Source organism: Mustela erminea, chromosome 16, assembly GCF_009829155.1.
Source record: "Mustela erminea isolate mMusErm1 chromosome 16, mMusErm1.Pri, whole genome shotgun sequence".
Classification (NCBI taxonomy): Eukaryota; Metazoa; Chordata; class Mammalia; order Carnivora; family Mustelidae; genus Mustela; species Mustela erminea.
In genome coordinates, this window is record NC_045629.1 from 78,328,898 (window position 1) to 78,617,255 (window position 288,358).

Sequence of the window (288,358 nt, forward strand, 5' to 3'; positions counted from 1 at the left end):
AAATGGTGCTGATTTCAGCGCTCTGAGGAGAGGGCCCTTTCAGAGTGTTGACCTACTGAAATTTGTGGGGTTCCTTTTGTTTGTAGAAAGCTGAATATATTACAGGGGGGCGTATTAAAATAGAAGTGGTAAGCCATTTGACTAGGCAATGTTTTGATTGTCCAAAAACACCAGACCATTTTACATTTTGCTTATACAGTGTCAGATATCCTAGGAGCACTGTGTGAAACACGGTTCATCAGATCTCTGTGGGTCCTGAGTCACACTTTCTGTCCATAGTGTGTTGATTCTCTTGGGAAGAGAGCTGACATTTTTTTAGCAGTGGGAATCCTGATCACAGTATTAGGTGTACATTTAAAAGGACAAACAACAACAGAGCAAAACTCCTGAGTTTAGGTGATGTGCAGGCAGAAAAGAAATAAAACTTGGACCCATGGTACTCTACCATCCGCTGGAGCCAGGCCAAGCTTCAGGAAATCACATTGCAAAGCAGAGTGTGAACACAGGAAATGTGTTTGAGCTAAAAAGCAAGGTTTTGTGTCAATCGAAATGCCAGGCATGTCATGTCTCAACATGTAATGTTATCAAAAATTAAGTAAAGTGTTTCATTTTCCTGGTGTCAATTCTAACACTTAACAATATTTTTGGCATGGCAATTACTGTTTTCATTCCATTAGGCTTTCTGTGAGTGGGAATGTTTTGTCTACAATCCTAATAATCATACTTTTTATGAGCAGATGTACTGCTTCATTAAACCTGATTGTTTATAACTAATAATAAAAGTTTTACCAAACCTACTAAACCCCATATTTGTGCTGCAAGTGCTTGCTTCTCACCCCTTAAGATATGTCATGCATATGAAATCAGTACTGCCATTTTTCATGGAACAGCTGTACTTGTGGTGGGGTGAAATGAAAGTTCTAATCTCCTCTCCCAGGTAAGAAAAAGGAGGAATTGCAGTGTGATACTCTTTAATTTCATTCACAGTGTACAAAGCATTATAATTTAAATCCGGGCAGGAAGAAGCTGCTTCCCACTGCCATCACAAGGCCACTGCATTATTTCCCAAGAAATAGGACACGAGTTTCACTAATAGGAAACCTATGAATGTTTTGTGCATTCTAGCCCATAAATAAGGAGGAATGAATCAATCCAGAGGCAGCAAGATGGGTTCGATTTTAGACTGGGTGAGAGAGACCTAGCTACAGCCCGCCGCCGGGCAACCATTTTGCAACCCTGGGACTGGATCTGCACAACACATACACTTTCTCTGTGTGAAGCCGCTGAGCTGTCAAAGTGCATGCATTACCGCAGCAGAGCCTAGCCTATTCTAACTAAAAAATATTCGCCTCTCAGGGCTGTGGCGAGGATCACAGGAGAGGTGTTTGCAGAGCACCTGGGGCAGGCGGTGCTGACTCTCGCACATGCGCAGTGATGGTAGCCCCTCCGGCACCCAGCCTGCACCCCTACCTGAACTGGGTCATCCCCACCTAGGAGGAGAAGAAGGCTCAAGAAGCAGGTTGTTCCTGTCTCACCTCTCTGAATGTCATGACAACCTAGAAAATGTTATAAAGCCCACGTGGGCATATGCAAATGAGGTGTGTGACTGCCAGATTTATAGAAAGTTGATAACAGAGCTCTTGGGCAAACAAAGGCAGCTCTGGAGTAAAAGGTTGGAGAGCATTTTGATGCAAATGAATGAAGAGGTATTTTTCTCTCCTGGTCAAATCTTCCTTGGCTGAGATAATAAACAATTGAAGCATCCTGGTCCTGTCCCAGGTTTGTTAATCAGAAATGGCACCTGATGGAGATGAGGTGGCTGGTCAGCCCTGGCCCTGGCCACTGGCCGCTGGCCATGGGCAGAGGAGCCAGTGGGGTCCTACGGGGTCACTTGCTCTCACTTCAGAAATGCCTCCATTGCCACAGTAACACCAACAGGTTCAGACTGGAATGGACTTACCCTCTTTGTTCCTTTCTGGACACTAAAGCAGGTGCTGGCTTTGGCTCTATTTTCTGCCTCCAACCAGCTGTGTGCTTGGGAGGGTTGTGTTCTCTCCAGGACATCCTTCTTTCCCCTGCACAGAGGCAGATGGGAACAGAGCAGGGCTTTGCCCATTTCATACAGCAACAGCCGAACCCACATTCCAAGCACAATCTTGTGCAGAAAGGCGACATAAAGCATGAAACATTAGAAATGTTTCAGTCGAGAAAGGAACAGGTGCTGAGGGACCCTGCACAACCACCTCACTGGGCAGCTCCTCAGCATCCCTCGCTCTGTGGGCTCTGGTTTGAAAACTTCAGGCTTGGATCATCTTGCAGGTCCTTTTGAACTCTGAAATCCTGCGACTTCCTTCCTTTTATTCATGCACAGTTTCCCCTCCCCTAGCAGAGCCCTGGGCTGCCTGTTCACTGGGCTCCTGCTTTCCAACACTCAGTTTTGTCTCTGGCTTTTCTCAAACCTAAAGCTGGAATTCTTTCTTTGACGGGACTAGAAGGAAGTGCTTTAACAATTTGGAACCATCCTCTGTTCCTGAGGATCCACCTCTCTTCTTTCCCCTTTGCAAAAACAAAGAAGGTACTGATAGGAACCCTTTCCTGTGTTTTCATAGTACTTATAGTTTGCATAAGTAATTTTATTTTTTTTAAATTTTTAAAAGATTTTATTTATGTGTGTGTTTGTTTATTTGAGTGAAAGCGATCCTGTGGGGCTACGGGGAGGGAGAGCGACAAACTGATTCTTCATTGAGCAAGAGCCCAGTGGAGGTCTCTATTCCAAGACCCTAAGATCAAGACTTGAGCCAAAATCAAGAGTCAGCCGCTTAACCAACTGAGCCACCCAGGCACCTCTATATGAGTCATTTTAAAGCCTTCCCTCAGTTTAAGAATATGGTAAAGGATGAGAGAAGGTGAGGCTATCCCCCTTCACCTATTAGAGGATTCCCAGATATCACTCAAAGAAAGACCTTGGGGCTCAGTGAGGTGCCCTACAGAAGCTGCTGCGGAGCGGGGAGAATGGCGCCACCCAGCTCCTTCTCCAGGAACTACACACAGCATCTCAGCAGCCACCCCCGAGCTTTGAACTGTGTGAGCATCTGTGTTTTATCTCCACTTATTTTGTGCATCTTGGCAAGATGTGTCCTTAGGTATAAGAAAAGAGCAGGGAGGTTATTTTTTGGTCTGGGAATGCTCAAAACATTTTCCATATGAATGAATGGTAATTGCTTTTTTGCTTTACCTCATTTTGGCTTACAGATATTTTTGTAGGAATGCTCTGCTTTCAGATGGCGGGGGACCCTGTACTGGGGAAGCAGAGTGTCCCTGAGTACCTGGACAGTATCCAGGAAGATGAATGGAAAAGGAACAGTAAAAAGGGGAGGAAGGCTTCTGAGAGAGAGTAGACCTAGAATGGATGGAGTATTTTCCCAAGAGACCTAAACCTGAAGGGGCTGTTTTAGATGGGAAGAAACTGAGTTTATATTCTCCCCACCACCCACTACCCATTACTATCTCCAACAGCTAGAATGAGGAAGGCTCTGGGGCAAAATGAGATCACCTACAGAGAAGAAATTAAGTTATCATTTTTGCGCCTGAGTTGTAGTGTGTAAATTCCAATTCTGCTACATAAACAACAGCAGGAACAAAGTATATAGAGAGAATTGTAGAACAGGGAGGTGGGTAGTGGACATTCTTAGCTGGCATGGTTAGAGGGGGTCTTACCAATATGGTGCCATTTAAGCGATGACCTAAAGGGCAAGAAGGAGTCAGACACACAAAGAACCTAGAAAAAAAGGTTCCCAGCAAAGAGAACAACATGTAGAATGGCCCTGTGGTGGGCAAGTGCCTGGCATGAGCAGTGGGAGGCGGAGGAGAAAGACATGGATGGGATTAGAGGTGGAAAAAAAGAGTAGATCATTTCAGTCTCCATAACTATGGTGGAGAGTCATTGAGGCATCTCTTATAGTAGGGCAATGACAGTATCCAATTCATACTGTTTGAAAAGGTCACTCTAGTGATGTATGGATAATACTGTGGAGGATTAAGAGGAGAGGAGAGGGTCTGCAGGGAACTCTGGGCATACCCCATGCTTAAGATGTTGGGAACTCTGACTAGGGCAGGAGAGAGAGGGAGAGACGTGGATGGATTTGCAAATACTTTAGAGGGAGATTTACCCAGATTTGCTGATTGCTGGTGGATTGGATTTGGAGGGGAAGAAAAGAAAGGAATGAAGAATGAGTCCCAGGTTTTTGGCTTGAGCAGCTGCATAGAAGCTGTTGTCACTAAGATGAAGAACACTGGTTTTAGAGATTTTAAAAATACGCCTGCAAATTCTTACTTTCTTGTCCCCAAGAGGTGGGTATTGTCTCCCTTTGAATGTTGTGACTGCATGGGCCAATAAAGTACAGAAGAAGTGACTGTGGTCCCAGGCCAGCATAAAAGACTAGGAAGTCTCACTCTTCTTAACTGCAGCATGTAATCCTTGGTCCCTGGGCTGTTATTGTTCTGGTCACTATCACTGCAAAACAAGTTATACAGAATTCTCCTGATATCTAGCAAACACTTATTATGCTCATGGATTTGGAAGACCAGAAATTCATATAGAACACAGTCGAGAATGCTTAGAATTCTCTTCTCGACTTGGTCACACTGGATACACAAAGGCTGGAGGCTGGACTGATCCGAAGTTCCTCTCACAGGACTGGCACCTGGGCTGGGAATGGGAAGACTTAAAGAGCTGGGGACTGGAGAGGCTGGAGGCCTTCGGGCATCTCTAACTGTGGTTTCTCTGCTGAGTCTCTCCAGTTTGGCAGCTTCGGGAGCACCAGGCTTGCATGTTTTAGCCCAGTACTCCAAGGCTGAGAGAGTGAGCCAGGTGTACATGGTATCACCCTTTTCTAACTTAGCCCTGGATGTCACAGCGCATCACTACCATTCACTGGAAGCAAAACACTAAGGCTAGTAGCCCATATTCAAGGAGAGGGAATTAGACTTGACCTTTTGTACAGTGTGTGCAGGAGATACATAGCTATCGGGGTAGGCGAAGTTTGCTTCCCTTAAGACCACAATGCTAGAGAGACCACCACATAGGGACACTCCATTGACAACAGCCCAGTGGAACCCAGCCTTGCAGCTATCCCCACACAGCACAGAGCATGTGAGTGGATCCCGCAGAAGAGCCCATCTGCCAACTGAACTCTCACCTAGACTGTCACCTGGTGACCACCGTCGAAGTCATAGGGAAGAGAAGAATCATGCAGCTGTGCCCCGCAGGAATTCCTGACCCACAGAATTATAAGGTCTGGTCAAAGGGTAGCTGTTTTCACTATTAAGTTTGTACATAGTTTGGGGCACAGCAATAGATAACTGTAGCACTGGGGAGGAGAATCTATTTTTGGACTCCACGGATGGTGGGGGAGGGAGAATCAAGAGTTTCCTAAGAAACCTCAACAAGGTGGTTGAAGAAGTCAGCCAGACAGTCAGTGGACTGTGTCAGGACACCTGCCATTGGAGGCGCTGACCTAACACCCCCAACAGAAAATGCATGGATCTGGTCCATCTCGCCCTTCTTTTGCCGTGCATGCATAGGACATACTCAACCGCTCTGAGCAGAGGACTGGGACCATGTGAACCAATGGGGCCTGGGCCCGTGTGAAACAATTTTACCAGCACAAGGGCATTCAACAGAGCCTCTCTCCGTCCACCTTTCCTCTAAGGCTAAAGAAATCTTATAACTAAGGCCCAGTATGAGGATGGAACCCCCATCTCATGATGATCTTAATGAAGTACAGAAGATGGCTACTTATGCTGTGAGTGTTTTTTTTCAAAGATTTTGTTTATTTGATAGAGAGATCACAAGTAGGCAGAGAGGCAGGCAGAGGGGGTGGGGGAAGCAGGCTCCCCACTGAGCAGGGAGCCCGATGTTGGGCTGGATCCCAGGTCCCTGAGATCATGACCTGAGCTGAAGGCAGAGGCTTAACCCACTGAGCCACCCAGGCGCCCCTACATTGGGAGTATTATAATCAAGGTATTATAGAAAAATAATAATACCTTGAAAAGAACAATGTTCTAAAATAATGTGCAATTTCTAAATGATCTTTAAAAACTTGGGCACCTGGGTGGCTCAGTGGGTTAAGCCGTTGCCTTCGGCTCAGGTCATGATCTCAGGGTCCTGGGATCGAGTCCCGCATCGGGCTCTCTGCTCAGCAGGGAGCTTGCTTCCCTTCTTCGCTCTCTGTGCCTGCCTCTCTGTCTACTTCTGATCTCCCTCTGTCAAATAATAAATAAAATCTTTAAAAAAAATAAAAATTAAATAAAATATATAAAAAATAAAAACTCCAGGACTCAGGTGACTTCCCCAGTCCCCACTACCTCCCTTACATAAACATTCAGGAAGCCCAGATTTGTTTGTTCTTTTTTTTTTTTTTTTTTTTTTAATTCAAAACATCCAAGGGGGAAAAAAAAAATCCTTTTCTTCTTTTTGACTCCTGAATGGTATCCACATCCCTCCCTACTATCCGTCAGAACTTCTTTTTTTTCAATTGCTACTGACAAATCTGAAAAGATTCCCCCTGCACCAGAGAACTTGTTTACATATGAGAAGGAATGGGGGCCCTGCTGGGTCCTTCTGTCTGTCCTCTTGTCTCCCACACAGCCAACCCAGAAAAAGAGGGAGAAAAGTTACACACCAGGAAAAACCACAGATGCAAAACAGCAACACACACGCTGAAATCACAACCAGGGTCAGTGACCTTTCCAAGTTGAGTCCTCAGTGGCGAGTGAACGGGGTGGGCACTGCTTTACTGCAATTTGGCCTCTGGAGAGTAACCTGCCACTGCCATCATCTGCCCTCACCACCAGACCCTCCTTCCCACCCCACAAGAGTTTTTTTTACCCCAAAACGAGATAATAAGGCCATCATGGTTATTTTTCCAGAGCTAAGGAAAACATCTTAAATCTATTATTGGTACCGGGGGGAAAGGGAGATTTGGCTGGGGCCCCAAAGAGTGGAGGTGTATGCTAATTGCATGTTTTCAGTTCCATTCTCCAGATCCTAAACACAGCCTGCTCCCTGGCAGAAACATCACAGAGGTCTACAGAAGCTTCTTTGAGCCTTTCAGAGGCTTGGACAGAACCCTTCGGAGCCTGGGATGATGATCACTGACTTTTGTCCCGGCCCCAAGGAAATGGAGCCACTCGGAGCCTTTCTTCTACAGAAGCAAGAGGTGGGGTCAGCAGACAGCAGGACAAGGACGGCCCAGCAGGCTGACGGGAAGCCGCAGGAGGCTCTGGCTGGTTCTGGGCGAGCCAGATCTGAACCTCAGAGAGGGCCGCTCACAAATGAGCTCATCCTTAGTGTGGTGCCTTTCACCCAACAGCCACTGACTGTTTGGGCTGTTTTGAAGTAAGACAAATATATCTCCCAGCGGCTTGGAATAGAGGAGCTCATGGTACAAAGACCGGAGTGACAAAGCACAAACCTGAAAGCTGTTCCTGCTGATTTGGCAAAAGAGAGGGTGGGGAGGTCCAGGGGAAGAGAAGACCCCGAGCTTTAAAGATGTTATCAGGGAGCTTGACCTTCCTACACCACTGTTCACCAAGGCCAGGAGCTCAGGGTTAGAAGCCACCTGGGAGGCAGGCAGGGCAAGGAGTCTGCAGGAGGAGTGCAGGTCTTTTCAGGGCGGGGAATGCTGGAATCCCATCTTGCCTGTCTTCGCTGGAGATGGACTGGTGGATTGATTGATCAATTTTATGAAAGAAAACGTTGCCCCCCCCCCCCCCAGAGGTATCCTGCTCCACATTTCCAAGGCTCAGAAGGAATTTTATTCTCCTCCTGCTGCTCTTCAGACAGGTCAAGTGCCTGCAAACTCCTCACTCCCCCTCCCCACATTCTCTTTAGATAATTACTACCCTGTAGCACCGAAGTTGGCTGACCTTGTTTGCACTGCCTTTATGTGCAGATACCCTCATGGCAGGTCAGGAGATTGGACTAGCCCACTTCCTCTAGGGCTCCACACTTTGGACAAGTTGCTCTGACTCTTCAAAACTTAGCCACTTATCTATCAAATGAGGGATGGACTGGGTGATCCTCAAAGGGGTTCGGGACAGCAGCCCCCCGCCATGTGCCCATTCGGCATGCAAATTATGCTGAGCTGAAGGCAATCATGAGCCTGCAGACGCAAGAGAAAATTTGTCCTCCCTTAACTATGTAGAAGAATCTAAACGGGGGTGGGGGTATCTTTCCCAGAATAAGGGCTATTAGGAGAGATCAATGTTATCTGCGTGACTCTTCTCATCTCCTCACCAAACATCTGCTCTTCTTCCTGTCACCCACGAAGTGCATTCCTTTCCTCCGAAGTCCTAGACCACTGCCCCCTTTTCCTTCGTTCAGGATGATACGCCTACCTCATGTTGCCTAATTTCTGTGTCTGTGTGGATTGCCAGTACTTACACTATTAAATTTTATTTTCTCCTGTTAATGTCTTCTTGTGTCAGTTTGATTCTTAGGTAGAAGGACCCTGGAGGGGACAGGAATGCCTGCTCCTGACACACTCTGTGCCCTTGCAACTCCCATTGCCAGGGACAGCCTACCTGGGTGCCACCATCAGAAAGTGGATATCGGGCTGATGGCTCCCACCCATGTGGCTCCTCTGACACCAATAGGGTTGGTGCTGAAGGCAGATTAATCTGATTCTTCTAGAAGGGCTCAGAGCAAATGAAGGCAGATCGTAGAGGAGATGGGAAGTCATTCCTCAGAAAACAAAGGCTCCAGACGGAGAGAGACCTGGATATGTATGAGTTTCTCCTGGCTGCTAGAACATTTTACCACAAACTTAGGGGCTTAAAACAACACTTACCATCTTCCAGTCCTGGAGGGTCAGAAGCCTGACACAGGTCTCGCTGGGCTGAGATCAAGGCATTGGCAGACCACCATCCTTCTTGAGGTTCGGGGTCCTTGCCTCTCCTGCTGCTGCTACCTTCTTTGCTTTCCTTGGCCCACGGCTGCTTCTTCACATTCGAAGCCAGCAGCGTAGCCTCATCTAGTCTCCCTCTGACTCTGATCATCACTCCTAGGCCTCCCTTTCCCACCCTCAAGGACCCTTGGGATTGCATGGGGCCCACCCAGATAATCCAGGATACTTTCCTTCTTTGAAGGTAGGCTGGATGGTTATCCTAACCACCTGCAATGTTAATTCCCCTTGCTGTGGAACGTGTTCACGCACAGATTCTGGGGGATTTGGACATCGACATTTTTGAGAGGCCATTATTTATTTGTTTATTTGAGAGAGGGAGAGAAAAAGAGAGAGAGAGAAAGAGTGAGAGGTGGGGGGAGGGGCAGAAGGAGAGGGAAAGGGAATCTCAAGCCGACTCCCCACTGAGCACAGAGCCCAATGCAAGGACTCCATCCCAGGACCCTGAGACCATGACATGAGCCAATATTCAGGAGTTGGATGCTTAACAACTGAGCCACCCAGGTGCCTTAAGAAGTCATTGTTTTACTCATCATGAGATCTATACTATTGTTCTTAGACAAGACAAGAAAACGCCCAGGCCTGTGGCCTCCTCTGTGGCCACCCACCCTGTCAGTGAGATGGAGTCTCCTGCTTTTAGCTCCGTATCTCCTCCCTTGCCCATCATGGATCCCTGAAGAGTTTATTTTAACTACTTGTTGTACAGCTTCTCTCTTTCTTACATTGTGACTTCTTTGAGGCAGGAGACAGTGTCTGTCTTCCTCCATCCTCTGCCCTCCCAAACAGTGAATTAGTCAGCGTTTGCTATCAACAAACACCTCCCACTGCCAAACCTGAGTGAGTTACAATGTCTTCGTCAATGCCACAGACTGCATTCAGGTCTGTTCTGTGTGTTTGCACATTCAAAGGCCCAGGCAATGGCAAGGATGTAATTCTCTTACAGGGAAAAAGCAAATAATAGAGAATAAAAGTACATTCTACCGTACCTGGGATCTATCAAAAATATTACCAAATAGATGACGAGATGAGCTACATTGGTAAAAAAAAAAAGGGCAAGAACTGAGAATGGCTAGGATGTTCCTGTATACTACTACCTCTTTTAATCTCTATAACAAGTTTGCCAGAAGGTCTTACAATGTTTATATTCCAATGAAGCATCTACTGGTTGGGAACCTCCTTGGGAACCTTTGAGAGTGTGATCTGAAACGGACCCCCACTTGTAGAGGACAGGAAGAGACAGAGGAAAGAGGCGGCCGTTCTAGCTGGGGAGGCGGCAGGCAGGATAAGCAAGAGAACTTACTTATAAGGCTTGTCTTGGGCACCGCAAGATAAGTACATCTCTGCACCTATTAGCCAAATCTGAAAAGTTTATATGGAGTTTTGGGTTGTGGCCTAGACCATCTAGAATGTCTCAACACCACATCACTCTCTCAAAGCTGTGTCCTTGGGGCAGCTTCTGGGAGAGTGGGGCCGGGGTGGGTGTGGGGGGGGTTGGAATGCACATTCTAAGGACAAGGCAAGAGGTGAGGAGCCTCCCATTGTTGGGGTCCAACTTACAGGTCAACTGGTGACCATGTCCTCTTAGTGATCTCTCCCAACAGCACCTTTGTAAGAATTAAATCTGGTTCTCTCTGGCCCTATCGCCTGCCCCTCATCCGACCTATTTCCCTTGAATAATTATTTGGAGAATAGGGCATGCTAAAATGTCATCTTAAAGGATTGACATTTAGTGTATGAGCATAAATTATTATTAATAGTGGGAAGTTTGATTAATATGAATACATCCTGTGAAAACAATAAGGATCTGATTTATAAAAGCTTTCACGTCCTATCTAACAAGCACGAAACCATGTTTGTAGCAGGAGCTCGCATCCAGCTTCCTCATCCATTCAGATTCCTTTCCACTCGGTCTCTCTGGGCCAAAGCTTCTTTTCCCTATAACAACATGGAGTAGTTGACAGGTAACTGGTGAAAATTGCATTTGCTTTTTACTGTCTACCAGGATATGAGAGTCAACGATTCAGTAATCCAATTGTCGGGTGCCAATTTCATTTGAAATAATTGCTGATAAAATCGAAAAGAAAACTTCAGCAAATCTGAAAACAGATTATGGCAGAACTCAGGGGCACAATGGGCTGATATTAAATATTGTTTCAGTACTTAGGATCAGACTTCATATTGAATCCCGATGAACACTGGGTCACGGGATTTGGATAAAAGCCAGGCAGAGTCAAGCTTCCCATCATTCATGGCACTTGGATTCTAAGTGGGAGCTGATCCCTAATGCAACTGCCCTCACCTGAGTCCACAGTGATGACAGATTTGAATTCAAGAATAGCGTTGCTTGAAATCAGAGTAATCCTACTATACACCCATGCCATCCCTCATAAGCCTCACATCTCAGGAATTGGGTATTACTTCCTTCGTATAACAGAGGAAGACTTTGATTCCTGCCCAACGTCACACAGATATTGAGAGACAGCGAGGATTGAAACCTAGGTGGTCTGTCCAAGGGCGGTGATCATCCCACCGGACCACACTGCCTCTTACTCTGCCTGGAGCAGTGGTAGCTATATCATATAACTGAGGGTCAAAATCTACCTTGGATAATCTTATTTTGCTTTCTATGCTGATTAGTTTAATTATATTACTGCCACAGTCCACTTCATAAATGCTGCATAGAAAAAGCTGAATGTAATTAAAATAACCAACTATCCAAACAGATGTGCAGCTGCAAAGCTGAGCACAAATTGAATTTTTAAGCAACATATTGTGTTTTATATGCGGAAACATCTCCATTAATTTGTTCATTCAACAAACACTTACTAGTGCCTTGATGCTGGCAGGCACTGTAACAGACCCTAGAAACACAGAGATGAATGTGACCCAGCATCTGTTGTGAGAGGCAGAGACCCCAGCGAGGAGTGACCGACCGAGGAAATCAGTTACAATGAGGCTCCCCCTCCACGTACACCCTTCCTCCTCCCGGGGTTTCCATCTCTGAGTCACCTGCAGCTCTCTCCCGGTCTCTGCCATTATCCCATCAGTCTGCACTGTCCTGAGACGGTGTTGTGTTCTCTTCCCCACTGCAAGGGTCCAGAATGACTGTGCATCAGCCCTGGCTTCGCTCTTGTGTAAATCGTGTGTCGACCACCATCTCCTGCCCCTGATAGATACTGATACAATAGTGTCAGCCACATTCCGATCCTTCCCCAGCCCCTGGAGAGCCCGCACTTGCCTGTGTGATTTCTGCTAAGTCCAAGAGCCTCCCTTCCGCAGGGCTCCTTCAGCTTCTCAGGTCTCTTGCTGTCTGTGCTCTTTCTGTCCTACAGCATGCTGAGCCCAACATGACTGCAGGCTCAACCCCCACTTCTGTGAAGCACGCCCACCCACACACATGCACACTCCACTCATAATAGGCGTTTATGAGTTTGATAAACTTTAATGAAGATTTGGCAGCTGCGGAAAGGGATAGAATCACACATCACCTGGCTTCCTGCAGACTGAGGCCAGCAAACAGAGGGAGCTTCCTGTCCCCTTCTCTTCCTGTCCTCAGGCTTAAGTTCAAGCTCAGTTTAGAAACATCTCCCAAGCAGTAGCCACGCGCGAGGCCTCAGAGTGCCCATAGTGTTGTGTGCCCTCAGGAGAACAGACCAGGGAAGAAAGCTCCAGAGGCCCAGCAGGAGGATGGGTTAGTGGCTGCTTGGGAGGGCAGTTCCAGTATCCCATGCACCCCAAACCCCGTCTTGAAAGGGGTGCAGAGGATCCGAGTGGGATGTGACCCAGACTGCCCTGGTCTAGGGCAGTACTGCTGCTCTTATCGTCTTGACTCCATCCTTGTGGGTGAGGAAATCAAGGCACGGGTTAAATAACTTGCCCGAGGTCAAAGGGCGAAAAAAGGGCAGAGGCAGGATTGGAACTCAGGCAGTATCGTTCCTAAGAGTCTTAGCCATTGTGCTACACTGACTGCCAAAGACAGAGTCCCAGGCCTCTGAGGCTCAGGGCTCAAGATAATCATGTGTGTGTGTGTGTGTGTGTGTGTGTGTGTGTGTGTGTGTGTGTGTGTGTGTGTTAAGTAATTCCTCTTCAGAGTTCTACAGGTGCTGTACACTAAGAGAGATGAAAGCCTAAAGACTGGGGTTGCCCAGAGGAAACACTCCCTAACCTGACTGCCCACTGGGGAGGCAGGCAAGGCAGGAGGAGGTCAGAGAATGCTTTCCTGGGGACACAACATGGAGACCGAGCTCTGGGTCATGCAGACTAACACACGCAAAGGCTCAGAGGCATGAGAGCATAATGCTATTTTCCTAGAATATAATAAAAACTATTATTTATACTTATTGAGCTAATTACTAGTCAGTCTTCATTACAGCCTGTCAGGCAGGTGCTGCTGCTAACCCCAGACTAAGGAAAGATGAAACCGGAGCTGAGGTTCAGAGATGTCAGGCCAGCTAGTAGTAGGGTCACCCCAGGTCACCCAGCCAGTGACGGGTAGCAGCTCTGTTTGTAACCACTTCCCAGGGCTGCTGCTGATGAGATGTGAAATGGTTGTTGAACTGGGTTAGTTGACTAAGGAAGAAGAGGCAACCAGGACCCCACTCATTAAGGGAGGTGCCTCCCCAGACGTGCTGCCTGAAACCCCTCATAAGGGTGGTCTTCTGTCTCAGGACCAGGCCACCCACCAAAGTGGGGAATGTCTTGAAATGTCAACTTTTACCTGAATAATTTGAAGCTGGCACATCAGACCAAGGTATCTTGGTATTTGTTTGTTTGTTTGAAGTTAATAACAATGTTCGATTTGTGACTATGAAACACTCTGACCCAGGCAGGACATCTGTGCTTTGCTGTGTCCTGCTCAGCACTCAGCTGGGGTTGAGTAGCCCAGTGGGGAGCACCAGTCTGAGCGATGGAGGCCCACTGAGACATGGGCTGCTTGATCAGATTTCCCCTTTTAAAAAAACACTTTTTTTTCCCCTCTTGGATTATCTGCACTGATCAAATTAGCACACTTCCTTCACTTGGAGGGGTGTGTGTTCACTGGATTCCACTGGCAGAAACTCCTTCATTCTTCAGCCCTCTAGGAGCTATCCTAATGATAGGAATGATAGGATACCAACTGATAGGAACGAAGCTTACGGCAGCTGGACTGGACGGAGTCTGCTCTTGTCTCCTGATGCGCCCAGCACCTTCAACCCCAGGCTACCTTCCCGTGTGTCCTATTTTGATCTGCTGCCTTCATCTGAAGGCTGAGAAGTTTTCACTTAAAAGCTTGACCCTCCCGGGGTGCCTGGGTGGCTTAGTCCGTTAAGTGTCTGTCTTTGGCTCAAGCCATGATCTCAGGGTCCTGCGATCAAGCCCTACATCGAGGTGGGGTGGTCCCTGCTCAACGGGGAGTCTGATTCTCCCTCTTCTCCTCTCCCTGTTCATGCACTCTCTCTCTCTCTCAAATAGATCTATAAAATCTTTAAAAAAAAAAAAAAACTTGAATCTCCAATGTTACTTCTCCTCCTATGTCTTAGCTTCCATTCTGTTTCCTTGGTTCTTATGCAAGGACACTCTGCCTGCTTTCTTTGATTCTTCCAGGAAGAGAGTCTGGGGTAGATGGTTTCGAGGATGGCCCCCGTTCATCCCTCCCCTCCCTATATATGCACATAGCTTCCCACATCAAGAGGTGCAGTTTACTGCCCATCTTCCTGAATCTGCTTGGCCTGAGGGACTTGTCTGAGTAATAGGATGCAGCATAAGTGATATTCTGGAACTTCTGTGGCTGGATTCTAAGAAGACTTTAAGCTCCACTTGGACCTCGGTAGGAGGCTCATTCTTGGTGTGCTTGCTTTTGGAATGAGCCGCTCTGATGCAGAAGCTGAAGCCAAGTGGAGAAGGCACGTGTCGAAGCTCGACTCATCAGCCCTAGAGGAGATGCTGGCCAACAGCCGCCATCAACTGACAGCCACGTGAGGGAGCCATCCTGGATGTCCAGCCTTCGGGGAGCTGCCTCACCAAGTGGCCCCCCCAGCTGGACCTGTACAACAGAGCCCAGACCATCTGTAGAGTCATGAAATAAAATGGTAAGTTTGGGGTCTTTTTCTATATAGTGAAGCTCCTGGAACGGCATTGCCGCCAGCCACCTTGTCTGAGGCAGCTGGACTACGGTTCACATGTTACGCAACTGTTCATGCAATCCCCGGTGGAGGGGGAACTAGGTTTTGTGTTAGCACGATGGTTTGGCATGCAGACCTTGCACAGGGCTGGGGGGCATCTGGGGCATCTGGGGGGGCAGGCTGCACACTGCAGTAGTGTAGTAACTCAGGAAAATGTGTGTAGGTCCATTGAGTGAACAAAAGCAACAAAGATTGTATGCATACAGCCTGATGTTCAAGACATGGTGAAGGGCAGTGTTCTCTGATATAGCCCGCCTTCTTTCGACGAGGAGGCCACACTCCTTGGATGGGTCAGATTCCAGGTTGCTGATTTATTGCACCTAAAGTTCAAGACATGGGTGTGATCCTCTCTCCCACTCCCTTCCTTACTGATTGGGATTCTGTTGCCTTCTCCTCTCTTGCACTGACAACAGAAGTACTAAGAGGCTCTCTTTCTCTGACTTCCAGGTGACGGTCAACAGGGGAGAAGACTGGAAATCTGGTGGGGATAAGGTGGTAGAAGACCTCTTAGGCCCCCCACTTGAGACCACTGGTCTAGCCCAGCTTTCCAGAGTGCTCCTTTGGGGTTTGGTGTCCACGCCAGCTGGCAATAAAATATTAACTAATTTCTGCCTTACACTGTTTCTTCTGTATGTATCTTCCTATGGTCCTCCCTGGGAAAGAAGTCCACAGCTGACCTAGATTCAGATGTCGCTGCATTCCTTGGCTATTATGTCATCTTGATGCCACTGAATAACACCCAAATCCAACTTTTATTCCTTTATTCATCACATGTTTATCGAGCACCTACTATGTGGTTGGTTCTAGAAATAATACATCAGAAAACCAAGAAGATTGCTGACCTCATTCTGGAGGGAGGAGAAAGGCACTCTAGGGCAAAACCAAAATGTAAATCGTGTATCATATGGCGAAACTGCTGAGAGGTGTGAACGACTTCTTCCCGTGCAAATACCACGGGACAGGAGAGCGCCAACTCCAGGGATCATGGCAGCCTGCTGCCAGCTGGGTGAGAGCAGCCAGAGCCCTCTGGAGACCCACAGTAACCCACTTATAGTGTAGAGATGGGTCACAAGAAGTGGTTCATTCTGGATTTATTTTGAAGGTAAAAGGAACCTGAGTTTTTGTTGGCTTGAGTGTAGCATAGGAGAGAAAAAGTCTTTCAGCCTTGCAACAGGCTGAAATGAAATGAGATGCAGAAAACCGCAGGATTTTGTAATATGGTAATTATGGTATTTGTTATTTACCATATGGTAATTGTTATTTACATGAGTATTGTTTGGAATTGGAACTGGGTTCTGCTCCCTACTAACAGGAGAAGCACAGTTAAATCACTTTGCCCCTTGACCCTCAGTTTCCTCATCAGCACAATGGATATCATAGTAACCACCTTACAGGTTTGGTATATGGACCTGCCATAATGGGGTTAAGTACTTTGCATGGTACCTGATGCACAGCAGGTGCTCAATTGATGTTAGCTGAACGCGGGCTTGAATGCGTGATACTGGTGGACATGGTTAGTAGCAAAGCCCAGAATTATGTATACCACATGTTCATTCATTCATTTTTTTTTAGTATGCATTCAAAATCATAAGGTATTTGTAGGAAGCTTTGATTTCCGATATTTCCAGTATTCCACCAAAAGGTGCATCTCTCCATGGTAGATTTTAAGCTTATAAAGGAAATGGGAAGCTGGTTGGTGAGTTTCTTGCCCTGTCTCATTTGGCAACAGGCCATGAAGACAAGGCAATAATTGTTCTTATTTCTTCTCCGGCGCTCAAAACAGACAAGGCAGGTAGTTGGAATAAACTATTTAAATTCCTCTTTCCATTTGCATCCAGGGGAGTTTGCAGCTGTCCCAGTTTGTTACCGAGTAATGAGATGGATTAAATGATCTATTCAAACATAATAGTTACTTCCTTGATGGCTAGAACCCCGTCTTAGTTTTTTCTTGTATCTTACACAGCAGAAAACCTGTGTAGGTAGAGCAGGTGCTTAACACATAAGCTGGTGGAATTTTGATTATTCAGCAAACACGTGTTAGAGAACAGCGCCAAGCTTCAAGTCATGGCTCACAAGGCCACCCTCCGCGCGGTGCAGATGATGATGCTGTCGTTGACTGGGAATGTGAAGCAGACACCTACTGTGAGTCAGACCCTGCAGGAGATCAGATCAGCTTACCCCTGATCTGCCCAGAAACCCAATGGAGTGTATTATCCCTATTTTAAGATGAGGACCCCGAGGCCATTGGGAGTGAGAGGATTTGTCCAAGGTCCCACTACTGCTGTGAAGAAAAGTTCGGGTTTGAACCCATATGTACCTATGACTTTTCATCAGATCATGAAAAGAAAAGCCTTATTCCCACTTGGACAAATATTTCTCCATCAGCTACTTGAGCACAGTAGAACCAGGTTCAAATTCCACGACTCTCATCCAGCACATCTAGATTTAACTCAGCTCAATTAGCGTCACTGTTTGAGGAGCCAGGAGGCTTGGGCACTACTCTACGCACCCTGCTGAGGTGAGGGAGACCTCCCCCCTGCCTTGGCTGTGCTGTTGTGCAGAGGAGTGGGGGCCCTAGAGCTGTCCTGGGTCTGTGGGGCTTTGTCCACTCCATGCAAAGGTGCCAGTGCCAGCTCCACATCACCGGAACGTTGAGGTGTTTTCCTATTTGGGGGACACGGAGACGAGGTGGAAAGATGAGAGGACCAAAGGAAGGGAGGAACATGTGACTTGCCTCTACCAGGGAATTTGTCTTAGAGAGAATGGAACCAGTATGGTGAAATCTCAGAGAACAGTGGGGAGGTGGAGAAGACAGTATTGGGGGTTTTGAGACATATTCCAGAGACAACTAAACTTCTCTAATGAGGACTCTGCTCTGCCTATTTTAAGAATTTCTTTGCAATCAAGCATTATAGAGGGGAAAAAAGAGGGGTCAGGTGCATTATGGGAAAAGCACTTTGTATTAGAAAAATAATGGTGTTGATATCCTTTCAACAGATCTTTAAGTACGATTTGTCCCTTTGCTTAATTAATTGCAGATTGAAGAGAATTTATTCTGTGACGAGACTTTGTTCTATTGACAGTTCCATCTGAGGAAATATAGATTATTTTAGGCTATTTCAGAAAATGCCTTGCATATAGATATTAAAATAAACATGGATGATTTGGCTATATCTTTCCTTCCCCTCAATTTCACCCTCATGGATCTTCGATCAATTGGTTTGTGTCTGTATCTATTAGCACAAAATTTCATTTCAGAGAAAAATGATGCTGTGTGAGGGAAAAAAAAAAACAGTTTTTAGATATTATGAGAAAATGTTAAAAAAAAAAAAAAGGAACATAGGTATGAAAATAATTCCCCCAATGGAATCACCATGATTGGTTTTCATCAATGATTCATAATGAGATCAGAAAAAAAGGGAAATATTCAAAGGCATGGATTTGAGTGGATTTAATCAAGTAAGATCACTGACTGCTGGAGGTAGAAAGATTTCAGAAATAACCTAGCCTTATTCTGTGCTTGTGCAGACGAACCAATTAAGCAAGGCTGCGACGAGTCGGGGAATCTTGGTATCTGGAAAGAGAAGATTTTTGTCTATCGCATCTGCATCCCTGGCCTTCTCTAAGAGTCAAAATGCTCGGGCCTCCTTCTCCCCATCTGTAGAATGAGGATGAGGACAAAGTGCTCCCCCTCTAGCTGGCACTGCCCTGACCACCTGACTTCAGCGGGTCACCGCTGTTCTGCATTCAGAGCACTTATCACATGTGTAATTTCCATGCAGGAATGTGAGCTTAGTGGTGTAAGATGTGTCTTCCCAGACGAGGAGCAGAGACTGCAGCTCCCTGAGGCCGAGGCCATCCCCCTGCAGCTCTGCGGAGCCTGGCAGAGAGACCCAGTGATTTGCTGAATGGATGAATGAATGAAGGATTGAAACATAGTCTGATCACTGTGGATGGGACTATCACCTGAATTTCCTGGATAGCAGTTACAGGAGAAAAAACAAAAACAGAAATAAGATCTGAGCATATGGGTTTCAGTTTTATTAAAATGGATGTATAGTTCATTTTTTGAAAATTATTGGCTTTCTACACCTGACATATAACAAACTGTTAAGTAATTTAACACACATTCAAACTTTTAGCTGATAAAACCCAGAAATTTGATGCTTCTCATGAGTACAGGAAATGAATGCCCTGTATTTGAAGCTCTCCCCACCTCCACTTCCTTAAAATTATCTAGATAATAGCTATAGCATTTTTTTTTTTACTTAAACGCTGAAACTAGCTATCTGTATGCAGTTTCCCTGAAACTACCACTGTTCAGAGCCATCTATCCAGTATAACATGTCAGATATAATGTATGCAGATGGCTTACGTGATGCATGTTAAACCCAATTTTGCTTAACTGATTACGTGGAAAGATGCCACAAACTGACGGCAACGACGATGATGAGTCATTTGTTCATCTACCCGACTAACATTTATTGAACACCTGTGGTCCCTGGGCTCCGGGAAAACACAGCCCGGTGGGGACGAAGGATGAGTATTTGGAGGAGGCCGTGACACCATGGGGAAGTCCGGGCTCTGGGAGCCCAGAGGATGGGCACCTCATCTAGGAAAGGCATGATGTCAAGGTGAGTTCTCCAGTTAGAATGGGAGGATCCAGGGGGGCAGGAGGAGCTTGTGGTGCAGTCAGGGAGCAAGAAAAGTGATCCTCTGGGATGTAGAACAAGAGCAGGAGACTACAGCTGTCCCAGGTGCTGCAGCCCAAACGTGGAACAGACAAGTGTCCTGCAGCCTGCTCTCCAGGGCGCTTCGGACAACTTAACAATTTCATCATCAGATGGGTGCTTTGACAGGGGAGGTCAGAGTGGGTCCTGAGATGTGGTGAGAAGTCATGGTCTTACGTGGACTGAAGCTCCAATGATCTGTGATATGGACCACAGAAGGTTTACGCTGAACCTGGCAAGACCAGGCATGGACACACAGCATTATGGTTCTCAAGGAGAAAGTGTTTCACCATTTCGTTCAGTGCCGCCAGTGGTTCAGAAGCTGAATGAGCTTGGGCTTCAATTTCTTCATCTGTGAAATGGCAACAACCTTAGCCTTCAGTGGATACTGCCAAGACACTAATTCCAACAACTCCCCCCAACACGATCCTAACAGCTGAGCCTTGTGGACTCTTCATACCTCTCTTCTCAGAAATGTGTCCTAACTCTTATTTCAGAAAATGTGGCTTCCTCAGAAAAGGTGCTGTTATAGTTAAGAGATTACTCAGCACTTCTTCTAGCTATGAAGAAATAGTGCCATTCCGTCCTCTACAATCACAGGGATCAATCTTCTTCCTTGCTTTCCCTCCCTTCTCTTCCACTGTTGTCAGGACTTGACCATTTAGCAGCTCCCCAGACCTCTGCGGTGGCCAACAGGAGATGCAGGTGAGGAAGAGAGGGAGGCAGGTGCAGTTTCAGCCCGTTGGAGGGTAGATCCGTCACACACAAGCAAGACATTTACAACTAAACACGGTGGATGCTTCCAGCTCAGCTCAGATCACTGTGGCCCCGAGCAAAACAAAACTGTGGCCTCTTGCTGAAAGAGGGGAGCAGTAGTCAAGAGTAGGATCCAGCCTCAGGAATGGAGGGGGTCGGAGAACACAAGAACAAACCCTCCTCCGTGCCGGCCCTGGAAGGAAGTTTGCGCATGCGCGGGAGCCTGGCTAACAGGCTGAGGACACTCTGGGGAGGCCACTGCTGGGTAAAGCTGGGCAAGACACCGCATTCTCAGGGCCCTTCTCCCCTGTAAGATGGGGGGAAGCATAGAATCCTCTTCACTGAGACACCGTGAGGAGTAAAGAGAGAATTCATGGAAAAGGCGAGTTAGAATCAGTGTTGCAGACAGGTATCAGCTACTGCAACGGTCTGGGCTTTGACAGACTGGTGAAGGCGGAAAGACCCAGCATCCAGAGTTAGATTGGTGTGGCCTCCAAGTCTGACTTACTGGTTATGCAAATGGTCCCAAGGAGGCAAGCATTAATTTCGAAGGGTGCTTGGCATAAGGAGCAGATGCAGCCCAGCATTTATTAAATGCCTACATGTGTAAGGTTCTCTGCTCGGTGACTTACATGAGTTCTGTTATTTAAAATCTACCACACCGACATTATTGTCTTCATTACTCTTACCTTTATGACATTGTCATTAAAACGGAGTCTCCAAAAGGTGATGAGTCTCACCTGAGGATACTCCCTGAGGAGTTAAAGAGAAAATGTTTGAACCACATCTGTGTGCCCAGGACAACCGTTTTGGTTCTGCTGCATCCCAGGCCCGAGCCCTCTGGCTCTGCTGAGTCTCACAGCGGACTCTTTCACATCCTAACGGTTACCTCTGTAGAGGAGCCTCCTCTGGTCATTCCACCCACAGAAGTTCCTCCCCTCATCCCCACCTCCCAGGGCCTCGATTCCTTTTCTTCAGAGAACTGGTACAATCTGCAGCCCGACATGTCTCCGTTCATATGATAATACACAAAACTGTTGTTTATTGAAGACGTTATCCTGATACTCTTCTAAGCCCTTTTCTTGTAGTATCTCATTATAGCTCCAGCAACCTTCTGAAGTCAGCAATTGACATATGCTACTTTATTTCATTCCGTAACAGTGCAGTGAGGGCGACATCCATATTTTCCGTTTATAGGTAAACTGGAACTGGGACACGGGGAGGTTAAGTGACTTCCTTGAGGTCATAGAGCCAGGAAGTAGCGTGTCTATCTCCTGCACTAGACTCGATACTTTCTGAGGGCAGTGTCCCTGTTCCAAAGCCTGGAGCAGTAACTGACACATGATTATATATACTCTGTAAACACTGATCAATAGACAGATGAAGACCAAGGAGAAAAACACAAAAGGATTATGAACTGGTGAAGAGATGTGCCTTTTTTTCTCAGAAACGGCTGCTTTATCTCTGGCCACACTCATCTACCTCGTGATTGTCTAGTGTCCGGGCACTGGCTTGACTGTGATAGTCTGGGGGGCATTATGGGTGCCTGTATCTGTGTGTGTGTAATGTTCTGATGGGTTGAGGCTACAGAAGATTGGTTGAATCTGTCCTAGCTCTCCACCAGTATGTTCTGGTGGACCAGTGAACCATACTTCCTTTGCAGCCCCCACGGGGAGAGGCCAGTCATAGAAGAGCTCTTTGCTTTGTGTGCAAAGAGGTGGGGAGGAAATGAAGAGATGTGGGTCAACAGTCATTGTCAGAGGGGAGGAAGGGACATGGATTAACAGAGTCAGAGTCAGGGGGATGTTTGGAGCAAAAGGAAGCCATTGTGGATTATGAAGCTTCCATTCAGTGAATTCTTGGTACTTCCCCCAACCCCATAGATCATTGTTGGGGGAGTGAGAAAAGATTTGAAAAGTAGACAGGGACAAATCCACAGGCCTTTCTTGGCTGAATAAAAGGGTTGGGTCTTCATCAGAACTACCGGCAGTGGAGAAGGTTTTCAGCCGGAAGGAAATGAGCAGACTTGCATTGGCAAAGATCAGTTTGGGTGCAACACAGAAGAGGGCCAGGCTCCAAGCCAGAGGGCAGGAGGCTTCTGAGGAAAAGGCAGAGCAGGGACAGAGAAATGGGGGAGTCTGGGGACATCTGGGAGAGGAAGTCAACAGGTACTGCTAACAGAATCACTGTGGGGCTGAAGGCGAGGCAGTGGCCTCCAGGCTTCTGGAGTGACAGAGAGGACACTGGATGAGAAAGAACATTGAAAGAGAGTAGGATTTGGGGGGCTGGGAAGAAGAGTAAAATAAAAGCTATTTTTAAAAGGCAGATAACTATTTTATGAAAGGCAAAGAAGCAAATGCAAAACAAGACCAAATTAATCTCTTAATCAGAGGCTCGTTTGTTATAAGGGCTCTTAGACTAATTTGAGGGGCCTGTTTTAAGAGCCAACTTGACGTCTTGCTGCAAATATGCAGTGACTTAACTGCTCTGCACACAGCCTCAGATCCTCAGCCAATTTTTTTTTTTTAAGGTTTTATTTATTTATTTGTCAGAGAGAGAGAGAGGGAGAACACAAGCAGGCAGAGAAGCAGGCAGAGGCAGAGAGAGAAGCAGCCTCCCTGCCGAGCAAGGAGCCCGATGCGGGACTGGATCCCAAGACACTGGGATCCTGATCTGAGCCGAAGGCAGCAGCTTAACCAGCTGAGCCACCCAGGTGTCCCAGTCCTCAGCCAATTTTAAAGATCTGCTTGGAAGCAATTCTCTAGCATCGCACATCTCCTTGGACCTCACTTGAAGTCCACTGTCCTCACACCACTAACAGCTGACGGCTCCTTCAGTAAAGCTTTGGAGTGTTCTCTTCCACTCTGTATTCTGGGAAATCTAGAAAATAAATCATCAGCCAAAGAGGTCATTTCTGTAGATTGTTTTCTCTACCCACTTTACGGAGTCTGTGTGATTTGACAAGAAGCCAACGTTTCTATCATTCACTTTCTGTAACAATTATCGCTTACCAAGCCCCCAATTTATGTGCTGGGTAATTTATAAACACAATATTAGTTAATCAACCTCAATATTTTGTGAGGTAGATACTTAGATTAAGGAAACTGAGGCTTAGAGAAGTTAAATGGTCTTGATTTTTCAGAAGTGAAAAGCCCCTTTAATGTTAAAAAGGAAAAAAAAAAAAGAAAAGTCCCTAGTTAAAGGAGTTGACAGGTTGAGCTCCAAAGTCTGGGCTCTTCCCACTATGCCTCTGAGGTATGAGCCCAAAGCAAAACACTCAGAGCAAAAGCGCGGAGCCTTCTGATCCGCACAAGCAAGATGCATCCCTTGAACGTGACTTAATTAAACAAACAAACCCTGACATACACGTGGCTCCAAACTTGTTAATGTTTAAGTCACTGAGCCTGTCTGTGAAATTCAGTCTGTCAAGAGATCTCTTCCAAACTTCCTCCTGCCTTACAGATTTTCAAAGACAAAAGAGGGGAGGAGACAACTTGCATTCACTGAGAAAGTGTTGTGTTGTCTGGAGGAATGTTTGACGCTGGAGTTAAGAGCCCCATTTCGCAGACGAGACAAGGAAGGCTCAGAGAAAGGCAGCGCATCTTGGCCAAGTCACACATTCAAGCTGGGCAGGGAAGAGGTAGGACTTCACTTCCGGTCGGCTAAGCCTTCGTTCATGGTCTTGAAGTTTTGGGAGAGTTTTGTTTTGTCCGTAAGACAAAAAGGATCAAAGCCTTTTCAGGCTATAGAATGCCAAACAGTGCATCTCGGGGACTTGTGTCGGTGAACAGATCTCTCGACTTTGCTGACTTCATCATTTTCTGTCTTTTATTCCTGGACAGACAGACAGAATTTTGCTTTGCATTCAGCCGCGGAGCGAGAACAGTATCTCAGACCAGTACCGAACTCTGAGGAAATCAATGAGCCAAAATATGTTTACGGAGCTGAGATTTTTCTATTTAAGCAACGTTTATAAAGCACGTATTATGTGCCTGGCCCTGTTTTAAGCACATTCAAATGTTAGCTAACTTCATTCTCATAATAATCAGATGAGGTCGGTGCCCCTGTCATCCCCTTCCTCAGGGGGAGTGAGAAAACACAGAGACATCAAGGAGCTCAAGGTCACACAGCTAGAGAGAAGCTGGCTGTGTAGACCATGATCTTCACTGCTGTACAAGCAGCCCTGTGTTTGAACTAGGTTTTTTTTTTTTGGCAGAAACAAGGGACAGAGGCTCTGTGCTACCCTTCCTTTTCCTGAGGATGGGGACCCACCCCTCATGAGCCCTGTCACATCCTTCATTCACGCTCAGATGCTCAGAACATTTGCTTCTACAGTATCTGCTCAAACAGGGTAAAGGAAGAGACATTCCTCCCCTCTCCTATTATTTTATTCCTTTAAGGATTCTTGGTGAAGGTTGGCAGTATCAGTAATGATAACTGCGGTGTCACCTTTGACAGGGGCCACCAAATGTCCGTTGGTTCCTATTTCTTCCGGGGGAACTCCACTTCTGTGGGGGTATCCACATGTCCAGGTAAAAGTCTGTATTTACCAGCTCTGTCCTGGGCAAGTAAGGTTGGCTGTGTGTGTTACGGTTCTGGCTATAGATACTTAAGCAAGAACCACTTCGTGGGGCTTCTCATAAAACTTAACAGCAGAGCAGACTCAACAGGTAAAGATCATTTTCCTGGCAGCCCTCCCCCTCCCCACATTTTCCGCCCTGGAATGTGGTCGGACACCCAGGGAAGGGTGGAGACATCCCACTGTGACACCCTAACGTGGGTGAGGCAGAAAGACTGAAGGAGCTTGGCACACTGCTGACCTCTCGCTGCACATTTTGTAGCCGGTTTTGGACTCCACGTGGGGTGAGACCGGGACATGTCTTATTTGGCTGAGTGCTGACAGCTGGGGTTTCTATTTTGTGACCTCGAACCTCTTCTTCTGATCTGTACTGCCTAATACCACAGCCACTAGTCACATGTGGCTAATGAGCGCTTGATTTGGGGCTAGTTATTTGTGAAGAACTGGAGCTAATGGTATTAAGTTTTAAATGAATTTGAATTTTAAAATGGGAGCAGTGTATGATATTCTTCCATTAAATGCATCTTTATAGGAGCTCAGTGGGTTAAGCTTCTGCCTTCAGCTCAGGTCATGATCCCAGGGTCATGGGATTGAGTCCTATGTCAGGCTTCTCTCTCCGTCAAATAAATCTTTTTTTTTTTTTTATTTTTTTACTTGACAGACAGAGATCACAAGCAGGCAGAGAGGCAGGCAGAGACAGAGAGAGGAGGAAGCAGACAGCCCGATGCGGGGCTCGATCCCAGGACCCTGGGATCATGACCTGAGCCGAAGGCAGAGGCTTTAACCCACTGAGCCACCCAGGCGCCCGGCGTCAAATAAATCTTAAAGAAAGTTTATCTTCATGGTATTGATAGGACAGCACTTTATTGTAACCATTTTCACCGGGATTGAGAAGGGCTATAGGTGCAGAGTACACACCGGATTTCACCAAAAATTTAACAGGAAAAAAGATCATAAAATATCTCAATATTATAAAAGTATTGATTACATGCTGAAAAATTATTCTGGATATAGGGGGTTAAAGAAACTATGTCATTAAAATGAGCTTTACCTGTCCCTTTTCACCTTTTTTTTTTTTTTAAGATTTTATTTATTTGGGATCAAGAGAGAGATAACAAAAGAGAGTATGAGGGAGAGGGAGAAACAGACTCCCCACTGAGCAGGGAGCTTGATGCGAGGCTGGATCCCCAGACCCCGGGATCATGACCTGAGCGGAAGGCAGACCTTTAACCGACTGAATCACTGAGGCATATTTCTTCCACCTTGTTAATGTGGCTGCTAGAAATCTTAAAATTGCACCTGTGGCTCCCATTATATTTCTGGGTATTTTACATATACGCTCGCCATGCGGGGCTTGCTGGGTGTCAGACTCTGTGTGGAGCACTTTACATCCATTTACTCACGGAGATCTGGAAGGACCTGCTTGTGGGAATGATCTTGTCTTCCTTCCGCAAGTGGGCAGGCTGAGGCCAGAAGAGGCTGCTTCACACAAAGCTCTCTTTTGGTTGTGGGTAGACCGGTGGCTGGGTTTGGATCCTCAGTTGGTGGCTGCAGCCATTCTGTGCTCAAGGGTAACCTACTGTGTAGAACTGTGCCCGGATTACCGTGGTTGGTGCAGTCCAGCTGCCGTAGCTTTGCAAGGCTGCTACCAGCGAGAGAGAATTCATTCTGCAGCTACGATTCACCAGAGGAAGCTGGAACTTCGCACACATACCCCACGTACCAGCTGCCATTCCAGGCTGGATCAAGTGAATCAAGATTGCGTGAGTGTATCGGGTATCCTACCCCCCCTCCCCGCCCTCACCCATAACAGCAAGCAAAGGATTTCGAGGTGTGTATCCTACCATTATATATCCATACAGGGTAGTGATGAAGGCTGTGCATGGGGAAGCTAGTGCCAGGTGATACAGAACCCAACGCATGAAGTCCATAGGGACACCTGGGAAGCCCATGGTTACTGACAACAGTCCACTCCTGTTCTGAAATGTTTTCTCATGCAATTCAGTGGGTGTGAGTACAGAACCTTGACTTCATGTCCCTTCTTCCTCCACAGCCATTTTTGTTAAGATTAGCTCCTCATTTTTTAACAACAGAAAAGCGCAAGCAACCACTGGCATTTTTTTTTTTTTTTTTTTTTTTTAATGTGACCTGGATGTGTTTGCTTTGCAGGAGACTCTCCAAATGTCATCACTCCCTTGAGGGCTGATTGGACACGAACCTGACACTTCCCGAAATGCTTTGTATGAGCATTGTGCCGAACTCAGACATGCGCAGGTTTGTTGTAAAGTGTCTGGATAATGTGGCTGGAATTGTTTTGTGGACAGCTCTATGCACGTCGACAAGCAAGAGTGGGTTAGGAGATGGACGTGGATCTTTTTACTACTGTGGCAATAATAAGTTATATTTCAACAACAACTTTCAAATCACAGCACCTTACAAAGCACCAGAGGTTGTGATAATTTGATGTGTTGTTGAAATATAGCAAGTGCGCTGGCAGTCCAACATCACATATCCCCTTTTAGTCCCGGAAGCAGGGGACAGAAGGCTGCGGCTGCACAGAGGGAAATAATAAAACACACTTCTACGATGGTTATACCTGGGAGCTCAGAGCACTTTTCGGGGTTTTCTCTGCAAATCTTTATTGTTCTCATCAGATCTCAATAAAAGAGGATGAGAACAACAACTGGTAGCGACTCCTTTACAACCTCAGAGACAGAGACAGAGAAAGAGTGGGGTTTTGGAAAGATTGCTGAGCCAGACAGAGACGGGGTCAGTCAAGGGGTGACCTGCTCATCCGTACACACCTGACTGGTCGTGACACGCCGACCCTGGACACGGCAATTCTTGTTATTCTCCGTTACCTCGCGCACTTATCCTTGAAACAGATAGAGGCTCAGCATAGAGAAACATCCCTCCCGTGACCTTCCTTGGCCTCGCGCTCACCTCCTACTCTGTGTTCTTCTTTTCTCTTCCTTCTGCTCCTGAGTTCTTCTCCCTCCCTCCTATTTCCCCTTCCTTCTCCTCTTTTTCTTTACCTTCCATGTTTCAGTCTTTCACCGAAGAAGATGCTTCACTCTCCTCTCTCCTGGGAAGGAGTTAAATCCTACTTGTGATTCCCTTTTGGCGGCTTCCAAGCCCCAATCCAAGCGGAGATCCACCTGACTCAGCAGGAACTTGCGAGGGTGTGTCCTTCCACGTTTGGCCACGGGGGGGCGTGTGCGCAATACTGTGGTTCTCGGAGGCTCTGAGAACCGGCCAGGGCTCCCTCCCTGTGGACCGAGGAGTCTGCTGGAGGGCCCGGGGTTTCAGTCTACCGAACACCGAGGGGAGGGACTGGACTTTCGGGAACATGAATATAGAGACAAACAGGCGTCTTCAGTATGTGAGTGCCTGAGCTGAAAGGTCCCACTCCACCTGTCGTTAGACGCGGGTGGAGTGTGTGTGTGTGCGCGCGCGTGCGCAAGTGTGTGTGTGAGCGCGCGTGCATGTGTGTGCCCGCGCGACTGTGTGCATGTGTGTGTGTGTGCACGCGCGCACACGTGCATGTGTGTGCGTGCGCGTGTGTGCATGTGTGTGCGTGCGTGCGCGCTTGTGTTCATGTGTGTGTGAGTGTGTGTGCACGTGCGTGTGCGTTTGTGCATGCGCGTGTGTGTGCATGTGTGTGTGCGTGCGCGCTTGTGTTTGTGTGCGTGTGTGCACGCGCGTGTGCATTTGTGCATGCGCGCGTGTGTGCATGTGTGTGTGCAGTTCTCCACTTCCTGCCTTCGATCACTTAAATGTTCGGGGCAACAGTTTCCTCACCTCTAAAAGAGAGTAACTCGTGAGCGAGCTGCCCACTGCGGCCCCTTCCCGCCGTGTCTCTGCACACTGAGCGCCGGAGGCTGGGGAGGTTGATTGAGCAAACAGGTCCTCAGTGAGGCCCTTCGGGGCTGATGGCTGGGCGTTGAGCTTTGGAAGGCTCCGGACTTTGAGGAGTTCCTCCGTGTCCTCCCCTTCACGTGTTATGACTTTTTAATCTACTCAAGGTTTGAACGTGCATTTCCTGTCGCTGTCTAAAGCCGGGGATCAGAGCGCCCGTGCCTGGTGCCTTTCTTCCTGACACGTAAATGAGTGATTTCTAGGTAAGGCTGTGCCATCTTTTGGTGCTTGTCTTACATGACAAACTCGTTTGTCTCAGGTAGCTGGGAAGTGCTGCTGTCAGAGGCCGCGTTTCAGAAGAATGGACTTGAACGGGTGTCAAGGGCTTGCTTGCGGCAAACTGACCGCCCAGCCAGGTGCTCGGGCTGTGCAGGCAGAGGGGTCCGCAGATACCCGGACGCCAGTGCCATGTGGCCCGGGTGCACAGGAGCGGGGACGATGCTTGTGGGGTAGGAGGGAGGAGGGAAAATCAAAAGCCTTCAGCACGGTCACTTAGTGCCCATGATGAGCCTTAGGAATCTGCTTTGCCACCATCCTGGAAGACACAGATTGCTCTCTCAGTGCCCAGAGACACTGAGTCTCTGACTCAAGATCACACAGTTAGAGAGCAGGAGAGCCAGGGGTCACCCCGAGGCCTCGAGCTCCTGGTCCAGTTCTCAACTTCACCCCCCACCGCACTGCAGGGTCTTGGGAGATCTGGGATAGTGCTCACCCTTCCTAAACGGAAGGAATAGGACGCTTAGGGTGTGAACGGCAATCTGGTAGCAAACATGACAACTCGCTCCGAAACACGCCGCCCGCTTTTGTGTATTGTCTGAGGCACGCGGTTGCCGTGGCGATGTTTGAGAGGCTGGCCAGTACTTGTCCGCTCCGACACATGGGGGCCGTAGGTGGGGGCTCGGGGGGATTCTGACAGCCGTGGTGCCCGTTGGCTCAAGTGGCGGGGCTGCTCCCGAGATGGCATGGGAATGGCGACACTTGATAAGGCTGGCTGTAGAAGAGCCCCTCTGTCTCTGGGGCTGGGAGGTGAACCCCTGAGACACCAGCGGTGGGAGAAAAGCCTCTTACTGGAGCCCAGGGCGTCCTCTCCAGGCCAGATGCAAAATATGCAGATGGGACAAGTGGCCCCTGTGGCCCTGCCTGAAGCGGCTCTGTGGAAGTCCGTTTGGTTCACGGATGGTCCCTTGTACCCAAAGCAGACCCTGCCCTTGGCATGTGCTCAGGAAATACTGGCAGGTGCCTGCAGAGATCTCTGGTCTGAAGGTCAGAAGACCTGAGTTTGAGTACCAGCGGCAATGGCTTGCGAAGTAATCGGAACTGTTCCTAACACCAGATTTTCTCATCATCTCAGGGATCTGACGACGAGTGCCCTGTGGAGTGGCCATCTCACGAAGACCCACAGAGTCTGTGGAGAGGTGCGTGGGGGCCCCACAGCCAGCAGTCGACCAGCTTGGTGGGTGGGGACAATTTCCTGAGCATCTCACAGAGACATTCGTCTCCTTCCTCCCTGGAGGACCCCATGTGGGTACTCACGGTGCTAGGCACCTGCCCTCTTGGAAGGTTCGGAGAGAAGGAGGGTCCAGAGTGGAAGATTCAGCGCCTTTGCTGTCAGCTTCCTGGTGTACAGCCCTCCTCCCCAGCTGCCAGGGGGACGTGTCTGCCGGCCTCGCCAGTGCAGGAGGGCTGGAGCCGTTCCCAGCTGTCAGGAACGGACACCTGGGAGGGAAGAACAGGGAAGGGGGGAGGAGACCTGAGGGTCTATGAGTCTAGGATCCCTGACTGAGAGCCATGGGACTTAAGCAAAAGTATGGAACTGCTCTGAACCTCAGTTTCCTTATTTATAAGTGGTGATAAATAGTATCTTCCCTACAGGTCGTTGGGAAAACTGGAAATAGTGAATGAAAGAGCCTGGCCCTTAGTAAGTGCTTAATGAAAACAGCAATTACTCAAAGTGTGGGCAGTTACCTGGGCAGAGAGCCTGAATGGAAAGGAGGCTGTAAGACCAAGTGATGAGGGGGCTGCTGAGCGTCCAGTATCTGGTCCCCATTCTCCTCCCCTGGGGCTCACCGACATCCCAGAACACCCCTTCTCCCTTCCACCCTTTAAGTGTGGCCATCAGGGGCACACACCCTAGCATGTAGGTCCTGTGACGCAGGAACAGAAGCCGGAGGTACGTGCATTCCTTTCCAAAGCTCTAAGAGAAAACATAGCCTCACGTATCCTTCCCAGTGCCCCCGAGGGCTGCTCGCTTAACCTTGGTTTTGGAGATGTGGTCCACATTTGTATCTGTATCTGTATCTGGATTCTCATCTCTCCTTTCCAGACGAGGAGACTGAGGCACTGGTAGGTCACAGGAGCAGGAGAGTCAAAATGGCAATTCAGGCTCTGGGGGCCGCAGAGGCTACACGATTAACCCACCCTTTGACTGCTTCTTGAGAGTTCAGAACAAAGAGAGACGTGAACATTCCTTCTGGAAACTCTGAAAGGACGCTTCTGCTGGGAGCCACTGCAGTCTAGGGGTGGAAAAGGGGATGGGTTGTTTATGCATGAGTGGGTGCTTGGGGGCTGCGACTCAGAGCAGCTTAGCGATCCTTGATTTCCACTCTCAGCATCTCTGGCTGTGGAGGCCTTCATGAGCCTGGGAGGAAGACCTGCCCCAGGCAGCTGGCCACAGGATCCGCATCCCACTGGTCTCTTCCTTCAACAAACATTTCTGGTGCCCCCACACCTGTCCCAAAGGCACCAGATGCTGCAAAACAAAATTCTAGCTCTGCCCCTGAGATGCTCAGGGTCTTCTGGAAACAGAATTACAGCTGTGAGCCAGGGCTGGCCAGCGCGGGTGGAGGGAGGGGAGGAGGGGATGGTGCCTGGACTGCTTTGCAGAGGAAGTCTTGGAAAGCTGTTCAGGGAAGGTGACATCGAGGCCAGGACTTGGGGATGGGGTTTGGCAGGGGAAACGTAGGACAGACTCAGGAGTCTTTGGCTTGCTCAGGGACATTTTACTCCACATGCTGAGGAAACCTGAAAACGTCCTGAGGGGAGGGCTTGTTGGGGAAGGGGACAGAAGGGGACCTAGGACATCAGCATCCACGTGTGTCCAGGGGACTCTCCCCATGAGGGGACAGGCTCGTGCAAGGCTCCCTCTTCCTCCTCCAGTCACAGCTCTTTCTGGGAGAAGAGACACTCGCCGGTGGCAAGTCGGGATGACGAAGGCGCCCTGAAGGGCGCGCGCTTTTATGTAACCGACATCGGTACCTGGGGTCCCTCGTTAGGCACCGAGAGCCCAGGCGTCAACAAAGGACGGCGCGCCCGCCTTATTTCATTGCAAAGAGGGGACAGCAAAGCGAAATAAGTTAGGGAAGTCCTGAGAGCCTTATAAAGAGCGGGCGGCTCGCCCGGTTGCCGCTCCCCAGAGCACGCCAGGGCGATCCCGGACTCCCCGCCCTGACCGCTCTCCCGGCCCGGACTCCCCGCCCTGACCGCTCTCCCGGCCAGGCCTCTGTCTCCCCTCCCGGGAACGCTCGCCCGGTGACCTTGGGCGAGCCGCCCGACCTCTCCGGGCCTCAGTTTCCCGGCCTCTGCGTCTGCCAGCGCCGTGACCCTACAGCAGGACTCCCCCGCGCCCCCGGAGCTGGAGCAGAGCGCCCCGCGGGCCGGAGGCGCCGGGACGCCCTTCCCCGAGGACGGCGGCGCGGCTGGGGGCGGTCCCCCGAGGCGGCGGGCGGGGCGGGGTGGGGCGGGGCGGGCGGCGGGGGCGGGGCGGGGGGCGCGGGAGCGGCGGGGGGGGGGGGGCACGGGAGCGGCGCGCAGGCGCAGGCGCGGCGGGCGGGGCGGCGGGCCGGGCGCTCCGCGCGGCGGCTCGGAGAGCGCGGGGCGGCGCGCGGCGTGCGGGTCGCGGCTGAGCTGGGCGCCGGTGCCGGCTGGCGGGGCTCGCCCGGGACTGCCTCAGGCTCGCCGAGCTCGCCGCCGGCCCGGCCCGAGGGTCCTCCTGAGCGCGCCGGCCCGCGCCCGCTCCTGCTCGACCCGCCGCGGAGCTGCGGGGGCCGCGTCCCGGAACAGCGGCCGCCAGCCCGGGGCAGTCGGCGGCCACCCCCGGGGACCGGAGCTGCGCGGCCGACACTCGCCCCGTGCCGCCTCCGCCGGGCCGACCTCCGGGCTTGGCTCCGCCGCGCCCCGGCCGCGGCGCCTGGCCCGGGTTGCGCGCCGCTGGGGCGCGGGCGGGGTCGGGGGTTGCGGGGCCGCCGCTGCTCGCCTGCCGCGCGTCGGCGTCCCGGGCCCGGCGGCCAGCGAGCATGGAGGAGAAGTACCTGCCGGAGCTGATGGCGGAGAAGGACTCCCTGGACCCCTCCTTCACGCACGCTCTGCGGCTGGTGAACCAAGGTGAGGGCGCACGCTGGCCGGCCGTTAACTGTCGCCCTCGGCCGTTGGGACCGGGGGAGTGGTGGCCGGGGGCGCGGAGACTGGGGAGGGTCCGGAGCGGGTAGAAATGCCGGGCTCTGGGTAGGCGAACCTGTGGGGTTGGCTAGAAACAGACCTGGGGAGGCGGGAGGGGACCCAGGTAGTAATCTGGGGGCATTTGGGTGGGGACCTGGGAGAACGTGGGATACCTGGGGGGGAAGGGAGATGTGCCTTTGGGAGGCTTGGCGGGGGCAGAAGGTTGGGGCGTTCGGCTGAGACTTGAAGATCTTTGGGGACTCGAAGATACCCGAGGGAAACTTATGGGTAGGGGACGTTGAACATCTGGGGGCTGTGGCGGGGTGGGGGTTAAATGATCTTATCGGAGGGTAGTTTGTGAGGGACTCGAGGATCCTCGTGTGTTTGGTTTGTCCCGGGAACTGCAGAAAAAGCTGGAGCAAAATGGAAGGACGCGAGGGGATGAAATGCACACGAGGTGAAGGGAACAGGTGCTTGGATTGTTAGTGAAGTTTGAGGACCTTAGGGGAGGTTTGGGGTCAGACCCTGCGCGTTTCAGAGGAGAGGGACCTGGCGGTCTTAGTGGCAGAGCCCAGTTCCTCTCCTACCCGTCTTTTTCTCCCATGCCGAGGCTGTAGCCACCCTGGCAGCGTGGTCCGCCTTCCTGGGAGGGGGTGGGGGCAGCTCCAGCCAAGGATTGCAAGCTGGCCTTGGAGGGGTTGGTAGGGGAGAAGAGGCCCACGCAGTTGCGCCCTTCTTGGCTTGCCTGTCTTCTCTTTGGGAAGCTCTGGGTGGGTCACCCTCGCTGGGGGCTGGCTAGGGGTGGGGAAGAGTGGGCAAGGAGTCTTTTGCTGCCTCTGCCTTTCAGCACTGCTCAGCCAGTTCAGGGTGTGAACAGCCCTGGGAAGTACAGGGCACCGGGATACAGGGACATATGGAGACGTGCCTACCTAGGACAGTATTTCCTGGCTTGTTCTTCCTCCAGCTTCTTGAGTAATCTGGGATGGAAGGTAAATCAAGCCTGCCTTCCCAGGCACAGTCCTCAATTCCTTCTGTGTCTGTTAATCCATGTTTTGGATAAAGATGGGTTTGGGGGCCACTGGTGTTCTTTTTTCTCTGGGTGATGGCAGAAATAGTATCTGGTCAGATCTGTTACCCTTTGCATGAATCACTCCGTGAAGTGGCAGTTTGTGGTCCCCAAGTTAAATCGGGTCTGCTGATCTTAATGCTGTCCCTGGTTCTTTTATTGTTGGAAGTGAAGGATGAGGCAGACATATTCTATTTGTATATAGATGTCTATATTTTAAAACAGCAATCTCCAGCATTTGCCTCTTTCAACCAGTTCTTCGGAGTAGGGTGTGTTGTCGACTGATGGTGGTAGGGGAGAGACTCAGTGTCTCCAAGAATTTAAGCATGCATGCCGTTTGAATTGTTGAACAGAAATTGGTTTCCAGAGCTTTCCCATTTTATTATATTTGCAGACTTATTTTTATTTCTTTAATAAGGTGGGCTTGTGAAAAAGTAATGGGCTTAGATTCTTAAATTAGAGAGAAAGAATTTTCAGCTTTATTCCCATGCTCTTCTGAACGGTTCTGCACTTAGGTTTCTACTCCTTGCTCTTTATGATTTACATATATCTTTTGTTGCCTGCTGGGCCGTCATTTCTATGAAAGAAATTTCTTTGTATGTTGTCTGAGATCAATGGCTTTAGAAATATTCTAGATTGTGAAATCCAGTGCATTTTTTTTTTTTTTAATAAAGAAGTTGACAAAGTTATGTTACACTCAGTTAAGGAAACAGCTTAACAAAAGTGTAATGAGTTATTTTGAAAGTTAGAATTTCTTTTTCTCTGTGCCATGTTGTTATAGTACTGTGTTGCTAATGCATTCAAAATTATTTCGGTTTCTGTTTCTACTAGTGTTGATGGTCTCTAGTTACTTGAAACAGATATTGGACAATGTTGCCATTTAGTATTTTTTTAGATGCTGAATCTGATTACCTTACTTTTCCCATAAAAAGTGTAATTTGGGTAAGAAGTACATTTTTTCACATTGAACAGTTATGTGAAAGAAGGAAAAGGTGATACCGAGATGCTCTTGTTACTGTTTAGATTACTTCAGACAAGCATGTTTTCCCCTTAAATCATAAGCTGATATCCAGAAAGCAAAGCCCTATCATTTAAAATATTAATCATGCTTAATTATGTAACTCCTAGTGCATTTCTAAATAGTATCTTAAATCTGAATCTGAATGGTTATTAGAAAACTTTGATTTTGAATCTGATAAGCATCTTGTTATTGGCTACGAAAAGTATTTTTATTCTCATTTAACAATATTTTTTACTCTTTGCCTTGAAAAGAAACTATTTTTTTCAGAGTTTATTCTGAATCTCTATACTGGTGTTAGTGTTCTGACAGTAACTTGTGCAGTGACGATGGTCAGCAGTGAACGCGATACCTCATGTTTGCATGGAGTGTGTTCAAGTTTCCAAGTCTCTTCAGGGTACATGATGTCTAGTTCCTCTATCACGCTTGCACCGTGGTGAGGTCGACACTGGTATCTCCATTTTTCTGGGGAGGCACCTGAGGAACCCAGTTATGCAAGCTTGTGGGCAACGGAGATATAATTTGAACTCAGGTCTTCTGTCTCTTAAAGCCATTGTTCTGCTACTTAGGTCTTCCTGCAAAGACAGAATAAACTACTTCACACATACTTATTTAAAACCCTGCAGAAATCAATATCATTAATATGCTTGCTTCTGGTTGACTTATCTTGATTTTCTAAAAAAGTTTCATTGTGTACTTATCTAGTGGTCTTTTTAAAAAAACAGACATTGCTAGCAGATTTATCCTACAGGATTTTAATGCTCCTGCCAAGAGGCACTTTTGCATTAAAGCCCTCCTGTGACCAGTTTATTACTTTTGTAATCAACACATTATGATAATGAAACAGTTTATAAATGAGATGTTGCCATTTTTTTAAAAAAAAAAATCAGTAGTTGTAAACATTGATCAATCTCCTAGCTGAATTATTTTTTTTTCTACTAATCTTTAAGTAAGAACTTGAGCTGAGATGACATCAGGATGTGTGCTCCCAAGCTAATATAGTCTAGCTCTTAGACATTTTCCAGGCTTGTGTTTCATGATGGGCATTAGTTGCTGACTTTCTTTTTATTTTCTCAGGCTAACTGCTTCCCTTCCCCCACCCCCCTAAATACTCAGTACTTTTATTTTTCTACCAAATGTAATGGTTAATGTTTACTGGATGTTAAAACTGAATCAAAGAAGATAGGTTTTGGTATCACCCCCCTTCCCCCACTTCCATGCCTGTAGAGAATTGACATTGCTGGTTCTTGCCAAGGAGGTTAATTGGAGATGAAAGTAGCGTCCCATGTTTTGTATTGTATTTGCTAGGAGGGGATGTGCTGACTCTTTCAAAAAAAACGTCTTTAGTAATGTCTTATGCATTATAATTTAATCCAGCTCTCTGGTACTCCTTTGGATGGTTTTCAGTCCAAGCCAAGTAACCATTAAATAAGATTACATAACCTCGTATTTTTAATTATCTGATATAATATATGGATTGGTGGCTGATTCACTGCCAGGTTATATTTAGTGGTTGGTTACAGGGGAAGTGCAGCAGAGGATTCAAGATTAAGCTGGTCTGTTTGTGTCCAGATTGATAAAGTTATCTGTTGGTATTTCAAAATAATAATTTTTCATCTTACATCAGTTTCTCTAGAATCAGTACTCTTCGCGTTATTCAGGATGTGTGTGAGGGCAAAAGTGTGTAAGGGGAGGATCGTTACTAGCCTGATGTGCCATGTCTCTTTGTTCAACAAAACCTGATGGCTAATGTTTCCTTTTTGGTGACCCCTTTTGGAAAATGTTTGTGATTTGCTTGACTCTTGTCAGATGTGTGGAGTCAAGAGACAAAGGAGAATGGAAATTGCAGAATTATATTTAGATGTAGTGTGTGATTCTCTGTTTCATCCAAAAGAGGCTGTGGTTTTTTTAGTTTTCAATTGTTTTTCTTAGGGTTTTCAGAGTTTTTAATCATTTTTTTGTTAGAAAATGGAGGGGATGCTGTTTCTGAGTTTTGTGGCGCGTGCTATGAAGTGATCCGGGGGTTGGCGTGTGATAGTGTTTCGGTATCTGGGCATTAGTGGCGTGTTGCTGGAGAAGCTGCCAGGCCAGGGCCTGGGCCGAGCGTGGAGGGGGCGAGGGAGGAACAAGGGAGACTCTGCTCCTGAGAAAGGAGTGTGCCCGCGTGTGTGTGAATCCGAGAGTGAGTGTCCAGCGTGGAGATGTCCTCTTCTTTCTTAAGGAAAGTCTTCAACTGTCCTTCAGCTGTCCTTTTGAAGTGCCAAGTGACTAGATGGTTTAACTCAGTCAGCCTAGGGATGTATTTGGGGTTTTTCTCTGTGCTGGGTCATGTCTGTAATGTGGATACTGTAACCGCTCAGAAGTGTAGAGGTTACTAGCCCAGTTTTTCAGTTGTAGAAATTGAGACTCCAACAACTAAAGTGAGTTACCCAGGACATTGCAAAATGTCCCAGTGAAGGAACGAGCTTTGTTCTTTCCTGAACCACACTGGCCCACAGAGGGAGAGGGTCCCTTCGTGGCTGGGCTGCGATCGAAAGCCAGGTTACATGCCATCCCTTTTTATAGCTTCCCTTGGAATTTGTGCTCTAAGGGATCTCCTGTGATCATATCCTTCCCCCCGAATGGATTTAGGTGGCCCATTTCTTCCCAGAGCAGCTGGTGCTTACATCTCTGGTGTGGCCGACCTTGCGCCATGTTATTAGGACGTGTCTTCCGTGGGAGAGCGTCAGCTTCTGGGTGGCTGGCCTGGGCTTCCATGGCTTGGTCTTGAGCACCTCATGGAGCTCTGAGATCTCTCCACTCTTGCCTTCTTTCAGTGTTGTGTTGCAGTTTTCACAGAGGCGGAAGACTCGGAGTGTTGTCATGGGAGGGCATCTGACCAGGGCACAGACCCAGTGAAAGAGGCTGTCTGTGGGATGCAGCGTGGGACCAGCAGCAGGAGGCCCCGTGCTCTTTGCATGTGGTGGGACTGCGGGGCTCTTCTCCAGGAGACGTGAGGAGATGTTAGCGGTCTGCTTGCCATCAGACGTTTATTTACTTTTCTTCTTCTTAAGGAATTTATTAAGCCAATATGCTCTAATACAATTAGCTCTTCTTCCCTAAATTCCTAATGACAGACAAAGCCTGGAAATGTGCAGCCCTCGTTATATGGCTGAAGCCTTCTTGCCCGAAGGAGTTAATCCTCAAACTCAGAGGTCAGACAGACACCCCAAACCAGGGGAGCAGCCGGGATTGCAGACTGAATGCCCACAGCGGATCGGATAGCACAAGACCCTTTTGCTTGTTGTCATCATTCCCACTGAGTGAAGATAGACTGGTTTATATTTTTTACCAAAAAATAGAAGTGTTCCTTAGCATTGGGGATAATGATTATGATAAAAGCTGCCAAATTGAGGGCCTCTTTGTGCCAGGTGCTTCCTATGCATTATCTCTAATCCTCACAAAGATCTTGCAAGGTCGGTGGTTTCCGTCCCCTGCCTGCCTCTTTTGTTTTTTTCCAAATGACTCATCTGAGTCTCAAAAATGTAAAGCAGCTTGCCCAGTCAAGGTGCACAACTTTCAAAAACCAGGCTGAAATTTTGAGTCTGCGGTGTTCTGATAGGATGCTTGAAGAAAAATAGATGCACGGATGGAAGTGGATGTTGTTTTTACAAACAAGTTTGATTATAGTAGAAGCCAGTTAGGAATTTCCACTGCTGATGATGAGTTTTTAAAAGAGGTCTCCCTAAAATGTGTTTTACAAAAAGACAAGTTCACTTTTTCCCTACATTCTCCAGCAGCACCTCTCAGTCTTCAGTAGGCATTCAAGGTAAGGATTCTTAATTATGAGTATTTCAGCGGTCAGGGAGAAAATAGAAAAACTGTCACTGTGGAAAGTCACTAAGACAATGGCTCTTTGTCTTGATGGAACCTCTCAGAGGCACAAAGCTTTTTATATTTTAATATTTATCACAGAAACATTTGGTTGAAAGGATGGTATCAGGGATTTTTAGTCAGTTTATTGTATGTTTAGAAAGTCTCCATTTTCTAAAAATAGGCTCAAAAAATGGAGGGAAAAGAGTGCCAAGAACATAAAAGAACATATTCTCACAGACAATGGTTTTCCCTCTCTGATGCCAGTGGGCTGGTGGGGAGGATGTTGGACTATCTTTGCCTCGTAATTGCTAATAGTAATAGTCACCGTTTATCAAGAACTTTTCCTGGGTTAGATGCTCTATGTGTGTTATTGTGCTTAATTTTTCTCACAATGTTAAAGGAGTAAATCATTTTACCTTATTTTACACGTGAGAAAAGTAAGGGCATGAAGGACAAATTATTTGCCTAAGGTCAGACAGCTAAGTGGTAAACCAGGATTCAAGTCCTTATCTGCCGCCTCCCAGACAACAGACAGCTCACCTGTGAGCACCAGCAGAGCCGGAAGCTTCCCCTCCGGCTGGAGTTTCACCTTGGACTTCCAGGGGAAGTTCTCTGCCGTGCAGCTCGGCAGAGTCATTGTTCAGTATCAGCCTGTGGTGTGTGGGGAGGGCTGACTGCGTGCTGTGCAGAGGGGCACACGGTGGCCTGACCAAAGGGGGCAGGAGCTTTGTGACAGTGGCAGAGTGGAAGGTGTGGCGGGCGGCATTTACATGGGAACTAGGATTACTTAATAAGGGAAGAGCTGCTCCAGAGGTGGCCCTGGGATTATGGGAGGCGAAGACTTTGTATTCAGAGCCTATGCACATTACTTATATCTGGGAGCCTTGGTTTCCCATCTTTAACACCGGAGCACGTACACTCCTTTGTTGGGCTGTTGCTTCAGGCATGATGCGAGTCCGTGTCTAACACATGACAGGTGCTTGGTAAACGTTACCTGCTCTTTTTACACGATGGCCTGGGACCGATGTGTGTCCTGGCACCACTTTCCAGACGCAAAACCTGTAATAACTTAATCCTGTAGTTTCAGTTTTCAGGGTGATTTTTTGTGTTGGGATGAGTTTAGTTTTCCAGCGCAGGAAATACTGAAGGACAGACTCATTCTTGGGAAGCCTCCTTAGTGGTGGCTGGACTGTTAGCGGTGCTGGTTGACTGTCCCTGTGCAGCTCAAGGTGTGGGAGCCCCTGGAGTTTCAGGTTGCCCCGGGGCGTCCATAAACAGCTTTGTGACCACCCCTCTTAAAACATAGGTGGACCCTCAGCAGCTCCTCTCCACAAGCACAAGATCTCTTGCTCTGAACTTGTAAGCTGTACATTTCCATCATTTTCAGCATTTCCATAATTTTTCACCAATCAGCCCCTGCTGCTATTTCAGGGACTTGAAAAGGTGCTCCTGGCGTATCGCTGATGTTCTTCGTCAGTGTGGTAAAGAGCACGAGGATGTGAGAGCGCCCTTTCTGACAGCCGTCTTCTGGGGGCGTCACTGTCGTGTGAGCTCCGCGGGGGAAGAGAGCGGAGCGGAGCAGGGGAGGTTTGCCCGCGGTGTCCCTTGGTCGCCGCTGGTGCTCTGCTCCCGCGCCACTAGATGGCGCAGCGCACAGCTGGTTGCCCTCTCGGCGCCCTGGAGCTTCTCGGAGCCCGCGCGGGCTTGTCCGCAGCTGTGTTGCTTTGGATTTTCCTGCATCAGTCCTTCACGTTTCTGATTGCAGGAGAGACCCAGGAGCTCCCCTCAGTAGTGGCAGAGAAGCATGACTTCCGTCCTGAAGGCACCCTCTCGAGGGCTTCAGGTGTCCCAGGCGCTGCTCGCGCGTCGCTCGGTTCATTCATCCCGGCCGCCCGCGAGGCTGGTCGGTTCTCGCCCTGCAGATGGGTCCGCGCAGGTTACGGGGTAGCTGGCCTGTGCGGGGTCACGGTGGGGGGCTTGCCGTCCCTAGAGGACAAACGTTCCCAAAGTGTTAGAGCTGAAACTGTATCCAGGGTAAGTGGGGCACCTGGGCTCGTCCGGTGGATGGCTGCTGGCCACAAATTCATTCATTTTGTGCGGAAAATTACAGTCCTGTTGTTTGCATTGGAGCATAGGAGTCAAAGTCTTTGATTTGTGCGAGGAAGCAAACACTTGTCATGAAAGCTTTGTGTCAGCTGCCGTAGGAATTCCTGCTTCCTCCTGGGGTCAGGGGCTGGATCAATACCAGGTCCAAAACCTGGGAGAAATTTTGGACAAAACCACGATTACATTTTTAGTAATTTTAGCAGAGCTGAATACTGGATAGAGTCCATAAGCCTTCCAAAATGTTTGCTGAGGTTTCTTTCATTTTATTCAACTAGTGTTTGTGAATTACCCGCGGTGCTCACTGTAGCCGTGTGTTCTGGGCCAGTCATTTCCCTGCGCCCGCGTCTCCTCATCTGCGCAGGCAGGGGTGCCTGCCTAGTGCCTCACTAGGGCAGAATGACGACGATGTGGTGCTTGCTTTGTTTAAGATTTTAACGTACAGCACATATTTGTTACACCTAATATGAGTTCACTACACACCTTCCTCATGTGTCTTTTATATCTGAATTTCCTACCTCAGCTCCTGGTTATCTACCAGTGAGTACGTTATCTGCTAGTGTTTTGTTTTTTAGATTTTATTTACTTATTTGTCAGAGAGAGTGAGCACAAGCAAGCAAAGTGGCAGGCAGAGGCAGAGAGAGAAACAGGCTTTCCACTGAGCAAGGAGCCCGAAGCGGACTCGATCCCAGGACTGTGGGATCATGACCTGAGCCGAAGGCAGCGGCTTAACCCACTGAGCCCCCAGGCGCCCCAAGCTGGCAGTTTTTCCGTGCTGTCTTTCTTCTCCCACCTGGCGCCTCCTCCGCCCCTTGCTGTGGGTTTGGGTGTGCCGGCAAACATGAACAGAGCAGAGCACTTAGAGAAATCCCTCTTACGTTTTGTTTGCCCCACAAAGGCAGACCACGGCGAACTAGAAATACGGGATGAGGTGTGGACGGTTTGGTAGGTCGGAGAGGTGAGGGGCGGTTTTCAGTCACCCAGCGTGGAGTTCCCATCTCAGCTCTGCCCCTTCGTGCAGTGACCTTGGGTACATGCACCCTGCTCAGCTCAGTTTTCCGTGACTGTAAAATGGTCATTTAAAGAAGAAAAAAGGGAAGCCAGTTGGAGTGTTCGAGCAGTTTACACGGGCTGCGGGGGGAGCTGTGCAGTCGTGTGGGATGTGTAGTGGCGCGGGGTCAGGGGCGGCCGCCGCCTTCGTCATCGTCGTCGTCGTGATCATCAGCATCTTCATTTCAGTTTTTATCCGGAATCTGGGATCCAGAGAGCAGACAGGGAGCTGCACGAGCCGAGGGAGCGGTTGTGAGTGAGTGAGCGCTGCGGCGGGAGCAGGAGGGGGCGTTCCGGGGCTCCGAGCCTGCGTGGACCCAGGGCCGGGACGGGTGCTGCTCGGGGAGGACTCGGCTGGACGCAGCTCTCCCCACAGGCGACAGGAGGTCTTGGGCAGGGACACGGACCTTTCCCGACTCCCCCAGATAATTGCTGTGTCCCGTCCCGTCACGCCCTCCTCTGTGACCCTCCACATCCCTGTGTGCCGCGGGGCTGTGCTGCTCTGTCCTCGTCCCTTTCCCGTCTCGTTGTTAGGACCTTTAGGGCTTATTCCTGGCATTAAAAGCTTTCGTTTGGGAACGACTTTAAGTGCTGAGACTCCGTATGCCCATTTATTTGAGTTCACGGGTCGTTCACATTTTCCCACGCTGGCCTGCCGGCCTCTCCGTGTATCTGCGTACGTTCCTGACACTCGGGAGGTGAAGTGCCTGTGTCACCTCCCCGGGCCCCGACAAACAAGTACCCTGGTGTGTGTTTTCTGAGAATAAGGACCTTCTCTTATGGAACTGCAGCCTAGAGCGCAGGGTCAGATTTAGGGAGTTAATGGCCGCTTCCTACGACTGTCTCGTCTCCTGTGCACGTGCCCGTCTTGCCCTCCGCTCCCATTTCTCTTCAGCGGGTGCGGGTGAGGATCCCGCCGAGCCTTTGGCTGTCAGGGGTCTTCAGCGTCTTCATCTGGAAGAGTTCCTGTCTTCCTTCACCGTCGGTGGGGTGCACGTTTGATGGCTACACACAGCAGGTGTTTGGGTAGACTGGCCCTGGGTTCGGGTTGTCTGTTTCCTTAATGCTGGGTTCACGTGTGTGCGCTTTGAGCTGGCACGCCGCGGAGGTGTGGCGTGTCCTCCGTGCTCAGATGGGGAGGCGCACTGTGTCACTGTCACGCCCTGTTCCCCGTGAGGTTCCGTTTGCTACATGGTTCGGGTGCTGCTGTTGTCTCCCCTGCAAAGATGACGTTTTCCTTGCGGAGAGCTGCTTTGAGACTATGTCAGTACCCTGTTCCGCGTGATAAACTCTTCGTCACAGACTTCAGCATCCGCTGGTGTTTCTCGGCCGAGTTCTTACTGTGCCGGCCGTGAGGTGGTGGTCTTCTTGTTCACTCACTGCATCTGCAGTGGCTGCTCGACGCTCTGCTGGGGGGGACATGTTCAAGGTTTCTCTCCCTCCTCCCTCCCTCCAGGTGTCATCGATCGGTGTAAGTTCTTGACTCAACTGGTTTTAATCCTCGACTGTCACAGTATCAACTGACAAGTTGCCCCAGATTTGTCCGTTGGGGAGCCCCGTGTTCTAGCTCCTGGTCCTACTGACAGAAGCACCCTGCGCGTCTTCTGAGTATTTTTTTTCTTTTTTTTTTTTTAACTTCCTAATAGCATTTTGTTCCAGGCACATCTTGTCGTTGCTGTGGCTCTAAAATCAGCCATTTCTCCCAAGTTACCCAGTTTCTCATGTGGGATGGTCGTTCACCATGTGGGTCGGGGCTGCTGGGGTGTCATTGCTTCTGGGCCCTTTGACTGGACGGCAGGAGGTGGGTGTGTGTCTGTGGGGGTGGCCACCACCTGCGCAAGAAGCTGTGTGGAGGCCGGCAGATTCCTGTAAGAGGCCAGGAGGGGATCGTCTGTAGGCTGTGCATTCCGCTCAGCTCACTGCCGCAGCAGAAAACCAGCTGGAGATGGTATAGAACCGGTTGTGTCCTGACGACACTTCGGAGAAACAGGCGGTGTGCCGTAGTCTGCCTGCCCTTCCCTGCACTCAGCTACGGGAGAGCAGGGACCAGGCCTTGCCTCTCTTTTCCAATGTCATCCACACACATGGTTGTGCCCTTGGGATGAGGGGATTAATCAGTCATTCATTGTTTCTGTTGCAGACCACTCATTCCTCTTAGATGGATATTTTGGATGTCTGTTTCTTATGACATGTTGATTTGTTGGGGATTTAATTTGCAAGATGTGAGTCTTAAAAACATAGTATGGGGTTGCCTGGGGGGCTCAGTGGGTTAGAGCCTCTGTCTTCAGCTCAGGTCATGATCCCAGGGTCCTGGGATCGAGCCCCTCTTTGGGCTCTCTGTCTGCTCAGTGGGGAGCCTGCTCCCCCCCCCACCTGCCTCTCTGCCTACTTGTGATCTCTGTCAAATAAATAAATAAAATATTCAAAAAATAGTATGCACAATATGCAAAGTAATAAAAATAATTTCATAGAACTCCTGGGAGTGTTTTATCTCGCCATGATAAATTGCTTACCTTTTTCTTCCTGAAGACATCTCTCAAGACAGAGCCTGGAGGTGTGGGCGTTACGCATGCCTCTGCTCTGCTCTAGCATAGCTCCTGGTCTGGGTAGTCCTCAGCTGAAAGGCATAGTTCCAGCACCAACTGACTGGGTGAGAAATCTCAAAATCATGCTTCTTTCATTGCCTCAGAATAGGTTTTTTTCTTCACAATTTTCATTATGTAATTTATTCAAAAAAAGACCTTCATTATAGCAGTAACAGATGGGTTTTATCAGGGAGCGAACCCATTCTCAGAGACAGGTATGTTGGGCAGGACCAGCTGTTGCTGACGCGCAGTGACAAGGACTGAGGCAACGGGGAACACGCGCCAGAGTACGGCAGATAGCAACAGCGGAAGCGTGAAGATGCAGATCGAATCAGTCTAAAGTGTCTCTGATACTCCGAAATAAATCAGATTTTAGTTATTGCTTACATTCTTTTTTTTAACTCCCCAAATTCAAAAGTGAGCTGTCAGTGTGTCGGTGAGCAGTTCCGTTTGTCGGCAGGCCATCTGTTGATCAGAAGAGCATGAGGTCGCTCTTGGTCCTTTCTCAAGACTGTGTGTCACCGAGCAGCTCATGGCTCTTTGGACAGTCTGGTCTAGAGGGAGGGGGGAGCTGTGCAAGTCTCTTGCCCCCACCTGGCTCTTGTCTCCCATGTCTTGAGATGCCTTATAAGATTTTGATTTGGTTAATGAGTTTTACTGCTTTTTACTCTTTAATTGTTTTAAGTATGGGGAATCGGGAGGAAGTTTTGCCTTAGTGTCTGTGTGTCTCGCACCTACTTCGGGACACCCGTGAAGAAAACACTGTCCACCCTTTGGACACGTGGCCCATCGTGTAGGGTACCATCAGTTCAGAACAAACTCCCCGCCCTGTATTTGTCGTGCCTACAAGCACTTGGAGACGCACACATGCAAACACGCTCACACACAAGTCATGTGTCCTAACAGTTCGCTGACTGTATTCTGTATCGTACTTTCTTTTAGTTCCTTTTTTTGACTCTGTCAGGGTTATGCTCATAAGTGGTAAACTGGGGTGTTACTTTTGGTAATAATAAGCTCTGTGAGCCTCAGTTTCTCCATCTAGAAAATGATGATGAGAAAATCTGGAAAGTGCCTGGCATCTTGTGGACACCCCTTCCCCAGCAGCACACCTGTCCCCTCATCAAGGAGCCCTGCACAGGGACAGACTTGACAGCCATTGTGTACTTCTCGAAGCATTCCTTTAGAAGGCTGCCCGTGAGTTCTTGGCTCCCCAGTGTCTGTGAGAGCGCCGTGTCCCTTCCAGTAAAGGAGTCACAGCAGGAAATAGCATTGGGGCTTGGACAGTCAGCAAGATGCTGTCGGCACAGGAACAGCCAGATTTGTCAGTGAGACTTCAGACTCTTACTCTTTCCGGAAATGACTGTCCACCTTTCAGTGACGCTTTGGGAGAGTCCTGACAGGCTGTGTGTTTCTTCTGCCTTTCGCCCTGGACTAGAGGTTGTTCTTCAGAAAGGATCGTGCTCCTCAGTGGGGCTAAGTGTGGGGACACAGCGCTGGGTCGTACTTTATTTGGGCTGAAGGAATTTTCAGCTCAGTAGGGAAGCAGCCAAGTTAAAAGATACACACAGAGCGGGGTGATAAGCGCCACAGGAAAGACCAGCGCCTGGTCCTCTGGCACGGCCTGGGAGTGGTACGTTATCCTGACCCACGTGTGACTCCTGGGGCAGCTGCAGAGGGTGACACACCTGTGACACCGGTCAGTTAACGCCTCAGCATTGACCACAGGACGCCCGGTCAGGCAGGTAGTGTGCTCAAGGGGGCTCCTCCTCTCCTCCCTCCAGTGTCCCCTGCAGTGGGACCCTTCCTCCTCTTTGCCGTCCTTGGATTTATCACACTCCAGATGGTAATGACTCGTTAGGAGTTATTACTCCCACAACAGTCCAAGGTCGTTCAGACAGGAAACGTGACTTACTCTCTTTGATTCCTGCCCGGTGCCCAGCACAGTGCCTGGGATATAGGGGGTCTCAGTAATGTTTGTAGGATGAGGAGCCAATTGGTCTCACATTCTTGTTCTGTGCGTTAGGGGCAAGGAATTCATTATCTCAGGGTGCTTTGTTGAAGAAACATGGAGAGTGTTTTCATCTCATTTGAGGTGAGCACATACCTTCACCTCTTCAAACGCAGTTCCTTGGTTTGTTCAAGTAGGCACGGTACTGCCTACCCGCCCCCACCCCCCTGACTTCTTGCGAGGATTTAGTGATGCACCTCAACACTGTATAGAAGAGAGACTCTGAGCTGCTTGGGTCTCTAGTGCTCAGAATGGTGCCTAACACAGTAGGCACTTGGTGTCTGTTGAATGGATAATACACGTGGAAGCACCTTCTATTTCTTTGTCCAGAGTACAAAGTAAAAGCAGGGATGTGCTAAGAAGTGGGGTAGTGGGACAGGCAGGGACTAGAATGTGCAGGGCCTGTAAACAGATGGCTAAGGAGCGTGAATGCGTTCAACTGGCTGCATGTTTTGGATCATATGGGACGTTGAACAATACAGGTGGAATAGTGTGTGAGCTCAGAGTTCCGCGTGGTATTCCCAGACGTCTGATTGTGCTGAGAACACATTGTGTGTAGCTGAAACCCTGGTGGAGGAGGTTCCCTGGGGAGAGGGTGCAGACCGCAAAGGGGAAAGGACAAAGAGACCCTTGTGGCCGCATCCACACTGGGGTTGTGGGCAAAGGTGAAGAAACCCTCTGTTGTTTCCTTCTCTTACTTCATGAGGGGCGTGTGAGTCCATCCATGTAAATTACACTTGAAACTTTGTATTTAAAAGCTTTTTTTGTGTGCATGTGTGATGCATTTCTCCTCACATAGGAATCTTGAAGTTTGTCGCTGCCAGTGATGCTTAAGCAAAGCCGGATCTCTGCAGATTTCTCCAGCCCCGAGCCGGTTCCAGCCTCAAGTGGCTGGTGGAACAGTCAGGTTGTCCGGGTGTGTTTGTCCGCAGAGCTTCCTGGCTCCGCGTCCGCTCACGTTCGTGAGCACACGTCTTCCAGACTGACTGTTGAGCTGGTTCACACTTTCCCGGTAGAGCCTGAATTTGAGCAAAATGCTTTGTGGCTTTTAATTTTCACCAGCAGAGGCCTGTTGAGATTACTGCTTTCTTCGTGAATGCTTGGGTTCGTGTTGCTACGGTCAGCAGTAAGGGTGGGTTTGCCATCCATCCCGAAGCTGAAACCTGCTGCCCAACCTGCAGCCGAAGAGCGGGGCTTCAGAAGCTCCCCGGGACACCACTGTGGGGCAGCATAATGCCCTTGCCGGCAGAGAACGGGGGCCGCAGGACTTGGACACAGGAGCCGAGACGGCTTGATCTGTCCCACCTCCCTTCCTCGAGGGCTTCGGGAAGGAGACACTCATCATCCGCCTCGTGCTGCCTCCCCTAGTGTTGCTGTTTGGCCTCCGGCGTGGGTGGTAGAAACCTCATCCCAATGGTAGAGCCGTGCGGCTTTCTTCCTGGGACAGCCGGTGCAAAAATGGGCCCCAAATGGCGAGTTCCAGGAGAAAAGTCTGGAAAGGTTCCCTCATCCGATATTTTTTATTTTCTTGTCTGCTTGCCCTGGAATTGTCACCTTCTAGTGCTTGGACCCACTGTGGTGGTCCAGACGAGTCCATGGAACCACAGTTCTTTCTCACGGGTGGTGATGTCTTGGTTTTGGGGGGACAGCAAGGATCCTTGGTATCCTCCACAGATGCAAGTGTGTCAGTGACTCTCTGTATTTTAGCTCCTTTGGCCGCAGACCATACTAGGAATTAATGAAACACTAGATCCTAATTTACAGCCTCAAGTTGTTACTTTTTCCTTGAGTGACATTTCAAAACCCTTTTCCAGAATAGTTTTGCCATTGGCTTGAAAAATACTAATAATAAGCTTTCTGAGTACCTTGATTTGGGGTCCTTGTTTGGAGTGAATATTGGCCTCCGCTGTTAATACATCTATGTTAAAGAAGCAGTATTTCCTCTATTAAACAAAATCACAACATGCAGAATAGGTTTCAAACCATAAACTTTGCCTGGAAACCTAATATACAGTATACTTGACGCTAGGATGCCCAAGGGAAGTAGGTTCCATGTCTTGCTTTGTTTTGAATAAAAAAGGGTTCTCTTGAGTTGGCTGCTTCTTTTAACAGCAGGTAATGTATGTAGTGGGTTATACCTTAATTATATTATTAACACCATTGTTCCAAAATGATAATGAGTCCATTTATATTGTTTAATATCTTCTGTTTTTTATGACAAGGGCCAAGAATCAAAGCACTGCTCAGATTCCTCATCAGTATATTCAGTAAGAAGTGATTTTCTTAAGAGATTTCATTAAAGGTGAGGGCCATCTGGGTAGAGAAAACAAAAACAATTTGTTTTTTCAGTTTCTAGGTTCAGATGTTATTTGTGACTTATTTACAATAAAACTGAAAAACAGGATGGGAGAGTGTATCAGTATCCTACCGCTTCTATAACAAGTTGCCAGGGATTGTGTGGCTTTATTATCTTCCAGTTCTGGAGGGCAGGAGTCTGGAATGGTTCTCACTGAACTAAAGTCAGACTGTTAGCAGAGCTGCGGCCCTTTCTGGCACTCAAGGGCAGGAATTGTTCCCTAATTCTTCCTGCTGCTGGAGGCTGCCCACAGCCCAGGGCACCAGGCCCCTTGCCCCATCTTCAAAGCCAGCAATGTCAGGCTGGGTTCTTTCCACACAGCTGTCCTTGTAGGCCTCTCTCTCCTGCTTTTCTCATCTGTTTGTAGGATTCTGTGTAATTACTTTGGGTTCACCTGGATAATCCAGGATAATCTCCCCATTTTAAGATTTAGCGATTAACAACTTTAGTTCTATCTGCAGCTTGCAATTTTCCTTCGCCATTAAACTTAACATTTACAGATTCTGGAGATGAGGTTGTATGGCTGTCTTTGAGGGAGAAGTGGGTTTTTTTCCTACCAAAGAGGGATTAGGGCAGGCTGCAGAATGCTGATGTTTGCCCAGTTACCAAGGACATCTTCAGCCTGGTTTTAGGGATTTTCATGTGTTACGATATTATCTCGAATTATACATCAGGGGTTCCAAAGATATTAACTAAGTTGTCGGCGTCACATAATTATTAATAATAATGAGCTGTTATTGAGTCTCTCTAAGTGCCAGAAGATATATAGACAATATTTTTCTCAATTCTTAGCGCAGGTCTCTGAGATAAAAGACACAGATTCCATTTGACAGGGGAGAAAACAGGCTTTTGTGGGAGTTGTGCCTGGTCTCATGTCACATGGCCAGCCTGTAACTGAGTGCTTTGGATTTTTTCAATCTGCTTCCCTACTCCAGTGGATTCAGATGTAAGGGCCTTGTGGACCTCATCATCATACGGAAGATGTTATCTGGATAATATTCAGATATTCAAACCTTTCAAGCGTTTGTCAAAGATTGTTTGGTTCATGTGTCAGAATGACCAGGTAGTTAACTGACTGACCTGACGCTCCATTCTCCTTCCCCGCCCTTCTGTTTCTTACCTGTCTGTAGACCCTCCCAGTCTGAGCGAGTGCTTTCTGAGCTCCTCCTTCGTCCCTGCTTCCCACGATTTTCTGTATTGTTTCATGCATCGCTTTATTTACTCTCTACAGCAGCTTATACACATAGATGTCAACACCCCCATTTTATAACAAAATCAGGCCTGACAAAGGCGAAGGGCAAGATTAAAACCAAACTCTGTTGACCAAAAACCAGTGTTCTTTTCTGCGGTGCTGTAGAAGGCGTAACTGTCCACAGATTCATGCTTCAGTCCTACATATTCAGCATGATCACGTGAAATAATTCCATAAAATATGAGGAAAATATAGAGAAAAGAAACTAAACATGGCTGATGTAGTAATTAAACTGATAAAGAATGCCCAAAGAGCACAAGTTTATATATTCAAAAGTAGGGCTAAAAGGTGCTTGGTTTTTACTGATCCTGGTGACCTGTAACAAACTAGGAGGACTTGATTCAACAATTTGTGTCAGATTTGATTCAGTAATTTGTTTCAAGTAATGTTTATGGTGAGCTGATCAGTGTTCCCCAAATATGTCTATATCCTAAGCCCTAGAATTTGTGAATACTACCTTATGTGGCAAAAACGACTTTGCAAATATTATTAACGTTCTTGAGGTAGAGATATTATCATGGATCCTCTGGGTGGGCCTGGTCTAATCTCACTCGTTCTTATAAGGGAGATGCGGAGGAGCAGTCAGAGTCAGATAGAAGGCATATGACAGTGGAAGCAGTGATTGTAGTGGTGTTGCCACAAGCCATGGAATGCTGGCAGCCTCTAGAAGATGGGGAGGACATGGGGTAGATGTCTTCTTTGGAACCTCTCTAAGAACTCTTCTTTATATACTTATCCTAGACTTTTAAGTTCCAGGACTATAAGGTATTGTGTTCATGTTGTTGTTTCAAGTGTCTAAATTTGTGGTAATTTGTTATGGTGGCAATAGGAAACTAATACAATGTTCTTAAATTATTATGTGTTCCTTAACAATCATAGTTTGAGACTTCAATACACTTTTACAGTAATGGATACAACAACTAGGTAGAAGATCAGTAAGGAAACAGAAGACTTAAATTGTATTATAAGTTGACTAGACTTAGTAGACATCTGTAGAACATGTTCCCTTGACAGTAGCAGAAACAACAGTTTTCTTAAGTCACATGGAACATTGTCCAGGACAGATCATATGCTAGTCCATAAAACAAGCCTCAGTAAATTCTAAAGGATTATGCAAAGGATGTTCTCTGGCCACAGTGAAATGAGATTAGAAATCAATAGCAGAAAGAAACTTGGGGAATTCACAAATATGTGGAAATTAGTAGACACTTTAATAACTGATGAGCCAAACAAGAAGTCACAAGGAGAATTAGAAAATACTTTGAGATGGGGCGCCTGGGTGGCTCAGGCACCTGTGTGCCTCAGAGGGTTAAGCCTCTGCCTTTGGCTCAGGTCATGGTCTCGGGGTCCTGGGATCAAGCCCCGAATCAGGCTCTCTGCTCAGCGGGTAGCCTGTTTCCCTCCCTTTCTGCCTGCCTCTCTGCCTATATGTAATTTCTCTCTCTCTCTGTCAAATAAATAAAATATTAAAAAAAAAGAAATACTTTGAGATGAATGAAAATGAAAATACAGCATAGCAGAATTTATGGGATGCAGCTAAAGTAGCACTTAGAGGCAAACTTATAGCTATAAACACCTATATTAAAAATGAAGATCAATCTCAAATCAGTTATCTAGTCTTCTTAACGATCTATGAAAAGAAACAAATTACATGTAAAATAAGCAGAATGGAGGAAATAATACAGATTGATTTGTTCTTGAGAATGTTCCATGTGGCTTAAGAGAAATTAGTTTCTGCTGCTGTCAAGGGAATGTCTGCTGTAGATGTCTGCTAATAATACATATTAGAATGGAAATTATCAAAAAGAGAATAGAAAAACAATAGAGAAAATCAACAAACCAGAAGTTGTTGTTTTTTTTTAAAGTTCACCAAAATTTAACTTCAGCTGCATTGACTAAAAGATAGGGAGAAGATTCAAATGACTAAAATCAGTAATGAAAAGGGGTACCTTCTACTGACTTTACAGAAATCAAAGGGCTTGTAAAGAAATACTATGAACAATTGTATGTGCATGAATTAGATGACTTGATTGAAATGGGCAGATTCCTAGAAGAACATTAACCACCAACATTGACTCAAGGAGAAATAGAAAATTTGAATAGAATGGTGAAGAGATGAATTGATAAATAAAAAATACTGACTGTGGGATGCCTGGGTGGCTTAGTAATTAAGCATCTGCCTTCAGCTCAGGTCATGATCCTGGGGTCCTGAGATTGAGCCCTGCATCAGGCTCCCTGCTGAACAGGAAGCCTGCTTCTCCCTCTCCCTGCTTGTGTTCCCTCTCTGTCAAATAATATCTTTTAAAAAATTTAAAATAAAAATTACTGAAAAGAGCCCAGGTCCAAATGACTTTACTGGTAAATCCTACCAAACATTTAAAAAATAATTAATACAAATTCTTGACAAACTCTTCCAAAAAAATAGATACTTCCCAAATCGTTCTATGATACCAGTATTACCCTTATTACAAAATCAGACAAAGACATCACGTACACAAAAAAAACTCTGACCAATCTCTGTTATGAATATAGAAACAAAAATCCTTAAAATACTAGCAAACCAAATCCAACAATACATAAAAAGGATTACATACTATATCAGATAAGATTTATCCTAGGAATGCAAGGTTGGTTTAGCATTGAAAATTTAGTTAATATACCATCAATGGAATACAGGACAAACAAAACAAAACAATACTTAGTCATCTGAATAAACACAGGAGAAACATTTGGTCAGTTCTAAACATTTCATGATAAAACATTCAACAAACTAGGAATAGAAGGGAACTTCCACACCTGGTAATAAAGAATATCTATGAAAAACCCACAGATAACATCATAATTGTGAAAGACTTTGCCCTAAGATGAGGAAGAAGCAAATATTTTAGCCTTCACCCATACGTTCAGCATTGTTCTGGAGGTTCATGCCAGGGTCGTGAGGCAAGAAAATGAAATAAAAGGCATTGGCATGGAAGAAGTATGATTAACTGTATTTCATAGATGACAGATCTTTTATAGAAAACCATGAGGAATCTACTAAAAGTCTATTAAAGCTAATTAATAGTGGGTAGGAGAAGAATAAATGAAACAAGATGGGATTGGGAGGGAGACAAACCATAAGTGACTCTTAATCTCACAAAACAAACTGAGGGTTGCTGGGGGGAGGGGGTTTGGGAGAAGGGGGTGGGATTATGGACATTGGGGAGGGTATGTGCTTTGGTGAGTGCTGTGAAGTGTGTAAACCTGGTGATTCACAGACCTGTACCCCTGGGGATAAAAATATATGTTTATAAAAAATAAAAAATTAAAAAAAAAAAGCTAATTAATGATTTCAAGACATTTCCTTCCTTCCTTTGCTTTTGGATTTAAATTTAAAAATGAGTATTTTTCTGATAAATACAGTCTTATTTATGGAGCAAATGAAGCCAGGGTTCATGTCTGTTTTGTAGACCACTGCATAACTAGTTCCGGCACATGTGCCTGGTGCATTGAAAGCCCCCTTTATGCATTTGATAAATGATTGCTTATTTTGGAAAAAAGAAAGTATAAATTTTTTTTTTATTTAAAGTTGCATTCCCTAGAAGGCTATCATTTGTGAATAGTCATTGTCAGTATTTTAGTTTCCTTCTCCATATAGAATTTTAGATTTTTGTGTTTAGTTTAATGTTCTAGTATAATTGTTTTTTTAGGTCATTGCGAAGTTGAAAACACTGTTTTTCACGGCTATGTAGTACTCCATGTTATGTAGACCCCATATACTCAGCTGATTCTTCACAAATGAGCATTTTCAGTTTGGGGAATTATAATTTGGAATTGTCGGTACCATTGCTTTGCAGCGTGTCCATTTCTGCCCTAGCTTCGAGTGTATGACAGCCTGAACCTGCTTCCTTACCACCGGTGCTTCTCTCCTCTCTCTTAAGGTTTGCATTTTGAAAGGAAGCAGTGCAAATAAATGGTGGTTATTCATCCTTTCTGATGACTGAGTGATATTCCATTGGGGATTATGCTAAGTGAAATAGGTGAAGCAGAAAAAGACAACTATCATATGGTTTCACTCATATGTGGAACTAAGGAATAGGAGAAGCAGAGGGGAAGGGACGGAAAACTGAAGAGGAAGAAATCAGAGACAAAGACAGAGACAAACCATGAGAGCCTCTGGACTCCGGGAAACAAGCTGAGGGTTTCAGAGGGAGGGAGTGAGGGGTTGGGGTAGCCCGCTGATGGGTATTGAGGAGGGTATGTGATGTATGAGCGCTGGGTGTTCTATGCAATCGATGAGTGGTCGAATGCTGCATCAAGAACTAATGATGTACTATGTATATGCTGGTTAGCAACATAATAAAAAGTAATAACATCAAAATAAAAGGAAATCTTTTTAAGCAGTCATTCCTGTGTTTAAAAGATTTTACTGTTTCTTCATATCTTAACAGTAAAATCTTAATTTCTCAGGAAAGTATCGTCCTTTCTGTGGTCTCCAGCCTCATTTCTGTCATTGGGTCCTGAGGTTATTAGCACACTGGATTTCTTGTCTGATTCATGAAAACCATATGCTCTTTTGAAGACTGTGTGTTGTGTTTTGTTTTTTAACAGAAATGCCTTTTCCCTTCCTATGTGCTTATTAATTAACTCATTTAAATTTTTAGGAATTCAGCTGGGGTATCCCCCACCTAGAGAAACTTACTTGCCATCCACTCTCACCTCTGGCTTGGTTTTCCTTGATTCCCTTTTCTGCCTCCCTCTGTCCTAGTCTTTCATACTGGATTGGTATTTCCATCCAATATGTGTCTTCTCTTGATGGGTTGAGCTCCTTGAAGGCAAGGACCATGTATCCACCATGCCTAGAACATAGTAGGTCTTCAGTGAGTGCCTCAGTGCACCTCTTTGCACATAACTCTGTAGCGGGCATTCAGGTAATTTCTGGAGGACAGTTTCCCAGAAGTTGGCTTAAAGAAGTCAGAGTTTATCAGCATTGTAAATGTTCTTGACCCACATTTGCCAAATTGATTTATAGATGAGTTGTACCAGTTAAACTTTCTGCCAGTCAGTAGTGTATGTACACATATTTAAATGAGGTCTTCTGAATCATATTTAAAAAAAAATTCATTCTTAATAATTTCTTTTTTTCCAAAATAATGAAAATTTCAATTTTAGCATAATTCACGTATAGTACTATATTAGTTTCAGGTGTACAATATAGTGATTCAGCTACCAGGCTAATTTATTATTTATTTTTTATTTTTTTGGAAAGATTTTATTTATTTATTTGACAGACAGAGATCACAAGTAGGCAGAGAGGCAGAGAGAGAGAGGAGGAAGCAGGCTCCCTGCCGAGCAGAGAGCCCAACGCGGAACTCGATCCCGGGACCCCGAGACCATGACCTGAGCCGAAGGCAGCAGCTTAACCCACTGAGCCACCCAGGCGCCCTACCAGGATAATTTATATTGTTTGCCTAAGCTGTGGTTATTTAGGGAGATGCTAAGTAGAGAGCATATATGGAGGCTGTCAGCCTGTCACCTTTTATGTTTCCTTGATGGGAGCATACTTCACTGAGCTAAAAAAACTGAGTATTTACATGGTACTACATGTTATTGGGTATTACATTAATATCTAAGGTCAGAGTTACTTTTTGGGCAGATGAACAAAATAGCTAAAGTTGTCCACAGAACAGAGAGAAAAATAATTAGCAATGATGTATCTAGTGTTTGGATTTGCATCTGATAAAACCTGCAGTGGAATTATAAAGCAATTTACAGTGCTTCCCTGGTGAAATAGGAATTGGTTCTATTTATCAGGCTTAATACTAATGAAAAGAGAAGGCAGGACTGAGCTCTTACGTCCCAGGACCGGTTTCTGGGAGAAACCTTGTGTTCCTCCGAGGTGGTTCTCTATCCTCGATATGCTCAGTTGTCCTTACACCTCCGTGGTGTGCCCTCCTCTCTCCCCATCTTTCTTTCTCTGTGTGTGTGTGTGTGTGTGTGTGTGTGTTCTGTGTTTGGGGATAGGTGAGGAGTAGCATTAGAAGCTGGGGAAAGCTTGCTGTTTGAGATTCTGATTCCTTGTTTGGGCAAGTTTTAGTCTGGGAGAGAAGGTATCAGTGCTGCTCTGGTCTAGTTTGCAGCTGCGAGGACTCATACAAGGTAAACCACCTCTGCAGAGTGGAGAGCACTGTCTCACCAGCGGTGCTGTTGGGAGGTGAGAAGGTTGAACGGGCGGGAAGTGAAACACTTTTCAAGAGTCTGACTAGTGCTTGGCATGTAGCAAGTGCCCAGCAGTGTTTATATTTTCTTTTTCATAAAGCTCTTTCTGTCAGATCATTTAGATAAGAAAGTCCATTAAATCATGGGGTTTTGTTTCCATTCTTGTGCTTGTTCCTGGGACAGATCCTTTTTGCTGTTGTCCTAGCATTTCCAGGTATCACCTCCCTCCTCCCTGCGTTTCTCTCCCTCTCTCTCTACCCCTTTCCCGTTGAAAAGAAAGGTCAGACTGATGGTTTTCTCTACTGAAAAGTTGTATTTACTAATTCAGTCCTCTTTGAACTTGGCTTATGTTTGAAAGTCGTTGATCGTATTTTATGGACCCTTTTCTTTCTTTTAAACACGTGGCACAATGGTCAGACCTGTCGGAAAACATCTTCTCAAACCGGTCGTTATTATAGTTGCACCGTTGTCCGGCACCAAACCCGAAGCATGATGGATTGTGGCAGATAATCACCCTCAGCTGCCCGGGGACGCGTTCGCTGTGGCTTACAGCTGTCTGCACATGCCTGTGACTGCTGTCAACCTCAGGCTGCTGAAGCTGTGGCATGGCGGCTGGGGGAGCGGGCGAGGGCCTTGTCTGTACTTGAGAATCTTTGAAGCTAATTAGTTTTTGGAATTAAATAGGATACAGTATACGAATCAGATTCATACTCTGAATTTCAATAAGTGTGCTGTGCTCTAAAGGTAGCCCGTTCAGGTGCCTGACTCTGCTGCGTGCGGGGATTCCCGCTTCCTCTTGCAGAGTGGAGCTTGCTCTTCCACAGCCCCGAGACCTTGGCACGGGTGGATCCAGTCATGACCTGCTCATTCTCGCTCCCCACCTGGAGCTCTTAGACTCTGTTTGGGGGCCAGTCCAAGCCATTTCTAGATGTGTAGTAGAGCAAAATGCACAATTCCAATTTGTTTTGATGTAAGATGACTTTGAATGTCCAGTATAGGAAGACAGTATTGGATTGTGACTAAGAATAAGGCCTCTGGGGTTGGCTGGCTTAGATTCAGATCTGCCTTGTTGCTCCTGCTTGCTGACTATGTGTCCTGGGCAAGTAGTGTAAGCCCTTCCTGCCCAGATGTCCTCAGGCGGGGTCTGATGTGGCAGATAGCTCTGCAGGTCGGGCTGGGGGTGGAGATGAAACCCTGTGACATGGGAGGCCCTCCTGGCCTGGGAGATGGGAGCTGTCCATGGTAGCTGCCGTTCTGTTGTTGGCATTCGTGGAGAGCTGCGCTGGTGCAGGCCACCATGGTCTGTGGGCACGCCCACTGGACTGTGGAACTGTGTGCTGCCCTGACAATGTCCTCTCCCTGCCTCGGTTACCCTCCTTGCTCCATTCCATCTTCAGAGCACCCCTTTACCGTCTGACATGGCCCATTTGTCATCTGCCCTTCCCTGCTGGAATAGAAATTGCATGCGAATAGCATGTCTGTTCAGTGCTGTGGCTCCAGCACTGACAGGCACATAGTAGGCATTCAGTAAGAAACAATGAATGAACCAGTGCTGACGAGAAAACCCAGAACTAGTCTGGATGGGACGAGAAAAGCCATAGCGGTGGTACTTTTTATGTTGGACCTTGAAGAATGAACAAGAGCTTGCCAGCTGTGTGCAGGGTTGGAGGAGAGCATGACAACCAGAAGACCAGAGGTATGCAGGGGTGGTGTGAATGAGGGGAGTGGGTCACCCTCGGTGTCGCATCACCCAATGGCCAGTTTGCCTGCAGACTGTAGGGGTTTGTTCTCTGTTTGGTCACTTGCTTAATTGTCAGTATCATTTCCATGCAAACTCTAGCTCTGCTCCTTGCAGGAAGGGTTTTCCTGTAAGGTTCCATATGATAGCTTGATCTTTTTGGTGGAAGTTAATTTCTAGAGTATCAGCCATTTCTCCATGTTATAATCAAACATTAATAGGGCCAAATGATGATGGTAAAGGTGATGACGATGACCAAATGATGATGGTAAAGATGGTAAAGATGACCAAATGATGAGAGTAAAGATGATGATGATGACAATGACCAAATGATGACGGTAAAGATGATGATGATGATGACCAAATAATGATGATAAAGATGGTAAAGATGACCAAATGATGAGAGTAAAGATGATGATGATGACGATGACCAAATGATGATGATAAAGATGGCGATGATAGCAGTGGTGGCATTTGAGAGCATTTTATAGGGCTTTTACCAAAGATTTTCACCTGCTGTTTCACTTGAGACTCTTGATAACACCATAAGATGTACAGAATTGATGGGCACCCTGGTTTCTAGCCTAGGCACTCAGAATGGCTTACAAAGATAGCTCAGGATTGTTGTATAACTGCCAGAAGCCTGAGCTCCTGGGTTCTACCTGGTGTCTTTGTTACTGACCTGTGCCAGGCAGTAAGACCACCCTGGACTCTGGGCCCAGAGAGTAAAGAGCAACATGCCTGTGCAATGTGGTTCATGCATTCCATTTTGGAATAGCTTTCTGACTGTCCACAGGCTGTCCTGGCTCAGGGTCCGCATGCAGACCTCATGGTTTGAAAAGCAAATGAAGAGGTCAGTGAGACTCTATCCCTTTGCCATATCATGTATAATGCTTTATATTTTTTTCTAAAGGCATCACCCCTTTGCAGGTCATAAACTCCATGAGGGCAGGTCTTTATATTATTTGCTGCTGGTGCAAATAGTCAAAACAGGGCTTAGTCAAAACAGGGCTTGGCATGTAGAAGACGCTCAGTGAACATTTTGGATGAAGGACTATTTCAGGAGCAGTATTGTCTATAAGAAGCCTACTTGCTCTAGGTTCTTCTCTGAGCTCCTGTGTGTGGCGATGCGGAGGTCAGAGGACTGAACTCCTCCCAGAAAGAGGTTTGCTCCTAGGAGGGGGCATGTTCTGTTTCCTAAGTGAGAAGAGTTAATGATCTGCACACAAGCTCCCTCAGAAAGGCACATTAGTCGTTGTTTATATATACTTTGTGCATGTTTAGGGAGGGATGTCTCATGTTTCGTCTCCCAGGTGTTTTCAGTATATGCACACAGTTTGAATAATAACAGTGATGTTTACCTGTGTAGCAAAACCCATTCTTATATGGTGTATATTTATTATAAATTGACATAATTAATTGTGACAAATAGATTCGCAGAAATACTGTTATCAGATCTGATCAAACATGAATCATTCTGCAAACAAATACTTATTTTCAGAAGCATCTGTGATGAAGGAAAAGCAAGTTCTTTTTGATTCCGTCTCTTTTTCTAGAAGAGGATGGTTGAACTAATTTGTATAAAAAGATTTTTCTCTTCTATCTGGCATTTTGATCTCAAACGTATAGATCTATATGAAACAGATTTTCTTCCTGCATTCTTTCCTCTATGTTTGTCTTTTTTCCCTAACATTTTAAGTCATTTAAATATTTTACACCTAATGTCTAAGGATAGTTCTCATTTGACATCTTTTGTCAATGGTTGTTAATATACTTACCATTTAAGGTCTGGTAGGACAAGTGTGGTGTCTCTGCTCAGTGTGAATTTCCTAGCACATAGTAGGCTGCAGATGTTTGTGGAATCAGTGAATTTATTAAATACCTGTTGTATTAGGCACTGCAGGAGCTGGGTGGAGTGCGGTGGGGGGTGTCCCGAAGGAAGTGTGGCCCCGCTGCTGGAGGAGCGCTTGGGGTATAACTCAGGGGTATGTTTGGAAGGAGACTTCACAGACTGAACTTAAAGCTTATACAGGTGAAGGAGAAGGGGGGAATGGATAACGGCATGAACTCCTGGAACCTGGAGAGAGCACGGTGGGTTCTGGTTGGTGAGGAATGCTGGGTGGACGGTTCGGTAAGGAAGGGAGGGAAGGACCAGCTTGCCTGAATTCCGTTTCAGTATCTGTGCTAACAGGGAGAACACGGATGTTGGCCTGAGTAACTGGGGGAGTCTTGATAATTCTTGGGCTTTAAGGACTGCTCAAACACTGTTGTACTTTGACACATAGAAGTGCTTCAAAAATGGTATCTTTTTAAAAATCAGTGCTAAGAAATTCAGTTTGAATGTACCTTATTTTCAGAAATGGTTGCTGTGTGTGCACATGGGTAGCTGTGCATGTGTATATGGGTATTTACGTACATGTGTGTATGTCGGATACTAATCTTGAAAAAATACACACATACATACAGTATATAAATATATTTATAGAAAATAATGTATGTATATAGTTTTACATAAAGTTATGTATTTTATGTATTTAATTTTAAACTTGTACACTTGCTCATACTGGTCATGCTTTGTGAAGGGGAGATTATTACCATATTGATCTCAGAAAAGAAGTAAGAGGGAAGTGCATTTATAGATCTTTTAATTGTTATTACCAAACTATTGAATAATCAGCTTTATTAGGTATACATTATGGGTTTCTGGAGAGATCATGTTTCTTTTAATTATTAAGCTGTGAAAATATCCCTCTTATTGTGACCTGATCCTGCAGCCTGGCAGGGTTAAGAAGTCCAGAGACCTGGGGCGCCTGGGTGGCTCAGTGGTTTAGGCCTCTGCCTTCAGCTCGGGTCATGATCTCAGGGTCCTGGGATCGAGCCCCACATCGGGCTCTCTACTCAGCGGGGAGCCTGCTTCCCCCTCTCTCTCTGCCTGCCTCTCTGCCTGCTTGTGATCTCTTTCTATCAAATAAATAAATAAATAAAAGTCTTTTAAAAAAAAAAAAAGTCCAGAGACCTCCTCCAAGTTCAGCTTATTAAGAAAAACACTTTAAACAAAGATTAAATTATACCCCTCCCCCCCCTTTTTTTTTTACTGCTACTAAGATTCAGCATTCAGAGATTAGAGAAAGTTAAGGTTAGCAAGTGTCAGCCTGGTGCTCAACATCTTTTCAAAAAACTGTTCCATCCTCAGCAATAGAGAGGGTTGAGGGGTCCCTGGGTGGCTCAATTGGTTAAGCGTTCAGCTCAGGTCATGATCCTGGGGTCCTGGGATCGAGCCCCATGTTGGGGAGTCCGCTTTTCTCTCTCACGCTCTCTCTCAAATAAATAAATAAAAATCCTAAAAAAGATAGAGAAAGTTGAGAACTAGAGCAAGATGAGGACGCAGGGCTACTGGTGTCCACGGCGTGAATTTCATGTCTGATCGGGAGTCTGGCTGTGCCTGGAGCCCGTGTTCAGTGAGAGGCTCTTGAACAGCATCCTGAAGTGAATTGTACAGCCGTGTAACTTGCACGGAAACAGGACAGGTCTTGGTCATCCCTGCGGACTCAGTGTAGGGTTAGTTCCTGCTCGTGCTTGATGCTTAGTGAATGTTTCTGAGTGGAGGTTGTTGAGTGTGCTCAGCTAATCCTGAGTTCTGGTCCCAGCAATGCTGGTTATTATCTGTGCATTAGATTAAGTTATCTTTTTTAAGAGTTCTCTATTTTGAAAATGAGAGATACTGTGTGACATGGCCCAGTAAAGTACGTGCAGGTGGTGGATGGCCAGCCAGAATACAGAAGCAGCTATTTTAACTTATCAGCACGTGAGAGCTGGTAATATGTTCACCAGGCTTCTTTTCTTTGGCAGTTCTGTCGAGCCTCTTTCTTCCTTCTCCTTTACACAGTCTGCCTCCCTTACGAGGCCGTGGTCCCCTATAAGATCAGGGCCTGTTTGTGTTTCCTTCCTCTCTGTCTGTCATGCTGAACAGAGAGCAGGACTCTGGGCCACTTCATGATCAATGGACACGCTGTGTGTCTGTCCCAGTACCGTGTTGCTTTGGGGTGCAGGACTGGCATGTGTGCCTGTCCTCTCTCATTCCAGGCCGCCTGTATGTGTGCCCTCAGCTGTGATGTGATGGAGATGCAGAAGTAGTTTAACATTTCACAGTGATGGAACACTTAGCTTGGTTCCAACCCCTCCCCATGCATCAGGACTTGTATTTATATCTGGGGAAGATTGGGGTTCTTAACTCGGGAAAGAGAAGCTAACGGCTTGTTTCTATACCTGGAGAAGTGCCTTACAGTCCAAGGCCAGTGACTGTTGGTTTTGATGACCTCTCCAGCTCTGAGAAAGAGCACATCTACCCAGTGTCTCTTACTTTTGACATGTTGACTATAATTTTGGTTTATAGCTTTTAGCTGGAGGAAATTGGCTGGTCTTTATTAAGTGAGGAGGTCTGGTTCCAGAACTGTCACATGCAAGAAAGTGCCTGCCCTCCCTGTCCCCATGCCTGCACATGTCTGGTAGTCTAGAGCCCATCTCTGACTCTTGTGTCTTAGATGATTTACTTCTCTGCTCGTCCCTTCTTCTTCCTCACCTCTAACATGGAGATAATGGGTGATACAATGGGAGAGTGAGAATGACTCTCAGTTTGTAAAGTGTTAACACAAAGCCAAAGTGCTTCAGTAACACCGCTGGTATCTTCAGGGCTGTTGATACACAGGTGTGGGATTCAACATATTTTATAATTAGCTTTGAACAGTTGAATAAGATGAAAGTGAGTGACTAATACAAGGTATTATGTAATCAGGTGTTAAGAGGAAAGCCAAGGAGCAGACTGAGGGCATATTATTGAGAAAAGAAAGTGTCACTGGGGGTAGAAATTCTGAACTTCAGTGTCTGCCAACATTAATAGTGAATAATGAATAAATGTTCTCTGTTTTTTTTGTTTGTTTGTTTTGTGTTGGAATTTTTTAAACTCCTTCTTTGGGTAATATCTTTAGATTTAAACACAAATCGTAAAAATAGGCGATGACAGTAATGGTATTGGAAACAAATGGCACTTAGCATTTGATTTTATTTGTGTATCTAACATTTATGTAATATATGCCATGTGCCACTTTGTAGGTGTACTTATTGTGAATGATATTTTAGAACAAAATAAATAATTTTTAATATTTTATCTTAATCAGTTCCCAAAGAGAACCCAGAGTGTACAGTGGTGCCTCTTTCTTTCTTTCTTTCTTTTTTTTTTTTTTTTTTTAAAGATTTTATTTATTTGACAGAGATCACCAGTAGGCAGAGCAGCAGGCAGAGAGAGCGGGGGGAAGCAGGCTCCTTGCCAAGGAGAGAGCCCAACGTGGGACTCGATCCCAGGACCCCGAGACCACGACCTGAGCTGAAGACAGAGGCTTAACCCATTGAGCCACCCAGGCACCCCAGCAGTACCACTTTTAAAGTTGAGAAATGTAGGCAGGACAGCAGAGGCAAATTAAGTGGGGTGTCTGGTGGCTGGTCAGGGAAGCGGGCATAGACAGAATCAAAGCTCCAGTCAGCTCAGCTCTGGACCTGTCTTCTGGTGGGAATGTTAAAACTTCCCTCTTTGGGTTGTTGCAAAGATTAAAGAATTATTGTCAGGTGCGCTAGACGTGGGAAGTACTCAGTCCGTGTTGGCTGGTGGGACCACACTTTTGTCGGGTGCCCATGAAAGAGGCCTGACCTCATCAGCACTGAACTTGGCAGATGAAGGTATTAGAGTAGATGGAATCCAAAAGCCAACCGTAGAGGCCCATGTGAGAAAGCAAATGTCTGACGCCAAAATCAGAATGGCCACATATAAACTTGTAATAAGACAGTATAAATGTAATTGAAGTAATTACTGAGAAAACTAAACATACTATGATGATAATTTGCATGGGCTACAATGTCTTGTTATTTTCTCAAGCTTCATTCAGATTAAAAAAGAATTGTTTAAGAATTTTTCCTAGCAGCCTGGAGGTGGCTTGTACAGAAGGTTACATGCTGACCAGTTTGGAAAGGCCCTTAAATACCATATTTTAGAACCTTGTGTGTGCTTGTGAAGTGTTCAGCATTTTACAGTGTTATTATATGACAATACTTTTAATCAAAAAGGAAGACAATTTGAGAATGCTTATTTATTCACATAGCCTGCATTTCTTGTTTTCCGTATGTTGGACTCATTGTTGGCACAAGGTCCACAGTCATGAGCAGTGTGGCCGGGATCCTCCTCTGGCAGGACTTGAGTTATAGTGGAAGGACAGGACAGAAAAGGAAACCCAGAGTGGATATCCAGTGAGCAGTCAGTTCTCTGAGGTCCAGACTAGGGCATTTCAGTGAGTGGGGTAGAAGGGACTGTCCCCCTGTAGATGGAACTAGGAAGCAGAATCTTCCTACGAGCACAGACAGACACGTAACCCAGACCGGAGTGTAGGAAATGGCTTTCCAGGAGATGGCGATGCCTGGGTCCAGTCTTCTGGTTGAGAATAAGCTAGGTGTCCGCAGCGTGGGGCCGGAGGTGGGGAAGGCATCAGCTGCTCTTGCCTTCACTGCTGGGGGACTGCCTGGTAGCAGGGGCAGGAGAAGGGATAAACAACCTGAAAGACTAGGCTTACCTGTAGGACTTTCCCAGCTTCCTCTCATCTTTAGCGTTCTCTTTCCAACTCCTCAGACCAGAAAGAGAGGGCTGTTCTCTGAGTTCTTTCTGTCGATCATGGCACAGAGTTCTAGATTTTGGGCTGCCTTTAAGTCTAGAATGGGAGAAATAGGAGGAAAACAAAGGAGGCATCCCTGGGTGGATCTTATTTCCAGTTTCTGGTTTCCTTCCCCAGGTCTCCTGCCGCCATGTGCTTTTAAAGCCCTTTAGATAACTGCCGTCTACACTCTGTGCGTGTTTGGGTCACATTTCTGGGAGATAACTGGTAGAATGTACTTAATTCCACTTTCACGGAAGCTAGAATCAGAACCTTCTTTAAAATGTAAAATTTGGGGGACGCCTGGGTGGCTCAGTTGGTTAAGTGGCTGCCTTCTTCGGCTCAGGTCATGATCCCAGCGTCCTGGGATCAAGTCCCATATGGGGCTCCTTGCTCCGCAGGGAGCCTGCTTCTCCCTCTGCCACTCTGTCTGCCTGTGCGCACTCTCTCTTGCTCTCTCTCTCTGACAAATAAATAAATAAAATATTTTTAAAAAAGTGTAAAATTTTGGGTGTCTAGGTGGCTCAGTTGGTGAAGCAACTGCCTTTGGCTCAGGTCATGATCCTGGGGTCCTGGTATCGAGTCCCACATCAGGCTCCCTGCTCAGTGGGGAGTCTGCTTCTCCCTCTGACCTCTCCGCACTTATGCTCCCTCTCCCTCATTCTCTCTCTCTCTCAAATAAATAAATAAAATCTTTTAAAAAATTAAAATGCAAAATTTTGATTTTTTTCTGAACTAAAAAGTGCTATAATTCATTTTATAGATATAGTAGTTTACTGAATGATTTTAATTTTACAGAAATGATTTTCAGTGTCCCCTGATTTTATAAATAACAGTGCAGTGAACTTCTTTGTGCATTAAAAATTAAAAAAATGAACCTAGTTCAGGTTATTCCTTTAGAATATTGACTTCATTTTTGCTATTTTATAAGCACAGTATTGGATAATATTCATTAAATATATGCTGTGTGGTAGCACATGCTTAGTCCATTAGCTCATAGGATTCTTCTAATAACTCATTGAAGTAAATATTCCCCTTGGTTGTTAGAGTTTTTGATCAGGAGATTCTCTAATCAAGTGGTTAAAAATTTGGCATCTCAAAACTAAAGAATAGATTGTGTGTTTTTCCAAATATCTCAGACAATTTGGTCAACTTTTTTTTTTATATAAACATTTAATGTATTTTCCTGAGCAGAAGCTGATCACAATAGTGAGTAGAGTTAATGCAAAAGTATCTTCTTTTTGAGTAAGTCATTATCACAACTAGAAATAAAGTCCCTTTATTCTGGCTTCTGATTCTTTTATATCTATCACTAGCTAAAAATACGTGTAAAGTTAAAAAAGTGTTTTGAAGATATGAAGAATGTAAAATACTTAACAGCAGTCTCTAGCCTGTATATTCTAAATCAGGATTCACAATCTTCGGCCTGTCAGCCAAATCTAGCTTTTTTTGACTTGCAAGCTAAGAATGGTTAAAAAAAAAAAAAATCTTAACATGTGAAAGTTACTTGAAATTCAAATTTCAGTGTCCATAAATAGTCTTAGTGGAATACAGACACAGTCACGCGTTTACCTGATACCTGTAATTTCACTGTAGGTTTTGTGCTACAACAGAATTGAAGAGCTCTGACAGACTTATTTATGACTTGCAAAGCCAAAATATCTACCACCTGACCTTCCACAGAAAGTTTTCTAACCCTGTTCTAATTCAAATTGTTACTAGGAATTTGACACATCTTTCAATGCAAAAATCACATCATTAAAGGTGTGAGTCACTGTGGGATTTGGACTTAGCATATGCGGTTGTGTTTGACCAACTTGTGACTCACTAGCTGTGGAAATACGGGGGCTGTGAGCTTGGAATGCCCTCATGAAACCACAATGAATGAATCGTAATAAGTGTCCAGGACATGGTGGTGTATTAATAGATGTTGGTTTTCTTTCTTACTTTCCCTTGGTTTCCAAGCCGACCCGTGGATTTCTAGTTAACCCAAGAACGTGAGTGGACTAAGGTTACCCACATGGACTTACCTTCCCTCCCCTCCCTGTTTGGAATAGAGTCCCTTCCTTTCCCCGTTGCCATAGGAGTGAGAAGGGCTTTCTCAACACAGCCCTTGGTACGTTTGAGAGCCTCCCTACCTTCCCCCTGGCAGGGACAGATTCATTATGTTGCGTCAGACCACTGTTACTTACCTAGAAAGAATTCTTTGGGTTTTAGAAAAAATGAGAATGTTTCCCTTTTCAAAAAGGAAAAAAAGCACAAGATGAAGAAAATGAAGTGGAATTCGTGCACTCAGTTAGCTAAGCTTTATTTTCATGCAGGTAAGAATTCAGTCTGGGCAGAGGTACACGTTGTATATGTGTATGTGTTTCATTTTTAACTTACAGTATAAGAAAATTGGTTTGGTTATAAAGCTGAGGACCAGAGGGCCCCGAGAGATAAGAGTCAGTGGTCCTATTGGTTGGAGACCCAGGGGAGAGTTGACGTACTTTCGTCAGTAGTTTAAAGCAGTAGTTTTCAAAAGTGTGGTCTGTGAATCTCTGAAGGGGGTCTGTGAGGTCAAAACAATTTTTTCCAAGAAGAGATATTTTTGCCTTTTTCACTGTGTTAACATTTTTACCAGTAATGCAGATGTAATACAGAAAAAATCCCTGGCCCCTTAGCACAAATATCAAGACAGTGGCAGCGGACTGTACTTGCTAGTAATTTTATCGTTCACCACTACCAGGTGCTGGGCAGGATAACAAAACAAAACAAAACAGAACATTAAGAATGTTCTTGTTGGAGGAACAGAAAGTGTTAATGCTATTGAATGTCACCCTTTGGATACATTTCTTTTTAATATTCCTTGTGACAAAAAGGGAAGCCCGTGTATGGTACTTCTTATGGATACCCTAGTAGTAGACAGTTGTCTCAAAGAAAAACACATGTGGTTATTTGAGTTGTTAGCTGAACTAGCCACTTTTTCATAAAAATCCACTTTTACTCAAAAGAAAGATTGACATTGAGAGATAAGTAAGGGTTATTCAGATTTGAGCATTTTACAGACTTTTTCTCAAGAAATGAATGAAATGAGCCTTTCCTTCAGGTTAAGGAGCTCATAGTATTTGTTGCCAGTGATAAATTTGACCTTTCAAATGAAAATTAGATTTTTGGAAATTCTAAGCACATGCTTAACTGCTTCCTAATACTTAAAGATTCTGAGGAGAGTAGTGATATAAAAACTTGTGCTTTTTAAATATTGTAAATGAAATGTGTTTGCATTTGGAAGACCTACATAACATGTGTGATGTTACAGAATTACACATGAGTAAAGATTCCTTCTAGTGCAAGATAGACCAAATATTATAGTTTAACAGAGTATGAAAAGTTCATTGATATACTTTCAGATTCCTTATTGCGTCCGACCTTCAAGAAATTAGTGCCTATTAAGTAGTGGTGTACAAAGAATATCCACAATTGTCTAAAGAGATGCCTCCTTTCTCCAGATGAATGCCGGTGTGGGTTTTTTTTTTTTGTTGTTGTTGTTTGTTTGTTTGTTTGTTTTTGTATGTTCTCATAAGATGTTGCGGTAGTTGAAACACAAGAGAATACAGCTTTTTTTTTTTTTTAAGACATTAAAGAAGTATGCAGAAGTAAAATAGTGCCACTTCCTCCTGCTAATTTTTTCTTATTCTTCTTTTTCTGGAAACTGCAGTTATTTCCATGAAAATATATTTTTATGTTACAATGTTAATCATTTATTTATTTATGTATTTTTTAAAGATTTTATTTATTTATTTGACTGACAGAGACAGTAGGCCGAGAGGCAGGCAGAGAGAGAGGAAGGGAAGCAGGCTCTCTGCTTTGCAAAGAGCCCGATGCGGAACTCTATCCCAGAACCCCGGGATCATGACCTGAGCCGAAGGCAGAGGCTTTTAACCCACTGAGCTACCAGGCGCTTCTATTTTTGTTATTTTTAAGTTAATGTTTTAAAGTTTCTCCGGTTTAATTCAGAATATGGTAAATATTAATACTTTATGACATGCAAACAAAAAGCTCTCTGAGGTTCTTAAGTATTTGTATGAGTCTAAGTCTAAAGGGGTCCTAAGATCAAAAAGATGGGAAACTCTTAGATCTGTGAGACCATGTTCCACATCTAGGATAATGCTTAGTACATTTGCAGGAACTCTAGAAGGTTTTGTTTGATGAATAAATTAAATTTCTTGGCCAATAGATGCTCACACATTGCTAGGTGTTGTTCTGGTTGTCTATTTGGTAATTGCTTACTCTGTATAAACTACTATCATAATGTAATAAAGTAGGCTATTTTATAATTAACTCTTGTACATTTAAGGATATTTTGGTAACAGGAAAAGCCACTATTTTATAAGGATAGGTTTAAATATCTACTGTATATGTTCTGTACCTACGATCACCCTTCTACGATTATTTGACAAACATATAGATTGGCAACCTGATGAATCTCAAGACTGGAAGTACCAAATGGAATGCTAATAACTATTTGTCGAAAACCACAGATGCTATGATGTGTTAATATTACATAGTGGATACAGAAACATTTTGAGTGGTGGGTTCTGCTGAACAAATATACAGGGTTATTAGCATAAGATCTGTGAGTTGCAGTACTTTGCCTTATTTTTTTTTCAACCGAACTTTGTGCATATTAAATTAAAAAGGCATTTTTCATTCACTGTCTCACAGTAATTAAAAGTCCTTGTTTATCTGTTGAACTAATCCACTTGGGGAAAGCTCTGTGGATGGAGAGGGAGTGAAGATGACTCGGAGGAGGCGGAAGCAGAAGTGGAATATATAGATATATGGGTTTGTGTTCTGTTTCCGGTTTGTTTCTTTGTTTGTTTTTGCATATGGCAAGCTTGAGAGTCATTGGTTTGCTTAAGTATATCTAATTGTTGTAGCACAGTTTGTTGAAATGACTATCTTTCTCTACTGCATTGCCTTTGAATCTTTGTCAGAAATCATACATATATATTTCTAAGTTAGCTTATCAATTCTACAGAGTAATTACTGGGCTTTTGATATGGAATTGCATTAAATTTATAAACCTCTGCCTTCGGCTCAGGTAATGGTCTCAGGGTCCTGGGATCAACCCGCATCATGCTCTCTGCTTGGTGGGGTGTCTGCTTTCCCTCCCCACCCCCCACGTGCCTCTCTGCCTATTTGTGATCTCTTTCTATGTCAAATAAATCAATCTTTAAAAAAATAAAAATAAAATACTTTTCCTAGGGACACTTAGGTGGCTCAGTTGATTAAGCTCTGACTGTGAATCTCAGCTCAGGTCTTGACCTCAGGGTTGTGAGTTCAAGCCCCAGGTTGGGCTCCACGCTTCGGATATGAAGCCTATTTAGAAAAAAACAAATTAAAAAAAAAACAAAAAACTTTTAAATCTATTCAGATATCCATATGGCTTTTCTTTTTTCAGTTTGTTGATATAGTGAAAAACATTGAATTTTCCAGTGTTAAGCCTTTGTTTTCTTGGGATGATCCAAATTTGGTAGTCATGTATTCTCCTATTTAGATATTCTAAATTCAATTTGTTAATATTCTGTTAAGGACTTTTTCATTCTCATTCATGAGGGATATTGATATGTAGCTTTCTTCTAAAATCTGTGTTTGATTTTTGTATTAGGCTAGTGAAATGAGTTTGGAAATGTTTACTCTTCCTCTCTATTTTGGGAGAGTTTGTGTACAGTTGGTATTATTTTTGCCTTATGTGTTTAGTAGAATTTACCAGTGAAACTCTGTGGGCCTAGGGTTTTCTCTAAGAGAAGTTTTTAAACAATGAATTCAGTTTCTTTAATAGATGGAGGCTTATTCATGTTATCTTTTGATTCTTGAGTGATCTTTGTTAGTTTGCATTTTTTTTTTAATGCAAAAAGTGGCTTTGTTTTTTTTTTAGGATTTTATTTATTTATATGACAGATCACAAGTAGACAGAGACGCAGGGGGGCCGGGGGGAAGCAGGCTCCCCACTGAGCAGAGAGCCTGATGCAGGGCTTGATCCCAGGACCCTGGGATCATGACCTGAGCTGAAGACAGAGGCTTTAACCCACTGAGCCACCCAGGTGCCACCCAGGTGCCCTGGTAGTTTGTGTCTTAAGGAAATTATCCATTTCACGGAAATTATCAAATTTATTGATAGAAAACTATTGATAATATTTTCTTATCCTTTCAATGAATGTGACATCTTCGGTGATGTCACTCTCATTCCTGATACTGGTAATTATGTCTTCACTTTTTTTCCCCTTGATCAGTCTGGTTAGAGGCTTATTATTATTTTTTTATGATAAATAAGTTATGATTTATTGTATCACTACTGAGCTTTTTAAAGAATTAGCTTTTGGTTCCATTGATTCGGTTTAGCAATTTCATTGATACCTGCTCTTTGCTGTTTCCTTCCTTTGTTGCTTGGGCTTCATTTGCTCTTCATTTTCTGGTTTCTTCAAATGGAAGCTTACATCATTAGATTGAGACTCTTTTCTTTGAAATGTAAGCACTAATAGCCTTGTTTCAGTGCAGGATGCTGAGCAGTCTGGCTTCCTGCTCTTCCTCTGGTAGCAGATGCATTTTTTCCTGCTGTCAATATAGTATGTGTGTTGGGGCCGATTTTTTTGTTCACTTGCTTTGTTTTGTTTGTTTTTAAACAGATTTTTAAAATCTTCCCCAGTGGGTTCTGCTCACCTCCACCCTCTCCAGTGAGCTATGACTTTGCTTCCAGCCCTCTGACTGCAGGTGGAGGAGGGCACCGTGCGGGTTGTGTACCCTGCCTCAGTGACAGATGCGACTGCTCTTTGTGAGAGAAGGATCTGGGGTGCAGAAGGGCTTTTTATTTTTTCTGCCTCCCAGTGGCTTCTTGTCACTGCTTGTCGCACCTAGAAACTGTGCTTGAAATCTCCTGTTCCTCCCTGGTCTTAAGCACCTGGTGGAGGCCTGTGGTGAGTGGGTATATTTTCCCAGGCATTTTAAACTGTCCTACTGGCTTCCAGGCAGCCTCTAAGAATTTGTTTAAATTTCAGGTTTTTTCTTCATACTTTCATTTATGGCTGCCACTTTCATGCTTTGCCAAGGGTAAAGGATTTCTTGGGTCCCATTTCTCCCTGGAGGAGCTCGCCAGGCTTTAGGATTCAGTTCACCAGGTTCGTATCTCAGCTTTCTGATGGACTCACAAATTATTCTGTGGATCTTCCAGCTTCTGTCCGTGCTAAGTAGCAAGCCATGCTGTCCTGCTGCTGCCTGCATCGTGGGTGTAAGCTGTGCCTCAGCCTGCGAGGCTCTGAAATGTAAGCAGCGAATTACCTTGAGAAGCCTAGGAAGTAGCTGAGCCACAGCTGGGGGAAGGAAGTCTGAGTTTGGTTCAGATCAGGGCACTGCATCCATCAGCCAGGAAGGTGGTCTGGGCTCCTTACTGAAAGCGGTTACGCCACCCGAGTGCTTGTGGGTCCGTTGTGATTTCGTATTTCCCTTATTGGGTTGTATCAGGGTTTTGTCTTTATGGGTCCTTTTGTTCTGACCAAGGCTGAGTGCCTTCAGGTTGGAGGCTGGTTCCTTGGTGTGGTGTTCCTGGTGGAGGTAGAGTCCCTGGTGCCTGCGTGGGGTGAATAGATGCAGAACCAGAGCAGTGAGTGCTGGGACAAGAGCAGTGTGTGAACAGTCTTGTTTTTGCCTCAGGGAGATGATTAGAGAACTTTGGAATGGAATCACTGAACTATATAGACGTTGCATTTTAAGCATAAATGTGTGGCATTTTAAATATTTAGGAAGCACAATTTAAGCAAGTAAATATTCCTTTTGAAATGTAAATATGAACTACAGAGAAAGTGTTCCTTTCCAGGGAACTCAGGGTGGACCCTGCAGATGAGCTCAGGGCCAGGCGGGGGATGGAGCTGCAGAGCTGCGGACATGGTCCATAGGAGCACGGATGCGGAATTGGGAGGAAAACCGCAGGGGACAGGGAGGTCATGCAGACAGAGAGAAACTTGTGCAGAAGACAGGTCAGCGAATTGAAGAAGACTTTTGAGAAGCAGTTTTTTTCCCCCCCAGCAAATACCAGGTTTTTTTGTTGTTTGTTTTGTTTTGTTTTTAATCTGCCAATTGAACATGAGGGAGGCTAGTTAAAGCTTTAGGCAAGTGGCTACCTTGATAATATTCCTTAACTTGAAATCCGCACAGCCCAATGTTTTTATTCTCTTTACTGCTGTGTCATAAACTACCCAGACTTAAAGTAGCGCAAGCCAGTCTGGTGTGAGCTCACACAGCTCTGGATTCAGCAGAGCTGCTCCCACGTGGGAGCTCACCGTGGTGGAAGTGAGACCGTGGCCAGGGTTACAGCATCTGAAGGCCTGGCAGGGCCAGTGTCCAGGCTGCCCCCTCCGGCAGCTGGCAGGTGCTGCCTGCTCCTCGTGGCTGGGAGCCAGCCTCAGGGGGTGACTACCCCGCCTGGCCTGCCCGTTGCCTCCTCATGGGCTTCTTAGTGCCCTTAGCACCCGGGGGATGGGGTGGCGTGGGGTGGGGTCGGGAAGGGTGCCCGGGGGGAGTGTCCCAAGAGCGCATTTTCTGAGGCTCAGACACCACCCTGAATGCCTCTTATGACCACGCCTGGAAGTCCCAGTGTGCCACCTCTGCTGCCTACTTGTGCTTAAGTCCCGAAAATGAGCCCAGATATAAGGGGAAATTAGACTCCCCTGTCTCCGTGGGGGAGTGGCACAGAAATTGCCAGCGCCTGTATGCTTTGAAGCGTGATGAGCAGAAGCAAGGTTTCCTGCCGGTCTTTGGAGCAGGGCAGCGTGGTTATCCCTCCTTCGCTCCCTGGCAGGGCTCCGGGTGCCATTTCGGGGCTGTAGGAAACACGCTCACTAGTGGATGTGCCAGAAATGCTCCATGTGACCTAATGGTAGGTTTATAAGGGTATTTCTGAGAAGAAGGTGTGCTCCCATGGATTGACCAGCCTCTCCCACATGCCCTTTCTTCTTTTTTTTTTTTTTTTTTTTTTTAAAGATTTTATTTATTTAACAGACAGAGATCACAAGTAGCTGGAGAGGCAGACAGAGAGAGAGAAGAGGAAGCAGGCTCCCTGCTGAGCAAAGAGCCCGATGTGGGGCTCGATCCCAGGACCCTGGGATCATGACCTGAGCCGAAGGCAGAGGCTTTAACCCACTGAGCCACCCAGGTGCCCCTGCCCTTTCTTCTTTATGCTTCATTTGAATGGCTGTTTTGAAGGCTTTCCTAGTTTGTAAATGTTTCCTTTCTGCATGAATTCAACCTTATTAGCTTTAACATAGGCATCTCTTGTGGTCTGTTACGAACTGAAAGCTCCTTCTTAGGCTGCGAGGGGAGTGGAAGGTCGGTGATTTGTAAGGGTATCAGGCTGCCTCTGTGCAATTGAACAAAGTGTCAGTGTGCTTCAATGTAAATGCACCTAAAAGCAGCATTTATGATCATCAAGTACTGTGGTGGGTAGGTTTCCTTAATGTTTTTTAGTAACCCATGAAAAGTAAGTACCATTTTCGTCATTTTTACAAGTGAATAACGTGTAACCAAGAGGATAAGTAACTTATCTGAGGCCATAAGGCTAAAAATTAGCCATTGTGGGGGTACTCTTCCATCTAACTTCTCAAAAATATATGATTATTCTGTCACTAATTGGGTCACTATCAGATGATTTCTGTGCGGTGGTAAAACAGGAAACAGCCCTGTCCTTGGGCAGTAAATCGCCACGGCACAGAACAGCCTTTTCTTTGTGCCACCCTGTGGTTTGTGCACCAATTCTTAGGTCATGTGTTCAATTAAGGGTATTGCATGGCTCTCTGTGAACAGAATGAGTGGTCTTCAAGATGTGCACAGACCCAAAGATGAAAAAAAAAATTGATTGTGGTCTATCCATATTGCACTGCTTGGAGGGATTGAAACCATAGTACATAAAATACACTGTCTTTGGGGATTTTGGGGTTGATGAGTACCAGCACTTTTGGTCGTAATTAAGAAATATCTCTATAGCAGTGTCCTAAGCGGATCTCCTGCCTTGCTGGGTTGTTCTGTACCTGGCAGGTGAGAGCCAGATTGATCGTGTAACAGAGCAGAGCACATAATTCTTGTGTTGAAAATCTTTCAATAAGTCTTAGCCTCCACTTGCCTTCTGTGACCTGCTAATGTCTTTCGTAGCCTGTTCACTCACCTGTTAGGACACTGAGCACCCTTGGCTATAATTATCTGCCTAATGTCTGCCTTCCTTGCTCTTTAAGTTTTTTGATCACCGAAACTCTGTCTGGTTTCTGAAAGAGCGCTGCAGCCACCATGACCCCTGGCATGGGAAAGGCATTCAATCAATAGATGAATGAAATGATTTTGAACCCATGAGTGAAGATTAGTTTTCTTACTCTTTTTGGATCACTAAGTACACATATATTAATCACTTATTAATTTAGTAATCTAAAGTATGTTGAGCAAAATTTACTCTGAAATACAAAGGCTGCAGAAGAAAGAAAGGCATTGTCCCCGCTCCCCCGCCGGGGGCTTACCCTCTGGAGTGGGGAGGGAATGTGCGCTGGTCCCTGTGGTGGGCGTGGTCTGTACCGCACACTCTTACCTGTCTGTCTCCCTCTGTTCTGTTCAGTACTGGGTATTTGCCTTTGAAAGAATCCTCATTATTGTAAATGTGGGTTAGATCCAGGTCACACTGGTTCTGGTCACTGCGTTCACCCCTGGAACTGTCTTGATGTTCATCTTTCTCTCACCCTCCCACGGCCACAGTCAGTTTTGGGGCCTCTTCTAGGTGAATCATGTGCAGAAAAGCAAGGAGTGTTGCAGATTTCAGTTGGGAAAAGTAGGTGTTTTCAGTGTGTGTGGTGTTTGGTTTTTGTTTGTTTGTTTTTGGTATAAGGGGATATCACTTAAAAGTACATAAATATAACAATATTAACAGGTAATAAAAGTGTCTATTGCCTGCTAGGCATTATTTGTATTCGTTTACTGTTTTAGTTGCTTCTGACAGGATTGCATAGCGGGCATCAGTGTCTACATGTGGCCAATAAAGAAAGAGAGTGTCAAAGATTAAGTGGTTCGACCAAAGTTGCGGAGGTTTGAGGGGTCAGGGATGTCATTTAAATCTACTTCCACCCATTTTTAACTCTCGTCTTCCTGTAAATCTGCCTTGATGCCTTTAAAACTCCTAACACACTTAGCTATATGTGTGTGTGTCCCGTTACACAAAATGAAAATTGCAACCCTTTCGTTATAAATTTCCTTTTTCAGGTTCTAAAATCTGAGATACAGAATCTAGCCAGCAGCTCATGTTTTGTTCTGGCACAGTATCTACACATCTTAGTTTTTACTTTTACTGCACTTCTCAAAACTATTAATTTTTACTCTAGAAACACAGCAGAGTGTTTTAAGCTCACTTACCTTAACTTTTGCTTCCTGAATTTTTAGCTTCCCCAGGAGGAGGAGATTTACTCGGATTTTTATTTGATCAAAGATACTTTTTGTATTAGGTGACAATAAAAAAATTTTTTTAAGCAGTTTCCTTTTATCCAACCTCCTTCCTTGCTAGAGCTCTTGCCCCACTTACAGTTCTACAAAGTTAAAATGAAATAGAAAATATTCGTTACATTTACAGTACAGTTGCCCTTTGTTAGTTCTGCAATGGAGTTAAAGCTGTTATGTATTGGCTGCAATTACCTTCAGGATTTTTCCACAGAAAATCAGGTTGTCATACTTAACGACGTTGCATCTCTTAATTGAAGAGAGTTTTTCACTCATCTCGGAAAATCCCTGCAGCTAAGGTAGGTCAGACATAGCCCTAAAAACTCGGACAAAAGGATTTCAAGAAGAGACAAAAGTTCAGTTGAAAGTAGTCCAGGGGCCAGTGAGAGAAATGCAGTTCATTGTGAAGTATGATAAGCCAGGATCCTGTCGAAGTTTGGTCTTAACTTTTTTTTTTTTTTTTAAATAAAGTGATTAGATGAACTGATGGTATTGGAGACTGTTCTGTGTGGAGGAGACACATGGTGTCTTACTTCACATGGTATCACTCACAGTCCTTTGTTTCCAAAGAATGGAAACGGACTCACCACCAGAGCTTGAACATCAGAGCTCACGGGGCCAGTGGAGGATGATAGTAGTAGGTTTTGAAATGGACAGGAGCCACGGGCCCTCAGAGAGGAATTGTCTAGAAAGGAAGCAGATGTCACCATGCCATCGTCTCAGAGGCTGTTAGTTCCAGTTGTCCCTAGTGGCTGGCTGCAGTGGGGTAGGAAGAGATAGAGAGCTCAAAAAATACTTCCTGGAAGAAAGGGAAAATAAAATTCAGAAAACTTGTAGTTCGCTAACGGTCATTTAACTACTTCATGGTAAAAGCAGCAGGGAATTCATGTCTTATGATCATGGAAGACCGTGTGTTCATTCATTCATCCAGTGCTCCATACATCCGTAGCACCATCCTGAGTGGTGGAAGTTAGCCATGATTACGGAGCTACACAGTCATGGTAAATGCTACAAAGCAGCCTGGGATGAGTGCCTTGGGAAGATGGTAAAATGATTAACCAGGAATTAGTGGAAGCTTATATTAAGTATACTGAACTTAAATATTCTCCCTGAAGAGTGTAATGCTATTGCTATAGCCGAAAACATGGGCCTTTAATCAGATGTGGATTCAATACCTGTTACTTCCATTTGTTGCTTTGGTACGCAAGAGCTCCCTTTGTTTGTTACCTCCCTCAAAGATTAATTAAGACAAGATATTTAAAAGTGCCTGAAATATACTTCTCTGATAGTCAGGACTTCTCAGCAATGCTGACCTCCATCTCTGTCTCTCCTTACACCATATGCAATATAGTGCATGGCTGAACAAACATTTAATTTAGAAAATAGACATAAACAGCATTGGCTGATTTTTGGAGCCCTGTTCCCTTTATTTTGTAATATTTTCTTTCTTAGAATTAGGGCCTTTGAATATATCTAGTTGGTGACATACATAAAGGTGTGATGTCCTGGCATTAAGACTTTTAAGAGTCCACATAAAATCACAGTCATGATGTGGTGCTTGTTTCAGGCAAAAAAAATTGTCCCTGTTAGCATATTATTTCTATGAATTGTAAAGGTCATTTTTTAAAAGATTTTATTTATTTATTTGATTGATAGAGATCACAAGCAGGTAGAGAGGCAGGCAGAGAGAGAGGAGGAAACAGGCTCCCCACTGAGCAGGGCTCCATCCCTGGATCCTGGGATCATGAACTGAGCCGAAGGCAGAGGCTTTAATCCACTGAGCCACTCAGGCAACCCTGTAAAGGTCATTTTGAGAAGAATCACATATACCTGTTGAGCAAGAAACTGAAACAGTATCAGAATGTTTAAGAGATCTGAATGCATTTGAGGGACAGAGGAATGAATTCAAGAGATCTGAGTTACACGTAGATTAGAGGAAAAGAAGTTTGAAATCCTAAATTTCTACCCAACCTCCATTGAGATTTGTATCTGTTTACGGGATGTCCCAGAATGTAGCTTATCTGTCTTTTCCATCCTGTCTTGTAGAAAAGTGGTCATGTAAGGGTTTTTTTTTTCTTCTTTCATAGGTATTATATAACAGAATTCTCTTTCACATTTTAGTCTCAAAATAAAATGGCCTTTTAGTCACTAGAAGACATTTTGGGGGGCTGCTCTCTGGGGATTCTCATGTTCTGCAGTCTTCAGCCTCTCCTCTGGCCCTAAGCTTAACATATAATACGTGAGTTTTCCACTAAAGTTCATACCATTACATCTTGTACATTTTGCATGAGTTGAAGCTTTTAATTTGCTTCCTACTTCTGATGTGTAAGGCCTGTAGAGGTTTCAGAACTCACTTTTCTTTATCATATGTTTTCACTCCTGTACATACTTTTGGTGGGATCTTTGTTTATTGAAGTAGTTTAGCCTTAAACAGCTGTGGACACAGAATCATCAGAACAGAACAGCCGTTGGGCACTGCCGCAGGATGCAGTTCTCTCCTCGGAAGGCCAGACCCCTTGCTGCTCCTGCCCGGTCTAAGTGCTCCAGGCTTCCCAGCCCGTCCTGAAGGAACTGCTGCTTCGCACAGCACTGCAAGCCCTTCCTGACCTGCCCACGGTCTGCCTGCCCCGTCAGCTCTGTCACCAGACACTCCCCGCCGACTCCCCATTTTTTCCACCCAACAACATTGTTGTCTTTGCAGACATTGCCACAGATCCATCTACAAAGCCCTGCTGGTGCTGCTCCCCATGCCTGGGACCGCCCCGCACATATCCAGGCCCGCTCATCTAGGCTCTGCTAACTTAATGCTTATTATGCCCAGGTTCCCTTTGATCTTGGACCTGGAAATGCTTACTGCCTCCTTTAAATTTTGCAGTATTTCATTTTTGCTTTTCTTAAAGTGATTAAATGTATAGGTTGTGTTGGGAGTAGCCACATGTATGTGCTTCTTGAGGATGGGGTCAATATCATGACACGATTCAGTAACAACCTCCATTTATAGAGCCCAGGGCTGCCTGCCCCCAGAGTCCACATTGGACTTGTCCATCCCATGCAGGTGTTGGCTGGGGAGTGTGGGTGGCATGTTGTAAGGGCTCAGTGAGTTGTTGAACTTCATGACCTCTCTTTCTGCCGATCATATACCTTTTCACTTCCTTTTTAGTTTTCAGCTGTATTCTAGATCTGTGCTGTAGCGTCTAGCCACTTGAAGCTATTCAAAGTTTCTTTTTTGCCTTTTAAATATTTTTAAGATTCATTTACTTATTTATTTATTCGACAGAGAGAGAGTGAGAGAGAAAGGGTGCACACAAGTGGGGGTAACAGCAGGAAGAGGGAGAGAGGGAAGCAGGCTCCCCCTGGGCAGGAAGCCCAACATCAGACTTGATCCCGGGATCCTGAGGTCATGACCTGAGCTGAAGGCGGACCTTAACCCACTGACCCATCCAGCCATCCCGAAGCTATTCAGTTAATTGATTAATGTGAAATAAAGTGAAAAATTCAGTCATACGAGCCAGATTTCAGGCGCTCAGTAACCACACGTGGCCTGTGACCACCTGTTGGACCGCCTGGATCTACGTTTCCATCCTCAGAGAAGGTTCTCTTGAGCTGGTGTGTGCGGTTTTGATTGCCTTCTAGAGAATGCCTGTGTACCTGTGGTATGAGCGTGTGACGTACTGTCAGGACGGGAATGACGTAGTGCACAGACTGTCTTGTGGAAATACACCTGCGTATACTGTTACGGAATACTTTCCAATTTGATATTCTTGCCTTGTTGGATCATCCCAGAGGCACAGTTCGCTCTAGACACTGCCTGTGCCCCACTCTCTTCCCTGTTCTCAGGAACTGTTCCCTCCCCCAGCACACACTCTTCACTGCCTTCTGGAGGGAAGCAGATGTGTTTTTCCTCATGTCTGAGCTTCGAGAGCGGCTGAGCTATAAACGGGAAGTGTAGAGTCACCTGGCAGGTCTTCCAATAACTGCAGCTGGAAAGGCTCCCCGTCGTGACCTGTGGTCTGTGGCTTCTTTGTGCCGCTTGGAGGTAGTAGTTGTCCAGCCGGGGCTCGCCTGGGCCCTTGCCGCCGGTCCCCAACGCTCGAGTCGCTCCCGCAGGTTGTTGTGGACAGGTGTCTTGTACACGGTCTCTCGTTGAAGTTCTGCCTCGACCAAGTGAGATGATAGGTGAGCCCGTTCTACCGGTAGGGAAATGGAGTCTCAGGGAGGGTAAAGCACTCTCCCGAGTAGAGCATTTGCTTCAAGTGAGTCAGGACAGATGTGTTCAAGCATCTTCAGCTTCATGTGTGGGCCACCCTGGTGTGACCCTGCCCCGGTCCTTCCCAAAGGGGGCACCACTTCCCCTGCTCCGGTGGCTGACCGCAGGAGAATCGGGAGGTACTATGTCTCTAGTTTCTCTGCAAGTCTTCGTTTGCTAATTAAATTAATATTTAAACTTTTCGTTGAAGTTTTATTAGCCTTCTCTTCCTATATACTTCTGCTCACATGAATATGCAGAATATGGGATGTGTGGGAGGTTGGAATTTGCTGTGCGCGGTGCCGAGGCCTGGCATGTGGCGTAGCTGCAGAAGTAGGTGTCGGCATCCCTGGTTGATCGTCAAGGGGACGGAGAACCCTCTGACTTTTTTTTTTTTCCCTTTTTTTCCGGTGTCATCATGTAAGCAAGTGCTGATCTGTGGTTTGAACCCTTGTTTTTATTCGTTTTTATCACGTCAGGTCTCACTAAATTAAGCTCTTCTTTCCATATTATCGTTAATTTATACTCTTATTACAAGGGTCAGAAAGCTAGACAGTTGTGTTCGTCTGGAGGTTGTAGGTTAATATGCTGTTCTGGGAGCGCCATAAGCAAAAACAGGTGACAAATAACCCGAGTAACCATTCACTTGGGGATATTTTTAAGTTTTCCTCTAAGCAACTTAATTTTACGTTTGTTTTATGCTCATGTTTTGGCTTCATTTGTTCACAAACCTGAGATCATGGAATTTAAAGGACTTGGCTGGTTGTAGCATTTGCATGTAATACCTGTGATAGAGTTTCTTTGTCAGAGGCATAATTAACAATATGATTTGTACATCTACTGCCTTCTGGTATTCACAACACAGTTTGTAAACTTAATTAGTTCCTGGAATAGCAAATGTTTTGAAGATGATAAACACTTTCCCTCTGAATAATGCGCTGAATGGTTATATATTCATAGGAATTTACTCTGTGTTCCTCAAATTAGAATGCGGGTAGGTGTGCTTCTGAAGGTAGACGTCACCTGCATCGCGCATTCCCAGATTATATTGTGTTCTGTGCTTTTCACAGGGGAAATCAGAAATTTAGCTCAGATAATTCAGCCTCCAGGATACTCATTATGGCTCCACTGTATAGAGAACATCTATGCTAATGCCATTACAGAGATGCGGTTTTCCCAGCTCTGCTGTGATCTTTATGGTACAGTCGGGGTGGAGTGGGGAAGGAGCTCGCCACCTCCGTCCTGCTTCCCAGCCTCTGCTCTTCGCCCTCTCAGACCTCTCCGGGGCCGAGGCAGTAAGACTGCACTCTCCGCGGGTGACAGAGACGCCGCACAAGTAGACTGTGTGCCCGGGAAAGCTGTCTGGCCTTTTCTTCGGGGCCTCATTACCATTAACAAATAACCAGTCTAGAATTTAATTGAGTTTCCAAGCAGTACGGAACTAGAAAGATCAAATTAGAAGCGGTTCAGTGCCATTCGATTAGCAACTCCCAACCCCAGGTGTCAGGGGCAGATCCCAGAGGCCCGGGTTTCTCCCCATTTTTGTATGTGAGGAAATGAGGCCTCAGGGAGGGTCAGGGACTTGCCGGAGATGCTCTGGTGGTCAAGCCCAGGCTACCCTTTCAGCCCTGTGCTTCCTGCCACTCCCCTGCCTGTTTTGTTCTCGGTTGGGACCCTTGAGGGTCCCAGTGAAGGCCCAGGAGGGGCCTGGCCCATAGTTTTGAAACCCCGAGTTGGTTAGACACGTGCTGGGTGGCTGGCAAAGCAAGTGAGGGCACAGAAGTGACATTGACTAGTCACAGTAGTCAGACCCTCATCCATAGGGCGTGGGGAGCTGAGGAAACTTGGAGGAGGAGCTCCACGGAGCTGGGACCAAGGCCCCGTCTGTGGGTTACTCAGGGAGCTTGACAAGGGAGCTCAAGGGCCGGGACTTGGGCCTCTGAGTGGAGGGTCCCCGCTTGCTGAGGAAATACAGTGAGTGTGGCTCTGGGACGGTGGGGGAACCGCCGTCACGGCTCAAATTGGAAACCGCATGTGGACATGCTGCCCAGAACGGGAAGCCAAAGGGGGAAGAGTCAGCGCCCTCAGTCTCTCCTCGAGCAAGTCCGCATCCAGATGGAGAGACCGCCGCAGGGACAGTTGGTTTATAGAAGCGAGAGGGTTAAGTAAACCTTGGTTTATAGAAGAGAGAGGTTAAGTAAACCTGTGGGCATTCTCAAAACTTCATCAGGTCTGGCTGTGCTCTCCGTCAATGTGGAGCATGCCAGCGTTCTCTGTCATTCACTCAATAGATGTTTTCAGCGCATACTGTATTTTTGGTGCGGAGAACTAGGTACGGGGGTGTGGTGATGAAGAACATAGTTTTGTGTGTCTAAGAGCTGATCAGGTAGACAGATGATAAGGACGTGTGTAAATCTCAGGGTTGAAAAGGACCTCCAAGTTCAACTTGCCGTTTGATGAGCGAACCCTCTTTGTGACGTTCCTGTCTGGTCGGCTCATCTGTGTCGGGGCGGAGCTCTGTAGGTGAACTTCAGTCTCCCGAAGCTCACTAGTCATTAGTCTCTTCGTCTTTCTGAGGTCTACCTTTCAGTCCTAACTGTACCACTGGACTTTGTCCTGACCAGATCTAGCCCCAGTGTGTGACATACAGAAATATTTGTATGTACATTCTGTTTTCTCATGAGTTATGATGTTATCCTTTAGGATAAGAATTTTCAGTTATTTCAGCTGGTTTTTTTCCCAGGCAGCACTTTTCAGCTTTTCCCCATTATTTCCTGCCTTACAGAGTCTTTTTAGAAGGAATGACTATGGGGGAAAAAGCTTCTCCCTCTCTCATGAGTCAGTGATGTTTAGGGTCCACTGTGTATCCGTGTATCTGCTGCGACCGGCAGCTGCTACACGAATTGGGTGATTCTTGAAGCTGGTCTAGAGGAATGCTTCTCTGGATTCCTGGCCGCGCTGCTCCCCTTAGTGTTCTCATCCTAGTTTGTTAATTCGTTTGTAGACTAGAACAACCAATTATCCCACCTCCAGTGACAAAGACAAGAGACTAGAAGGCTGTCAGACATCAACCCAAGGTAGTAATTGCTGGTTTTAGTCAAAGTAAAGCCCTGTATCCGTCCTTCGATCCTGTCTCATTTGCCCGGACAGGCCATGTAGGCCAGTTCTGGAAAGTAGCAAGTAATCTGTATTTTCAGCCTTAAAATGAATCAGTCAGTTGTCAGGAGATTTGACAAGTGGAACCCACTAGCGTGCATAATTGCTTAACTAAATTCTTTATGGTTGAAAGACAAAATGAAAACAAACAAATGCAATTGACTGGCTTTACCCTGGCTGATTTTTTTTGTAAGATCCCTAGAGGATTTTAATGCACATTTTGCTTTAGAAAGTGAAGATCTGTACCCTGCTTGACAAATACCTTTAAGAAAATTCCCAGTGGGAACGTCCACTGTGAAGAGACGGCATCTGACTCCTCTAAGGAGAAGCCATGACAAAATGTAGGTGGAGAATGACCTCGTGTGGGTAACTCTTCCCACTTTCTGCTGGCCTGGGAAGCCTGTCCTCATTTCCAGTGAACCGTATGTATCTGTGTTGGCGTGTTCCTGTCCTCAGAAGCTGGGACCGTTAAAGTGCTTCCAGATTCATTTTTTTAATCAGTGTCTTAGCTTCCATGATGATGAAGTTTGAGTGACAAATTGTTTGTCTCTGCTATTACTGTATTTTGTTTTTAAAGTATTTTATGCCTGTTTGGCATAGAAGACATTGAATTATGAGGGAAATAACAGTATTTTTAGGTATCTTTTATGTTTTATATTAATATTAAGCTGTGTTTTTTTTTGTTGTTGTTTTTAGCTGTGTTCATTATTGTAGCATATCCCATGGTTTTGTTAATATACTTTTAAATAGTGTCAGAGTAGATGTGGTCTTTGGAATCTTGTTGCAATCCTTGATGTGCTATTAATTTTTTTGTATTCTTTTTATAAAAGTGACCCTTATCAGCTTAAGAAAAATATGATTTAATATCTTAAGGATTGTTTTCTCTCAATTACTCTTTTTGCTGTGTAAATAGAGACTGATTATGATTATAAAACTGGCTTAAAAATGTCTATCTAGACATTGCATGATTATATCCTGCTTTGAATTTATTTTGAATAGTCCATCATAGCCACAGAGTCTGTATTTGGAATTTCTAACCAATAGAAAATATTCATTGGTAATCTTATTAGATATGAAAGTAATAGCAAAATGCTTGCATTATATGGTTGTTATAGGATATCATTAGTACAGTCATATTTCTATCTCCAAGTGTGGTAATGCCAGCAGGATAAATGAGAAAGACACTGAATCTTCACACAAAGGAAATGGGTTTTATAATGAGTACAGTCGGAACAGAACTAATCTCTTTCTTGGATCATTACTTCACCTAATCATAAAACCTTTTTAAATTCAAATCCTTGCAGGGTTCTAATTGGTGACCTCTGGAGCCTGATAATTGTTTAAGATAGCTGGTCTTTTGCAGTATACTTAATGATGTTTGCAATTAAAAGTGAGAAATGTGGTGTAACCCTCAGGCAGGTATAACTAAAAAGTAGAGTTTCCTTATTTCAGTCTTTAGTACTTATTCCCTCCCTTTCAGTAGTTAGCAACTTAAATCATTATTAACTTGAATTCACCTCATGTCGTGTTTTCTGCATTTAATCTGTGGGTTTACCCAATCTTCATTGGACAGATGTCTTAGGTTCTATCAAGAATAGTCCCGAAGCCTATGGAGCAGCCATGGTACTGGTCTGTTTGGGGAGGCAAGAACTCCTAGCCTCTCCCTGCCTCCCTTGTTCGGGTCATTTAAGTGGAAGCTGAACCATTCTTTGTAGCCAATGCCAATAAATTCTTCTGAACTTTCTTTGCTACCAGATGAAAATGGGTCAATAGAAGTTTGCCAGCATTCACCTTTAGAACTGGTAAAACCACGGGTGAGCCAGAGCCCCGGTCATTTGTTGTCTTCACCACTCTGCATAGCAGCAGGCTGGAAAAGAGTTTGCTCTGCTGAGCGTTTATTATGTTTTTAACTCCCTCTGTTGCTTCTGTCGTGTTTCTTAGTAAACAGTGGGCATTCCGTAAATGCAGCTGACGAACTGTTCCTATAACATTCTGTTCATTTATTGATGGTGGAATTTAATCTCTTGTGCTTACCTGTTGGCTTGGAAGGTTTTGTTTGGTTTTGCAGCCGAAGTTGTATGGTAATTTGCAAAAGAAGCAAAACCTTTGAGAGTCCATATCCTGCAGTCCCTTGTCAGCTCTGCTGCTGATCGGGTATAAGGGAAAAGAGGGTGAGGATGGCGGCCCCACGGCTCGGAGGGGTCAGGGGCAGTGACTGGAGGTAGAGCCTCCAGTGTGCTGTCTCGCGTGTAGGAACTCTTTTAACTTGTTAGACACCTTCTACCAGTTTTAGGGGCATCTCAGCTCTGGTTTACGTGCTTTGGTCTTTATTGTTTTAAAATTGTGAGGGGGGAGAATTCTTTTGTAAGTTTATTTTGAAAAGTGTTAGAATTTAGAACCAAAATCCAGTAACCTACTGATTTCTGAAGGTCTTTGAGTCTTTCCCCTTGAGGCACTGAATTGATCATGCTGTATCTTCATATGATGGTTTTTTCTTTGTTTGGTGAGTGACTGCATATATTTCAGGAGAAATTGAGATGCCAGTGCATTGGAGATGCCAGTGCATTTTTCTTTCCTTAAAAAAAGTTTGACAAAATGTTCATAATAATTCTGACTATTGCTCAGAAGTTACCTGGATTTGATTCTTTGGAATCTAATAGCTCTTGTTTAGAATCCTATAGCTTTCACAGATTCTTCTCGAAATCCATTCTGTAATGAGATACTTGTAAATCAATCATTGCAAATTAAACACTGTGTTAAGTGAGAGATGCTAGACTATATTTATTCTATATGTAATAGTTTTTAAAGCACTGTGATAAACCTTATTTCTTTTGATATTTCAATAGCTTGGTGGCTTTCTGCAAAAATGAAATAATCCAAAGCATTTCTTTTTCTCATTCAGAGTCAAGGTCCCTGTGCTACAGTAGTACCAGAAACTGGAGGGAGCATAGCTTTAGGAAGAGGTGAACGATGGTTGGGGTCCTGAGTCGGGACTATGTTTGGGACCTCAGCTCTGCCCTTGGAGGTCTCTAAGCAGCTCTTCCCTTTCTGTACAGTGAAGATCACAGCTGCGTCGCTGCAGTGTTACATGGATTAACTACCTGGAAGAGAGCAGATAAATCCCGGCGCCTATATTACTGCTATACTTTTGTCAATTACCTATGATGAGTAGAAGGAATTCCTCCCTTCCTCTTTATCAACCTTTCTTTCTTCTTGGAGCAGTTTGACTCTCCTTTCTTTCTATATATGTTTTAAGCTTATGTGTTGTATATATACTTAAGGATATTTGTGCCTAAACATCTGTTTTGTCTTTATAAAAATAGTTTACTTCCAAACATTTGTAATATTTAGAGTATTGGCTCTTGTCTTGCTTCCTGGATGTTGTGTGTGTGTTTATGACGAGTCTGCCCATCCTTGTTAGACAGTGATAACGCATCTCAACGCTGCGGTGCCGTTTATTTCTGTTTATGGAAGATGATTTGCAAGATCATGAGCTGTATGAATCAATCCAGTCTGGGAAGGTTTAGTGTATTCAACTCTGGTTTGAGTCTAATAGGTATTCAGTTAGGTTTGGATTACTTAAATAATTCTTTAGTGAAAACATTTGTCATGTTGGAAGTTAAAAAATTTCTTTTCAGACCAGCAGCCACAGTAACGTTTTAGTAATCTGTCAAATAGAATTTGCAGTGGCCTTGAACACTATTTATAACATCTTTTAAGATCAGCTTCACTCCTCCAGCTGGGCGCTTGTGTTATTTTGAACTGGGTTTCTGCATGTCGAGCATGTAGTGATTCTCCTCCTTGTGTGGGCCGAGTCCTGTCTTGCCTGATTGGTCTGTAGAGGGTGCGGTGCTTGGAAAGGGCCTCCCCTGGCTGCATTTCTGTCCCCACTCGGACTTTATTGTGCAGGCTGATTGGTGCTATTTACCAACACTTTTGTGACCCTTTTAAGTGATTTTTTTTACTAAGTTACTTTTATTTAGAGAGGGAGAGAGAGAGAGTGCGCACATGCATCAGTGGGGGAGGGGCAGAGAGAGGAGAGGGAGACTCTCAAGCAGGCTCCACCCAGTGCCTAGCCCAAGGTGCGGCTCAGGTCCACAAGGTCATGACCCTGAGCCAAAATCAAGAGTCAGTTACCTAACTGACTGAGCCACCCTGTACTCGCTAAGAAGCTCTTAAACAACTAGTAAGATGGTTTTGACCCTAGATAGACCTTGCTGTCAATCCTGACTCAAGTCCTCATTACCTAACTTCTGTCAAACTTGTTAACCATTTGGACCCTCAGGTCTTATTCTGTAAAATGGACATGATAGATCATGATTTGGTAGAATAAAGAGAGGCTGTAAGTCAGACAGAGCCCTGTACGTGGTGAATGATTATCAGTCGAATAGTAACAATAATTACCTCGTGAGTACTGGCGGAAGTGGCCCCTGAAACGGCTGTCATTACTGGTCAGCCTTCGGCTGTGTGATGTTCCACGTGGTAAGCCCATGTGGAAAGGAGACATCAGAAATTCTTTTAACGACTCGTTTGGTTTTTACCGAGATGTAGGGCCGAGAGCTGCCCTTTGCCTTGCCGCGCCCTCTTTCCAGCCTCTCCTCTCTGCTCTGTGCCCAGGGGGCCGATGTGCACGGCACGAGGGCGGTCTTAGCAGACACTCCTGCGCTCCGGCTTGTGGCTGGGTCGGTACCTGCCCCGTGGAAGGCCCCGCGGATGACTGTCGGGAGGGAGAGGTGAGGTCAGGGCGCTTGTTCTCTATGGCTTCTTCCCTGTCAGGTCACCGTGAGTTGTCTGGGTTCCTCTGCGGGAGTCTGTGACCCCTGTCAGGCTGCCCTCGCCAGCCAGCCTCCTTCTCTGCCTTCCCTTGCCCCCTCGTGCTTCATGTCTTGGGGCAGTCACCCCTCCTTTGCTAGGTAACCCCGGAGTGCTGGACCATTCTTTGTTGCTCTTGTTGTAGATTCTCTGCACCTGTAATACATTGGCCCTTAATTAAAGCCGCTTCAGATTACCCCGTTTGAATGCCATGTGTTCCCTTCTGGAATCCTCTTTTTTGAGTCATTCACCCAGGGAAAGAACAGAAGCTCTAGGAATAGGCAGAGTTGCAGAGTCTCAGGGTTTCTAGTAACAGTTTCTGACCTAAAAGATCAATTCCGTATGGGCTTAGCACAGGAATGTGTGGGTTTGTTAATGCATTCTTTCATTGGCCTTGTATAAAGAATGCATTTTTTCCTCTATAGAAACACTATGTGCTATGAGTCCAGCGGGTTGTTAGCCAGATGAAATGTTTTAATGACCCGTGGATGGAGTATGTTGGGAAAGCGTCCTCACTCAGAGTCCTCAGTTTGAGTCTTGATGATGTTGCTCACATTTGTATGATTTTTAGAAATGCATTTTCAAACTTCCGTCATGTGTAAAATGTGAATAATGCTCACCGGTCCTGGAATATTGTCAGGGTGATGGAGACAGAGCAGCAAAAAGACTGAATAAAAGGCAAGGCTATAAGCACGTGTATTTTAATGATGAGTTCTTTTCACCGTCCGGTCTCCCAGCGTGTGTGTGGGAGCCCTCGCCTCATTCCAGGCATCATGGAAGGGATTGAAAGGGGGTGGCTGACAGTCTGTTGGAGAAGCCAGACAGGAAGTAGCAGGTTAGACCTGTGGTAAGCATCATGCTAGAGTGCTGTGTTTTTTTGGCTAACTGGTCTGGGAATTCAAGGACAGCTTTTCCAGGAAGTAGAATTTAGTTGGCAATACCAAGAGAAGATACCTCAAGACAAACAGCCTACACAGTGTTCCAGTCTTAGAGACCACATGTAGAGACCAAAAGCCTACATGTGACACGGTGGATGAGGTGCGTTAGAAGCTGTGGACAACAGTGGGTGTTATGGGTTAGGAGAAACAGCATGGGGACAGGAGCACAGATTCCTCCTGTGTGTTTTCTCTGATTGCATCTTCAGTAAACTAGATGGTTTCTCTAAATATGAAGACTTTGCCTCCGACAGCATTCACATTTGTCATCTGTCCACGTCAACTATAAATAAACCGGTGCCGCCTCACAGTGGTTGTTCATCCCAACAGACTGCTTTATTATCTAGTTGTGTTTTAACCTGCCCCCCTCTCTCTCTCTCTCTTTCTCTTTCTATCCCATCCATGCCACTTGCTCCTGAGTGGCCAGGATGGCCTTAAGGACGTCTTCCATCACAACACCCCCCACCAGACAACCCGTAGTAGCTCCCTATGCCTGATCTGTTAAGATCTAAGTTTTGGCCTCCGGAACCTGGCCTGCCCTTTTATGCTCTTGCCTTCACTTCTTCTCTGTGCTGACCCCTCGTCTCACCCTGTACCCGCCCCATCCTTCTGCAGGAAGCCAGGACTTGGAGTCAGGAAAAGGAGTTCATGCCTAAGCTTATTCCCTGACAGGCTCTGTGATGGCAGGATCTTGTCATCCTTACTCGTCTGATCTATTCCATTTTGTACTGTTTGAAGAGAAAAGGGAAAAATAGGTTTTGCTATCTTAGTAAAACTCCTTCTATTGACTGTACAGTCTGACTCATGGAATGAGCGAATGGAACTCGTGTTACACAGGGCTACTCACCTTCAGTGAAAAATTCATTTTCTTGCCTGACAAACTCCATTCCTTGCCTTGGAGCTAGCTTTTCAAATAATTGCCCAAATTCCAAAGCTGCCAGTCGCTTTCCTGCAGCACTGTGTGCGTTGTATTCTCTGTTTCCATGCCATACATTCTCTGTATTCTGCTCCCAGCTCCTAGTCCCTGTCCTCAACATATCAGAGCCCAGTTAGTCCTTGCTTTTGGGTAGGTGACTCACCTAAGGGAACTGCTCACCTAAGTGAACTTATTGCATTTAAAAAACCGGATTCTCAAATAAAATGTTTTACATGTAGTTTTCGGACATCTGCCTGTTGCTTCAAGTGGAATAAGCAGCCCAGGTAAATTCCCCTACAGTTGCATTAAAATAACACAGGAGTGAATAACTTAAAATGAATGATCAAGAGAGAGTAAGGCTCTGGGTTACTAGCCAAGATGCAAAATAGAATCATGGCCCTTTCTTTACAAATTTTTATTCTATTCTGTTTATTTTCAAAAATTTTATAAAATGTTTAGAATTTTACTTTTATGTAATTTAAATGGGTGAAATATTCATGTTTCAAAAATTTTAAACAGGGGCACCTGGGTGACTCCGTTGTTAAATGTCTGCCTTTGGCTCAGGGTCCTGGGATGGAGCCCTGCATCTTTCTGCTCCGAGGGAAGTCTGCTTCTCCCTCTGCCACTCACCCTGCTTATCTTCACTCTCGCTGCCTCCTCTCTGTCAAATAAATAAATATTTTTTAAAAAATGTGAAACAGGGGCGCCTGGGGGGCTCAGTGAGTTAAAGCCTCTGCCTTCAGCTCAGGTCTTGATCCCAGGGTCCTGGGTTCAAGCCCCGCATTGGGCTCTCTGCTCTGTAAGGAGCCTACTTCCTCCTCTCTCTCTGTTTTGCCTCTCTGCCTACTTGTGATCTCCGTCAAATAAAAAAATAAAATCTTTTAAAAAAAGTGTGAAACAACATAAAAGATAAAGTCCTGTTTATTGTCACCTGATTCCCTCATGTCTGCTAGTTATCAATGTTGCTAGTTTCTTATCTGTAAGTGGAGGGATGTTTTCTGCGCATATACAGGCGAATACAAACATATGTTGTTTCATTTTACACTGTGTGTTTGTCTGTGTGTCTGTGTGTACTCAGCCATGTATCTGGTGGAGCCTTTTGCTATCAGAACAGAGAGTTCTTGATCTTGTAAAGTAGCTGTCTGCTATTTCATAGTGCATGTGTGTCCTAGCTTCTGTAACCAGGTTCCTGTTAATAGACATTGAGACGATTATCAGTGTTTTGCTATTAAAGACAATGCTGGAAGCTTTGTACATAATATTTTACGTTTAAGCATGTCTGTGGGTGACTTCTTAAAAATGGAGTTGCTCGGAAAAAGGAAGATACCAATTTAAATATGCTTGATTCTGTGAGAGAATTTAAACTTTTTTTTTTTTGAAGATTTGTTTGAGGGGGAGAGAGAGCAAGGGGAAGGGAGAAGGAGAGAAACTCTCAAGCAGACTCCCCGGCGAGAATGGAGCCTGTTGTAGGGCTTAATTCCAGGACCTGAGATCACGACCTGAGCTGAAATCAGGAGTCAGATGCTTAACTGAGAGTCACCTAGGTGCCCTGAATGTAAGCATTTTTAATGAGAATTTATGGTGCTCAAATTATTTAATATTTTAAATGAATAACTGAAAATTTAACACATGTAAATCCAAAGATAATTTGGCTGTTTTGTAGAGGATTATCGGACTTGACTGTATTTGATGGGCTAAAATAAAAAGGTAAATGGCCATTGCTTAGGAAGCGCTGTAGTCACCCAAGGCAAAAACAAAAAAGAAATGAACAAATAAAAATTACATTGTAAAAAAAGAAAGACATTGTAACTGACCCTAGACTTCTGGGATGACAGAAATGTGATGTCCATGGTTTTCAGGAGTGCTTGAGTGGTTAAGCATCTGCCTTTGGTCAGGTCCTGATCCCAGCATCCTGGAATCAAGCCCTGCATTGGCGTCTTTACTCACCGGAAAGCCTGCTTCTCCCTCTCCCACTCCCCCCTGGTTGTGTTCCCTCTCTCTCGCCGTGTCTCTCTCTATCAAATAAATAAATAAAATCTTAAAAAAAAAAAAAAAAAGATGTCCTTGGTTTACAAGCCTAACATTATAATCCCCTACATTATCTAAAACCTAATCACACATTTGCTTATTATTTCGGAGCTGGGAGATGTCATTGGTACACTGCACTGTGTGGTAACAAATGTAATCTGGGGATTAGTAAAAGTCAAATCCCTCATGCATTCGACCTCAGAAACCGGATTGGATTTTCTCTATGGTTGGCCTTTACTAGCTACAGTTAACTAAGAGGTCATATCCACCTTGTGGGGGGGTCAAGTACCTTTCCTTCCCTACAGAAGTTGAGAGAGGTGGTTGCATGGGCTTTGGAAAATGAAACTCCCAGGAAGGGAGAGGCGTAAATACCAGAAAGCTGTTCCATGATTTCGTACATCATTTTGTACAATCCCCCTCCCCCTGATTTTTTTTTGCATTATATTTTATGGGACTTAATGAAAACATGAGAGTACTTATAATCCTCAGTCAGGTGGAAATTACAAAATTGTTGATTGAATGAATAGTCCCTAAAAAGACCACAGAAGTTTTGACCAGTTTTGAATTTGGTAGCTGGAAGGTCTGGGGAAAGTACAGTAGCCGTGATTTAAGCCAGGCATGTTGGACCCCCCGGGACTGGGGCTCCCTCTGCCGCTGCTGCTATGCAGTCTGCTGGGTCCTTTCCTTGCAGGCCAGCACGCTCGTGGAATGGCCTCAGGTCTTCACAATTTTCAAATAAATCTTACACAGTGAAATACTTTATTTTAACATAATTCCAAGCTTACTTAAAGTAACAAGATATTTTAGCAACAGAACATTTTCAAAGTTGATGGTCTAGAGAGGAAATTAGATATTTTATATATTTTTTAAAATTTTTATTTTCCCTTCCAAAATCATAGGAGTATCTCAAACTTTAATGTAACATATTATAAAATACATATTTTTCTAATATTTTAATCTTTATGATTTTATGTATTGCTTAAAATGTTTACTGTCACTGATGCTAGGAATAACATTTGAATGCTGACTCTGAAGTTACATGTTGTCCATATGTTATAAGTGCTCAAAATCATAAAAATGCAGTGTTATCTGAAAATAGATAATTACACCTATTTTAACATTTATGTATGTTAAAAGTTCTTTTATTCTTTCTACAAATTATATCTAATTTTGTTGAATCTTATATGCTAAAGGCATTTCCAACTGTAGCATAAATGCATAAATAAAAATGTGGAATTAATTTTCTTCTAATTAAAGCTGAAGTCATGAATTACTACACTTGGTGGAGCAGATGGCCAGCGACTTATTGTTCTTTACCGAGGAAAATGGAACTAGTTTAGCTCACGTACACGAGTCCTCCAGGTTTAAACCCCATGTGTGTGCGCACGCACCTGCAAGTGTGTGCTTACGTGTTCCTGGAAAACTTCTGAAAGAGGGTATGATACTGTTACAGTCCTTAACCTCTGGAGTATGGGTGTGGGAGGACCCTCTTCTTTTGATTTTGTGTCCTGTTATACTGTTTTAAATTTTTACCATGTATATATTTCATTTTTATAGGAAAAAATTCAAAGTACTCTTAAAGGTGTTTTCAACAACAGTAACAAGAATCATCTAAGTAAATCTTTGCATTTCACATTCTTCTACCTTCGAGTACATTGTTCCCATACAGATTCTGTTTAGAATCCGTTTTCTGGATGAAAACCTAGGATAATACAAGAAAGCAGACAAAAGAATCAGTTTATTTGGAAGTTTAGTATTTTCTTCTGGGCTTTTCCTGCTTGCCTCCATCTTCCTCCCCTGCACTTGTAATCTTTTGTGTAGTGTCTCTTGACACCAGCCCGGTCTCCAGCACCAACTGGCTGTCCAACAGCTCCATCCAGTTCAGTTCTGACAGTGGCTCCTGGAGTTAGGGGAGCGGACACCCCCCCCCCCCCAAACAAGGAGGAGGGCTGTGCCCCGCAAGAGTGCCCTCACTTCAGACATAGCTGCGGATGGGTGCCTGGGCTACTCACACTGCCGCCTGATGAGCTGCAAGCGTGGGGCTTCCACGACTCAGCCTCAGGTTGAGGAATGTGCTAGAGCAACTCTCGGACTCAGGAAAGCACTCTACTTCCCATTATGGTTTGTTCTAAAAAATACAAGTCTGAAACAGCCAAACAGAAGAGGTGGTGTGGAGGCAAGGTGTTGGGGATGGACGCGGGTCTTCCCTGCCCTGTCTCGGCACTCCACCCTCCCAGACCCTGTTTTTGAGGGGGTTTATGGTGTTTTTATTATGTGGGCACAATTGACTAAGTCACTGATGATTGAACTCCTTCGAGCTCCTCTTTTCTCTCCACGGGTGGGAGTGCTGAACGTGCCAGCTTGGCTCTTGCTTGGTTTTTCACATGGTTGGTTTTTCTGGCAGCCAGCTCCCTCTTCCTCCAAGAGTCATCTCATTAGCATAAAGGCCTGTATCGTTGAAAGGGGCTTGTTAGGAATGATAAAGTGCACTCCTGCCTCTCAGGAAACTCGTAGGGTTCTGGGAAATCTGTGCCAGGAACCTGGGACAAAGACCAAATATATATTTTATTATGTCCCACATATATACTGACTTTTTACCGTGCATTGTGAAAGAAAAAATTATTCTGATACTTGTTAAAAGAGAAAGGACGACTTTATTCGGGACTGTCATGATAGGTGACAAGACAGTTTTGTGGAGAAGAGAGATCAGGTTCAGCTCTGAATATAAGCAAGACAATTGGGCGTTTAGCTCTGAGGAGCAGATGGAGGAGTGGGGGGCGGGGGAGGGGAGGCATCAATGCCATTGGGCTCCTTAGTGGTGACTGAAGTCTCCAGTCAGCAGAGCCTCCATGAAAATTTTATTTTCTATCTTACATGACATAAAAAATGGTAGGAGAGACGGAAGTGGCACAGTGTCTTTATGGTCAGGCAAAACTGGAGGTAAATCCTGCCTTTGCTATCAGCAAAGTAACCTTTCAGAACTTCCTGTTTGCCAACTCTTGTAAGGATTGAATTATGTCATGAATGTGGCACATATTAAATTCTTAAGTAGTCCTAACCCAACAAGCAGAACAAGTGAGTATGTTTGCCCCTTTATACACCAGGTGCCATCTTTGGGTCTTCTCCATGCTGTGGTTCCCTTCCCTGAACCTGCGTATCTTGTGGTCCTTCTGGAAGGAGCAGTGCGTGTACGCATTCATTCAGCTCTCATTCATTCAGCTCTCAAGACACCTGCTTGTGTACCTCTTGGATGGCCAGATGCTGTAGGCAGCAGTGTGAGGAAACAGCATCTGAAATGTTCCAGGGACTGGGAGGTGCACGGGGTGTGTGCTTAGTGGCAGATGTTTATTGGATGAAGAGACAGATTTTTGCCTAAGAGATTTATGTTCTGGTGGGAGAGTATTTTGGTCCACTCAACCTGTTCTCACAGAACACCAGAGGCTGGGGAGCTGATGAACAACACAAATTTATTTCTCACAGTTCTGGAGGCTGGAAGTCTAAGACTCACACACCTACAGATCTGGTGTCACGTGAGGGCCCATCTCCTAGTTCTTCGACAGCAGGTCTCTTGCTGTGTCCTCATGTGGCAGAAGGGGTGAAGGAGCTCCATGCGTAGAGTTTCTTTCATAAGGCACTAGTCCTTCTCCTGAGGGCTCCACCCTCATGACCTAATTACCTCCCGAGAACCCCCCACCTCCTAAGACCATCACGTTGGGGATTAGGATTTCAACCTGTGAATGGGAGGTTCCAGACATTGTCTGTAATGGAGATAAATTATGGAGGCACCACATTTTCTTTTCAAGAGTCGTCCTAGTAGAGTTGTATATAAAGTGTTTTCTGAGCATCAAGGTGGCAGTGATTGATTCCTTCCTTCCTGCCTCATTGGTGAAAGGGATTGTCACACATTAAAAAATAGTATTCAGTGTGCCTGAATCTTGAAGGAGGTATATGACGTTGAAATAATAACATTTCAGGCAGCGAAAAGAACATTAATGAAGACATGAATGTGTAGTTGATCCGTGTCACTTATGAGAAGGGTAGATTTGATTGGGGAGGTCAACGCACAAAGTTGTGTGGGACTTTTCATGCCATCATAAAGAATCAGTGCCTGTGGTATAAGCCTCGGAGAACCAGAAGCTAATGGATAGGGATGTCAGTACCTGGTAACACTGAATGGAGAATGTTTTCTGACTCTTCTCAATGGTTTGAGCAGCCTCTCACTAGGATTCCAGAAGGCCCCAAGAAACTTATTTTTGTGTCTGTTTTTTTAGCTAGTTCATTGTTCCGTCCATTAACGTGGGCTGTTGAGATTTGACTTTGCAGAGCCATGGTACGTGCCTTTTTTTCTGCTGGTGAAGGAGGTTTGATAAAGTGGGAAATATGCCGTTACTTGAAAAACTCCTGTTGATTGGATAGTCCGTATTTCTGTACTTGATTTCATGCCACAATAATGCTAACAAGAACTTCCAACCTCTGGGGTTTTAAATCAGACACTTCATGGTTATCTTTTTTCTTCCACAGAAATAGAAAAGTTTCAAAAAGGAGAAGGCAAGGATGAAGAAAAGTACATCGATGTGGTGATTAATAAGAACATGAAGCTGGGACAGAAAGTGTTAATCCCTGTAAAGCAGTTCCCTAAGGTAAGACAGCGAGGTTTGCAGGTTGTGGCAAACCTAATCACAAGGGAGCAGATACTGAGTTTATGTTCTGTTTGATATTTTCTTGAGGTGTTTTCCTTTAGCATAGCCCTCCCCTACCTCATACCAACACAGGCACACTTTTAAAGTTAATTAAAAATTAAAAACTTACTTAGTAATCTTATCTTTTTCTGTTTGACTTTAATGTGGGTTAGGGAGCCCTAAAGAATTATGCTTCTGAATCATCCTAGTGATGTGACTCTGGATAACCTACGTAACTTCTACTTTAATTTCTTAATTTGTAAGATGAGTTGGATTGTTAAGAATTAAATAAGATTATCCATATTAAATGCTTAGCATTGAGTGTAAATACATGAATGTTCAAAATGTTATCTACTCTGCTTCTCTGTTCCAGAAAAATGTTATTTCTCATTTATTGCAAGCGTTATGTCATTGAACATATAGGTGCTTTAAAGTTTCTATCTGATTCTAAATCTTGGCATTTTAAGTTTGGCATGATTTGATACATTGATACTCTTTCTATCTTATTTTTCTCTCTGGTGAGTGTTCTTGGGCATGTTTTATGCATACTGTTACGTACACTGGTAGTCCATTACTTTTGACTGCTCAGTAGTAGTCCATTATCTGAATACACAACAATAAATTTATTCATTCATTCACCAGGGAAGTTTTCAGTTTCAGGTTATTATAGATTAAATTACTGTGAACATTTTCATACAAGTTTTCATACATTTTCATACATTTTGTGTTATGTTTTTATTTCTTTTGAGTAAATATACATGTAAGATTTAACTTGCTATATATTTAATTTTCCAAGAAATTGCCATACTTTTCCCCAAAGCAACCATACCTTGTTGCTTTTCCAGGAACAGTGCGAGCCAGTTGTAGTGGCTCTGTATCCTCATCAGTGTCTGATGTTCTCAATCTGTTGAATTTTTGACCATTTGGATCATATGTTGGTATTTTCCTGTGGTGTTTATTAGCATTTCCCTGATTAGTAATGATGTGTCCATTTCATGTACTTACCGGCCCCTCCTTTATCTTCTGTTTTCAAAGTGTCTTTTAAGGTCCTTTGCCTATTTGTAAATGGTCTGCATGTCTTCTTGTCATTGAGTTGTAGGAGCTTTTCTAAATGTCCCAAAATAAGTCCTTCGTTAGATGTATTTTGTGAATATTTGGCTCAGTCTCTGGCTTTCCTCTTATTTTCTTCATAGTGTCTTATGATCTGTAGAAGTTTTTAATTTCCTGATGTCTGTCTACTATATCAAGTTTTCTTTCCTCTTATGATTATTACCTTCTGTCGACTAACAAATCTTTGCCAGCTTCAAAGAGATGCTAGAGTTGTTTATAAGTTATAAAGCTAGTCTCCTGTGTTTCTCTAAAAGCTTTACCATTATAGTTTTTACTTTTAGGTCTATGATACATTGCAAATTGCTTTTTGTTTATGTTGTGGTGCAGAGGGTTCAAAATTTATTTTCTCTCCATGTAAGTATCCAGTTTTTCCAGTACCTTTTGTTGAAAAATGTTTTCCTCCCATTGATGGTGTTAGCACCTTTGATGAAAATTACATAACTGTGTAAATGGGGGTCTATTTTTTGCACATTCATTTTTGTTTCATTCATCTATTTATGGATCCACATGCCATTACCATACTGTCTTCATTACTGTAGCTTTTTATAATAAGGCATGAAGTTGAGTGATGCGGTCCCTTCAACTTTGTCCTTTCTTTTTAAAGACTACTTATATAGAGGTCCTTTTCAATTCCATGTAAATTTAAGAATTATTTTATTAAGTTTCACAAAACATTCTGCTGGGATAATGATTACAATTGCACTGTATTGATTAATTTATGGAAATACTACATCTTAATAGCATTGAGTCTCCTCTTCCTTGACATGGTGTATCTTTCCATTAATAGATTTTTATTAATTTTTAAATTTTTTTCTATTAATAAATTTTTAAATTGCTATTAGCATTTTATACTTTTCAGGGTAAAACTCTTAGTTGCGTTTTGTTAAATTCGTTCTTAAATCTTTTTATTTTTTTTGATATTATTGTACAATGGATATTTCAAAAGTTTATTTTCCATTTTTTGCCTTCTAATAGAAAATTAGAATATTGACCTTATATTCTGCTACCTTGCCAAATTCAATTGTTTTCATGAGTTTTTTTATAGATTACTTAGGATATGCTGTGTATACAGTCTTATCACCTACAAAACAGTTTACTTCTTTCCCTCCAATTTTTATGCTTTTTATTTATTTACCTTACATTATTGTATTGGCTAGGATCTCTGTGTAATGCTTGAGTACAAGCAGTGAGATTAGGCCTTCTTTCCTTGTTCCCAGAATGGAAAGCATTAAGAGTGGTAACAGCCAGGGGGTTTTGTAGATGCCCTTTGTTAGGTGGAAGAAGTCCCCTTCTGTCTCAGTTTTGCTGAGAGATTTGATCCTGACTAGGTGGTGAATGCCGTTGAATGGCCTTTTCTGTATCTATTGAAATGAACGTATAAGATTACTTCTTTATACTGTTAATATAGTGAATTTTATTGATTGATTTGTCTAAATTAAACCAACTTTGGATTCGTGGGTTAAACCCTACTTATTATTATCTCTTATATATTGTTGGGTTCAAATGCCTGTATGTTTGTTCATGGGCAATACTGGCCTATAATTTTTTTTCATATGTAACATATTTGTCAGATTTTGATATTAGTGTTATGCTGGTTTCATATAGTGAGGAGTATTCCTTTCCTTTTTTTTTTTTTTAACCCCAAAGAATTTATGTCAGTCTGATGCTGTTTCATCCTCAGTATTTGATAGAATTCACCATTGAAACCCTTTGAGCCTTCAGTTTGATGGTGAATTCAAAGTCTTTAATTGACATGGTGTGCTAATCAGATTTCCATTTCATCTTTTGTGGTCTCCCCCCCACCCCCTGACAAGAGATTTATCTATTTCATCATAATATTTTAGCTATTACTTTTTCAAATATTTTTATGCCCCTTTCTTTCTCTACCTTTGGAAACCAGTTACATGTATGGTCACCATTTTGATATTCTCAGAATGGTTCCTCTATCTCTTTTCTCTATTCCCCTCTCCCTGCCCCATTCTTCAGATCGACTTATACTTCTGAATCTTTAATTCATGGATTATCTCTTACATTATCTTCATTTTTCTGTTAAGCCCATCAGATAAATTTTTATATCAGGCATTGTAACAATCTGTTTCAGAATTTATTATTTGATTCCTATACAAGTATGTATATGCAAAAAATGTTCGTTCTCTTCTGGGATTTTCTGCTTTTATTCATTATAGGTGTTACATTATTTTGTGTTATTGAGTCAAGATAAAATAGGTGCTTTAAAGTCTCTAATTCTAAAATCCTAGTCATCTTGGATTTGGCCTGAATTGATAAACTTATCTTGATAGTCAGGCATAGTGTTCCAGTTTTTTTGTGTGTCGAGTAATTTTGGATTATACCCTGGGGGTGGTGAGTGTTGTGTTATCAAGACCCTGGATTCTCTTGTGCTGTTTGAGGAATGTCGGTGACTTTGGATTCAGACAGCAGACCTGTTGAGTATAGCGCACATCTCAGTTCAATTATTTTCTTAGTTTGACTTCTGCATTTGTTTTTGGCAACAGGGTCCTAGGGGTCAAGATTTGGGCGGATTTTTACACAAATTTAGAGGCCCCCCCCGCGCCCCCCCCCCCCCAGTCTCTGACTCTGTCTTTCCTAGTATCCCTCGCTCCCATTTCGGCACTGTGGTTGCCTCAGACTCTGCCACCCAGGCTAAAAACTCTAAACCAGTAAATTTGTCCAGGCCCACTCTTCCAAGTCTTGACTCCCCTCCAGAATCCCCTTGTTTTTAATCATTCTCCAAAGGCTTCAGACAATTGTTTTTTGTATTTTGTCTGGAGTTTAAGAATTTATAGTTGTTGTCTATAAATGGTCATCCTGTTAGGGGCCTACACAGCCATACTTGCAGAAGATACATATTCTTAGAAAAGAGAAAACTATGTTGTGAACATTTCATAGACAGATTCATTACTAAACACACCTTGGCTTACAGAAACCTTATAAATTGACCACTATGCTTGATACACTATATGCAAAATATGCAGTAGATAGAAAGATGAACACTCTTCTTGTCCTTAAATAGTTCATAGTCTGGTAGGTGATTAATCTGGAATTAATACTTTGTGATTATGAGCGAATATATGAAATAAAATATGGGTGTGAAAGTACCTGAAATAAAATCTCAAATATTGTTTTTCACTGTCAGCTTTGATGAGAATGGGGGCAGACAAATTATAATTTGTGTGTCTAACAGAGAGCAGAGTCTATTTCAAGTACATACAGTATCTGAAGTAGGCTGCTTAGAATTCCACTGCTTCCAGAACGCTGAGAAAAGATACTTCTGCTTTGCCAAATTGAGCCTGGGAGTTTCAAGCCAGACTTTTGTGAAGGCTGATCTGGCACTTGCGGCCGTTCCAAGAAGAAGCTTTCCTGCTGGTGTCCGTGTGTAGAGCAGCTGAAGGAAGCTGGTGACGGCGGGCGGAGTGGTGGTGGGCACCCAGTTACCTGACACGACGGACCTTCAGCTGCTGGGGCAAGAGGGCAGTGCTCTTTGTGAAACTCCATCCAGTGAGAGGATTTCCATTAACTGAATATTTTCTCTCAGTGAACCACTTCGAACTCTTTCAGTGGACAGCCCTGGACGTAGTGTTTTCAGAGCAGAGCTCAGGCACATTCGCGCTCGAGTTGCAGCCAGAGCTCAAGTGGGAAACTCAAAGTAAACACTGTCTTACGGGGTGTTTCTTAAGACCTAAAGCTGTAGTAATTGTTTTCCAGAGTTTTCCTGTGGAGAAACCCTTACCCTTGGTCCTGAGCAGCGGCTGATCCACCGTAGGTGCCAAGTCCGCGTTGGAACCGGGAGGGCCTCTCTGGTTTCCCTGTTACGTTGTGTTGTTGTCGCTTCACACATCGCTGAATCCGTCCGTCCACTCCTCCTAACATGAGCAGCCTGATGTCCGGGAGATGGCATGAGGGGCCCACGGGCCGGGTGCTCCGGGCAGGCAGAGAGGACGGTCGTGTGGACTCGGGGAGAGGCCGTCCGGGAGCGGCCGTCTCTGAGGAAGCTGGCTGGGCCTGGGTCGGAAGTCAGGGCGAGGTCGCGGGGCGGCCGTGACAGGGAGGCCCAGGGCAGAGAACAGTTGCGAAATTATAAGCCATTTTACTTGGCGAAACAGGGCAATTTCAGTAAGAAGTGCGGATTTTTATAGAGTAGTAATAGATAAAGTGATCAGGGAGCGGAGCGCGGGGTAGGGCCGGCCAGCGCGGGCTGCGGGCTGCGGCCGTCCCACAGGAAGTGACGTGTGAGCCGCGCGGCCGGATGCGGGGCGTCTCCAGGCGCCAGGTGCTGGGAACCGTCCGAGCCGCGCTGGGGCGGACTCCGGGGCACGCGTCGGGAAGGCTGGCTCTCCGAGGAAGTGCGTTACATCTCCGTGCAGCCTTGCGCACACCGAGGCTGTGCTGCTGCCGTCGGGTGTGCGCTACAGTGAGGCAACATGTGAAGCGGGGACAATCCCAGTTGGACGGTTATTTAGGGAAAATTTAAAAAGGCACTTGACTCTAGAGCAGATGCTATGTAGAGGGTAGGACCATGTGCCACTGTCTGCTTTAGGTATCCGTACTTCAATGTTCAACAAGTTGGTGCAGCTTTTATAACTGGGATAAAAAAAGATTGCCATTTTGGGGGGAAAATGGACCTGCAATTGTTAATTTGGGAGAGACCTTTGAACAGTGATTGTTAAGATTTAGGGTTCTGAGTTAAATTCTGTCAGTTTTAGTTGTAAGTTTGAGTTAGATTTATTAATGGTCTTAATCTGCTAGTTGTTTAATCTATTCTAATATATGCATACTATTTTCAAGTAACATTATATTAATCAACATGGTTTATTACATTGAATGTCTTCCTATTATGACCATATTTTGAATTTGATTTATTTCCTGTTTCACAGAAGCTCTTAGGCTAAGGGTCTTAAGAGAGAGAACAGAGAAGTACTTACAGAAACATGTTCCGTCCTGGAGTTTGAATTAAAGCTCAAAAAGACTTTTCTTTTTAAAAGTTGGTTTGCATTTTTCGCTTGTAGCATGTTGCAGATAAGTAAAAGTCTGAATTTACTACAGGGTAGAAACCTATTTCATAGAAATCTTGATGGGTTTAAAAATTTCCCACAGTAGTATTTTGACAGTTATGTTGGTATGTTAACACTTGCCTTTTATGTGACTCCTAATTGATTTTCAGAGACATATACTATTTTTCCAGAGGCTCAGTGTGAAAATAATGTTTATTTTTTGTGTCCATTTGGTAGTTTATCTGTAGAAATAACGTGATAGCATACTTGTGTGTATGGTACTTGTATGTATGTATGTTAGGTACCATTACAAAAGTTGATGTTGGTGTCGTGGGGATTTTGAAACTTGTTGACATCAAGGAAGGCTGATACTAAAAATAATCACTTCAAGACACATGTATTTGATATGATAAGTTGTGATTAGTCTCCCTCCTACTATGCATTAACTTTTGGGACACCATGATAAAGTAGGAAGGTCACTCTGGACTCCAGTGCCTCAGGGAATGTACCTGTAAGGCTGCTGTTTGACCATGAGCCATCCAGGTCAACCTCCCTCCATCTCAACAGCCCACACCTCTCAGGGAGCTGAGAGCCGTGTGGTCGCAGGTAGAGATGGAGGGGTACATCTGCAGAGGCTGTTTTCCCCACTATTGTGATCTTGTGACACATTCTGGTGTCATGATAATTAGAAAGTTATTTAAATTGGTATTTGTAAATATGATAGCAACTCAAAAATATTATGAAGAAATTTCAAATCTTATGCTGTGACTTTTCCTTTGTTCTCTTTAAATAATTTTCTAATTCTTTATAGATTGATTTTTCTTTATAGTTCTTGATTATTGACCAGGAAAGTAGCACTTAAACCTAGATTTAGATTTGTTAAGTGGACTCCAAAACCAGCCAGGCATAAATTACGGGGCTTCTGAAAGAATTTGTGTTCCTGGAGAATATTATTTATGTTCCTGAAACATAGAACCAAATTTTATTACTTTAATTCCTCCTCTTCTTGGCAAACCTACACCTTCTCCTGTGTTCTTATTTCACTGAATGACAGCACACATACATACCTAAGTTCCCAAGCCTGAAATTGGTGTGTGATTTTTGTCTACCAGCTTCTACTTGATTTACCTCCTCCCCTCCATTCTTGAAATGCCATGACTTTTACATTAATTATTTTTACTTCCTCAATTAATTACAATTCATCTCTATGTTTGTATTCTATTACTACTCCTTAATTTATGCTGTTGTCCCTTGCCCATCTTATGTAACAGGCTCTTGTCCAGATCAGTTTCTTGCCTTTAGATTCATAACCTCACAGCCAGAATGTTGAAGTCTGGGAGTTTCTGGTTAAAATTTCAATCTCATTTTTGGATAGTTTGCTTTTTCTAATTTGTTTTGTCATCTGCCCTCCCAAGGAGTAGAACCCAGCCTTGAGCAAAGAGAGATAAAAAGTAATGTAGATTATTTCATATTGCACATTATTTGTGGATGCCTGTATGTATGGATTTTGCCCATATAATCTCCTGGAGTTCTTTGTACGTTTCATTGATTTTTAGAGTTGCTGATGTCTAAATAAGTTGAGCTCCTTGCTGTTTAGAAGTTCAATACTATGTTAAAGTTACAATCAATGTGACAGCACCAAATAATCTTCACTACCAGTAATACTTAGTGATTTGCGGTTGGCAAATTAATAAACTTAAATAATTATTTTTATCTGTAGCTTTAATAGATCACAATAATTTCTGCAGCAAAGAAAATCAATAAAAACTGTGTTGACTAGTGCCATTTGTCCCAGGATAAAATAAATTTTAATTCCACAAGTATTTCTTGAGAAACCGTTACATAAGAAAAATGGTGACTCAACTATGGGTCCCAGTTACTCCCAAAGGATTGATACTCTAATAGGAAAAACAGAGTACATTTCACTAAATAATATGGGGTAAATACTAAATTAACGTAAGAGGCAGACAGACACTACAAGAATTTAAACATGTAAGAGAGCTATTTTTGGAGAAAGAATTACAGACGGAATTAGATTTAGTCCCTAAGTGTAAGTTCAGGATGTTAAATAAGTAGAGATCAGAGGGGAGGGCAGAGTAACTATTGAGCCAGAATGATTTAATTATGGGAAATAGTAGGTTGTAGCAGTCACTGGAATGATGACAACTAGTCTGGAAAGCCTTCAGGGCTGTACTTGGGCATCAGAATTTTCCGTAGCCCGGAGGGAGCCCTGGAAGACTGATGACACTGAGACAGACAACTAGAATGTATAGGGGAAGGTGTGCTATATTCTGAAAGAACTTACTCTTTAAAGTCCTCTTAAAATTTAGGAATGATTGATTTAAACACAAGTTTGGAATTTAAACAAGTTTGGCATGACTTTTATTCTTAGGAAATTCATCTATGTAGAGATGCCATGGAAGTCAGTACTCCAAAACTTGACTTAGTTACTAGCTCTGCTAAGAATCAAGCATGTTGTTTCTGAAACATCCACTCCTTCATGTGGATGCTGTGGTCCCGAGTCTGTTAATAGGTTTAAAGTTGTTTGGAGTTTGGCATTTATGACATTGATTTAATTCAAATAAGGTGAGTATTCTGAATATCAACTAAAATGCGGATTTATTTAACTAACCATTGGGTTAGTGGTTACATTATTGGAATCTAAAATGGCCCATAGAGCTAATAAAAGTGGTGATCTGGTCTTTCCTTTCCAGCGAAGGCACGTAAGATAAATCTCGTACACTCTTTACTTTCCGTTCTTGCCCTTGGGTGGGAATCAGAGGAGTGTGGAGATTATGAACAAAATGTGTTTCTTGAGTGTCTAATTCTCTTACCCAGGTAAGGTAAAAGCAAATGCTCGGGTGATGTTTTCCAAAGTGGGATGTATGCACAACAATATATTTGGTGCTAGAAACACTTGCTAGAACTTCTGTGTTAATGTATATGTATATAGCTTACGGTTTTCTATGTGTCAGACACTTTTCCAGCATCTTACATGTATTAACTACATGTAAATAATCTTCACAACTTTAGGAGGGAATGATCATCTCCTGTTCACATATGGGAAAAAAAAAAAAGAATAGAGAATTAATTTGCTAAGGGTTACACAGTTACTAAGTAACAGGCATTTGAGTCCCAAAAATCTGGCCCCAGAGCCCATGCTTTTGTTCAAAAAATTAAATTTAATTTAGTATTTAGTACCTAGGTGAATGCTGATTCCATTACAGGGTTTATGATAGTGCCTGCAGTTCTGTGCACGCAGAGGCCGTATCTTCCAGTAAGGGAGGGGGGGTTCCACAGTGTAGAAGGTCTCTCTAGGTCTTAATTTTCTTTCAATATATCTGGGCATAAGGCTGTGATATGTGCCTTGGTATGGATTCATGGACTACATTAACTAGTTTTAGTTAAATTTACCTTTAAATGGGCACAGATTATTACAAAAGAAACTGTAAATTAAAGGTCTACAAATGCATTTGAAGTGAGCAAGAAAAATGGCGGCACTGATCGTTCCCTGCGCCGAGTCCAAGCTGCCTTGCAGCAAAGTAAAAAGAATTGTGATCCAGTTGGATATGACAAGAATAATCTTCTCAACTGGAAGTATTTCTCTATGTCCAGTATGGTTAATGATGAATCTTTTGCCCTGAGTATTAGCAACATTAGCCAATGATAGAAGACATACAGAATTATAAAATAAATGAGTGCCTACACAATACACACATGCACACAGAGACACATATATACACACATACACATATGTACACACAGACACATATGTACACACATACACATATGCACACAAACACATATGTACACACCGGCACATATGTACACACATACATACATTGTGTGTGTGTGTGTGTGTACATTTATATATCTCCTTGAGAGGTGTGGGAGCCAGTTGTGGAGATCATTGTTTGCTGTCTCATGGAAGATCTTGCCACACTTGAGGCAGAGTCCCAAAGGTGCTTTTGCATTCGCCAGCACTGGTGACCTGCTCTCTCTGTCCTCCGTCCTCTGTTACATCTCCTTAGCTCTTAAATTAATGAGATACATACTTCTTCCTGCATCCAAGCATCTAAAAAAAATTCTTTATATCCTCTCCTTTGTTTCACAGTCCTGCTTCAGACCCATCTCTGTATTACTAGACTACACCGTCTGATGCGGTACCCTATTATTTTGTAGTCTTTCTCAGTTGTCTTTTTTAGCATTTTAATGAACTTTAGATTTTATAAGACACTCAGTTACAAGATGCTGTTGGCCAGTTAGGACCCAAATACCAGAAATCTGCTGCCTTCCATCTGTGCTTGTGTGGCATCCTCTAGATTTTCTTTATGTTAACTAAACTGTGTTAAACCCCTGAGTAATGACTGTTATACTCTGGGCATTAATTTTGATTGACATTCATCATTCTCTTTGAATGCATGAGACACTGCTTGGCTGTTAGAAGCTGGGTGCTGTTGTACACAGTTGTTGAGTTGTTGCACAGATGAATGAGACAGGCTCTCTGCCCTCAGAGGGCTACAACCTCTGCCCCCATTAGGGGATATAAGTAGGCAGGTACATTGCCTGGCCTAGAAAAGACTGATGTTTGAGGCTATGAAAACTTAACTTTTTGATAAATGACTGCTTTGTCCTTGTTCTCTGTGCTCGGCTCTGCTCCCAGCGATCACTGATCACTCCCTGCCCTTCCTTTGAGTCAGCCCTGACCTTGCGGCAACCTTCCTGTGAGAACTTGCAGCAGAGTAATGGGATGCTGACTTCTGGGCATGTGCTTTAAGGGGAATGGGCAGCTTCTCCTTTTCTGATCTTCGGAGCCCTAGGCCAGGAGGGAGCTTTGCCACCTTGAGACCACTTGAGGGTAAGTGGGAACCCGGGATACCTAGGTGGGGTAGAACCAGTGAAAACAGGGAGAACTGAGGACCCCCGCTGACAGCGACCATCAGCAGTACCAGACATGGGGCAAAGCCATCTTGAGAGTGGGTCTTCCCTGCCCCGGCTGATCTGGCTGTTGCCACATGAAACTCCCCCGGGGCTTAGGTTGCTGAATTGTGAGCAAGTAATTCAGTGGTTATTGTTGATAGCCATTAGGTTTTGGGTTAGTTTGCAGCTGTAGTGTAGCTGTAGATAACCAAAATAGCTTTAAAGCGTGCTTTTCTCGCTTCCAGGTCAGGCCGGGTGTGTGAAATGACCCACGTGTGCCTGTGTCGGCTGCACGCCAGGACTGTAGAGGTGGAGTGGGAGTGGCAGGGCTGTGAGGGGGAGAAGTGCTGGTAATGAAATAGTAAAATGCATTTAAGAAAAACAGCGGAGGTGCAGGGAGCATTAGAAAGTTCAGTTACAGTCAGGGAAGGCCCCGGACCACTTGTGAGCGTGTCTGCCACTGTGACCAGGAGGGACTCCACCCCAGACAGAACCTGACCGCTAGAAACTCTTCCTCTTGTGCCAAAGAGTGCTTTCTATTTTGTGACACAGCTGGTACAGCTGTGGATTTCCCAGAATGGAGCAGTGACAGCCGGAGGCTGGAGCTCTGGTTCCAGGGCTCATGAGCTTATTCTTTTCTCTTGTTGATCCTGTCCCCTTTTTTTTTTTTAATTAATTAATTAACTTATTTATTTGTTTATTTTCAGCGTAACAGTATTCATTGTTTTTGCACCACACCCAACGCTCCATGCAATCCGTGCCCTCCCCAATACCCACCACCAGACTGACCCAACCTCCCACCCCCCGCCCCTTCAAAACCCGCGGATTGTTTTTCAGAGTCCACAGTCTCTCATGGTTCACCTCCCCTTCCAATTTCCCTCAATTTCCTTCTCCACAACTCCCTCCCGTGTAGCAGTGTGTTGAGAGTGGAGATGGGAATTAAAATGTTGGTTTCAGAGTTGAGTAAAATACATTCCCTCCTCTCAGGAATCTACATAAAAAAACAGTATCCTAAAATCTGGCTTGATAAGTCACACGTGAAAGCAGGAGGAGAAGGAAGATGCTGGGAGGCCCCCACAGCAGGAGCCCTCTGGGCCAGGGAGACGGAGTACGCCTGGAGCAGGGATGGGCTCTGAGTAGGGACAGGCTGTGTGCAGGGACTGGCCATTAGTAGGGACTGGCCAGGCATGTACTTTGTCCCCAGGCACTCACTTTCCCTCAAGTGTGGAGTTGGCCATCCTTAAAGGAGTGAGTTCCTATCAACAGAGAACAGGTAAGCAGTGACCAAAATACAAAAAGAAAAGGAAACCACCCAGATTGCCATCTGTATCTTAAATTCAGAATTAAGTCTGGATTCTTGACAGTGGCCTGTGAGGCCTGCTGGCTGTCTCTGACCCTCTCTTCCAGCCCCGACTTGCTCTGCTCCTCTCAGGCTGCCAGCTTCTTGGTTCTCAGAAGCCCTGTTGTTCCCCAGGGCTTTTGCACTAGCTGGTCACATTGCAGGGAACAGTGACCCACGCCCTTGCTCAGCACACAGCTCCCGCGCAGCATCATGGGCCAGCCCTCTGTGAGCACCGGGATGCTCTCTGGTGCTTTCGTCCACTGCCCTGGGTGCTCCCTGCCAGCTTGTCAGCGTGGTCGTCTTTGTGTAAGCTGTTCTTGTCACGGGGCTCTTACTGCTGGACGTGCAAGTCCGTGTAAGCAGGGCCATCAGCTCCTTCTCTTTTCCACTCGGCCCCTGGAACGGGCTTGCCTCTTCACCAGCGTGTGTAGTCGTAACACCTACTGAGGGCTGGAACCTGATCTAACTACATGCTTTGTTGACTTTGGCAATATTTTTAAAAAACAAAGCAAAGTGGTCTTGTCCTTGCTCCTGCAGATAAAGCTTTTGTTCTGGGTGGGGGGTAGTTATGAGGGCATGGGTCTGAGCAGATCTCAGCAGTGGCTGCTCCTTCGCCCACATGGCATGTAGGGGAGTGGCCTCGGGAGTCTTCCTGCCCTCTGATCTTTTTGTGAACACCTGGAGGCTGAGGTAGGAGTGTTGAATTTCTGCGCAAGTGTCAACTCCTAATTCTGTAGCTTTTAGGGCTTCTGCGCTCTCAGGGGATCCCACCCCAGGTAAGCAAGGAAGCAAATGCTGGAGGCTCTTTTCTCCCTGCGGCACCTGAACTCTGCCTTGGTGTCCCCCCACCCACTTGGTGTTTGCCCTGGGGCTTGGGACTTAACCTGCATTCTGTCCAGCTCTCTTCCTGTCTGTCTCACAGGGCAAGAGGGACCTTCTTTTCAGCTCTGCATCTGAGCTGAAATGGGTAGTTCTTGGTAGTTTTGAGAACCAGAAATGGCTAAAGTCAAAAGCCAGGAGAGTAGTGGAGCCAGAGAGGAGGGCGGGAGCCGCGCTCAGCTGAGTCAGGACACTGGAACTTGACCCTGAAGATGGTTGGGGGTTGTGTTTGAATCAGAGAGGTATCCAAGTGAGCTTCGTGTGAAGAGCTCTGTGCTAACTGAGGAGACAGAGGTGGATTAGGCGAAAGGTTTCTGTGGCAGGCGAGGTGAGCGAGGATGGTGGCGGAGGCTGGGAGCTTGTGGAGTGACTGCAGTAGAGTAGACTGTGAGAGACATCGGTGAGCTCTCCTGGGTCCAGTGAGCGTTTATGAAATGCTCTCTCTGCACAGGTGTTGGAGCTGTGGGCACCAAAGGCCCCATCACTGCCATCACAGAGTGAGTGTCCGGTTCCTGGCTAGAGTCAGGGTCCTACGGCAGGGCGGCTGCCTGGGCCCAGGAGCTCTGGAAGATAACGCATGACGCTGCGAGGGCCCAGGTTACAAGTTCAGCAGTAGGGTTGAGTTGAAGGTCAATAAAGCAGTCCTTTGTTGGACTAACCAACTTTTTGGTGAGCACCCAATTAAGGGGAACTTTTAATGAAGATAGTGACATGTTCTTGAGGCTTAGTTTATGAAATGACAGCTTAAATGTAATTGCTCCCTAAAGAACAGTGTCACATCACAAATGTTGTTTAAACCAATTAAAGCCAGTTCAGAAAAGCATTTAGTCTTTACCAACAAAGAACATAATTGTGGGATCTTATACATTATGCAGTGAAAACTCTATGTTGGTTTACCATCTTTGAAAAGTTTCCTATTCACAATTGTAACACTTGTAATACGGTAATGTATTTATAATGTAATAATTAACATCTGGAAAAATATAATTTGCTTTGGAAATATCACTTTTACCTTTTATTGAAATCTAGGCACAAATAAAATTATTTATTTATATTTTTATTTTTTATTATGTTATGTTAGTCATCATACAGTACATCATTAGTTTTTTGATGTCATGTTCCATAATTCATTGTTCGTGGATAACACCCAGTGCTACATGCAGCCTGTGCCCTCCTTAATACCCGTCACCAGGCTCACCCATCACCCCTCCTTCCTCCCCCTAAAACCCTCAGATTTTTTCCCGAAGTCCATAGTCTCTCATGGTTCGTCTCCCACTCCAATTTCTCTCCCTTCATTTTTCCCTTCTCCTAATGTCCTCCATGCTATTCCTTATGCTCCACAAATAAGTGGGACCATATGGTAATTGACTTTCTCCATTTGACTTATTTAACTTAGTGTAATCTCCTCCAGTTCTGTTCATGTTGATGCAGAAGTTGGGTATTCATCCTTTCTGATGGCTGTATAATATTCCATGGGATATATGTACCACATCTTCTTATCCATTCATTTGTTAAAGGGCATCTTGGCTCTTTCCACAGTTTGGCGATTGTGGGTATTGATGCTATAAACATTGGGATGCATATGACCCTTCTTTTCACTACATCTGTATCACAAATGAAAATGTTAATAAAATTGGAAGTTAAAATATATTACATTATCATTTTAGAATATGGTAGTCAAAAATCAGATCCTGACTTCAGTTAAGGAAAACTTTATTTGAAATATTATTACAAGAGCAGGGTGGGGGCCTTGTAATAGAAGATCTGTGCCTCATGAGATCAGTCAGATGGCAAAGGCTTTGCTTTTATGAGGAGAGGGCATGAGGCCAGCAAGGTGGGGGAAGTGGGAGGAGTGGGTGGAGGCAGCGCGTCCCTACTGAAGGGACAGTAGATCGGAGAATGTTCCCCTTGAGGCTGGCACCTGAAGGGGGGGTGGCTTTCAGGGGTTGTATGCTGGCCTAGGTTGCTGGTGGGTCATATTTAGGGGCCTGAGGAAAGGGAGAACTTGCCTGAAGTTTGATCAGGTCAGGTTAGTGGACGTTTTCTGATTGATTAGTGGGGACAAACAGGTCAGCTAATCTTTGGTGGGGCAGAGAATGTGAATTTAAAGGGTCTCTGTCTGGCTTTGTCATAGGTGGGCAGTAGGTCCTCCACAAGTCCTCCCTAAATCACCTGGGGAGGAGTAGTTCACTGCAGTGAGCCATTCCTAGAAATGGAAGAGGGCCTGAGCTTGTCCTCATCGTCACTCTTAGTCAGGAGCACAGGGTTGGGTTAAATTCAGCATCTTCCTGGCGCTCAGCACTTACCTGATGCACCTTAATTTTCCTGATAACCCTTCAGTGTGAAGTCTCTCATAAGCCATGACTTGACTTCCTGAGGACCAGGAAGGCTGAGGAATTGCCTTGGTCACAGTGCTGGTAAGAGGGTACCCCACTGCTTCAGAAGGCTCTGGCCCGGGAGCTCCAGCGGGATGGTCCTAGTACTCAGAGCAAGTGAGACAGCCATGCCGCCTGATCTGTATATTGTTCATGTTGTCTGAAGAATCCAAAACATATATTCAGCTAGTGTCACTCTGACCTTTTCTTGCTGCAAGTATGAACCTGGGCTAGCTTAAGTTTTTATTTGTTGTTCCAAGCATGAAGGGTACCTAGTAGAATCTGTAGAGAAATGGAACTCGTAATCTGCAAGAAGGACAGCAGCAGGGACTTAGAGCCGAAGAGAGAGAGAGGAGCCAGAGTCAGTGACTGCTCTCCCTAGCGGTGTTTCTCAGCAGGGACAAAACTGCCATTGTACACAGGACCCATCTTCCTTGGGAAGGGCGGTTCCATCCACCTCCGGTTTGTGAACTCCTTGGCCTTTGCCCACTAAATGCCAGTACTGGCCTACATCATCGTGACAACAAAACAGAAGTGCTGAGTATTTCCAGATTCCCTGGGGAGGTGATGCACCCAGGGGTTGAGAACCCGACCACCCAGCAGCCGGGCGCATTGCCGTTGTTGTGACTCAGCAATAAGGGCATGAGTGTCGCACTCTCAGTTCTAAACCTCAGACTCTCCTGACTTCTAGTCAGAGGCCAACTCCGTGATTCGCCTGGGTGGCCTGGGCACAGTCCTGCCGTTTCAGTGTGCTGGCTTCCTTGGAAGCTTTGCAGATGGAGGGGAGTTAGTTTCCGGTAATCAGTGGGTATTGTTCATATAAATTTATGTATGTCCATAATAGTTGAATTCATCAATTTATTACTAATTTGGCATGGAGTGTACGCAGTCTGTTGGTTGCTCTGTTAGGTGATTTTTTTATACCTTTCTCTGTTTAATTCATATTTACGGATTCATCAATCAGTAAGCTGTGCAGTCCTTGTGCTGTAGCTGAAGTCTGGGACTCATGACTGTGACTTGATCTGGGATATGTAACTCCTGCACAGTATGTGCCTGGACAGAGAAGGGAGTGAAAATGTTTCTGACTGTCAAAACGCTCTTTTAATGTCCTTTTTTGAATGAAAGGTTAATAGAAATTCAATGCAGAAAGAAAACTCCTAAAGGCATATAAAATTATAAAAACGTTTTTCCTTCTTATATAGAGTTCTGCAAGTGACCTTGAATAAGTCATATCATTCTTTGGACGTCAGTTTCCTCATCAGTATAAAATTAGATGTTTGCACTGGATGATTTCTAAGGTGTCTTGGTTTTTTTAGTGGGAAAATATTTAGCTATTAAAGGTGTGATGTAAGTATGGCTTCTCAACCACAAGTTTTGTCTCATGCCATCTTTGAAACCTGCCAAAATGAATATAAATGAAGAAAAAAGGCACAAATCCTCAAAGACAAGAATGGAAGGCTGAGGCAAAACAGGCCAATGATGGGAGTGAAGTTGTGGTGGCTGCAAATAAATGGACACATGGTAATGACTTAGGCAACAAGAGAAAGCAGAATTTGGGCTTACAGGGCAAGAGGAAGTGTCCCAGAAACAGGCGTGTTAGTTCAGAAATAGCTTGAGAAGACTCTGGAATCCTGGACACCAGTTATTGAGAAGGTGGACTGGTGGGCAGGACTGAAGAAGAGATGACTAGGTTCTAAGTTTGGGTGAGAAGTGTTGAGACCACTGGATGCTGTGCCTCGCTGATAAAACTAGGTATCTGCCGTCTTAACCACAGCAGGCTAGAGACTGCCCGAAGGGGTTGAATAAAGAAGACTTGGACTCTAAGACCCAGAGAGATATGACTGAGGGCTAGAGATGCCACACTGAAAATGAGGAAATTATTTCCCTTAAATAAAAGTGTGTGTACCTACTAGTGGGAATCCCAGCATTCCAGCAGCCAAGCTGATACCTCCTTCTGGGAGATTAGGGAATTCCTGTTCAGGGTAATGCTTACCTAGGCCAAGAGAGAGAAACACAGATACTGATACTTGAGTAACTCTTGATGAAATACTGGTCTCCTATCCTAAAGTGAATTGTCAAGTCCAGTTGTCAAATCTTGTGGATGAAAGCAGGACTTCAGCTACTGTTTTGGAGCCTCAACCTTAAATTTTAAGAACAGGCAGCGGAGGATGACCAGTCACTTGAGGAAAGCCCATGATGTAGAAAGAGACCAATTCATAAAATGTGAATCTGTTGGAGGAAGCAGACACTATAAGCTCCAAGTGGGGGTGGGGGTGGGGAGCACTGCCATTAATATCTTCAGAAATATGAGACTTTATATCACTTCCATAAAATGTTTTTAAAATGTTGTAAAAAAAGAACAAATAAAAGAAAATACTATTAGTAGTTAAACATTTGATAGCAGAAATGGAAAAATCAATAGATATGTAGGAAATATACTTAAATCCCCCAGAAAGTAAAACAGAGAGAGAAGGTGAGAGGAAAAGGAGAAAAATCAGAGAGAAATTTAGAGTCCAGCTCAGGAGATCCTAATAGCCAAATGGTAGAATTTCCAGAATGATGAAGCAGAGTAAATGGGAAACCAAGAATAAGGTAGAGATGAGTAGGTGGAGACAGATTTTTTTCCCCCTATGTTGTATTATTTGATATTTTTAACATAATATGTAACATTTCTATATTTTTAAGAAATGATTGACTTAAAATTAAATTTAAAAAGCAAAAAATATGTGTGAAGGTTAAAAATACTGTAGATATTTGAGTTTTCTTTGAAGACCAGTAAAATTAAAAGTAGGCCAAGAAAAAAAATACCATTTTGACTTTTTAAAAGTACATATTTTAAGAAAATTACTTCAATTACTATAGGGAAATTGAGGAACAATTTTCTCTTAAAAATGGCAATAGCACAGCAATGGCACAGTTCATGGAGGAGAGCTGATACCAAAGCAGCAGCTGCATGAGTTTATAATCAGGAATCTTGCCAAAGAGAACAGTTTCCCTCCTGGTCAATAGGGCTAACTTTCCTTCTGGGAACAAGAAGTATTCTTGACTTACCTTAATCATGGTGAGGCATAAAAGTTGTATGAAATTCCTGATTATAATCCTTTCATTCAAGATATATTTATTATCAGTTCTGTGTTAAGCGTTGTTCTGATTCATTTATATGGACACCTTTAATATTCCTAACAGCCTTATGGGGCTATGTTCTGTTGTCTTTCACCGTTCTCATTTTATAGACAAGGAACCCAACGTACGGAGAGGTCAAGTAACCCAGTTATGTAGCTGGGTTACTCAGCTGGTAAATGGAAAAGCCGGGTTTTAAAACTATGGCAGTGTAGCCTCAGAGCCAATACTGTTAATGAATTCACTTCTGCTCTGCTTATTAAATAAAGAACCCTAAGAATCAAGACTAAATAATTTGTCATCATTTCCGTAGCTAGTTATTTTAGAAGAGATAGATGGATTCTGTCCTGAAGCTTTGTGAGCCACTGAATGCTTGAGGACTTGCCTAGGCCAGCACACTCCCTGGCTGACTAACCAAGCTCAAGTGCTGTTTAGGTGGAAGGACCCAGACCCTCCACAGTGACCAGCCAGAGCACCTTATGTCTTCCCCTCCCACGGCTGAAGTCAAATGTGTGTTAAAATTGTTGGGATAGCAACCTAGTGTTTCTGGGAATTAGCTTAATTTATAATTTGTTAAATCTAGCCATCATTGAAATGATTGGTTTTTACTTTACAACTTTTAGCCCCATTATATGTGCTTTATGGAAAACTGTACAGTGTGAGGCATATCGCAGGAACTTATTTATTTGGCATTAATTAGTGATGTATAGCATATTGTAGTGTTTACTGACATTCAAGATTAATAAATTGCCTTCAGATATGAATGTTACAAATTTGGTTTGTTTGTTTTTTCCCTAGTTCAACTTTGTGGGGAAACTTTTGGGTCCCCGTGGCAATTCTCTGAAGCGTTTACAAGAAGAAACGTTGACAAAAATGTCCATCCTTGGGAAAGGTTCCATGCGAGACAAGGCAAAGGTAACATTCATCATAGACAAATGGCTGCTTTGCAGACAAGTTATATAATGCATTATTAGGTTATGCATTGTATTAACACAAATTATATCAGAGCTAGCTAAGATTGCAAATGAAATTATGTGAAAATGTTGTATACAGTGGAGTTTCTGATACTGTGTAGAAGACTGAGTCACTCGGGCCAGTTTCAGAATATATGATGTGCTACATGTACGTTTGTTTGTAAAATGCAATAGCAGTGCCCGAGGTTTTGACCATATAAGCAATACCTCATAGAAAGTACAGCGATATGGAAATTACCACAAAGAGAAATCAAAGTTAACTGCAGTCTTAGTGCCACTGTTTGCATCTTGGATAAGTTCCTGCTGGCTTTTTTTCTATGCCTGTATTTCACATAGTTGCGTTTATAAAGAACATGCTTGGATTTGCTCTTTTTGCCCTCCATTTGATACCCTATACATTTTATCAAGTTAAAATTGGTTTTCAATATTTTAATAGTGGCTTTGTATTCTCACACACAGTAGCTCTAGTTGGTTCTATTCCTGCTAACTGCCTCTTTTTTTTTTTTTGTAGTAACCTAAAATCACTGAGTTATTTTTATTGATCACTTTCTTAAATATACCACTACTGAAAGAAATTTTCACATTTCATAATGTGCTATCACTTATATTGCTCTCTGTTATAATTTTGTTGCTCTGTTGCTGTGAAAGATTGAGGTTACTGAAAACCAAACCCACATACAGTGGTCACTTTCCATGAAATGTTGAACAATGATTGTGTCAGGCAAGAAAGTTATATAGACAAAATCCAGCCTCCTGGCATGCACAAAAAAATCCATTTAGACAAAGGCTTTTATAATAAAAAATGGCTGCCATTTGTTTGTCGGACAGCTACTGTGAGTGTGTTACTCTGTGTTATCCCTAGAAAAATGATGGAAGACGTATAACATTTTCCTTATTTTACAGGTAAAAAAACTTAGATTTAAAGAACCTGAGTATATTATCTGGGTTAATCAGCGAAGTTAAATTATTTGATTAAAGTAGGGCTACGTATCATACTCACATGGAGTGTGGTTTTAAAATATAGATTCCCATATAGACTTTTCAGGGTAGAACCTCAAAAGGAATTTTCCATGGGTGTTTGAGATGATTCTAATGCATGGCCAGGTTAGGCTCACTACCCACTAAGCATCGCTGTCTCAGATGGTGTTACTTTGATTCCCTGACTCATCTGTTCTGGAAGCTGGAGGGAAAGGAACCATATTGGTTAGTTGGTCAGAAGTTTTGTATAACTTGTAGGAAACTAGTCCATCCTTGCTGATACCTTAATTAGGTCTTTAGTAAGGCCTTCTGGTCATCAGGTATATGATATGACCAATGAAATTTGTGAACATACTGCTTATTTTGTTTGCTGTTAAGGGAGTTTTTTTGGTCAGAAGCAATGTTTTGTGGCAGACAGTGGCAGTGGTCAGGGATCCATGGATAATTTTTACTGTACAAAAGAAGCCGGGAAGGCAAGTCTCTAGCTAGATTGTATGTCCAAGTAATAGCAAGTGCCTGGCTAGCCATTTAATAAAAGGGATTCTAATTATCATCCCCTTGCTATCAGGGCTTGGTGGTGGTTCTATATTATGTTGTCGTTTTAAGGGCTGTCTATGCTGTTGGTGTTTTGGGCATTCAGGAGTGCAGTAACCAAGAGTCCTTTCTGAAGGGGAGTCTGTGTTGTGAAGTGATATATAACCTCTCTCTATGTCACCAAAGACACTTTGTTCGAGTCCTTTGAGTAGCACTGAGGTGGCTGGGGAATGAGGTGCTTTGCCATCTACTAAAATGAGTCCCTTCGTCTCCCTGGTTACTGAGTGCCTGCTCTTCATTGCGTGGGGCACCCTGTTCTCTTACATACTCAGTGGGTCTAGGCTGCTTTCCTAGACCACTTACCAGCACTTTACGAATCCTCTCATTTCTGTGTCCTTGACCACATTGGTCTGAAAATCTTTATAGAGATGCTGTAATGTAAGTGGCTGATCATTTCCATTCCATCAGGACACCCAGGAACTGGGGAAGTAGCATACATTTGGGGCTTACAGTCCAACAGAGCTGCTCTCAAGGGACAGGATGAGAAGTCCTTTATATCTCGACCACATAGACCCCCCACCATCACCAGTGGCCCTCAGTGGAGCAGCGAGTACTCAGAGTCAAGCTTGTTAATCCTCAGGCTTTTTGGATATTTCTTCTTTTCAGTGCATAGTCACTCTAGGAAGAGACCCCTGTTGGGAAGAAAAGGAAGAAGTGTCACATGTACACAGGAGGTGTTCACAGTTATTATTAGCTTTCTTATTCTCTGCATCCCCGGGGCAAGCAAGGATCTGATCCTAGACCAGGAGGTCATACCAAGAAGCAGTAATAAAGTGGGGCACCTGGGTGGCTCACTTGGTTAAGTGTCTACCTTCTGCTCAGGTCATAGTCCTAGGGTCCTGAACTTGAGCCCAGTGTCTGGCCCCCTGTTCTATGGGGAGCCTGCTTCTCTGTCTCCTTCTGCCCCTCCCCCCAATTTATGCACATGCTCTTTCCTCTTGCTCTCTCTTTCAAATAAATAAATAAAATCTTAAAAGAAAAAATATCTTGAGAATTGTCATCTCCTTTCAAGGAACTACCTTGGCTATTCAGAACAAGGTAGGAAAAATTCACCAGATAGGCTTCTGCCCCTGCGGAAGGCTCAGTTGGGCTCTTCATTTGAACACTAAGCGTTGTTCGAATCCTCCCCAACGTTGCCAGTCCAGTTTTCAGATCTTCAGTGTTCTCCAGACATTTTCCTAAACCTCACAGAAGAGGGGGCCAGGCAGTTTGTCTTGTCCTTCAGAAGCACACAGGTTTCAACTCTGCTTCTGCTTATTGGCTCCCTTCAGCCCGTGGCCATAAGCAGTAAACTTTCTAGACTTCTTCTGGCTCTTTCAGGCTTGAGCTCATCAGGTCAAATCTTGAGTCTGTTGTTTTCCTTTTAGAACTCTTCAGTACAATTTTATCCTCTACCCCTGCCTTGTTTTCCATTTGCGCGTCATACTGTGGCCGGCCTCTGCCCCACATGGCCAACTGTCACACCTTCCAAAGCATTTCAGTGATGTCACCATAGGTCATAACTCAAGTCACAGGCTTGCTGCAGAAGTGGAGACCACGGGGATCCCGTGTCCTGTACGGCAGCCAGGTACTCACTGCCAGAACTCTTGAATGCTGATTTCTCTTGTTCCTTTTAGTCTGCAGAAATTCTCAGTTAATAATGTTTATTGCTAAAGAGATTTCCATTACTATTAAAAATCTCATCTTTTAGCTTTTCAAAGTGTTCACTAAGTTCTAATGAGACCATATTTCATTTTATTGTTGTATTTTCTACATTGATGAAATTTTGGGAGTCATTACTGACTCCTGTCCGTTGGTTATGTAGCATCATAGTCACTATAATGCTGTGGTCTGCTGAGCCTTCAGTTTGAGCCAAGCATGCGAGCTGTTCTGCCCTTATTGTCTGAGTTCTAGACTAATAGAATAATTCATACTGCCGTCACCATTTATTGAGTGCTTATTATGTACTAAGCATAGTTCTAAAGACTTTTATGTCTTTAAACATGAAACTCCCTTTTTACTACAATGCCTGTATATTACTAATAACTCCTAATTACAATTCTGATAACTTTATTACTACAAAAACCCTCTGAGCAGTAGATACTATACTATTACTCTTCACTGAAAATCACCTCTTTAAGATGATAAAGTAACCTGTCCAAAATTATACAGTACATGTTGAATCTGCGATTTGAAAGCGGAACTCCAAACAGAGTGCGTTCTTCCCCAAACTCCATAGTGCCTGTCCCCGCTAACCCAGGAAAGGAGCTGGTAACGCCCCTGGCCGTGTGGAGATGAGGACCACCGGCTGGGCTACGAAGGCCTGCCTTCCTGTTTCCATCTGCGGCAGCAGTGGCAGAGCGCTGCCCTGTGAATCAGTCACAAACTCTCCTGAATGTCCCCAGTGCGATGCCGTATTCCCATAGGTAGACAGTGTTTACGTCAGTAGCTTATGCTTTTCAGAAGTGAACTGTTGAACATAAAATTAGGTTCTGTGGACTTTAAAGCTTCAGCTCTGAAAGGCAGAGTATCAGGTCAAGGGATGGAAAGTGCTCTGATGAGAATAATAGTCTATAGTTGGCCTAAAAGAATCATTCTTCTTATGCGTGACCAAGTGTGAAGGAAATGCAGAGGATATGATGGTAGCTTGTATTCGCCCTCCTTGCTTCAAACATTTTTCCTTTTCCTTCAGTTTCTGAGCTTCTTTCTGTAAATGCGAAGGCAACTGGCATATCCTCAGTCCTGGCGTGTGTAAAGCATGTGCTGGGTGTGCGTACGTGATCTCCTTCACCAGGCATTTATGGAAAGTTGGTCCTTTCACTCTTCTCAGTGGTCCTGTATTAATACACTTATGTTAACACCAACCTGAGTTTTCAAATTAAGGGTTGGGTTACATTTCGTCAGTCTAAACAAATGCACCTGGTGTCTGGCACAACTACGCTTTGGGCATATCTGACTCAAAACCCCATGTCCTAGTCATGCTCTAGATGGAGATCTCTCTTTCTTTAAAAGCAATCAGATTAGTGAAGTAACGTCAGTTGAAGGCTTAAATGGTGAAATCAAGGGTGCTTGTGCCTCTTTGATCTCTTGGCCTGTGGTGGAATTAAAAGGTGTTGTTGCCAGGAGTTCTGGGGTTCTCCTTCTCATGGGTTTGGTATTTTAAAGAGGCTGGGAAGGTTTCCCTGTTTTGGAAGTCACTCTAGGTGTAGGTACCTACTCATCTTAATCTGTCTGTATGATTTGAATGTTGGAAACAAAGACTTTTAAAAGACCCAGATTTTGTCATTTTAATGCCACTATAATGAATCACCACTATAATGAATACTAGTTAGGAGAAAATGATGGACCAAAACCATTTGTCTCTTGCTGACTGGTCTAGGTTTTTTCCCTCCTCTTTTTTCCCCCTGAATTTCATTATGTAAACAAACAAAAAAACACTCTTTTTAAAAATGTGTATCATAATTTTGTTATATCCTGTAATAAAATCTTTCATTTTTTTTTTTTTCACTGTTTTATCCTCAGATACAGGGCCTGGCATATAGAAATTTTTTTTGAATGAATGTATGAATGAGCAAATGAACATAGAAATGACGAATAATGTTTACCTATTCATTCAGAAGCAGTTGTAGAGTGTCAGCTGTATACCAAGCACTTTTCTTAGATAAGGAAAATGAGCGCCAAAGAAGACAATCATGGTTTTTGTTCTGTTGCGATCACCTCCAGTGAGGAAAATTAGATAATAATCAAGTAAACAATAGGTATTTTCAGTAATTTGACGGTGGAAATGGTTTGTGGCAGCATCACGGATACTCACCATAACCAGTGCAGAGGGATCTTAGGAGATGAGTTGGCTGGACCGGGGGTCTGAGCAGCCGCTGGATGGGTGTCAGGCTGGGGGAGACGGGAGGAGACAAAGCAGCCGGAGCATATGGCCGAGGGTCTCCCTCTAGGCCAGAGGCAGGAGCTGAGAATTATTCCAGTAGAATCGCGAAGCCTTGGGTGTTTTCATGGAAGGTGGGCATGGCAGGATCAGATTTGTGTTTGAATCCTTCCTCCTGAGGGTGCTGCTTGCCCTTGAGCAAACCTTCTGTGACGGCTGCATGCTGGATCAGCTCTGTGTAGCGTTCCTGTGTCTCCTCTTACACAGACACCCTTTCAAGCATGGTTTTTCTTTCTTCAGGAAGAAGAGTTGAGGAAAAGTGGAGAGGCCAAGTACTTTCACCTCAATGATGACCTCCATGTTCTCATTGAAGTCTTCGCTCCACCAGCAGAAGCATATGCCCGGATGGGACACGCGCTGGAAGAAATCAAAAAGTTCCTCATTCCTGTTAGTACAGTTTTCCTTGATAGTTAATTTATACTTTAAAAGCTCTTCCTTTATTTTAATCCTTGGTAATGCTTACCAGTAAGTATTATTTGCACAGCACTTTATTTGTTAAAATTGTCCCTGGGAATTGGCATTTTTCTTTCTTTATAAATGAGGCAAGGTATTTTTAAAGAGATTAGATAATACTCGTAAGGCTACACAGCCAAGAAAGTTGAAGAGCGTAAGCACTAGTTCAAGTTTTGGAACTCACAAGTCCTAAGCCTTTTTGTGACACTAAAATCACCTACAAATCCATTGTTCTCCAAAATAAACATACTAGTTTGCAGCGAGCGCTGTGTGTGGTGTTGGACCAGCAGACATCAATAAAAGACCGAGGCATCCCCTCCAGGGCAATGCAGTATAGGGGAAGAGAGAAGCCTAAGCCAGTGATCTCAGTATAGCATGGTCAGCATAACTACAGACATACGCAGAAGGAGCACAGAGAAGAAAGGCACTGTGCTGACAGTTAGCTGGCTTCTGCCAAGTGTTTTATGCTTTGTTTTCTTGTTTATTTTTCGTTTTTGTTTTTAGGACTTTTATTTATTTGAGAGAGTGAGAGATCACAGAGGGGTAGAGAGAAATAGGCTCCCTGCTGAGCAGAGAACTGATGCAGGGCTCGGTCCCAGGACCTTGAGATCATGATCTGAACCGAAGGCAGAGGCCTAACTGACTGAGCCACCCAGGTGCCCCTTATGCTTTGTTAATATAACAGTTGTTCTGTTTTAACCCTTCCCAGACAGTTTGGCATTGCTAAGAATGTGAAAACTTAAAGAGAACGTACCCATACCTCTATTAGGAAAGTTAATTTAGGTTTTTTATATTATTTACATGTACTAGATTTAAAACAAAAGAAAAAAAACAGACATTGAACACTTTGGTTCTTTAGACAATTTATATAGAGTAGCTGGCCCATCGCCAGACAGTTGCCTGAGGTAGGACTGAGTTCAGCAATCCCAGGCTGGTCTAGTGGGTTGGCTTATATACACAGGTGTGTACATACACAGCACATGCATCAGGACTATATTATCTATGAGGAAAACTGTTGAATTTATAGGGAAAGGATATTTTAAGTCATGATTGCCTTGGAAAAGGTGAGACATGGATCCTATAAGTTATTTTACTTGGGAGCTGAAAATGGTTCAACTTCCTTAATTCCCTAAGGCCAATATGAAGATCCATTTATTCATTTAGTTTTTTATTTTGTTTTATTTTTTTAGAGAGGAAGGAGAGAGAAGGTGAGGAAGAGAGAATTTTTTTAAAAATTTTTATTTATTTATTTGACAGAGAGAGACAATGAGAGGGGGAACACTAGCAGAGGGAGTAGGAGAGGGAGAAGCAGGCTCCCCATGGAGCAGGGAGTCTGACGTGGGGCTCAATCCCAGGACCCTGGGATCAGGACCTGAGCTGAAGGCACACACCCACCTACTGACTGAGCCGCCCAGGTGCCTCGAGAGAGAGGATCTTAAGCAGGCTCCAGTCTCACAGGGCTTACTCTCACAACCCTGAGATCATGACCTGCGCCAAGTCAAGAGTCAGAAGCTTAACCAACCCTGCCAACCAGGTTCCCCTGTTCATTCAGTGTAGAAACAAAGTTTTTAGTACTTCCTATGTGATAGATACATGGGAAGTAATAAAAGAATTCTTTTTTTCTGCCCCTTTAGAGTCTATATAATGGGAGGACAGGTAAGAATCAGATGTTCATACAAACTACTCTGTTCATATAAGCTACTCTGACAAGACTAAGAAGTTTAATGTCTTAGTGTTCATTCAGTGTGGACTAGGGAGTGCTGACCTAGCCATGGAGGCTGCCACAGGACGTGCCACACCATCCCCTTTAGCCTTCTCCCCCAGGACATGGATCTGACTTCTCTCCCCTTGAATCTGGGCTGACCAGGAGAACTCTGCTTAACCCAGAGTCACAAAAATTTTCTGCTGTGTTTTCTTAATATTTTTAGTATTTCATTTAAGCCTATGATCAATTTTAGGTTAATTTTTATGTATGGTATGAAGTTAGGATCTGGGTCTGTCTTTTTCTGTGTTGATATCTGGCTGGTTATCCCAGCACCGTATGTTGAAAAGGCAGTCCTTTTCCTGTTGAACTGCACCGTATGTTGAAAAGGCAGTCCTTTTCCTGTTGAACTGCAACACCGTTGCTGAAAATCCACTGAAAGATCTCTGGATTTGTTTCCGCATTCTCAGTTTGTTTCATTGATTTATATGATTTATATGCCTGTCCTTATGCCAGTGTCATGCTCTTAATTACTTTAGCCTTCTAGCAATTTGGGTTCAAATCCAGGTTATCGATGCTTTTTTAAAGAAAAAGTTTTATCTCAAAATTGTTGTGTCTATTCCGGTTCCTATGCATTTCTACATATATTTCGGATTGGCATCTCAATTTCTGCAAAACAAACAAACAAACAGAAACCTCCAAAGGTTTTGATAGAGGATTGAATCTGTAGCTCAGTTTGGGGATAATTTCCATCTTAATACTTAGTTTTCTCGACCATGACTGTGAAGTGTCTATTTAACAGATATTTTTTGTTTCCTTCCACAGTGTTTTATAGTTTTCGAGGTGCCAGTCTTAGACTTCTTTCATTAAATTTATTTCTAAGTATTCTATACTTGTCGATGCTGTTGTGAATGGGGCTTTCAAAATTTCATGTTCGGAGCGCCTGTTTGGCTCAGTGGGTTGTGTCTCTGCCTTCGGCTCAGGTCATGATCTCAGGGTCCTGGGATCAAGCTCTGTGTCGGGCTCTCTGCTCAGCAGGGAGCCCACTTCTCTCTCTGCCTGCCTCTCTGTCTACTTATGATCTCTCTCTCTAGGTCAAACAAAATCTTTAAAAAAAAAATGTCATGTTCAGGGGCACCAGGGTGGTGCATTGTTTGAGCATCTGACTCTTGGTTTCAGCTCAGGTTAGGATATCAGGGTCCTGGGATCAAGCCTCACATCAGGTTCCAGGCTTGTGAGGGAGTCTGCTGGAGATTGTCTCTCCCTCTCCCTCTGCCCCTCCTGCACATGTTCCCTTTAACCCTTTCTCTCAAATAAGTAAATAAATCTTTAAAAAAATTTCATTATCAGATGGTTACCAGGATATGGAAATGCAGTTGATAATCAGTGTATAAAAGCCTTGTAATTATATTGGTCTGTTGCTTTGGCTTTTATGGAATCATTAGGATTTTCTACATACAGAATCATGTTATCTGTGGAACATAAGTTTTATTTCTTCGGTTGAAATCTTAATGCCTTTAGTTTTTTATTTTATTCTTCCCCCATCACACTGACTAGAACTTTGGATGCGTTGTTGAGCAGGAATGGTGAAGGTGGAACATCTTCGCTTGTTGCTCTTCGTCTTTCACCATTAAATATGACGCCAGCTGTAAGCTTTCCCTTGCTGCCCTTTACCTTGTGGAGGAAGTTCTCTCCTGTTCCCGGGTGTTGAGAATATTATCGGGGATGAGTGCTGGATTTTGTGAGTTGTTTTTTCTGCCCGTTGAAATGATCATGTGATTTATCTTACCCCCCCTCTTTTTTTTTTTTTTTTTTTTAAATAATAGTGTATGGCATTAGTTGGTTTTCAGTTGTTAAGCCAACCTTGCATTCCCAACTGAAATCCCACTTGGTCATATTACGTGTTGCTAGGATTGATTTGCTAGTAGTTTATTAAAGATCTTTACATCTATAATCATGAGGGATATTGGCTAGTAGAGCAATATTTCCATAACCTTTGTATTAACCCACACATTTACTCTTTCTGGTGCCCTTCGTTACTTCCTGTGGATAGAGTCGCCATATGGTACTACCCCTTTTCAGCCCAAAGGACTTCCTTTAGTCTTTCTTGTAACCTTGATCTGCTACCTCCCAAAATTGTTTTTTTTTTTTCTCAGAATGTCTTTATTTCACCTGTACTCTAAAAGATAGTTTATATAATTCCTGGCTGACAGTTTTTTCTTTCAGGTGGTAGAGACCACCAGTCTGCACTTTCTGGACTTCGTTATTTTTGATGAGAAGAGTCCTTAATGATTTTGTTGTTTGGTACATGATCTGTTGCTTTTCCCTTGCTGCTGCCAACATTTTGTCTTTCATTTTCATTAATTGGACTGTAATTGTGTATGCTTATCCTTCTTACTCATTAAGCTTTGTGGATCCGTAAGTGTACATTTTTCTTGAAATGTGGAACGTTTTCAGCCATTGTTTCTTTAGGGTTTTTTGCCTTTTTCTTTCTCCTCTGCTCCCATCAGTCCTGCAGTCCCCTGACTCGTGTGCTGGTGCGCTTGACGGTGTTTGACACATCTCTGAGGCTCCTTTCTCTTCATCCTTCCTTCTCTGTGTTCCTGACTGGGTAATTTTAACTGGCTTATCTTCACGTTTGTAGACTCATTCTTTTGCCATCTCAAATCTGTTGTTAAACTCCTTTGGTTAAATTTCATTGTAGTTGCTGTACTTTCTCTCTTTTTTTTTTCTTTTAATCTTTCTCTCTCTCTCTCTCTTTTTTCCCCCCAACATCTTAGACCCTCTCCAAGACAGCTTCTTCCTACTGCTCGCCTGCTTGCTTGCTTGCTTGCTTTCTCTGTATATGGGTCACATTTTCTTGTTTCTTTGCATGTCTCTTAACTTTTCTTTTCTTGAAAACTCCACACTTTAGATAACATATTATAGCACATTTGCATTCTGATTCATTTTAGTCTCCAGGGTTGTTGTTGTGGGTTTTTTTCCCTTCGTTTCTAGTGATTTAGTTGGACTAAATGTGCAGTCTGTCTACTTCATGGTTTATGGCTTGGTTCATTTTTCTCCTCACTTGTATTCTAACCTGGGCCACTGGCTGCGCCCTTGGCATCAGCATCATTCAGACGTCACTGGCGGTTAATCAAAGGCCGTGCTCACACGCATGTGTTGATAAGAATTCCAGCCTCTGCTGATGGAACTGTGGGGGAGCACCCATAGGCTGGTCAGTTATCACAGCTGCCCTGGTCTTGACTTGTGACTGAGGTCTTGATCCCTGCATGTCCTTTACACATGCCTAGAGTCACTGTTGGGAAGGGACGGGGGTGGGGGTGGGGGGAGCTTTACGCTCTCTTCAGGCCTTATATTCAGCAGAGATGTGCAGAGAACACATCAGGACTCTCCATGACTGTTAAGTTTCTGGCTAGTCCTCCAGTCTGTTGCTTGCCCCACCCCAAACCTGAATATTAGGCTTGCTAATTCACTGGAATTTTATGTATTTGCTACCAGAATTATTACTGATATTGACAGTGCTGTTGGGCATGTTTTGTTTTGGTTTTTTTTCCCACACTTTGTTCCAAATTAAGTGAACTTCCTCCTGCAGCAAACTATTGGTTTTCATGCCCTTCCCTAGCAGTGGAACTGACACGTCATCTGGAGTGGGGAAGAGGGATGGCAGCCTCCCCAGACAAAATGCCAGACTCCCACGTTTTGTACCTGACACTAATAAAGTTACTGTGTTTTCACTTTCTTATGCAACTCCAGTCAGTTCCCAGAGTTCGGAAATGGTTTGTGTTTTTTTTTGTTTTGTTTTGTTTTTTTAAGATATAATTGGTTTTTTAAAGATTTTATTTATTTATTTATTTGACAGCGAGAGAGAGAGAGAGCAAGAGAGGGAACATAAGCAGGGGAGTGGGAGAGGGAGAAGCAGGCTTCCCATCGAGCAGGGAGCCTGATGCAGGGCTTGATCCCAGGACCCTGGGACCATGACCTGAGCTGAAGGCAGATGCTTAACAACTGATCCACCCAGGTGCCCCTGAAATGGTTGATTTTAACTGTGTGGTCAGCTTTTATTGTTGCTTTTTATGGAAAGGTTTTACTAAGCTTCATGTTTAGCTATATTACAAGCCCTATATTCTCTCATAACATTTATTTTTTGAAATCTTAAGAGTATTTTGGACCCCTGACCATATGAGGATATGTAAAATTTCCCTTCATTCTTTTTGGTGTCTGCATATTTCATCATATACATGTTCTAGAAGTATGTATTCAGTCTTCAAATAATGAGCATTTATGTTATTTCTGTAGATTATAATATAGACTTTGATCCCACGATTAATCTTTGACATAATCATTGGTGTATTTGGGCAGATATATCTGAAGAGAACATTCGTGGCTGAGTATCCACGAAATTTTAATGAATTATTTTTAATTATTTCATTTAAAAAGTTTTTTTCCCATTCTCTAGGCTAACACATCTAAGTATGTTCTGAATTTACTGGACAGTAAAATTTACTGGGATAGTAAAATCCCAGGTGTACCTGTGTAATTAGAATTCTGATCACTTTTCCACTCTTCACAATTGATGACATGTTTGAATTAGTGTGATAATATTTTCACTTTTCTGATAGGAAGTTAAAATAATAATTTACTAATGACTAGTTTAAAATGTAGAATTATCATTTAGTCTGTGTGCTAATATATGTCACTTGGTTTCCCGCTTGATTTCAAATCATCATATTACAGACCAAGAAAACTATAACTACAATGATTTTTATCAATAGTTCTGTCTGACAGAAACAGTTCCCTAAAATTTTAAAAAGTTGTCTAACATCACAAATGTGGTGAGTCCAGTTCATTAAATTCAGGCTTAACCCAGATGTGTTGACTCAGATTCCATAATTTGTTTCTGACTACACAGTTTGTCTTTTTGAGAATGTATCTTTACAAAGATGATGTCTAAAATGGGCTTTCATTCTAATTTTTGTGACACCATTGTAATCACTTAGAGCAGTTTCTTTTTCCGTTTAAAATTTTTAATAGTATTTTTGGATGCTGTGTTCTTTTCCCCTGAACCTATTTTGGAACCACATACAATTTTGTGTCACACCTCCTTGCACTTTCCAACAGGGCAAGTATTTAGCATTTATGTAGCACATTTTCACATTTTATTTAGCATGTGCTTTACAAATAATTTATGAATCTTCACACATTTTTAGTAAAATGGTAAGGAGCATATTAAAAGGCTTATTTTAGAGAGGGTGAAATAATGATAGATTGAAATGAGTCTTTTGAGATCATAGTGCCCTAAATAAGTTAGAGAAAGAACCTCCGTCTGCAAGAAAACCTAGACGCCTGGTCGTGTGCCCGTCCCACTAATCATGGCAGGTTGAATTTGCCTCTGCAAGTGTTTGCTTATTATGGTTTCAGCCTTCTCTGGACTTTCTTTTCGACTGGTGTTCACACTACTTTTCCTATTCCACAGTGCCTTCCACTACAGAATTCAAGTCATTTTTTATACTCTGCTTTTGGAAAAGTAAGGAAGAGATAGCAGATTTTTTTTTTTTTTTTAATAAGTGTATGAAGTCTATTTCGTATTTTAAACTCTAAATAACTCAGGAAACTGTTGCCCCTGAATCTTTTATTCACACTTGGAAAGCCTGTTTCTTTTATTGTAAGAGCCTCCATTCCTCACTCCAGGGGCAGTCCCTCCTCTTCCTCTTCATGGAGCCACACAGCTGGAGAACCTGCCTGCCTGCTCTGTGTCTGTGACTTTCTCCCCCTCCCTCTCCCTTCCCCTGAGATGGATTCCAGCTCCGCCCTTCCCAAAACTACCCTTGCTGAAGTCAGTATTGGCTTTACTCTTGGATCCTGTGGGATCCCATGGGATGCAGCATTGACTTCCTGTGTTTTTCATGCTAGGCCGAACTCTGTGTCCCTCTCAGGTGCTTGCCTCCCCTTATCCATCTCCCCTGGGTGGCTTTTCTTCTGTTACCGTGCATAGCTGTCCAGAGCCCTTCTCCTGCTCCAGTAACATGTCCCAAACAATCCTGCTTATTGCTGACATTTGTACACAGATGATTTCTTGCTAGAGGTCCCCGCAAAAGCTCATTAATTCTCTAGAAGGACCCATAGGACTCAGAAAATTGGTTATACACTGTGATTATGGATTATTTCCACAAAAGGATACAGATCAAAATCAGAAAAGGAGCACAGGGAAAAGTCTGGCCTGGGCTTCCAAGGGTCCCTTTGCAGGGAATTCCGCAGGAACATGTTTGATTCTTCCAGCAGTGATGCGCGACAACACACACAACAGCTAGTGAGGCTCCCCTGCGCCATGGCGTGCATGGTTTTTATTTTATTTTTTTTTAAGATATTATTTATTTATTTGACAGAGACAGAGATCACAAGTAGGCTGAGAGGCAGGCAGAGAGAGGGGGATGCAGGCTCTGCACCAAGCAGAGAGCCCAGTGTGGGGCTCAATATCCCAGGACTCTGAGATCATGACCTGAGCCAAAGGCAGAGGCTTAACCCATTGAGCCACCCAGGCACCCCGCTGCACGGTTTTTATTGGGGATCCATCACGTATGCATATGGCGCCCCTGGTCTGAACTCAGCTGCGCCCAGTCCAGCACCACCACGCCACTTCCTGAGCCAAAACAAAGGTTCCCCACTGATCCCATCGCTAGGGCAGACTTGGTTGGCCCCACTGCACCACTTGGCCTCAAACCCACGCATACAGAATCTCTTAGCAGGCAGTCCCCTCCGTGGGCTTCGAGGTTATCTTCCGGGGGCCAGCCACAGGCCCGCCTTGACGACAGCACCTGCTCGGTGCTGTGTAGCACCTGAGTAACCCTTCCTTGTCCACTTCTGTATCCATATCTTTAACTTCTAAATTTCTAGTTTTTATATCTGATTTTTACGGGACTTCTCAGAATTAATGTGTCATAAGCCAGTGCGGAGTCAACCTGTACCAAACTGATTACAACATGATACCATTGTTACTTATCCCTCTTATTTTCCAGATGTCCACTGATATTCTTGACTTTGCTGATATACCTCTGCCATCTAGGATATTACCATTTCTAAGAAAAATTAAACATTATAAATAACACCAAAACTACCTTTCTTCATCCTGCCTGCCACTTCTGTACTCCAGGTTGTCCTTACCACATACTGGAATTATGAGCTTCCATCTGGGATTTCTGCCTCTAGTGTGCTTTTTTCCATGTAATATCTTTATGGAGATCTAAATCACATCACATAAAATTCACTCCTATAACGTATAGAATTCAGTGGCTTTCCGTGTATTCATAGAGTTCTGTGGCTGTCACCATAACCCAAGACCATTTTTATTACCCCCAAGTAAGCCTCGTCATGAACAGTGACTTCCCATTCTTCTTCCTCCCTAGTCAACCACTCACTCACTTTTTTGCATTTTACGCAGCCTTTATGGAGATATAATTCACATACCCTACAGTCCCCATTAAACGCACAGAGTTCACTGGATTGTTGTGCGCTCACAGTTACGGAGCCATCACTACAATCTGTTTCAGATTTTCATCATTCCTCAGAGCAACCCCAGACCTTTGAGCAAGCAGTGCCCATTCCAGTCCCCTGCTGTCCCTCAGCTCTCTGTCTCATACCACTAGTAATCTGTCTCTGTGGACTTGCCTGTTTTTGACAGTTTGTGTAAAACGGAACAGTATGCATAGTTTTTTGTCCTGCATTCTTTCATTTAGCGTGCTCTTTTCAAGGTACATTGAAGCTGCTTTTCATTGCTGGGTGATATTCCATTGTATGGATATGCTATGTTTTATTTGTCCGTTCTTTATTAGTCAAGGACTTCAGTTGGGATTATTTGTACTTTCTGGCTATTATCAAGAATGCTGCTGTGAACATTCGTGTACTGATTTTTGGAGGGATGTATGTCTCACTTTCTTGGGTATGACCCAAAAGTGGAATTATTAGGTTTCATGGTAGCTCTGTGTTAAACATTTTTGAGGGGCGCCTGAGTCACTCAGTGGGTTAAGCCTCTGCCTTCAACTCAGGTCATTATCTCAGGGTTCTGGGATGGAGCAGGATAGTCCAGCGGGGATCCTGCTTCCCCCTCTCTCTCTGCCTGCCTCTCTGCCTACTTGTGATCTCTCTCTCTCTCTGTGTCAAATAAATAAAATCTTAAAGGAAAAAAAAAAAGGTATTTTTGAGGTAGTGCTAACTGGTTTTTCCAAGTGGCTGGGCCAGTTTTCATTGCCACCAGCAAGGTGTAAGACTTCCATTATCTTCAGTGTTCTTATTATTATAGTACCACTTGTTAAAGAGAGTGTTTGAACATCAATCTATAGTAACTTATTTCTGGGCTCCCAATTCTATTTCACCGATCTTTATGTCTACCCTTTAAGCCAGTACTGCACAGTCTTTGTTACTATGGCTTTGTGGTAAGTTTTGAAATGGGATTATATTAGTCCTCCAATTTTGTTCTTTTTTCTTAAAATTATGCTGGATATACTAGGTCCCTTGGATTTTCATAGAAATTTTAACAAAGAAGCCAGTTGGGATTTTGATAGGGATTTCCTCATCTCTGTAGATCAGTCTGGGAGGTGGGAGAGTAAGGTAGTGATATTGTCATCCTAACAATATTAGGTCCTCCTATCCATGAACATTGGGTATGTTTCCATTTACTTAGATTTTAAAAAATTTCTTCCAATAGTATTTTGTTGTACAGTATACAAATCTTGCTCTTATTTTGTTAATTTATTCCTATGCTGTTCTTTATGATGATACTTTAAGTGGAATTATTGTCTTAATTTTATTTTTGTTTTGTTCATAAAGAAATAAAATTGATTTTGGTATATTGATCTCATTATATCATGAAACCTTTTGTAATGTGATTATTTAATAATGTTTTTGTGGATTCTTTTGATTTCTATATACAGGGTTATCCCATCTATGAATAAAGGTTGTTTAGTTCTCCCCATCGATCTGAACGCTATTTATTTGTTTCTTACATTATTGTCCCGACTAGAACCTCAAGTGTGATGTTGGATAGAAGGGGTGAGAGTAGACATCCTTATATTGTTCCTTATCTCAGGATGATTCTTCTACATTTTTACTATTAAATACAGTGTTAACTCTGGGATTTCTTAGTTGTTGAATGTTTGTATCATTAAAGTATTGGATTCTTCTCACAAGTGATTTGGTTTCTTTGTATTAAAATGATCGTTTTTTGTTCTTTATTCTGTTTTTATGCTGTTATATTAATTGATTTTTTTATATTAAGGCAACTAGCAATTCTGGAATAAGTTTTACTTGATTCTTGTGTATATTTCCCCCTTTTATTTTGTTTATGCTGTTGGATTTGGCTTCCTAATTTTTTTGAGAGCCTTTGTTTCTGTGTTCATAAGGATATTCATTTATAGGTTTCTTTTCTTGCAATGTCTTTGTCTGTTGTGGTCCCTGACAGTACTGGCTTTATAGAAATAGTGAGGAAGTACTCCCTCTTCTTTCATTTTTCTGGAAGTTTGTGAAGGATTAGCATTAATTCTTTATTAATTATTTGTAGAATTCATCATTAAAGTTTTGTGGGCCTAGGCTTCTCTTTGCAGGACACTTAATGAGTACTAATTTAGTCTCTTGGCTTATCTGTCAGATTTTCCATTTCTTCTTCAGTCAGTTTTGGTAATTTGTGTCTTTATAGAAATTCATCCGTGTCTTTCTGTCATCTTAGTTACCTAATTTGATAGCATCCAATTGTTCATAATATTTCTAAAACACAAACCTAGATATGCCACTTTCTTCCTTAAAACTCTAAAGTGCTTTTTAGTACCCTTAATTTTAAACCTTTAAAGTTATATTTAAAATGACTGAAGACTTTGTTTAATTTGGTTTCTGCTTTCCTTTCCACTTTAAGCTCAACCCCCCTCCCCAAAAAAACACACCCCAAGTTGATCTTGTAATTCAGCCGTATGGCACTTCTTCATGTTCCCTGGACACCATTTCTTTAGGTCTTAAAATGTGCTTTTACCTCCAGCTACAGTACTGTACTGCCCCTCTTCTGGTAGGTAGTTCTCACTCATCCGTCGATGATACGTCTTTTGGGAACCTGCTCTTACTGCCTACAGCTGAGTTACAAGACTTTCCTTTTTGACAGTTTAGACCTGAACTTTCGTTTTATTGTAAAACAGATCACACTTCTTGATGATTCTTGAGTGGGGTTGGAGATATTCAGGAAAGGAGTACTCAAGGATGGCTCCCAGGGTTTTTCAGTTGAATATTTAAACAGTCGTAAGATAAAGAAGAGCAAGTCTCCAAGAATAAGATATATTCAGCTTTGAAAATGGTGCGTTTTTCTAGTATAATATCCAAATGGAAATGTACAAGAAGAACGTGTACGCATGGTTTTTAATTTCAGTAAAGCTATCCTGTTGTATGTATGTCCTCCTCCTTTGTTAGATTGTGAGCTCCTTGGCTGTAGGGAGCCAGGCTTCCTCCTCTAGCTCTTTTAGTGGTCCTTCACAGATCGCAGTAACTACTAGTTGAACTGAGTTGTAAATAACAGTGCCATGTGTCTGTATATGGTATTTTAATTTGCTTATAAGTATCTTACTTGGAAAGTAGGCCCAGCAGAAGGAATAATGGCTGATTGTAGAAAATTTTAGTTTGGGAAAAATATGCTTTTTCCCCCCCTTTTTAATAACAATTTATTGATGCATTTTCATTTCAACAGTCTCAAATCTTATTTTATGAATTCAGCTATTTACTTGCCCTTTCTTCTATTAAAAATTATTTTATTCTTGTCCTAAATACTTTTGTATTTTTCACATGAGCTGAGTTATGTTGTCCTCTGTCTTCTGTGTAGGACTATAATGATGAAATCAGGCAAGCCCAGCTCCAAGAATTAACATATTTGAACGGTGGCTCAGAAAATGCGGATGTACCAGTTGTTCGAGGGAAACCCACCTTGCGTACAAGAGGTGTACCCACCCCAGCAATAACCAGGTAGGTGTTATTAATTGACTTACTTTTTTTGTCATTAGAATAGGGTACCATGGCAACCATTTTAATGTCTCCTTTATTAATAGTCAAACAGCTCTATCAGTATATCCTTACAAAGCCTTCAAGAATATATTCAGACATTATGATGTTGTAATTAAGGGGATTCACTTTGCTTGGAGTGAGATATTCCTGGGTTTAAGTAGAACCTGTACCACTTACTGGCTGATGACTATAGGCAAGTTTATTTATCACTCTAATATTAATTTTTTTTTAAGATTTTATTTATTTTTTTGACAGAGACACAGTGAGAGAGGGAACACAAGCAGGGGGAGTGGGAGAGGAAGAAGCAGTCTTCCTGCTGAGCAGGGAGCCCAGTGTGGGGCTCCATCCCAGGACCCCGGGATCATTACCCGTTGTGTAAGCAAGATGGCTAACTACTGAGCCACTCAGTGCCCCTAATATTAATTTTTAATTTTTTTTTTAAATGAGGCTTGTTTTAAAATAGTAATATTGATAAGCAAATTGAAGTCTTGGAAGCATGTGCCTTCCCCATTGAGTACAGGATTAGACCAGTTCTTTGCCACATCTCTGGTGTTGAGCACCATGTCAGGCACCAAGTGAGTATCCAGAAGCCTGTTGTCATTTTATTCACTGTGAATGCTCTGTGGTATCTGAAAACTCCTCAGCGGGTCCAGGTACACAGAATTTTTTTTCTGTCTTTGGACTGATGACTACTTTTAATATGAAAAATGAAATCAGAGAGAAAGACAAACCGTGAGAGAGACTGGACTCCAGGAAACAAACTGAGGGTTATGGAGGGGAGGGGCGTGCAAAGGTGGGGTGACTGGGTGGTGGGTATTAAGGAAAGCATGTGTTGGGATGAGCACTGGGTGTTATACACAACTAATGAATCGTTGAACACTATAACAAAAGCTTATGATGTGCTTTATGTTAGCTAACTGAACATAATGAAAAATAAAAAATAAAATGTTTTAATGAATTCATAAGACAGTTTAAGCAAAACCATATATTGAGATGTATCTCAGATTTATTTTAAAATATTTTTAATTTTTTAATCTTTGCATCCAAAAAGAACTCAGTAGAAAGAAGTAACAGATTTTTCACTGGTGACTACATATATATTTTTTCAGATCGATTTTGAATGAAATAATTTCAAATAGCATTCTTTTATATCTCCAACTTATTTAGGAGAATAAAAGTCAGTTTTCTTATTGAGTGTTGTTGATCAGTGTATGGTCAAAGAGAGCAAATTACAAACAGGTGTTCTTGCAATGTAAAATAAACAGATCTGCTCATGGAACCAAGTGCGTTTACTCTATTAAAAAAGGCTAATAATGGATCGCTGTTGATGGTTTACTGAAATAATTTATGTAGATGTTCAGTAAATGGTAAATTCCTCTCATTTTCATTTCTTCTACCATTAAATTTACTTTAAATCGTAAGAAATTCCAGTTGACCCTTGACCATTGTGGGAGGATAGTGGTACTGACCTCTTGCATAGTCAAAAATCTGTGTATAACTTTTCACTCCCCCAAAACTTACTACTAATAAGCTACTGTTGACTAGAAGCCTTACCCATAACACAGTCGGTGACCACATTTTGTGCATGTGTTAAATACTTTATTATTGCAATGAGATAAGCTAGATAAAAGAAACTGTTAACAAGGAATTCATGAGGAGAAAATGCATTTACACTACTATACTGTATTTATTGTAAAATGATTCGTGCGCAGGCGGACCCATGCAGTTCAAACCCGTGTTGTTCCGGGGTCCACTGTACTCACTGTGTTAGTTTCCTGTGGCTGCTGTGATGAATGACCACAGATTTGGTGGCTTTAAACAATAGAGATTTATCAGTTCCGGGGACTAGATGTCCAAAATCAGTGTTGGGCAGACCATAGTCAAGGTGGAGGTGGTGGTTCCCCTCTAGCCGGGAATCCTTTCCTTGCCGGTGGCAGCTTCGGGTGCCTGCCAGCTTGCCTTCCCTTGTGGCCTTATCACTCTGGTCTCTGCGTGTTGATTTCTGTCCGGTCTGGCATCTCCGTTTGCTTCCCTCTTCCATGTGATGGCATTTAGCGCCCCCCCCCCCCCCCCAGGGATTCAGAGTACTCCTCCCTTCCCAAGATGCTCACCTGAGAATCACGTCTGCAAACACCCTTTTTCTAAAGAAGGCAACATTTACAGAATGACCCTCCCGGACAGAGGCAGAGTTGAAGAGAGCTCACTCAGTGTCACTGTGGAGGGCACTTTTTAGGGGATGCTGTGTTCCTTAACCAGATCTATCATTTTGACTGAAGATAAGTTCTCGTTTCACTGTCAGATTTTTTGTTTTGTTCTGTTTTGTTTTTGAAGATTTTTTTTTTTTTTATTTCGTTGTGAGACAGAGAGAGAGACAATGAGAGAGGGAGCACAAGAGGGAGCACAAGCAGGGGGAGTGGCAGGCAGAGGGAGAAGCAGGCTCCCCTCCGAGCAGAGAGCCTGATAAAGGACTCGATCCCAGGACCCGAACCGAGGCAGATGCTTCACCATCTGAGCCATAGGCTTCCCTCACTGTCACGTTTTAAATTAAGTTTAAACAGATGAGGAAAGCAGAAACGTTTTGGTGTTTTGAGTATAGTATCTGCAGAAACCCCTCCATCTACCCAGATGAAAAATTAAATTATTCCTCTTGATGATGCATGTCCATGGCTTGCCACTGACAGCCTTTCCGTTGTGTCGGCAGTGAGTACCGTCCCTGTGGCGGGTGTGGCTGGATCGCAGTCGGCGCTGGGCTGCGCCTCACACACCCCTCCCTTCTGTCCTCCGCTTGACCGTGGGCTTCCGCGGTACCAGACCTTTCAAATACTCTGCTTTTCTCTTCCTCGAAGACGTACCCAGAGCCCTCCTGTATTCTTTCTTAAGGCCTCACTCTGTTTAGTCTTTACTGATTACTTTGCCATATTTCCTGTGTTCCACCCCCCGCTGGAAACTGTTTATTTCATGGCGCTGGGGCTCACGTCCTTCCCACACGTCCGTGGACATCGTCCCTCTGCCCGCCGTTCTGCGTCCTTTCCAGCCCCTCACCTCTTACATCCTGCTGTTCTCTGTGTCTCACACCAAAGCTTACTTTAACACTTCTACTTCATCTACTACTGACTGAGTACTTTTCTAAGCATTTACAGATATTAAGTAGGTTGCGCCTCATAACAGCCCTGTGAGGGGGCACTGGTGTGAGACACAGTTTCGCAAGGGAGGGAGCTGATGACGCGCCCAAGATTTGCCGACCCTGGTTCCACCGTCTATGCCTTTCTCCTCTCTTAGGTCCTCCCTTGCATTTCAAGTAGAGCTGGGCTTCTCTCCATCCATCGTGCTGCTGCGTTTCCTCCATAGAGCTTTGGTTCTGTCCCTTTCGCTGCACTTTTATTGCAGCCCAGGATGGCACCTTTAATACAGTCTATGGTGGAAATACTTTTATGTTTTTTACTACTTTCTCATTAAATCACATATAGTAACTTGCCAAACTAGTATGCGCATCTCACAGAATAAAAAATAAATGGTTGTGGGAATTAGGACAGAAGGTTACCAAACCCCAAGAGTGAGGTTAGCACACAGGAGTACAGTCGCAGAGATGGTCTTCAAATTTTGCTTTGAACTTCCTTGTAGCCAGAGCTGAGGAAGACTTTGTCATAGAATCACACTGTTTCAGGGTCTAGAAGAGTAATAAAACAGAAGACAAACATACTCCTCGAAGCACAGGGCTTTCAGGTCCTGAAACCTGTGAGAATTGTCTCCAGTGCACAGTCTTAGTAGGCCTTTGCTGTATCCAATCCCTCAGTATGCCATTTTGATTTTACCTCTAAAATAAACCTGAAGTCTGGTTTTCATTAATCACCTCTTCCTCCCCACCTCAGTCTAGCCACAGTGCTCTTCCACTTTTCATTTGCAGTCTTTAATGACCTGTTAAAATAGATTTTGTCTTCTCCCTGCTTCAGTTTTTTGGGTGGCTCCCTTTGCCTCTAGGAGAACGTCCAAACTTCCTGCTGTGCTCGAGGACACACTCATAACCTAGTGATCTCCTTGCCCTTTTGGACATTGTGGTTTTCTGCACTGTGGTCTGGCTGGCCTCCTAACTCTCTGACCAGCTGGCCAAGCTTATTTCCTTCCCAGGCCCTTTGCATTCACTGCCCCCACTGACCCCACCTCGGGATGCTTTGTCCAGGCCTCACATGGTAGGCAGACACAGGTCCATGCCTAGGAAGCCTTACCGAGCATCTTCTTGAGAGTCATTGTCCCCCAGTCCCAAAGCTGGGGTCCCTTCGTAGCATTTATCACACTGAATTCTACCTTTTTTGTTCACATTTTCATTGGCTTCTCCTCATGATAATATAAACCCATAAAGACTCTTGTGTCCCTAGGACCTGGCATAAAGGAATCACTTAGTAAATAATTGTTAAGTGACTACGGTACAATAGCAAATCCTTTAGGCTCTTGCTGATCAAGTGTCAGTCATTTGCAGTATTTTGTGTTGATGTAGTTCACTGTCCCATGACTGAATGCACTAGGGGATTAGCTTTGTGGGAATGGTCATGTGGCTATCACCATTTTGGAATTTCAGAGTGGAATAAATTATTACTGGAGGCTTCATGAATGTTTCCCATTCTTATCACTTCAGGATACTTTTCTGCTGAAAGATGTAAATGACCTAAAATTAAATCCTGCAGTGAGAAGTTTTAATAAACTCTAAATAAGTCTTTCATTTCAGTTTCAAATGTGAGAACTAAACTTAACACCTGTTATAACTCAGGAGGTGAGGAAGTTTCCTCACTTCCGGTCTGTCCTGTGCATGCCTCCAGAGACGCTGCTGTGAAGTGTGGCCTGCTGGCCTTTCGGGGTCTGCGGAAGAGCAGAGGGAAGCTGGAGAGGAGGCCACTGCAGGCAACATACTTTGGGCAGGCCCCCTCCTCCACCCTGACCTGCTGCCCAGCGGTCTCGGCCAGGCTGTCCTGGACCCGTGGGGATGCTCTTCTACGCCTTCTTCGAAACAGCTGGCTTGTTCTGTGCTGCTTTCCCACTGACCTTTACTCTGGCCGGCTGGCCCTTCCTCCCAGGTAGCAGGCAGTCTTAGCTCCCTGCAGGTGAGACCAAAAACAGTAGGAAGAAGAATGGACCAAGCAGATGAAGGCTGTCTTTCTGAGTAGTGAATCATGTTCATCAGCACGGGGAGCTGAATGTGGTAGTTTGGACCCAGGATATGAAGCTGACTCAATCACTCAAGGCTTTTTATAAGCTTTCATTAAATAGGGGACATTTTCAACTCTGGTTTCTATAATTTTCTTACCTGCTCCTTCCTCTTTTCTTTCATGGACTGAAGTTCCACAGTAAATCTTTGGGTGGTATTTCCCAAACTCTCTGCCAAGGTGCTGGGGTGCTGCGGCATTCCCCGGGACCCCGCAGTCCTCAGCATCGGGTGGGCACCGCTCGAGCTCTCAGCGTAAGGGAGTTATTTATAGTTTCAACATTAGATTGTGTCCCACTGATGTCTTATCTCTGTAAAACCAGTGTTTTGGCAGTTGCTGTGTTGAGCAAACAAGTAGGCACGTTCTGTAGAGCGCTATCTAACCTCTTACGTAGGGGCCGGATGGGACCCTGGCGGTCACATGTCCTCCTTCACATTGATTTCCATATGATTTCACCGTTTTTTAAATCCATCGTGAATGATATCATAGATGCTGATGATTGTTTCAGTGATTGAAAGTGATAGATTTTCTCCCATAGTGTAGGAAGTTATGAGAAGTGTTATCAGGAACACTGAATAGTTAAAATAAGAGTCTTAAATATTTCACTAGTATATGATAAGATTTGTGTTAATCTACCCATCTATATTAAAAGGTCTTTTTTTTAAATAAGGAAAGGATAGATATAGGAGAATGACAATATACTTCTTTTTCTACTAGTCCGCATTATTGATAGACGTTGTCTATTAAAAAATAACAACATTTCCTTGGGATATAACTTAAATTATTTGATTTTCTGTTGGACTGACCTTCTCAGGACATTCTACCACCAAACTGTCAGAACTCACCCTCTTGTCTTTCCTTCTGATTTCATAAAAACTTGGGTATTGGTACATGACATGTATGCCGCACTTCCCTGGCAGAGAGTAGTAGAGGATTTCCCTGGGAAATGAATTTCTCTTCTTTTCCTGCCATAAGGTTCATGGATCTCTCCTACTGAGCTGCTTCCTCCTTCCTCAGTATCCACTTGCCTTCGGTTCCAACGGTCCCTGGGGGCATATTACTGAGTGGCCATACTGGAGTGGATTAAGGGGAGAATGAAAAATGTGTGGTTTCTTTAAAATCATTTTAATAGGCTTTGGGAAGACAAAATCCATGGCAAATAGTGTTATAAGGACTGTGAGAACTCGGTGCAAGAACTTGTGATTCCGAAGCCAGCCAGGGGCAGGCAGGTAAGAACTGCAGCACAGCGCGGGTCTCCTGGTCATGGTGAGGTCGGCCGCACACGTGTCAGGTGCAGCACACAGTCAGGTAGATGTTCTCAGCCCCCTGTAGGCGTCAGTGCCAACGGGAGGAAGGTTTTTGACACCCAATTTGCCGCCTGATTTTTCCCTACAATAATGGTAAACGAGATCTACTGATAAGCTGAGCCATTTGGAGGCAGACGGGACCGCAGAGTGTTGGCGGGACCGCAGAGTGTTGGCGTGCAGTGGACTCCTCCCACCACACCCCGGTTGTTCAGAAGCTTTAACACATTTCTTCCTCTTTGAAAATCAGTCAGTCTATTCCTGCTGTTAGGTCATTTAATGTCACAGCGTTTCTTCGAGCTCTTTCTGTGACAGTATTGAAGTTACAGAGATGGCTAAGTCGTCATTTTGACTTCAGGGAGTTTCAGAAGTAGAAGTCAGAGAAACAAGTAATTATGGCAGAATAGTGTAAAAAGGGGATGGGAGATATAAAAACAAGTGGAATGGAAAGAGAAATGAGGGGGCAAATAATGATTTGAAATATTGTATTCATTTGAAAGAGAGCACAGGAGTGGGGAGGGAGAGGGAGTGTGGGGCTCAACCCCAAGATCCCCCGATCATGACTTGAGGCAAAGGCAGATGCTTAATTGACTGAGCCACCCAGGGGCCCCACTGGGTACAAATAACTTTGAATGGGGGACATGGGTATAAGGCAGGAGAGTGCGAGAGGGAGGTCATCCCAAGCGGAGGAGCAGAGACTAGAAAGAAAAGATGGGGACTGTGCTTGGAATTTGGGTATGACTCTGGGAAAATCAGTCCCCTGGCTCTTTGGAGCTGTAGGGCCTCCTCGGGTTTCTCCCCAAGCTAAGCCCTGGTTTCCTCAGCTGTAAAATGGAGCTAGAACACTGAGCACATGCTAATCCAAATGCTGCTTAATTTTTATCATGTCCGTGGGCTTAATTTATTCAAGCCCAACTGTTCCATGATTCCTTTTCCGATTACACAAAATGATCCCACATTGCAATTTGAATTCTTATGGAGGACCTTGGGCAAAGTACGCATCTCTCTTAATCTCCTTTACTATTAATTCACTGTTACCAGAGAGGAAGACTTGTCCTCAAAGTTGCAAAGGCAGAAATAGGGCTGTTAGTTAGAAATGATAAAGACTTCTGCAATTTTTATTTTTAAATAAAGAAGAAAGGTACAAGCATGCTTACAGAATTGGAAGACAGTGACAGGCTTCAAAGTAAGTGATGAGCTCTCTGTCTTCAGGGGGATACATCACTGGTGGGAAAGAGAAGATAAATGCATTTCTTGCACTTTATAAGAGGTTGTGTTTCTCATAGTGTCTTATATTGTCAGTAGTTTTGCTAATAACTAGTTGGTAACTTTTTGAGGAAGAAACAAATGGCCTTAGATTTATTTTGTACTCTGTACAATGTAGGATAATGAAACAGTTGCTCATAATTTTTTTTTTTTTAATTGTGTTGGAAATGGGATGGATCCCAGAATGAAGAACAAGTCTGTATGTTCTGGGTCGAAACCAGGAGCAGCAAGAGTTTGTTGGAAATGGGACTCCAGACCTCCTGGCTCCCGACACAGGTCCTCAGTGGGTGATGAGGACGCACAAGTGTGGACATGCTGCCAGAGAGCCACATTTCAGATCATCTTTAAAGGTGTTAAGAGGAAGGGCTGCCAGAGGGTCTGGAAGCTTCGGTCGTCACTGGCTTTGACAATTTCTTTTGCATGTTCTGAGGGATTATAACCTTAGGCTGAGTTCCCTGTTTGCTCTTATCTAGCCTCTCATTCACTTGTCAACCTCTGGCAAGAGGGGAAAGTCTCCGAATAATTAAGTTTTCCTCTCAGAAAACCGCAAATATGAAAACAAGTCCATGAGTTTGTTCAGGGGTCTGTGGGAGAAATAATTGCCTCCTGGGTGGTTAGTGCACCAGGACATGGGCCTCAGGCAGCGCCCTGGGAAGGTTAGCTTCCCGCTGTGATACTGGTGGTACCAAGCTAAGACCCTGCCCTCGGCTCGCTCAGGCACCCAGCCTGTGACCAGCTGTGGTTCTTGCCCAGCCAATAAATGCTGGGGCTGACTTGAGCACTCAGGGCTTCTGCCACCAAAGTCATTGTTCTACCCAATACTTTTTCCTCCTCATAAAATTTATAGATAAAGGCCAAACAGTGTAATAGTATATGTTTATTCTCTTTCTCTCCCAGACTGCATTACTGCTGTGAAAAGGGTAGAGTGTACATAAAGGTGCTGTTGCTAACCGATGTGTTTGATACCTTCTTTTGTTCTCCCCTTGTCCTCCGGTAAGTGGCCCAAGGAAGGTGTCAGGACAGATTCCAAGTGGAAGACTGCATAATAATTACCACTTACTAAGTGGCTGTGTCAGGTTAGGCACTTTATACCTTCTGTGTGTAGCTCTCATGACTGTCTGTGAGAGCTAGGTATTATTGAGGCCATTTTGCAGGTAGAAAACTGAGGCTCAGCAACTAAGGGACAGAGCAGATTTGAGGATGGGAATGCTGGAACTGAAGGCATGTACTCTTTCATCACATGCTAAAACGCCTGCCAGTCTATAAATAATTAGTTCCTGATTAGTCATTCAAAGCATTGTTCCCGTGAAAGTACCTGTTCACAGACTTTTCTAGATTATTTCCACATGTGAGTTTCAAACCAGGAACCAGGTTCTCCGTGCTGAAGAACGCAAACAGAAAGAACCGTGACCATTACACCGATTCCTCGGCTTACAAAGCTTTCTGTTCAGAGGTGTGATCTTCCTTCTTTCTCATTAGCCTCATTCTGAACAGTGTGGCAACCTAATTTTATCAATTTCAATCAATTTTTCAAGTAAAGAAAATAATAAATTCCCACTGATTATTATCTCATTTAACAGACACTTTTCCTTTTCTTATCCCCATATTATCATTCCAGCTGTTAAGCTTTACCCTGAACTTCGTTTGTCGCATACGGGGGGGCATTCTGCATAGGATCTTTATGTTAGCCGCTACTTCCTGCATGTCTCCGTCTCACCAGAGTATCCTTTGAAGCAACTGTACTGTTTCACACAGTTCCCATGGAATTGCAAACACATAAAAATGAATCTTCGAAGGGTCTTTCCTAGATAAGTATCCAGAGCTACATATATCAAATGACTTGTCTGAAATTCTGTAACAGGTAGTTTACTGTGATTCCATATACCCAGAGGGCACATAACCAAACAGTGCTGATGGTGCTGGGGAAGAATTGTGAGCCTTTTGAATATATAAATTTATGTCTGTCTTTTAATGGAACACTTAATTTATAGATTGAGAAACCATGTTGAATATTTTGTGGTCCATATAGTACCTTGGATGGCAAGGATGGGGTATTAGATAAGGAAGCAGGAGCCTTAGTTTGGATAAACACAGATTAACTGAAATATCACATATGAATTAGAGCTACTGTAATTAGAAACTACTCTTTTCTCTAATTATATTAAGATGTTTCTAGATATATCCTGGAGATAAAAATATGAGTAAGACAAGAATTTACAGTGTCTGTCATTGTAATTCAGTGATTGAAATGTACATAAATTGTTGATCTTGATGGAGTAGGAGATGTGGTAGGTACTTTCTGTGTCCTGTGTCGTTTTTCTGCACACTATTACTAAGAAATGGGTTGTGTAACCCAGTTCACAGTGGAGTAACTGGCTTGGAAAATTCAGGTTTGATTTGTTTGAATATTAACTGGAAGGCAGAACTTAGACAGTAACAAACATAGTCTATAATTGAATTCAGGTCTGACCCCCGTGACCTTTCTCTTGACCACCACTTTTACTGTGCCAATTTGTATGGCCTAGGATGAGCAAAAACAGACCTAATTTATATAATACTTACAAAAGGAATAATACAAGTAACCTAAGGGTGAAAGTCCTAAGATTTTGCATCTTTTCGATGGCTTTAATGTTTTGAGAAGTACTGGTCAGGTTCTTTGAAGATGTCCCTCATCTTGGATGGGTCTAATGTTTTTCTCAAGATAAGCCTAGGGTTACGGGTTTAGGGAACAAAAACCACGAAGATGAAGTATCATTTTCATTTCGTCCTGTCATTTTCATCACGTCCTATCAGTGTTGTCTACTGTCCACATGACTTTGTGCTGCTGATGTTGCCTTGGTAACTGGGCTAAGGTCATAGTTGTTGGGTTTCCCTACTTAAAGTTGAATTTTTTTCCCCCATGAAGGGTAGAATACCTACATAAATTATTGCAGGATTTTCTTCTTCTCTCCAGTTTGTTATTTCAATCATTTGTTTATATTAGTGTGGACTTACGGATATTTATATTTTATACATTGGGTTAAAATCCAATACTGCTTTATTTTACTCACGTTGTCTTAGCTTTGGCCTGTGGGTATTCTTTCATTTGGCTTCTCTACTCTTCTTATATACCCTCATAATTTTTTATTGGTTATAATATGTACATACGTATATTTATTTATTTTTTGAGTACGTCCTTGCCTTCTGTCCTACAAGTTGCTCCAGCATCATCTTGCATACTTCCTGCTCTAGTCCTGGAATCGGTCATTTCTCCAAGGAGCCCCGGTTCCTTTTTTTTTTATTTATTTTTGTTTATTTTTATTTTTTTTGCCCCGGTTCCTTTTATTGGAGAATGGTGTGAGAGACCAAGATCTGGGTGCTGGTTCTTTTTCTTGCTGCTGGTAGTTCCTTGCTTCCAGGCCCTGTCGGCTGACAGAGTGAGGAAACATATGTATTCTACTAGTCCATGTATGTATACACATCTTTGTATGTTTCTGAGTGTGACTGCTTGTACCCATAGTAAATGAATCAAGAGTTGATACTGATGTCTCCGATTCCAGTCCATAACCAAAGTGTTCATTCTAGCCTCTTCCGCTTGCTCACCTGTAACCTTCACTCCCACACAAGAAGTGTAGCTTCCATTATCCATCGTCCATTTAATTGCTTGAGTCCAGTGTACGTACAGAGTATATCAGAATCATTATGTGTACCTGCATCCCTCTTCATGGGAAATAAGCCTGTCACCTAGAGCAGTGCTTACGTGCATTTTCTTTTGCCTAGTCTTATAAGCTTCACTCATTTCTAAATTTATTTTACTTCTCAACTTCATAAAGGTGTTTTATATGTTTTTAGTGTAGTTAAAATATTTTGTCACATTTAGCATTACATCTTAGAAGCCCTCGATTTCCTAAATTATATATGTGTGTGTGTGTGTGTGTATATATATATATATATATATATATATATATACATACATATATATAGTTTGCACACGTTAATGTTCACTCTTCATGCTATAAAGTTCTGTGGGTGTTGACAAATGGCTTTGTGTCACGTATCCAGCATTTCAGCATCCTGCAGAATAGTGTCATCCCCCTGAAGTGTTCCTACGGCTTTACCTGTTCAACCTTCCCTCCTTCCCTTAACCTGCAGCAACCACTGGTTCTTGTTTGTTTATTTTTTTAACTCCTCACTAGTTTTTTTTTCTTTTCCTCTGTTTCCTATCATTGGAGTCAAACAGTATGTAGCCTTGGCTTCATTTAGTTAGAAACATACATTTTAGGCTCATCCATAGCTTTTCCTGGTTTGTGAGCTCATTTCTCTTCAGGACCAAATAATATTCCTTCATATGTGTGCTCCCCAGCTTGCTTATCCATCCCCCACTTAACGGGCATCTTGGTTGTTTTAGCCACTGTGTGTAAAGCTTCAGTAAACATTAATGTGCAGGCTTTTGTGTGGAAGCAGCTTTTCAAATCAGGTGGGTAAATACCTAGGAATACAGGTGCTGGGTTGTATGATAATACCATGTTAACTTCATAAAGAAGTGCCAAACTGTCCTCCTGAGTGACTGTACTCTTTTGCATGCCCCCTGGCAATGAATGAGAGCACTTGTCCTTCACATTTTCAGCATCAATTGGTATATTCAGTTTCTTTTGATTTTATTTGTTCTAATAGGTTTGTTTTAATTTGCAATTCCCCAATGACAAGTGATATATAGAACTTTTTTCCCCCTTTGGTTATTTGCCATCTGTATAACTTCTTCAGTGAGTTGTCTCTTCTTTTGCCCATTTTTAAATTGGATTTTCTTATCGTTGGGTTTCAAAAGTTCTTTGTATATTTTGGACATCGTGTTTTCTATCAGATACATGTTTCGTAGACATTCTCCCCTTTTCTGTGACTTGTCTCTTCATCTCTTAACAGTGTCCTTCTCAGAGGAAAAGTCTTTAATTTTAAGAAAGTTCAGCTTACTAATTTTTATTTTGTAGATTATGTTTTTCATACTGTTTCTAAAAACTCATCATCAAACCCAAGAAATCACACTGATTTCTTGATTTCTTCTGAATTTTCTTCTATGAGTTTTATATTTTATGTGAGGTCTAAAGTCTATTTTAAATTAATTTTTATGAAAGATGTCTCTATGTTCTTTTCTCTCTCTGTCTGTCTGTCTTTTGGTAGTATATGGATGTCCATTTGCTTGAGTACTATTTGTTTAAAAGACTTTTTCATAGAATTTTCTTTGCAACTTTGTCACTTTACTATATTTCTGTGGATCAATTTCAGGTCTGTCTCTTTTGTCCCACTGTTCTGTGTATCTATTTTTCCATTAATACTTACTACCTTGATTATTATAGCTTTATAATAAGTCTTGAAATCAGATACTGCGATCATCCAAAATTTTCTTCTTCAGTATTTTGATGTCTGTTCTGGGTCTTTTGCCTTTCTGTATATTCTCCAGAATGTGTTTGTCAGTCTACAAAGTAGTTCTCAGGAATTTAACTGGGTTATATTGAGTATATAATATAGGTCAAGATGGGAAGGATTGGCAACTGAATAGTATTGACTGTAACAATCATTAAGCATGGGATATTTCTTCTTTGATTTATTTCCTCAGAGTTTGAATGTTTTCTCAAGTTTTGCTTATGTTGAGCTATTCTTGATACAGCTTGTTTCTTCTGTCCTCTCTGACTTGGAATCTCGTATTTTATGTTAGACATACATAAATAAGTTGAATTCTACTTTAGAAAATACCTGTATTTATTTAACTTAAGAATGGTATTTTAAATTACTGTGTGTTCAATACATTATTTGGGAAGTTACATTTAATTTTCTCTTTCATCGAACTCTGATGTATACTTGTGTTCTCAGTTTGACGATCTTTCTAGCCTTAGTTTCCTTGTCCATAGACGAGTAGAATATAGCCCACTTCATGATGTAGGCATGAAGGTCGGATGTGACCCTGGCCTGGCATCACAAAGAAGTCCTCAGTAGATGATGCAGCCTTCCCACATGTCCTCGCTTACTACTCTGTGTCTTAGCCAGAAATTAAGTTTTGGGGTTTCTTTGATGTTATAATATTCATGACCACTGGATAAGCCTTAAATGACTTAACTTCCTTTCAGTATGTAGTTGTTTTTCGTTTGCTCTAATCTTCACTTTGCATTTGATTTCCTTATTTCTTTTTACAGTAATATGGAATGTTGATTTTCCTGAGGTGTAAATGCATGTGAACCGTGGCCTGGTAGAGAAATGATGACTATTGCTAACTTGCCCCTCTTGCTTGCAGGGGAAGGGGAGGAGTCACAGCCCGGCCAGTTGGAGTTGGTGTACCACGAGGGACGCCAGCTTCCAGGGGAGTCCTTTCCACCCGAGGGCCAGTGAGTCGGGGAAGAGGACTTCTCACTCCCAGAGCAAGAGGAGTTCCGCCAACTGGGTACCGACCTCCGCCACCACCCCCAACACAAGAGACGTATGGAGATTATGTAAGTGAAGGAGTCATGCAGCAGCTGTGCCGATCTGATCAAGGCGGCCACACGCAGCATTGGCTGTTGTAATAACCAAGTGTCCACCCTCACTTGCTGTAGTCCTCAAAAACGCTACCTTAGTTCAGCGAACGTTTACTGAGTGCCAAATGAGATGTGATACTAGCAGTGTAAGAACTGAGAAGGACATAGCCTCTTTTGTCAGGTAACTTATATCTGTGATAGGGAGGATGAATCTGGGTGGTGGGGAGGTTCTAGCCCAGGATCACGGAGACATGTCATCAGGCTCTTACGGGTTTTAATGTAACAGTCATTCATTCATGTTCCACTACAGGTTGCCTCTGAGTAATTCAGTCATTTAAAAAAGAATCACCCACATATACCAAGTTGTTTTTACCCTGAAGTGTTTCCTCTTAAGTGCTGCTATTGAATATGGATTCTTAGTTGAAGTTTTTTTCAGTGAAAAAACAAAAGTTCCCAATTTTTTATATTAATGCAAATCAGTATGTGTTTCCATTACCATTCGATAATTCTTTGATACGGTTCATAGATTTAACTGGATATAAGAGAAAGAAAATATATCCATGGAAACTGAGTAGAGGGGAAGGACAGAGGCGTTCTGCAACAAGAATACAAGCCCCCTGGGATTCTTCCTGTGACTTCTGAGTTTAACATAAATAAAGAAAATAAGTGGTGGATGGGTGCTTCATGTTAGTGATTGAAAGTCTTAAAGAAACAGTACATGAACGGTTGCCAAAGAGAAGCAGTGACGGGTGATGGGGCTGAAGTACAAGAACCGATGGGTTTTCATGTCTTATGTCAGGGAGAGCTCTTGCTGGGTGCCCGGTGGCTCCCTGCATGGTGTCTGGAAGGCTGCGTTCATTCTCTGGGACATCTTCGGCTGCATCAGCAGCCACTGGAAAGATCAAAGTCTTTGTCCTGGATGCACTGAACTTTGTGTCTTTCCCTCGGTGTGCTGCATCCTCTTGGGCTTCCAGACCTTTGGTGGTGCTGCTCTCTGCTTGGAATCTCATGCTTCCTGTTTGTCCTTGTAAATCCAGGTCAGCTGTCCTTAGGGAAAGTCAGAGGAGATAGGAGCTGCCGTATTGAGCCTTACTGCTGGAGTCACATGTCTCTCTCCCACCTACACTGGGACTTCTGGAGGGGCAAGGATGTTTGGCTTGTATCTATGAGCAGCAGAGAATGGATCCTGGGAACTCAGTGAATTTAACAAATAAATCCCATAACACTTTCACCATTTTGCTATTCAGTCGGGAAAGGATGTGACCTCTATGTCTTCTCCTTATTTTCTTACAGTTTGACATGTTCCTGTGTCCTGATATTCTGACCAAACTGACAATAATAATCATGCCTCAAGCTCTTCCACAGATGCGGCGTCTCCCGAGAATAGTAGAGACTGCAGTGGGGGGAAAGTGCTGTTCGGTGTTTGTCGTTTTCCACCTGGGCTTTCTCTTAGGTCTGGATTAATGTAGGTGTGGCTAGATGGTGTCGCCAGACCCTCAGACAGAGGGTGTGGAAAGCCTGGATCCTCAGCCCCTGGCGCCGTCAGTGTGGTCTGAGTCTGTCAACTGCTTGTTGGGCTTTGCAGTCACATTTCAGAAAGAGCTGTTGCCTTCTCCCCATACATTAATTCACCTTTCCACTTAGATGGATTGAATTCCGTCTGTCTCTAGGTGTACACTCTAGTGAATCCAGAATGCAATTAGATGAATACAAATGAACTTTTCTGGACAAGTTCAAGTCCAGAGGAGAAAAGGTGTTAAAACAATTGATTTGAGAAGTATTCGGTTGAGTTAATTTACTGCCCTTCCCATGGACTACGTGGATGATGCGACAGTGGCCATGCAGAAGAATCCGTGTGTCCTCCCAGGAGCAGATGGGGTTCAGGAGCTTCGGGGAGAAAGGGAGCTTTCACGGTTCGGGTCCCACACTCACCTGGCGCTCCTCCAGGTGCTAACTGTGGCTGCGGCCACAGTTCCAGGGTGGCCGCCTCTTCCTTTCCCAGTTAACCGACAGCTGTGTTTCCCGCCCTCATCTGAACTTACCTGGAGTGCGGCATCTGCAATTCTGTCATGTTCACACAACAGCTCTTGCACATGCGCCTGCTTTCTGAATGTGCTCTAGGCGCTGGAGTCGGACACATACACAAAAGAAAGATGGCTGACTCTTGAACAGCACGGGTTCCAACTGCCTGGGTCCATTTGTATGTGGATTTTTCTGAAAATAATGGTACATTACTATAGATGTATTTTGTCTTTCTCATGATTTTCTTAATATTTTCTCTGAGTTAGTTTATTATAAGAGTACAGAATTTCATACATGCAACATACAGGACATGTGTTACTCAACTGTGTATGTTATTGGGAAGGCTTCTGGTCAGCAGTAGGCTATCTATTAGTACTTAGGTTTTTGTCAGTCAAATGTTTTTTTTTTTTTTTTTTTTAAGATTTTATTTATTTATTTGACAGAGAGAGATCACAAGTAGGCAGAGAGGCAGAGAGAGAGAGAGGAGGAAGCAGGCTCCCTGCTGAGCAGAGAGCCCGATGCGGGACTCGATCCCAGAACCCTGAGATCATGACCTGAGCCGAAGGCAGCGGCTTAACCCACTGAGCCACCCAGGCGCCCCATTGTCAGTCAAATGTTATACACAGATTTTCAATTGCATGGGAGTCAGGGCTCCTAACCGCACATTGTTCAAGGGTCAGCTGTACTGTCATGAGTACGGCCTCTTCCCCAAGTCAGATTGCTATCATGAAGAGTTTGGATTATGTGCAATACCTTTCCCTCTTGATTTGTATCTGTTACTCCTGGAAACACTTACGGAAGTTATAGCCAAGAACAAGGATTTTCCCCATTTTGCCTTGCATTTTGCAGGCCTTTTATGCTGTTCTATACTGAAAGCTTCGATAGCGGAACACTGTACACAGCAAACAAAGTTGGGAGCTACTGTGAGGAGGAGACACAGTCCCCTCACCTCCGCGGCTCGCTCTGGTAGCTCTGCCTCTCAGGTGTGCTCTTTTGACCTCAACTCGTTTCCTGACCACAGCTTTGCGGTGTCTGGTATATTCCCAGATATTGGCCATTGGTCCTAACTATTTGAAATCCTGAAGATTATTCACACAACATGCTTAGCTTTGGAGCACAGGAAGGAGAAAATGCCCAAACTTAAAAAAAGAAAATTTAAAAATGTGTTTGTTTGTTTGTTTGTAGGACTTTAGAAGAGGTGGGTATCCTAAACATTATCCAACTTAGAAAGCTTGAGATCCTATAACCCACCAAATAGTTCTTCATTCATGCGGCAAGTGGGAAAGTTGGAGTTGATCTTTAAAAAAATCATACCGTTGAACTGGAACGAATGTAAAGGAGTTTCTAAACTCCCTGAGAATATGGATCCCTCGCTTGCCGTTCACCTCTGTCTCTAACTCCCATCACCTAGTATGCTGTCTGGCACATAGAAGGTCTTTACTAAGTGTTTGCTGAATGAGTGACTGTTCTCAAGACTGAGTTTTAAGGGATTCCTGGGTGGCTCAGTCTGTTGAGTTTGTTGCCTCAGGTCAGGATCCCAGAGGCCTGGCATCGAGTCCCGGGTCGGTGCGGGGGGGGGGTCCCTACTCAGCAGGAAGCCTGCTTCTCCCTCTCCCTGTTCTGCTCCCCCTACTTGTGCTCTCTCTCTCTCTCTTCACTGTTGGCATATAGCTGTATAGTGCAGTCATTAGTATACATCTGTTTCTCAGCAGATTATAAACTTGTAGGGAAAAACACTCTCTCGCCTGTAGCATAGTTTCCGGCACATTATATGCACTTAGTAAATCTTTACTGGATTAGATACCCGGTAAGTTTTCCTAATGAAGGTTACCATTGATCTTTTCCGAGTCATACTGTAACCATCCGATGGGAAGCAGTGTGAGAGTTGGCATTTAACAAAACATCTTGCCTTAGTTATCCGTGTCCCTGGTGTTCAAAGGGCAGTTACAGGTTACAAAGAGATAAGACTAATTCTGTGTAGCTCCTGAAAGTTGCAGAGTAACATAATTCTTATCTCAGTATAAGAATGAACTTTCCAAACGATGTAATATTTAATGAGAAGCTACTTTCCACAAGGTATTTTCATGTATGTTCTGTCATGTTCTTCTCATAGGCACGCAGTGAGATGTTATGATCTGTTGTGCAAATGAGAAGTTAAGTGTCTCACCTAAAGTTGCGTGGCAGATAAAGAAGGAGCAGATGCGGGATTCAGGACTCAGGGGCTGTCTGTCTCTAGCAGTCAGTGCTTTATGAAGAACCGTGTTCTAGTAGATGAGACTATCGGCCTTTCTCCTCTTTAGAGAAAATGCATCGGCTACCTCGTCTTGCTTTCCCAGGACTGTGGGCCAGGAGACAAGAGATTGTGTCAGATGACCTCTGTGGCCTGGCCATGTAGTCAGCCACTTGTATTAAGCTACCTTAACTAGATAAATGGAAATTGAAAATAATTAGGAAAAACAGGATGGGTTTAGGAATTTTAAAAATAATAAATGACAATAGTTTGTATTTACTAGCAAAAAAAAAAATAGCTTTTTCTTTAAGAGTTTCAGAGCACCTGTAACTCTCAAAAAGGCATGTCATTCCTTTGGAACTCAGAAATGCGATTTTTAAAGATCCTCTTTGAAGTACATCCATAGTGATAAATGTTTTATTTCTATGAACTTGTTTGGTTCTATCCAACCAATTCAATTTGCTTTTCATTTTAACTTCCACTTAACATTTATTATCTGAGGACATTATTTCCAGAATAAAAGACAGAAAAATCCTATCAGTTGCTTATTTAAACCAAAAAGGGGGTAACATCCTCTTCCTTCAGATCCTGCCATAGCTGCTACTTTTTTGAGAAAGCACACGTTTCAGTCCTTAAAATACTCCATGTTCTTCAGAGTACGTGCGCCAGCCTGAAGGGGTCCCCGTGTGGCACTAGGCTCAAGCACTCAGCGAGTGGCCTGTTATAAGAATATACTTGATTAGCCCCAGTGAGAAAGCTTGATAATTTGAAGGTATTTCCTTGTCAAAATGTGCCTATTGAAATTGGACCGATTTTTCTCAAGGTGTGTGTGCGAAGATATTTGATCATTTCTAATGTCACCTGGGCCAACTGTTCTTCATCACAGTCGCTGTCACAAATGCTCCCTGAGCATGTGTCCTTGAGAAGAACATGTGTTGGCGAATCAGTCCGCTGCTCTGCGAGGAGCGGAGCGTGAGGAGAGGGCGGGTGACAGGCAGCGGCCGCGCGCGAGGAACAGACTCCGTCGGGGAGACCGGATCCTCTGTCCGTGAACGCTTGTCTTTTAAGACTAACTCTAAGGAAACAAGACAATTCAGCATGATTAGCTTTTTTTTCCAGGAGAGAAGAAAACAGATAATGGATATGTTTTCAACCATTTGCGAATAAATTTGGGACCTTCTGCTCCACTTTTAACTTAGTAAAATTAGACATAATTACTGTAACTTCTCATCTCTTTTTTGAGAACAAGAAGTACCTCTTCCCCAAAATGACATTGATTCATTACTTGTGTCCAAATAATTAAATAACTGACAAAGTAATTAACATCACCCAGAGTACATTCAGTGAGAGCACTTTAACAATTCAAAGTGTTGGTGTAATTACATAGAAAGACATGTTTGATGCTTCCTGGCAGAGCCCAATTTACATATGAATTTCTAAAATGAAACCAGTTTTGATAAATCACTTTAGGCTCCACATGCAGAGAAAACACACAATCAAAATAGATCCATGTTCTTTAAACGCTCACTATCTTTTATTGTCGCTAAAAAATGTCCGTTTCCATGATTTCACTGCACGTTAGCGGGGCACTTGGGGGGCTCAGTGGGTTAAGCCTCTGCGTTTGCCTTGGGTCATGGTCTCAGGGTCCCGGGATCGAGCCCCGCATCGGGCTCCCTGCTCGTTCTGCAGGGAGCCTGCTTCCCCTTCTCTGCCTGCCTCTCTGCCTACTTGTGCTCTCTCTCTGTCAAATAAATAAGTCTTTTAAAAACAATAACAACAATAATAAACACCGCTTGCTTGTAACTACTTGATCTAAATCTCCAAGTCTCACCTCTCCCTTGCGTGCCGTCCAGTGTCCACCTCCTGTGTCTTTCTGTCCCAGAGTGCCGCACAGCACTGTCAAAGCTGTGGCCTGGGCCAGCCCTGTGGGCTCTCAGAGGCTGGTGAGGGTGGACAGGATATCCCCAGGCGGCAGGGGCGCCCCGGTGCCTCTTCTCGTTCCCTGTAAGCAGACAGCAAACCGAGTCTTTTCACATCTGCATCGCTCTTTGCTCTCCAGCTCCTCATGTCACCCCAGCTGTAGTTAAGGTGCTTGCCCCCCTCGGGAGACACCCCTCCCTCGCGGCATCCCGCTCACATGCTGTGACCATGTCCTCCAGGAGCACCTGCACTTGTCCCAGTCTGCCCCTGTCTGTAACGCTTGTCCCCGTGTCTCACCTGCCGCCAGCTTTCCATCAGGCCTCTGGTGGAGAGTCCGCTCCTCTCCCCTCGCCTCTTCCCTCCTCTCCTCTTGCTTCCCCGCCCTCCCCTCTCCTGTCTTTGCCCTCTTCCCTCTCCTCTCCTCTGAGTTTGCCCAAAGCCTGCCGCAGGCCTGACAGTTCAGAGATCACACATGAACATGTGGAGGGTGGTCTTCGCTACCACCAGTGAATGGTGTCATTCCATGTGTCCTGTGCACTGTTAAATATTCTTAGTGAAGGAAAATTAACTATCTGGCACCAATTTTAGCAACATAACATGGCTCATTTAGTGAACTAATAAAGGTGGAAGACAATGCAGTTTAAAAAAGAGAATGTTACTCTGTGAGGCAAACACTTGGTTTCTTGTCTCCCTTCTTATCAGTGTCACCACTGTTTCGTATGCAAATTGTTTAACCTTTTGGGCTTTGGTATCTGTGACTACAAAGTGCCGGTCATGGTACTTCACCCAAGGAACCAGCAGGTTAGGCCAGACACTGTCCTAACTTTTTTTCCAACTTTAAAATTCTGTAATTGGTTGTTTTCTGAAGCTTTCTTCATTCTGTCACCCAGAAATGCTTTTTTCTAATAAAGAACTTCATTTTCATCAGCTAGAGATATTGGTATTGAAAAGAAAGTCACAGAACAAACACAGCAAACTAAATGTTAATGGGAGTAATAAGCTGAAAGTGAAAAGTGAGTGAGTGGCTCTGAGTCTCTTGAATTCTAGAACAGAAGTTTTGAAAAATGTTTTAAAAATGAGAGTTCTTTTCAAATGCATACTCACCATTCAGGATGTACAAGCTCAAATCATCTTAGAAACTTTAATCATGTTCTTTTCTAACTCATTTAATTATGCCCATGTCACCCATCTATTTCTTCGTAGGAAGTACATGCCAGTCAGTGATGTCCCCACTATCTTCATGTGAATCGCTGTAGGCTTTGGAGGCTGAGCTGATGGGTTGATCCCCTTTAAACATGAACATGGTAGGGCGTTCTAGAAGTCCTACAACTTCTTCAGAATATGGAAGCTCTGCGGGTACTTGATATGCTCTAATTATCCCTCTGGGATGCCTCCCTCATGGGGTGCAGTCGCGCCTACTTGCAAGAGGCGAGGGACGGCCGGGCCCAAGGAGGCCCCCCCGGAGCCTGTGCTCTGCCCCGTGGGGATGGGGCTTCTCAGGACTGTCTTGTGCAGCTCTTCGGAGGCGTTTCCTCACAGGACATCTGCCATTTGTTCACTTAAACCAGGTTTAAAAAGTCAGAGACAGTTTTGAATGGGAGCAGAAATCTGAAGGGTGGGTTTCACAAGCAGACATACCTCTTCTGCCTCTTCTCCTGCATCACGGCGCAGTAACGCTGTGGCAGATGAAGCTGGCTCGAAGCAGGCAGCCTGCTCCCGCCATAGTTGGTGTCCCCTCCAACACCTGGCCATGCAGGGACTGCCACGGACTCTTTTGCCAGAGGGATAAACTCTTACAAATTTTGGGTGACTGGAAACATCCGTGCAAAACCAAATGCAGTGTTTGAACGTAAGTGTAAATCTGTGATGTAGATTTTGTTCTGAAGACTCAGTGAAGCCATTGTCCTCTTTCGTTTGTGAGCTCACCTGAAGTTTTGATTACATGACTAGTTTGGGGACTTTAGTTACAGAAAAACGTTGTACCGTTGACAGATTTTCCCAGTGCAGTGACTACTGGCGTAATTTTTTGACAGTTAACTAATCTCTAAATTGTTTCAATTATCTTGTTTTCCATAGTGAGAAATTTAATTAAAACAGAGTACAGATTGTGAAAAGGTTATTTATGAAAATGCATTTTAAATGTGAATTGAAAAGCCTAGGGACACCTTTTTATTTTAGATAAAAAGATGAAGATTCTGTAATTTTTTACATTCATTTTACCAGAAGCAAGAGCCACATGCAATTTACTTGAAATGTCTATCAGGACCTTCATAAGTTAATCTCTTTCCTAAATTGTTGGAAAGGTTGACCTGTTTTGGAAACACAGAACTTTGAGAAATAATTTCAGATTTTAAATTTATGTATTTAGAGGTTGGTTTTTTTGTTTGTTTTGTTTTTTTCTTCTCTGTATTTTAAACAAACCAACCAGAAAAGCATTTTAAGAGCATGGAGAACTCCAGAATGACAGTGTCTCTAGGGCATGGAGAACGCTTTTTGCCTCTGCAGTGAGGGCTTGTCTGTTGAAGTGAGCGAGCAATGATGGTTGTGTCTGAGCTACTGCGATGGAGGTGTCGTGTCCCTCAGGTGAATTAGGGCTGCGGCAGGGAGGGCCTTGAGAACCATGGGAATGGCCCTCTGTTCTAATGGATTCCCTACAAGAACCTGCCATCTTAGTTTTGTCCTTTTCTTCATGCATTAACCAGCGTTCATCGAACTCCATCCCTGCGGTCAAGCAGATCAGGGTCTAGGAAGACACACCTTTGCTGTCCGCGTTGAACCCTCCCATGACCCTGTCTGCTTCAGGTGGTGGTTCTTTGTCATGTCTATGTGTAAACACCCTACTTAAGATAGTTTCTTAGAACAATGTGATCATTCCCTTCACTTATATCATTATTTTTCTTACATTTCAAGTTGTTGATGATAGATGCCATGGCTTTTTATCCATAGTGCCCAGCGTAGTAATCAATATTTGATTTCTTAATACAGCAAAGAAAACACACACACACATACAGAGTATTTCAGGAGGCCCAATCAGGGAAGACTGCTGCTTGATGGCAGGTGGAAAGACTTCTGGAGACAGCAGACCAAACAGAGAAAGGGCGCTAGCAGCATTCAGGCAGGCAGAGACCCACGGGAGGCGCCAGTGGATGTCGGGGCGGCCAGCAGAGGCGTGGTGGTGCCATCTTACTGATGAGGTTTATTATTATCTTTATCTTTATCCTTTTGCTTTCATCCAGTTCGTTGGCAGAGTGTGAGGGACATGGAACCTTGAAAGATGTATTTCAGGACTAAAGTACGCTGTCAGGTTTGGTAACACGCGCGGAAGGCCGGCTGGCCGTCCAGATGTGTCCTCAGAGTGTGGCCCTGTCCCGGGGAGCTGATTATAGTATAGTATCCTCTGTTTTATGGGGATGAGCCCTGTATTTATTGCCGTAGTTACAAGCCATAGTTACAAGCAAAGATTCACATCTTTGCTGTGTCTTTAATTGTTGTGTCATTTTGGTGAATTTCTTATCTGCTCTATCCCTCAGTCCCAGATTTTAAGTGGAAATATTAGTACTTATTTAACACATAGTGTTATGAAGATTAGACAAATTAACATATGGAAAGTATCTAGGGGCACCCGGTGGCTCAGTGGGTTAAACAGCCATAAAGATGGCTCTTAGTTTCCGCTCAGGTCATGATTTCCTGGTTGTGGGATGGAGCCTGGGTAGACATCCCCCCCCTCCGCCCCAGTCCAGCTCTCACAGTGGGGCTGCCATGCTCAGCAGGGAGCTGCTAGGGGAGTCTCCCTCTGCCCTTCTCCCCTGCTCATGCTCTTTTTCACTCTATCTCAAATAAATAAATCTTTGAAAAAATGTATTTAAAGTAGTGCCTGGCACGTAAAAAGTAGTGTATAAGTCATTTGGGTTTTGGTCAGAAATCTCAGTTCCTCAGTTTACCAAGTAGCTCTGTCTTTCATGCCAGACCCTTGCTAACTGTGCCCAGGACATTGATACAGAAATCCCTCTTTAACTGCGGAGGGTTTGTCCCAGGTCCCCCGGGGCATGCCTGAAGCTGTAGGTACTATTCAATGATACAGTCACTGTTTTTTCCTGTTCACACACCCATGATAAAGCTTAATGTATGAATGAGGCCCATAGGAGATTAACAACAACAATAATAGAGTAGCTACTGCGATATACTGTAATGGAGGCTATGTGAATGTGGTCTCTCTTTCTCTCAAAATATCTTACTGTGCTACGCACCCTTCTTCTTGGGAGGATGTGGGGTGATAAAAGGTCCACGTGGCCAGAAGGAGGGAGGGGAGTGATGCAGGCCTGTGACGGAGCGGGAGGCTACTGTTGGCCTTCTAACAAGGGGCCACAAGGAGGACCATCTGCTTCTGACCTGTGGTGGACTGTAGGAAACCACAATCTCAGAAAGCGAAATCTTGGATAAGTGGGGATTACTGTTTACGATAAGCATAATACCTAGTGCTGTTCACACCTACGAAAATAGTTAAAAAGATAATTTCCAGTTTGAAATGGAATGGGGTACAGTAGGAGTTCTCCTCTGCTGCTGTGGAAACGTAGGCTGATCGCACTAGTTCGGAAACCTGTACCGCTAAAGCTGTACACGTGCTTCCCTGAGACCCCGCGGTGCTGCTCCTGGGAACGTACGAGGACACACACAACACTTGTGCAAGAGCCACGTAGGCAAAAACTAGAAAGAAGCCAAATACCTTTCAGAACAAGAGTAGATAAACCAGCCGCAGTGTAACGATACAGATCGTATTTTCAGGCAGCGAGAAAGGATGGTTTCTCCTGCTGAAGCTCCCTCTGACGACAAGGACAGGTCTCAGGGCACTGTGCTGGGCAGAGCGGTAGTTACCCGGATTCCACTGATAGAAAGTTCACGCTCACTTGAGGGTGGTTACTGCGGGGGGTAGGTAGTAACTGAGGACAGGTTCGGGGACGGCCTCGCAGCAGGGGGCGGGGGGTTCTGGTTCTTGATCCGAGTGTTGGTTATGTGCTGTGCGCACTCCCTGCTCACTCACTAAGCAGTGCACTTGGGGTTTGTACCTTTTTACGCCTTGTTGTATACTTGGATAAATGGTTTTAAGATATGACCAATATGTGTCTGAAGAATGCTGTACCAGACAGACCCAGTACTCTGTCCATCACACAACAGCATGACTTCCTGCAGGCGTATCTGCCCTTAGACCAGGTGGTGACCCGAAGGGTTCTCTGCTTTGAAGCGAAGCACGGAGCAGTCTTAGTGCTAACAGTGTAAACTCTGATCGTCTGGGGCTTTGGTTTCCTTGTGGAGGACGCTCTGTTGTGCAGTAGGTGTGCATTTCTGTGTTCCAGGAGGCCCTTCTTCCTGGTGACGCTGGAGTCACTTGGTGCCTCCCTCCTGGCCAGCTGTCATTCTCACAGGAGCTGTCTTCTCACTGGGGAAGAGTGAGTGAATGAATCCACAGCTGTTGCTCATTCATTGTTGACCCACTGATACAGAAAGGATTTACTGAATGCTTCCTCCTTTCGGGACTCTGAGAACATGGTGGCCCGAAAGACAGGAAGCCCCCATACGTGAGAGTCTGCCCCAGACCCTGCTGAGAGTGGCTGGGAGGGGTGAGACAGAAGCAACAAAGAAAACATCTTCGGAGGTATAAGAGCTAGCAAAATACAAACAAAACAAATACTGGCTAGCCTCTTGACCAACGCCAAAGAGGTGAGCTCAGCATTTTTGAGCGCGCTTTCCTTTGGGCAGCCTTTCTCAACTGGGCTGCCTCATTTCTATCATGGGATGTAGCAACTGGTGCTAGGAAAGTACTGCCTTTCTAGATGCATGGGAAAGAAGTGAATTCACTTTGTACACAGTGGCCGTGGAGTATTGGGCTTTATTCTCTGGTAGAACCCTGCTTGGGAACCCCTGGGGGGCCTTTTGCCAGTTCCTGAAGAGGCCGCTGAGAAGGTAATGGAGCTTTAAAAAACCTGGAGTTTGAAAAGGTTTAAAAAAAAAAAAAAATGGAATTTAAGGCCCCCCAGGTTTGGGTGCAGAGGGTTGATAACCCCGTAGGCTTTGCATTGGAGCTCAGAGAAGCACCTACGTGGGAAGGCTGTTTGGAGGTCCCAGTCCCTCTGGGCTAGGCTAAGCTGGAATTGCTAATTCTCCTATCCTCCCACCCAAAGCAAATATAAATTCTCTCCAGAGAAATATGTAACATAGACTTTAAATTTTTTTCTGTTAATTTTTTATATATAAATACAAGTTGAAGTCCCCATAATAATAAATGGAGGAAAAAAAATAGAGATAGTAGATTCAGATATCAGATATAAACTTAAAATAACTCTATGTTCTATATCATCTAGGAATTAAAAGATGAGATTGATGGTTTAAGCAGAGAACTGGAAAATATAGAAATACAGAAAGCAGATATTGTAGAACTGTAAAATGCAACAAAAAGAACTAAGTAAATGGTTTTTAGCAGATTAGATGCAGATGAAGGAAGAAACAGTGTTGAAGAAGTCAATTCAAATGAAGCAGAAAGACAAATCTCAGACAACACAGAAACTCTCGCGAGGCCCAGCAGCTTCTGGTGGCCACCTCCCTCACATCAAGTCCTGCAGGTCCCAGATGACCTGGCTCCTGTCCTTGCTTTGGCTCACTCAACATGTCTGACTCTACCTCAGGACCTTTGTGCTTGTCATTCATCCTGCCTGAAATCTACCCCCCACCCCCTTAAACAAATCTGCATAAGCAGCTCCTCACTCTCTTCACACTGGTATGGGAGTCCTTGCTTAAGGCTCCTCTGGCTGCCTCCCCCACCTCCCCTGTGCCATCACTGGGATGCTTGGTTTTCTCTGTCTGCCACCCCACCAGAATGTCAGCCCCCCAGGGACAAGGATGCATTTTGGTTTTGTTTGTTTGGTACTGTGTCCCCCATGCTTGGAGAGATGCCTGGCAAGTAGTAGGCATTCAACAAATGCCCACCTCCTTTGGAAAGCAGAAAAATAGATGTAAAAATCTTCGGCATGATGTGCATAATGTGGCCTTAATGCAGTTTAGTAATTCCCCTTTCTTCCGTCCTCATGGGATTTCTGGTTTAATTTGGTTTTCTTTAATATTCTGTATACAGTTTTCCCTTCCCTTGTTTGTGGAATTACTGGGTTAACCTCTTTGTTATCTAATTTTCCTTTATTGTGTTTTTGAACACCTTGTCAAATCCAAACAGATGTAATTGTGGCTGTTAGGTATGAGCTGAGAGGAGAGAAATCGTTCTGTGAATGACTGACGTAGCTCTGTTTTCCCAGGCTGGGTTCACTTGTGGAGAGGATCACAGCTGGTCGTGGGCAGCTGCTGCTTCATCCAGAACCATGGCGGCAGCAGCATTTGCTGAATGGACACGCAGACAGTGCAGTTTTAGACAAAGTTCTAAGAACTGATCACATTCTATAAAAGACAAAACTATGGATAGCTCTGCTGTTTCTCTGGCTTAAGAGTTTGAGAATGTTAAAAGGGATAGATCCTTAAATAAATCTACCTTTATTGGGCGAGTACTGTGTCAAGCAGGTTTCATATATACTTTCTGGTTAATCGTTGGAAATAACCATAACACGGATCACGATTCCCGTTTGGCAAATTATAAAATTGAGGTTTGAGGAGGTTAGGTGATATTCCCAATGCTGCACAGTTAGAGCTGGAATTTGAACACAGCATCAGACTCCAAAGGCTGATGGGAAGAATTTGTATAGTCTAGAAGCTGTGTATAGTATATTCCTCCTAGCTGTAAACAATACCTAAGGATGTGATTTGATTGTTGAATTAATGATATTTAAATGATTATGGAAAAGATTCTTATTTAGAATTATTATTAATATTGTGATTTTTGTCCTTAATTATAAATCAATTTAGTTATGTGATATGTTCATGGTCATTGGTAATACTTGACAAGGATATTATTACTCAGAACCCCAGGAAAATGTGTTTTTGAAAGACTGTTTTTAACTTAATGTTTATCTTATAAAGTCAAAATAATCATTATAAGGTTATAGATGTTTTATAATATTTTATTTATTTGAACATGAGCACGAGTTGGGGGAGACAGAGGGAGAGGGAGAAGTGAGTCTCCGCTGAGCGGGGAGCCTGACATGGGGCTCGATCCCCAGGATCGTGACCTGAGCCAAAGGCAGACACTTAACCGACTGAGCCACCCAGTCACCCCAAGACTATAGATTTTAATGTTTTAGTGCTGTATTATAAATTAAAACTTCTTGCATTTCAAAATGACCAGATATCACCCTAATTAAAGTGAGGTGTTATATAGGGTAATTGTTTCCTTTCAAAAGGACATAAAACTGAAATATTATTTTTGAAATTCAAGTCTTTTATAAATTCTTCTGTTTAAAATGGCTTTTCCCAGCTTAAATGTTATGCTTGATTTTACTTGTGACAGAAATAGAATTAAAAATAGGTCATGCTGTTTCCTTTATCTCGGAAAAATCTCTTTTCAAAGCAAGATTTCTTTGGTATTTTGACCATGTGTCGGTTGGAGTTTTCTAGGTCGGGAATGGCAAACAGAGAATCTCTACCTATGTGAGAACATGTTTCTCATATAGCTCTGGCATCAAGCAAGTGTCCAGGTCACCCTCTCAGTTAAATTCCACATAGACAGACGTCTTTACTGTCAAAGATGAAAACTCGGAGGTGTAACCTGTTGAATCAGTAACTCTTTGTTAATAAGGCAAGACTTCATATCAATATACATTTATTTCTTGTCCATGTTTGTTTGCGGTTTTTAATAATGTTCTGACTTTCAGAAATAGCATACAGAGTTTTAAAAGGGAATTTTTGCTGAGGACAGGCGATGTAAGACCGGTAGGTAATGTTTGACAGAAGAATTCGGGTGAGGTCCCATTGCCAACATTTATCATATTTTATAATAAATACTGCATTTGATTCTACAGTATCTCCTTAATTTGCATTCATCTTAAAGAAGTTTTTGGTCTACTTCCTGCCGCTTGGTCCATACTTAGTTTGTGTCATCATTCATTTATTCAACAAGGTCACTGTGAGCCTCCAACATGGCAGACGTTGAGCATATGAGAACAAGCAAGGCTTGGGTCTTACCCATGAGGACCTTGCAAACTCAGGGGGAAAAAGGGAGGCGGAGGGATAATTCCAGGTCCCTTGTATTAGCGAGTTATCGGTTATCGTGGAAGCACAAAGGAGGGTGTGAAACTTAAGCCTGAGGTCTTCTGGTGGAAAACCTAGAAGGGGGTAGCAGAGGGAGCAGCGGGTGCAGAGCATTTACAGCATGAAGCAGGGAAGCTTCTAGAGGTGCTGTGGCACACCCTGCGCTGTCTCTGGGCAGGATGCTGAGGCGAGCCCACGCGAGGCTTGGCGAGGTGTGCTTTATTTTGTAGAAACAGGATGAGTGGGGAGTGAAGATTTGGAAGCAGGGAGGCAGCAAGCTCAGACCCACATTTTAGTGGCTACTTCTGGAGGAAGGTTTAGAGGAGGGAGCACTTCCAGGGAGATGAGTTAGAATATCTTACGAGTCCAGCTGAGACCTTCTGGGCGATTGTACCGCAGTCATCATGGGGATGCAGAGATGGCATGGAGGTAGCTGAGGACTTCCTGCGGGGGGGAGATGCTGGGGGGAGGGGAAAGCCCCAGGCACCGACTCTGCCCAGATGAAGGTGCCTTCAGAGAAGTTTGTGGAGACCGGGGATTCTCAGCGTTTTAACAGACATGTCTATCTCCTGTGCCATCCCACTCACAGGTACAGGACCCTGTTTTATAAGTGTGGCAAAGGAGATGAAACATCTTTGCACTGCATTTGAATAAAGTCAGGGAACTCTCTTAAGCTTCCTTCTGAGGGAATTCAGTAGGTTCTTGGAATAAGCAAGTTCATAAGGCCCATGCTCAGGGCAGGACCCAGGACCAGGTGGGGGTGCATCTGCATGCTTTTTCCTCTGCAGGCACTCGGTCCAGCAATCGAATGAGCATTGATGTATCTAGCCGCCCTTCCTAGGCTCCAGGCACTCTTCCTGCTCTGTGTAAAAGAGTAAACAAGACACTATCTGTATTGGTAACAGTGGGGGAGGCCAAGGCCCACTCCTTCCCACCCAGGAATGGAGATGTGCGTATCTGCTCAGTCGCTGCATCACACGGCGTCTTGGGACTGAGCAGATACAGCAGGAGAGGAGAGTCCTTCGAGCCTCAGAGTGAAAAATTCCCTTGGCAGAGGGTGGGGATACAGAGGCTTGTTGGGAGCAGCTCAGTACGTACGGCAAAAAATGAGGCTGACATGTTGACTAGGCCATGTCACAAAGGGGCATGTTCTCTTGGAGAAAATACAGAAATGTGAGAAATTACCTGAAGATTTCAAGTGTAAAGAAAATCGTTCAACACGTCTGTGCACTGCCAACAGGGACATAGATGTCCCCCACACCAGGTTCTGAAAGGCTTTTTAGAGTAGACTCTCAGCTTAGTGGTGTGATTGACCCAAGTCTGTGATGCCCCGTCTCTACTAGATTTATGATTTCTACCCAATTACATGTTAACCTGTAACAAATAATGTATTTACTGTTTGTTAAAATCCCTGATCTGGCCTCAGAAAAATCCAAAGAGGAATTTCTTAATATCAAATTAAATAAATAAGAAAACCAGCAAGCAGTAGTTGGAAACACTAAGAGCATTCAAAAGAAGAACAAAAAAGAGAAACCAAAAGAGAGAGCGCACTGCTGATGCCCAGATTGGTTCTCAGACAAAGAAACCTAATGCTGAGGGGCTCTCACTCACTCTGCCTGCCGCCCTTTCTCATGTAACGATCTTGAATCCTTTCTGATGAAATCCCCGATTGTCTACCAGTGACCTCCTCTCCTGCCTTGCAGTAAGATGGCCGATGATCAACAAGAACCCCTCTACTCCTTCCTAGAAACTTACAAACGTATTTGCACCTACACTCAGCTTTTCTTCTCTCCAGTCATGTTGTTCTTCACGCTTCCCTGTGTTATTCAAGTGTCGTCCACCGAACAGACAATTTTTGTCATGGGAGGAGCTCTGCCCCCATGGCCAAATCCATCTGTGAAATCATCATGAAAGAAATTATGTGAGAATTGCAATTTTAATCCTTTAAAATCTTCAGTGTAAAAACATGGAAGTCAATAATTCAGTGACCTAAACAATTTGAAAATGCAAGTACATTTCTAGCCTTGTAATATCTGACACAATAATTGAACAAGGAATGAATGACATAACTGTAGGGTTAAAATAGTATAGCACGGAACATTTAGTTATTTAGAACATTTAGTATAGCACTGAACATTTAGTATAGCACTGAAAGTTCCACTTATTTACAATCTTGATCCTTTAAATAAACAGAGCCGTGGAATTCTTCACTTGGTGAAGCCATACTCTTCAGGCTCCTAACACATTCCTGGAGAACCCTGAGCTCCTCATTGCCACACCGTGCAGTGCCATGACCTAATGACCAGTCCAGCCCTCCAGATTCACCGTCATCTTCTGTGTCTGCACCCTGTTTCCTGTGTTCCTAAGCCACAAGGTGGATCATGTCACTCAGAACTCAAATCCGTGCTGTTGTTTATGGGTTTCTCAGTTTCATTGCTCTCTGCTCTTTACAGGGTGCCCCCAGCAAGCTGCTGGTTTTCCTGGATGTGAGGGTTCTCGGATTTCTGTACCTCTGCTGTTTGGCACCTGCTGTTCATTCTGCCTGGTTTTTATTTTTAATGATTTCAACAGCTGCTTTTGCTTTTCTCAGCTTTTGTAACAAAGTGCTAGCATTGGCACTTTAGGGTCGTCTTCTCCATTCCCATTCCCCTTTGGGCAACTTTGTGCCACCTCACTGCTCACATTCGCCACAGCACCTGACCTGCGGTGTTATCATTATCTCTTTAGGGGTCCGTTGTCTCCCTCGCACCACAGCCGAGTAGACAATGACACTCCTGTTCCATTCGTCATGTCTAACTGAATGCCAGGAACAGGGTAGGAGGCAAGTGGAAGGGCTTTGGTTTGTTCTTGCTGTTTTTTAATTTAACTTAATATTACTCTTCCTATTAGGAACACCAGGTTCTTTTAATGAACTCACCAGGATTATCAGTAATACCTGCATTTGTATGACTTACTGTGTTATTAAAATCCCATCAGTTTTGTTGTTGTTGTAATCTTTGCCTATATCTTGTCCGATAGCTCTCTCCTTGCATTGGTCGTTGGAAGATCACCAAATGAGTAATCTGCCTTTTGCGACCCTGAGGAACACTGTGGTTTATATATTGTGTGCTAAATGTATTCTTCACTTTTATTTTTCCTCTGCCCCTATTTATTGAGTTTTCATTTTATATTTTATTCTGTCTTGTGCCCAAAGTACTAGACATGCAGCTCTTCAGCAAATACTAAGTTCCTCCTTTGTGAAAAAACATCTAAAAGAAAAATAGGTGATCTTGTGCAAAATGTTTTGAGCCTCATTCCTACAGAGAGAGTACTGCCTCTTAGTGTTGATGTTTGTTTTACAAAATGGAAATCATTATAATTTTTTAGATATTTGTGATTGCCTAAGCCAAGTAAATTGAGGTCTAATATTTAATAGATGCTTTTTAAGAGAGACTAAGTTATTCACTAAGTTATTTGGCTCATACCCTTGCACTCAGTGGCTTCTGATGTTCTGTATCTGTATCTGTTAGCTGTGTTGTTTGAGAAATCCAGGAGAGAGGTCTTTATGGGTAATGCTTTAATATAATAATTAATTATATAAGCTGTCCTTCATAAAGTTCTTAATACATGTTGTGCGCTTTTGCTGTAATCTGTACATATGTGTATATATATAATTTCTCATCCCTTCAGAATATTTAAGGGATTCACAATTTACAGGTAAAGAAACAGATTTCGATATGGGAATGAGCCTGCCTAAAATCATTGATGGTAACTTATGGAAGCTCATCTAACTCCAGATCCTTTCTCTCACCCTTTGACCACATTTCTCTACTTCAAGAGATCTGGTGGTAATCACCAAACTGATTAATACTGGGAAGACCAATGTTCCAAAATAGGTGTTTTTTTCAGGCTCATGTAAATATTAAGTATATAGCAATTAATCCAAGGTCACTATATAATTGACTAATACCAGAAACTTGGTGATCAGTTTCAGGGTAGGATTCTTACGTTCATGGACATAAATGTCATTTTAATATATCTAATTTGATTTTATAAAATGGTCATTTCTCTGGACCTTCTTGACTTCCACAGTGCTTTTCAAATAACCACAGTGTGCTTGTTTTTAAATCTGCAGAATGTCCTCAGTTTGAAGCCTGTCTCCAGTAGCACTAGGAAGATGGCTTTTGCTCTTGTTGTTGTTGTTATTGTTGAGTTGTAAGAGTTCTTTTTTATTTTCTGAATATGAGATCATTATCAGATATGTGATTTGGAAATATTTTCTCCGATCCTGTGGACAGTCTCTTCACTGTCTTTCTAATGTCATTTGATGCATATGTTTTTTAATTTTGATGAAGTTTATTTTTGTCTATATTTCATTGGCCATTTTTGCTTTTGCTGGCATATCTAAGAAACTCATAACTGTTTGAAAATTAAAATGATTTATACCTATGATGTCTTCTAAGAGTTGTATAATTTAGCTTGTATACTTAGATGTATGATGCATTTTGTATTTGTTTTTGTATACGGTGTGAGGTAACAGGACAGCTTTATTCTTTTGTGTGTGGGTATCCAGTTTTTCCCACACCATATACTGAGAAGACTGTTCTATTCACCATTGAGTTGTCTTGGCAGTCTGTTGGTAGTGAGTTGACCATAGCTGTAAGGGTTTATTTCTATACACTTGGTTCTGTTCTGTTGATCTGCATCTCTACCAGTACCTCACTGTTTCAATTACTTAGCTTTGTAGTGAATTTTGAATTGGGAGAATGTATGATCTAACATGGGGAATGTCCCATGTGTATTGAGAAGAATATGTATTTAACCCTCACTGGGCTGACTGTTCTATATCTGTCTGTTAGGTATACTTAGATTATATTGTTCAAATCTTCTATTTCTTTTTTGATCTTTTTTTTTAATGTTCTTTTTATTATTGAAGTGCGATGTTGAAGTTCCCAGCTATTGTTGTTGGATTATCTTTTACTTCCTAAAATTTTGTCAGTTTTTGCCTCATATATTTTGAGCTCTATTGTTTTATACACACACACACACACACACACATATAATAAAAATGTATGCGTGTGTGTGTGTGTGTATATATATATACACACACATATATAAATATATATAATATATATAAATATATAAACATATATAAAAATATATGCTTGTATATATTTATATATAATATATATTTATATATGTGTGTGTATATATATATACACACACTCACTTTTATATATATATATATACACACATGCATACATTTTTATAATTACCATCTTGATAGACTGACTCTTCTATCATTATAAGTAAATGTGCTTTTTTATTCTGGTAACAATTCTTATCTTAAAATCTATTTTGCCTGATATTAGTGCAGCTATGGTAGTCCTCTTTTGATTTGTATTTCCATGGTGTATCTTCTTCCATCCTTTTTTTTTTCAATGTATTTTTTATCTTTGAATCTAAAGTGTATCTCTTGTAGACAGCAAGTGGTTGGATCTCATAAACATTGATGCCAATTTCTGTTATTTAATCCATTTACATTTAGTGTAATTACTGATAAAGTTGGTTTTATATCTGTCATTTTGCTATTTTTTCCCTGTGTCTTATGTCTTTTTTGTGCCTTACTATCTCTTTCTGTTGTTAGATTTTTTAATTTGATCACTTTAACTGCATTGTCTTTTTTTTTCTGTTTCTTTTTTAAAGATTTTTATTTATTTATTTGACAGAGATCACAAGTAGGCAGAGAGGAAGGCAGAGAGAGAGGAGGAAGCAGGCTCCCCACTGAGCAGAGAACCAGACATGGGGCTCGATCCCAGGACCCGGAATCAGGACCCAAGACGAAGACAGGGGCTTTAACCCATGAAACCACCCAGGCGCCCCTTCTTGGATTTTTTTTCTTTTTTAAGATTTTATTGATTTATTCTTAGAGAGAGTGCATATGTATGTGTAGGCTGAGAGGGGCAAAGGGGGAGGGAGAGAGAGAGAGAATCTCAGGCAGAGCCTCATGCAGGCTCAGTCTCATAACACCGAGATCATAACCCAAAATGAAACCAAGAGTCAGATGCTGAGTCAACTGAGCCACCCAGGCCCCTCTCTTTTCTTGTTTCTTATTTTATTAGTCTGCCCTGGAGAGTACAATTTGCTTTTTAACTTATGTCAATCTTTTTCAAAATTATACCAACTTTATTTTAACAGTACACAAAAGCTTTGCTCCTCTTTAGCTATGTCCTTACCTGCCTACTCTTGTGCTGTTACTGTCATACAAGTTGCAGCTTCATACATTGTGTGCCCATCAACACAGAATTGTAGTTAGTTCTTCATCCAGTTGCTTTTTAAATCAAACAAGAGAAAAAAGGAATTGCAACAAAAACACATTTATAGTTTAGTATTTCTTTAAGTAGCTACCTGTATCAGTGTTACTTGTATTTTTTTCATGTGAATTCAAGTTACTTTTTAATGACCTTTCACTTTACCTTAAGAACTCCTTTTACTATTTCGTGTAGAACGTATCTCCTGTTGATGAATTCTCTGTTTTTATTTCCTGAGAATACATTAGTTTTTCTATTTTTGAAGGATAGTTTTACTGGTTATAGAATTCTTAGTTGACAATCTTTTTCTTTTAGTACTTGGAATGTGCAATCCCATCATCTTCTGGCCTCCTCGGTCTTTCTTGAGAAGTCAGCTTTGATCTTATTGTGAATCTCTTTCATATGATAAGTGACTTCTCCCTTGCTATTTTAAGATCCTCTCTTTGTCTTTTAACATTCTGATGATGACGTAGGTAGGCATGGGTCTCTTTGAGCTTACCCTACTTGGAATTTTATGAGCTTCTTGGTAGATTGGTAGATTAGAGTTTTTCATCAAATTTGGGAAGTTTTTAGCCATTATTTTTCTATATAATCTTTTTCTCCTTGCTTTCCTCTCCTTCTGGGTACCACATTATGCATACATTCATGATTGATGGCATCCCACGTGTCTCTGAGACCTTGTTTCCTTATCTTTTTGTATTTTCTTCCTCGTACTGGGTAATTTCAATTGATTTGCCTTCAAGTTCACTTATTCTCTCTTCTGCCTAGTTATATCTGCTGTTGAACCTCGCTGGTGATTTTTCCATTTCACTTTTTGTACTTTACAACTCAAAAATTTCTTTAGATTCCTTATTATTTTCTATATCTATATTAATACTCTGTATTTTGTGAGGCATTGTTCTCATACTTCAGTTCTTTAGACACAGAGTATCCTTTAGTTTCTTGAATATATTTCAAGTAACTTATTTGTCTTTGGTAAGTCCAGTGTCTCAGCTTCCTCAGGGACAGTTTCTGTTGATTACTTTTTTCTTCTGTGTGAACCATACCTTCATGTTTCTTTGCATATCACCTAATTTCTTTTTAAAACTAGAGATTTAGGGGTTCCTGGGTGGCTCAGTTGGTTAAATGTCTGCCTTCAACTCAGGTCATGATTCCATGGTGCTGGGATCAAGTTCCACATCAGGCTCCCTGCTTAGTGGGGAGTCTGCTTCTCTCTCTCTCAAATAAATAAATAAGATCCAAAATAAAAAATAAAAGTAGATATGTAACTTAATGTGCCAACTGTGGAAACTAAATGCTCCTTCTTCCAGTATTTTTTGTTTTCCTTTTTTATTTAATGACTTTTCCAAGCTAATATTGTGAGATTTATTATGTGTTGTTACTGAAGTGTCTTCTGGTTCCTTAGTGATCAGCTAATGATTGGACAGAGATTTTAATAAATGCCTGGAAACTAAGTCCCTAACACGTTGGAACAAGTCATTAAGACTCAGCTACTTGATTTACAACTAACTCCTTCCTTGGCTTTGCCTTTCTTTCTTGTGCTGAACCTGCAGATCCCTGGAGAGGAGAGCTCAGGACCTTCCCAGGTCTTTCCTGGGCTTCTACATGGTACTCTGTAGACATGTAATCTTCTAGATTGCCAGGAGTGTGTCAGAACTATTCAAAGGGCAAATGGATATCTTGTCCTTCCACTTCTCTTGCTGGCTTTTGATTAGACTGCTGTTTGTTCCACTACCTCAAGCAGCTAAAATCTTATATAATTGCCTCTAATTATTTTCTTTGAATACCCCCAGGGAAAAGGCATTTTGCACTGGATGAGCTCCAAGTCAGGTCAAATACAATACTCTCAAAATGAGGTTTTGAAGAACCTCACCCTTTTCTGCTTCCTCCAGTGGTCCCCAGATTGCTGGTGTCCACTGTGGTTACAGCTGTTGGTTTTCAAGGCTCCTGCAGAGCTGGGAATGGTGGGTTGGAAAGGAACTCATTAAAACATCACAGAGCTCACTGCTTGTACCAAGATTCAGCCAAGTTTTTAGAAATAAATCCTCCTTAGATCTCTGCAAACCTTTTGTTAATTTTCAGACTTTTGAAATTGTGGATTCTGAGAATTTTCCCAGTTTCTTTTGGCTTTTGTAGAGAAAATTTTTGGAGGTTTTTACTCATCATTTTCACTGATGTCACGCTTACATTTTTCTTTGTACCATACCAGATATATATTTAAATGTTAGCTAAATTAATAAAGAGTTACTAAAAGCAGAGTGGTTTTTTTTTTTTTCCAGAAATTTTTCTGACCTTTTATTATACTTCTCCTGTTTTATTTTAGGACTATGATGATGGATATGGCACTGCTTATGACGAACAGAGTTATGATTCCTATGATAACAGCTATAGCACCCCTGCCCAAAGGTAAGAGTCGATCTCTGATTAGACCCCCATTAACAGACACTTTTCTCTGTCCACATATGTACATTCTGGGAAAGGGGGATGATTGGACAGCAAGGGTACCATGACTTGGCTTGCTTTGTTTTTTGTTTGTTTTAATTGGAGAAGCACTCTCTATCCTACCAATTAGCATGTTTACTCCTCCCAGATTTATCATAGTGCTAAAGCAATAGGCTTGACAAATAAAAATGGGAATTTTTTTTACTCTAAAAATTTAACTTAGGTGTTCGGTATATTCTGAGGAGGAAGAGTGTCTACAAAGTCTGTGGCTGTGCAAGTCCTAAGGCTTAAAACCACATCAGCAATGTGTAAATATCCTACATTGTCAGTGCCTGCGGTGGAAAGACCCAGAAGTTTTGTTTGGCATTCATATAACGTTTCTGTTTCTTAGCAGCAGTGATCCTATTTTCTAACAACTTCAGATTCCTATTTGTGAATAATGAGGTAGCTCCAATTCATTTTCTAAAGAGGTATTTACCCAGAAATAAGTAAGTGTTATCCGAGGCAAAACAGAGCTTTATAGTTACCTCTTGTGATATAATATACCTTGATGTTCATTGATATATAAAATCAGTTTATTCCTATTCAGAATGTTTTCTTAAATGCCTAGAAACCTTTTGGTTTTTGTTTAAAATTCTAAGTGGAGTACAAAAATTGACATGTATACAAAATACTGGCTTTATGAAGCATGAAAAAATAAGGACTATGTGGTTGTTTCAGTGAACTCATATAGTGCTGGACAACTTTGCACAGGTTGGTCCTGTTATTCCTGAGCTCTGGCACTGAGGCTGACATGGATAGGAAGTTCTTTCTTCTTTTTGGCTCATGTCAGATTTTTTTCTCATATAACTTATAATAGTTAAGAGCCTTCAAACTTGCAGTCTCCACTGGAGACTTGAGTAGGAGCCTGGTGCACTGTACTCGTGTCCTTGAGAGGGTTGGCACAGCCTGGGGGACTGGCACTGGTGGGTGCTGACCAAGACTTTACATATGGTACCTCCTGTTAGTGTCCCAGCAACCGTATCATGGTACCTCCTGTTAGTGTCCCAGCAACCGTATCAAGCGTGTGGCCCTGTTCCCACTGTAGAGAGGAAGGATCGAGTAATGTGCCAGAAGTCCCAGGTGGAGTGTAAGCCTTACTCACATGTCTCATTTAATCTGCATGGTAACAGCAGGAGTTACTGTATCTGTTTTACAGATGATGAAAAGGACTCAGAGGAGTCACTGACCAATCCACAATGTGAGCCCAGACTTAGAAAGCCTATCGCCTTTCCACTTTAAGCCGTGATAGTGGTCACGATGAGGATGGTGACAGTATTAATATGGCGGGTCACAAACATTCACCGCTTCCGTCGTTCCTTCACCCACACGTATCGAATGTCCATGTGTGTTGGGCTCTGTGCCCGATGCTTGGAATACAAAGATTATTGAGACAGAGACCGTTTCTTTGAAAAGCTCATAGTCTAGAAGGAAACAACAACAACAAAATACTCAAGAGCAGTGTAATGTGACCGTCATTATGAGAGGTCTGAGGGGAAATTCAGTATTTCTGGAAGTAGGCAGCGCTAATGTCTGCTTGAGAACACTGAGGACATTTCACTGGGAAAGGGGAAGTGGGAGGGAGAGTCACTGGGGTCCCAGCAGGGAAGGGCATTTCACAGAGCTGGAATAGCAGGGCCGGGGCTTGGCAGCGTAAATGGCATTTGGAGCCGCACTGGCTCTGCAGGAGGCGATGAGGTGGGAGCCCGCGACTCCCTGCAGGGGGCTGGGGCCCCGCGCTGCAGGTGGTGAGCAGGGGGGAGCCTGTAGAGTTACATGCTGGGACGGTGCTTTTCGACTTGGATTCACTGTCATTCCATGGCAGCGGAGGGGCTGGACTGACAGGTGGTGAGCCGAGAGGCAGGGACCAATTAAGAGGCTGGTACGTTATAAGGCCTTTCAATGTCATGGAAGACTCACTTAAAGAGACGTCTTGCTTGACAGCCAGTCTGCCTTCTTTGAAGTGATCTTTTCAGTGTTGCAACTCATCACACCTGAAGGAGGACAGAGAATTGTGTGCGGGTTGCCCACACTGACAAATGTAGAAGCCACTCTTTGCTAGGTAATCTGAGTATTCATTTAATCCTCATGACCTGCGACATAGACATGAGCCCTTTTATAGGAGAAGGAGACTGTGATTTCCAGGAACGTGGGGACTTGCCTGGGATCACACAGCTTACAAGGAGAGGAGCTTTCCCCCGGGGTCCGCGGCCACACGCGTCCTCCCCGCAGTGTCGCAGGCCCCACAGGACAGCTCCGTCCGATAAACCCAAGGGAAGCAGCTGTACTGTGGGGTGAGCTGGAAAGATGGTTTCAAGCTCTGTAGGAGTCTGTAGGAGTCTGTAGGAGTTTGTAGGAGTCTGTAGGAGTCTGTAGAAGTTTGTAGGAGTTTGTAGGAGTCTGTAGGAGTCACCGTAACAAATTCCCACACTCCAGGCAGCTTAAGCAACAGAATTTTATTTCCTCATGGTTAGAGAGGCTGGAAGTCCAAGGTCTGGGTGTTGGGGGATTTGGTGTTTCCTGAGGCTGCTTCCTTCAGCTCGCAGACGGCCACCTCCTCGCTGTGGCCTTGCATGGTCCTTCCCTGTGCACATGTATCCTTGGTGTTCCGTGTGTGTCCACATTTCTTCTCCTCTGATGGTGCTGGTCACATTGGATTAGGATCCACAAAGGGCCTCATTTTAACTGAATCACCTCTTCGAGGGCCTTGTCTCTGATTCCAGTGCCATTCGGAGGTACTGGGCTGGGGGCTTCAGCATGTGCTTCGGGCGGGGGACACGGTCCGGCCCATAACAGGCACATATGTTGACAGCGCTTTAAGCACAACAGTCTGTGTGTCAGAATTAGAATAGCGAACTTTCGGAACCTCCCTAGGATCAGATAGTGAGTATTAACAAGGAAATCCCCAGCACCACTCTCTGAAGCTGTTGAGCCTTCCCTCTGCTCCTGGTCCTGTCCGTCCTCTCTCCCCTCTCCAGCACGCCCTAAAATGCTGCTCCTACAACTCACGTCCTCCCCTCCCGTACAGGTCCGGAGAGGTGAAGTGACTTACCCACACTCCGAAGCCCAAGCTGTGGTCCAGACCCAGCCAGGCGCCACAGCATCCTCTTTCCTGTGTCCCCTTGCCTCCATTCTCCTCTTGTCATGGCTTTGATTTCAGCGGGGGGAATTCCTATTAGTATTTCCCATATACAGTATTCAGTAATCGAATACTTCATGGGGCTTTAGAATCCCATAGGCATCAGGCCTCCATCTGAACTGGAGGTGTTTCCTTATCAGATTGGACTACCTTAATCACACCTAAAATTCCGTTTATGCTGTATATTAATGTTGTACGCCAGGACTCATGAAATGAAGGATCTTATTTTTCCAGTTTTACATTCGATCCTTTCAGCAAATAGCATTCCCAGTGCCATGGCTCTCAGGGAGCACACAGCCTTAATGTTCACTAATAGGTGACACCGGGTAACACCCGATGACCTGTACTCTGCAGTTCCTTGGATTTGACTCTTCAGGGTCTGTAAAATTAATTTTGTACTTCAATAATTCTCTCAATCAGAATTTAAAAGCCCCTTCTGTGCCGTAGTTGTAAGGTTCAGTATGACTCAGAATTCTTCACCTGATCTGCTTTGAGATGACAGAGCTGTTCTGAAATGTTCTTTGGCACATCGTGGTGTGGAAGAAAGCATGAGCAGAGGTTCGCCTGCACGTCCACCACGGTGGCCACTAGCTCATGTGGCCGGTGTACCTTGAAATGTGGCTGGTACAGATGGGGGTGTGCTGGAAATGTAGGACGTTCACCAGAGTCCTAAACTTAGCATGAAATAAAGAATGTAAAATGAATGCATTACTAAAATTTATTTTACCTGTTTCCTCCTCCTCCTTCTTCCTCTTCCTCTTCTTTCTAATGTGGCTACTAGAGAACTTTAAATTATAGAGTTCTCTTGAATAATGCAGAGTTAAAGACAGGCTCACTCTGTCTCTGGCACACAGTGTAGCATCTCCAGATTAGGGTCCACACCCTTCCGAGAAGCAAGTCAGCTCACCAGGTGCAGAAGGAGAATTAGGGAGGGTCAACTCATATTCATACTTTCAAAATTTCTATTTTGATGTTTCGTGTTATGTGTAAATAGAACCGTTTAATACTCTAGTGCACATGTTACACAAAAACAGTTACAGTTATAAGATCAAGAGTGGTTTTCTTTCTGATAACAGATGTGTTATCAAAAACTTCTGGAGATCTGGGCCATAGTGGTTAGAGTCTGGCTGACCTGTATTTAGACCCCACTTCAGTATTTGCTGGCTCTGTGGCTTTGGGCAAGTTACTTGACCTCTCTAAGCGAGTTACTTGACCTCTCTAAGCGTCAGCTTGTAGAAGGTATAGCTCTGTTTCTTCTGTAGATGGTCAGCCTACAAGCTGAATGAGACAGGAAAGCCTACAGTCTGTGGGAATTGTTGGGGGTAGGGAGAAATCATGTCATCCACAGTGTCTTTTCTGTGAGAGCATTAATGAGGTAATCTGTGTACGGCAGTTAGGGCACAGTGTAAGGCAGTTAGCACATTGCGCTGAGTAAATCCTGGTTGCTGCCCTCCTTTCCCAGTTCTAAATTGTTCTGCGTCTCATTCCACATCGGCAAGGTACTAGAAAATCTGGAAGGATTGTGTGAGTGAATGATTTACAGGGAAAATGAGAAGAGAGGGGACCTTTTGGAGGGCTCCTCCCCTGGATGGTCAGTATCAGTATTTAACATAAACGGGGATTAGCTAGAACTGAGCAGCTAGAACCCACTTGAAAAGAAAATAGAGCAAGACAGAAGACTCATATGGGTGGCCACTGGGTATTTTTACCTGCTGTGCAGAAGGGTCCCTTTCACTAATGACGTTTAAACTTCATAAGCTGTAATCATTTTATGACACCATTTTGCTGTAGAAACAACAGTTTCTCTCAGGAGGTTTTACAAACTAGGAATTATTTTCTCCCGATTTTCAAATACCTAGTATTAAAATTAGTACAAACAAGAATCCCTACAGAGTGATAGAAAATTCAGTATAGTTCAGCTACATTTCCCTACTGATTTTTCTAATGACCTTGATAGTGCTAATACGGTAGTGTAAAACAAGGCATTGTTTCTCTAACATCACACATTTAATGAGTGACAAGCTGTCCACACAATTACTGCGAAGAGAAATATGAACTATTCTTTATAATACTAGAATTGTTCTAATATACATTGGCTCAAAAATAGTTATGATGGGGGGCGCTTGAGAGGCTCAGTGGGTTAAGCCGCTGCCTTCGGCTCAGGTCATGATCTCAGGGACCTGGGATCGAGCCCCACATTGGGCTCTGTGCTCAGTGGGGAGCCTGATTCCCTTCCTCTCTCTCTGCCTGCCTCTGTGCCTACTTGTGATCTCTCTCTGTTAAATAAATAAATAAAATCTTAAAAAAAAATAGTTATGATGGACTTCTTTAGACACCCCTCCTGAGCAGCAATGGTACATAGAGCTGGTGATGGACGGCCTCGGCCCTCAGACACCTGCCCCTCCCCTCACATGACTCGAGACTTCACAAAAGTCCTAATTTTGACTCTGAGAAATCACTTGTAAATATATCCATCTCATTCTAAACTAAACAGAATTCATTTTTTATTGAACGTTTTATTTATCCTAAAATAATTGTGGTGTAAAACACGATGACCATAGATTCAGGAAGTTGCTGGGAGAGTAGATTGCAGGCTTCTTACACACAAGAAGGTAACAACAGTGTGAGGAGAGAATATGTTAAGAGCTTTACTGTAATAATCATCTTGCTATAAATTTGTAAATCAAGTCATCACGTTTATTAAAAATATCAAGGTGTCTTCGATTGTGTACCTAGTAATTATGAATTCTCAAAAGAATATTTGATTCCTATTGTGATCATAAAGAAAGTAGAACAAAAAGGTTTCAGAAAAGTGTTAGTGGATGACTATGTGGTAAGAATCGTGAGTTTCTGGATGAGTTTAATAGGACATTCCAGTTTCCCAAGAGCTTTGTGGTTTGACCGTACTTTCACGTACATATTTCATTCCATCCTCCAAAATCTCTGTGAAAGCACTTAAAATTTCTGAAGGAAAGAATTCGGAATAATAGCTGCCTGATTTGGAGGCTCTCTTGAGTCTAGCACTCAGCATTTATGTTCTTCACAGTCAGTATCTCCGATTTCCACAGTGGCCGCACGTGGTGAGTGCCCCGCACACAGAAGTTGAGGAGAGCAGTGTTTAGCAACTTTCCCAAGAATGCACAGCTGAGAAGTGCTGGAGGAGCCTGGGTTTTTGTCTAATGCCAAGAACCATTATTCAGCTAAGAAAAATTTTTCACAATGTAGAATTGTATTGACTTGTCTTTGTAAAACAGCAGCTATGCCCTCTATCCGGATAGGCAGGGTGACGGAAGCTGCCAGAAGCTGTGCGCGCCCTGGGTTTGTTTTCAAATACCAATTCCAAGGAAAGCAGTGAGACAAAAATTAATGTCACCATATGCCCAGCGCCTGTTTGCTGTCACTGCTCTTGGCGGCTGGAGGGACTGCTTGTCCAGCAACGCCTTCTCAAGAGCCGACCATGGAGGTCGGAGAAGGATTTGGGATTTTCACTTTGGAAACAAGGACCTGTTGTTTAGCTTAAATTATAACCACTTCAACATCAGTGTAACTGTTTTTCAGAAGATAATGGGTGTGTGTGTGGTGTCTTGTTTGCCTGTCGAGGACTTTTTTTAAAGGCAGTAATGGTTTGGTGTGGATCAGGGTTTGTTCACTCTGCCTGGTCAGATTTCTGTCAAGTGTGCTCTCACCCAGCCGCCTCCCCTGGGTCGTGTTCTGCTCGCTGCACGGCTACCTATGATGCCTCTGAGCGCAGACTAGGCAGTGGGAGCTGTCGACGAACAAGTACGTCCCTCCTGTGTTGTACAGACATTGGCGAAAAGCAGAGATACCAGCCCAGATTATACCATAAACCCATAAATTCCTTAATTCTCAGCCAAGGACTCTGTAGTAAGAAAGGAGGGGGGCTATCGTGTGAAGGGGAATCCAGCACCTAGAAGGGAGGAGGGAAGGACAGACCAGGCTAAAGTGTTGGCAGGATTGAGAATTGCTCTGAGGACCATCACTGCACGCTGACCAGCCCTGCAGAGTACGGGTCACACTCCGAGAGATACATGCATGTGGTGTCTGTCTCCTCTGGTGTGAAGCTTAACCTGTTTATCAGGTGCAAATGATTACTCCCAGCTCATTCTTGGGAACACAGACCCAGAGAAAGATTTAATAAGTTACTCACTTGGTGACTCTTGATTTCAGCCCATTTCTTTCTATTATAGGAGTGTTTTTCCAAGAGTAGTTCACATACCACTGATGTTTCACAACACGATTTCAGATGACACACAGGCAGACCTCTTTTTACAGTTCTTATGATAGATTTTAAAATTATTGGGAAAATATACTTAGCATGTCAAGCACACGATTCTATGAATATTGCTACAATTCAGTTCTGATACATGGAGGTGAAATCAGAGTCGATACAGAGACTACTGTTCAGTCACTGGTAGGATGAGTGGTGCACATGGGTGACAGAAGTCCTGACAGCCGTCCTGGAGGGACTGCAGTGTGACCAACACTGCACTGGGTTGTTTTCTGGGGACTGGCCCCCTGGGGTATGCCACTGCTGAGGTGGGAGGGGCGATCAGTGAACCAGGGCCATGATCGGGCCTCATTTGGAGTTACTAAACTCAATAACTTGACTATATTGAGAGCAAGCCAAGAAGTTTTATAGCTTCAGCAGGAAATTCCTTAGAATTAAAGTAGTAAAAAAAAAATAAAGGAAAAGTTTCCAGATTTATTAAGTGAGCACACTTTGAAGAAGTCAAGTATCACTTGAGTACTGGGGAAACGTTCATTACCCTGTCAGAGGCTCTGATGCCTGCCATTTTGTTCTGTCCCCAAAATAGGGATATTCTGGGGACAGAACAAATCTGTAAGTTCATCAGGAAGGAAGCAGATGCTCAGAGAACGTGAGCCTGACCGAAGTCATGCAGCTGACAAGTCAGGCCTCATACCCAGCTCTCTGAGAGCCCAAGTCCTTGTTCTTCTGCTCCCCTTGGAGGCAACAAGTGGACAAACCTGTCCCTCTCCTCGTGGAGAGTACCCACCTCCTGTGCCAGCCGTGTGGAATCTTCACGCGCAAAGCAGACGAGTCCACGGGAACACGGGATGGGGCAGACACAGGCTAGTGGTAGTAAATCAGTTGCCACTGTCAGTTCAGTCTTTCGTGTTCTTGAGAACTCATGAGATTTATCACTGAGGAATTGCAGAATAATGGCAGCATGTGAAAACACAGTCCACCGGGGAGATGTACTACATCATTCGGATTTAGCGCTGCCATCTGCTTAATGGCGTTGAGAAGACTAAAGCGGTGCTTATGATCAGCCGTTCAGAGCAGCGACAGATGCCGTGGAGCACGCAGGGAAGGAGGGGCACTGCCAAAACGTGGACTATGCGACAGGGTGCCCGAAAGTCGGGGTGTTGCTTTTCAAACCCCGATCTTAAACCTTCACTACAAAGTCTTAAGGTCTGTTAGAGAAAGCGATCTGCTCTGACTCTACCCATGTCTCCTTTCCTCATGTCTCACACATCCTTAAAATGTGTTTTTATTGATGTTTAGAAGAATTTTCCTGACAAATCCTATATGATTTAGTTACATTGTGATGTCATTTAGTTTAAAAGACTGTGGGCTATAAAACCAGAAACACCTGGGTTTGAACCCCAGCCCTATCACTTCCTTAGCTGCATGGTTTTTCTCCAGTCCTTCCTCATCTGTGAAATGACGACAATATCTGACTTAGAAGACAGATTATATGAAATGGCCGATGTGACATAAAGAGCAGCTCAGTCAGCCCGCTCACGTCGGAGACTGAGTACCATACAGCCTTGTGCAGTAGCCTGCTGCTATTACGCCACTTTATAGATGCGGAAATTGAGGCACAGGCCTTATAGGACGCAGAAGGTAAGTGCTGGAGCTCCTATGTGAGCCCCGACGGTCTGAGCACTCTGCTCTACTCCTCTCCATGCGCCTGTTAGGAGTATAGTCTCTGCGTCTAGAAACTTCTGCACTCTTTTTCTGAGGAAGACTCCTGTCAGTAAGATCCTAACAAATAAATAATCTGAATAAAATTATACTTGCCATTTTGATTCCTCATTTGTGAAGTAGAACGGTATTGAAGGCTTCATTTAATTTAGATTGTTTAGAATCCTAACATGTTTGGAAGCACAGACTAGAGGTCAAAGCTTGAAGTTACTTGTGAAGAATGATTTATAATAGTGAACATCAGGGTGCTTGAATTTCTCAAAATCTAGTCAAACCTCATTTATTGGACTCACGACTTTAGCGGCTGAAATAATTCAGACGTGGTATAATTGTATTAACCCCCTCTGTTTGTCATCATGAAGGGATATGTTCGTTTTGGGAAGTAATTTGCAAGTGTCCATCAGGAACCTCAGAAGTGTTTGTAACCCTTGACTCAGCAATTGCACAGTACATGCCTGAGCTTACTGTACAGTGAGTAGCCGACAGTGTAAGTACGTTTAAAAGCTCTTTAAAAAGAACCAACAGTCTTGGCAAAGTTCAGGGAAAGAGATATGACATTTTAGATACGGGAACGAAACCTATCCATATCACCTCAGCCAAAGTAACAGGTCAGACAGTGCCTTAAGAAAGGCTGAGTCAGGGCTTGGTCAGTGAGGGCGGAGGGCCAGTCTCCTGGATTTTAACCCGGGCTCGGCACTGACCAGCACTGTGGCTGAGGTCCCAGTACGGAACATGCCCTTCAGGTTCCGCATCTGGAAACCATGGGTGATGGTAACAGTAAGCTCCTCGCAGGATTGTTACAGAGTTAAGTGAGTTAATAGACAGAAAGCTCTTTGAACAGCTCTGGCACACTGTACATGCTATCATTAGCTATCATTACTGTAATTATCTAAAATCCTTGGGGCTGAGAGTCTGAGATTCAGAATTTCTGAATTCGGGAAGATAGTACAGTTGCATACCATATGTTGTACATCTCCAGTAGAGTCTGCTTGTGCTTCTCCAGGAGAGCGATTACCCCTTGGATTATTTGAAGTTTATGATCAAGGAAAATGTGACTACAGAGAGAGGAAAAGCGTGTATGGCAAATAGAAAAACAAGGAGATTTCTGAAGGGGGCGTGGTGTTCAGTCTTGGCAGTTTGTAATCTTGCAAGTGTCCATAATTTTGTGAATGCTAGCAATTAATTTTTAAAGAGGATGGACTAAAGGATAGGGAGGGAACCATCCTGTCCAGTAGGAGCCTTTATGGGAGCCAGGCCTCTCTCGATTTGGCCCTGATTTTTGTCTATAGCCTCATGTCGTCAGCCCCAGATGCTCTAACCTTACATTGAATTGTGGGCAATTTGCTCGATTACTCATGAAGTAGATGTCAAAACATGAAGTAGGACAGTAAATTTAATTCCTTTGTGGCTCCTTCAATTATTTCTTCACACATACCTTTTAAAGACATTGTGGTTATATTTTTCTTTTCCTTTTCTTTTTCTTTCTTTCTTTCTTTCTTTCTTTCTTTCTTTTTCAGAAAAACAGTATTCATTGTTTTTGCACCACACCCAGTGCTCCATGCAATCCGTGCCCTCTCTAGTACCCACCACCTGGCTCCCCAACCTCCCACCCCCCGCCCCTTCAAAACCCTCAGATTGTTTTTCAGAGTCCATATTTTTCTATAAACATTACGTGCATTTTTTTTAGACTTTTCTAAGAAAGCACAAACAGGAGGATTTGTTTTTCTTTGCCTTTTCTTCCTTGCCAAACTGCTTGCAGTGGAGCGGCAGTTCCTTGAATGAGGGGTTTTGCCATCCAGCGAGCTTCCCCCAACCCCCTTCCTCCCGTGTGCTGTTAAGCACTGAGCTGATCTTCTCTGTTTTCAAAACACTCTCCTCGACTCCATTTTCCAGTCATACCTACTAGACTACTGAGACTCTGTCTCCTTTTTATACAGAGAGGCTCTCAGTAGCAAGGACCCTTTTATTTGTCTTTTTATTCCCCATACCTTGGACACTACTGGTCAGAGAAGTGATCTCTCTGTGGTTTTCAGTTAAATGGGTAACATTTAAGAAGTCTGTATCTGTTTTAAAAGTTCCTTTTCTGGAAACACGGTAAAAAGTCTGATGCATTGAAAGTCTCTGGTGAAAATGCACATTGTCCACACTCTGGCTGTATACAAGGGTCACTGATACAGAATTTTAAAAAAACAAGCAGGTGCCCAAACCAATCTGCTGCTGCTTGTTTTTAATCTGGATTTTGATGTAGCATAGCTATCTGAAAGTTCTTAAACTACAGATAATTTCAGTGGGCAGCCAACATTGAGAAATGTCCTTTTTGACTAGTAAGCATTACATAATGAGGTGATTTTTATATATATATATATATATAAAACCTTTCTCAGTGTCTACCAAATAGTTGCTAAGTAAATGTTTGTTTCCCAAAGAAGAACAGTGTTTTAATTTCTGTAATGGCTTCCATTCATTCATTCAGTGAACAACACGAGTACCCACTGTTTCCTAGAACTGTCCTGTCCCAGGTGCTTGATAAGTATCCGTGAACAAAAAAGGAAAGGATCATGCCCTTGTAGAGATTAAATTCTAGTGCTCCTCATGTTTAAATATGGCAGTCGTGCTCAGCTCCATGGAGGAGGTGGTGGAAGACTTGAAGGAGGTAACAGTGTTCGCCCGAGGGGCCATCTGTGGGAGCAGGGGTCTGTGCAGAAGACCCCTGATGGGGTCTGTCTCATGTCTTCTGGCATCCTTAACGTCTGTCGTCTTCCCTTTGAGTCTGTAATTCGAAGTTTTTAATAGGAAGCTTCAAATTTCCCTTTGGAATAAGATAATTTTGAATAATTTGGAACAAAATGTTTTAAGTGTCCAAGAATATGTTGTAATAATTCTTCCTGTCTGTGAGTCTCAGTATGATTGACGGAGCTTGCAGACTTAAAACCATGAAGATAAGGAGACTGTTGTCTTGGCCCGTGATGGCCTTGGCTTGTAGATAATGGCTCCCCAAAACACCCACAACCTCACCGCAGGACCTAGAGTTATGTTCCCTTGGATGGAAGAGGGGACTTTGCGGATGTGATTGAGGATCTTAAGATGAGGAGATTATCCCTCATGATCATAGCCACAAATTCATTCACCAAAATATGTTAGCAGATCAAAAATCGGTTACTTTATCATGATCAGAGTTTCTCTCAGCAATGCAGTATTTGTATAATACATGAAAGTAAATCATAATTCGCCACATTAACTAATGGAGAAGAATCATGTGGTTGTTTCCATAAATGCAGGAAAAATGTTTGACAAAATTTAACATATACTGATGATTAATAACAAATAGAGGTCTGAGCAAACTGAAAATAATGAGAATGTTTTCCCCAACTTGATAGAAGACATCTGCAAGAGAACACACACACATACACACACACCCATATCAAGCTAACATCATTCTTTACTGAAATATTCCATGCTTTCCTGCTAAGATGGGGACAAAGCAGATTTGCCCACTCTCCACTTGAACTCAGTGTTGTGCTAAGAGGCCTGATCTAGGCAGGAAGGTGAGTAAAAAGGAACAGTAGGCATACAGATTGAAAAGGAAGAAGTAAACTGTTCTTATTCACTGATAACATGATCAGGTAGTTGAAAATCCTAAGGGACCCACTAAAAAACTACTCAGTCTATTTAGTCCATTTGTCAGTTGTAATGCAGCCAGTATACAAGTCCTATATTTCCACAGACTCGACTTCCACAGCAGTTAGCAAGTGGAAGGCAACCCCAGAGAGACACCATGTGCAATAGCGTCAAAAACATAAAATACTTAGGGATCATTTTTAAACAGCCTTCTTGACATATTTTTACATGCTGTAAAATTCACCATTTAAGTTAAAAACTTACTACTTTTAGTAAATTTACAAAGTTGTGTGATTGTCACCATAATCCCATTTGGGAACATTTTTTTTCTTTTTTCTTTTTCATCACTGCAATAAATTCCCTCAACTCTGTTGCAATTAATCCCTTTCCTAGCCCCAGCCCACCATTCATCTCATTTTTGTTTTTATAGATTTGCCTTCTCTGAGCATTTCATTTAGATGTAATCAAAATATATGATCTTTTATATTGGTATTTTTCACTTAGCGTTATGTTTCTGAGGTCCATCCCCATCACAGCATTTATTGGTATTTTATTCCTGTTTTATTACCAAATGGTATTCCATTTATAGATACACTGCATTTTGTTTATACTTTTACTAGGTGACTGATACCGTTGTTTTTCACTTCTTAGCGCTTATGAGTGACGCTACTATGAACATTTACGTGCAAGTCTGTGAGCTTGTGTTTTCATTTCCCATAATTTAGGAGTGGAATTGCTGACTCAAGTGGTAATTTCATGTTTGACCTTTTAAGAAACTGCCCGACTGGTTCTTCAAAGTGATCCTATCATTTTAAATTTCTACCAGTGATGTGTGAGAATTCTTAAGGATAATTATAACAAAAATGTGCAAGATCTCTATACTGACAACCGTTACTAAAACTTTGCTTATCGAAAGTAACAAAGGCCAAACTAAATAGCAATACATACCACATGTTTTTGCATTGGAAGACTCAATATTGATAAAGACACTGATTCTCCCTGAAATTTTCTGTAAATTCAGTAGAATTCCAATCTAAACTCCTATGAGTTTTTTTTTGTTTTTGTTTGGTTTGGTTTGTTTTTTTGTTTGTTTTGGGGTTTTGTTTCTTTTTGGTATAAAATGATAAGATGGTTCTAAAATACATGAAATTCAGAGGACCTAGAATAGCCAAAGTAGTCAATAATGAAGAACAAGTCTGGAATACTGACTTTTTTGGTGTATAAAACCCCAGTAGTGAAGCCAGGGTGGTGCTGTGGAAGGGGTAACAGGCCAGTGGGTATCCAGGAGTGGACCCGCACGTAATTGCTTTCGAGGGGACCAAAGCAATTCAGTGGGTAAAGAATTATGTTTTCTGTAAGTAATGCTGTGACAGATATTTGTGTAGGTGGGGATAGGTTTGATTTCACACACACACACACACACACACACACACACCCTTATACATTTACAGATGTTAATTTGAGATGGTTAGAGATTTCAGAAATTTGACTTTATTAAAATTTCAAACATCTTCTAATCAGAGGACATCATTAGAAAATAAATAAGCCACAGTCTCAAGGAAAATATCTTTGCAACACATACATCTGACAAAGGACTTTTATCTATACGATATAAAGAAACTATACAACTCATCAAGAAAAACATAACCCAATTTTTATAAGAAAACCTAGAGCAGAAATTTTACAGAAGTAGATATTCAAACAGCCATGAAGAATATGCAAAAGTGGTCAGAGTCATAGGTCATGGAGGAAGTGCAAATACAGATCAAAACCTCGGTGAGATATCCTATACTTGCACTCGAATGGCTAAAATAAAAATTAACAACATCAAATGTTGACAAGGTTATTGGGCAACTAAAAAATTCATACATGAATAGAGCAGCATGACGATGAGAAGTTTGGCAGTTTCTTTAAAAATGTTGAAAATATATGTATCCTATATAGCAGTAATTCTACTCCTAATAATTTTATCCCAGAGAAATAAGAATATGTACTGAGAAAAAGCTTTATTTAACAGTGTTGAAAGTGACTTTATTTCTGAGAGCCAGAATCTGGAAACAGCCCAGATGCCCTTCCACAAAGGGATAAGCCATAATGTCTTCAGACCGTGAAACGCTGTTCAGCAGTGAAAAGGAACAGAATCATGGCGGTTGCAGTAACATGGATGAAACTAAGAAAACTTGTAAAAAGTACTTGCTACAAAGCTCCCAGTCTGAGTTGGTGTCTAGTCGTCATCTACTTAACTGCCGCTGACCATAGATGGTCGTTTTACCCGGCATCTGGCAATCCAGAAAGGGGAGAAGGGAGCAAGCCAGTGGAACAGTTCGGTGAAGGGCATTGACTTGGTGTGTGCTGATAATAAGTTGTCCTCAGCGAGGCTTAGGCCTCAAGTGCCTCAGGAGGGTGCAGAAAGTGTCCAGAGAAAGATCAGTAGAGGCTAGTTTGTGGTGGACCCGAATACCAGGCTCAAGAATATGACATGGTTTTTTGATTCTTTTAGACCAAGTTGTGCTTCATGCCCACCACCACCATGCTGGTCCAAGCCCGCATCATCTTGTTTGCTTCTAGAATACTAGTAGCCTCTGTGCTGTTTGCCCCACCTCCACTTATAACCACTTTCCTATCATTTCTCTGTACTGCAGCTGAATGATTTTTTTCCAAGTGTGCTGTGATTATATTTTCTCATGATATTAAGCAATTTTCCTTCATAACTGCAATTTTATGTTGAACTAATTTCTCTGATCAGTGTCTGTCCACTTGAAGTTTTTTACCGTCATACCATCCCCACCCCCTAGTGCCTAGCACAGCACCTAAAACAGAAAATACTCAGTAAATGTTTATTGACTAAAATGGGAAGGTAGAGAATTTAACTTCACATCAGTAATTTAAAAACAGAGTAGGTATATGATTTGAACTTCTTAATGTTGGATTTGAATTTAAAAACAATTGTTATGGGTGGAATAGCTGAAAATTATCTTAATTCTACATATTTGAAGAGTGAGACTGAATGATTTGATATGCGCATTGATGCAAGTTAGCGTCTACCAGCTTCTCCAGAAAGACTGAGAACCATTTGCTAGTCCTACATTGTCTCACAAGGATGCTGAAAATCCCACAAATAGTCAAATGAGGTTCCTTCCATACTCACGTAATATTTCACGTGCGTAGATATTGCTGATCACAATCAAATTTCTTTAAAAGTAACACAAAATTGCTTTGATATCCCACTATCGGATGTGTCAGAAATCTCTTCCAGAAGATACCTCCATAGAGCAGATGGAAGCATTGGCTACAAAAACAAATTCAAGATCCCATGAACACTCCCATTAACAAACGATTCCATGAAATACTGCAAATTGCTCATAAAATGTTGATAGACCATTTTGAATGCAATGGAAAGAGCCAAAGGAACCAGTACGGAGAGATTATGTGCCTTGGCACACAGTGTAGTTGGACATGGGTCTTCACAGATACAAATAAATAGGCTCATCAACCCAACCCCCATTTTGTTCTCTGTCCAAAATATCTTCTTATATTTTTTAAACTTGTAGGTACATATTTCATGCTTCTGAAATAACTTCTCTGCAACCTTCCCAACCTCGTTGTCACTTGGGGACCCATCTCTGACCCTTTGCCTTCACGGGCTCCCCCCCAAAACTCCCACCTGTCTTGACAGTTATATTCATCACATTCTAATCCACAGTCTTGATGCTTCATACAGAGAATTCGCATTAGAATTTCTTGGGATGTCTCGTGGCGATATACATAATTGATAACAATTTTTATATCCTCTTTTGCCAGAAGAATGTTATAAAAAACAGATCTGTTTCCTTGTGTTTTTTTCATAAGAAATCTTCATTCTAAATGTTAGTGTTTCTGTGAGATGAATTCATTGTTGCAGTTGACAGCTGTGGTACAAATACTGAAGTGTGAGTCAAAGGCGGGTCTAACTGAACCCCGCTCTGTCTTCTGTTGTGCGAATGGAGCCAGCCTGGCAGTAAGCCTCATGAAACCTTGTATTTAATTGATAAAGTGAGTGGACAAAACAGTACTTACCTCTGGAAACTTAAATAAGGTTATGAAATTGTGAAACACTGTGCAAACAGAAGGAAACCTTTAGCTGCTGGGGTTTTTTTTTGTTGTCGTTAGATTTGTATCACTGAAGGTGAGGTCCTCTCTTTCTAAGCAGAAATAAATGATGTAACATCGAAATAAGAACTCTGAGAAAAATAATACTTGTTTAGGAAGAACCTCTGCTTTAATAATACTAATAATGACTGTCCTTGAGGTATATATGCACCACATTATTTTATATGAACTTGACAGCAATCTTATGAAAGATTTAGCTTTTTGTTTTGTTTTGTTTTTTAAGATTGTATTTATTTGAGAGAGAGAGCACAAATTGGGGGAGGAAGAGGAAGAAGCAGACTCACTGATGAGCAGGGAGTCAGACGTGGGGCTTGATCCCAGGACTCTGAGATCGTGACTTGAGCCAAAGGCAGACCCTTAACCAACTGAGGCACCCAGATGCCCCTGAAAGATTTAGTTTTAAAACTTGTCTCCAGGTGAGAAAATTGGATTAACTTTGCCTCAGTTTATATACACAGTAAATGCTGGAGCCTGGCTTCTGATAATACCTTTGTTCAACTCCAAAGCCTGGTTCATAACTGTTAATTCTAGGCTGTCTTCCAAAATGATGACACTAAGAAAAGAAACCTGCTTAAAAAATGAAAGTATGACGGGGCGCCCGGGAGGCTCAGTGGCTTACCGTCTCTGCCTTCTGCTCATCGTGATACCAGGATAAGCCCCGCATCAGGCTCTCTGCTCTGCGGGGAGCAGGCTTCCTCTTTTCTCTCTGCCTGCCTTTCTGCCTACTTGTGATCCCTGTCAAATAAATAAATAAAATCTTTTTTAAAAAAATGAGGGTCTTGAAAGGGGCGGGGGGGTGGGAAGTTGGGGAAACCAGGTGGTGGGTATTATAGAGGGCACGTATTGCATGGAGCACTGGGTGTGGTGCAAAAACAATGAATTCTGTTATGCTGAAAAGAAATCTAAAAAATTGTTAAAATTATAAAAAAAAAATGAAAGTATGAGTCTCTAAAGAGAGTCACGTTAGGCATGCATGGACATCGTGCCACCAGCATCAGTGCGTGGGGCTGGGAAACAGCATCACTGAGACTGGCTTGCAGGCATGGCTCAGGGCTGTTGGAGGAAGAAGAAAGGCACAATGTGAACTAAAGATACTCTTGTAAACAAATTCTTTCCTCTTTACTCTTCCCCTTTTTCCTGGAATCTAATCAAAATTCATAGTTTTTGTTTTGTTTTGTTTTGTTTTTTAAGGTATGGAGATCCATCTGCAACCTTTTAAGCAGGGTTTTGATAGGAAGAAGTAGCACAACAGAGGAGTTTGATGTTCAAATAAAAAAGCATAGTTGGATGTTTCTGCATTAGAAAAAGAGATACTCAACATCCCTTATTTCAGAATGTATCTGTCTTTTAGGACTAAGATGAGCTCTGAATTACCCATAAACTGAAACAAATGAGAGTTTTCTTTTCTCTCGTGTGAAAATGTAAGCAGCTGCAGGTTTCTGGGACACATCTTTATAGTTACCAAGTGCCAGGCCCCTTCTTTCCTGTCTCTCCACCCTGTGTCCTGAGGCTCCTCCCAGTCTCCATAGGGCTGTTGACGTGTCAACCATCACAGTGGGGCTTGGGCAGAAAGGAGGAGGAGGAAGAGGAAAAGGCCATACCTCCTGGCTGGGTCCGCCTTCTGTGAGGAAACTTCCCAGAAGTTTCAGTCCATGCGTTTGCTTCTGTGTCGCCTGCGGAAGTATCTAAGAAAGGAAGTTTTGGGGACTGATGCCTTATCACTAGCACCATACCCCCATCTTATAAGGAGTCTTTTGGTAAGAAAGAAAGGAAAATTGTGCTAAACAGACAACAAATGACCTTACTTTTTAGCATATATAAATTAGGGGGTTTTTTTTGTTCTCTAAGACTTTCTTGTTTTTAACAACATTAATATTAATATAATTAATAACATTATATATAATGTATATACAGCAAAGCACATAAATTCACACCTGCCCGAAGTGTGTGGTTTGTGACTGCTTACCTGTGTGTGCACCCCTACAACCAGGAGGACATGTCCGGCACTCCAGAGCTCTCTGGCTTTTGCTTTTGGCTCTCTGGGATAGCTAGCTAATTCCCATCGTCTCTTGGTCTCCCAGAATTACATGGCTTTAAAAAAAAAAAAAAAGGACCCAAACGTATTTCCTATTTTTTCGAGTATACGGTGAGACAGTTCTTAGATAGTGGTGCAAGGTTAGTGGTGTGGAAAGAATCAGTGTGGGAGGTGACGGTAACTAGACTTAACCCTGATTCCATGGCGCCGTAGACACCTCACTTTAGAGAAGTCACTTCTTGTCTCTGACTGGCTACTTTGTGAATGTTGTGGTTCTGCTTGGAACGCCTTTCTTCTCCTTGCCTGGCTCCTCCCTCTGGAGTCAGCTTAGACCTTTCCTCCTCCAGGAAGCTCGCTCGTATCCCCGAAGACTGATTCAGACACCCTGCCTGTGAGTTCCTTTAGAGCTCTGGGTGTCTCATTTGTCACATTATTCCCTTTGCCCACTTAACACTGTCTGATTTGCACACCAGACCAAGCGAGTTTTATCACAAAAACCAAATCTTGGGTGGCTCAGTCGGTTAAGCCTCTGCCTTTGGCTCAGGTCATGATCGCGGGGTCATGGGATTGAGCCCTGCATTGGGCTCCCTGCTCAGTGGGGAGCCTGCTTCTCCTTCTCCTTCTGCCCTTCTTCCTGCTCCTCTGGTTCACTCACACTCTGTCTCTCAAATAAAAATAGACAAACATAAATAAGTAAACAAATAAATAAATAAGAGCTTAAAAAACAAACAAAAAATACCCAATGACCAAATCTTTTTCACTGATGCATCTCCAGTGTCTGGGACATAGCTGCTGTTCCATAAGTATCTGCTGAACAGTGTTCAGTGAAGATACCTGAATCTCATTAACTTCTACTAAGACCATCTTTCTCAAGAGATAGTGTAACAAGTAAGAGTCTCTTCTTTAAGAGTGGGAAAGTGTTACTATTTTTTAACCTAAACTTTTAAAACAGAGATAATACCCAATTCTAAATTTGTTCTAAAGATGAAAGATCCTTTGTGGGGAGTACCTAGCACGATCTTGGCTCACAGTAGGCATTTGGCAAGTGTTGTCTGCTCTTACTCTTACGTTAAATCTTCGCAGGTCCGGCCCCCAAAGGTGAGCATCGGCCGGTCCTGGTTGTTGAAGTAGGTCCTCCGTAAATCAGGCTTGCCAGGCACTTGGAGGGCACAGGCTTCCTGGCCATTCCGTCTGTGCAGATCTGTCTTCCTGAGCTGGCTTACACAGAAGGTGGTTCTTTCCACCTCTGTGGAGAACAGAAGGAAAGAAAAAGGGTTCTGAGTGTCTCACGAGAGATTAAGGTTAAACATGAAACAAGTACTTTCTGGCAGGGCTGCTCAAGTGTGTTACTGTGGCAGGTTACTCGGGCTTCATTTCTGGAAGTCTTGGAAAGTGGAGACAGAATCATTGCTCTCTGACGGTTAAGACAGTTTAGCCTGAAGGCAGGGGATGGGCCACGTGGTCTCTCAAGGTCGATTTCTTCCCTTTGATTCAGCAAAGTACCTCTAAGTTCCTGCACTTTGTAGTGAGGGCGAATTCCCAAGCATTTCACAGTGGAGAAGTGGAGCATCAGCTGTCAACGGCGAACTCAGTCTCTGATTATGTGGCGAACCTGTGTTAACATTTAAAATCTTTTTATTTGACAAAGTAATTGTTACGTCTGAAATGAGGCTTTGCAGATGTAATTACCACAATAGGGTTAAGAATAATAGTCCCCGTTTATTTTGTTCCGACGACGTGGCAAGCCCGTGACAAGTGTTTTGTGGACAGGAGCTCACTTCATTATTACTCATCGTTACACCCTCTCCCCAGAGCCCCAGCTGCTCGGTCCGTCCTGAGCAGCAGCTGTGAGCCAGACACTCCCTCATTCCTTCCTGCAGTGCTCTTATTGAGCACCTTTTGTTTTCAGACACTTGTAGCCGCTGAACGTCAACAGGCTGCCTGCCCAAGGTGACACTACTTCCGAATGCAAGGACAGGCCTCGAAACCCAGGGAACCTTCCCAATCCCAAGTCTGCGCCCCCTGCCTTTGCGTGCAGGCCCCCAGGGCTGTCTTCCTCCCCGGGTTGTAAGGGCCGCGAGTGTGGCGAGGACTCCAGCTTTATGTCTGCGGTGCCTGCAGCGGCGTCTCCCGACGGTGGCTTCCCCGTCCCAGAAGTCAGAGAGGCTCCTCCAACCTGGCGGGTGCCAGGCGCGCCCCCTGATCGCCCCCGCCCGAGCTGGTTAGTGGGACTGTCCCTGTAACTTCCCTCCTCATCCGCGGTTGTAGGACTGGGAGCTCCGCCTTCTTCCCACGGTCCGGGACGCCTCCCCGCCGAGGCGCTCTGTGCCAGCCGCTCTGCCCTTCTGGCCCTGCGAGGCCCATGAACGTGCCCACCTCCTACACCGACGGCCGCTGCTGGGGCCCTGCCCCCTCAGGCGCGGGCTGCGCCTCCGTCCTCGCCTTCCCGGCCTGCTGACAGCACACCCTGACGGCCGCTCCCGGGTGGGCTGTGAGGGAACAGCTCTCGGCCGGCCAGGCAGCTCTGCTGGCTCTTACTCTCACTGTGTGTGCCTACAAACTGCTTATTGTCTGCGCTGGCGTCATAGCAGAAGCTGTACGACGGTGGGCATTCTGTGTGACGGAGTCCGTGACTGAACGGAGGAGCCTGCCTCAAGCGCGCGGCTGGGCTTCAGTAAAGGGAGGCCCGGCGGCGGGAGGCGGGACCGAGGGCCGGAAGTCGGAGGCCGCGTGCTCGGCTGTGAGCGCCTGCGCAGTGGCCGCGGGGCGGGCCTCAGCAGTGAGGAGACTTGGCTGAGTCGGGGGAGTGTATTCTTCCAGAATCGTGAACTGCTGTTAATGTCCCAGTAAAATTCAGATTGTAATAGTCTCAGTTTTACAAAATTAGAGGGCTAACACATATTTAAATATAACCAGTTTCGTTTATTTTGTTTTAAGTTATTAGTTTATTAATAAAGAAGAAAAAGCTCTGTTTTCTCACCCGTCCTTTTAAAAGCCTATTCATCCCTGAGGGGCTCCTGGGTGTCTCAGGCGGTTGAGCGTCTGACTCTTGGTTTTGGCTCAGGTCATGATCTGGAGGACGGGGGTGGGGGGTGAGTCTCCTGTTGGGCTACACGCTCAGTGGGGTGTCTGAGAGTCTCTCTCTCCTTCCCTCCCCCTGCTACTCCCCCTGCTTGCTGGCTTGCTCTCAAGTAAGTAAGTAAATCTTTAAAATCCTATTTTGTCTCTGAAAACAAAGGAGAAAAAATGTCAATTACAATTTTTAAAATATGTTCATGGGGTATGTATTTGGTATCAACCCATTTTTAAAATAGGATTCCATTGTAAACTGAAATTTATATTAACTCTTAATTGATTAGGGAGCTGAACGAATTCCCCACATTGTTTTAAACCCCATTTTCCACTTACTCTTTTTACCAAATCTTATTTCCGAGCTTAAAAAACATAGTAAAATTATTTTTAAAGATTTATTTATGTATTACAGAAAGAACACACACACTTGCAAATCAGGGCAGGAGGAGAGGGAGAGGGAGTGAAGCGGACTGTGTGGAGCGTGGAGCCCAAGACAGGGCTCGATTTCACGACCCTGAGATCATGACCCGAATTGAAACCAAGATTCCAAGGCTTAACCGATTGAGCCACCCAGACATCTGGCAACATCATTTTTTAAATTTGCCTTTGTTTTCCCTCCCCTGTCAGTCTTGTGATGGGTCTTCTCCCAAGCAATGGAATGTCTGACAGGTTAATGATGTCAACTCTGAAAGGTTGAGAATTCTGAAAGTCAGACCTTAAAATTTTGTGCTAATAGAATTACTGAAGCTTCCTCTCAGAGAAAGAGGGATTCCCTGATTAAACTATAAATAATACCTGGCCATTTAAGTGGAATATTTAAATATTCCAATTATTGACACATGTCTGTAATTTTTAGTCCTAAAGAGAGTTATTTATTTCAAACCTCAGTGTATATTTGTTTTCTTACATTTTAGACACTAAAAAGTGACATGTACCAGTGAGGGGATTGAAACTATCCTCGTGTTAAAACTGTGCCTGGTGGGTCTGGAGGATCTACACATCTGCCTTGTTTATAAGAAGTCTAAGTTTCCTTTGACTCTTTTTGCCTGTCTACCCCATAATATCTAGATTTTCAGTCCTGGTGTGTGTGAGATCTAGGGCCAGGAAGTTGTGACACTGAGCTCTGTCCACCGGACTAGCTCTGTGAGTGAGCCCTTCCTCCCCATCATTACATGGACGGTGAGACGTTTTTCCAGATAAAAGAATCATTCTTCAGGCAAGTATGTAATAGTCACTGTACCTTCCTCACACTTCCTGCCAACAAGCATCCTGTACCTCAAGACTCCTTTATACTTTATACTCTCAAAAATTAGAGTCACTGTGGTTTGGCGTGTATGGCTTGTATCTGCTAACATCTACCATATTTGAAATTAAAACAGAAACATTTAAAAATAGTTATTAGGGGCACCTGGGTGGCTCAGTGGGCTAAAGCCTCTGCCTTCAGCTCAGGTCATGATCCCAGGATCCTGGGATCGAGCCCCGCATCAGGCTTTCTGCTCAGCGGGGAGCCTTCTTCCTCTTCTCTCTCTCCCTGCCTCTCTGCCTACTTGTGATCTCTCTCTGTCAAATAAATAAATAAAATCTTTAAAAAAAATAAAATAAAAAAGTTACTAATCATGAAATATATAGCAGGAGTCAACCCATTGCATGTTAACATTAAATAATCTATTTTTATGGAAAATCACTATTTTCTAAGACAAAGATTAGTAAGAATTGTGGCCTTGATTTATATTTTGCACGTCTCTTTAATGTCTGGCTTAACAGACGCTAACTAGATTCTTACATCTGCCTCTGTATTCAGTTTGATGTTATACGTTGTTTTGGTTGAAGTAGTTGGGACAACATATACCTGGCTAGAAAAGAGAAAAGTATTTTGACAGCGTTCCGCATAACTGTGGCTAGTCTTTGATAGTCCACCAAAACTTGGCAGGTGCTAGTTTCTTAAAGGTTAGCTTTAATATGGGTTCTGAAACCATGTCCATAAACTTTTCGTACTCAGTTACGTTAAAATACCTTGGTCCATTTACCCTCGGTGGATTTGGAAACATGGTCATTTAAAAAGTCCTCGTTCACTGAGTTGTGCATATTTTCACAATGCTGTGACACATTTCCTTGTGCAATATCAAAAAAATCATATTCGTTTTTACCCCCACCAGTCTCAATAGAGAAGTCTTTAAGTACTGGCTTGCTCTCAGTTTACAGGGGTAAATAATTTTTCAGATTTGTAGTTCATACCTGCAAGCTTGAATTTTATCATTGGTAACAAATACTGTCATTTTTTCTTGAAGCGACAAGCTCACTTCATTCATTTTTGAGAACACACCAGCCACATCTGTAAGTCTGCGTAAGCCGTGGTCTGGTGTGCTTCAGTCCTGCAAGTAGAAAGGGGTGCTGGGAGCAGAGCCTGAACTCAGCCTGTCCTGCACCCAGCAGCAGAGCTCCTATAAGCACACTTTCATGTCATCACGCAAAATCATGAAAAGGCATGGACTTAACAGTTGAGATTGATTAAGATTAGCAGTTCTTACTGTTTTACAAGATATTTTGTAAATGATAGTACTTTTCTTAATTTAACTGTTAGTATAGTTTGATGCCATTGCCTTGGTTCTTGCCAAAGCACTGAAAATTTTACCCACCACATTGCTTGAAATATGAGCACAGTGAAAAGATGAACAGTGTTCGCTTGTTTTCACAAGAATAGTTTGACTTGGTGGGCCCCCTGTAGGATGGCAGGGGCTCCTGGGAGTCCACAGCCCTTACTTTATTTGTTTTATTTTTTCAGTGTTCTCAGATTCATTGTTAATGCACCACACCCAGTGCTCCACGCAATACATGCCCTCCTTAATACCCACCACCAGGCTCACCCATCTCCCAACTCCCTGCCCATCCCAAACCCTCAGTTTGTTTCTCAGAGTCCACAGTCTCTCATGATTCATCTCCCCCTCCAATTTTGGAGATGCAGATTGTATTAATGCTCTAAGAGAGCGCTCAGTTAGAGATGGATACACCAGCAAGAGAGGGATGAAGCAAGTTCTCTAAGGGTAAGCCTTGTACAGCCTTCCCATTCAGTGCATTGTCCTCACACCATAAACTCCCCGAGGGTAGACATATCGCCACTGGGTGCCTGTCCCGCAATGGGATACTGTGAACCCCAAGTGTGTCTAGGAAGAGCAGCTGGCCCTTGCCTCCCTCCCATATCAAAGCTACATTGTCCAAATTTGTAGTCCTCAGGGGAAGAGGGGCAGAAGATGAATAGCCTTGCATTTAGATCTGCAACACACTTAGCAGAACACAGAAGATGGGAATAAAGTCATGCTTTGACCTCTCCCATCTCAGAGGGCAGTGGTTCAGTTCAGAGAGTAGCCCCAGTAGGAGCTGGAGTGACCAAGCACATTTGGAAGGTCCAAATGTAGCAGAGCAGTGAGCAAATGACTAGACTTCTCCCATCTGACCTGTGCAACCGAGTTTGAAATGTATTTATTCAGCATCTTCCCTGGAAAGTATTATTAAATATTATGAAAGGACTATTCAAGAAGTAGGACTCAGTGAGAGCGTATTGGACGTTTTTTAGTCACTTACCCTGAAGGAATTTAAGATCTTTCTGTTATCTGTCATAATGGGAAAATGAGAGTAGTCCCAGAATTTCATTTTAAGTATGACTTTTAATCTGTTCTGCTGTATCTATAAAAATTCTTAATGGTTGCGTGAGGATCCCAGGCTCCAAGAAGAATGGAAGCATTGGCCTGGGGGCCGCCGGACTGGAACTGTTACCTGGGCCATGTGTGCCCCTTCCTGTAGTTTTTCCTGTCACATAATGAATTTTCACTAAATGCCTGCTCAAATATTAATTTTTGTCAAAGGATTATAGATAAAATTTTTTCTCAAAGGAATGAGCCAAGACAATCCAGAAAAACACCAACCCTTTTATGTTAAATTTCAACAGCGCAGAATTTACTAATTTAATTTTGGAAGAGATCCACTAAAGATCAATTCTGGGATGAATTCCAGATTCACCTCCCCACCCCCCAAAATTGCCAAAACCATCGCAACAAGATATCCTTATCTTAGACTTTTGATTGAGACATGGACAGGATTCAGTCCTAGTGTTGATATCGGTCTTCCTCTGATATCTACAGAAGACAGTTACGAATTAGACAGGTTCCCATCTTCTGACCTCATTTTTCTCACCTTTAAAATTAAAAATGTCTGCTTCAGACAGGGGCTTTGAGGATTAAGGGATAATCTGTAATGCATTATAAAACTAAAAAAGGATTTAAAAAGAGACAGGAAGATTGAGTCAGGAGGATGGGCTAAGAACACTTACCTGATCCACCCGTCCTCCCCTTTCAGAATCCAGGAAGTGACAGGAAAAAGTTTTGAAAGATTCCTGAGGGAGGGAAAGTAAATGGAAGGCAATCTATGAGAAAGCAAAATGAAACAAAGCCCAGCCTTGGCAGAGAAGTGTGCTGCTGTGGTGGGGGATTTAGGGCAGATGCAACCCCACATGTGGCTATCAACATGGGGCACCAAGAGAATTGACTGGAGAGCTGCATTTGGAGTAGCCAGGCTAGTCTGGCTACTGAGAGTCACTCAGCAGTGCCAAGCAGTAGTGTTTCTTCCCAGATGACTGTTGTGGCCATGCAAAGCCAAAGCTGACTGTGCCACCCGGTAGGGCAACCAGGAGCCCCAGGTACAGGAAACAAATTACTTCTGTATCCCACCCAGTAGTACACTCTGTTCCCTTTCCACAACCACCAGAAGAAAGCCATTTTAAATAAGAGGTGACATGTGCAGCCATCAAAAGAAATGAAATCTTACCATTTGTGATGACATGGATGGGACTAGAGGGTATTATTATGCTTAGCGAAATAAGTCAGTCGGAGAAAGACAACTATCATATGATCTCCCTGATGTGAGGAAGTGGAGATGCAGCATGGGGGGTGAGGGGTAGGAAAAGAATAAATGAAAAAAGATGGGATTGGGGAGGGAGATAAACCATAAGAGACTCTTAATCTCAGAAAACAAACTGAGGGTTGCGGGTGGGGAGGGGGGCGCGTTATGGACATTGGGGAGGGTATGTGCTATGGTGAGTGCTGTGAAGTGTGTAAACCTGGCGATTCACAGACCTGTACCCCTGGGGCTAATAATACATTATATATTAATAAAAAGAAGCCCTGTTCAGTATTAAAAATTAATAACAATAAGAGGTAACATCCCTAGACAAACAAACTGAAAATCTCAAATCAAAAACATCCAGCGAGTCCTGAGCATTTAAAACAAACAAACAAACAAACAAAAAACACTCAGCAAACTGGAAAACTAATACTTGGACAGAAAGAGTTCAAAGAGTAGAAGGAATTTTAAAGTAAGTAGTTAAATCTTCATATGGGTCAGAGGACATGGAAAGCCACAAAGGCCAAACCAGTTAGAAAGCCTGGGATTTAAAGTCAACAGAAGGCCATTGAGTATCACCAAAGCATAAAGAGTTACCAAGTAGGATAGAAAAAATGGATAGAAGATAGAACCCAAAACTTCATAAGTAACCTAACTGGCATTACCAGGACGGATAAAAAACTAATAAGAGTAAGGAAAAGAGAGAATTTCATAAAAGAAAAAATTGAGAAGTTGAAGACACAAGTTATTATTTACATTGAAGGGCATACTGAGTGTGCAGAGAGCTGTGAATGTAACATGAGGTGAGGAAAGAATTAGGGCCAGGGATAAGCAGACTGCCCTAGCTTTCCTGTTGAAAGGATTAACTTCAAACTTTCTAGTGTTATAGAAGAGGAGAGGGCAGCTCCTCACGGATAAACATCGGCTATAGCGCCAGACCGACCTGGCTTAACAGCTTTGGGTCTTATGTGTTCATGATTGTCCTCGGATGGTTTAGGTAACTTTTAGAGTTTCAAATTTTATTATATATAAAGGGATAGAATAATATCTACTTCCATCAATTTGTCATGAGGTTAAATGAGACAAAATACACATGGGTGCACACTTCCTATGCCCCTGTGTATACCAGCTGACCACTACTAGTGGAGTAATTCCCCCTTTTTTGAGAGTTCATAAATTTCTTTGTAGCCTGACCCTAACTCATCTATTGCCTCTTCCCTCCTCTTTCAGTCCCTCAGCCAATCCGTGTCACCTTCCTACCTTCCTCTCACCTCCCAATGTAATGAGACTCTGATCCCAAGGTATTTTGGCCACCCCTCTGTGCTCAGACACACCTGTACCCTCTTCTGTGGAAATGTACTTGTTCATCTTCATTAGCTTCTGGAGAGTAATGATCACACCATATTTTCCAAGTCTATTCAACATCCCCAAAATATTAAATCCTTTAAGTCCTTTTATTTTGTACCTTTAGAAGTGAGGCGAGAGGAGTAGTGTGTCGTTCACCTTTATTCACTAATAACACCTTGTCTTTCTTGCACTGCCTTGGTGATTTTAATAAATTTTACTGTGTGTCTACCTTGTACTAGGTATTATTCTAAAGGAACTTGAGGTATGTCATCGAATAAGACAGCCCCAAGTCCCTCCCTGAAGAGCATATATTCTCATTCTGCTGAGAGGAAATAGTACATATAAGAAATGAGTATGTAGCATGATAGAAAGCGACATATGCTGTAGAAGAAAATGGAGCTGAGTCCTGTGGGTGAGGGTTGCCGGAGCAGGGGGGGTGCAGTTGTAATGAGTGGACCTTGTTGAGACAGCCTCATTTGAGCAAAGTCTTAGAAAGATGAAGTTAGCCACACATATCTAGAGGTCAGAGTATTCTAGGCGAAGGGAATGGCTGGTGAAAAGAATGACTACACAACTTTTTTTGCCCTGAGTGCACTGGAAACTGACTATATAGGAAGTTTTGCCAGTGGTGGGCCATGAACTCCAGGGGGCACAGAGAAAGAATTGCAGAGCTGGGTAGGAGCTGAGGACAGACAGCAGCAGGTGGGCAGGACTTTGAGGGCTGTGGGTAAGAGCATCCTAGTGGTCTAGGGCTTGCTGAGCTGACGTAAATAAAGGGAAGGGGTCTCATGTGATTGGCTTCAGTGACTTTAAAGTAGAAATTGGTGGAGAGTCTTGAAAAGGTTGAAAGGGCAAGAGACAGATAAATGTCGGGATTGCCTTCTTGATCCCACAGGGACAAGGTGATAAGGGTCTCAGAGTTTCTGTTCTCCTCTTAGACCCCTGTCAATGGAGAGTGGAAGGTCTAGAGAGTGGTGGACTTGGTCCCAGGGCTGCAGTTTGCTCCCTGACCCCTCTGTTGTCTGTTTCTTGATGCTGGTTGACGGAACCAAGAACCTCTAGGAAAGCCAGGAGTTAGGCCGCATCCTCATACTTCCTTCAGCCACTGAGATGGGATAGAAGGTGGGGGAATAAAAGGCCCTGGGCAGACATGGCCTTAGTACCAGCATGAGCAGCCCGCTCTTGATCTGTTCAGGGACCAGCTTCATGGATCCCTTGTGATGGAATTGAGGCCTACTTGGCCTAATGTGTTTTCCAATCTATTATTAATGTTATATTATAATGTCATATGCATAAGTGAAGAGATTCTTCATGTCTTTTACCCTTTGTCATATGTTGGGTGTTGAGTTTATCCTTGGGAAATAGGACACATCTTTGGTTAGTAGACATTTGAGGGGCACGTGCTGAAGGGCTGGCAAAGCAATTCAGTGGAACTGACAGCTCTGAGGATGGGCTCAGCTGCTCCCAGCTTCCTGGCTCAGTGACAGTCTTGCAATAAATAATCGGAAACTGGGTGAAATGATAGAAAATGTCAGTTTAAAGTTTTCACTTGTCAAAACCGTGATGGTCTTATCACCAGACCATTGCCGGAGCAGCAAATTGCGCTCTCTCTGATCCTCCTGTTCACTGGAAACGTTCTTCGCCCCGGACTTTTCTATGCTGAACAGTTTTAGGGCACATCACAGAACGATGTCCAGTCTAAACTGATGTGCATTACTGTTCAGTCTGTTTGATCAAGACTTGGTTGGGTCAAAAAGCCACTGTTCGACCTCTCTGTTGGTGAGCTTCAGTGCCTGCCATTTACAACGTCGAGGTGCACAGAGGGGACGTCCCCTCTGTAAAGGATATTCTCTTAGGCCTGTGAAGATGTAACTCACTTTGTGCAACAGATACAATTCTCAAGAACATCAGGGTTTTATTTGTCTAAGGAGCCATTATGCTGTAACTTCTGACCTTTGGAAAGAGGACTGAGGTTCATTTAATTTAGTGCTGAGTTTCTATGAAACATTAGCCAATTTATTTGCAACAAAATGAGAAGTTATTTTGACTGCTTTGTGGCCAAATGCTGTGCGTGAGCCATCGAGAATGTCAGAGCTGCCCGGGGTCTGCGTAGCTTCTAGAATAGGCCTGTGGTTTGACGGTTGGAGCATGAAGGCAGCAGGTAGGACGGATCTCCCAGGGAGCCCGGCAGGTGGGGGCCCAGTTCAGACTCCAGTGTCTTGACCAGTATTTGACACTGACATTTCATCAAGGGGTTAGTTTCTGAATTTCTGAACTCAAGATGGGAAAAAAAAAGAAAATATACTCTACTTTAAAGGTAATTCTCATATTTAAAGCTATAAAACCTTAAGAGGTAGGAAAGCAATATTACTTCTTATATTGCTTGTTGTTGCTGGATTTTTGTTTTTTAATATAAATGTATCTTTGATCCTTTTTTAGCTATTTCCTCCCATTTGCTTCTCACCATAGGTGAATTTGTTGCCTCGAGAGAAAGTGAGGGCTACTGAAAGGGAGAGAGGGATTTGAGACCAGGCAGAGAAGGCAGTGATAATTCACCATGATCACAGGGCAGTGAGTCTGTGTAAATCCTTCTGTTTCCGAGCATGAGGAGGGATCCTGGATGCCCCAGAGCGGGCAAGTCAGACATTCTGGAAGAGCGATAGAGCAGGTGAGAGGGGGCAGGGAGCTCCCCTCAACCCCCACCAGTGCAAGGTGGCCCCACAGTGAGCACAGTCCGCAATTGGTGTAGGTCTTCAGCACATGGTGTGGGCGCTGTCCCTTCTGAGCTGTGTGACTCCAGGCAGGTGGCCCAGCCTCACTGAGCCTCTGCTGCTCCGTCTTCAAGGACAGCGATTGACATGGAGCCGTGGTCAGTGAAGGGCTCTCACTGAGCAGCGTGCCCACCCTCCCTCTCGCTGGCTTCCTCCCACGTCCTCTAGGAGTGTCAGCTCTCAGCCTGAAGACCTTTTTATAAAACTCTGCAACCACGTGCCCCTCCTCAGAAAAGCTGCACGTTACCACGTGGTATAATAGGTCAGCTGTAGGAGTGACTGTTCTCTTCCTGGGCAACATTTAAAAAGCCGTGGAGCTTCTTAACATGGCACATTCCAGAGAGCTTATGTCCTATTCCGGCGAGCTCCCTTCATAACCAGTATGTTGCACTGTGTTTAATTAACTAGTGAGGATGTGATTCAACTAGGATAACAAGATCTGACCTATATTTTGCACGTGGAGGAAGCATTTTCTACCGAGGAATAGTCTAGCCCCGGCGTTTTATCAGTGCTTATTAACTCCGTGCGGTGGAGGTACTTGTAGACACTCGGATTGTTCAGGCTTTTTCTTGCATCTGTGCCTTACGTGTGCAGTTTGCTCTGCCTGGAAGGCCCCTGCCACCGTCTACCTGTCCGTCCCTTCTCTGCACCCCTTCCTCAGCTTCACCCTCCTGGCGGGTGGCTCAGAACTGCTCTGACATTTCATTCTCTGGGAAGCCGGGTGATGCAGCCGCTGGTGAGGCACGCCTCCTCTGTCCATCTAGAGGGAGGTCCTGGGGCCGGGCGTGGTGTGGGGGGCGGGCAGGGGGGGGCAAGGAAAGTGTGCCATCCCGGGGAGCCAGCCCCTGGGAAACTGGGAAGGTTTTCCAAGGAGGCAGCATCTGCACTACAGACTGAGCAGCACGTAGATTGGAAGGAGAACAAAGAAGAACATCTCTGGCAGAAGGAGGAGTAGCGGTGAAGAGCCATCTGCACGTGCTTAAGGCAAAAAAGAAGCTGTTCCCTTGCTTACTGCTTCATCCTAGGATGGCTCTGCTGTGCTGCAGCCATCAGAGCGGCTGAGTCTCTGATGCCGCTTACCTGACAGGACGCGTGGGAAGAGAGCCAGGTGTGGATTTGATCGACGAGTGTGTCACTTCTCTGTTCTCTGAGATTCTGGCTGGCATCCTGACTTTCCGATCTGCAGCAGCATCCGTATCTCTAAAATGGGTATGACAGCCCCACTCACCTCAGGGGCTGCTGTGGGGACTCCGTGGGACCTCGGCAGCTGGCACTCAGCAACACTCACTCCGCAGATTTTATTATTCATCTTGCAACTTCCTAAGGTGTTAAGCAGCTGAGCTGGATCATTTTCTATTTTGATTAGAACTTCTTACTTGATTGCATGAGGTTGGAATAATGAGAATGTTTATTTCCATGACAGTCCAAGATAACAAATTCAGGACGATTGTTTCCCTACAAAATTAAGTAGAGTGGGAAAGCGCAAAGCCTGAGGGGTAAGTGGAAGCTCCTCCCCGGATACCCAGAATAGCATCATAAAGTACTTATATCTGCCATGGCTTAGTAATCTAGATTTTTCATAGGTTTGTTCCTGTAAAAAATTGTGTTCAAATCATTGTGTATTTGTAGCCTATTTCGTATTATCTGCAGAAAGGCCCTGATAACAGGCTCCCTCTGCCCCCCACTCCGCCCCATATCTCAAGGATGCCGTACGTTAGAACACAGATGTGCCTGTGCTGTGCAAAGATGCTCCGCCTCCATCTTCATGGACATTACAAGGGGGCCATGACCAGAGGGCACGGAGTCACCCTGCTGTCCTTCGCAACACAGTCATCACACCGACTTCCTGACAATAATGCCACAGTGCTGGCGAAACAGAACATTAGACCTCAGTCCCGGTTGTAAAGCGCTGTGAAGCCCACAGACTGCTCAGCGTTGGGTTTTCTGGTAGGCAGGAGTTAAAGAGGAAGGAACGTCCTCGCCTTCTTTCTGTTGGACCTGTGGTTCTCCGTCCTCTCCAGGGCCATGGGGCCCGGCCCGGAGCACTGTGCTGTCCGTGGCACACCCGTCGTGTGTGCCGACCCTCCCTTTCCAGGATGCACAGGCTGTGTATCCCTTATGCACAGAGACACTCACGTGGTGCTCATTGGCCAAAGCCTGTGGCTAAAGTGCCTGGCACATTTATCAGGTATTACAGCTGGAAATCTTTGATATTCCTGAGGTCTAAAGTTTCCGTGCTAGATCTCTGCCATCTCAGTGCGAATTCTTTCTTTCAGTGTGTAGCCCTGCTCTTGATTGGTTTATCTTTAAGTTTTAGAATACTTCACTGAATATGATTTAAGCTCTTGGTCAAGTTATTTTATCCTGTTTTCACCCTTTTTTTTTTTTTTTTTTTGGCGTCTTTTGTTCAATACAGTGGTGCTGATTACTATGATTATGGACATGGACTCAGTGAAGAGACCTACGATTCCTACGGTGAGTAACTGGCCCACACGAACCAGAAATAGAGCGGGCAGAGTGGTCCCAGAAACACCTTCAAGACCGGAACTGAGGAGATAAAGACATTTTGACTGAAACAGCAGCTTCCCTTTCAGTTCATCTGTGCATATCTAGCTATTTTCAGCTCCTTTAAGATTTAAATTTAATATTTAAAGAGGACTAAAAACTCAAAGAAAATTGCCTACATTCACATTCTCAACTTAGATTTTCTGTTTGGGTTGATTGCCATGTGCTGATTTTCTCATTTATAGAGTCGTTTGCCAGACTGCAGACACTTGATAGCTTGGGACTTTTTGAAGTGTCTTTGCTTCTTGACAGTGAAGGAAAATGAAGCCCTGGAGACTGCAGCTCCCAAAGGATTGTCCCACCCCCATCTTCATATTTTAATTCATCTCTGATCCCAAACCCTCGAAAAATGTTACAGTGGGAGTCACTCCATAAAGGTTACAAAAGCACTGAGCCAGGTGTGGGGGGCCATAAGGCTCTCTCAGGCTTATGGGGAGACAGCTAAACCCCTCTTAATTCAGTGAGACCTGGTAGAGATGCTGGGGAATCCAGGTCCAAAGTCTCTATGCAGGAGGAGGACAGGTTTAATTAAAAGAATTGGCGGCAGCAACATAATGATAGTAAGAAGCTCCTTTGCCGGAGGGCAAAGAGATCAGAGAACAGGAAGCTTCAATCAGTGGCAAAGCTCTGATAAATGCCTCCAGTACCCAGTGCAAGTGAATCAGGATTCTGGTTAATGGATGTTCTGACATTTCTCTGAACATAACTGAAAAACCATTTTCCGGTGCTCCTTTTGAAGTGCATTTTGTTATATCACCTGCCCCAAGCCGTGATGACCTCACCTTGGATTTTTTTTTTCTTTTTTTTTTTGTTATTTGTAACAAACACTTAAGAGAAATACCTTGGTTTGCTGAATGCTGTCTACTTAAATGGATGCAAGTTAGCTTGAGGGAATGGCGTTGATTGCATGCTTGTATCAAAAGAAGAGGTCATTTTAAGTATTTTTTGTTCACAGACTTTTCAAATTGGTCTCAGTGGACACATGGCTTTTAAATTGCTGTATGTTGCTGCAGAGATGTTAACTGTTTGTAGTCGGAGACTTGTAGATGACTCGTTGAGAGCCCTGGGATGGAACAGGTGTTTAATTTCAGGAGATCGAGATGACAGAATGCCTTTTGTTATTTGTACACTTGTCTTGTATGGATTTAGTATTATGATGAGTGAGATTTGACATTCTGTCTTCAAGTTTATTTCATATGCGGAAAGTATTGTTGAGGCTACATTTCCCCGGAACACGACTTCCGTTCACTCTGTCCACAGCAGGACCCGGGACTCCCTCCTACCCTGCCCACCCCCACAGTGCTCATCGCGTTTGTCTGCTCATGCCTGCACAAATCTTTGTGTTGTCTTTGTTTTTGCTGTCAAAAGAAGTCTGAGTAATCCTCTTCCCATTCTCTTTCCCATTCATAAATGTCTTAACATTTAGCAAAAGGCAGTTCAGTTTGCTGTTTGAGTGTGTGAGCTTTTGTTAAAAATGAGTGACTAAAAGGAAAGTTCTTGCAAAGTCGGTTGCCATTTAAGATACAAAAATCATTTTTTTTCCCCATACTGATAGGCATTGTTAGTGTTTGTAATTTTTCTCTAAGTAATTACCCTTGTTTTTGTTTTTGTTTTTTACCCCTAGTACCTCAGGGCTATCTGTCTTCAATATGATGTCTACCACTGGTTCAGGGTTAAGGTAGATTTTGAAAAATGAAGCCAGCGGGATCCATGGCAATGATCTAATTGTGATTCGATATCTTACTGATTTTAGGGCAAGAGGACTGGACTAACTCGAGACACAAGGCACCTGCAGCGAGGACCGCAAAGGGCGTCTACAGAGACCAGCCCTACGGCAGATACTGATTGTACTGTCTGGTGTTGTGAAATAGCCAGTCTCCACCAGTCCTGTGTACTGTTCAAAGTAATGTTTTTCTATGAACAATCCCTTTTTAAATAAATCAAAATGCTTAAAACCTGAATGGATGGAAGTTTAAAACTACTTTGTGGAAACATCAACCTGGGCAGAAAAAAAAAAAAAAAGACATGTAAAATTTTGTTATTTCCAGTCTGTATATGAAAAAAAATAGGTCATCAAAAGGAAAAAAATAACTTTGATTAACTAGTGTTAAACAAAAAACTAGGTTTACTAAATATGTTAATCCATCCTTTTAACATAAGCCTCACCTTTCATTTTAAAGGTTTCCATAGCAATTAGTTATTTTATCTTTCAGCCATATGCTAGTTTTTTTCTCTTGCCAACATGCGTAAAAAGGGAAGCCAATTACAAGTGCAAATAATGTGGTATTCTTTTGTAACTCAAGTCTTGAAATGTTCTGTAGTGTTGAGCAAAGTCTCCTCTTGCTTGATACTAAATAAACTTTTGAAAGAAATTCCGTGTGTGTGAGCTAACAATTTCATGTTTCTCTTATTTAAAAAGGCCTTCGTAAATAGTTGTAAACAGGGAAAGAGTTCATTTAACAACGCTTGTCATAAAAGGGTCACACTAAACATTGTACAACTGACTTTAAAAATGGTATAAAATTAAATGTACCATTCTATACTCACCGTAGATTTAAATGCTGTTTAAAGAGTCCACATGGTGTTAAGCTGCGTGAGTAGCACGTTAAAACGACGCAAAACCAAATCTTGTTTAAAAACTGGTTTTAAAATAACTACTGATTTTCTGAAAAAGATGTGATCAGTTTTCATCTTGTTGAGCGTTTTTTCACTAGTGCAACTTTGGATTTTTTATGAGAATTTTGGTACCTTAATGAACACCTCACTCCATGCTGGAAGCAATAAGCACAAAGCTTTTAAAGACAATCTGACTTGACTAATTGAGGTCGCACTCGCCAAGGCTGAGGATGTGTAACCCTTAAACGGTCTTCATTGTCAAAGGTAAATAAATCAAATAAGATTTTAATCTCACTTAATTTATCTTAATATAACTAATAAAACCAGGGAGATTACAACTTAGCAAGTTTCATTATCCATTTTAGAGAGGTTTTAAGATCACCTAAATTCTCATTTTAAAAAGTTTAATTTGTTTTAGTAATCTAAAAAGCCTTAGTTCAGTCAGTTTAATTGGGGCCAATTATTCCCTATTAAACAAATGTAAAACCTCATAACTAGTTGTTTGTAATACATTCTTTGGTTAGTAATTGAGGGCACTTCTTAAAACTGACAAATATTTAATAAAGTTATTCTTTAATCATTTGGCTTAAGTTTTTTTTGTTTTTGTTTTTGTTTTTGTTTTTAATTGTAGATGATGTAAAATGTTTAATTTTTGTTTCTTAAGAGATTTCCTTCTCTTTGAGTAAAAAGGTCTTTTCTTTTGTTAGGAAATGTCAGCCATCTTGGGAAGTCAGAGGAACTGGTTGTGCCCAAGGAGCAAACAAAGGTGAGTGCCTTTTGTTCCAATTACTGTGATGTGTTACGGAAGATGAAGACAATTTCATGCTTATCTAAAGTCCCATGGAAACTATCCCACGCTGGTTCCTATTACCAGCACTGGTGATTACGGCAAATTAACTCCTCCAGTCAGAACAGAAGCTCCCCGAATATAAACAAGTCAGACCCAGCCAGCCTTGCTGGTGCCACGGAGGGCAGAGGCGTAAGTCGTCAGTCACAGCAGTTGATACTTGGGTTGCTTTCTTCAATAAGAAATCGAAGCCCAGGCAGTAACATGAAAAAATGTCCAAACTATTAAGGCAAAAAAGCAGTTTATCAAGCCTAACGTATAATATGACCCCAATTTTATTTTTTATTTTATTTTTTTAAAGATTTTATTTATTTATTTGACAGAGAGATCACAAGTAGGCAGAGAGAGGCAGAGAGAGGAAGGGAAGCAGCCTCCCTGCCCAGCAGAGAGCCCGATGTGGGACTCGATCCCAGGACCCTGGGATCATGACCTGAGCTGAAGACAGAGGCTTTAACCCACTGAACCATCCAGGCACCCCCAATTTTATTTTTTTTTTAAACTGTGTGTACTTGCTATATATTTGTAGGTAAAAAATTATACTGGTATGCACCAGATTTTTGACAATAATTATCTTAGGTTTGTGAAAGTATGACTTTGTGTGTACTTTTCTGTCCTTTTTGAATTTTGCAAAACAAGTTATTACTTGTATAAGACAAGTAGCATAACAGTTGTTTTATAAAATTATTTCTTTTTTTTTTTTTTTAAGTTAGGGATCTGTAAGGAAAATGTATTATTAGTTTGGTTGATTCAGGGTATTCTTGTTTTTTGTCTTGTTTTTTTTTTTTTTTTTTTTTTTTTTTTCCTAAACCATCAGAAACATTACTTAGGCCCTGACATCACAGAGTGTCTTGCTTTTTAAAAGTAGTTGTATTTGAGCTCTGCCCCTGACTATGTGCCTTGGGACATCAGCATAAGGGGAATGATGCTTAATGCATGTAGTTGTTACTAAGAATGGAGTGAGCTAATACTGTTAGTGTTTTGAGCTAATATTGTGAGTGTTTTGTAACCGAAAAAGTATTACAGTAAATGTGAAGTTTAATTGTCAAGTTGAATGCCTGTATTTAATGTGTATGGGAAATAGCTGAGCCTTTTTCCCCTCCAATAGTCAAAATTCACCTGAAATAATTACCTTAACTATTGGGAAGAGAATAGGTCTCTTTATTCTCATGGATCAAAATAAGATTTTTGGTTTTGAGGTGTATTTGGGGGATGGGGCAGGGGGACTTTTCTTGCTTAGAAAGAGAATGTGACACATCATGCATTTTTTCAATGTGTGGTTTTAATATTGGAATTTTTCACTCTTTCCTCCTTAGTAAGTAATTTTGGAGGGGGGATTAGCATATTGAATAATAATGTAGGTTTCTTAACTGAGAGATTATAAATAGGTCCCTAGAGGGTAAACCCCCAGATGGTCTTCAGAGCTAATTCATAGGAATTAGTGTTCAGTGTTATGTTTATTTTCATTTTATAGAGAACCCATAGCCCCATTGGACTATAAAAAGGGATCATGAGCCAGAAAGGTCAGGAAGCAGCAGAAATACTTTTGGACAAGAATCCTCCTGCTTGGCTTCCAAGGGCTTCCCATTTTTAGCACATAGTCTGCCGAGCCTTATTGCTTCCGGTTTCCACATGAAGACTCTGCTGTAGACACGGTCTTCCCCACCCCTCAGAGCACGTTGCATCGTTCCCAGATCTTTTCCCCTAACCTTCGTCTACGCTCCTGGGATTAGTTTCTCTCCTCATTTTACAGTGTGTACTGAGCTTGAGTTCTGTGCTAGACATAGAAGCGGCACCCGGAACGTAAAGATCTTTAAGGCGTGGGCCTTCCTCAGACTGCGGCAATTCAGGATGGAAAGGAAGCGTGCTCGCCCCTGTTCCTTCACCCACAGAAATCGTGCCCGCTTCTCAGGACGTGGCCCAGTGCCCTCTCTGAAGTAGCATGCTGAGTTTATACTCATTTTAGTGACGTAGGTTGGTCACACGTTTCCATTATGACCAAGCATAAGCTTGTCACTCTCAGTAAATGATTTCACTGAGTCCTCACAACTACAGGAAGGTAAGTGTGGCCTCCATTTTACAGAGGAAGACACTTTAGCTTCAAAGCGTGAAATCATTTAGGTAAAAAACTCACACCCAGCAACTGGTAGAGCCAGTTTTAAACTTTAATCCAGAGTCTCTGTTGTTGGCCAGGCTCTGGACTAGCACACACTCCCCCATCATCTCTTTGAGCGCAGGGGCTAGTCGACATGTTTGCTGTAACTCCCAGAGCCCTGAGCGTCATGAGCACACAGCTGCTGTCCCATAGTCCCTTCCCTGTCTCTTCCACCCTCCCACCAGATTCCTTCAGATGTTCTTTGATGGTACTTAGGTTCTGAATCATCTTCTGATCAGGATGTCGGCTTGAATCAATATCAGTGTCCATGCAGATACGTTGTGCTACAGATCCTGGAAGTTCAGTACCAATGACATAGTCCTGTCCTTGAAGACACGACAGCCTGCTGGGGAGATGGGCGAGGAAGGAGTTCGTAGCACAGGTGCAGGCACGTGGAAGAGAGACCTGTCTGCCAGGCGGGTGCCAGCAGGGGCATAAGTGCCAGTAGGAGATAACCTCAGCACAGAGGGGAAGGTATTCTGGGAAGCATTCGTATCCCAGCTCTGTCGTTTACCAGCTTGATGGCCTTGCTTAATTACCTGACCTCTCAGAACTACAGTTGAGATGGCAGTGTCCCACCCATAAAATGGCACAGGAATGCCGGCTACCTCTACCTCGGTATTACTGTGGAAGGATTAGAACCGCATGCAACACTGATGTAGGTATTTGCTTGTTTGTTGTTTAATGTAAATGCACGCAATGATAAGAAAGTACGATTGTCTGGGAGCCGGCAGCTAGATTAGGTAATCAGAGAAAGCAACAGATGTGCTGTCAGGGCAGCAGGGAGCACATAATGAAGGGTCGCACACGCCCCTCTAAGAAGCTTAGACACAGTGACCCCATTTTCCTTTGTAACATCCTCCTCACCTCTCAGCTTGCCCCGCTCCCTCCCCCTAGGCAGAGAGAGGGCCTTGTCAGTCTCTGCTTCAACAGGAACTCTGTACCACCCTCTGTTTGCACTGGCTATTGATCTGATGTCCAGACACAGAGTGTCTTAAAAAATAGGGCTCTAACCTTTTATCCTCTCAGTCTCCTCTCAGCAGAGTAAGTGCGCAGCAAGTCAGTGAATATGAGAGAGGGACGTTGTCGGCGGATCGATGGATTCCTAGCAGACAGCGTTAGGGGTGCTTAGGAATAGTTAGCAGAGACCAAAAAAACCCAACAAAAACAAAAACCTTACTCATGTCCACAGGATTATATTTCAGAAGGTCTAGCTCCATTGGTTTAACTCAAAATTAGACAGTGCTTCTGGTCATTGTGTACAGAGAAATAGATCCCAGAGTCTAAAACCAATAATTTGGAGAAAAAAATAAAAATGTAATGAAAAGTCTAATTAGCCAAAATAGAAGCCACTTTATGGGGTTTAGGTAATGAATATAAATAATAAAGTTTGTTATTTTCTATGCAAATAAGATCTATTTGCAATGATATTCAGTGTCTTGTACAGATAGAAAGGGGAAAAAAACCCTATGATTATATTGAAAATCATGAAATCTACTTTGTCTTGATTCTGTGTCCATCTTTCAGAAAGGCTGTAGAACATTTTCAGATCTAAATTGCATCCTCCTCTTACCTAATGGAAAATCCCATCCAACTGAGGTTGATTCTCAGTAGGATTCGATTTCAGTGATTGGAACCTAGCACCAAAATTGTTTCAGACCTTAGTATGATGAGCCCTCCTCACTGCCTACCCCACCCCCCTGCCCCCACGCACACTGGCATACAGGGTAGAGCTCAGGCTCTTGGCTTTGAACCCAAAGCCCAGCGTGATTGTGTTCCAGCCCCGTGGCTGCACCAGCCTTGCTGCTGGACATCCCTCTTGGTGCTTTCTTGTCTGGGTTGTCCACTGCCTGAAATCACGTTTTCTTACCCCTCTCAGCCAGCTCTTGGCCCAGTGAGTCATTGAGGTCTGTCCAGCTTCAAAGTGAGCCTGGAAGCTTCCCCTTGTCCCAGAAGCCTTCCTTGGCACACTGTCTCCACCTCAGGCCTAGTGTCGAATCCCTGCTGAGAACTCTTGGAGTTGCCTGAATTCTGCAACACCTGTCCCTCAGCGGATCGTTCATGCTCCTCTCCACCCACCCGCACCAGCATAGAAACCTCTAGTGTATGCCCCATGCTTCTGCCCGGCAAAGGATCCGTGTACGAGCAGCTGAATATGCGAGTGAGTGAAATGAACGAGGTGGCTCAGGGTCTCCACAGTAGAGGAGAGTGGACTGGGACGTCCTTGGCCTTAACCAGGTGGAGTTAGAGCCATCCTTGAACTTGGAGAGAATTTGGCAGGTTCTTAATGTGGTCATTCAGGTGTAGACAGAGATTCCCAAAAGTCTCGTTTGACCACCACTGCTGGCAAGACCCGGGCCCTGCTCATGTGTCCGTGTTTGCGGCCTCATACCTGACAGGGCCAGAAATGGGGAGAGAGAAGAAATGGGCAGACGCCGTGTGAAGTGAGCCGGGCTGGAGCTGGAGGCATTGTCCCCGGGCTCCGTCTCTGCTCCGCTCATTGACGGGTCTTTCTCACCAACTCTAAGACGAGGCTCTTTGAACGTGGAATCATGTCTGTCTTGACTGGTCCACCCAGATGCCAGCATCATGCCTGGCACACAGTGGGGGCTGATGAGGTGTTCGGTGTGGAACACAAGAGGAAGGGAGTGAATGAGCCAACAACCTTGTAATTCTTAAAATGCCAGCCCTGAGCACTTTGCAGTATTAGTTTGGTTTCTTAGTGGAAATAAGATAGTTACTTCTGCAACTGCTGACTTGTTTAGTGGAAGGAAATGGGAAGCTGGAAAGCCAAAATATGTCCTTTATTTAATAGTTAATACATGTGCGTGGTACAAAATCCAAAAATTTTAGGGGTATATGATGAAACCCCCAAGCCCCCAAGAAGCTGTTGGCATTGGTTTTGGTATATTTTTCCAGAGATAGTCTGTACATGAGCAAAGCACATGTTTCTTTTCTAACTATTAGCTTTTTGCATACGAAACAGTACACAGTTTACTACCCCCTTTTTTTTCATTTTAGAGGATATCTTAAAGTTCATTTTCTATCATTCTTTAAAGCTACCTTTTTCTATTTATTGACTGAATAATAGTTATGTGGTTTATAATTTAAACAAGTATTGATGGACATGAAGTTCACCTCCAGCATTTTACACTCATCAATGCGAGTGCTAGAAAGCCTAGCCCTCCATCTCTGTGATTGCACACATTTGTATACAACTTAAGAACAAATTTCTGAAGTAGGGTCATTGAACCTTTCCATTTTTTATGACTATTACTGTATTGCTTTCCTGAGGAGACTTGAACCCTACATACTGCGTGCATTCCTCACTGTCTGCGGTTAGCACCTGTGCCCCACTCCAAGTGGGCGCCCAGCATGGCGGCTGGCACGGTGTGGTCAGGTCTGGGTGTGGATGAATGAGGCATGTGGGGGCACCAGACCCCTTCATTACAGCCCCCAACTCCCAAGCCTGAGTGGCTTTGCTTCGGGGGGCCCGGGGTGCTACTTTGCAGTGTCCCCACCCAGCTTTTCCTGTGCTCTTGTTCCCCAGATCCTGCCCACGCTTTGAGATCTTCCCTCTCTTCTTTTGCCAAGAACCCTTTTTTTCTGTTCACTCTGAGAGTACTGGCTGCTGGCACTCGATTGGCAAACACCTAATTTGGAGCTTTAGGCCAGAGTCCCTCAGGGTCAGGAATCTGTCCGTTACATTGTGTGCCCTGAAACAGTCATCAGGCTGTTCTGGAAGGACCCATCGATGAACTAAACTAAATCCCAATTAATAGATTTACTATATTTGATGTTTACCTTTTACAGTATCAGCCTTTCAGTTCAGGTGGCATTGATGGGTCCCAACCCCCGCCCCCCCGAAGCACGCGCAGGTGGCACCACATGGCTCCCAAGACGTGGCTCCCTGTCTCAGGTCATGTGCAGCGATCAGAGGCTAAGTGAGGGGGGAAGTGGTGCAGCTGGGGGGCAAGGGGGCGAACCCTGGGCGGAGGGGCAGGAAAAGGTTTCGCAGAGTTGGGAGGCATTGACAGGCTGGTGTAGGTGAGCGAGGCAGGCACTGACCAGGGCAGGAAGCTGCGCCATGTGGGGGGACCTGAGCAGGTGCCTAAGCTGGGAGAGGAACGGGGCAGTGCCGGGGAGCTGGGAGGGGCCAGGTCATGGGGCACCACGAATAGTATGGTGCTGACAGGTCCCCCCAGGGCCAGTGTGTGTGACCAGAATCATGAGGAACAAGCATTGTGACGGCCACTTCTCCATGCTGATTGGGTTCATTCTTCCTCCTTCCTGATGCCCATTGGGTTTTTGAAACAACAGTTATGTTCTGTGTAGCAGAACATAAATATATTCCTTGGTGTTAATTAATAAAAACTTGTAAATACATCTGAACGTTGGGTCTCATCTCAGAGGACAGAATGTCAAGGACTGTCCAGTGTGTACCCCTAGGGACCCGTTTTACATTTTGGTATTAGAGGTTCCATGTCAAACAAGGGCCGTTCGGGAATCACACCCAAAAACCTTGTAATGGAGAGTATTTTGATCCTCCTCATACTAATTTACCATGCATCTTCCTTACTGAGCACAAATATTTTATGTTCTTAAATTTCTGTAATTCTTATTTTGCCTCGTTTTCCATAAATATCCTTATTTCTGTTAAGTTTCTACTTGCCTCCTTCCTCTGACTAAATCCTGCCTTCCCCAACAGAGCATAAATAATTATTAGCTTCTTGATGTATACAAATGTATTTCGTTTTCCTCTCTTTCAGGGGCTTTCCTTCGAATTATGGACTGCTTAGAATTCGTCGACTCACCAATGTGCCTAGTCAGTAAATGAATTCACTTGGGAGCATAAAAATCATCTGAATTTTTTTCACAATTTTATGTCCTGTGAAATGTTTTATAAAATGATATGCTTTTTTAATTTGGAAAGCCTGTTTAAAAAAAGGAAAGAAAATCGATCTTGTTTTGTGGTCTCCTAACAACAACAAACAAATGATTTGTGTGTTACTTAATAAAAACTGCCCATTTCAATCTCCTGCACTTTACTATAAACCTAGAAAAACAAAGTCTTGTTATTTCAACAAGCTCTAAATTTTGCACACTTGAGAACCATCTATGCCTGGAAACTCAATGAGAGAAGTCCAGATGATATACGTAATCCAGATTTGAAAATGATTTGTGTGTCTCAGTGATGGACCAATAAATACGGACGTGTTCTTCCAAAAGTATCCTGTCACGTAAAAGGTTAATATAAAGGCTTTTGCAGGAAGCAGAGTGGTACAGCCAGAAAAGAAAGCTGATTTTCATGCCTCTCTGTAATTTGTTATGGAACATAAAGGTCATAATCCCTGTGGACAGTATTATTCTGTTCACTCTCCTTTCTTCATTTACTGTCGCATTGTGACTTTAATTCCGTATGCCCCAGGAGGATGTTTTATTCCTTCTGCTGGAAGCTCACACAACATGTTTCCTAGTCTTGGAATTTCAGGAACAGTCTTGTGCATTGTTAAATTGTCACTCTCCTACCTCAAAGACACATTTCCTCTAAGGCATTCACATCAACTGCATGCCACGTTGGGAGCATTGTGTTAACCGCCGAGTAACTTCTAAGAAGCTTACTTTTCCTTATCCTCTCATGATGCATCCAAAAAACAGTCTCCACTCGGCCATCATGCCTTTGCACTTGTCACATACACAGATGTGCATCTCAGAAGCTCGAGGACGGACAGCCCCAGGTCGGAGAGAGAGCAGCACAGGCCACAGGGGCAGCAGGTGGGAGCCCCGCCCCTGAGGCTGTGAGCGCCCCTCAGTGCTCGGTCGGGAGGGCGGTGCACAGTGACAGTTCCAGGGACCCTTTGTTTGAAATTAACTGAACAACCAGGAACTTCAAACCATAAGCCATATTGTTACAAATGGGAAAAAAAAAAAATTGAGCTCACTGGTTGCAGCCTTTCCACCCACAGAGTCAGGGACACTAGTCGTAGACCTACCAACAGTCCCAGGGACTCGAACTCTGCAGCTCCTCTCCTGTCTGTCCCCTTCTCCTCACTCCCACTCCTCCCTTACTTCGCTCACGAAACCCATACTTGTCAAGAATCTCTTCCGTGCTGGGCACTGCCCACAAGCTAGAGCGGGCAGAGAACAGATCAGAGAGCCCGTCCTCGGGGAGCTCAGGTTCCACCAGGAGGGGGCAGGCCATCGGCCACAAGCCCGGAGAGGGCTGGGTGGTGCTGGTGCTGTCGAGGAACAGGAGTGCATCATCGTGGGAGGCGGGGGTTCGACTGACAAGGCAGCAGGTTAGCAGCACCTAGAAAAGGAAGCGTGTGAGCCACACCAAGACGCGAGCAAGTGCAAAGGGGCTGAGGTGGGGACAGGCTTGGAGGCTTGAGGAGCAGGGAGGGTGTCGGTGTCGGAGCGGTGGCTCGAGCAAGGGGCACGGAAGAGGACAGACTGGCGGGGGGGGGGGGGGGCGGCCTGGAGCATGTAGGGCCTCCGGAGAGCTTTATTTAAAAGGGAACTTTGTGCAGGAGGGTTTGAGCAGAGGAGTGGTGTGACCCAACGTGTGTTCTAAGTCACTTTGGCAGCCTCCTTGAGAACAGGCTGCTGTGCGGCCAGTTGGAGGCACCTCCTCAGAGGGAAGAGGAAATGCTAGCCTGGCCCCGCGGGCAGCAGTGCGAAGGTTGGGGACCTGCCAAGCTCGATGTGCCTGGGACGTAGAGCCCTTAAGCCTGTCCATGGGCTGATGTGGAGCGCAGGGCAGTGGCACTGGACGGCACAGAGAATCTGGCGTAGGGCCACTGAGGAAATCAATCCCCTCCCTGCGATGGGAAAATGCAGGAGGAGCAGGGATATGTTATGGATTGGCGGTGGGGACACGCAGAGGTCTTTGTGACCCTGGTTGTCTTCGCAGAGTGAGAGCGGGGAGCAGATTCGAGAAAAGTTGCTGGCGAGGGTGCAGCCGAGATGAGGGAGGTGGGAGGGGTGCAGGGGAGGCTGGGCCCCAGCAGCACAGGGTGCCCCGGGAGCAGGGTGGGAAGTGGGGGGCCAGCAGGGGCTCCAAGGGTGCAGGTCCCCTTGCTCTGGGGGCTCCGGCCCGCGGGACAGACTTCCTCTCAGGGGACTATTCCCTACTCGGCCCTAGGGCCCGACCTGGCCAAGGCTCCTCTGGCGTCCCCACAGATCACACCTCGGGGCTGGGGAAAGCCTGAGAGTGGGTCACCGAGCACAGGAGCGCCCGTGAGCAGAGGAAACCTGTAGATGTGAAACGCGGCTTGACGACTTGTCCTTTCCCTTGGGTCGGTCTCAGACGGCTGAGCTCCCTCCTGCGCGTCCTCTCCGCCGCCCCCAGCAGCCTTCCAGGCATGGCAGCTGAAAGAACCATTCCAGCCTTTGACTGTAAAGGATCCCAGTGACTTCTCATGGTCTTAAAGATAACAGCTGATGGGTTTTTCAACACATTTGTATTCGATCCTGAAGCTAGCTTTTTAAAGGGGTCCCTCCACGGAGCTGTCCACGCGGTCTGAGGGTCTTCTGCAGGGCGACCTGGGCCAGGGGCCGTACCACTGACCCACCGGAAGCTCTGAGAAAAAGGTGCTTCTGTGGGAAGTGGACAGCCCCTCCTCCGTGGCCCTGCTCAGCAGTGACCTCAGGGTTTCATTCCTTGCAGACCCTTCGCTGAACGTCCAGCTCTGACCTCTGTCCCAATGGGCCGGGTCCCACTCAGCGGCCTGTCCACACACCGGAACGTACGTGTGGGCCCTTCCCACGCAGCCTGCCCCACATGGCGCTTTTCCATTGCTCTGCCCTTGACCCAAGATGCCCTTCCTCCAAAGCGGTCCTTGTTGGGGCTTCTGGCAAGAGCACAGCACCGCGCGTCAGAGTCCGGTGCTAACCAGAGCGGACACCTGGTGTCTCGGTTATCAATTCCTGCTGAACGAGCTATCCCAGACTTCAGAGGTTTACAAGAGCAAACATTTACAATGTCCTGTGTTTTCTGAGGGCCAGGAGTCTGGGTCACATTCTGGCTTGGAGTTTCTCACGGGATGGCAAAGAGTCCGCTGGGGCCGCAGGGACCTCTCACGGAGCCGCTCCCGGGCTGTTGGCCAGGGGTCCCCACGGGTCTCTCCACCGCTGCCTCCGTGTCCCCACAGCATGGCAGCTGGCTTCCCCAGAGCAAGTGGTCCAAGAAGGAGAGTCCACGAGAGAGAACACACGAGACCGAGCCGCAGGCCTTCATACCCGAATCCCAGATATAACAGTGTCACTTCCCCAGCAGCTACTGGCAAATGGCAGCCCCACTCCAGTGTGAGGTGACTGCACAGCTGGAGGCAAATGCCAGGAGGCAGGGATCCTGGGGGGGGGGGCAGTGCTGGAAACCACCCCCCACCGCACCTGGCAGGTCACCTTCCACCTCTGAGCCTTACGTCCTTACCTACAAAATGGGGAGGGTAGTGCTGCGCCTGCCTCCAGGGGGTTGTCAGAGGGAGACCCAGCACCTTGTAAGCACGTGATATAAATTAGTCGTTAGCTATTGTGGAAACACACCTCCGCACGTGCAAACACGCACATGCACACGCACACAGGCCCTCACACACATGCACTTTCAACATAGATGTCACCCCCTGATTTTGCAGGTATGAAAATCCTCCGCCATCACGCTGTGTCTCCTCCCAGACCAGGGACCTCCTGAGGGTCCGCCCTCCCCACATGACCCAGGCTCTGCACACAAGCAGGCGCCCAGGGAAAGGCCTGCCAGGTGACGTCTGGGTCCTCCACCTCGGGGAGTTGGCAGCCCCTTCCCTCCCACCAGCCGGTGCGGCCTCGACACTGCCAGCCACCACATGCTCTGTCCTTGGTGTGCGGGGCTCAGCCTTTGCCACTCTTCCCGCCCGGGCTCACAGCCTTCCCCTCAAGCCCTGAGGCCCCCCCAGGGGACTTGGGCCTCCGTTTCCCTGCTCATCCTCCGTCTCCCACTGCAATGGTTCCAGAGCCGTCGATAGGCCACCCCCAAGCCCTAGCTCTCCTCTTGCCTCTCTTCTGTCAGGGGACCCCCATCTTGGAGCCACTTGCTGGACCCTGCCTCCAGCCATTAGACTCACTGGAAGCAAGAGGCTGAGCGAGTAGCTCTTCTGCCCATTTCCTCCAGATCAGAGCACCTGGGTTCGGGCAGGGCGCCAGGTCTCGCAGCCCTTGGTGTCCTCTCACCAGACTGGCCCTCCGGAGCCAGGCGTGCGTTTCCTGCCTGCCTACCCCGTGAGCCGAGTGACGCGGGGAGAGCTGTTCCCGAGTCTTAGTGCTTTCCTCTGTGAAATGGACATGCTTGAGGATGGCCCTGGAATGTTTTTGAGAGACCCTCAGAAGCGTGGTGCTGGTGTAGATAGTGGGCCCCAGGCAGGACGAAGGAAAGTGTCACTGTGGCTTATTCACTCTTCCAGCGCGGGCTGAGCACCTGCTGTCCGGCTGTGCGGCTGGGTGCCCCAGCATGAGGAAGGGAGGACATGCTTGCCCTCGGGTAGCTCACAGACTGAGGAGAGACGAGAAGGTGGCTGCAGGGTCACACACACATTCTGTAAAAACCGGAATCCAGAGGACAGTTCAAATCTCTAGCTTCACTCAGCGTTCCTGGGGAACAAAAGGCAGGAGGCTGTCCCCCACCAGCAGGCTGGGATGTGCTCATTCATTCTCCCAACGCCACGCCCCAGGGCGGCAGCCTGCAGCTGCTGAGGGAGAACCAGCGTCAACACCCGAAGAGCAGGCATCCTGGTAACACAACAGTGCCGACAAAGGGAACTGGATCTGCTTCCCTTTTCCAGCAGGAGATTCATGATTTCCAAAATGCCAGAAGATGATCACAGAGGCAAGATCCAAACTCCTCACAGGAGGGAAGCCCAAGGCCAGCAAAGCTGGAACAGGGGAGTCCAAGACCACATGTCTGGGCCCTGTGGCCACAGCGCTGTTTGTGTCTGCATCTGTACACGAGGTTTAAATCCAGAAAGTTCTAGGAGGGAGAGGTGGTGTAGGCCTCTCGGCCTGAGCTCTCCAGATGGGGAGGGCTCCAACACTCCTAACGGGCCACCAGAACCTATTTTCATAGTGAAAAAACACATGTTGCATTAATCAACCCAAAGACTACACAGGCTTAACTGAGGTGATGTTCCGTCCACGACTCAATGTCTCCATCTTAAACCAAACGGTGCAATTGTATTACAGAATATTTATTTCCCTCAGACATTTTTTCCTGTAAATCTATAATACTGAATAATTGAGGTCAAACTGCAGATGCTCCAGAGAAATTTTTCTTTTCATTAAACAATATTAAATGAGACGCCCATGTCTCCGCTCCTGCCTCACCAGCACGTTTCCTCGGCTCACACAGTCCTCCAGCTGACTTCACCGGTTACCAGCCATCTCCCCACAAATCCCTGAACGTCTGGCTTTTCATGAGAAAGCGGATGATCTGGAGCCTCAGCCCGCTTTCCACACGGCCCTCAGTCCGTACAAGCCGCGGTGGGGCCCAGGCCCCCTTCCCTGTGGGCTCGCACCCCGCCTGCTGCAGCGGGGGCTGGTGACCCCTCGGCCTCCTTTGCATTTGGCATCCCCCGCCCCGAGGCGAGACATCTTCCAGGCTCACTGTCCTGAGGCGGGAGGAAGTCAAGTTAGCCAGAAAGAGTGTCCGCTTCAGTCCCTGCCTGTACCACAGTCTGATGGTGACTTGAACCACTCAACCACACAGACGCCTTCCTGAGTGCCCGTGTCCTGAGTCCCTGGCAGCACAGGCCTGGGAAGGGAGTGGTGCCCATCCCCAGTCCCCGGGGAAAGCCTGCCCTCCCCTCACTGACGGCCTGATGGCCCCCAAGCCTGGAAGCCTGTCAGGGACACTTAGCAACAGCAGCCCCCGCAGCAGAGAAAAGAGGGGTCCTGCCACAGGGGCTCCCAATCAGCGGCAGGAGAGATACTGCCGCCAAAGAGCCAAATCTGACCTCCCCACCCCGGCCAGCGCCGCAGAGCACCCTGCCTCCCCCACATCCAGCCTCTCTGGCACCCAGGGGCCTTCTGTCAAGTGGGCAGCTTCTCATTCCTATACTTGCTTTATAGCTGTCCTGGCCAGTGCTTCCGTGGAGGCAGGACCTCCTGGACCTAGGCGGGGACCCCTTTGCAGATCAGTGCCTGTGGCTTTCTATATGGCTTTGTTCCCAGAAGGCATCAGAGACCATCCCCATCCCAGAGAGCTGGCCTCCCGATTCACTGCTGAAGGGCTCCACCCCGGCCCCCGGCAGGAGCTGAAAGCACACTGGGCTGGGAGGGGCTCTGGAATCCAGAACAGAGAGGCTCCTCACGGTGAGGTTGCACAGATCCCCACACAGCCTGGACCCCTGAAAGGGCAGCAGCCAGAATGTAGAGTCAGAGACCAGCCAGTGTCCTTGCCGGTTTCCAGCAGTGGGTCCTCAGGGCCCGAGAAGGAATGGAAGAGGCTGGGAGGAGGGCGAGCTGTGGTGGGAGGACTCCGCCTACGTCAGATCCCACAGCGCCTGTGCTGGGCCCATGGTACCCATGTGCACGGCTGTCCTCCCTGTAAGGGCCAAGGCCACGGCCGCCGGAGGGGGAGGAGGGCCAGTGCCTGTGAAACCAGCTGTGTCAAGCCGACTTTGGGGGAGGGAGTTGCTCAGAGCTCTGAGCTCAGCTTGGGAGCAACCTAGGGCCACGCCACCCTGGGACCGGCTCCCTGGGAAAGGGACCCTACCCTTCCTCGCATCTCTTCAAGAAGCCGGGGCACGTGGCTCTTGTCTCCACACATGGTGCCCCGGCGGGCATGCCGTGGTGGGTGCCGCGTGAGGACGCTCCCCTGAGATCCACCCACCTCCCCTCTGGGTTCTACCACCTCCTGGCTTCCTGGTTTGGGGACAGTCCCATACCCTCTGAGATGCGGCTTCCTCAGCTGACAAACTGGAGGGATGGCCTAGCTTCACCGGGCAGGGGGCGGGGATCAAAGCAAAACCTGGGTTCAGCAGACGCAGGTCCCCAGCCCCTGGGAGGGTGGGACCAGGAGGCGGGGGGCAGGGCAGGGCAGCGGAAAGGGGACAGAGAAGGAAAACTAAAGCTGCCCCAGCTCCCGCAGGACAAGCACAGACACTTGTCTGCTCGTAGTGGCTTTCTGTTTCTAGACAGCCGCGCTCTCTTCAACCTGCTTTGTAGACTGGACGCTGGACAGAACAGCTGGTGGGGGTGGGGGGCAGCCCCTGCGGGGGCCTGGGCGCGCTCCCTCTGCCTCCAAGAACAGCCCTGCAGCGAAGAGCTGGGAGAACATCAGACGTGGGGGTCCCGAGCGCTACCTGAGCTGTGCCCCCTTCTCTGGGGCCCTTTCGGGGACATTCACCAGACGAAAGGCATCACTTGCCGAGTGTTATCAGAATGGCAGTAAGTGCGGCCGGAAAGGCCGGGAAGAGGGGTCAGCTGGTCTCCGCAGAAGCGAGAACGGGCGAGGAAACGGCTTCTCCGCTGGAGAACTTGATCGGGGACTCTACCGAGACCCCAACTTTAGCCCAGCGAGACCCGGCAAGAGCCTAACCCAGAGCTTTCAGACCGTAAGTCTGTGCTGTGTGCGCTGCCGCGTCTCGGTGACTTGTTCCCGCAGCCTCAGGACACAGATGCGCAGCTCAGAGGCCCTTTCCATGCCCCCAGACTGTGCTCAAATGGGCTCAAGGTTTGGGGGGCAACCTGCTCCTCTAACAAGCTGGGAGGTGTGGGGTGACTCAGGCGACCTTTTTTTTTTTTTTTAATGTATTTTCAGCGTAACAGTATTCATTGTTTTTGCACCACACCCAGTGCTCCATGCAATCCGTGCCCTCTCCAATACCCACCACCTGGTACCCCAACCTCCCACCCCCCTGCCCCTTCAAAACCCTCAGATTGGTTTTCAGAGTTCATAGTCTCAGGCGACCTCTTAATTCTGACTTTCTGACGGATTTCTAAGGTTGCTTAGGAAAAGACTCAGCGGGAGATTGGCTGCAGGAAGAAGCGGGAGCGATTTCTTTTTCCTTTCCCTTAAATACTGTGGAGGCCGAGGAAATTAAGGCCATCCCACCTCAAGTTTAGCTGATGTGGGAAACAGAGGCAGAAGGAAATCATTGAAATTCCTTACCTACTGACAAACCCTCGAAACAGACAGAGTGGCTCTCCCCTGGGGACTTAACTGCCCTCACCTTGAGATTTTGCTAAGGACAATCCTAGCCTGACCAACCTCCTACCCCAATGGGTCCGACCAGGATCCTGTAAGTCTACATTAACAATTCCTTTATCTCTAAACCTCCAAGGCAGTGTCAAGAACCATTCCCAAGTATATGGCCCACTGATATACCTCTAAAGGATCTCACGAGAAGATTTTTATTATTGGTGATAAATAACCTTTCTCCCAACAATAGCTAGCCCCGCAAGGTCCTGGAGACCTTGCTTCCAAAAATCCTTGGAGACTTACATCATCCATAATCCCCTTTGTCCTCACCCACCGCTGAGTCCACCCCTATTCTGCCTTTAAAAACTCTGACTATAATCTGGTTCGGGGTCCAAGTCCCTACTCTGCTGTGTCAAGTATACTTGGGCCCAAGCTTAAGCTTGTCAAATAAACCCTTGTGTGATTGCATCGGTGCTTGGCTCCTTGGTGGTCTCTCGGACGCGAAAACTCGGGTATAACAATACCACCAACATTTTACATTCTGTGAGGAGAAGACACGCTATCTCATCGCCTCTCCCAAAAAATTGCTCGTATTAGTTACGTAATTGGATTCATAGAAGCTGTGGGAGTTTTGTAGTTTCTGTGGCCTTGTTTGGGCGCTGGTGTCTTTCCACATAGAAGGAGTTGGGGATGGTTTCAGCATGCGCTGTACCGGAGCAGAAAAGGAAAAGTCGAGGAAATGGCGGTGGTGGTGGTGGTCGGGGGAGGCCAGTGGGCTTGAGATAATGAGCTACAGCCAGAGGAAGGTGTGATTGGAGTGGAACATGCACCCCATAAAGCCCGAGAGGGGCTCCTGAGCATTCCAGTAGCCAAAACAAAAAGCATTGAATGAGGCTAACTGCCAAGGCTCAAGGGAACACAAGGTACGACCTTCAGGGACAACACACAGGAGCCTCCATGAGCCGGAGGCCACGGGCAGCAGAGAGGTTCAGGTGCAGAAGGCAACAAGGTGGAACCAGGAAGCCTTCCTGGAAGAGGAAATGCTTGAACTTCATTTTACGGGTTGGGATAGTGTAGTTGGGGGGGTAGAATGAAGGAGAAGGCCAAGAGCAGCGTGAGCAGAGCATGGTGGGCAGAAATGGGGAGTGTGTGTAGCTGATGCAAGCCTGTCTGAGTTGCTGGAGGGGGCCATGAGGCTGGGAGGCGGCAGAAGCGGGTGGGAGGGGTACGGGGGTCACTGTTGAGAAGTCCAGGAACACTTTGCCGCCTTGCCAGGGAGGTAGAATTTGACTCTGAAGCGGTGAAGGGCCCCGGGGGATTTAGTTTGGGGAGTGGCACCAGAGATGCACATTTTAGTAGCAGCTAACTGCCTTGTGGAAGGGGACAGCAGGCCACCTGGAGGCCGCCCAGGGCTCCAGCAAGAATCCTGGGAGAGAGAACACCTGTTTGAATCCAAAGCTTGCTCTCCGCCCCGTCTCCCACTCCAGGCTACATGGCAAATCATCTAAGGGGCATGCAGAAAGGAAAGAGATGCAAGGACCCCTGAAGCCAGGGTCTCCCCATCCCCAGTGTTTGGCCCTCCTGACTCAGCCTGCTTCTTGGAGACCCAGGCAGCAGATGGAGCCCAGGGTGTTCCTGGCAGTATGGAAGGACGCTTTGGCCAGCAGTGGCCAGTTCAGAAAGCCTGGGCTGCCCAGAGACCCCAGCCCTAGCCACTGCTATCACCTGGTACCTGGGAGGCTCTGTCCATAGGAGCAGGTCTCCCCGTGGCTGAAGGAGCATCTTCCCCCACCTCCTTGTGTCTACAGGTGGCCAGAGGTGCTTCTCTAAGACAGGCCAACCCACTTGTGTGCTCCCAAACTGGCTCCACTTGTGGGGCTCCTTTCCCTGCCCCTGAGCACAGGGCAGCAAGGAGTAATCACCATCCCTAACCTACCTGCCCCTCGTCCTCCTCCCTATACACCAAATGCTGCCAATCCAGGGAAAAGGGGGCTTTCAGGTTCCTAAAGGGAAGATGAGCACACAGAGGTGAGGAGAGGGGGGCAGGCTGTCCTTTCTGGGGCTGAGAGGGCCGGGGCCAGGAGATGATCCTCTCCTAGGAGCATCATTTTGTCCACATTCCTTAGCTGGTGGCTTCTGTTACTGCTCAAAATGCCTATAACGAGGACAGGGGCCCCTTGTGACAAGGAGCACAGGCTCTGGAACCGTCCAGGAAAACCTCACCTTCACCTCCGGTCTATCCATGTTGCCAGGGGCAGGTGAGGTCGCGTCTCCTCCTCTGTAGACTACACAGTACTCAATTCAGAGTTGGGGTGCGGATCCGATGCCAGCAGCTACTCTTATGAGTATCTCTCTGATTATCTGCAGTGGGAATCTCTTGCAGAGCTGTGATGGGGTGACGTGGGAGCACCCTGGGAACCGCAGAAGGGGTAAGGGATCCCAAACCTTTGAGAGGCAGCAATATACCAGCATTTTGCCCACGGATAGGACAAAGCTCTGGATTCTCAAGCAGATTTTTGAGATCTGTATCTGGGCCTTTTGTTTGCACGAGTCAGGAAAATCCAGAACAACCTGGCTTTCTGTCAAAAGGGAATTACGGATTCTAGTAAGCAGAAAAGTCTAGAGCGGAGAATGAGATGGTCTCTTGGGGCTGGCTCTGGACTGGCCGGTCCTCAGGGCTCAGGCCACTCAGTGTCCTTCCAGGCAAGATGCGGGCCACCCTTACCCAGCCAAAACTCCGCCGTCACTTGCTGGACAGACTTGGGTCATATGCTGCCCGCCCCCAGAACGAGGAATCTGATTGGCTCTGCTGGAGTCTGGCTGAGGGAAGGCAAAATTGGGATACAATTGCCATAAACAGGTGGGTATGTGGGGGTCACCATCCAAGGTGGGTTTGTTGTGGGCTATGGTGGACAGGAAGGCTCAGATGACTGAGCATGGCAGGCTTTGCCTCAGCCTGGAGGACCGTGGGCAGGGGGAGGAGAGCAGGGCAGGCGGGAGTCCCAGATAAGCTGCCTTCCATTCTTCTTCACATGACATCCTTTCTCCAGCACCGGAGCGTGCCCATCTGAGTGTCTGGAAATTGGGTGCCTCTAGGCCAGGGCTGTCTGATTTAGAAAATGAAAATACAGGATGCCATGTACAATTCGAATTTCTGATAGGCAACAAAAAAGTCTTCAAGTATAAGCATGACCTTGGCAATATTTGGGACATTATTTACCATAAAAAAATATTCCCTCTTTATCTGAAACTCAGATTTCACTGGATGCCCTTTGGTTTATCGGACGACGCTACAGTTAGGGTCTCCATTCGTTCTGAAGCATCCCCAGACCTTCCGAGAGAGATTATGCTTGTCTGTGTGGATGCGGGCAGAGCTTATCCCCAGTGGGCATCACCCCCTCCATAATGATTTCCCAGCTCAGTATGATAAGGAACCTTCCAGCAATCAATTTTTCAGTGGCAAAATGATTCTGTTTCCAAAGAGGAAGGGAGGGGTGTCTACTAGTAGAACTTGTGTTCCCCCCCTTGATAACCCAATGCAAAGGAGCTCTCCTGGACCTTCTCAGCTGGGGGCTCATTTTTAGACTCCTGTGCACACTGGGATACTCTCTTTCCTCTACATCCATGGGCAAGGCCAGCAGGAGTCGTGATCGGAGAGAGTATGTCATCAGTGTAAAACCAGACCCCTCAGGAGAGAGGGGGACCATCTCGAGTTTTAGACTTGGATCATCAGGGAGGCAAAAGTGTTGACAAGTCCATTTAGCCACATCAAGCTTACTCACAAAGAACCATTATTTAATTGTATATACTAGAAAACACCAAATAACTCATTTAAACATAATAGAAGTTTGTTTCTTTCTCATAAAGGATTCCCTCAAATAAGCGAGGTAACATAGGGCAGGTACGATGACTACAGGGCCATCAGGCTTCTGACCTTCCGCTTCTCCACTCAGTCTGTACTGAGGCACAGACTTTCCATCTTAAGAGTCACCTCACAGGCCAACATGGCTGCTAAAGTTCTAGCCATTGCCTCTACATTCCATGCTGGCAACAAGAGGAAGGACTAAAGGGGTATCTGTCTCAGCGAGGGCAGCTCCTCTCACACGACTGTTTGGAAAACTAACACAGCATTTTGCTTCCTATCTTCTTGTCCAGTCCTTAGCAATCCTGGCTGGAAGGGAGGGTGGGCAATGTAGTCTTTTAACAGCGTGCATGAAATAATGCTATGAAGGGAGAAGGAGAGAAAGAACAGTGTGTAACGACCTCCAGCCTCTGCAACAAGTAATAGTAGGTGCCGTTTTAATCTCCACTCATCTGACCTACAAGTTCTTGGTTGGTTCTGACTCTAGGTGGGCAAGAGGGGGGTTTCACATCAGCCTGGACTACACAGCGGTTCAGACAGCTGCTGGACGCTTCCCCTGTTCGGGGAAGCGATTCCTACACTTCTCCAAGCAGAATCTTATCCACATGAACAAGCCCTGAAGTAGGAACTGCACTGGCTAAGACCATGCTCTGGAGCCCATCGGGCTGCTCTCCTGTGCTCACCCTCGGCGAGCCCAGGCTGCATGAACAGTGCTGGGAAACCAGGACATCGGACAACCTCGGAGGCGCCTTCCTCCGTGAGGCCCAGTGACCCTAAGTGTTGGTCACCATAGAGTTTTTTTGTTTTTTGTTTTTTGTTTTTCTCAACTTCAGGTAGAGGTCTCCTAGCTTTCTGGAAGGTTCTATCATGAGGTGACCTGATTACACTTAGAGGATCTCTCCGGGCTCAACTTTGCATCTAGGAATTCCCTATTGCCACACGGAGAGTTCTTAGGGGAGAGACTCCAGGGGGAGCTCAGGACTCCTCTTGGTACCTAGAGGCTGGGTCAAGGCCAAGGATGCAGTCTCCTCCTCCTGCCCCATTCACTCCAAAACCAATTAGGAAGAAGGGCAAAGCCTCAATATGGCTCTCTAGGTCTGCTCTTCAGCCTCTAGTTAATCGAGTCCGGCTCGCAGGCGTAATGTCCAGCCCTGGGGTGAGAGGCGGGACCCCTAGTTGTGTCTCTTCATCTGGTTTCCCTGGGCCTTGGGCATCTTGATGGGCTGGTGGAGGAGGTTAGTGGAACACAGGCTTGGGCATCTCAGGTTCCCAGACATCCCTAATCTTTTCACTAGAGGCTCAGTTAGGAACAACTTGCCCCACACACCCACAAGTGCACACGCTCCAGGGGGTAACTGATGATGACTGGAAGCTGCTTCCTTCCCGGGGCCCAGAGAGCGCGCTTCCTTCCCGGGGCCCAGAGATCGCGCTCTGCAGGAACCCTCTCTCCTCATCCATGTGCCCCCAGGGCCCAGCATGTGTCAGCACATAGTAGGTGCTTCATACGTGCTAGGTGGGCAAAGGCCACCAAGGGGTAAACTGTCAGGGCACAGTCATGAGCAGTGCACTTACCTTGAATGGCAAACACCCACGAAGGAGTGAAAAACTGGTTTGGAAAAGACATTTGTATCCTTTTTACTTATTTATGTGTTTATTCATTTATCATTTATAGTCTGTCTACTCCTTGGAAAGGATTTGAGGAGTCTTACAATATTAAAACACATATAAAAGAAGCAAAAAAAAAAAAAAAACACCACCCTACACAAAATAAAGACAATTTAAAATCAGCAGAGAAAAATATATGTAACAGGTACTTGGACTGAAAACTCGTGCCTGTCTCTGAGCCGTTCCTTGAGCTCCCAGGTGCCTGGGGGACAGGGAGGGAGGGGACATTGCTGTTCCCAACAACAGCGATGGACCTGGAGGCTCTTCTGCTCAGGGAGAGGAGACAGACAGAGAAAGACAAATACCATACGATTTCACTCATATGTGGAATCTAGAAACAAAACAAATGAACCAACAACAATAAAATAGAGACACTAGAGACACTCATAAATACCGAGAACAAATTGGGCGTCGCCCCAGGCTGGGGCACCGCGGGGGGATGGGTAAACTAGGTGCAGGGGATGAAGAGGTGCAAACCTCCAGTTACAAAATAAATCTGTCACAGGGATGAAAAGTACAGCATAGGGAATAGAGTCAATGCTATTGTAATAACTCCGCGTGGTGACAGATGGCCGCCACACTTATCACAGGGAACATGCTGTCACGTATAGCATTGTCTAATCACTTAGGTTGTACACCTGAAACTAATATATGTAAACTATGTCTCAATTAAAAAAAAATCATCACACTATACAACCTAAAGAGAAAAAGAAGAGGGAGGGGCTGTGCATTTACTGCCCCGGCGGCTTGGCTCCCGGAGCCTACTGGAAACAGCGCGCACCGTCCGGTTCTCTCCCCACCGCCACCCTGCCCATCACTGCTCACGCCTGCCGCCAGCTCTGCACAGGGGATGCGGGAGGATCGTGACATTGCCCACTTATGCTTTTATTCTTTTTTTCTTTGTTAAAATAATTGCGAATGGCTTTGGGAACACGGCCGTTGCGGGTCACCAGAGGCAGGGGGGAGGCTCTTCATCGGAGCAGGTGGCGGCATTTGTCTGAGCGGGTCCGCAGTTTGGAGAAGAGCCCGCTGGATGGCCCCTCTGATGGGCACGGGCAGCCCCACAGAAAGGGTGGAAAGGGTCTTCTGAGGCCTGGCAAAGCCGTTCCTCTGTGTCCCTGGGTGCTGGTCCCTGGGGAGCTGTCACAGTAGCCCATTCCCACATGCACAGCTTTGGGCCTCCAGAGCATCTGGGATGGGGAGGAGCCAGAGAGGAGCCAGGGAGGGGAGAGGGGAGAGGGATGGCGAGTGATGGTCTCCAAGCGCTGCAGGAGTGACTCCTCCTGCCAGTGGGACTGAGCCATACAGCTGAAGGGAAAGCGTGGGGACCCTTAGGAATCCATGCAGAGGGGATAAAGGGTCATAGGACGAGGAGCAGTGGAGGAGCTCCCAGTGCTGGGAGGCCAGGACTCCTTGCTGGTCAGCAGCCCTGGCCACAGTGGGGATGTGTGAAGGTACAGGGAATGTCGCCTCCCTTTGACCAAAGCCCTCCACGTTTAGGAGGGATCATCCTTTCCACCCTTCACTGTAAGATTGCCACCCCTCTCTTACCCATCCTCCAAAAACAGCACTGACTATCTGTTCTGTTTGGCTTGCACACCCCCACTGATGGGGAACTCACTATCTACCAAGGCAATCTGTTCCTTGTTGCACAGCATTGGCAAGACACTGTGGGAAGTGTCAAGACAGAAGCTGGGACAAGAGCTAGAGGGACCGGAGTGGGGTCGGGGGGGGGGATCTGTTGTCCTCAGCTGGACAGTGGACTTCTGGAGTGTAGGGAGTGTAGCCCACCAGTATGTCCTGCCATCAGCACCATGCTTGGGATGCAATACCCAGTCATCCCACATATGTAGAGGTCCTCCCATTATCTAAGGAGAGCAGAGGTAGGAAAGGGGGGAAAGTAGTACTTTCTTATATTGACCTAAAACTTGATTTCTTATTGCTTCTACTCATTTTTAGGCATAAAAAACCGATCAACTTCTTCTCTCCCTGACAACGCTTCTAGAATGTGAGGATGGCAATCATGTTCCAGTGGAACTATCCTAGGCCTTCAATCGTCTCTCCTTGCTGGACTCCACGCTGTCCATCCTGGGCAAGGGGAGGGGCAGGGCAGGAGCCACCCTCCCGGGCCAGGCACTTGGCCTGCCCTTCAGCAGTGTCTGGAGCCTCCTGACACCTGTGCGGGAGCTGGAAACCCATATTTGAAAGGAGAGCATTCGAAGGTCTAGGGCCAAAGAACTTCCCAGGCTCACGAGACAGCAACTTGGTGACAGATCAGGGACACCGGCCTTTCTGGCCAAGGTCATGGCCAAGGTTAAGCCACAGAACCCTCATCTGAGCCTCCAGCCTGGGGCCCTCAGTCCAGGCACCCCAGCAGGACTGACAGTGTAGACGGTTCAAATGCACACACCTGGGCTCCGCCTTGAACGCTCTGATTCGTAGGTCCAGGGTATTTCCCTAACGCTCCCTCAGTGACTCTGACACAGTGTCAGGCTGCGAATCACTGCAGCCAGTTCTGAGAACCCCTGGGGGGTAACTTTGGTGAGTCCGTCCAGTCTTGAAAAGTGTGCGCATCGCCTGATTCCGGAGCAGAGGCAACAGAGAGACAGGGAGGTGGCCGTATGCACCACAGGCCTCTCACCTACGTGGGCACCAAATCTGGTCTTTCTTTCTTAGATAAACTTGTTCAGCCCTGGCTATGAGCCAAGCACTGGGCCAAGAGCTTTCCTTGAGTTACCTCAGTTAATCCTGACGATTCCATGAGTTCCTATTACCATGATCTTCTTTGACCTGTGAGATGCTGAGGGCCCAGAGCTGGCAAGGGATGAAGTGGACCCACCCCCAAGTCCCTGTCCTCAGCCCGATGACCCACGGTCCTGCTCTCCCTGGCCTGTCATGTACTGCAGGAGATGGGAGACACCTGCTTTGTCAAATGTGCCCCTCGCCCAGGGCCCAGCCAGGAGGTCAGTGTGGGACGCATGGACTAGGACCATGGCCCCATCCCAGGCTACGAAGGTGCACAGGCCAGATAAGCCTGGGCCCAAGCCCTGATGCGTCACCATCCGCACACCTTACATCTTAAGAAAGGTGAGCTTGGTGTCATGCAGCCTTTTTTCTGATGAGAAGTAACAGCCAGCGCCTTGGGATTAATCCAGAAACCCTGAGTCCGGCTCCTTTCAGAAGCTTCCAGGTCAGGCTTCGACAGGCAGGACCACCAGGCTATCATGATGAAGGCTGACCCCGGGGCCGGCAGTGAGCTGGAGGTAGTGTCCGGGGTCCGGGGCTTCCTGCTGGTTGCAGAGTTCGTCACATGGCATCTGGCCCTAGGGAGGTGTCCTCAGAGCCCAAGGAGAAGATGCTGGCCTCTGGCTGACTGGGAAGGAATCCTGGGTCCTCCCAGATGGCTGCTGACCAGCCCCAGAGGTGGCCTTGTTGTAGTCCCTTGGTGAGAGGAGGCGGCTCAGGCTCCAGGACATGGTGGCAGAGGGATGTGACGCTAAGTGTCACTGCTCCACACTCCCGCTTAGCCCTCCACCCAGGTGCGCCACCTGTTCCGTGGCCCGGGGGTTGCCCCTGCTCGCTTGGCCAGTCCTACCTGTTCTCCAGCCCAGTGAGCCTGTACGGATTTTCCGAATGTCCCAGCTAGTTTTCCCTCCCAGTGGCTCCAGGAGGCAGGTTCGGGCTCTAGTCCATTGTAGGGTTGCAGTGCTGGGAACAGAGACCGAGCGAGGCCCCGGTTCCCCAGCTGATGAGAGGCTCACAGAGTTTCAGTCCAAGCGGCCAGTCCCCAGCACTCTTGTTCCTCAGCCCCCTGGCTCCCCGGGGTTGGCCTGGGTGCTGCCTGCTCCGGACGACCGCTCACCCCTCCACAGCCTGGGCCTGTCCTCAGCGCTGGTCGCCCCAATGTGAGCACGTGAGCTCCTTCTGTTTCCCTTTCTTCCACTCCCTGGAGCCTCTCTGGTGAAAGAACCGCGTTTCTCTCCCTTCCCTGTTTTCTTAGCACCGAGAAGGGCCTCGGTTAGTGGTCACTGCCGCGGCTGGCAAGCTGCTCAGTGGACCTGCAGGCGGATGGGCTAGTTCCTGAGGACCACGGGAGATCGACCGTTAGGGGGTGTGTGTGTGTGTATCTACGCCTCCCTTTACTTCATATATAGTTTACGTAAGTTATTTTTACATCCCCAACAACATATTACTTAATGTCACAGTTTCAAAAACGTCACATAAATGTGGTAATACCCAGTATATTCTTCTGTAACTTCCTTCTTCAAAGGTTTGCATCGAGATTCCTCTGTGTTGATGTGTTCAGCTATCATGCCATCATTTTCTTTGCTGAATATTCAACTATATGAATAAATAATAATGCGGTAATGTTTTTATCTAAAAAAAAAAAAAAGTTACAGTAGCCTTGGCTTCCACAACATCCATGCAGAGTTCTCTTGGGGATCTGGGGTGACTGACGCTGGACATAGTCAGGGTTTAGTCAAGCTCGAGAGTCAGTTTCCTCGTCCTTTCTTGCTTGATGGCATCAGCCCCATCAGAGGCACACGGCTGCACATTTCACTTGCCCAAGGAGAAAGGACATAGTCATTACAATAGAAGAAACAAAAGCCGGGGCGCCTGGGTGGCTCAGTGGGTTAAGCCTCTGCCCTCGGCTCAGGTCATGATCCCAGGGTCCTGGGATCGAGCCCCGCATAGGGCTCTCTGCTCAGCAGGGAACCTGCTTCCTCCTCTCTCTCTGCCTGCCTCTCTGCCTCCTTGTGATTTCTGTCAAATAAATAAATAAAATCTTAAAAAAGAAAAAAAAAAAAGGAAATAAAAGCCAACTCGACTCTATGAAGGCCCAGAAACACCATTGGTAGAGGCATGAGCTGGTTTCCTCATCCCCCAGTCGTGTTCCAAAGTCTGTCCTGAGACTCAGTCATGCTATGTAAGAACCCGATGTTTAGGATAGATAAACAACGTGTGTGATGTGGGGTGGCCAGCACGAACTGGATGTCTTCTATTTTGAGCTCCCTATCCTGGAAGGTATTTGTGCAAATACTGGGAAAGAGCTCACAGAGAAGGCTGTAGGACAGTTCACGAGGAGAGTACAGGCCATCTTCTGGAAGATTCCGTAGCGGATGAGCTGGGATCATCACTCTGCCTCACCGTCCCCATCTGTGGTTGCACAGTCTTGCTTCTCCCTCTGAGAACACCCGCAGGGGTCTCCAGGCCGCCCACCCAGGCACGCTGAGGGCTGCGGGTGAGGAGCTGCTTTCAGAGACCTTCACAGTTGCTCATCTTTGCTGAAAACTTACTTTGGAACCCGAGTGGCCGCCATGGAGTCCTACTTGCTTATGTCAGCCATGGTTTCAATACCTCATCATCAAATTGGCTGATGGTGCCCTGGGAAGGGAGGGGAGGGAGAAACCCAGCAAAGGCTGGCTGTCAGTCAATGTCAGGAAAGACGAACATCAGCAAATAGCCAGGGCACATGGAGGGACTTATTTATTTATTTATTTTCTTTTGCTTACCTTTGGTTTGAATTTCCAAACTCCCTTTTTCAATTTCAAGCTCAATGTTAGTTGCAACATGCAGGATATAAGGAAACAAGAGGGGAGAAAGTCGATGTTAAAGCAGGGTTTTGTGCAGGCATGTACTTCTTTTTTAAAAAATTACAAGTGCATGAATGGAAGGGAAAAAACCCAAACAAACAGGTAAGATTTTTGGTTTGATCTTTGGGTAAATCTGTTGATAACGAATAGAAAGATTCCCAGTAGTGGTTTATCACTCATGCTGGAAAAGTAAGACACGGGGCTTTATCATTCTAGATTTTAGGTTGAACCATATGAAAGTGCTAGGCTTATAAGTGAAAATGTCCTGATGTTGGTATTTTCTTTCACTGGATTCAAACTGACTGTTGGAGGAGGTCTTCGTGAGGACAGAACAGCTGGTTGACCTGGGAGCTGGCCCTGAAGCAATCAGAGGCTCCTCACACCCTCCCCGTCTTTGGAATGTCCCATTTCCATATGGAAGCTATTCCAAGGGTTCAGCCTTGAGAGACTAAGGTGTTGTTGAGACCGTCTGGACTGAACCCCACTCAGGTCTCTCTATAAACTTTCAAGATTCTCCAGGGCCGGTGCAGAGATCCACCCATCTTGCATCTACTCAAGACAAACCTTGGCAGTGAGTCCCTTTTATTAAATAGCCACCTACCCGTCCGCAGTGGGCTGCCTCTTTCTTCTGTCTCTCCTACACTCCATGTAGAAGGGCGGGTTTCAGATTCCGCCTAGGGCACTCCCGAGGTTTTGAACCAGCGCTGAGACACCCATTTGTGTGACCACTTGATCAAAATCTATTTCCCGCACTGATATGAAAATTCTGCAAGGATAGGACCCATATTTGTTTGGTTGCTTTTTTACTGAGAGTAGCAGGATGTCTGGTAAATAGTATGTTAAATATGTCCAAAAAAAAAAAAAAAAAAAAAAAACCAAATGAGCCCCCAAAAAGGGGAATTGCAGGCCTATGGAAATGTTACCCACCTAGCTGGAATATGTGGTGAGCCCAAGATCGGGAAGCCAGGATTAATGTGACTCTAGTCTGTGAGATAATCAACACGTTAGGCAGATATGTTCTTGCTATCAGCATCTCAGAGGCACAAATGGGGGGATTTTCATATCCTGTGACCCCTGGCAACAGAGGTAGGCAGTCTCATTGCATTCCTGAAAACTCCTGGGTCTAGAGGGTCCTAGAGAAGGAACACGAGCTGGAATACCTGAGGAGGGAGCCGAGGTGGTGATGGGTGGTTTCCAGGACAACTGGGGGTGTCCTGGTACAGAGTACCGCAAACCCTACTGTTCCCCAGAGCATGGGGAATAAGGCTGGGGTTCCTGAGAGCTAGGGAGCAGAGGTGAGCCTCTCAAAGACAGAAACACACACAGACTGACATACAGACACACAGAGAGACAGACAAACACACACAAACATAGAGAAAGAGAGAGAGAGAGAGAGAGACTTGAGTACCAAAGGTCTGACCCGGAGAAGCCAAACCTGTTATTAGTCCAAAGAGCAATTCCAAGGTTAGACTCAAAAAACACAGACAGTAATTTGGGGGCTGAGGGAACGTTACAATGAGCCGAGGCGAGCGTGAGCACCAGGTGAGAGGTCCCGGACTTGCTCTGTGCTGGAAGGGCAGCCCAGGTACTGGCGTGGTCCGGGGGGTCTGACTCAGCCTGTACCTGCTGTAGCACAGCTGGGAGGGAGGGACTGGTGAGTCCTCCCTGAGAAGCCACGGAGAAAGTGAGACTTCTTCCATAATCCGTATTCTCTCCCTGCGTTGAGCTGGCTCTGCTTTCCTCTCCGAACTCCTCTGCCCCCATTTTGTTCTTTATCAGTGCCTCTTCTAAGGTCAGAAGATGGTGTCCCTGTGGGAGGCGCCACCCTCTCTGGGCTCCAACAGTAATGATCAATTTACACATGACTTAATGTTTCCAGTACCTTGTGCTCCTTGTATTATTAAACCCATTTTATAGAAGAGAAAACTGAGGCCTGGACAGAATAAGTACTTGCCCAGGGCTACGTAGGCCGTAAGTGTCCTGACAACAATTCAAAAGCTTACCACCCTGACCCCCAAGCCTGTATGTGTACTTCCTCGCTGTACTGTGAGGGCCAGCAGAGGATGGGGTGGCGGGGCATGTGACTGGTATCCATGTGACCTCACAGATCATTGTCTTGGGGACAGAACCTCGCCTTTCCCTCCAGGGACTAGAAAACAGCCACTACTGCTACAGGTAGTGATGCTGTTTCTTAACCCTTGTCAAGAAGATCAATTAGCCAATCTCCATAGTTGCAGCTCTCTGCAAACTTTAATCATTTGGCAATTATCAGGTCTTTCAGCCCCGTAATTATTTTCCTTGCTGATCTCTTTAATTTCTCCTGTTCCCCTGGTGACCTTGTATGCGGTGGTGATGAGGTGACCCACAGTAATATTAAATTCTGAGTTGCAGGAGCTTTGGGGAGGTGGATTGGAACATGAAGGGAGCCCAGCTGAGCTGTGTGCGCCCTCTCGAGTAGGACGGTGGGCCAAGGGGTGCCCGAGGGTCCTGGGGGCAGGCAGGGGACCAGGTCTGAGTCCTCACTCTGCTCCTCAGTCTCGGGGCACATTTCCTCATTTGGAAAAGGGCGATGACAGGCTTCTGCTCAGGGAGTTGGGAAGATCCTCTGACGGCACAGCTGGGAACAGCTGGGGAAGCAGCAGCAGCTTCTCAAACTTCGGTGTCCTTGAGGATGTGCATCAGTGGCGATCCTGCTTAAACGAGGCCAAGGCCTCTGAGCCAAGAGGACGAGGGCAGGGCCTGAGACTCTGCATTCTTGACAGCCCCCCCTCACCACCCCCCCCCACCCCCGTGATGCTGCTGCCTGGTAGACCACACTTGGAGTAGCGATGGTGTGACACGCTCTCCAGACGGGCAGGGATGAGGATGGTAACTTGGTGAGACAAAGAGCCCCAAAGCAGAGAAAGAGTTTACCAAGAGAAAGTGAAAGACAACGTGGGGTCCAATGTGGTAAAGAGAAGAGAGAGAGAGAGAAGTGGGGGGAGGGTCCCAGGCTCAATACCGTGAACAGACAGGTACACAGGTTTGGGCTGGTGCTTGCACTTTTTAAGTTTTTACCATGTTCCGGGGGTTGTTGGGGGGTACACAGCACACCAGGGAGGTTATCTGAATCCTGTTTACCATGATCCAACTAGTATGAGAAAGACTCAGTGCCTTGCCCAGGGTCACACAGGAATAAGGGGTTAAGCTGGCACAGAGCCTGGGCTGTCCAGCTGTGAACTCACAGCATTTCTCAGTGTGGAGAGGGGAAGGGGCCTTACATGACAGGAAGCACGGGCTTCCTGGGAAACTGGCAATGAGGGTCACTGTTCTTAAGATAATGCACCCTGCGCATACCCCAGGTCCCTGGGACGCTGCCCAGTTTCCCTGCCTAATCACTGACCCACTTCTCTGTCTGCCCTCTGCGCCCTGCAGGCCTGGAGACAGGGTAGCATGGACACCCTAGCAGGGCAAGAGGTCTGCGTCAGTGAGGCCCTCTTACTGCCTCTGTCTGGAAATGACCAGCACCCAGACATACAGGACAGATGTAGGGTCTGGGGTATGCTGCTAATTACCCCCCATCCTGCATCTCATTTCCTGTGGGCCAAATTCTAGCCAATGGGTGCAAGTAGAAGTGACCTGTTCAACTTCCCAGCTCTGTGTTTTTAAAAGGAAATTGTTGCCTCCCCCCACTGAGACTCTGCCTTTCCTCCAGCTAGAATTCAGATGTGGGAGGTGGCTGGCTTCATGCAGGCAGGGGAGGGCAAGCACTCAGACCGGAAATTCCCTGTGGAGCCAAGCAGCCCCCTGTCCGACCCACCCTGCCACAGACTGAGATGGAAACAGTGTCTCCCTTGACTTCTGTAGCTGTGAGCCTCTTTGTTACAGCAGCTCAGGCTGCCTGACTAACGCATGTCTGCCTGGGAGTGCAGAACCTTAGCCCAGAACCTTCCTTCAGTCATTCCCATCTTTCCTTCCACAGGGATTCTGTTCTAACCTTCCTGACGCAGTCAGTTCTCTCTATGGTGTGTTCTCTGATTTTCACAAGCCTCACTGTTAAAGCACATTTAATTTTGCATTTATGACTGTCATTCCTTCATCCACATCCCTGGGCCCTGAACGCAGGATATTCATCTTTTTCGTTTGTTTATTTACCTTTACTCATCCCTCTCTAAGGTTCTGGCGTGACTATTTCTGTGAATGAATGAGTGAGTGAATGAATGATGAGTTACTGAGGGTGAGAAGGAGCATGGGAGGGAGGAAGCCGCAGTTCAGTCACCCTTTCCCTGACTCTGCCACAGACTTCCTAATCCTTCTGCATGGCCCCATTCGTGCATTTTTCCTTACTTCTTTTTATATCAGAAACTGCAAACCGAGAGAAGGTTGGAAGTATGGGGCACATTTCTGGAACCACTCAAGAGTCTGTCCCTGACCTGCTACTGTCATCTCTGCGTGGTGCAGTGTATATTTCCTGAAACAAGGCCCAAAGTCCATATATCGGCCTCGTGCCTCACCTCCAGCCCCTCCTCGGACTCTCCCGGATTTCCTGAGCTGAGCCAGTGACCTCCTGTGGAGCAAACAGACTGTTGTTTTGGTTGTCGGGTGTCTCTGGAATTCTTCTTTCCCTGTTTGGTGGTCTTGACATTTTCAAAATCACAGTCCAGCTCTCCTGTAAATATCCCTCCCAGTGGGCTGATGTTTGCCCCAGAAGATCCAGAGCGTGCACCTTTGGTGACAATATCACCGAAGTGATGGGTGCCTGGCTTTGATTTGTCCTATCACTTTAACATTTGAGTAAGATGGGATGTCCAGAGCTTCTCCTGTAAATGATTTCCTTTTTGCAAGTGATAAGCGGTTTGTAGGGAGGTTACAGTCCAAGTATGTGGATATCCCTTTCCTCAAGAGATTTTCCATTCATCCGTTTATTCATTTGTATCACTATGGATTTGCAGCTTCCTAGGTTACAAGTTATATTCTGCTACTTTCCTTTTCATGTATTGTTTTCTCCGACTGGCCAGTGTGGGTTCCTTTGAGCCGGCTTCTGTATTCTTTTTATTTATTTATTTATTTATTTGACAGGGAGAGAACACAAGTAGGCCGAGCAACAGGCAGAGAAGGGAGTGAAACAGACTCCCGGCAGAGCAGAGCGCCCGATGTGGGGCTTGATCCCAGAACCCTGGGATCATAACGTGAGCCAAAGGCAGTGTCTTAACCCACTGAGCCACCCAGGTGCCCCTAGCTTCTATATTCTTTGGGTACGTTTCCATCATTCTTTTTAGAGAGAGAGAGAGCTCAGGCATATGTGCGAGAGGGGCGGGGAGGGGTAGGGGGAGAGAGAGAATCTTAAGCAGGCTCCATGCTCAGTGCGGAGCCAATGAGAGACTTGATCTCAAAACCCTGAGATTGGGGGCACCTGGGTGGCTCAGTGGGTTAGGCCTCTGCCTTCGGCTCAGGTCATGATCTCCCGGTCGTGGGATCAAGCCCCACATCGGGCTCTCTGCTTAGCGGGGAGCCTGCTTCCTCCTCTCTCTGTCTGCCTCTCTGCCTGCTTGTGATCTCTCTCTCTGTGTCAAATAAATAAAATCTTGAAAAAACAAAACAAAACAAAACAAAAAACCCTGAGATTGTAACCTGATCCAGAATCAGTTGTCAGACGCTTAACTGACTGAGCCACCCAGGCACCCCTCCATCACTCTTTTAACACTACATTGATTTCTGGCGCAGGGTGTTGTAGGCTCCTCTTGTACATTCCCTGCCTTAGTCTTGGAAATAGCCATTTCTCAAGAAGCCCTGGCTCCCTTGACAAGAGAATGGTGCCTAGAAGCCAAGATGGTAGGTGAGAGGTGTGCTCGGTGTGAGAGGCTCCTGAGGGAGGGCGGCTGGTCCCCACGTGCTCTCAATGGACACCTCTGTTTATCTCTAGTTCTAGCCCAACATACTGAAAACCAGTATGTTTATGTTGATGTGTCCAATTCCGACCCAACACCAGAGAGTTTCTTCTTTCATTCTTATCTGTATTTATAAGTCCTTCTGCAACAGAGAGAAACCTGGCCTCCATCCTCCTGTTCCCTTGTGTGACTAATCCTCCTGTAGGTAAAACCTCTCCTGCCCCCGTGGCGGGCATATGTCCCCCGCATATGTCCTCTTATTCTTGCCCCATGTGGGAGCGCCCTCCTCACCCCTCCTGAGCATGTAGGTCCTCCTCTGCACACTGCTTTTAATGACCCCTTTATGGATTCGTCTTCCCCACGGGATTCGGCAACTCTTCAAAACTTGGAATTGGTTTACTTCCTTATATACTATATATACTATTGCCTGCTGCTGTTCCAGGTATACAGAAGGCACTCCATAAATGCTTGTTGTGTGTACGAAGAAAGGACAACATGGGTAAAGGGGGCAGAAGCGAGTGCTTTGGTTCTGATGAGGCAGCAGCTCCAGGAACCGGCGGTGGGCGACGCTGGAAAGGAGGCCGAGTCCGAGCCCAGAGCGCCCAGGGCTCCGCGGAAGGCAGACGCTTTGGTTGTCAGGAGCGCGGACAGCCAAGGCCGCTTCCCGTCTGAGAGGCTCAGGCCAGCCCTGCGTTTCCGGAGCAGCCGTGCGGCTGCCCTGGACGGGAGGGTGCGCCGTGCCCTGGGCTCCGCGGGGCCAGCGGGGGCCGTGCCCACCTCCCCGCGGCCTCTCCGACCTGCAGTGACTTCTGCGCACGGAAACGCGGCCTCTCACCCGCGCTGGTTTTGACGTCCTCGTGTGTAAATGCGTTAAGAGAGAGCTTCCCCTCCTACTTCATCTACTTCTCGTCAGTCCCACCGTCATTTCCGATTCCCCACCGCGGTGTCCTCGTTGCCTCCCTCATGGACGGCTCGAGTCCACCCTGGGCTGCCGAAGGAGGGCACTTCGGGCTGGGGCTGCAGCGCTCCTCGTAAACCCCCGAAGCGGCCGGTGAACGTGCGAGGTGAGGGGCCAGCGGGGGCCGGCGTCCGGCCGGGGTGGCGGCGGCTGCCTGCGGACCCCCGAGACGACACGCGCTGCAGGGCGCGGGCAGAAGGAACGGTGCGGAGCGCACGGCCCCGTCTCCCCCCGGAGCGCCCCGCGCTCCGTCCGATCGAGAAGCGGCCACTGCTCACCCGGCCTCTTCCGCCTCCGCCTGCACGTGCGGTGGCCCGACCCACGGCTCACGCGTTCACAGCCACGCTCTTCCTTGCACAGCGCAGGACGCGGCTTCCCGAGGCCATGGACGACCCTGCTCCTCTGACTGTCGTGATGTCTCCACCGCACGCACGCACGCACGCACGCACGTACGCACGCACGCACGCACGTACGCACGCCCGCACGCACACACACTCTGCCGGACTTCCTTCCAGTGCCCCCACATCTTCCGAACCAAGAAAGCAACATCCATCGGAAGTCCCGTGGCGGGGGGGGGGGGGGGTGTCGTTCCCCTTCACGCTCATTGGCTGGGATCGGGGTCACGTGACTGTCCTCAGGTGGAGAGTCTGAGCATGAGCAGATCGGCCTTCCCAGCCTCTGTCCCTGGGAGGCGGGGCTTGCTGGCCAGCCCACCTCCGCCTGTCTGGGGGGGGGCGGGGGGCGGGGGGCGGGGGGCGGGGGGCGGGGGGGGGGCGGGCTCCACTTCCACCTGTCTCGGGGGCGGGCTCTCCAGGAAGATGGGCTCCATCGGGCGCTGGGCTGGGGTGCGGGTGCAGGTGCAGGGCGGGGGTGTGGGGCAGGGGTCCCGGTACAAAGTGTGGGTGATGAACTTGCCTGTCTTGTCTTGTCTCCCTCTCTTCTTGCTGAAACACGAGAGGCACACCATCGCCTCTCCAGTGCTGAGGGCATTCCCTGACCTACAGTAGGGGCTCAATACTATTTATGAAATGAGAGCAATCAGGGCCGAAAATGACTGCTCTCTGGCAAAAACCCTTTTCGTGTTAAGGCCAGGAAAATTACCCTTTGCAACTGACCTTGTTCTGAGGAGACATTTGCCGTGAGGTCCAGTTCAGATCAGTAAATCCGGGAAAGAGCTGGATGGGGCCTTACGGAACCTTCCCGAGAACCCCAAGGAGGCAGGTCCGGCTGAGGACAGTGGAGGCTGTTTGAAGTGCTTACTTCAGAGCACGAAGAGGGGTGTCAGCCTTGGGAATCATGTCTTTTATGTGATATGGGGGGAACATGCAGCGTTGCGTTTACACGTGGCTCGCTATCTACCTGCCCAGCCCTGGACAAGATAGCCTGAGCATACCGCTCATCCAGAGAAGCATGGGGGGTAATAGCAGCCTGTCTTTTGGGGCTATTGAACAATGTACAGGAGAGAGCTGTACAGGGTTCCCAGTGCGTGGTAGGCATTCAATAGGCGATAGTCGTAATAATAATGGTTAGTATTCCTTGTTCTTAGAAAGCTACCTTGCATTTAACAGGTGTCCAATAAATTATTCTGGTTGGTTTAATTTCCTTTTGATTTTGGAATGTCCTGACTACAGACAAGAAGTCTTATTCAATGAACTCCATAGTTTGAAGTACCAATAAGGGCAGGGAAAAGGCATTTCTTTGCTTCACATTTTTACGATCTCATCATGTGCTATAGTTTTTAGATGGGAAAATGTGATTGTCAATTAAGAGTCTGAAAAAGAGTTCCCTTTATTAAAACACATACACACAACATAAGCACTATATTTCATGCTGAATCAGAGCTGCTGCCGGCTAGCTGAAATTTACCACCTCGTGTCCCAGCAGAGAGAATTTGCAGCTGGATTAATGCCCCTTTCTCTGGTAGTAAATCAATTTCATACATATGGCCATATTTCCACCCAAGTGACAGGCAGCAATGGCTGCTATTTTGTAGTCACCATAGGAAAACCTGGGATAACTCTCAAGTTACTTGGGACCTCCTCTGTGAATAATGTAGAATTACAAATTTTTCCTAGAGAGAGACATTTTAGAACACTCAGCCTGGTCATTCCAAAGATGGGATAACTGAGGTTGGAGCTTCAGGTAAGCACACTTCATCTCCTTACCAGAGCCTCTGAGGCCAAGCAGGACTATCTAGAGAGCCTTCTGGGGCCACCTTATTTGGAGCAGAAGGTTCAAGTGGTGAAAGGGTAAAGATGAGTCTGGAGAGGTAGGTGGGAGGGCTGAGTGAAAGACCATGTGTTTCAGGGTCCCAAGAGCTGCTGGTCCAGGACACACACCGTGGTTGGGTGCAAGTTAGCACAATGTCTCTCATACTTAGTATGTGGGAAGCCTCAGTCTGTAGATTTGGTACAGAACCTGAGGGATGGGAGGAGGTCAACATTTCAAATAAGCTCCCAGGAAGCCCACTGCTACTTGAGCCAGGACCACAGTTCTAGAATCCTCACTCCTGGCAGTTGGTGGAGGATGGCCTGGAGGCAAGGGAAACTGAGGCAGGGATACCTGAAGCAGGGAGGCATTTGAGATGGTCCAGAGCCAAGGAGATGAGGGTTAGCCTGAGGCAGAGCAGTAGGGACAGAAAGAGGGTCTCAGCTCCAAGGTGTGGAAGAGAGCACGGGCAGGACTTGTGATTAGCTTATTTTATAATAATAAGTATTATTTTATATATTAAATTATATATTAATTATAATTAAATTATATATTAATAATAATTGTTATATAATAATACATTATTATTTTATAATAAGCTAAGTCCTGCTGGCTTATTTTAAAATGGAAGGAGCTGAAATATTTTTTAAAAGATTTAGAAAAGGAAAATCTCAAGAACTCCATTTTATTGAAAATAATGAATTATAAATCCATGCTGCTTTCCTTACTATGGCACCTGAACTCAGTGCTCAAGCTTCCCCAATCCTGTACTGGGTGGAAGACGAGTTGGTCCTGGTCCCTGACAGGACCAAGTGCCAGTTGTGGGGCTAGAGCACTGCCCTGAACCCAGCTACCCTGTTTGGCACCTAGACCCCTCCCCCTTGGCCTAAATGCTGTCTTCTTGCCCTACGTTAAGTGTAGAGATACTTGAAACAAAACAAAACAAAACAACAAACACAAAAAACCAAACTCTCATTTCGTTAGTGGGAACATTGACCTGCTGAGAAATTACATTTCTCCCTGACCCTGTAGTTGGCTTTGGCTATATGACTGAGTTCAGTTAATAAGATATATGAAAGTTGTTGGATAGGCTTTTAGAAATGCTTCTGCCTTTACCCATTTTCCACCTGGCTCCCTAGAATGAGGATGTAGTGGCTGGAACCCAAGCATCCACGTTGTATTTGGCAAATAAGTGATTTATGACCCATGACCAGTGGCAAAGATTTTTCGTTATTTTTTGACACCATGGGCTGCCCATGCGGGTCTCTCATAGTCAGTCTGGCAACTTGGTACTTTTCTGGGGCTTTTTGCATGACAGTACCTCCTGTCTCTCTCCAGAGGATCCATGTTAGGGTACCCAAGAGGCATGCTGCCCATGCTACCAGATAAAGGAGTCACCCAGCAAAGCAGTGACAGTATCAGAGCCGAGCCCAGCTCTCTTCCCTGCAGAGCTGCTTTGGAATCAGACTTGGTTATAGGGAAGACAGGTGAACACTCCCAACTCCCCCTCCAGGCGGGGCTCAACTTGAAAATAAGTAAGTTTCCTTAGGGGATAAAAGGCAAAAGCTTCACAACCATCTATGATGAAAAATACTAATCTAATTTTGTACCCTCCCGACAGCTGTGGTTACAGCTTCATCGGTGACCACACCATCGGACTTTAAAAGTTTTCTGTTCTTTTCAGAAAATGAAGGCGCCTAGGGCATCACAAGTTCTTCTGGAGCTGGGGCTGCTTCCACTGAGTGCTCTGTGCCTTAATGGCTAGGCATCGATCGGAGCTATCGACCTCTTGGTTTCAAATAACTGACACGGTTTCCAGTGGACCCAGATAATTAAGACTTCTCAAATGGCAACTAATAATTTGCATTTGCAGTGTAGGGAAGCCATGCTGGTCGGACATCAAAGGAAAAGCTCATCCTGGTGGTCCTCTGATCCTTGCTAATGGAGTCTTAGGAAAATCATTTCACCCTCTTGACCTAACTTGCAGAAGCTATTGAGTGACCTAGGGGAGCTATTTTCATTTATCGGAAAACACTTGGGACTGGCTCACAGCATTAGGGAGTATGAGTGGCTTCTCGGATTCATCCCTGCTCTTCATCCCTCTGTCACTCACGAGGGTCAGGCTGGGAGTTCCCAGAGGGTGGCCTGCAAAGGATCTTTCTGCTTCCAGACCCTCCCTCCTGCAATCCCTCCTTTACAATGTAACCAGCGCGATCTCTCTTCCTCTGCTTCCACGCCTCCACTGTGTCCAGAAGGAATTAAAATCCAGATTCCAGTAGGAGATGGGTGCCAAGTCTTGGTACCCCCACATTCTACATCCACCGCCCTGCCTAGGCCTCTGTGGATACAGCGACCGTACTTCCCTACACCTTGACTTTGGGCTCAGCCGCGGGCCATTCTTTGACGGATAGGGTGTTCTTGGCTGGTCTCTGAGCGGAGGCTTCCAGTGCGCCTGTGCGGCGGGGCTCGTGTCTTCTGTTGGTGGGTGACCCGCCGCGGAGAAGAGCTTGCCCTGGCCAGCTGCTGGTCCGAAGAGGACAGCGGTAGTGTGGAGCACAGGGGGAGAGAATCTGCAGCCCAGAGCCACACCGGGCAAGTCCAATGCAGACCAGCTCCACCGTGGTCCGCCCACAGAACCCCAGAGTGGGAGAGCAAACGTTTATTCACTGAGGGTGTGGGTGGCTTGTTATGCAGACATGTGCAAACAGGAGGCGAGAGACAGTGACTGCATTGTAGCACAGTTCTTAGGACTTAGCTTCTCCGCTAAGAGTGAGATAGCAAGGGCAAAGACCATCTTCTCCATCTAAAATACGGCTGAGCCAGCTGTATAGGAGGACTCGGAATCATCTGTAGAGGTGAAACTGGCCCGAGGAGAAGCCACCAAAGACCACCGAGTGGGGCAGGGTTTGCACCACATGCGTGACAAGGACCACAGCCCTGGGTGAGCACTCGCTGTGCTTGGCAGGGCTCTCATTCTTTTCATCCTTCCCCTTTGCCCCCCCTCACAGGCCCCGGGGAAGGCGCCATTAGCACCTGTGCTTGCTTTTCAGGTGAGGGAACTGAGGCTTGGTGAGGCTAGAGGGTTTGCCTGAGGTGAGTGGCCACTGAGAGGAAGGAATGTGACTTCCAGCCCCACTCTTGTCATGTGTCCCCTCCTTTTACGAATGGAGGTCTGGCCTGCCGCATGTGCCAGGATGGAGACCTTAGTCCTGCTGGTGCCATAGGGGATCAACTAGAACACAGTGGAACCAGGATTTGAGCTGGTTTTTCTCTGCATCCCAAGCCATGCTGAGATGGGAGTGGGGGCCGAGCCATCCAGGAGCAGAAGGAGGGAGGCGGGAGGGATGGAGTGTGGGAACAGCGAGCCAGCCTGTGCTGGGCCTGGGCCATGGAGGGGCAGGAGGCAGAAGGAAGAGGCTCTATGGGCTGGGGTCTGGGGGGGGGGTGCAGAGACTGGAGGGGAAAGGCTCCATGAGCTGGGGTCGGGAGCTCGTGGCCCTCACCTTGGTCCTGAGGCCCTGGCTCCCAGGCCCCCCTGAGTGTCTGGGCTTGCATCACAGCTTCTGTGGCCGGCCGAGGTGCATCTTATTTATGAGCCTGCCTCCTGGAACACACATCCTCCCTCCCATTAACTCACGCAAGCCTCATCTGGAGAGGGAGGAACTGTTCTCATCTTACTTTAAAGAGAGGGAAACTGAGTCACGGAGCTCAGTCTCTTCAAGGTCAGCCGGCAGGTGGTGGAGACAGGATTTGGCCCTGGGGAGTCTGACCCCAGAGCCCGGGCTCTTCCTCAGCAAGCCACACTTGTCAAGTGAATACAGGATTCCCCTTCCCCTCCCCGACCTCCTCTTCCTTCCCAACTACCCTAAGGTGCCTTTTTGGGATTTAGAAGAAGCTGTCCTGTCTGTGCGGCAGATGCAGCCCCTCACAGTGGTACATGGCAGGTGAGCGGAGCATGGGTGAGGTTCAGCTCTCCTCACACTGCTGTTTGGAACACAACCAGACACACCTCCTCCGTGTTATCACCTGAAGACCCTCTGGTTGCAGTTCACGCATGATTGTCCTCCACGCTCCACCCAAGTGGCTCCTTTTTCCCCCCATCCACGTGGGGGTGGTGGGCAGGGAGGACCTAGACCTTTCTCCCTAGTCCCAGCAATCCAGGGTGCTGCAGAAGGACAGCCTTCATGGGGGACAGCTGGGGTGGGGGAAGGCAGTGAGGGAAGAAGGGGCAGGACAGGGAGGGCTTTAGTTTAAGTTATTGAGGATCCATATCGTTTAGTTTGGGGAAAGATCACACTTTCTTTTTGAAATTTCAAATCCACTGGAAGAACATGCATTTTTCGGTCAGACAGAATTAAATTGAACTCTTAACCAGTCCCTTTGCTGCACCTTTTTGATAATAACAAAACACTGTCTGTTCCTCAAGACTTCTCACTGCCCTCTGCTGAAAAAGTGTCCTGAACTGCCACGATGATTAACATAAAGGGCAACCTTAGAGCTGTGCAGTGCACAACTTGTGCAACTGTATATGGTGGCCTCAATCCTGACAAGACACAATATTTATGAACCTTGTTATCTTTACCCATAAAATGGAGTTTTCTATTCTTTAGAGAAATGGGTTAGTAAATGTTAACAGCTATTATATTATTATTGCTCTTATCAGATTTCAGTTCTGATAAAAACGATTATGATATTGATGAAGACATTTGATATTTATAGTGATTTTATACTTTTCCTATGGGGCTTCAAGTTTATTTCCCAACTCTCCCAGTACGGCCACAAAGCAGTCATTCTTGTTCCCCCTTTACAGGTCAGAAAATGGACTTGTGTATTGTCCCAGGGCTTGGACAGAATAAGACTGTCAGGAAAATCAAGAGGAACATTCCGACGGCCCTAATTCTCATCGCACTTTTCATCACATCCCTTTGCCCTTCTGCAGTAGTGGTGCTCATAGTGCTGAGGTTAGCAGGCAGTGGCGGCGATGCATGCGTGCACCTTTGTTCAAAGTATACCTTTGTTGGAACGTCTTATTAAGTTGCCTTCTGTCATTGTTCCAGATTTATTGCTTTAATTTGTTTTTGCTTTTTATACACAGGAGCTGCATTTTCCTTTGTTTTACCTCAGTTTCAACCTGCCTGTAGGGTATAAAAATATATTTTTATATTTTACCCTCTATAGTTTCCTTCTCTGGTGACCATTGTTAAGCAAGAAAATGATTTACTTTGGACTTGAGGGTCAGCAAAATGTGAAGTCATTTGTATCTGTAGTACCCTTGTATTTATGGATAAAAGTGCAGAGACATGAGCCAGGACCACTGCAGACCAGTGGAAGCTGCTGGACGAGCCGGATTTTCCAGGGACTCTCTCAGCCTTCCTGCTTCCCGGCTATCTGGCTACAGATCAGAGAGCACGGTTGGGGGGGTTCTCCTCAGTGTGGCACCCACTCCCTTGGTGGGTCTCCCGGACCTCCGCAGACCCCTCCCTCTTGTCTACGCAGCCTGGGCATGCTGTTCTGGGCCCCGTGGGAGCCGGCCATGCAGGGTGAAGTCTGAGCATCTGTCTGTCCTTCTTCACACATCTTCACGGAGGCTGTCCATCCACTGACCTTGTGGTCTCCGGAAAAATGAACTGTGGCAAAGTGTGTCTTTCAAAACTTTTATAAAACACTCAAGTACTGATTGTCTTTGGTGGAGCCACAGAAGGAAGGAAGGAAAGAAGGAAAGAAGGAGGGAGTGGGGAAGGGAGGAAGGAACAAGAAGAAGGGAACGGGGCGGGGTGGCGGGAGGGAAAGCCTAGAGCCCGAGGATCTGAGCTTTCAAAGACAAAAGTCATGTATTCCTGTTCCTCCTTTTAATTCCCTTTTAATCCTCCATGCAGATTTATCCCCTTCCTCACCCTACCTGCTCCCTGTGCCCCCAGCTTCCCTCTCTCTCTCTGTTTTACACACAACACCCCACAGTCTGGCTCGTGTCCCCTGCAGCCACTCTCCCATCCTGTGATTCTCCGGCCATTTCCTCCCTGTCCATCTCCTTCAGACATGCCCCGCCCCCTTCCTCAGGCACCTGTTTGCTGGTCTCCAGCTGGGCTAGGGCGCCCCATCAGTCATCCGCTCTCACTGACTCCCATCTTTGCCTGCAGAGCACCTGCTGCGACTCCTTGGGCACATGTCACAAATTCCTCAGTGTCCGTGCACATTTGAGTTCAGGGGCGCCTGGTGGACCGCTCAGGGAATCCGCTCTGGTGGCGACAGCCCCATCAGTTTCCCCCCGACCTCTTCCGGCTCAGCAAAGAGCAGGCACATCAGGGAAGTGCAGCAGACTCCATCGCTTGGGTGTCCACGCTGTGGGAGTGCTGTGGGGGTGATGCTCAGCCCCCCATCTGTTACCCGTGGCCGACTTCAGGAGGATGCTAGCCACTTATCCCGTGTCGCAGCAGGGTCACGCTGCTCATCTGCGGTGCCGCCCACAGGCAGCCCCATGTTACCCTGTCCTTGCCTTCCCTGCCCCCTCTCCTCTTTCTGCTTCTTGGGGACATTTCACAAATCAAATTTGTATGCCCAAGTCGTCGTCTCGGGTTGACTTTTGGGGAAATTGAAACCACAATGTGGTCTTACGGGTAGGGGCTGCCTTATTAAATGTTTGTTTCCATCACGAGTCCATGAGCTCCTTGGGCTCTCCGTGTGTCCTGTTTGCCCACCTCCGCCTCCTGAACACAGTTCCTGGCACATAATTGGTGTCAATAAATACATACAAAATGAATGAATGAATAATCATTGTATGATGAGGTCGTGTTGCCTCAAGGTGATGCCATCATCCCACTTCCTTCTGAGAAAAGCAGTTGCAGGTGTGACCTGCCTATTCTGGGTGTTATGGATTGGGTCTGACCTTAATTAATTCAGCCACCCATGAGCTGATCAAAGGGAACCAGTGTCCTAGAGGACTTCAGGTCCCAGAGGGTGTCAGCAACACTGGTGGAGGACGCGAAAGGAGAGACAGCGGCACAGAGAAGGGAACTTGGGAGAAGAGACACGTGAGCTGCTGGGCACTGGGCTAGTGCCCACGCAGCCTGGGTTTCCAGCAACTGAGACCATTTTCTGAGACCTCTCTTCCAGGATGGTGCTGTATGCAGGGTCTGCTCCTGAGGTCTCTGGTTTCTTCTAGAATTTTTACTTTGTGATGAATTACCTCCTGGTGGACTGGGTATTTCCTGCAAGAAGCCTGGTCTGAGTTTCTGATCTTCCAGGGAATAGGTGATGAGAAAATTTGAATCTTGGAGCAAAGTGGGCTGTGTCCTATGGCCACCCCTGCACCCCAGTGAGGGGGACATCTGTGCTTGGATACAGGATCGCAGACTCCCCCGCCCCCCCCAATATAACACACTTCCAATCCTGTCTTGACACCGGATATCTCCTGGCACCTTGGTTCGGTTTCAGACTGAATAGCCTCCAGGGAACACCCCTCCCCAGCTCCAAGAGCTCATGGTCTGTACTAAGTGGTCCCAACTCCTACACTCTCTGTCCCTCCGGCTCAGTCTTTGTCAGGGAGCCAGAAAGGAAGGCAGGAGTCATTGAAGGGTGGTTCAGGGCTGGGGCCAATGATCCAAGTAAGGCCATGGCTGATTGGCCATGACTTTGCCTGTGGTCTGACTTCTTCTCTCTTCCCTGTCCCCTCAAGGGTCCTCCTCACCACTTCTTTTTGAATATTGTTCTGATCGTTTGCTAACTTCCATTTCAAGGCACCACAGCACATTATTAGTTGGGGTTCTCTAGAGAAACAACCAACAGACAACAGCCACACACAGACACACAGACACACCCAAGGACACACTCACAGGTTTATCATGAAGAATTGGCTTGCTCGGTTATGGAGGCTGAGAAGTCCCATGATCTGCCACCTGCAAGCTGGGGACGCAGTTAGCAGGGGCATAATCCAGGCTCAGTCTGAAGTCCCGAGATTCAGGAGGTTGACAGGATAAATCCCAGGCTGAGGATTAGAGAAGATGAGATGAGCTCCAGTAATGAGGCAGAAAAGAGGAGTGAATTCCTTCTTCCTCTGCCTTTTGTTCTCTGGAGGCTCTCCAGGGACCAGAAGATGCCGGCCCATACTGCTGAGGAGAAGCAGTGAACTCCACGGATTCAAATGCTGATCTCCTCTGGAAACACCCTCACAGATACCCTTAGAAATAATGTTTAATCTGGACATGGTGGCCCATCAGGTTGGCCCAGTAAATTAACCATCACATATAGGGAGTAGCAGGTACAAGGGCCTGAGGGAGTGAGAGTAGCTCTGTGTTGCCCAGATCTTTCCAAGAAAGGGGACGGCCCAGCGCCCCCTCAGCCCCTGGGGATAACAACGTGCTGCACCAAGTCCTGGCAAGGGGTGTGCAAACATGCCAGAGACAACCAACCAAAATGCAGAACCAAACCAAGGACCTCTCTCCACCCGAGGGGCGCAGTGCGTCTTGCCTCAGGCAGGAGGGAACCAAGGGCGCATGAGAGGGCTGCCATCACCCGCCTCCTGGGTTGGAACACCCCCAAGGAGCCTTGACGGGGAGCCAGGCTGGAGGCAGAAGGAGGAATGAACAGGAGAGGTGTTCACTCTTACTCTAAACAGGTTTGCAAACACTTTTCTGTAAAGGGCCCGGCAACAAACACTTCAGGCTCTATGGGCTGGGGCAGACCTCTCCTGCAGGCCCTCAGCTCGGCCACCGGAGCAGGAAAGCAGCCAGAGACGACGTGCAAGTGTGTGTATCCGGCAGTGTCCCAATAAAACTTTATTTGCAAGTGAGCAGATTTGGACCACTGGCCTTAATTTGGCACCTCTTGCTCTGGGGCCTCATCAGGGCTCCCACCCCCAGGCTTCTGATGGGTGGGCGGGTGGGTGGATGTTTTCAGCTGCCCTGAGGCCACTCAACACAGCCCCTGGGGGGTCTGGACCCTGCAGCAGTCACACTTGGAACAAGTGGCCTAAACCTGCCGGCGTGCTCTTGCCTGCCTCCTTCTCCTGCCACACCAGAGCCTGAGCCCTGAGAGGCCAGAGCCCGGTCCTCGGGCCGTGCATTCTGACCTTCGCCTGCCAGGTCTGCCTGTGTGTGACTGGTCCAGGCCATTGGCTTTGCTGAGCTGAGCTCTTCTGCCAACAGGAAGCAGTGGGAAGAGCCCCAGAAGCGAGGCTGGTGGCTGAGTAGCACGCGGAAGGGCCGGGGGTTTCAGGGGGCTTTGGGGGGACTAGGGAGGAAGGGTGCCCCAGGCAGAGGGATGGCACCTGCAGACATCGGGCGCCTGAGCTAAAGCACATTCTCTTTATGAAACACGGAAAACAAAGAAACAAATCAAAGACCATCTTCCACTGACGTGGGCCGATGACAGCTTGCCCACCTCTCAAGATGCCCATGAGGGGCCGAGAGGCAGATCCTGTGCCGCTGCGACCCTCGATGGGCGGAAGCTGAGATTCAGCGTCTGCACGTTTGTCAGACCCAGGGGCTCTCTACCCTTCCGGCATCGATTTGCCGAAGCTAGTTCACCTGGGGAAGTGGTGGGGGGCATGGGGGTTTGCACCGAAGCCTGAGCTGGGAGTCAAACCCCCAATGGGGTCTCCCCCCTGCTGTGGACCACAGCTGAGTCCTGCGGGGAACACGGCCCCTGGAACTTTCCTCATGGACTCCAGAGCAGCCTGCACAGACCTGGAGGGAGGCTTGCAGCTCTGGGGAAGGGGAGACTGAGGGGCCAGGGTCGGCTGCCTCAGCCTCGGCGAGACCTGGCCCAGCCTGGCTGTTTGCCAGCAGCACCTGTGAGCCGGAAGGGGGGAGGGGGTGCAGGGCTGGGCCCCTGGACGTAGTGGGGAGATGGGGTGCTGGGCTCACAGTTCTGAGACGCAGCCATGGAGCAGAGACATGTAGTTCTAATGGCTCAAACAGCTTCATCCGCTCCTCTGGCCGTGAAGGAACCAGGGAGTCACCGGTGGCAGATGTGACGTCCTCGTGGCGCTGGCCCTGGCTGCGTGTACTGGCTCCCCGTGGCTAATGGAACAAACCAGCACAAACTAGGAGGCTTCCAACAACAAGAATGCAGTCTCCTGCGGTTCCGGAAGTCAACAGTCCAGGATCGAGACGTCAGTGGGGTCGGTTCCTTCTCGAGGCCATGAAAGACCATCATGAATGCCTCTCTGGCTTCCAGTGGCTGCTGGTGCTTCTCGGGCTTCTTCAGCCTGTAGATGCGAGGCCCTGATCTCAGCCTCCAACTCACACGGCCTCCCCGCGGTGTCTTCTGGGGTCTCCGCTCCCTCTCCTTCCTCCCTGAGGACGAGTCACAGGACACAGGGCCCACCCTAAACCCCAGAGGAGCTCATCTCAGGATCCTTAACTCAAGTATATCTACAAAGATCTTACTGCCCCATAAGGTGACTTCACAGTTACCTGGGGTCAGGATGAGGACATCCGTCTTCTGAGGACACAGTTCAACCTACCAGAGTGGGCGTGGTCTCCATGCAGCCTCCTCACCTCCCCCTGTCCCTCTCTCCCGCTGGCCCCCAGTCCTGATCCAAACCCTTCACTACTTCTTTTGGGATCTTCCACCAGGGGTTTTCCACCAGGAAAGACATCCTGTTAGCCTGGTGGCCACCACATAGTCCTGGGGGCTGGGCCGGGAGACATTTGTGTGAAGGCTTGGGGGATGAGAGGCCTTGGCGGGAAGCTGATAAGATCAGAATCCATTACCTCCCACAATTCTCTTGCTCCGAAGACAGACTTCTCTCTGTGAGTGAGTTTTCCCAGAAAAGATCGCTAAAACAATGGCCTAAAAGCTCTTCTCAAAAACCACACCTAAAAACAGAAGCCTTCCCTCTAGCCATCTTGACTCCCTGATGAAGAAAAAAATGGAAAAGGCAAAGGAAAGTAGAGAGAGAAAGCGCTAAGAGAGAGGATTCCAGCTGCTGGTTTGGGGGGCCGGGGCTCTCTTGTGGGGGGCAGGCTCTCCCCTCCTTTCTTTTTTCCTTTTGGTATGGACTGGTTTGATTTTCTCTTCTTATTTTTCATTTTTTAAAAATTTTACTTGAGAAAGAGAGAGAGTCAGTGGGGGGAGGGGCAGGAGAGAAAGAGCGTCACGCAGGTTCCCCACTGGGCGCCGAGCCTGATACGGGGCTCCGGCCCAGGACCCTGAGACCATGGCCTGAGCTGAAATCAAGACGCTTAACTGGCGGAGCCACCCAGGAGCCCCTCTCCTCTACTTTTTTAAAGAGAGGGAGCATGTGAACATTAGTGTCCGGATGCCAGGCCAGTAGCTCTGGGCAAGTGGCTGTAGCCACTCAGGACCTTATCTCCTTGTCTGGGAAATGGGCACAACGTCTGCTTCACGGGATCGTCCACAGGGTAAATAAGTAAGACCAACAGGGTCCTGCCCGATGCCTGACACATGAGAAGTGCTCAGTCACATTTGCTCTTATAACTTCTCTTAAGTCCACGAACATCTGATGAAACGGGCATGACTGTCTTTTCCAGATTTGGACAGAGCCTCACAGAGCTGAGGTGGCCGGGTGGGGTGGAGCCTGGACAGACCCCCAGCCCAGTCCTCCCTCCCTTCGACGCCCTCTGCCCCCACTGGCCCCCCTTTCCTCCACCCTTCCTTCTCTCTGCAAGGCCAAGGTTTATGGTCCCAGGAGGGGCCTGAGCGGGGGCAGAGGAGGTGTTCGGGGTACAATGCCGGATTTCGAGTCAGGGGCCTGGAGTTAGGCTGGACTCTGCAGGGTGTACCTGGGCAGGTTCTCCCTGTCGGGGCCTCTTTTCCTCCCCTAAGTGGAGCCCTGCCCTCACCACCTGTGAGGGCCTGGGTGAGGTCCCACAGAGGGTGACGGACCCTGCTTTGTATAGGTGCAGAGCCCGACAGTTTGCAGGCCTCATCTCCAGCCCAGATGTTACTAATGTCCCTTGTATGTCACTAGGCACTGGCAGTAGCCCCCAACCCAGCCCACCCTGCCCCTGTCCCATCTCACAGAGGTGCCCTGCACACACGGTTGTCCAAACCCTCTCCACGCCTCACGCGTACTCTGGCCTCTCCAGAAAGGAGCAAACAGCATCAACAGTTCTTCTGGTCTGCTTCCTTCCTCTTTTTTTCCCCCAATATCAGTGGGAGAGGCTGTTTTAAAATTTTTTATGATATATTTATTTAATGTTCCTAAAGGGAGGCAGTTCTCCAGAAAAGGTCCATTCGTCAATGCCACCTGATCTTTGCACGTGCTGTTCCCTCTGCCTGGGTCCCCCTTCCTCCATATTTCAGTGAAGTCCCACCAGGCCTTCAACATGGAGCTCAGCCACAGTGTTCCCATCTTTTGCAGCCCAGTCTGGCTTGGGCACTCTGCTGGTGGCTTTCACTTCCTGCCTGCACGGGGCTCTGAACTCCACGTGTCTGTGCCCTTGTGGGCAAGCGCCATCAGCAGGCCCCAGGTCTTCTGTCTCTCTGGGTTCTCAGTCCCCACCACCATGGGGAGTGAGGGAAAGAGGCGTCACCCCCCTGTCTCTGCTCCAGTCAGCCCTGAGGACCAGCCATGGAGGCTCCAGAACGCAAATCAAATGTGTCTGCTTCAAATTAAGCCCATATTCTGGTCTAGTGGGGGCAGGGCTGTTTCTTAGCCAATAAATATTAATAAGAAAAATAAACCAATCTTTTAGGCTTCTTCCCCCCAGCTGCCACCCCAGGGTCATAAATTATGTACTGCCTGAGTCTGTTTTGACAGTTGTGATAAAGTGGGTTTCAGATGCGGAGAGCGTTTCTCCTGAAAGATTGCAGCATTGTGCATTTTCCATACAGCAGCCCCCACCTCCCCTGCGCCCACCTTCTTCCTGTCTAGGAGGACGATTTGACGAGAGTAGCTATTTTTCTACTCCGGGGCCTTCTCTGTCACCTCTTTGCCAAACAGACACTGTGATTTTTTTATTTTATTTTATTTTATTTTAAACTTCGGGCTCTTATCACAAAAAGCTGGGAAGATTTTAACAGGCAAAAAGGATAGCCTCCCTGCAGTGGGTGTGCCGAGACATCCCAACGAAGTCCAGCCCATCACTGAGGGCCCGGAGGAAGGTCCTGCTTCCTTCCGACCCTCCTGCCCCCTCCCTGCCCTCCTCACACTCACAGTTAGGACTAAGAGATGCCTGTGAATCTTCCCTCCTCTTTGGGGCTTTCCATCTGCTTGGGGTAGGGCCGTGCTCTGCTCCTGTCCCCAGCTGCGGTCGGTCTGGAGCGCACCTGTCTCTGCTGCTGCGCATGCCCAGTCCTGCGCTTCTGGGCTCACCTGCGCTTTCCCCCGCCACCACGGCTGTATTATTTGCCTGCGGTACAGGACGTAGCATCCAGGGTTCCCTCAGTGAAGATCTATATGTGTTTATACCTGTGTAATCTCAAGATCAAGGCAGGGATGTCCAGCACCCAGCAGCTCCCTGGGGCCCACTCAGTGGGTGCGCAAGGGCACACGTACCCCAACTCCTATCAAGATAACCTCCACCTGCTCTCAGGTGTTTTGTAAACGGAATTATACAGCATGCACTCTTTGAGTCTAGATCTATTTTTCTTCTCACCACGATGTCCGTGAGAAAATTAAGTTTGTTGTATTGAGCGGTAGATTCTTTTTCATTACTAAGAACTATTCTGCTGTCTTAGTTCTTTTCAGCTGCTGTAACAAAACAGCACAGGGACGGTAGCTTAGGGACAACAGAAATTATTTCTCACAGTTCTGGAGGCTGGAAGTAGGAGATCAAGGTGCTGGCAGTTTCAGTGTCTGGGGAAGAGCCACGCCCTGGTTCACAGACAGCTGTCTTTGTGCTGTGTGCTCACAGGGTAGAAGATAAGTGAGCTCTCTGGGGTCTCTTTTTATAAGGGCACCAGTCCCATTCACGAGAACTCTACCTTCACGACCGGATCACCCCTACAGTTCCCACCTCCCCATACCATTTCACTGGGGATTAGATTTCAGGAGATGAATTTCAGAGGGATAGAAACATTCAGTCTGTAGCATAGTTAGATAGATAGATAGATAGATACATAGATATTTATATCTAATAGATCTAATAGATACTCCTGCTACATATACTGGTTTTGTGCATGAAATTATGAATATTCTTGCACATGTCTTTCGGGGAAACAGATTTTTCCTTTCTCTTAGGGACAAAGATAGGAGTAGAATTTCCAGACTGTAAGATATCTTTCTAAAATAATTGAAACCATTGATACTCCTACCAAGGATGGAGGAGAACTCTAGTTACTCCGTATCTTCACCAACACTCGCTAGTGCTAAACTTTGTGTGTGTGTGTGTGTGTGTGTGTATTTGGTCCATTTTTTTACATTGTGTTCTCAGTCTTCGATTTGAAGGAGTTGTTTGTATATTCTGGGTAGGAGTCCTTTTCCACATATAAATGCTGCAGGTATCAATTCCCAGTCCCTGCCTTGTTTTATCACTCTCTTAATGGTGTCTTTTGATGAACAGAAGTTCTTCATTTTAATGAAGTCCCATTTATCAATCTTTTCTTTTATGGCTAGTGCTTTTTGTGGCATGTTTAAGAAATCTTTGTCTACCCAAAGGTCATGAAGATATTCTCCTATGTTTTCTTGTAGAAGCTTCATTGCTTTACCTTTCACATTTCGGTTTATGGACCATGTCAAATTAATTTTTATGTACTGTGTGAGGTTCACCTTGACTTTTGAAATAGCCTCTTCCCTGGTACCGGCCTCAGCTTCCTATCTTGAATTAACCCAATTTTTGTTGCTGGCATGATTTTCCATTCCAAAGCCAGGTCTGATCACATGACTTTTCTGTATTTCTCTGACCATAACATCTAATGCCCTTAGCATGCTGTCAGACACATACTTCCAGGCTCAGATACATAACTTTCTAGATTTATCACCTATTAATAACCTGCATGGACATTATACTCCAGCCAAAAAACTTTTCTAAGTATCTACTGTTACGGGTTTAATTGTTTCCCTTCCACCTCCAAAGATATATTGAAGTCCTTAGCCTCAGTACCTCATAATGTGACCTACTCCAGGCAAAAAGTAAGTAGTTTATCTTGGCTGACTTTCTCCTATCTGTGACAACTTCCATGGTTCTTATTTTAGAGATCTTCTACTGAGTAACAAATTACCCCAAAACCTAGTGACTTAAAATGATATATTTTTTAATTACCTCTCCTGATTCTGTGGATCAGCAGATCTCAACTGGGTGTTTCTGGTCTGGTCTTTGACATGGTCAAAGTCACACAGCAGCTGGGGTGGAGTCATTGAAGACTCAACTGAGCTAAACATACAAGGTGTCATTACCCACTTCTGGTGCTTTGGTTGGAGTGGAGAGAATACCTGGGGATGGGTGGGCTTCTCTCTTCATGTAGAGACTTGGGCTTCCTCACACCACCGCATCATGATGGTCATCAAATTGCTTATGGGGAATCCGGTTCCATAAGAATGAGTGTTCCAAGAAGCCAAGGAGGAATTGACAAGGTTTCTTCTGACTCAGCCTCAGAAATCAGGCAGAATCACTTTCTCCATAGTCTATGGGCTAAAATCACCAGACCAGCCTAGGTTCAAGGGCAAGGATTATGCAAGAGTTTGAATAGTGGGAGGCATAACTTGCTAGGGCCCATGGAGAGATTAGTTAGGATAGCTCTTTAGTGTATCTTCCTTTATCTGTGGACAGATGGTCTTTTGTCCCCAAAAAGACATTTATTAGACCACTAATTCATTCTATAGTCAATTTCCTATTATAGAAGCTATGCCCATCCTGATATGTCGATTAAAAAAGGAGAGACAAGTGCAAAGGATGACATAAAGCTCTTCCTTCAAATAGTGTAAACTCAACAACGTAGGCATGTCTCCCAAACTGCCGTACAACACACCACACTGTTAACTAATGGCCCATGAGGAAGCATCTAGAATGATGTCAGTGTATATTTTGAAATATAGAAAACAGAAAGCTCCCAGATATTAACTTGGAACTTGAGATTAATAAACAGTAGAATAAATGGTCTCATTCTAATCTCATTGTAATAATTAGCATTTTCATTATACTCAACAGAGCTCATCAAAACAACCATGTAATGGAACTAAGATGTATTGTAGACATTTTAGGAACATAGCTGGGGTTTCAGAGAAGTGGACTGATCCACCCAAAGAAATAGCTCTTCATGGCTGAGCAGATGTTCAAATCTAGTGTGATGCAAATTCCTTTGACTATAATGAGTTTCTTAGGACAGCAGGTTTGTGCCATGTCTGAATCATCCCCTTTCCATATCGGCTCAGATATCACTAATCAATCATGGGTGTCTATCCTGCTGAACTGAGACATTCTCATAATCCTTCTCAACTCAGCACTCACCTTATCTCTTGAGGCTCAAGATAATATCTCCTTGCCATCCTGATACTCTGTGTGCTGTTGGGAGGGTGAGAAATACCTTAACGGGATCTCAGGCTATGTTCTGGTAGCTCTCTCCACCAGAACTGGAAGGATTGCCTCTTCTTTGATCACAGTATTATTAAACGTGAAGGATATTCTCTGTTTACTCAGTGCTAAGAAGCACATTCATACACATGCATTTTAACATTTCCAACTTGGGGTATATCTTAAGAGTGAATGTAGTGCTGTTTCTTTCCCCTTTGGACAACTGCTGTTAAATTGATGGTATGATGTTCAACTGGCAACATCTTAGGATGAGGAAATATATCCATTAATTCATTTATGTGTGCATTTGTCTAATAAGTATTTTTATGTGGCTACTCCATGTGAGGTGGGTTCTGAGCAATTAACCTACATCAATGAACATGGTCCAAACTCAGTGCTTGAAGACAATTTTCTAACCTTGATATGACTGACATTCGGAGCCAGATAATTGTGTGTGTGTGTGTGTGTGTGTGTGTTAGCAACTGGGGGAGTTGTTATCCTGTGTGTTATAAGATGATTAGCAAAATAATTGGCCTATACACATTAGATACCAGGAATATCCCCACCCTAGTTGTGACAGCCAAAATATCCCCAGATGTTGCCAAATGTCCTCTGGGGTGTGAAAATCACCCATCATCCGTATTGAGACCCACTGCTCTGGAAGTCAGCTCTCTGGGTCATTGTAATCTTTGTCTTTGGTCTCCTATCACTCCATCACGGATTGAGAAGCTAGATTTAGGTGTTTTGTTTTTTACCATGTGCTTTAGGACTTGGGTAATAACTACTATTTTTAGGTTACCTACTATGTGCTGGGCAAAGGCCAGGCTCTTTGGGTATCTTAATTCTTTGAATCCTGATCCAGGGTCTGTGGTGTATAAAGAGGGATTAGTGATGTGGGTACTTGCACCACCTGAGTACAACTCCTTGGCTAGCTGCATGTTCTCCTGGGTAAAGTAACTATTTTCTGCCTCACTTTCTCCATCTGAAAAATGGGAGCTCTGAGTCAACATTACAGGAATGAAACTCTTAAAACAACGAAAATATTTAGAACAATCCAGGGCACCTAAGAAGTGCTTGTAAAACCAGAGCTTTAATTCTTAAACTCAGTGATACAGATGCTATTGTCTCCGTCTTTCCAATAAGGAAATTGAGTCAGGGAGGTTGAATTGTGCAATTTACACAGTGAGGTGGGCGGCAGAGCTGAGATTCAAACACTGCCCTACCTGATTTCAAAGCTGGTGGAAAAACAAGGAGCTTGTGGCTCCCTTCCCAGGCGGGGCTCTAGTGAGGCTCCTGGGCCAGCTGCCTTCCTTCCAAACCACAGCCGTCTCCACAGCTGGGGACGGAGGCCCGCATGCACTGCCTTATGCAGCCAGCATCACTGGGGTCACGGGCAAGAGCGCTCAGGCAGCGCTGTGAAACAAGTAATGGGAAAACACCGTGGACTGTGAAAAAAGTCAATGAGAAGCACACAGAGTGAAAGGTGGAAAATAACAGGCGGGAACCAATATAGAAGACAGATGCCGGCACCTTTCAGGAGCTTAGCGGGTGACCAAGGTCAACTTTCTCATCACAGGCTCTGTGTGCACTCTGGCCCCGCCCTGAGGTTTTGGCGAGTGCCTGTCTTCTGGACTCTGGCTGTGGCTCCCCTTCCTCGGAGCGGGCTGTGTTTGTAGCTTGTAGGTTTATTCCTCTCACCTCCACGAAGATGCTCCTGCCTGGGTTTGGAACCTCTTGGGGCTGGGAGCCGCTCCCTTAATTGTTGCTTGTTCTCTGGAGGAACCAAGGATCACTTCTGATTCTCATGGAAATCCTCTGACTTTAAGTCTTCTTCATAGTGAGAAAATGGAGACAGAATAATGAGCTTGGGCCTGGGGGGGCCTATGGTCAGGGACGGACAGGACATTCTCTGCTACTCTTCCCAGGGCTATTCACACAGATGGATACACAGCAAATGTCCATCACGTGTGAGGCACTCAGTCCTTCATTCATCTTTATTTTTAAATTTTAAATTCTTTTTTATTAACCTATAATGTATTATTAGCCCCAGGGTACAAGTCTGTGAATTGCCTGGTTTACACTTCACAGCACTCACCATAGCACATACCCTCCCCAATGTCCATAACCCAACACCCTCTCCCTACCTCCCACCCCCCTGGCAACCCTTAGTTTGTTTTGTGAGATTAAGAATTTATTATGGTTTTCCTCCCTCCTGCTCCCATCTTGTTTCATTTATTCGTTCCTACCCCCCAAGCCCCCCACATTGTCTCTCAACTTCCTCATACCAGGGAGATCATATGACAATTGTCTTTCTCTAATTGACTTATTTCGCTAAGCATAATACCCTCTAGTTCCACCCACGTCATCACAAATGGCAAGGTTTCATTTCTTTTGATGGCTGCACTGTATGCCATTGTATATATATACCACTTCTTCTTTATCTATTCATCTGTTGATGGACATCTAGGTTCTTTCCATAGTTTGGCTATTGTGGACATTGCTGCCATAAGCATTCTTGTGCATGTGCCCCTTCGGATCACTACTTTCTTATCTTTAGGGTAAATACCCAGTAGTGCGATTGCTGGGTTGTAGGGTAGCTCTAAATTCAACTTTTTGAGGAATCTCCATGCTGTTTTCCAGAGTGGCTGTACCAGCTTGCATTCCCACCAACAGTGTAAGATGGTTCCCCTTTCTCTGCATCCTCACCAGTATCTGTCCTGCCTTCATTCATCTTTGACCCTCAGTACATTCCGACCACCTGCTGAATTTCCTGATCCCATAAGGCTGAACCGCTGGATTAACACTTGAGCCTGTTGCCTTGTACCATTCATTCCTGGGGCACATGTATATGCGCACTTGCTCTGGTCTAGGCAAGAGCTTAGCTGTTGGGCATCCATGGAGAAGCTGGAGTTGGTCCTGCCCTCGTGGGTCTCCCAGCGCGGTGCCTGGGACGGACTGATAAGCAGTTACTTTCCATCTGACATTGGCTGCTGTGTGTATCAGGCAGTATTGGGACAATTACTTGCTGATTGTTTTCAGATGTGAATCTTCCTTTTTCAGGTGGGTGGTGATCCCTTCCAGGCTAGGAGCTCCCCTCTGCTATTTCACGGGCCCTACTGATGGCAACTTCGGGTTTAGAATATTATTACTTGTTCGGGAGCAACCGGTATCTAGGCCAGCACCAACTTTGAGAGCCTGGGAGAGAAAGTGAACAGATTCGGGGCGTGGTGTGGCCCATGATGAAGAAGGAAACTGACCAGGTATTCAGTGAGGTCCAAAGGCATGTGGAGACCTCAGCCGGATCTGAGCAGCCCCACTGTGTCTATGGGGATTGTATCAGTTCGCCATTAATATGTAACAAACCTCTCCCAAACTCAGCATCCTAAGGCAGTAAGTGCCAACTGCTGTTAATGGGTTTAGAGGTTAGCTATACTTTTCTTCTGGCCTCAGCCGGGCTCACGCACACATCTGCACTCAGGTGTGGCTCCTGTAGGCAGTTCTGCTAATGTCTTCTGGGCTCACTCGCAGGGGTCAGCTGCCATGGGCCAGGGTAGACTGGCCCAGGCTTACCCAGGGATCCCTCCCCTTTCCACATGGTCCCTCACCTCCCTCCTGGCTAGACTTTTGAGGCCTGGCTGGAAAGCCCACCCCACATTACTCTTGCTGCATTCCATTGACCAAAACAACTCACAAGGCCATCCCAGGTTTGAGAGATGGGGTGGACACAGGCAGACTCTGGGGGGCCAGGGCTCGGCTTGTAGTCAGTTAACCACAGGGCTGAAGTGAGAGGAGTCCGCTGGGGGGGCACACCCTACTTCTGGAAAACTGACTCAACCTGGAACACCGCCTGAGCCAGGGCCTGGCAGCACTAGGCCCAGGACTCCTGCATGGTAAAGACGCCAGTGCAGAATGCTTTGATGTTATGCCCAAGCAGGCTGGGCTGACTTCACACCTAAACCGCCTTAGCACCTACTGCCAAGCAGGCCTGGGCAGAGGAGTGTCTGCAGGGGTTTGTGGGATTTCTGCACAGGTCCTGTATCTCCCATTTGCCAGCTGTTGACTTGGGCTATGTACTTCAGTCCCTCTGGATGTCACTTTTTCCTCTGCAGAGTGGCCGGTGCTAAGGAGCGGTCTTGTCCACAGTAGTGAAGATGTCAGTGAAACCACACATGTAAATACTAACATGGTCTAGTAAGAATAAACATCTACAAACAGGATTTCATTTAAAAATCATGTAGATTTTTAGTCTTTAATCTGATACCCAAATTTTGTACTAAAAAAATATCTTCGTGTTTGGAGAAAGGTAAGTCAGAATGAAAGTCTAGATCTATTACCAGGCTAGACTTTGTGTAAATGAGCTCAGCATATACCTCCTGTCTCTGGGGAATAACCACATTCCCATTCTAGTCAAATCATGTTCAACCTACAAGGCTTGTGTGGGATTAAATTCTCGGAGCCCCTGCTTGGTCCTGGGACATATTCTGCCTCTTCTCTGGCCACATTGCTTAGTCCAAGGCTACGCATGCGAGTCACACTGGATTCTGGTTTCTCCCTGAGATTTTGCTTGCATGATCAAGAAGGAGGTCTCCTCTTCTGTGGAGTCCTGAGCTTTCAGGACCATGTAAAAGGAGCTTGGGGGCCTTCTTGCCATGGTGGAGATAGACGCTATCAGGGACTAAAGCCAAGCTGAGGCCAGCAGTGCTGAGAGTTGAGAAAGATTGAGATTTGATTCAATGGCTGAGCTCCTGGATCTGGCTTTACCTGACCTCAACTCTACCCTTGGACTTCCTAGTTATAGAGACTATTTTTATTTTTAATTTTTTAAATTTTTGTTGTAAGTTTATTTGAGCTGGTTTTCTATCTGTTAGAACTCAATGGTACTAAATAACTTGTTGTGTAGCTTCTGAGTCTCAGTGTTCTCATCAATAAACTATGAAAAGAAGCACCCGTTTCTTACAGTTGTTTGTGGGTGAAATGCACGCCTTGGTGGTGCAGACAGTGAAGCTTCCAACTCTTGGTTTCAGCTCACGTCATGATCTCAGGACTATGAGATCGAGCTCTGAGTTGGGCTCTGCACTCAGTCCGCTTGAGTTTCTCTTTGCCCCCCTGCCCCTACTACACACACACACACACACACACACTCTCTCTCTCTCTCAAATAAATAAATATTTTAAAACAATGCATGTCTTCAGACACTAGCAGATTGCCTAGTGCTGGAAAGGCTGACATGAGCCAGACCAACAAGGGTCTTGGATACTAGGCTCATTGGTCTGGACTTTTCATCACCAGTAGGATGCTATGGAAGTCTTCCTCTCTTGTCCGTTGTTGTAAATCCTCCAGTTTCCATGACCATTGTCAGCCAAGAAAGACCAGGACTGGTTCGCTTATCTCAAAAGGCACAGGGTTGGAGGCAAGAGGGAATTAGGTTCTAAGGAGGGAGCAGAGAAGTGAACAGACACTTTAGACTACCAAGATGACCATAATCTGCTCATTTTCTACACACTTCTTGTTTATTAAATATTCTTATTGACTTGAGTTTCTCAGTCCTCTGTAGCCGACAGGAGTGATTTATAGTAACTGACTATCCATTTGCTGAGTGGCTATTTGAGGGTTGATTGTGCTTAAAGAAATCCTTTGTCAAGCTTTCTCTCTGCAAAGTCTATTGCCAATGCAGAGCCACAATTTGTCCAGATAAGCGTTTGTATTGGGAGGAGCTTTCCATGCAGTTTCAATAATTAATTTTCAGCTGACTTTATTTGACTAGGTATTCATTGATTATCTCATATACCAGGCACTGTGCTTGGCATTGGGAAAAGAAAGATGAACAGCTATGGATGGTTCAGAATTTCTAAGACACTTAAAATAAAGTGGACTGAGAAATAGGTAGCAGGTAACGTATTTTCACAAAAAGTCACCTTAAGAAGAGTCACCGTTTATTGAGCCACTACATGGGAAAGACCATGCATAGTCCTTGCCAGGAGTCATCCCACAAAAGCCACACAGCCATCCTTAAAGGGTCTCGTTCCCAGTGTGCCTCTGAGAGAATTTAGGATCAGAAGAGTTCAACTGATGGGTCCAAAATGTTGCAGAGACTCCAGGTTTCCTACTGAATACCCTGTCTCCTTTTTTCTTTCATTGCAGAAGCCTTCCGTAGATTGCTGGGGGGTGGCAATGGCTCAGTTGTGGAAGTGGATGTTCTATTCTCTTGCAGATGAGAATGGCTGAGGAGACAGATGAAGACATTTTTGGTTAAGGTTTGTGGGGAACTCTATAAAGGGAGATAATTTGACTCAGAGAAACATCCTTTTCCTGGTTCTTTACTTCCTCCTTCTTGCTTGGGACAAGGTTGTGTTGGCTGGAGTACTTAGAGGCTTCTTGGACCATGAGGTGAACTTGAGAACGAAAAAAGCAAAGTGGGATGGAAGGAATGAGAGAAGTCCGAGCCCTTTCTCACCATGGAGCCACCAGCAGACCTGGGATTGTCCACCCAGACTCACTTTTGTGGCAGAAAATGACCAACCCCTCATTTACTCCAACATTCTGGCTTCCTGTTCTACCCAGTCAAGTCCAGTTGCTAAGGTCACACAGCTAGTACATAGTAAAGCTGGACTTTGAAATGACATCTTTCTTAGTTGAAAGTCATTTCATTAGCCACAGCGATGTTTGGTCACCCAGAACATTGCCCACCTGCCACTGTGATCACTACTAAAGACACGGAGGTGAGACCACACGATGGAGATATAACATATATCAGAGGCACCGGGAGAGAGAACAGATAACAACCGGGGTCACAGAAGGAAACTGCAGAGAATGCAACATCCGCAGGAGTGGAAATGTTTGAGATCACCAGCAAAGAGGAGGGAAAAAGGCATTCAAGACAGAGGATACAATGTATTCAAAACAGCAACATGGATGGAGATTGTGGTCAAAGCTGGTACAGGACAGAACGTCCTTACCCTTTTAGCTGTGTGTCTTTTGATTAGGCAGTTTCATGAGCACATAAGTCAGCTTTTGCTGTGTAACAAACCACCCCGTAACATACTAATTTTTTTTTAAAGATTTTTTTATTTATTTGGCAGACAGAGATCACAAGTAGTGCAGGGAGCCTGATATGGGGCTCGATCCCAGGGTCCTGGGATCATGACCTGAGCTGAAGGCAGAGGCTTTAACCCACTGAACCACCCAGGTGCCCCAAACATACTGATTTAGAACAGTTTCATTTTCTTATAATAATCCCATAGGTCAGCAATTGGTCTGGTCTCCTAGTCTCTGCAGGGCAGGTCTCCTGGATTGGCCAGATGCTTCCAGGTCCCAGATGATGAGATAAAGTGATCGAGATCACTCTATAATGCAGTGTTTTCTGGTGGCCCTTTCTTAGAAAACCTAGGCTGTCATTGTGTTTTGCTGTTAACCAGCTCTGAAAAGTCAATTTGTCTTTTTCCTGTTTTTCCATCGACCTACAACTAGCATTTGTTACAACATACATAGGTCAATGATTGCAAATTATTTAAGAAGGAAGGAGATTCTGAATAGTGGAGCAATGAGAGAAGTAATTTGTGATGTATTAAAGTTTAAATAACGGCTCAGCATTTTTACCTTAAATTTTTGCCTTTGCTAAGGCTATCCTCAGATCTGTTGTTTTAATGGGTAAGATCTTATTACTGCTCATGACAGCCTCTGTGATAATACAACTTTGCATACACTCTTTAAAGAACAGAACATTGTGAACAGAGAATAAGATTAAAATGGAATATTTAGTTAGATTGAGAAAATATATTATATAGACTGACAATCTATAAAATCCAAAATAATCTCACAAAATCCAGGAAAAATACATATTATTATTATTATTATTATTATTATTATTATTATTATTTTGTATTAACTTCTGGGCACACTTCCATAACATGTTTTCCCAAAGATTTTGGGTACATGTTCTTTTATTGCCTCTTCACAGGACAACGATTTTGTATTAATTTCTAATGATGCAATAGAAATCTTATTCAGCCTCTCTCCTAGCATGGTGGATTAAAACAGTTTTTACTGATAGTTAAGAAAGGTTCTTTTTAGCATCTCAACCCATGGTTGGCCATGTCATATAGATTTTAGGATTGTAAACAATTTGGGGAAAAATCTATCTAATTTCTGCAATAGATTTTCTGTAAGATTGCAGGGTATTTTAAATTATCTTTCCTTTTTTTTTTTAAAGTTTTTATTTATTTATTTGACACAGAGAGACAGTGAGAGAGGGAACACAAGCAGGGGGAGTAGGAGAGAGAGAAGAAGGCTTCCCGTTGAGCAGGGAGGCTGATGCGGGGCTCGATCCCAAGACCCTGGAATCATGACCTGAGCCTAAGGCAGATGCTTAATGACTGAGCCACCCAGGTGCTCCAATTTTCTTTCTTTCTTTTAAAAAAATTATTTATTTGAGAGAGAGAGAGGGTGAGCATCAATGGGAGGCAGAGGGAGAAGCAGACTCCTGCTGAGTAGGGAGCAGGATGTGGGGCTCCATCCCAGGACCCCCAGATCATGACCTGAGCTGAAGGCAGATGTTTAACCGACTGAGCTACCCAGGTGTAACACCTAAATCTTACATCATCTTTGATTTACTGACACCTGTTAGCCAGCTTGTAATGATTTGCTCTTGTGGTAGTGTGTTTGGATTTGAGTATGGTATTTTATATGACCTCCGTTGATGTCAGCACTTTGTTTCAAATCTGCCAGAAAATTGAACATCTTCCTAATATATGCAGAGAATTCACTCTCTTACATTGATCAAAATATCAAACAATCCAAGAGCCTATGCGTTATTTCTATGAACAGAGTCACAATTACCACATTTAGTGCGATCTAAATGTTATTTCCCTTATAATTTGCTTTTAAATGTCAGGTTAATTTCTAGTGCTTTTTTCCCCTCATATTTTCGTTTTGTTTCCATTAATTCTTAATTGAATTTCCTCTTATTTCCTTAGCAAATAAATTTCACGTTGATAAAAGAGTGTATCTCTCATAAACACCCAATTCAGGAACCTGTGATTTCTTATTTGTTTTATTGAAACATTCCAAATGTCTTTTCAAATTTCAGCTGAAATGGTGTATTCAAGTTTTATCAACTTTTTGAATATGGTTTTTGTCGTTGTTGTTGTTTTACATTTTCTTGGTGCTCAGGTTTCTCTTCTGTCTTCAAAAATACATGCCAGGGGCACCTGGGTGGCTCAGTGGGTTAAAGCCTCTGCCTTCGGCTCAGGTCATGATCCCAGGGTCCTGGGATCGAGCCCCGCATCAGGCTCTCTGCTCAGTGGGGAGCCTGCTTCCTCCCTCTTTCTCTGCCTGCATCTCTGCCTACTTGTGATCTCTGTGAAATAAACAAAATCTTAAAAAACAAAACAAAACAAAACCATGCCAGAGCGCTTTAAATGTCTTTTTGCCCATGTGCAAGTCCTAAATAACTTTATAACGACCAGGCCACCTTATCACCCTCAAAATCTTTACGGAAAAATCCAAGATGGCCTGTGTGTATAAAATAACACAACTATAGTTTGGACCTGAAAGGAAACTATCTAATGAAGCTGAATACCAAAGCCGTCACCAGCCTCTACACTGTGGAGGCAGTTTTTTTCATCAATGGAATCAAGGGAATGAGATGCTCTCTGCACATTTCGCGACTTTTTTTTTTTAAAGATTTTATTTATTTTATTTGACAGACAGAGATCACAAGTAGGCAGAGAGGCAGGCAGAGAGAGAGAGAGAGGAGGAAGCAGGCTCCCCACTGAGCAGAGAGCCCGTCGCGGGACTCGATCCCAGGACCCTGAGATCGATCCCAGGACCCTGAGATCATGACCTGAGCCGAAGGCAGCAGCTTAACCCACTGAGCCACCCAGGAGCCCCCATTTCGTGCCATTTTTAAAAGTATTTTTGAAGGGCATGTGGAAGCTTTTGTTCTCCATAATATAGCCATGTTTCCATTATGTCATTCAAGGTCAGGCTACAATAGTCCAAAAACTTGTTTTACTTTGCTGAATAACATCATAGATAGATAGTTGTCAGTTGCCCAAAGAGTCAACAATTTCTGATCGGGTTTTCTGTTAAAAGAGTGATATCCAGTATTTGCCACGCGTCACTGTTTTTTATCTTCAGTGCAGAATCTCCAATAATGGCGTACCATTTAGTGTCTGGTTTATTTCATGGTACCCCTTAATGACACACGCTTTACCACCCAAACAGCACCCAGCCATATAGGGTATATGTGTATATGTACAACCTCTCACAGGACACCCAAGATCGCAGCAGCCTGGCTCTTGATTTTTTTATAACACTTGTTTCAAAAGTATCTTTTTTTAAAAAAGATTTTATTTATTTATTTGACAGAGAGAGATCACAAGTAGGCAGAGAGGCAGGCAGAGAGAGTGGAGGAAGCAGGCTCCCTGCTGAACAGAGAGCCTGACGCGGGGCTCGATCCCAGGACCCTGAGATCATGACTTGAGCCGAAGGCAGAGGCTTAACCCACTGAGTCACCTAGGCACCCCTCAAAAGTATCTTTTATGTCATTTTATGTGTTGGTTGATTCTTTGTATTTCCTTATAAGATGATTCTCCCTATTCTTATGAACATGATACTGGAAAAGCAACTATGTTTGAGTCAGACATGAAGAAGACACTGCACATTGTCCCAGGCCATTAGGAGCGATCACATCAGGTACTGAGGTTGGTGAGCTGAGCAGTTGAGCTGCTGCTGACCCCATGCCTGTGTTGTCACTAGCACAAATGATGTCCCCCTTCATCCTTATTTGCATCCCTCTTCTTGTGCTTGCTGTTGGGGTGTGTCCGGATTCTCATACTTGGTGCTATCTCTTCAGTAGTCATTTCTTGTAGATGCTTTTGGCTACCAGGGTTCTGGTCTATATATTCATGACCTTGATCATGAGGTTTAATTCCTGTTGTGATGTAATCAGAGGGTCAGACGTCAGGAAGAGTCTGCCAGTCCTTTGTCATATCGCTATGTTGTACACCCGAAAAAAAATGCTGCATTGTGCATCAACTATAGTTCAATTAAAAAAGAAAAACAGAAGAAGATCCTGCCGGTCTTGCTTTGTCTATTTTTTTTTTTTTTTGACTTCTACTAAGAGACTTCCCAATGAGTTTGAATTTTGCTTTATTAATTCTGAAAACATATAAAATGAATCTGAAATTAAGGCATACACAAAAGCAATTCAAATGCTTTTAAAAATTGCAACTACTCTGTACTGAGCTACTTATTAGTGTAATCCAATTATTTTTACTCTGTATCCATTGACTTTCTGATGAATGTGTAGGAGTTTGTCTTCTGTTTCTTTAGGCTGCTTTGCTGTGTCACTGACAAGTTTGTGTTCTCTTCCATCAGCAACCAGACGACTTAGGACAAGATGTATTTTATTGGATATGTGAGATGCGATCTGATACAATTGTGATGCATGAAACACCCCACTTCTCACACAGAGATACCTGCCATTTATAGTTTGCTGCTGGTTTCTACTCTACAAGCACAGGGGTTAGGATACACTCAATTTTTTTTTTTTTTTATAATTCCCATCACAAAAGAAAAACATGTACAGTGCATTTATAATTGTGCCTGCTGAGATTTTGAGCATACTTCTGGCAGGAGAGAACTCTTGTTTTGACTAGACATCAAGGAGAACCAATTTTATAATTGTACACAGTTGATTGGAAAAATTTTCTACCATCAAACTCCTGGCTGTGTACATCGCAAACCTAGTTGTGCTTCAGCTGGGCATGTATGCTTTGTGCCAGAGACCACATTTCTTCCAGGATAAAACCCTGCATCTTCAAGTTGCAGGGTGAGTTAACACAGAGCATGAGTGAAAGCTTCCAGAAGCTATTCCTACACCAGGAAGTCTAGAAATAAGTTAACTATGAATGGCGGTGATTGCAAACCACATACATGTATCTCAACAAATCCCCACATATCCCTAACTCAATCTCCCTTAGGTCAGATGCCAAAATATTTATGGTAAGGCAAAATTGACAGAGGGAAAGAGCAAGTGGGGAAAATCTGGAGGAAAGCAGAAGCAAGCTTCCAAGACTCCTTTCCTAATGGAGTAGTAACACAGGATATGCTAAATCCCCCAGCAATGAATTGTGGTCAGACATGATAGTACAAAACCCTAAATAAAATTTTAACAAATGATTCAGCAACACATTAGAAAAAAGTGCAACATGACTATATGGTACTTACTCCAATAATCAAGATTGTTTTTTAAAAAGAAACATATTTATTTATTTATTTATTTATTTATATTCCTTTCAATTTTTTTTTAAAAGATTTTGTTTATTTATTTGACAGAGAGAGAGTACAAGCAGGGGGAGTGGCAGTCAGAGAGACAAGCAGGCTTCTTGTTAAACAGGGAGCCTGACATGGGACTCAATCCCAGGACCCTGGGATAATGATGTGAGATGAAGGCAGATGTCCAACCGACTGAGCCACCCAGGTGTCCTTCTTTTAATTTTTTTTTTTTAAGGATTTTATTTATTTATTAATTTGACAGACAGAGATCACAAGTAGGCAGAGAGGCAGGCAGAGAGACAGGAAGGGAAGCAGGCTCCCCACTGAGCAGAGAGCCCTATGTGGGGCTCCATCCCAGGACCCTGAGATCACGACCTGAGCCGAAGGCAGAGGCTTTAACCCACTGAGCCACCCGGGTGCCCCTTCTTTTAATTTTTTTTTTTTTAAAGATTTTATTTATTTATTTGACAGACAGAGATCACAAGTAGGCAGAGAGGCAGGCAGAGAGAGAGAGAGAGAGAGGGAAGCAGGCTTCCCGCGGAGCAGGGAGCCCGATGCGGGGCTCGATCCCAGGACCCTGAGATCATGACCCGAGCCGAAGGCAGCAGCCCAAACCACTGAGCCACCCAGCAAATTCACTGTGCCACTTTGGAGCAAAGGCTTTGCACATATTCCCTTTCCTGGAAACATTCTTCTGTTTTCCTTGACACAAAACTATGTAGGTCTTTATTTTTTAACCCATCATATTGGATTAAATTACTGATGTATCTAAGGAAAACAATTTCTGATAATCTTCTTAGGTGCTAAATTAGACAAAATTGAATATTCATTCTTTTTTTTTTAAAGATTTTATTTATTTGACAGAGATCACAAGTAGGCAGAGAGGCAGGCAGGGAGAGAGGGGGAAGCAGGCTCCTCGCTGAGCAGAGAGCCTGATGTGGGGCTCGATCCCAGGACCCTGGGATCATGACCTGAGCCGAAGGCAGAGGCTTTAACCCACTGAGCCACCCAGGCGCCCCTGAATATTCATTCTTAACTTTAAAAATTTTAATGTAAAAGGACCTCATAATATTTTCCCAATCTGATAAGCGATACCTCTTCTGTACCCAAAGCATTTTCAGGATGAATGAGGAAACGTCTGAAACATTCTCCCTAAATTCAGGCAAAAGACAAGGATGCCATCAGGACTATAATTTCTCATTATTCTAGATGTGCTCGTAAGATAAAGGGGCTAGATGTACAAGAATTTGAAAGGAGGAGGTGAAATAATCACTAGGTAAATAAAATATGATGATATACCTGGAAAATTCAAGGCAATTAACCAAAAATGAATAAAAACAGTGAAATAATTTGATAAGATAGCATGATTCAAAATCAATAATAATGATTACATTGATTTGTATGCACACACACACAGACTACTAGGCAGAATAAGACACCATATTGTGATATATGTATGAAGAAGATAAGCCACACAATTTCACAGTCTAGTCCACCCCATGTTTTTTTTTTTTTTTAAAGATTTTATTTATTTATTTGTCAGAGAGAGAGAGAGCGAGAGCGAGCACAGGCAGACAGAGAGGCAGGCAGAGTCAGAGGGAGAAGCAGGCTCCCTGCAGAGCAAGGAGCCCGATGTGGGACTCGATCCCAGGATGCTGGGATCATCACCTGAGCCGAAGGCAGCTGCTTAACCAACTGAGCCACCCAGCCGTCCCCACCCCATGTTTTTGAGAACCTTCCTTCTCCAAGGTCCACAGAACTCCCAAGTCATCAGGGAAACAAAGGTTCTGATTGTCCAGGAGGCCAGATTCCCTCAGATAAAACCTCATCCTTCCAGGCTGGGAGTCTATAACGGCAGAGCCACAAAAATTCCCGAGACAAGAAGAAAGCTGTGCTCCTGGGAGAGGAAGCATGGAGGAAGGGGCCCCAGACGGCCAGGTCTGGAGGGAGGTGAACGTCGAGAAGGGGATCCTGCAATAGGACAACGAAGCCCATGCGGGCAGGTGTGGGGGTGGGACACTAGCTCAGCAGCTCCTGCAGAAACAGCGTAGCACAGAGTCAAGAACCGTTCGGCTCTAGCGGGAATAATCTAGAAGAAGAGCAGATAGATTTCAACATATATTTTTTTAAAGCTTTTATTTATTTATTTGAGAGAGAGAGCACAAATTGGAGAAGAGGGGCAGAGTGAGATGGGCAAAGTGGGCTGCCCGCTGAGTGGGGCGCCAGACTCAGAGCTTGATCCCAGGACCCCAAGATCATGATCTGAGCTGAAGGCAGATGCTTAACCAACCGAGCCACCCAGGCACCCCTGGATTAAAACATACTTAAGAAGTGAGGTCAGCCAGAGTTTGCAATGACGTGGATGGAACTAGAGGGTATTATGCTGAGCGATATAAGTCAATCAGAGAAAGACAGTTATCATATGATCTCTCTCATATGAGGAACTTGAGAGGCAGGGCAGGGGGTTGTGGGACATAGGGAAGGAAAAAAATGAAACAAGATGAGATTGGGAGGGAGACAAACCATAAGAGATTCTTAATCTCACAAAACAAACTGAGGATTGCTGGGAGGCGGCAGGAGTATGGAGAGGGTGGCTAGGTGATGGACATTGGGGAAGGTATGTGCTAAGGTACGTGCTGTGACATGTTTAAGCCTGACGATTCACAGACCTGTACCCCTGGGGCTAATAATACATTATATGTTAATAAAAATAATTAAAAAAAAAGTGAGGTCAGCCAGATTTGTAGTTTGGCCTGTGGTGGTGGGGTGGGCTTAATATTTAAATGGTGCCATGCCTTCAATATTCATCCAATACTGTTATTAACATTTAATTGTTATTGACAGAAAGCAGAGGCTGAGTGTTACAAACGTGCTTACTTTCTCCCCTCAGTAGCTATGCCCCTGTTACGTTAGCTTTTGCTACTTGTAGTTCACAAAGAATGTCAAGTATTGTCCTAATTCTTCTTCGTGGGGTGGCTCGAGTTTTAAAGTCATTGTTGGAATAGAAAAAAACGGAAGACAAAAATCAAGCGTGAACTCCTAGGTAGACGTTGAAGTGACAGGTCCAGAATGGAATGTGTACCAATTGAGTCATTGCCACGAATAGCCCCAGGTATGTTCAGCTTGGTCTTTTTCTTCCTTGCTTCTTGGTGTGTTGGGGGAGCTTTAAAGATATTGTGTGTTTTTTCATGAGCATGGGACAACATCAGTTATTTCGAGAAATAAGAAAAAGGTGGTATGGGCACCCTCACGCTTTTCTGCACAAAACCCAGAAGAATGCACTTTACATTTTTCCATGATGTTTTATGAGCAATTGCCTACTCATTGACTTGTGAACTTATTTTTGCCAAATGAACCATTCAAGATGGGGACTGCAATTTAGAAGCACATAGACTCAAGTTATTTAAAAAAGTCTTAGTACATGAGAACGTTAAAAAATAAATTCATTGGAGAAGCAGGCTTTCACAAGGTGGGAAATTTTAACTTTTCAAAGTCCTTTATAAACTCATCCTTTACTTTTTTTTGGCCCAGGTGTCACAGACAATCAACCTCAGGCTGTCGGTGGAGTTTATACCAGTGAACTTTGCCATCCGGTTTAATTTCCCTTTCAGCTTGGCTTGGTCATAATATCCACCTAATGGAATCCCATCTCCCAAATTTCTAGTCATCCCTGCGTTGCACAATGGATGGAGCTAATCATGTTTTAAATAGACTAAATATTACAGTGACATAAAAAGGCTCATTATGTCTTAGTCAGGAATATTAAACATCTGTGACCTGGGAGAGGAGAAAGGCAGAGATGAAGTTTGACGTTTGAGTGAAAAGTGGGTGATAAAAACAATTAGGGCATTAATGGAAGAAGATTCTGGACTTTTTAGCACCACTGACCTTTCCAAGCCTACTGCTTCCCTTTGCTAGTCTCTTTGATTGCTATGTTTCCTGAGAAGGAAAAGGATAATTTAGGGGATTGGCTGAAAATTCCTTCAATCTCTTCAGCCGAGGAGGGCTGCTGCTCTGCCACATTACCGAGGACTGGTAGTTCTCCAGGCTCGGTTCCTCATCTGGGAACCACCACTCCATCAGAAACTCACTGCTTGATACCCCGAAGACAGTAGTGTCTGGAGGACCAAGTTGATTTGTAAACCCCCTCCCCCCCGCAATGCACTTACACGCAGGGTGCGGCAGACCAAGCTGGAGGGGCAGAGGCAGGGGCAGATGTCAGCAGTCAGAGGGAACTGGGTGTCAGTCCTTCTCCGCTGCCGGCTATGAGACAGAGCCTCTTGGAGCCCCATTTCCTCATCTGTAAGAGGGAGTCAAACTACATCAAGGGCTGTGAGATCAAAGAAGATACCTAAAAGAAGCAACTAGAATAGCACTTGGCACCATAGAAATAGTCATTCCATTGCTTCTCCCTCGCTTTCTAGATTCCTGGGAAGACCTCTTTGTACAAGCGGATGTGCATTCAGTTACTCCTTGCCCCCTGTGTTTACATGGTACTGACCAAGGGTCGGGCACCGGGCTACGTGTTACAGAGACGAGATCATCAAAATGCATATTTTCAAGTAGGTCAGAGAACGGAGAGAACAGGATTAAGTCTGTAATCTTGGTCTGAAGAGAAGTCAGTTAATTTTGTTCTGTATTCTCGTTTGAAATAATTACGAGTGGCTGACATTTAATGGGCCCCCATTAGAGCCGGGGCACTGTACTGCTTTAAATGTGATGCTTGTTTTCATTTTCAAAATATTATTTTTGATTTCATAATGAGATCCATTATGATTATTATAAAGGTATGAAAATTAAGTTAGGGATAAATTTGAAAACAAAAATAATGCTTCACAATTTTTCTTGAGAGGACCACTGCTGAAAGACATCCACTAATAACATTTGGGTGTGCAACTTCCCAGAACATTCTGAGACCTTCTTTTTGTAATTATATACATAAATATGTATCAATTTGTATATGTGTATATATATGTTAGAAAATACAAAACTTTGAAAACAAAATGGAATTACATCTTACTGATTTATAGTATGTCTTTGCTGTCGATACTATAGTATGAATCTCTTCTCACGATCTATAATTTTTAACTGTTTAGTTGTTTCCAATGTTTATAATACAGACAATTCTGAAACAGTTTTACATAGTCACCCTCGCATCTTAGCCAGAATGCCTGGGGCAACTTTAAAAAAAAAAAATTATTTATTTATTTTTAAATTTTTTTCTGGGGCAAATTTTGAACAGGTGACTTTGTGGCTATTGCCAGATTCCTCTCCAGAAACAATGTATTACTTACACACCCCCAGCAATCCGTAAGAGGACCTACTTCTCCTTTTCACACACATTTTTATCATTTTTCTCATCCCTCCTAATTTAATAACTGAAGATCTCTTCTTGTTTTCGCTTTTATTGCTTCACTTACTGGCTAGGTTGATCATTTCTTGGCCATTTCTGTTAACTTAAGCAATTCTTAAAATAACTTATAAAGTTTGAATTCTTTTGCCCAGTTTTAAAATAAGAAAGTTGGCATCGGAGATGTTCACAGGAGTTAACTCAAGCTCGCTCAGCTGGCATGGGCCAGGGCTGGACTCACGCTCAGATCCATTTCATGTTGGAGCTGCTTCTTTGGCTCAGATCCTCTCATATCCCCAGCCGGCTGGCGGATAATGCCCACTGTACAGACTTGATGATGTAGTTGATGAATTTATTTGCTTCTTCATTGAATAGTAATAGTAAGTGCCCCCACCGGTAGTGTCCTAGGTGAAGCTCAGGACTGAGGAGGTTCTTCTTAGGATTATTTTGTTACGGGTAAGTTCTATAGAGACCATCAGAGCAATACTGGAGTCCTAATGTTAAAGCCAACGGTAGGCTGGGGATTTACTATGTGGAAAACTTTATAGTGGGGGTGAGGAGGGGCAAGTAATTACATGAAGCAGAAGCATATTTTGGGCCAAAGCTAATGGACTTTTTAAATGGGATTAAACTTGAAGTTCAAGATCCCTGGCCATCTGGGACACGAAGGATAAGAAGGCAATAATGAGAAAATGGCATCTTGGAACACTCACGCTGAGTCATTTCTGGAGGATGTGTCTTCCTCAGGCTTGGGTTCCCAGCTGCAACACAGTCTCCGGCATAGAGTGTGCGGCACAGAGCTATATGTGTGGGCTGGAGAAACGAGAAGGCTTATGGACCTGCCACCACCAAACATACACACCCACTAACATTTATTCCTACCTCTGTAACCTGGTCCCCCTCTTCAAGGTCATTCCGTTGACCTGTGCTCTCCACACTTCTGTCAAGGTCCTTGTCGCATCACCTGGATCTTCTTCTTCACCTTTCCACCTGGACTTAACCGTGTGTAAGTTGCTCCCAACTTCAAAAGAACCCCTACCTCCAGGAGAACAGCTCATCTTCTACTGAATTTCCCTCCTTGCTGACACATCTGTGCTGTGAAAGTTGGAACATATTGAGATCTCTGCTTCCTGACTGTTCCCTATCGACAGTGACATCTGACTTCCACCTCCACTACCCAATGAAGCCCTTGTTGTGGTCATCAGCAGTCTTTTTATTGTTAAAGCCAATGGTCATTTTTCATTATGTATCTTCCGTGACCTCAAGGATTCCTAAGCTTGCATCCTTCATTTATAAAACATTTTTTTTCTTCCTTAGCCCTGCACCATCCTGGTCTGTCTCCTACCTCTCCTGCTGTACCCTCCATAAATCTTGCAGCTGCTGGCTTCCGACTCGCTCCTCCGCCCGCGGCTTAATCACACCCAGGTTGCTGCACTGGCCTGTATCTCCATCGAGCCACCTGACTCTCTTTGAATGTTCTCATTTGCAATGCATTCTTCACAGTGAAAGAAGAGTCATGGCTTAACAGCTCAAGTCTGTTATTGTTGACTTGCTAATACAGTCTTCACTGGCTCTTTGTTAATTTATTAAGTAACGACTAATTGTGGGATGCTTGCTGTGTGCCCGGTACTGTTGTATGGGCTGAGGATACAGTGATGGCCAAAGTGAAGTTCTAGCCTGGTTAGCTGTCATCTACTAGACAGAAAGAGATAATAAATGAATGTATCACAGCAGGAAGAGGACAGAGAGGGAGACATCAGAGGACATCAAAGCTGGGGTGGAATGGGGAATAGGAGGCTCAACTGTGTAGACTTTTTGGCCATGGGAGGGATTGGGGTTTTATTCTGATTGAGTCAGATGTCAGGGCTGCAGCAGAGGAGTGACGGCATTTGATCTACATTAAAGGGACTCCTCTGGGTACTGCACAGAGAATGGCCCATATGGAGTGAAGGTGGAGGGACCATTTCTCAGCTTGGGGCCTTCTGGGCCATCTCAGTTCAAGACAAGTGTGCTGGGGTCTGGTTGCATGCCATCCCAGTGTCTTGGAGGCTTCTCCTCATACGGGCCTTCTTTAAGCCAAAGTCATGGGCAGTGAAGTCCTCCTGGGATCTCTTCTGAAAGTCCATCTGGTACCTGGTCCAGAGCTGGCCTCATTACCTTATTGGTGCTTGTTGGAGTGCTCTAGATGCCTGTTGGATGAAGAAGGAGTCATTTTCATAGAGCAATGGGAGATGATGTGGCCTTTGATTAAGGAACAGCCCTTTTCTTGAAGGTGGGCTAGAAGGGTCCTTGCAGCACCATCAAAAACCCCACTGTCTTCAAGAATACTTTGCTCCTTCCCTCCATCAGATGTGATTTTGAATAGTAAACTTTGAACAAATTAATACTCGTACCCAGGAGAGCTTAGAGAACCTCATTATGCAAAGATTATCACAAAAAACGACAGTCGTCAGGCCCCACTTCTCTGAGTCTACTCTCAGTGTTTCCTGAGGCAACCATGTTTGCTGCTTTGGGCTGTTTTTTCTGGTTTCTTCTTTGTTTCTTTTTTTTTTAAGATTTTGTTTATTTATTTGACACAGAGAGAGAGAGACAGTGAGCGAGGGATCACAAGCAGGGTGAGTGGGAGAGGGAGAAGCAGGTTTCCCTCTGAGCAGGGAGCCCAATGTGGGGCTCCATCCCAGGATCCTGGGACCATGGCCCGAGCCGAAGGCAGATGCTTACTGACTGAGACACCCATGTGCCCATCTCTTTCCTTATTTCTGAACAAAACAATTTTACTGCTATTTATTGACATTTCAGTTTTAGATATTATTTGTTGACTTTATGACTACCGTAGATGAATTTAAGGCCTTTCTTACAACTTCTCCACTTATATTCCCTTTTTCACCTTCCAAAGAGAGTTTGAGCACAATGTTAGCTAAATTATTCAGTATGGATGACATCCTGGCTATGGAAATATTGCTTGAGAATTATTTATTCAGAAGGGTACAATTACTATATTTCCTCTCTAATATTTTAATGTTTCCTGGAGTTAATAAATGCCCTGTGCATTTGCTTGCTTACTTTTTTTTTTTCCAAAGATTTATTTATTTTAGAAGGGGAGGGAGGGGCAGAGGGAGAGAGAGGGAATCTCAAGCAGACTTCCCACTGAGTGCTAAGCTTGACGTGGGGCTCGATCTCACGACCCTGAGATCACCACCTGAGCCAAAACCGAGAGAACATCCAGGAGAACCTGTCCCCCTTTTGAAAGAAAGAAAAGTAATTGTTCGTAGCCACCCCAGAAGGTTTCTGCATCAGTCTCAGAGGTTACACAACCACACCTCTCTAGAAGAGAGGCTGGGAAGCTAGAGACCACGAGTGTCCTGCTTGGCTGGGAGCAGTCTTAGTCTGCTTCTTGGGTTGGGTGGGCGGCTGCTCCACAAGCAACTGGTCTTTATATCCAACAAGGAGTGGCAAGGTATGGGATTGTTGAGTAGCTGCTGCTTGTTTTCTTGTCCCCCTCCTCTCTGGCTTAGGCCTAAACTCACCTGCTCCGAGAAGCCAGGCACCCTGTCTGCTTGCTTTCCTTTGTCAGAACTTTAGTTGTCCCCATTATCTGCTGCCCCCACTAACCAGTCTTTTAAAAAATTTATTTAATTAATGTATTTGACAGAAAGAATGAAAGAGTGAGCACATGGCAGAGGGAGAGGCAGAAGCAGACTCCCCGCTGAGCAGAGAGCCCCATGTGGGACTCGATCCCAGGACCCTGGGATCATGACCTGAGACGAAGGCAGAGGCTTAACCGACTGAGCCACCCAGGCGCCCACACTCACAGGTCTTGTCTTCACGGATTGTATTTTATATATTCCCCTCCTGTCATTCTTTCAGGAAGTGACTGCTGTTAGCTGGATCCAGAATATATTTGGGACTGGCTCTGGTCCATTTTGTCCCCCATTTTAACAAGACATTTTCCAGACATGTCTTGACACCCTCCCCGAGTGCAGGAGGCTCCCTGCTCATCCTTCCTTCCCTCCAGAGCTTGACCAAGGGCCTGCCTCACCTCAAGCGCGGAAACGTGTTTGCTGGACGGAGCTGCTCCCAGGAAACGAGACTTTATGTCTTACTCAGGTCTGCCGGGTGACAATTTCAGCCAGCGTCTTAGCACTTCTGCCTCCACAGAACTGTACGGTAGACAATTCTATTTTTCAGGAGAAAGCCAGGAGAGTAATTGAAGCTCCTGAGGAGAGAGTTTCAGAGTCAGAGCCAGGCCGATGTGCATTTTCCATCCTGGGCTGAGGAGGTGTAAGGTTTTACAGGAACCCTTTGTCTGCCATTCTGGAAGTCTGTCTCTTACTAGCCCTTTCCTGCAAACTCGTCTTACGGTGTTTTTCAAATTGTGTGTGATGTTAAAAGCTGTTTCATACAAGGATTCTATGTTTGTGGGAAACAATACAGAAGCAGATTTTTAAAATAAATCTGTGTCGCATTCTTTTTTCCACCTTTGATCGGAGCTGCGGCTGGCGGGAGGGCAGGGGAGACCCGGCCAGGCCCCTGGAACCGGAGAGGCTGGCAGAGCCACAAAGTCCTTCCAGGATGTGGCTCTGAGCGACTTGAAGCCCAATGATCTTCAGAACCCCCAGCAGTCCTCCTGGGCAGGGCGTGGGACTGAGGAGGGACAATGGCTCTCTGAAGAGTCCAGCCACTGGCTGTGTGAAGGCAGGCAAAGAGAGAGACGCAGGAGGTCATTCGGGTCCTGCGGGGACAGCCTCCTCTGGATTCATCTGTTTGGGACATCAGAATCTTAACTTCGACCATCAGGGAATGTCCACCAACCCAGTCCCTGCATACAATAGTGCATGGAGTGTTCTTTTAACTGTGAATTTACGACGATAACAGCATCCCTCGTGAAAATCCATGCCGACACTCTGCAATGAGATGGGTCTATAATTTACTTCACAAGCATTAGAAAACGGTCTATAAATACAGGTTGGGAGTGGATTGGTCTCCACACCATCCTCATGGAGAACCCTTCCTTACTAGGAAGGAGCGCCAGGGAAATGGAAATGCATTTCCCTCTCTCTCTCTCTCTGCTCCCTCCCTTTCTTTCTTGTTTCTTTCTTTCTATTACCTATCTACCTATCTATCATCTACCTATCCTCTCTGTCTCTGCTCTCCCAGCTTCGAGCAGGTAAAACTGACATATCATAAGCTGTGCGTATTAGCAATTTATGACTTCTGTTCCATGCACACACCCATGAACTCATGGCCACAATCAACACGTGGACAATCCCACAAGTATCTTCATGCTCCCTTGTAGTTGTTCATGTACAACCTTCTCATGCACAAGCAATCACTGATCTGCTTTGTGTCACTATAGAGTAGTGTGCATTTTCTGGTGTTTTCTGTTATACAGTAGGCATACATTCTTTTCTGCCTGGCTTCTTGACCTCAGCATGGTTATTTTGAGATTCATGAGTGTTTCAGTGTGTATCAACAGATTATTCTTCTTTTTATTGCTGAGTCATATTCCATCATATGACAGTCCAGAATTTGACTAGCCATTTACCTGTTGATAGATATTTGGGTTGGTTTCTGTTTTTCTGGCCATTACAAATAAAGCTGCATGAGCTATCATGGATAAGTCTTTAAATGGGCTGGACTGTTCTTGCCGCTTTCACATTAGTCTACTCCCACGGTGATGGGAGGTGACCATGGCTTGCTTCACATTTGTTTTCAGGTCTCAGTCTTCTGCTATGACATTTTTCCCTTTATAAACTTTACCTTCTGAGTCTTTACTAATGAATTGTTCTGGAAGTTTCTGCATTGCTCAGGTACAATCTGCAAAATCCTGGCTGGGGTTGAGCAAAGCTGTGGCTCTCTGTTTGACATGAGCTCCTGGGTTCTGAACGTGCTGTGTTCTTACCAGTTCTGTTCTCTCTGGGAGTGGCACTTCTTAAGTTTGCTGCGGCGTTGGGAGGAGGCATTTTATTTTATTTTATTTTATTTTTATTTTTTTATTTTTTTTTTCTTTCTTTTACATTTATTTTTTTTTTTATTTTTTTAATTTTTTTTTTATTTCCAGCATAACAGTATTCATTATTTTTGCACCACACCCCGTGCTCCATGCAATCCGTGCCCTCTATAATACCCACCACCTGGTACCCCAACCTCTCACCCCCCGTCCCTTCAAAACCCTCAGATTGTTTTTCAGAGTCCATAGTCTCTCATGGTTCACCTCCCCTTCCAATTTCCCCCAACTCCCTTCTCCACTCTAAGTCCCCATGTCCTCCATGCTATTTGTTATGCTCCACAAATAAGTGAAACCATATGATAATTGACTCTCTCTGCTTGACTTATTTCACTCAGCATAATCTCTTCCAGTCCCGTTCATGTTGCTACAAAAGTTGGGTATTCATCCTTTCTGATGGAGGCATAATACTCTATCCCCAGGGGTACAGGTCTGTGAATCACCAGGTTTACACACTTCACAGCACTCACCAAAGCACATACCCTCCCCAATGTCCATAATCCCACCCCCTTCTCCCAAACCCCCTCCCCCCAGCAACCCTCAGTTTGTTTGTGAGATTAAAAGTCACTTATGGTTTGTCTCCCTCCCAATCCCATCTTGTTTCATTGATTCTTCTCCTACCCACTTAAGCCCCCATGTTGCATCACCACTTCCTCATATCAGGGAGATCATATGATAGTTGTCTTTCTCTGCTTGACTTATTTCGCTAAGCATGATACGCTCTAGTTCCATCCATGTTGTCGCAAATGGCAAGATTTCATTTCTTTTGATGGCTGCATAGTATTCCATTGTGTATATATACCACATCTTCTTGATCCATTCATCTGTTGATGGACATCTAGGTTCTTTCCATAGTTTGGCTATTGTGGACATTGCTGCTATAAACATTCGGGTGCATGTGCCCCTTCGGATCACTACGTTTGTATCCTTAGGGTAAATACCCAATAGTGCAATTGCTGGGTCATAGGGCAGTTCTATTTTCAACATTTTGAGGAACCTCCATGCTGTTTTCCAGAGTGGCTGCACCAGCTTGCATTCCCACCAACAGTGTAGGAGGGTTCCCCTTTCTCCGCATGGAGGAGGCATTTTAAAACCCTGTTGACAAGAGTCATATCCTGCTAGGAGTCCACACCACAAAGTAGCCCTTTCTGGGCAGTGGCATAGATGCCAAAACACTTTCTGGACAATCCTATTGACTAATCCTCCTGCAACAACTGAGTGGGAATGGCCTGGGGAGGAAAGAGCATATGGGCTGCACCAGGATGTCTTATCAAAGCCTCTCATGGCTCCTTTTTTGA

At 45.0% G+C, this 288,358-nt stretch overlaps 1 protein-coding gene and 3 long non-coding RNA genes across 9 annotated transcripts; 3 read left to right on the forward strand and 1 right to left on the reverse strand.

Moving 5' to 3' along the window:
• The first annotated feature begins 26,601 nt into the window (after positions 1-26,601).
• LOC116575469 lies at positions 26,602-32,818 on the forward strand. The gene is made up of 6 exons (XR_004279794.1): positions 26,602-26,955; positions 27,362-27,544; positions 29,218-29,313; positions 30,462-30,525; positions 30,983-31,028; positions 32,267-32,818. It is a non-coding gene; the product is annotated as an uncharacterized LOC116575469 (long non-coding RNA).
• Positions 32,819-32,978: 160 nt separating this feature from the next.
• Positions 32,979-218,718, forward strand: KHDRBS3 (KH RNA binding domain containing, signal transduction associated 3). 5 transcript variants are annotated; one of them, XR_004279580.1, is made up of 11 exons: positions 32,981-33,490; positions 97,579-97,697; positions 117,290-117,406; positions 123,197-123,343; positions 135,961-136,100; positions 150,167-150,362; positions 174,352-174,434; positions 207,921-207,979; positions 209,823-209,972; positions 211,393-211,451; positions 218,454-218,718. XR_004279580.1 is itself a non-coding variant. In XM_032316160.1 (9 exons), the coding sequence occupies exons 1-9, from the start codon at positions 33,403-33,405 to the stop codon at positions 218,519-218,521; spliced, it is 1,017 nt and encodes a 338-aa protein (XP_032172051.1). In that variant the 5' UTR covers positions 32,979-33,402; the 3' UTR covers positions 218,522-218,718. The 5 variants fall into 5 exon arrangements, 4 of the variants coding, with proteins under 4 accessions (XP_032172051.1, XP_032172050.1, XP_032172053.1 ...); XM_032316160.1 differs by lacking the exons at positions 207,921-207,979; positions 209,823-209,972 and having other exon boundaries at positions 32,979-33,490; XM_032316159.1 differs by lacking the exons at positions 211,393-211,451; positions 218,454-218,718 and having other exon boundaries at positions 209,823-210,441.
• LOC116575061 lies at positions 52,674-59,010 on the forward strand. Its single transcript, XR_004279583.1, has 3 exons — positions 52,674-52,685; positions 53,902-53,904; positions 58,730-59,010. It is a non-coding gene; the product is annotated as an uncharacterized LOC116575061 (long non-coding RNA).
• LOC116575060 lies at positions 188,733-196,128 on the reverse strand. 2 transcript variants are annotated; one of them, XR_004279582.1, is made up of 3 exons: positions 194,490-196,128; positions 192,988-193,071; positions 188,733-190,526 (listed from the first exon to the last, which is right to left on the reverse strand). It is a non-coding gene; the product is annotated as an uncharacterized LOC116575060 (long non-coding RNA). The 2 variants fall into 2 exon arrangements; XR_004279581.1 differs by having other exon boundaries at positions 188,733-191,418.
• Positions 218,719-288,358: the final 69,640 nt, after the last annotated feature.

Coding starts and splice junctions, on each gene's coding strand:
- KHDRBS3 (XM_032316159.1), top strand. CDS start 33,403: ATGGAGGAGAAGTACCTGCCGGAGCTGATGGCGGAGAAGGACTCCCTG. Junction 97,698..117,289: donor CTGTAAAGCAGTTCCCTAAG/GTAAGACAGCGA, acceptor TTTTTTCCCTAG/TTCAACTTTGTGGGGAAACT. Junction 117,407..123,196: donor CCATGCGAGACAAGGCAAAG/GTAACATTCATC, acceptor TTCTTTCTTCAG/GAAGAAGAGTTGAGGAAAAG.